General features: G+C 42.3%; 3 protein-coding genes across 5 annotated transcripts; 1 reads left to right on the plus strand and 2 right to left on the minus strand.

The window, feature by feature from the left end:
• Nucleotides 1-60535: 60535 nt before the first annotated feature.
• Nucleotides 60536-100734, minus strand: LOC140118650 (uncharacterized). Of its 2 annotated transcripts, none has more exons than XM_072136815.1 (15): nucleotides 90366-90471; nucleotides 89608-89694; nucleotides 87536-87696; nucleotides 87252-87411; nucleotides 86158-86328; nucleotides 85720-85811; nucleotides 84285-84442; nucleotides 79583-79686; nucleotides 77899-78123; nucleotides 77557-77642; nucleotides 75194-75330; nucleotides 70003-70092; nucleotides 62504-62712; nucleotides 62206-62409; nucleotides 60536-61989 (listed from the first exon to the last, which is right to left on the minus strand). In XM_072136815.1, exons 3-15 carry the CDS (start codon nucleotides 87694-87696, stop codon nucleotides 61696-61698), a joined length of 2091 nt encoding a protein of 696 aa, XP_071992916.1. In that variant the 5' UTR covers nucleotides 89608-89694; nucleotides 90366-90471; the 3' UTR covers nucleotides 60536-61695. The 2 variants fall into 2 exon arrangements, with proteins under 2 accessions (XP_071992916.1, XP_071992913.1); XM_072136812.1 differs by lacking the exon at nucleotides 89608-89694 and adding an exon at nucleotides 100656-100734 and having other exon boundaries at nucleotides 60538-61989; nucleotides 90366-90637.
• A 17785-nt stretch (nucleotides 100735-118519) lies between these two features.
• Nucleotides 118520-190566, minus strand: LOC140118651 (angiopoietin-2-like). Of its 2 annotated transcripts, XM_072136816.1 has the most exons (9): nucleotides 190188-190566; nucleotides 174454-174609; nucleotides 165760-165881; nucleotides 161620-161852; nucleotides 161092-161216; nucleotides 142917-143018; nucleotides 131024-131190; nucleotides 121143-121273; nucleotides 118522-119861 (listed from the first exon to the last, which is right to left on the minus strand). In XM_072136816.1, the coding sequence occupies exons 1-9, from the start codon at nucleotides 190482-190484 to the stop codon at nucleotides 119701-119703; spliced, it is 1494 nt and encodes a 497-aa protein (XP_071992917.1). In that variant the 5' UTR covers nucleotides 190485-190566; the 3' UTR covers nucleotides 118522-119700. The 2 variants fall into 2 exon arrangements, with proteins under 2 accessions (XP_071992918.1, XP_071992917.1); XM_072136817.1 differs by lacking the exon at nucleotides 142917-143018 and having other exon boundaries at nucleotides 118520-119861.
• Nucleotides 190567-269692: 79126 nt separating this feature from the next.
• On the plus strand, nucleotides 269693-282510 carry TRAPPC3 (trafficking protein particle complex subunit 3). Its single transcript, XM_072136818.1, has 5 exons — nucleotides 269693-269880; nucleotides 273798-273895; nucleotides 275968-276067; nucleotides 280298-280480; nucleotides 281378-282510. Exons 1-5 carry the CDS (start codon nucleotides 269839-269841, stop codon nucleotides 281495-281497), a joined length of 543 nt encoding a protein of 180 aa, XP_071992919.1. The 5' UTR covers nucleotides 269693-269838; the 3' UTR covers nucleotides 281498-282510.
• The last annotated feature ends 5848 nt before the right edge of the window (nucleotides 282511-288358 follow it).

The raw sequence follows: 288358 nt of genomic DNA on the forward strand, positions 1-288358 counted from the left end.
TGGCCGTCAGGAAGCTGAGGTGTAGTCTGAGGTACTGACTAGAGGCTGGGAAGTATACCTCCGCAGTTATATCACGTTATTAAATGACTGACAATATTAAATGAGACTCTTTCTGCTTTTAACTTTCTAATAAAACATTGTCATCTGAATGGGGCACAGGGTGTGTGCAGACATTGCAGTAGAGATTATTCCTCGCATTTTACCTATGAGAAATGCAATCAATATTTTCCATGATGTGACAAAGACTGTGGCTCCTAGAAGGCCAACAGCTATCAGTGCAGGCAGGGATGGCAGCTGTTACTGGCTTGGGTCTTCTGTATGAGACAGCTGACACCCTTAAAGAGGGGACATCCACAAACTTTAGTAGGGTAAGTACAGGGCTGGCTCCAGGTTTTAGTGAGCCCCTGGGCGACAGAGCCTTGTTGGGCTGCCCTCCGGTGGCCACACTGCCCCCCCCTCCCCCTGCAGAAACACTGATCCCGCCTGCGGACACAGCGGCCCCCTCCCTCCGCCTGCGGACACAGCGGCCCCCTCCCTCCGCCTGCGGACACAGCGGCCCCCTCCCTCCGCCTGCGGACACAGCGGCCCCCTCCCTCCGCCTGCGGACACAGCGGCCCCCTCCCTCCGCCTGCGGACACAGCGGCCCCCTCCCTCCCCCTGCCCCCCTCTGGGAAAGAAAAAAAAATTCACCTTTCCTGGTTCCACCGGAGCAGCGCCTGCATCTTCCTTCTTTCTTCAGCCTGGGCCTTCCGTACGCGCTGGCCCTGAAGCCGGCACACGTGATCTGATGACGTCACCATGTGCTTCAGAGCCGTCCCATACCGTGCGGAGCACAGCTTCGGGGGTACCAGGACATGTGAGTTTTAGATTCTGCCTCTATGCTGCTCTACCGATGAGCGCAGCGTAGAGGCAGAAAAGTAATCGATCCGGATGGTGATAATTTGTACACTGGTACAATTGATCCGGGGGCCAGAGTGCCTCCTCCAGCACTTGCCCGGGATGGCCTGGTGCTGGGGCCGGGCGTGGGTAAGTACTATATCAGTGACCCTATTTGGATCCAGTACTTACTCTAGTAAGTGGCAATTCCTTCAACTACTGACAACTCTAGTTTTTACGGCAGCTGTTGAGAGAACTTTTTTTGGAAGTATTTCAAAAGATAGCAGGACATCGGGTTATGTTGCAGCCAATGCTTGGCTATGTTATCACAGCTGAGCATCAGCACTAAAGACTCATGTACACAAACCTCGTCTTGTGATATGTGGTAGCCATTGTTTCAACAGCTAGCAAATGTCCACATGTATGTATGTGGGTTCACAAATACAGCAGAGAATTTTTGACCTTTAACCCCTTTGTGCGTATTATACTATAAAGTTTGTGGTGCTGGGAATGTATGGAGAGAGCTCTGGAGCTCCATACACAGTGGGTGTCAGCTGTATAACGCATTTGATGCCAGCATGTAACTGCCATGGTCACCATGTCCCAAAATACCCGTTCTATCAAAATATAAAACGATAATTCCCAGCCATGAAGATCATAATGAAAAATAATGCCCAAATATTTTTCACCAACTTTCCATCCAAAAATATTTATTAAAAACTTATGAAACAATCATACAGGTCCCAGATTGAAATCAATCAAAATGTCAGCGGTACCGCAAAAAAAACGACACTCTACATTAGTCCATACACCAAAAAAGTATTGGCCTAAAAATTTGACAAAATTTGACACCCACCAGAGCTCTTCAGTCTCATTAACATTATAATAATAATGATCTATAATTGCAACTGGTTTTGGCTCCTCGTTCATCTATGCCAGAGGTGGTACTCGGAGCCCTCTCTGTGGGCTGGTGCCCTAGCACAGAGTTTACCTGCCAGAATTCAAGGCATCCTCTTGCAGGCTACCCAGGACGTGCATCAATCGCTCTGTTTTAAACATTGTGGGCTGCCTGGGACTGCAGAAAGCATGAGTAGGTATAGAGTTGTTCTACTTCTTGCCTACGGTTATTTCCGCTCAGGGGTACCCTTGAGTGAAGCTAAATTGATAATACAAATATCTCCTCCTTTTATCAACTGTATTTAGGTCTCCAGGGCACCAATACAATTGAAAAATGTGGTATTGCTCACTGCTTTAAGTTACTGACTATGATCCCACTGATAAGTACCAAATACAAGTATACAGAACCACAATAAAATTCTGAATTCATCAAAAGTAGATAAATTAAACGGTATATCTTTATTTCTATTTGTACACAAAATGGCAACCAACAACCAATATTAAACACATCCCATAAAAACAGACAGAGAGTGGTGGTGGTCAATACAAAGATCAATATTTGGCCATATTAGGCATACAAGTAAAACAGGGAGAAGTATAGCGGTATAGCCAGAGTTCAGAGCCTTAACCAGGCATTCTACACTATTAACTCATACCACGGTAAGGAGACTCCCCGACCACCACCACAGCACCCCGACGCACGTTTCGCCGTCGCTTCCTCAAGGGGGTGTGCCCTTATGATCCCACTGATAGCCTTTAGTTTGGTGCCTCACTTCTCCTACTCAGCATACCCTATAGAGATTACAATCTGAGCTTCCAACCTGGAAATACCTTACAATCTCCCAGGAGCAGGGCACTGTCAATGAAAGTTGACTGGAATAAATCCCGGCGGAGTATTTGAACAGTATAAAAAATTTTTCTTAAAAATGCTGCCGTTCCAGTTTCAACAGAGGGGGACCGAGACAGTGAGGTGAACACTAATCAACTACCATTAGTGAATTAAGTGTAGCTCCAGACTAATTGTTTTTGGTCAAGGTGATGATTGCATTCTCAAAATTTTGGGCTCTTAAGGGAACAAGGATTAACAATACAGTACGGACACCTTGGGTATCTCTGACAGTTGATCCTTGCATCCAGAGAGCTTCTCTAGTGATCACAGTGGACAGAGAGGACCGTTTGTAACTAGGTTTCCTCTGTGAGTCATGGACTGCCTGTACATTATAAGGGCACATGCTATTATACTACTATGAATTATCTTAGAACCGCTACAATTGACATCTATCTTTGATGCATGATGATGGGATGCATGACAAACAAAATCCTTCAAACAGCCCATTGATTTCAGTGCAGTGTTTTAAAGGAAAATCTAATAAGATTTTATTGTAACAAAAGAATAATAGTGTCAGGACTGTGAGTCTGTGGACCCTCTGGACCACCACAGGAGATGGTACTAGCCGACACCTGGGACCGGAGTCTAAGTGGCACCCGGTCTTCACCATAGCCTGCTGCAAGGCGGGATGGTCTTGCTGCGACAGGGTACTATCAGGGCGTTCCACAGGTGCAACTAGTCTGCGGTGGCAGCTAAGGTAGTAATGCAGGAGACAGCCTGTACCCGGGAAGATAGCAGGAGAACAGCACAGGAAGGAACACTAGGACTCACGTCAGGAATCGCAGCAGCTGGCATACGGATCAGGAGCACCGCAACGTACTGGCACATGGATCAGGATACACAGGAGCGCAGGATACACAGGGGGGCTTTCTCTTCAGGGGATGGCTTGAATATTTGGCAAGGGTCACAGGAAGTGGCAGGAATTTATGGCAGGCCGGCGCCAATTATTGGCGAGCTGGCCCTTTTAAAACTTTGCGAGCCACAGAGACCGCCGCTGGAGCCAGGAGAGGTGAGTTTCGCTGGGCTCTGGGGGCACACAGAGGGACATGGGTGCGCCTGTGATTCGGAGACAGGGATTGCGGGAGCACCCGTGACAAGAAGCTTAGCACAGGGACGCAGCCTTTGTACATAACGGATTCATATGAGTAGAAGTCTAGTAGAAGCCTTAGCGTATGCTCGGAAGTCGAGTATTATTATTATTTTTTTGGTGTGGATTTGGGGGCCCATTGTAAACCAACCATATCAGAACATATTAACCTGTGTCCAGAACTAAATTCTGAAGGTGCCCAACGAACCATGGAGGTTTGACGTGTTATACCATTGTGTAGATTGGATTGGTTTAACCAGGTCCATTATTTCTGTTCTGTTTAGAAGTTATAAAACCCACTACTTGCAGAAAAAAAGTTTGTTTTTCCTTTTGCCATAATGTTTCATTTAGACTGAGGAGCATTGTGTACTTTAATGGAGAAATAACTTCTGCCACTGGTTATAGCAAATGGGCATAATGCACCTTTTCATCACTAGTAACAAAGCATGTCTACTTGTCCTTAAAGGGTTGTGCCAGCTGCTGGTGTCCCATTCCCTACATCCTCAATGTGGAGAATGAGAATGCAAGATTACAGAGGCATTGTTCTGTGCCATTGGTACCATTAATAAGAATGATACAAACATTCACATGCAACAATAGGAGTGAGGGCCCTGCTCGCAAGAGCTTACACTTTTTGAAGATGAGGCGGTGACACAAGAGGTAAAAGTGATTGTGTAATGGTCCAGCCATTCTTTATAAGGGAACAATATTAATAAATAAAAATTCAGCTGCTTGAACCACCATCTTATTTACAAGGTTCAAGGTGAAAGTGACTTCCATTGGAGTGTTTTAAATCTTATTTGGTGGTTCTGCTAGGGAACTGAACACTAAATGCTAGGTTGAAAGGTAGTGCAACATCCCCCATCAGGCTCTAGCCTTTTTGAACTTCGAGGCAAATGGATTCCCTTTGGTATCTATGTGGCTGGCTGAGCGTGGCCTAGTGCTTGTCATGGTCGTTGGGTACCAGAGCAGCAGGCTTCGTCCACGCCGGCAGGTATTGGGCAGGTGGATCCGCAAGAAAGGAGGGAGAGGCTGCACATATAGGATAGTTCTCCTTGGGGCCACCCCAATGAAGGCGCAGGGATCCCTAGGTGATGGTAAATGGGGCTCTCTTGATGTTGGCAGCTTTACACAGGGATTGCTCGGAGATGAGGGATATTAACTGTAAAGCTCAGTTCGTTTATTCTAGATCACAGCAAAGGTCACAATGGAACAATTCAACTGGTTCAAAGTAGCTGGTTGGATGGTGTTCGGCAGAGGTTGCTAACAGCCTTATATAAAGTAGGTAGCTTAAGGCTAGAGTTGTGGAGCTGCTATGCAGTATTCCAAGACATGCTCTAGTTTGGGCTCATAGTACCTGTAGGCTTTAGTGCAAGATCGCTGATACATAAGAAATGGTTTCACGTGGAAGACCCCACAGACATCTTTACATCTACCACAGACTTGGAAGCAGTACGAATATTGGAAGAATTAGAACAAGAATCCAGAGATACATCAATACACGGTAAGATACCGTCCTGTGTGCGACCGAAATCACGTAAGTTCCCCGCTCTGTCCGCCTCACCCACCATCGAATTATTTGTAAAATTAGTATCTACGGAGTTTGAGAATATCTCTCAAGAGATTTATCAAGATAACTTAACCCCAAAGATGCGAGAAGCATTGAGAAACTTGGAAAAATTGGAGGATGTAATTATTAAACAGGCGGACAAAGGGGGGAACATAGTACTGTGGTCACGTCAGATGTATGAGGCAGAAGCCCAGCGACAGCTGAGAGACAAGACCTGTTATCAAAAATTAACATATAATCCAACTAGCAAATTTGTGGAAGAATTAAATACACTACTCAAGAGAGCGGTGACCAATGAAGTGATCTCTAAGGAATGTGCTGAGGCGTTATCAGTTAAATTGCCAAGGACACCAACATTATATCTTTTACCTAAGGTGCATAAAAATTCTGTTAACCCACCCGGACGCCCAATTATTTCAGGCAACGGGGGGCTGACAGAAAAAATTGGTAAATTTGTTGACTACTACTTAAAAGACATAGTAGAATGTCTACCTTCCTATGTCCGAGACACTTCGGATTTATTACAAAGGATTGAAGGTATCCATATGGATGAGGACATGATCCTTGTAACTTTAGATGTAGAGTCGCTGTACACAAGTATAAAACACTCTGATGGCCTAAAAGCCGTACAATTCTTTCTTGACACCACAATTTTAGATGGAGGTATGAAGGAACTCATCCTGTGTTTGTTGCAATTCGTCCTTCGTCACAATGCATTTGTCTTTGGGGACTCCGTCTTCCTACAGCTCCAGGGAACGGCCATGGGGGCGGCCTGCGCCCCCTCGTATGCCAATTTGTTCCTGGGGCTGTGGGAGAGGGATCTCCTCATGGGTGACCGGGATGTCGGAATGGACCGTGTCGTTTTTTGGGCACGGTACATTGACGACATCCTGGTCATCTGGAGGGGCACCGCCCAGGAGTTGGATACATTTATTTACCAACTAAATGATAATGAGATGAACATCAAACTCACTTACAAATATGACATGAATAAAGTGGACTTTTTGGATGTTCTTCTAGAAAAGGACGAATTTGGATACCTCCACTCTGATGTATATAGAAAGGAAACGGCAGTGAACGCTTTGCTGCATGCCTCATCATCCCACCCACCACAAACTATCACGGCAGTCCCCACTGGACAATATCTGCGCATGAGGAGAATTTGCTCGACTGACGAATCTTTTGAACTTCAGGCGCAGGAACTGAGACGCAGATTTAGAGATCGCGGATACAGCCAGAGAACGCTAAGGAAAGCCTACAACAGAGCTAAACAGACTTCAAGAATGGAATTACTATACCCAGAAAAGAAACAGAAGGAGGACTGCAAGGTAAGATTCATTACTGATTATCACTCACAATGGAAACAAATGAAAGAAGTATTGGAACGGTTTTGGCCCCTTTTGAGATCCGACCCTGTCCTGCAGAAATATATCCCAGAACATCCGGGCATAGCAGCACGTAGATCTAAAAATCTTAAAGATCTGCTAGTAAAAAGCCATTATGTAAAAAGGAATGGACACACCTTTCTGAACACCAAGGGCCCCAAATGGGGGTGCAAACCATGTGGTCGGTGTGTGGCATGCCCCAATATCATACAAACCGATTCTTTCAAAAATTCAAATGGATCTCGCACCTTTAAGATCACGCACACAATCACCTGCAATACCAAAACTGTAATTTACCATGCCTCATGCCCGTGCGATTTAATCTATGTGGGTCTGACCACTAGAGAACTTAAAGTAAGAGTTCGGGAACATGTACGTGATATTACAGCAGCAAAGGACCCTGAGTTTTGTACGGACGGACTCCCGATAGCAAAACACTTTAGAGAGAAACATGGGTGTAATCCAAAACACCTCCGTGTTTGTGGCATTGATCATGTCAAAAATAATATCAGAGGTGGCCCGGTAGCGCAAAAACTGGTGCAATGTGAAACCAGATGGATCTGGACCTTGAAAACTCTAAGTCCATTTGGCCTGAATGAGACCCTGAGCTATGCACCCTTCCTCTGACCCCCGACCCGGTCCACACTGGGTTTTTAAATTGTATATAAAGTACTTTTTTAAACGTCTATGTTGAATGGTATGTCACTAATTTTATGTTACTGTTTTCTGTTACTAGCAGGTTCATTGTGAGACCATACTACGAAAATAGGAGTGTTTGGATCCAAAGGAAATTAATTATACCATTTTCTACCCTTAATTTCCAACAAGGACATATGGACTAGCGATCATCGGATAGGGGAAGAAACTTCCTCCACCCAATCTTGGGTCTAAAAATGCCCTAGATACTTCCATCGTTCTCTCCCTGTTGGTCATCCCATACACTTTGATATATATTTTTCCTCTTTTTGTCTTTTTTCCTTTTACTTCTTACGGCTAACATGACTCCTTACAAAATCCACTATTTTGGTGGATATTCCTCACATATATCCCTTTTTTCTTTTCACCTCTTATTGTAAACATGACTTCTTATAAGATCCACTATTTTGGTGGATATTCCTCACATTCACATCACCCTAAGACACTATATACAATAAGCCTCTGTACACCTTATTTCATAAATTGTTTTATAAGTTTTAATTCACCATTTTTGCTTTATTTGTGTCACGACTTCTTAATTTTTTGCAGCAACATGGATTATATGCATTATGATGTAATATACATCCCTTTCTGACACTTACCTCTGTGCAGCACATTGCTCTGAGCAGCAGAGCAATGGGCTGCACTTTCTCACATTAAATTTGGTGTATTTGATGTATACACATGTGTGTCATAGTCACTGTAGCACCTTATCACATTCATATTTTTAATATCATGCAGTATATGCACTTTTGGATAACATCATGCACTTTATATCTTTTAAAAGAAATGTCATGGATTTCGTATGAATTAAGACAACTTGGGCATTTCCCTCGATTGAATTTATTGGTAAAAATAAGAAATATTTATTCATATTAAGACTAGAAGGATAGACATATATGTTCAAAAGTAAAGTGTCACTACCCTTTTCTCTCCTCTTGGGTAAATACATTGGATCCTTTTCTAGTAGTACGGTGATCACCATACCTGTCAAAATTCCGATCGACAGCGCACACGCTCGGTGGTGGACGCCCCCGATCACCTGATCCAGCGCCCGCATCACGTGTCCTGCCGTGACGTCACCATCACGCAGCGGGTCACGTGTTCTGGGCGGGATGCGGGTGGGGGAGCTGTCCCTCCCGGATGGAGTGCGCTCAATAACGTCGACCGGAAATAACATCGGTTGACAGGTATGGAGGCGTTTTGGCCTCCTCACCATTGGTTACTGCTTCTTTTAAAAACCCGGGTATCTTTGCCACACATTTACCCCCAGACGAAGGCTAGCGCCGAAACGCGCGTCGGGGCAATTTGTGTCAGACGGCAGAGAATCTCTTACAATGGGTATGTGCAATATTATTATCATGTAATTTTGATGTTATATGTTTCGATCTATGTGTCCAAGATATGTCCAGTTGATGTGCAAGCACTATGCTGTGGAAGTTATATATTTTATAGACACTGCTGTCCCTGGACTCATAGGTCATCCCCCTAAAATCAATTCTTAGGAGGGCAGCACCTATCCTTACCCATCACCCTGCAATATTTGTCTGATTATATGTAGTGTCCTTGTCCTCCCCCTTTCTTGTGATCAGCTTGTCTTTTTGTTTTGTTTTTAATCAGTGTACGATGTGAATTTCCAATAAAGATTCAATTATATATTTTGTACTTTTTGGTTGGAATGGCTTTTTTCTGGTAGGTTTCTGTAGGCTTTAGTGGTAGACTGTGTGTGCTTCTTATTCCATCCTGGGAAGAAAGAGAGAGCGCTTTCCAACCACAAGGTGTTTTTATAAACTCTCCTTGTGAGATGACAAGCTTATTAATCAACCAGCACCTTTGTACAATATATGAACAACGATGCATTTGATATGTTACAATAATTAATATTCCTTCCCAGGCAGATATCATACAGCTGCATCACCATTTATAGACACTGGAAGTCTCGCTGAGTTGATCAGGCTCAAAAACTCCTATTCACCTATGGGGAGTTGAGTTTTGCAACACACTGCATTGGTACTGTAGTGTAATATTAACTAGTTTCTTAGCATAATCCACATAATTTTCTTTAAACTTCCTGAAAATTACTGCTTATTAACAGTTTGATAGCTGAGAAAAATTTATGATAGGCAGAAACTGTGGTATTGTATCCCTAGTTCATATTCCACATATTTATTCAAATACATTGTAGTTGTCGTAGTATCTTGATTTATATGACCTTAGGTCTTGGAAAATGTCATTCACTCCTGAAAAACACCAGGGGCATTACACAGTCCAAAGGGCATCACCAAATATTCAAAGTGGCCATCACAGGTATTAAATGCCATCTTCCACCCATCACCTTTGCGGATCCGGATGAGATTATAAGCACCAAGAACCGTGACCTTGTTCAGCCCGTGATGCAAGGACGTAGGGAGACGTCCTTCTTGGTGACAAAGAAGAACCCTGTGCCAGCTGGAGAGGAGGACTTGTGTATGAAGCCCTTTTGCAGGTTCTCCTTGATGTATTCGGACATAGCAGCCATCTCAGGACCGGGTAGACACAACCACTGGGAGGAGAGGGACCTGGTAGGAGATCCACAGAGCAATCATAGGGATGGTGTGGTGGCAAAGTCTCTGCTTGTTTTTTAGAAAAAACATCCGTAAAGACCCGGTAGCAAGGTGGCAGACCCTCCAGAGACGTGGGTGACACCGAGTCAGGACCGGAAGTGGTGCCACCATGCAATGTGAGTGGCAATCGGGGGCCCAACGCAGGATCTCACCAATTCTTTAGTTGAGGACCGGAGCAAGAAGTTGCAGCCATGAAAGACCCAGGAGAAGAGGTAAAGTGGAGAGTGGCAGGACATTGAAAAACAGTCTTTCTTTGTGCAGGGCTCCAATTTGACAGTGCGGTATCGGACCGGATCTGAGAGAAGCTGTCCACTAACCGAGGAGATGACAAGGGGTTGCTTGAAAGGAACCACCAGAATGTGATGCCGGGAGACAAGAATCCACAAAAACAAGAATTCCCTGCGGAACCAATGTCCAAGAATGCTGCAACTTGCACTGGTGCCGACACTGAAGAACACTGGAACAGTCAGGCGTGGAGAAGCTGAATTCACATCTAGGGACGCTTCTCCCAGAAGCCCTAGGTGTTTCTTGGACGTTGGGGACGGACTGGACAAGCCCGGATGAGGTGCTTGGGACTGGCACAGTACAGGCAGAGGTTTTCTTGACACCGTCTGGAACGTGCCTTAGCAGTGGGTCGGGCTCTGTCAACTTGAATTGGCTCCACTGCAGACTGTGCAGCCTGAGGCTGGAGTGGCTTTTGGAAAACCGCAGCCAAGCAAGGCAGACGTAGAAGCTGGACTTGAGGTTGCTCCTGACACAACTCTTCAGCACGCTTCATGAACTGTACGTCTATCTGAGTGGCCAAGGTGATGAGACCACTCGGAGTAGCTGTCAGGTCACGGGCGGCCAGTGCGTCTTTGACCTGTGAAGACAGTCCCTTTTTGAAGGTTGCTGACAAGGCCGTGTCATTCCAGGAGAGCTCGGAGCCAGGGTGCGGAATTTGAACGCATATTCGCCCACAGATTTTTCTCCTTGGCGCAGGTTCAGCAGTGCCATTTCATCTGAGGAGGCTTTCAGCTAGAAAGCGGAGGTAGCCGAGGCCAGGGTTTTCCCTGGAAAGAAGGCTGAGGATGAATGCCACCTTGGAGCGTTCGGTGACAAACTGAGATGGCATCGGCTGTATATGCAGCGAGCACTGTCTAATAAAGCCCCTGCACAGTTTGGGTTCGCCATCATATTTATCAGGCATAGAAAGTCTGAGCCTTGGTTCTGCTGCCGGAGGACAAGCCGTAGTGACTGGAGAAATTTAATGACTTACAGGCAAGGTCCCTGCTGTTGTCTCTTCCCTTCTGTCTGATCTTCCAGGAGACTTCTTCCAGCCACAACACATCTCTGCGGGTTTATATAACCCCTCATACCTGACCCTCACATGCGTCACATATACCCCCACACCATAACTATGGACACGGTCCTTCAATATTTACCATATATACCGCTCACACCACAACTAAGCACATTGTGTCTTTGATATACCATATATACTCGAGTATAAGCCAAGTTTACTCTCTTTTACGACTCCCCTGAGGTCCTCTTTTAGTAGCTGCGGTAGTAGCAGGTCCGGGTCTAATTGTGGCGCACAGGCTTTGAGGTGAGTTGCTGCTAACATCAGTGTTTGCGCAGCTAGCGCGGGACTTATAGCTGCTGGAAGTAAGCAGAGGATCCTCATGGGGCGTTGGAAAGGCGAGTATTGTCTTTATTTTTTACGTGCTGGGCATACTGGGGGCTGGGTATATACTAGGGTCTGTCTAGCTATATATTGGGACAGAGGCATCTATGTACATAGGGACATGGGTGGACTAGCTATATACAGTGGACTGCTGGCTATACACTGGGGCAGGGGCTGCTGGCTATATACTGGGGGGCATGGGCTGGCTATATACAGGAGGCTGGCTGGCTATATACTGGGGCATGGGATGGCCATATACTGGGGGCACAGGGCTGGCTGGATATATACTGGGGGAGCAGGGGGCATGCTATATACTGGGGCTATCTGGCTATATACTGGAGGGGGCAGGTACTTGCTGGCTATATACTAGAGGAGGAAGAAAGCTGGCTGGCTATATACTGGGACCAGGGGGCTAGATTGCCATATACTAGAGAGGGCAGGGGGATGCATTGCTATATACTGGAGGGGCGGGAGGCTGGTTTGCCTTATATTCAAGGGGGTAGCAGGCTGGATTGCTATATATTGGAGGGAGCGGGGGCTGGCTGGCTATATAGTGGCGGGGGCTGGTTATATACTGGAGGGGACATGGGGCTGGCTTGGCTATAACTGGAGAGGGCAGGGGGGGCTGGATTGCTATATACTGGATGGGGCAGGGGGCTGGCTGGCTATATACTGGAGGGGACATGGGGCTGGCTTGGCTATAACTGGAGGGGGCAGGATGACTATATACTGAGGGGGCTGGATGACTATATACTAGGGACCAGGGGGCTGAATGACTATATACTGAGGGAGCAGGGGGCTGGATGACTATATACTGAGGGGGCAGGATGGCTATATACTGGGGACCAGGGGGCTGGATGACTATATACTGGGGACCAGGGGGCTGGATGACTATATACTGGAGGTGGCAGGGGGCTATATACTGGGAGGGAGGGGGCAGGGGGCTATATACTGGGAGGGAGGGGGCTGGATGGCTATATACTGGGAGGGAGGGGGCTGGATGGCTATATACTGGGAGGGAGGGGGCTGGATGGCTATATACTTGGAGGGAGGGGGCTGGATGGCTATATTCTGGGAGGGAGGGCAGGGGGCAAGATGGCTATATATTGGGGGGGGGGAGGATGGTTATATTGGGGTTCAGAGGGCTGGATGGATATATACTGGGAGGGAGGGTAGGAGGCTGGATGGCTATATCTGGCTGCGCAGGAGGATGTATAGCTATATACTAGATGGAGGCTCTGACCAATGCATTTCCCACCCTAGGCTTATAATTGAGTCAATAGGTTTTCCCAGTATTCTGCGGTAAAATTAGGGACCTTGGCTTATATTCGGGTTTGCTTGTACTTGTATTTACAGTATATGATATATATCCCTCCCACCACAACTGATCACACTAAATCATCCATTAAACCGAACCAGATATATAGTTGTGCGTCGTATGCCGCACCGCTAATAGAAAAAAATGGACGTATATGAATGGCGCTGGCATGTTCTTTTCATTCGTAGGATCCGTTTATTTCCAGAAGACAAGTAAAAGCAAGACAACGCGTTTCACACCTTCTTTAGGCGCTTCCTCAGGTCTGTATCTGATGATGTGGCGTGCCAGCGCCATTCATATACGTCCATTTTCTCCTATTAGCGGTGCGCCACACGACGCACCACTATATATCTGGTTCGGTGCAATATACCCCAGGGGCCATAGGTCACGCCAGGGGTAGGACGGGGCTGTGGCAACACACCTATTATAAGTCAAAACCAGAGTTGTGCCTGATAATCAGCACAACTTCTAAAGGTTAGTTTGATACCTCTATGTTTCCTAAATAACCATCTCCTAAAAAGGATAACCTTGCGCTAGGTAGCGCTATCGTCTCTGTTTTCTTTTCTCCCCTTTTTCCCCTATATATAAATGATCCATTAGGCAGGGCCCCTCTTAAAAGAAATCTGCCATCAAAATCCATCCTGATGAAACGGGGACACTTACTCATAGATCCAGGCACCATGACGGTGGTAATCTTATATTTGGTATCCATGGCCTCCTTTCTTCTTAAATCAACTTTTTAATTATGCTAATGAGCTTGAGGGGCAAGCCCCTCTGCGATCTGACTTCATAAGCTGTTATACTGTCTCACTCTTCCCCTGTTTCCCTCAGCACTTAAAGAGGTATTCCCATCTGGGCATTTACGTTTTTATTTCATTTATTCTCTAAATGTAAACATTTCTTCAATTGGATGTTATTAAAAAAATGTTTCTGTGTGAAAATAATTTCTCATAAATGTTGCCATGTTGTCCCTTAGAAACAAGATAGTTTCCTCGGATACGACCACCCCACACTTTGGCAGTGGTGGCCAACATGGAGTGTGCAACACAATTCTGTTGATTCGCAGTAATAAATGTGGTGCACCGTCCAACTCCGCAACATCCCTTCAGGTGCAGATGTTTGTGGCGCGTTGGGCATGGTGCAGCCATGACATGAAACATATATATATGTATGCAAGCAGTTTACACTTTCTTTTCAGAGCAAAATCAGACAGAAAACTGGTGCAAATGCTTTGATAAATGTGGGCCTTTATCTATTGAGTCTTTTGGTAACATCTCTGGCTCACAACTATCAAAACTAGTGCAAACAGTTTGCTTGTGTAGAATGCCAGATAATTCAAAACTGGCGCTTGGTCTTCATTAATCCATTTGTTTTGTGGCACCTTGTTCACGCTGCAGAATTGTGCCGCATGTCAGTGATAAATGTCAAGAGCACTCCGGCTATGCACCTCTTGGTGCACACATTGCAGTTGCAACACAAAACTGGTGCAGACACTTTATAAAGACATTTGCAAGTAGTTTTCATGTTCTTTCTAGTGCAAGGTCAGACAGAATACAGGCAGTCCCCGGGTTTCATACAAGATAGGGTCTGTAGGTTTGTTCTTAAGTTGAGTTTGTATGTAAGTCGGAACTGTATATTTTATCATTGTAATCCCAGCCAGAACTTTTTTGGTCTCTGTGACAATTGGATTTTAAAAATGTTGGGTTGTCATAAGAATCAATATTAACACTAAAGCTTCATTACAGACATATTTGATAACTGTTACAGCTGATCATTGTAGCCTAGGACTAAAGTACAATAAATTACCAATATCCAGAGGTGTAACTAGGGGTCGTATGTAAGTCGAGTGTTCTTAAGTAGGGGACTGCCTGTATTGGTGCAGACATTTTAATAAATGGGGGCCTCTGTGTTTTACGTGTTGAGTTGAGACTAAAACTTGTAACTTACTTGTGTACCTAGTAGGACGGTAGGCCATTTATCTATACACGCAGTGCTGTAGGTGGTATTTAGGTGGACAATGCCATATCTACGCTAAATTTGGTTCTGTTTGTGCTGTTTCCATAGCTTTTACTGGGTTGTTTTGTATATTATTTTTGTATCAAATAAGCATAAGCTGCCTTATGATGCAGTACACTTCTTGCTCTTGTATTTAATATCTTGTACTTATATAGCTGTTCAGACCTACATTTGTTTTTGTTGTTACAATGGAGCGTTGCAAATTCACAATGGTACATTATGTCATAATGTTCTGTGTCATAATAGTCATTGTGATGTCACAGTGGATATTGTCACAATTGTCATGTCACATGGGACATTGTCACAATGTTTTATTATGATGCTACTGTTCCTTGGGCTATCAGACAAAATTAATCTGGGTGGGGAGGCACTCTTCATCTTTCCCCTTGAAATAAACCTTACCAACCTGTAAAACAGATTGTCTTCTGCTAAATCTATGAATTCTAGCATTCGGTCACAGCCTGGGCCCACTGTATTGGAGTCAATAGTAAGAACCTGGCCTGCTAGAACCCTATTAGAAAATTATGGGGGATTCTGAACTCTAAATACATTCATTGTATCTAAAAGATTTTTCCATGGGTTATATAAACTAAATCTATAAATTATATTACACCAAGCATCTATCCTAGTAGACTAGACTTTTCTCATTCATCTCTCATAAAACCAGATTTTCAAGCTAAGATTGTGCCAGTGTCATTGAATATTTTCCAGCCCTGGGCAAAGTTTGAACCTCTTACAGCTTCTCATGAGGACACATAATTATTTCACATATCCATGATGGTGCAGACGCCACACAGACAAAAACAAACACAAGGCATGGAGGTGATGTCAGAGGGTAAAGTTCTCACTGCTGTTTTCTCAGAATGCAGGTGATCCGATGCTTGGTTGTAACACAATTATAAAAGTAATATGGTAAAATACACTTTGCTCATAGTGAAGTATCATAAGCGATGAAGTTTATGCTATTACATTTTTACTTACATTATAAAGAATTATCAATATTAATCTGTAAAATAAAGTAGTGGGATGTATTAATATATATGAATAATATATCATACAGGAGAAACAATATACTACTTGCATACATTAAACATTACACACCATTTGCATTATCTTTGTACTGCAAAATCACTGGTCCAGATAATTTAAAGAGAACCTGTCGTCAGGGACCTAATTTTCACTAAAGACAGGTTGCAAAAGCCCATTAGATCTACATTGCTACAGCTAGGGGTTGGGCTTTGGTTTGGATGCATTTTGAAAAACAACATGGGACTTATCTGTGCTGCAGACTGCTCAGCTCTTAGCCCCCACCTTTGTGCTCCTCTACAGCTTCTCCCACTCATGTCAGCTCACCAGGCTGTGACCTCTGTGAAAGAGCAGGAGGGAGGAATTTGTTATTTTGTTATCCTGAGTATATTTAAACATCTTGTCTTCATGTGAATACCCTTCCAAAGGAAATCTACTATTAAAATCAAGCTTGATAAACCAGGGTCACTTACTCCAGGTAAATCCAGGCACCGTGACTATGGTAATCACTATATATTTGTTATCAATGTCCTCATTCCTTCTAAAGTCAACTTTAAAATTATGCTAATGTAAATGAGTGGCTACCCTAGCCCTTCTGTGCATTGGCTTTACAAACTGATATTACACTGAGCTGACACTCTCTATATTACCTTGACAATGCATCCAAATCTTGTCCAAAGGATGCAGATAGATTTAATTTCGTGGGACATACATCCAACAGGTTGGGACAGCAGTTGTGAGGTATGTATAGTTACTAAACAATGACTACTAAATATGACTGCTCTTATGATGAGAAAAAAAGACTGACAACTGCAGAGTTGACTCAGAATGGTATGTTTTCTTTGACTAATTACATTACACAAAACTTTACTATCTTTCTCACAGTGCTGTCTGGAATATGTGGCATCATGCAATGTTTACCTTGTATTGCTGCACTAGTGATCAGACAGTTCAGCATGATAACAAATCCTTTGTGTAAAGGTCAGAGTGTTGCATACTGGCAACAAAAGTTAAAAACACACAAAATTTTGTCTGACAGATTTGAATAATGTAATATCAAATTCATATGGAAAACCACTAGAACAGTGGTACCAGTCAGAGAGGATCACAGTAAACACAGGGTTTCGCAGCACACTGAAGGTGACAAAAGGGGTGGTTAACTGTTTAACCCCTTATCACCGACACTAGTTTTCAGCTCAATGACCAGACTCGATTTTTCAAATCTGACATGTCTCACGATAATTGGTTATAACTTTGGAACGCTTTAACATATTCGGGTGATTTTGAGAATGTTTTCTTGTGACACATTGTACTTCATGTTAGTTATAAAATTTAGAAACTATAGAATTTTTTTGGAAAATACATTCATTTAGGCCAAAACTGACATTTTCAAATTAAATGATGAAACACACTGCAACGCTTGATGCCCAATTCCTCCCGAGTGCACTGATACCCCATATGTGGCGGTAAACTTCTGTACGGGCGCACGGCCGAGTATAGAATGAATGGAGGCGCCATTCACAGCAGATTTGTATTGTCACATTGTACAACCTATAAATTTTTTTTTTTTTTTGGTAATGCGAACATATGAGGGCTTATTTTTTATGGGATGAGATACAATGTATAGATCATTTATTTTGGGAGTCTAAAGCTTATTCATGAGATTTTATTAACTATTTCAAGGGGGACACAAACAAAATCATCAATTTTTATTTTGGATTGTTAGCATTTTTTTCCCCCGCTCACCGTAACGTAAAAATAAATAATATTTTATCTTTATTCTCTGGTTCACTACGATTGCGGTGTTACCTCATTTATATAGTTTTTCTTATTTTTGCTCAATTTTCCTGAGCAAAACCAATATTGGAGAAAATCGCATTGTTTTTACCATTGGCAACTTTTCAGGGCCATAACTTCTGTATTTTTCTGTTGTCAGATCTGGTTGAGGGCTTATTTTTTGTGAAAACAGTTGTTCTTTTCAGTTGTATCATATTAGGGAACGTAACTTTTTTTGATCACTTTTTAGAACATTTTTTGTGATCCATTATGGGAAGTTTTTTGAGTTTTTTTTTTTTTACGTAGTTCACCGAGCGGGTTCAATATTGATTTAGATTTATTGTACAGATTAATACGGACGCGTGATACCAAATATGTACGTGTTTTTGTGTTTTATTTACTTTATTTGCATTTTTTTGTGTTACTGGGGAGATTATGGTACTTTTATTTTATTTATTTAATTATATTATAAAAAGATTTACATTTTTTAAACTTTTTTACATTTTCTACTTCTTGGCTTGAATAAGCGATCATCCGATCGCTTATTCAAGCCTTTACACTGCAATACACTTTCGGCAGCGGCAGGAGGGATCGGATCCCCTGGTAAGCACACCGGGGGGACCGATCCACGGGGGAAACACTTTCACCCCGCGGTCATGCTTTTTCCGATCCCGGGTGTTAGTGCCGGGTCTGGGCTGTGATATCACAGCCCGACACCGGCACTATACTGACCCGATGTCCCGAAATGTTCTTCTGACGCGCCGCCATAGAAAGACGTACGCGTCAGAAGAAGTACCCTTAATGACCGCCGTAAAAAGCCGATCGGGCGGTCATTAAGGGGTTAAGGACATTTGATGAAATAATGTGTCCAAATTGGCGGCCCATTGCCACATTTGGATGATCTATTTCATCCTCCAAGTCGCGTTGGCACTGCCTGGTCCCTGCCACGTCTGCCCAGCAGGGAGATTGCTCCTCGCCAGGTCTGCCATCTGGGGGGTTGCCATGACAGGCGGAGGTCAGACGAAGACCTTCTTGTCTGCCTTGAACACGGGCCTACTAGGCCTAGTCCAAGACTATACCCAACACAAATTTTTGCACTGAAAGGGATTTAACATGCGGAGTCCGACAGAAGTGTGTCACATGCCCCATGTGAACAGGCTTGCCAAAAAAAAGTCAGAGCAGTGCAGAGGACACCAGATTCATGAAGAATGGGTGCAACAAATCATGAATCCGGCGCACCCTGCACACTACACATGTGTGCAGTTTGCACTGTTTTTTAATAAAAGTGCACTATTGTGGAAAACAAAGACACAATCTCGCTCTGATATGACATTTGTGAGTTCAAAACTATAAACACTGACAGTGAACTGGGAAATTTCAAAATGTCAGACTCTTCAAAATCTCAAACAACCCACTGCTTTCACTGTCTCCTCATGAATTTATAGGGTCAAATGAGGAGATTTGTCAGAAATGAGCAGAACTGTTATAGTTGCCCATGGAAACCAATCAGAGCTTTCTTTCTATAAACCACTGTGGGATAACTAAAGCTAATACGTGTTTGGTTGCCATATAAGACCTCACCTCTTCTGTCACATACATGTCATGCTACCTGGGCTCCCTGGATGACCTTTAAAACCCTGCTGGCCACCAAACCCTTGAGTCAACGTGGAGTGTCCTTTTTGCATCTGGCCTCACCCCCTCTGGACTTCTCTTGCCTCTGGCACTCTTGAGGCAAAATTATTATGATTTTATTGCCTCACTCATTACCTTTTTTTCTAATCTTCTTCCATCCCTTTCTCTCATTTCTTCTTTCCATCCCTTTTCTTCTTTATCTTTCTTCACCTACTCTGGCCCCTGGTCCTTGTCTGGTTCCCTATTGCTCCCTTTCTTCCTTGCTCTCCTGTGGCCCCTACCTTAATTCCTTCTGTAGTACCTTATTCTTCCTCTTTTGGAATTGTTTTATTTATTTATTTTTGAAAATACATTCATTTAGGCCAAAAAATACATTTTCATAATTTAAATGATAAAATACTCTGCTGATACCCCATATGTGGTGGTAAACTACTGTATGGGCACACGTCTGGGCATAGAATGGAAGCAGGGCCATTCAGAGCAGATTTGTTTTGTCATATTGTACAGGCTATAAAATTTTTATTATTCATGAGATTTTATTAACTATTTCAAGGGGGACACAATATCATCAATTTTTATTTTGGGTTTTTAGAACTTTTTTCGACGCTCAACGTAAAAATAATATTTTATCTTTATTCTCTGGTCCACTACGGTTACAGTAATACCTCATTTATATATTTGTAATGTTTGCGGAATAACATGGTGCAGATCTTAGTGGAATAACATAGGTAGAGGTTGTAAGGGAATCTCTAAGGAGAAGCTATCTGACAATACTCTTTGTACCTCCCGCTAGAATACTTGTGATAACGGGCACTTCTAAATAGAGTGAAATCTACCAGTAGTACGTTACTTTGGGGTATTTTGTGATCCTCTCAGGTATATTTTCAGATGGTGGAATATTACAGGCATATAGGGCAGTGTGCAAGGAAGGAAGTCTCTCGCCATTTCTCACTGATAATGTGTTTGCGTACCTTTGTTAGTCCTAGTAATAGCCTTTAGATGTCTCGGTGCCCTGCAGGCGTCTTTTCCAGTATGGAAAGGTCAAACCCTCTTGGGGTAATTGTCCCTTGTCGACTGTGTCCATGTAAAAATGGGATATTGATCTTTTCTGAGCTGGCATCCCAAATAGGTTGTCAAAGATGTTAGTGGCAATTTCTACTGCTTGGGAATGAGTCTGATATATGCAATATTCACTGCCTTCGGGACTGGCTCACCTCTCAGAAATATATTGAAGTATCTGGTCAGGTCTAGGGTAATACTGTAGACTCACGCATACATTTATAGAATTCTGCAGGAAAACTATCTGGTCCTGGGGATTTTCTATGGCCTAACGATTTGATAGCTGTTGACACTGCCTGTGCTGTTTTGGCATTAAGCCCTGTAAGCTGCTCCTCTGTGAGCTTCGGGAGTGACAATCTTGAGAGGTATCTTTCTCCCTCCTCCTCATATTCTACACTGTTGGTATACAGTGAGCTTTAGTAATCGTAAAAGATATCTAAGATTTTGCGGGGGTCACTATGTATCCCTGCGTATCCCTTAATTTATGTACGTGTGTTCAAGCCTTGTGCCCTTTTGCCAGATTCGCTAGAGTACATCCGGATTGGTTGCTAAACCTAAAGAGGTTCAGCCTCCAATTGTGACCGATAGAATTTTTCTTTTTGGTGTAACATGGCCTTGTGCTGGGCTCTGCCCAATTTCCAAGCATGTAGGTCAGTGATGGCGAACCTTTTGTGTCGCAAGTTTTTTTGGCCCCTTCCCAATAAGTTTTCAGATTCTCTCGGATGGTTGCATTTTGCGTTTCAAATTCCACCCACCATCCCTTGAGAAGCTGTAAAAATTTGTCATTCCAAGTCATGTGAGTTGAAAAGCACCAGATACGTATATTCTGTGCCTGGGGGATGAGTATTTGCTAGCTCAATGATAATTGGGGAGTGACGTCTACCGAAAGTGTCCGCTGTAGCAAGTGAGGCCTTGTGAATATATAATAAAGTCAGGGCCAAGACTGAGGGACTTCAGAGTAATAGGTAAACACTCTATCATACAGGTGGAAATGTCTCCATGAATCAACCAATCTCAGATCTCCTATCATATGACTTGTATCCGACTCTGGTATATGTGTGTGTTGACCCCTCAAAGATACATTTGACCTGTCCTCTGCCGCATGCATATCTTGATTGAAATCTCCTGCGAGCAGAATAAAGAGGGAAGAATCATTGGCTAACATTGCCATTAGTGAAGCATAGGCAATAGGACCATGTATATTATATATGCCTAGCTCCCCTATTGGGGTGTCTAGTAATGCTCTGGCCTCCCTTTTGCTTGCCGAAATCTCCCGGAGGCGTATTTGTACAAATATATTCATACAAATATATTCATACTAATAAGGAGGAGTGTTCCTCCTCTCTTGCAGGATCCCGATTCCCCTAACACCTCAGCCACCCAAAATTTTTTCATTAATGTGATATCAGTGTGTAGTAAATGAATAAGTGTACCAGGGCACATTTTTAGGGTAACTGTAGGCCTTTCACATTCCATGTTACTACTCTCATGTAGGTTTCTTAAAGATTTCTGGTACCATAACCCGCCAATCCTGCCCATTATGCTTTATAAGATATTGTCTTTCTACTAAACGTACTTAAAACTAGAAAACAACACCTAAGTGGCATAGAAAAATAACCTACTAATGTTGGACTAGTGGCCAACATTAAACTCTCCCCATAAAGGAGGTACAGTCCCATTACAATCGTAGACTTCCTCAATTTCCTACATACTGAGGAGTTTCTAAGCCCCTAAAAAGATTATTCAGTCCAGGCTTGTTCTACAGTTATTGACAAAAGAAAAAGCAAACCTCTGTTCATGAAGTATGAGAGTCCTTTTAGAACCGTCTTGTATTTTTCTGTTGACGCTCCGGTCGCGGCGGGGGACTCGATCGGTTACTGAGGTTTAGCTCGTCCCTTGAACTGTTGGAGGCGAGCAATCTGCTTTATCTTCTGAATTCTCCCATGCCTGCATACCTTCTATGGATCTCTCTGCCAGAATGGGTTCGGTGAAGATATGCCATCTGGGTGAACAACTTTCAGTGTCGCTGGGTAAAGCAGGTGAAACTTCCACTGTTTCTGGAAGCGTGCAGTGCTTATGTTACTGAACACTCTCCGCTTTTGATTAAGCTCTGCTGATTAATCCGCAAATAATAGTATGGTGGCATTTTCAATCTTCAAGGGGGTCTGTAGCCTCCTGTAAGCCTGCATGATTGTCGCTTTTTTCGCATAATCCAAATATTTTGCTATCCCCTGTCTCGGTTGATCCTCCCTCCCTGAGGAAGTTGCATAGAGGGGGGCCACAGTGATCTTGGTGGGCTCTTTCCACCTTGCATGCTCCTGCCAGGCCTAGAAGTTGTGGCAGAATAGTGGATAAGATGACTGTTAGGTTAGAGGCAGGGGTTGCTTCAGGGAGTCCCACCATTGTAATATTACTGCAACGAGACCTGTTCTATATGTCATTGAGTTTATCAGCAAGCTTTGCTGATTCCTGCATTCAGTTCAGTTTTACCGTAGTGTCTGCCAGGTAGTCTTCCAAAGCAGTGATCCTGCGGTTGTTGTCTGCGATTTTTGAACCCATAGAGTCTATCTGCAGCATCCCCCACTGGGCCCAGACTTTACTTGGGTCTTGGAGGCAGCCAGGGCCCAGAATTTTGGGGTGGCTGACGATTGCGGCCTAGGGCGTGCTGATGTCACTGTGCTTGGTATGGTGGTGTGTGCAAGAAATATTGAGGGAGAGGCTGATGTACTGGTTCTCCCTGGGGCACCCCCTGAGTGTCTGTAGGATAAGTCCCTGGGTAATGGATGGGAAGCCCATGGTGGTAGACAGCCGTATCCAGGGATCAGATGGAGGCAACGTTGTGCAAATCAACTCACTGTTCTTTATTGAACAGGTCGCAGGCAACAGACCTAAACAGTCAACAGCAGATTCTGGTACTGGAGTGGTCGTGGAGAGTGGTCCTCAGGAATAGTGCACCTGCTTGTTAGTAGTGTGGATGGAGCTGTGTCCAAACTGTGGAAGCTTCAGCTCTGGATTTGAGTCCCCTGACTCTGGTCCTGGGATTAGGTTAATTGTCAGTACTGGGGAATTGTCAGTTAATTTTGGAGTAACGTCTACCGAAAGTGTCCGCTGTAGCAAGTGAGGCCAGAAGACAAGGTAGCAGAGTCCAATCCCAGCACACACCAGAGCCAGAAGCTGCAAATTAAAGGGAACCTACCACCACAAATCTACCTAGATTGGATCAATGGGACGTGAGGATAGCCCTTTTAAGGGCTAATCCTCACGTCCCCACACTTTTTTGATAACTTTTATTAGACATATATTCAAATTTACTTATGCGGCTACTGGGGCGTGGAGTAGCCGCATCTGAGGTTACACGAGGCGGCTACTCCACGCCCCGGTAGCCTCTTTTCCCCTCTTTGGTAGGTGGTGGCGCCATCTGGTGGTCTGCAATATGCATGTGTCATCTTTTGACTATGGCAAATCTGCCCAGTAAGTATTAAAAGGTCGCTGTTGCGGGCTGAGCACAAGGTATTAGTTCATTTCAGCTTGCTTTGCTCTGCAATGTGGGAGCTGTGCTGCTAGCATGTAATGGCCGCCTATTAGTGATCAGTGTCTTTTGTTCTGTGGTAACTCCTGCCCAATGTTCAAATGGATGCGGATGGCACTAACCGTAATTGGCACGTGGATGTTTTAATCTTCCATCTCTGGCAGCGGTAGAGCGTTTCTCCAGCTGCTCTGCATTCTGCAGTATCGTGACTTCTATTCAAGATAGGACCTCACACAAGAGGGCTATAGCGCTCGGTGTCAATGAAGCTTCTCCTGGGACTCAGTCCCGCAGCGTAGCCTGGTGTCCAGTAAGCGATAAGCTCCCCCCTGTCAGATATAGCCTTGTAAGGCCCTGCACGCTGCCTAAGATTCGGGGCTGTTAGAGCTCCCAGGATCCACTTCCTCACATTTAAGGGAAGTAAGGAGCTGGTGTTGACAAAGTTGGTGAATGATTCCCTTTTGGAATGGCGCAAGGGTCAATGATGAGATCCAAAACAGAAAAATTTAGTTAGCTAATTTTACTTTATTTAATCTTTCACAGCGCTTTTAAACCAACTCCTTGTCTTCTCACAGCCACAGAGTAAAATCATCATGAACAGCTACTACACCAGGAAAATGACTGCATGTGGATTTATACAACTGTCTAAAGTCAAATAGAAATTTGTAGGAATCATTTGCCCCCTGGTGGCAGCAGACATCAGCAACAGGAAGTTGGAGATGAGTGGATACCTGCTCTGTTCATTGTAACAGTCTGTGAAGCTACAGCACTGAGGGGCTCTGAAAACACCCACCAGCCTTAAGGCTAATAACTATAACTATAAAAGTTGATTTTAGAAGGAAAGGGTCATACATAAAAATATGAGAAGATTTCCACAGTATATGAGTAAGTGACCCTGGGTTATCATGCTTGATTTTGATTTTGGTAGATTTCCTTTGCCTTTTCATATTACATTTTATAAAAAGGTTTTTGCAAATATAGTCAAGACAAAAAAGAATACCGAAATGAGTATAAACAAGAAAACAAACGGTTCTGAGCGCTCTCCGTAGCACTCTGACAATAAAACAGTGACAACATTATGATGACAATATGCATTAGAAAATTGTCCAACAAAGAAGAAAAGCAGAGGGGGGACAATACGGGTTAAAATAACTGAAACCAAGACCCAAAAGGAGTCCAAGGTTCAAGATGGCATGGGGAGGAGATTAGGGTGAACCAGTGAAACCACGTTTTCTGAAAACAAGATGCTCTCTTCGGGTTTGAGGTCAGAAGATTCGCCTTCCGGTAGAGTTTGTTGATTTGTCCCAGCCAATGGTGCAGAGAAGTGGGAGTAGACTAATGCCAACACCTTCACAGTGATCAAGAAGTGTCAGACCATTGTCTTTTTTGTAGGTAGCAAGGGAAAAATCAGGGTTGTTGTGTAGTAATCTACCCTTCACCTCATAAACCACCTCCAGGACCAACCCCCAGTAGGGAGTGAACTTAGGAAAGCTCCAGAAAATATACAGTAGAGTCCCTTCCTCACACTGCCAGCAGAGCAAAGGCACCTCAGGGTATATTTTATACAGTACATGGGGGACCCTGTATCATCTGGGAGAAGTCTTTCTCCACTGGTAGTGTGGTCCAGTCCACTATTTCGCACAAATGGTCTGGGAACATGCGCTGTACTGCAAGACGGAATCTAGATGGGACTTTAATGGGAATGGCCTGAAATGATAGAGTGGACAAGAAAAAGCATTCCTTTTAATACCCTGATTCTACAGAAACTTGAGAAGCAGCCAGGGGACCATTTTGGGAATTCTGACTGAAGGGTCTGCAACAATAGAGGAAAATGCTGTCTAAATGTCTGATCTAGATCAGCTGGCAAATGAATGCCAAAATACTTGATAGAAGTGGAGGTCCACTTGGTCTTGGTCTTGGGAAAGGTCTACCTCAAGTCTTGGGATATATTGAATGTCATTACCTCTGATTTATGTATGTTGACCTTAAAGTTAAAGAGTCTTCTGAAGTCCAATTACCTGATTAGGTACAGGGCTCCAATCCAGGTTAGCATACATGACCCCAGGCCCAGATGCTGCAGAGTACCCATAAGGAAAGAACATCTCACCCTGTCAAATGCTTTTTTTGGTGCCAGTGGTGAGAACCACCATGGGATTAGCTTTATCATTGGCCAATGCTAGCAAAATCAGAACCTTGGTGGTGTCATCCCTCCCTTCCCTCAAGGGGATTAACACCCATCTGGTCAAAATGGACTAAATACGGTAAACTCCACTAATCGATTTGCCAAAATTTTGTGAAATAGTTTTAGGTCCACATTGAGTAAGGATATCGCCCTGTAGCTGCTGCAGGAAGCTAAGTTCTTACCCTCTTTGGTAATGACCACAATATGGACCCTATGTTTTTGTGGGGATGGCACATCCAAAAGAAAGGCCAATAAAATGCAATAACTGCTAAGCAAACACTTTGTAAAAGTGGACCATGAGCCCACCTGGGCCCCAGGAATTATGGATCATTGTGGTACTGAGAGCCAGCTTCAGTTCCTCAGATTGCCTCTAGAGTGTCACTCTCCTCTGCAGACAGGGAAGGAAAGCCCACCAAGTCTAAATATGTCTTGGTGTTCCAGAAGGGGGAGGTCTGTGGGGCTGCAGTTGATAGAATGAAGCATTGAAGTCCCAGAAAGACTTTAAAATCACCGCTCCAGCTGGAATTATGAGTGTGCACTGCACTGCTCATAACATGGGAACAAGGGAAGTAATTTGTGGACCTTTGAGTTCAGAGGGCATCAGCCAGTATCTTACTCATGAGTCAACATTTTGCCAGGGACTCTTTAGCTGTCATCAAATAAAGTGTGCATATCCCTCTTGACCCTGCCCTCTACTCTCTTGAAGACATCTCAGATGTAGCATTTACGTGCCTCCCAACAAATTTGAATGCTAGATACTGAATTTAAGTTAGTTAAAAAAAATAATGGAACCATGCCCTTTTGATTTCTTGTACATGTAGGATGTCATGCAAAGGGAATAGTTAAGGAACCACCTAACCATAGAATGAAGGTGAACGTGGCTTATCAAAAAGAAGTCAATTCTAGAGAACATATCATGGGTTGAGGAATAGTATGTGAAGACGTTGGACCTCCAGACTATCCACTGGGACCAAAAAAGCTGGGATGCACCACCTGAAATGTCTAGGCAGGAAACATGGCAAAGTTTAAATCACGCCCCAGAATGAATATACCCTCCTAAAAGGACTGAAGTTCAGCCAGGTATTTAGCTAAAGCAGAAGGCTGTCCATTATTAGGAAGGTAGAGGTTCAAGAGGATGAACAGTTTCAGAGAAAAGCCCCTCAGGGTCAGACCTGGAATCTACACAGACCCATGGTAGCTTCTGAGTAATCAGAATACTCATACCCTTAGAAGTAGAATCCTCTGAGCAGCCATAATATCAGTATAGAAAGCTGGGCTGGAGAATCTCTGAATTCCATCTTTACGAAAGTCTCCTGAAGAAAGATCACCTGAGCTCGCCACAAATCCATATTAAACATCTGTTATTTCTCCTGGGTTTCAGCAGGTACGGGCGTAAAGCAAGAGGTGAGATCAGGGCCGATTCTAGCATATTTGTTGCCTGAGGCGAATATTAAAATGCTGCCCCCCCCCTTCCTGTTCCATTGCCCGCTCCCTGTTCAGTAAATTCTGAAAACTTTACTAACAATTAACATCCCCACAGGCAGGCTCACTAACACTGTGTGACTGACTACAGGTTCCGAGAGTCATTAGTGGCATCTAGTACCTTATGGATGACCATCTCTTCCATCAGTAGGACTTTATTCCGGGTTCTCTGACGTATCACGACTGACTTCATGGCCAGTTATCTACAGCTCCGTGCAGCACATCACCACTCGGCGTCCCTAAAAATACTTTAGCCACTTACAGTATAAAGTCTCCTGGATAACAACACTGTGCTCCTGAATGATATATACCCCTCACAACACAACTGACCTCAATCTTCACACATATAAAACATCCCTTCATTATACATAAATATTCTACTGGAATTATAGCATGCACAGCATGCCACTCAATATACAACACCCCTAATTTATTAATACAGACCCCCCAGCATTTGGTCTACATGATGCAAAGTAATCTATTGTATCCTTTAACTAATACACTCACCGGCCACTTTATTAGGTACACCATGCTAGTAACGGGTTGGACCCCCTTTTGCCTTCAGAACTGCCTCAATTCTTCGTGGCATAGATTCAACAAGGTGCTGGAAGCATTCCTCAGAGATTTTGGTCCATAGTGACATGATGGCATCACACAGTTGCCGCAGATTTGTCGGCTGCACATCCATGATGCGAATCTCCCGTTCCACCACATCCCAAAGATGCTCTATTGGATTGAGATCTGGTGACTGCGGAGGCCATTTGAGTACAGTGAACTCATTGTCATGTTCAATAAACCAGTCTGAGATGATTCCAGCTTTATGACATGGCGCATTATCCTGCTGAAAGTAGCCATCAGATGTTGAAAGGAGCTGAAAGCTGAAAGGAGTGGCACCCGGTGTGGTCTTCTGCTGCTGTAGCCCATCTGCCTCAAAGTTCAACGTACTGTGCATTCAGAGATGCTCTTCTGCCTACCTTGGTTGTAACGGGTGGCGATTTGAGTCACTGTTGCCTTTCTATTAGCTCGAACCAGTCTGTCCATTCTCTTCTGTCCTCTGGCATCAATAAGGCATTTCTGCCCACAGAACTGCCGCTCACTGGATGTTTTTTCTTTTTCGGACCATTTTCTGTAAACCCTAGAGATGGTTGTGCGTGAAAATCCCAGTAGATCATCAGTTTCTGAAATACTCAGACCAGCCCTTCTGGCACCAACAACCATGCCACGTTCAAAGGCACTCAAATCACCTTTCTTCCCCATACTGATGCTCAGTTTGAACTGCAGGAGATTGTCTTGACCATGTCTACATGCCTAAATGCACTGAGTTGCCGCCATGTGATTGGCTGATTAGAAATTAAGCGTTAACGAGCAGTTGGACAGGTGTACCTAATAAAGTGGCCAGTGAGTGTATATCCCACCCAGTTATTATCTAAAATATGATTTCATATACAGTGCTACCCTGACCAATGTTAGTATATATTCATTATGGGTGCTATATATTGTGTATATATAATAATTTAGTTATTTTTATGAAGCCCTGCTCTCATACATATTAAAGGCCTTGTTATTCACCCCCGAATTAAATTATATACAGCTCCCATATACAGATCCCATCAGAGAAAATGGGGCAGATTTACTTACCCGGTCCATTCACGATCCAGCTCCGGGTTCTCCGACGCTTATTAGTTTTTTCCGGCGATTCACTAAGGTAGTTCCCCCGATGTCCACTAGGTGTCGCTGCTGCGCTGAATTCCGTCGGAGTTCACTGAAGTTCGCCAGGCCGGGTGCAGTTAAGTGCATGTCAAGCGACACATTTTAAAAAAAAAAAATTACGGCGGTTTCTCAGAATCCGACGGGTTTTCCGACGGCCACGCCCTCCAATTTCCGTTGAGTGCATGCCAGCGCCAATGCGCCACAATCCGATCGTGTGCGCCAAAATCTGGGGCAATTCAGGGAAAATCAAGGTAAAATTTGTGTAAACCGACGTAAAACCGCGATTCGGGCCCTTAGTAAATGACCCCCTATGACTTTACCCCAGTCCTCAGCAGTCCACTCCCTGTACCTTTTGAAGAATAACAGTCTGTCCCTGATGTTTTTTCTGGAGAGAAGTGGCTTCTTTGCTGCCCTCCTTGACACCAGGCCTTGCTCCAAGAGTCTCCACCCCACAGTGTGTGCAGATGCACTCACACCTGCCTGCTGCCATTCCTGAGCAACCTCTGCACTGCTGGTAATCCGATCCCGAAGCTAGAACACTTTTAAGAGACGGTCCTGGCACTTGCTTGTCCTTCTTGGGTGCCCTGGAGCCTTTTTGGCAACAATGGAACCTCTCTCCTTGAATTCCTTGATTGTTGACTGTGGTGTAATCTTTCTAGCTACGATTCTCTTCCCCGTCTGGTGAGTTTTTTTCAGTGCAATGATGACTGCACGTGTTTCTTTAGAGATAACCATGGTTAACAGAAGAGAAACAATGATGGCAAGCACCAGCCTCCTTTTAAAGTGTCCAGTGGTGTGAATCTTACTGTCCTCATCAACACCCACACCTGTGTTCATGGAGCAATTGCTGAAACGATGTTAGCTGCTCCTTTTAAGGCAGGCCTGCAATGAAGTTGAAATGTGTTTTGGGGGAAAAAGTTCATATTCTAGGCAAATATTGACTTTGCAATTAATTGCAGTTAAGCTGATCACACTTTAACATTCTGGAGTATATGCAAATTGCCATTTATAAAACCTGATGCAGTATACTTTGTAAAAATTAACATTTGTATCATTCTCAAAACATATGGCCATGACTGTAGGCATGCCCACCTGAATGTAGCAACTCCACCAAGTTTGCTGGGGGCTGGGTAGTACATACTGAATAGCAAAGATGAGAACTCCAATAACCACCCCATGGTAGGGGTAGAGAAGAAACAACAAGTGGAGGCATTTTGCAGTAAGTCAAAGAGGATTGGCAAGTCACTGGTATTATAGACCAAAAGTGTGCGGCTGCCTTTGCAAACCACCAGATGAAAAGGAGAGCCCCATACATTCATGGCATCTGCTTCCCTGATTTTGTCCAGGAGGGGACGCATAACTCTTGTGTGCAGAGAGATCTGGAAGGATTTGGAGATACCATCTTACTATCCAGACCCCCCGCATTAGCTTTTCCTTAAAGAGGACCTATCACAGCCTCACAAGTGTGGAGATTAGCATACATGTAGGGGCTGCTACACATATTCGGGGGCACTTTAAATTTTCTGTCTAGCCTCCACAGTTGCTGAGATATCAGTCACAGTATCTGACCATTATAATCTTTGTGTATGATTTCTCTATGCTCATTTAGATGTTGTGTTCATACACTGTGTTAACATTCTGCTAATATTCAGTTAACATTGAGTTTACACTGTGCTAACAAAAATGCCACATTACAAATTGTGACGTGTCCGGGAAGCAAACACGATTGAAAACGTGAGCGCAGTGTAAATGCAAATACATTGTAAAGACACAAGCAATGTAAAAGCAAATGTGATGCAAGTGCAATATAAACACAATGGGGCACATTTACTTACCCGGCCCATTCGCGATCCAGCGGCGCGTTCTCTGCACAGGATTCGGGTCCGGCTGGGATTTAAGATGGTAGTTCCTCCGCCGTCCACCAGGTGGCGCTGCAGCGCCGAAAATAATCTTAACGCCCCGGAATGCACCATCCCATAGAAGGTGAAGGTAAGCGCTCCCCAAGCGACACATTTTCGGATTTTAAATGCGGCGGTTTTTCCGAATACGTCGGGTTTTCGTTCGGCCACGCCCCCCCGATTTCTGTCGCGCGCATGCCGGCCCCGATGCGCCACAATCCGATCGCGTGCGCCAAAAACCCGGGGCAATTCATGTACAAGCGGCGCAAATCGGAAATATTCGGGTAACACGTCGGGAAAACGCGAATCGGGCCCTTAGTAAATGACCCCCAATGTAAACATCATGTCAATGAAAACGCAAACACAGTGTAAACGCCACATAAATGTCAAGACACTCAAACGTGAACACAAATGCGATGCAAGCGTCACATAGACTCGAATGCAACTTGAACACGAAGCAAATGCAACAGAAATGCAAATATAAAATGTGACGCAAACACCATGTAAAATACAAATGCGACATGTATGCAAATGCAACGTTAATATGACATAAACTCCACGAAATCGCAAATGCAACACAAACTCCACATAAATGTAAACACAATGCGAATGATACATAAATGCAAACGGGACATACATGTAAGTGTAAACACGACATAATCACAAACACCACATAAACTTAAGCATAAACATAAGCATAAAGGCAAATGCCGCGTAAACAAAAGTGTAGAATAATTGCAAAAGCCACTGTAAACACAAAGACCACATAAACGCAACATAAACATGAACTCAATGCAAACTTGGCGTAAATGTGACATAAGTGCAAAAGCTATGTAACCGTAAACACAATGCAAACACTGCGTAAGTACAATGTGACACAAACCGCACGTAAGCATAAACGCAATGAAAATACCAATGCAATTTCGTAACATTGTGATTATGTAAACCTTTTGTAAATGCAATGTCAACAGAATGTTAGGTGAATGTGTGTGAACACTGCCTCTAGATGAACATTAGAAAAAAAAACACAACCTACTACTGTTTATAGTAGCTTCTTTGACATTACCTGCCACTGATTGGACAGTATGAGAGAAGATTATCATAACATATGCTTCCAGAACACAGATTACACCCTACAGAGCAGCCCCAACAGAATGGTATACTAATCACCATATGTGTGAGGTGGTAAAAGGTCCTCTTCAAGGAAGTAATGATGAATACTGCACACCACATATAGAGGGCCATTAGGATAATCTAATATAGGGCTCTATAGGGCACTATGAACATGGTCTAGTTCAATGGGGGAGTCAGGAGTGTCATCCAGGGTCTCATTAACGATATGTGTAACAATTGGTCGTAAAACTTCTCCCACAGACTGTTCAACGGCCATGATTCTCCAGATCATCAAACTGTGACTTGTCCATGCTGGCTTCATTGTCCGGACCCACATCCACGGAAGAAGTCCTCTGAAAGGCCTGCTGCTTAATGAGCTGATATATAGAGGAGAGTGTCACAGATCTCAAGGGTGCCCCATGTAGTGGGCACAGTGCCTGGGTGGACTGTCCTGTATGCTGTATAACAGGGAAGCTTTGTTGCCGGGAGAATGAGGACATGGTGTGGGTCCCTGGAGGATGTACCTGGCAGGGAGGCTGATGGAGGAGCCATCACAGGCAAAGTAAAAGCGTTTCTAGTTTCCTCTCATGCTGATACCAGTACCAATGGTCTTATCTAAATCTTCCTAGGAGATTCCTACTATGGACCCTTTACAAGAGGCAGACCCTTTTCAGATGCAGTTTTTGAAGCCAAAAGCAGGTGTGGATCATAATGGGTGAGGACTTATCATTAGGAAGTACTACTTCGCCTCTATTTTCACTCCACTCCTCGTTTGGGCATCAAAAACTGCATCTGGAAAATTGAACGTGTGAAAAAAGTTTAATTTATAGTGCAATATTGCCAAAATTGAGGACTTTCATATCACATGATATCGCATGTAAGAAGTAGTGGATTATAATATCACCTTTGTGGATGACCACCAGGGATCAGTTTATTCCCCCTTTATAGTGCAATTCGTGAGCAACTTGGGACACAAACATATATGGCTCAGTCATTAAGTGTAAAAATGACTGAGCCACTAATGTGCAGTGATTTTTAAACCACAAATTTGCCAAAGTATGTGCCGTTTACTCATGTAAGTTAGTTTTTTTTATTGTGAAATATTAATTCTATTTCTATAGTAAATTTTGACATTAAAGTGGGAGGGAAGGAGAAGGGCAGATGAATCAATAAGGGATAAAATAAGCATAGTGTGTCATTTTACCATGTAAAGGAAAAACAAAACTTGTCTCTTAATAATTTAACTACATTTTTCTCACATTCTGGATTTTCTGGCTTTCCAATGCAAAATGACATGTTACCATCAGAAAGTATTATACCTATTACATCCTATTATATCACAAAATTATTTGGATGTATAAAATTTTTGGAGCACCTTGATGTACTTGCTGTAACTTTTCACGTCCTGATGTACAGAATAGTAATCACATATACCCAGAAGCTGAGCTTGTGTAATCGCAGTGGGGTCATCCCCCATTTGGCTTGCTTAATATAGTAAAGACCTGTGATGCTGTATGGTCCTGTCTACCAACAGGACTTCTGTTCTTAAAGGACATCTACCACCAGGATTAAGGACTGTAAACCAAACACACTGACATTCTGGCATTCTTCTTTTAGCTTTTTGAGCCCTGGTTTTTACAAAAAATAAGGCTTTTAAAATTATGAGGGGTGTTAGTGTGAATCTACAACTTTTATAGTCCTGAAAATACAGAAAAATCTATAAGTGAGAAGGTGTGCCCAAACTTTTGGTCTATACTGTATGGTACTAAAATCAGCATTCTTGGGGAATAGAGGATGCGTCCCTTCTGCCTGCTTTCAGTCTGTGGTTTCAGAACCATTGGAAAACCTTCAAAGCTCCTGAAATAGCTCTTGTGTACATGCACTGTGTGACAGCAGGAACATGTATGTGGATTTCATTGGTGAATGTCCTCCGGAGTATAAAATTTGGTGGTTGGTTTGGGTGGCCATGGGCTCCCTAGAAGACTTGGGACCTGGGCTACTGCCAAACCGTCTATATTATAATTCACTACTTATCTTTAGAAGCTTAATGAAAGTGTAGCTAAACCCTGTGTAACTTATCTAAGCACATTGTCTACACTTATCGACAGGTGGATTTCCTGAACTTCGACTCCAACACCAGCTTCAACAAAATGGTCACCGACTTTTTTGCGCCTTATGTATGATCATTCCGGTTTGCCTATCCTGGCAGATGCAAATTTTGGCTTCTTTTTGAGACCTTTTGTTGAAAATGTCTCTTATCCGCATGGAGACAAGCCACGTGAGGGGGTTATATGCAGGAGAGGACACAAGCCATGTAATGAGGTTATATGCAGGAGTGGACACTACTGTAAATTTTGGATTTGAGGCTGTGTCCTGCATTTTTAAGCACTGTAGTCACAGATGATGCTGCGGTCACATGTGGTGTTAACGGTGCAGTCACACGTTTCATTTTGATTGCGTTTTAAAACACATTACAACAGCTGAGGAGAGGTGATTACATTACTGTTAACATTTGCATTTACAAAATGTATAGTAAACGTGATGTTAACACATGCGTTAATGATGCGTTTATATTGCGTTTTGTAAACAGTAATGTAATTAGGCAAATCACCTCTCCTCAGCTGTTGTAATGTGTTTCAAACGCAAATTAAACACAAACAAAGCACAACGTGTGACCACAGCAATGAAGTAACCAATACATTTTTTTTTTTTTTTAAAGTGAAAAGTCGCAAGGAACATCTGGAAAATAAAGATATATAAGGCACACTGCACAAGGTACAGACCAAGTCGCAAAAACGATAAAAATTAGATAATTTGAATAGCAGAAATAATGATACATGCCCCATAGTACCGTTTTCCAAGTCACTCTAGAAGTGCTTGAGATAAATCTGGAAATTCCTTCTCAGTGCCTTACTCCTCAGATATAATTCTGCTCTACTAAAAATGGGATCAGAGATGTTCAGGCAGCACCAACAGGCCACATACAGCCTGTCAAACCATGAGTTGTGGTCCGCACTGCCATAACTGATGAACATAACTGTTCATTGGTGCAGGAGGCCGGTTAGCAGTGAGTGCAGCTGAGAAGTTCTCCTGGGTCCTCTTCTGCTGCTCCACTACTGTGTCCTGCTGCTCACTACTGACTCCTGACACAGGTTGTATGCCTTGAAGTCAGAACCCAGAGCAGATCTCTCCCAGGAGCAGGGGAGGACCCATCTATGGTGCTGACTACTGATGTGGCCCCTTAAAGTAGTTGTAAGTACTTGTCAGCTTTACTGCTCCTGGCGGGGTTCTGCTTTGGATCCTGATGCTGCCGCATACATACAGTGTACGAAACAGAGCAGGGCATGGAGGAGAGAGGAAGCAGCAGTGTCGTGCAGGTAAGGGGAAAAGAAGTTGAAGTGCGGTGCAGGGAGGAGAACAAGAGCTAAAAAAGAAGAGGATTTATTTTTATGTCTGCTCTGGGATCTCCAGTATTATTGTCTGCTATGGGGTCACCAATATTTGTCTTCTCTGGAGGTCTCTAGTATTATTAGTTTTATGCTCTGGGAGTCTCCATTATTATTGAAGTGCAAAATTAGTCCAGACTTCAGCTCTCAAAGTAAATAAAATAGGCAAAATGTATTCAGCCAAAAAAAAAGCTAAAACCATTGCAATAACGAAAACAACGCATTGCAGTAAAGGGAAAAGGCAGCCTCCCTACTAAGTAAGGACACGATCTTTTGAAACCTTTTTTGGCTGAATACATTTTGGATGTTTTATTTACTTTGGGAGCTGGTTTGGCATTTTGTGCTGTACTGTGGTTGTTAACAAAAAAATGAGTAAAATTATAAAGTAAGGGATTCGAAGTTATCTTCATTATGTCAGCATCACTACTGAATTAAGATTTGAGGACTTTCATTCATGGGTAAACCCCTTAAACACTGCAGAAAAATGTACTCAAGTTTAAGCCGATTTTTTTTTTTTCAGCACAAAATTTGTGCTGAAAAACCCTAGCTTTGCTTTAACACTGTAATCACCTTTCTGACGCCCCCTATTGGTCCTCTTCTTGCTTCCGATGCTCCAGTGCCTTTTCGGATCCCCTCGCGATGCTGGCGGCTCACAAACAATTACGTCGGCAAGCGGCTGACGTCATTCTGTGTGCCAGCCGAGCTCGAAAACCCAAAGAGGAGCAGAACAAGCCGGAGAAGACAGAAGGATCCAAAGAGGATCTGAAGCAAGAAGAGGACCTACGGGGGTGTCGGAAAGTTTAATACAGTGTTCATTTTATTTTTACTACAGGGGCTGGCAGGCTATACACTGGGGGGGGCTATGACCAATGCATTTCCCACCATTGGCTTATACTCGAGTCAATAGGTATTCCCAGTTTTTGTGTTAAAATTAGGTACCTCCGCTTATGCTTGAGTATATACGGTAGTTTAAAATGCATAATCATATTTAATCTGGATTATAATAAGGATTTACCCATTAGTCCCCCACATAAGGAAAACTTTATGGCTGATATTCCCATCACGGAGGGCACATAGAAATAGTGGCGTGCTTAAGTTATTAGCAATATTCATAGCCAGCTTCTTGCTGTCTTAGTTCTAAAACAGCGGAATCACAGCATTTATTGTTAGGCAAAAAGAGCTGCTGATGTCATCCCTAGGTGACATAATGGTAATGTTTTTCTAGGCTTATCATTTACAGAGGCAGGTTTGAATAGGTGGGCTGTTGTGTATGAAACTAACAGGCATAAAACACTGCAATGCATAAATATTGCAGTGTATTATACAAGATATAAAGCTAAGCATATGTTCATGTCCCCTAAAGGGGGAATTAAAATTCTGGAACGTTAAAAAAAAAAACACACACTTTCAGCAGAGTATTATACATATCCTTTAAACCCAAACCCAAATGCAAAATTCTCATATAGTATTGAATCAAGTAATCTGAGCGAATAATCATAAATAAATATACACATGTGTAATATAATGAAAGGTGTTACTATTTTATTTTATTTTTTTAACTTTTTTTGATTTTTATTTTTCCAACAAAATTCATAGTACAATATAAACAACATGGCAATATTCAGCAATACTTGTGAGCAAAGGGTATAGTAAATACAATACTAATTTGGAGAAACACAAATTAACATGACATTATACATACAAAAATTAACCATCCAATCCCCACTCCATTAACCCCTACGGGACTCAGCCTCTTTTGGCCTTAAGGACGCGGCCCCATTCTTCAAATCTGACCTGTGCCACTATAAGTGGTTATAGTTTTGGAACGCTATGAGATATCCAGGGGATTTTGAGATTGTTTTCTCGTGACACATTGTACTTCAAATTAGTTTAAACATTTGTATGATATCTTTTGTGTTTAGTTATGAAAAAAAACAAAATTTGGCAAAAATTCTTTATTTTCAACGTTCTCTAAATTCTCTTTGATGCAGATAGTCATAGCACCCAAATAAATTCATAACTTACATTTCCCAAATGTCTGCTTTATGTTGGATGGTTTTTTAAGATTCCACATATTTTACTAGAATGTTATGAGGCTCAGAATTTAGGTATCATTTTTCACATTTTTTGTAAAATCACCAAAACCTGTATTTAGATGGACCTGCTCAACTTCTAATTGACACTGAGAGGCCTAAATAATAGCGAGACTCGTAAATTACCCCATTGTGGAAACTACACACCTCAACGTATGAAAAACCACTTTTAAGAAGTTTGTTAACCCTTTACGTGTTTTATAGGGGTTAAAACAAAATGGAGCTGCAGTCTGCAAATTGTAATATTTTTTCACAATACACCCATTTTGGGTGGAAAATTAAACATTTACAATGGATTAAATGAATAAAGGCTCCACAAAGTTTGTTACCCAATTTCTCCCGAGTACACGGATACTCTACATGTGGTGGTAACCTGCTGTATGGGCGCACGGCCGGGCATAGAGGGGAAGGAGGCGCCATCCAGATCAGATTTTCTATGTCATTTTGTACAGGCTATAATTTTTTTCTTTTTTTTTTAATGTGGACCTATAGGGGCTTATTTCTTTTGCCACATGAGATGCACTTTTCTGGTACATAATTTGGGGGAATCTATAGGCTAATTGGTGAGATTTTATTAACTCTTTGTTGGTGGAGGAAATGAAAATCATCACTTTTCAGGAAGATTTTTATGGGGGTTTTTTTTTTTGGCCGTTTACCATACCATAAAAATAGTATATTATTTTTATTCTTTGGGTTGCCACGATTACAAAAAGACCTCATTTATATAGATTTTTTATTTTTTTCCCATTTTTACTGCATAAAAAGTAATTTGGCAAAAATGTTGTTAATTTTAGCATCACCGTCTTTCATATGCATAACTTTTTTATTTTTCGCCTCACAAATCTGTTTAAGGGCTTATTTTTTGCGAGAAGGATTGTTCTTTTTAGTGGTCTTATTTTAGAGTGCATAACATTTTTTAAATCCCTTTTTAGAGCATTTTTATAGGGTATTAATTGAAAATGATCTTTTTTCTGGAGCTTTTTTTTGTTTTGTTTTTTACGGGGTTCACTTTGCGGATCTAATAACGATTCTGTTTTATTATGCAGATTGTTACGGACGCAGGGATACCAAATATGTGGGGGTTTTGTGTATTTTATTCAATTGTACTGAATAAAAACCAATTTGGAGAAAATCTTGTTCATTTTAGCATCACCAACTTTTCATATGCATAACTTTTTTATTTTTCGGCTGACAAATCTGGTTACGGACTTATTTTTTGCGAGAAGAGTTGTTCTTTTTAGTGGGCTTATTTTGGAGTGCATAACATTTTTTAAATTACTTTTTAGAGCACTTTTTTATAGGGTATTAATTAAAAATTATCTTTTTTCGGAACGTTTTTGCGTTTTATTTTCTACGGCGTGTACCGTGCGGGTCCAGTAACGATTCTGTTTTATTATACAGATTGTTACGGACGCGGCAATACCAAATATGCAGGTTTTTTTGTGTTTTTGTGTTTTTTATACTTTATTAAGTGTTTTTATGGGAAAGTGACATTTTAGGGGCTTATATTTTTATGTATTTATTTTTTATTTATTATAATGTGTAGTGTTAAGTGTTTTTGCATATTTTTACTTATACATACTTGAACTTGAACCAGTGATGCTCTGATCACTGGTTTAAGTTCAATACACTGCTCTACAATACTATTTTATTGTAGAGCAGTGTAAACTGTCTGAGCAAGCTTGCGCATGCTCAGACAGTTTACAGTCAGACCCGGAAGGGGTCTGACTGCCATGGAGACCGGGCAGCTCCGGGGCACATGCCAGTCCTCGGAGCTGCCCAGAAGTGGATCGGATCCCCCGGTAAGCGGCACAGGGGATCCGATCCACAGCGCAAACACCCTTACACGCCGCGGTCATGTTTGACCGCGGCGTGTAAGGGGTTAACACCCGCGATCGGAGCCAGCTCCGATCGCGGGTGTTAGCGCAGGCTGTCAGCTGTACTAGACAGCTGACAGCCGCTGCTTCTGGTACCGGCTCCGTTCGTGAGCCGGTGCCAGAAGCAGGACGTTATAGAACGTCCCCGTGCGCTAAGCATCTAGCCCCGGGGACGTACTATAACGTCCTGGTGCGCCTAGGGGTTAACTTCAGTGCCTCAACCCATGGTAACTTGATTTGGCCAAATTTACCCACAATATCTGCTTTTTAACACCAGAAAGCAAATTTAAATGGAGTAACTAAGTCTGTAATGTCCTAGTTGGAAAACAATTGTGTGATAGCTGTGGGATTCCTCGTCTCTGTGGTCTTGTACGAAAGGACTTCTGCATGTTCTTGCTGAATATAGTTTAACCCCTTAACACCGAAGCCACTTTTCACCTTCCTGACACGGCCCATTTTTTCAAATCTGCCCTGTGTCACTATAAGTGGTTATAACTTCCTAACGCTTTAACATATCCAAGTGATTTTAAAATCTCGTGACACTTTGTACTTCATGTTAGTTGAAAAATTTTGGTGGTATGTTTTGCATTTATTTATGAGAAAATCAGACATTTGGTGAAAATTTGGAAAAATTCTCGATTTTTGAACTTCAAAATGTTCGAATTTTTCTACATATAGTTATAACAGCAAAAAAACTTAATAACTAACATTCACCGAATGTCTTCTTTATGTGGACATGGTTTTTTATGCATACTCTTATTTTTGTAGGATGTTATGAGGCTTTGAACGTTAGGTGCGATTTTTCACATTTTCATAAAAAACGCAAAATCCTGCTATTGAGGGACCTGCTCAGGTTTCAAGTCACTTTGAGAGACCTAAATAAAACCTAAGTAAAACCCCATAAATTACCCTTATTATAGAAACTACACCCCTCAACGTACGTGAAACAACTTTTATGAAGTTTGTTAACCCTTTAATTGTTTTACAGGGGTTAAAATAAAACCGGATGCAATTTTGAAAGTAAAATTTTTTTGGCTAAATTAATGTGTTTTTCAAAAAATGTACAAATTTTCAGTGGATAAAATACCAAAACGTTCCACAAAATTTGATACCCAATCCCTCCCGCATATAACAATACCCCATATATGGTGGTAACCTGCTGTATGGGCACACGCCAGGGCATCGAAGGGAAGCTGCGCCATTTAGAGCAGATTATGCATTGTCACTTTTTATTGGCTATACAATCTTTATTTTTTTGGCAATTTGGACATGTAAGGGCTTATTTTTTGCGACATGAGATGCACTTTACAAATACTTCATTTTAGTGGGTCATTAGCTTATTGATGAGATTTTGGTTTATTTTCTTTTCATATTTTTGGGGGATCGTACACCGTACACTAAAATTACTATATTATCTTTATTCTACAGATCACTACGATTACGGTGATACCTCATTTATATAGTTTTTCATTTATTTTTACAATTTTACTGGATAAAAAATAATATAGAGGAAATCTCATTTGTTTTTGCATCGCCATCTTTTCGGAGACGTAACTTTAATATTTTTTGGTTGACAGAGCTAGTTTAGGGCTTATTTTTTACATGTTGAGTTGTTCTTTTCAGTGGTACCATTTTGGCGCACATAACTTTTTTTGATCACTTTTTAGAACATTTTTGTGTAGAGATTTTATGAAAAATGTAAATTTTTGGCGTGTTTTTCGGGTTTTGTTTTTACGGTGTTCACCGAGCGGGTCCAGTAATGTTTCTGATTTATTGTACAGATTGCTACGGACGCGGCGATACCAAATATTTGGTCCACTGATCGCTTGTTCAAGCTCTTATTCACATTAAACAGTGTAATACAGATGAGCCCATGCCAGAAGGCACGGACCCGGCTCACGGAGGAGGATCGCGCAGTCCCGGGGCTGCGATCAGAGCAGCGGACCCCCCGGTAAGCGCCGCCAGGGGCGGGGATGTTTGTACGATTCACTTTAAATGCCCCTAACACGCCGTGTTAGGGGTTAACACACACGATCGGAGAAATCTCCGATCGCGGGTGTTAGAGGCAGGTGTCGGCTATAATATATATATTATAGCTGACACCCGCAGCTTCTGGCCCCGGTTCCGTTCAGGAGCCGGGGCCAGAATTTTGACGTAACCGTACTGCATTTTGCGGGAACGCACCTCCCGTCATGCAGTACTATTACGTCAAATGTCGGGAAGGGGTTAAAGGAAATCTACCTTTAAAATTCATAATTATAAACCAGGGACACTTACGGGCACTGTGACTGTGGTAATCATTTTCTATAGTTGTTATTCATGGTCTCCTCATGTCTAAAATCAACTTTTAAAATTATGCTAATGAGCATGAAGGGGTCTGTGGGGTTTTTGCAAAGCACATCAGTGCTGTAGCTTCGCAGGCAGTTACAATGAGCAGAGCACGTCTCCCCTCCCCTTGCACTTCCTGCTGCTGATTACACAGACTGAGGGATGAGGGAGAGATCAGGGTAAGACATATACTATTTGTGTCTTACAGTTTTTGACAAAGGCCTCTGTTTGGCCGAAACGTCACTAATTTGAATATGATCGCTTACTTGTAAATAAACTATTCACTTGGCATTATATATTCCAAAGGTGTGCTTGGATTCTTCTTTAATTTGAAAGTATTTGGGACAGGAGCCTTAATGCTACCTAGCACGCATAATATTCAAGGTGCAACCGCACACATCTATTGATTACATAAATGTCACACAGTTGTACCTTGTTTATATTCACTACATGACCACATAGTGGATAGAAGTGAAGGCAAGTAAGCTAAATTCTGCACTTTCACCCATGTGATTAACGTGCACCTTAATGTTATGGATTTTTTTGGTGATTGGTGGCTCCAAGCTTTGATTGGTTACTATTGGCAATGAGTATCAGACAGCACATGTGTGAGGTAATATGGATAGGGATACAGAGATAGGGGGAGATTAATTGGAAATGTCTGAGGTACAACAGTTCCAGTTACCCATGGAAACCAATCAGAGATCAGCTGTAATTTTATAAAAAGCTGTGGGAAAATGAGACTTGAGCTCTGATATGTCGCCATGGCCAACTAGAACAGGTTTGCTCTCAGACACCTCTGATGAATCTCCACATGGACACAGTGACAGTCAGACAGAGACAGTTACAGTAAAAGACAGAGACAGAGAAAGTCAGAGACAGACTGAGACTGGGGCTGTGGGGGTAATTACAGGGGCTGTGGGGGACACCTGGGGCTGTGAGGACATTGGGGGCTGTGTTGGGGACATTACAGGGGGCTTTGGGAACATTACTGGAGGGCTGTGGGGACACTACAGGGGGCTTTAGGAACATTACTGGGGGGCTGTGAAGACATAGGAGCTGTGGGGGACAATACTGATGGCTGTGAGGAACTTCTTAGTGGGGCTGTAGGGGTCATTACTGGGGACTGTGGGGGACTTCTTAGTCGCGGCTGTGGGGGACATTACTGTTGACTGTGAGGACATTACTTAGTGTAGGGGATTCTTTGTGGTCATGATTAGGCAGGGCCATCAGTCATCCCTCCACCTCCCAATCCAAGCAGTCCTAGCTTGGGCGTAGCATGCATGTATGTAAAAGGGGCCTTACAGTAAAGGAGGGAGAGAGTTAGACCCCTTCCACATTTGCGTTGCAGATCACGTCAGAGTCTGATCAGGTGCGATCAGGGTTTGGTCAGTGAAAAACTGACATTTCGTATCAGAGTTCAATCAGTTTTCACTCAGAGTTTGTTCAGGGTCTCAGTTTTTCATGCACGTTTACAAAGCATTTTCAATGCAATTGCCATGTGTTTTTCACACACAGAAAAGGACGTGTCTTGGAAAAGTAGAGCATGCTGAGATTTAAACGTGCATTTTAAAAAATGCAAGTTTGAAAAAGCCCATTGATTACAATGGGTCAGAGTGCAATGCAATGCAATGTCAAAAGCACATGCAGAACGTGCGTGTGAAAAATGCAAGTGTAGAAGGGGCCTAAGGGGTGTAATAGCAGGATAACACTGTTAGGGGACCAAGATAATAGGGACAATAAAGAACATAAGATGTATGTGTGGTAAATTCCACAGGGAGGATGCATGGCTGAAGAGGAGACATGGTGTAGGGATTTCTTCTGTGTTTTCTGTAGCTGTATGTGTTGTGCATAGGTTGTATACAGGAGTGAGCATTACTGAAAGTTTGGTACATATGCATTGGGGCCCATGCACTTTTACCACCCAAGCAACGCCCCTGTCTGAAAGAAAGGCTTGTCAATATATTTAGGACTGTGGACACTATCAGGGGCTGACTGAGAATTTAAAGTGGCCCTGGAAAAAAATGTAAAAGTGGCTGCATTCTGTGTAGGCGTGGCCATGTGATGTGGGTTGAATTACTAAACTCCACAGAAACTGTTTATAGATGGTCTAAATTAACATTTACAGCACAGAGAAAAGCGACTCATACTGCCTCCCTTATACAGGAATAAAGCTTCTTTAAAAAAAACACAACTTAATTATGCCTTATATGTACACAAAAAACTACTACAATACAAGAATGTAACTACTATAACACTGCTCCTAAATAAAATATATTATAATACTGCATTTTATGTACAAGAATATAATACTATAATGCTGCCAACTATGTACAAGGATATAACTACTATATTACTGCCCTCCATATACAAGAATATAATTACTATAATACTGCCCCCTATGTACAAGGATATAACTACTATAATACTGCCCCCTATGTACAGGAATATAATTGCTATAATACTGCCCCTTATGTACAAGGATATAATTACTATAATACTGCCCCTTATGTACAAGGATATAATTACTATAATACTGCCCCCTATGTACAAGAATATAATTACTATAATATTGCCCCTCGTTTTCGCACTCTGTGGGGTCTCAGCACTAAGACTAACTTGTCTTTGTGGGAAAACCCCTTTAAATGCCCTCCCCATATATGCCCCTGTGATGATGTGACCAGGGTGACCAGGGGGAGGGGAGGCCTGCTGGTAACTCACCACCATAAATTAACCTAATTGAGCCAGTTTGTTGACAAAACCAGCATGTGGCTGGGCTTCAAAGACCTATACAGACAAACCGACTGCAGGCCTCACCCCCCCTCGCCTCCCCAGTCGCAAACAAAGAGCCATTAAAACTTTCACATCACCAGGTTGTATAGAGACAGTTATGAAGTTATGGTCCGTCTCACCAGAACACCAAATACATTTTTGGGTCAGTTATTCTCCATAAATCATAACAACCCATTGTTCATTGCTCTAGGATACTCAGATCCAGAGATATCAATATCTCTGGATAGGACCATAGCAAATGGGTCAGGTTTGGTATCAATGCGATCCTGGGATTCACCCGGATCCAATGATACCAGAACCATGACCCCAGGACCTTCCCATGGGGTAGCTGTGGCTTCTACAGGGTTCTGGATGTAATATCAGGTAGGAGGGACCATTAACCCCACCTTAGGGTGGACAGAGGTGTGTCCACACCTGATATAATCGGGCACCATTGAAGGGGCCGGCGTCTTTACCCTGGGGGAAACTAACATCAACTAAGCGCAGGGAGGATCTAAAAGTGTGGACTATCCATCCCCATTAGGCCACACCCAAAGGTAACTAACTAACTAACTAAACTGCTTAGACTTGTGGTGCTACCCGTGTAATTTGTACTCTGTTTACTGTATATATCTATTGTGTGTACTGTATTGTCTAGTGTGCCCTTAAGGCAATTAAATATAAAATCTAATCTGTGTTGCTCTTTTATCTCGATCACGAATCTTACGTCCGGGTTTCTCGCTTATATACATGCTACCGGGTTGGTTCCTCACCCTGTATAATCCCGTTACGGACCGGGCTTATATTAAAGGAGAACTGGTGGCAGCATAAGGCTGATAATATTCTGTCTCACTGCGGCTAGTGAGAGGGATCTTATAGCCATTCAGGGATTTGATTTAGGGTTGTGCCATATCTGGAAGTTGTGTGGACAACTTTAAATCACTTCCTGCGCCTCTCAGAGCCCGTGCGTTCTGGGAGTGTCTGTAAAAGGATAACTGAGTGACCTTACCTACCCTCCAGGGGTCCGGAACGTCGCGGTTTCCTTCACATTGGTGGCAAGCGGTGGGATAATCGAGATAATAGTGTTTGATTGTGTAATCCATACTCTCAAATACTAAAGATTGCCAACAGCAGCGTTTGTGTTGGGATCTTAAGACCAATTCAGCACTAGACACAAGCAGAGTGCAATTACAGTAAGGTGTGAGGTACATCAAGTTGCAGTTCTTTGTTAGTTACCAACAGCTGTGATAATGGCCGGTAGGAACAAAGGCAGGAAGAATGCTGCCAGTGCTGTGGACATTACAGAGGACGATGCAGTACCGCAGTTGGACCAGGAGGAGGTGGGGGGCGCTATTGTTCAAGGCGAGGGGGAGCTCTGCCCAGACTCCCCAAGGAGCCAGTCGCCAGTGGTCAGTCCCACATTGGACCGCCCACTGCCCGCCCACCCACATGGTCTGATGGGCTCGGCGGCCATCTTTCAAGCTGCCTTGTCCAGTTTACAGGCGGGGAACCATGCTGCATACGAGACCCTCATGGCTGCTGCAGAGCGGCGAGAGCGAATGGAAGAAGAGGCGGCAGAGCGACGAGAGCAAGCCCAAGCTGCAGAAAGGCAACGGGAGCGTGAACACCAGCTGCAGATGCTCCAGCTACAACAGTCTGCTCCTGCTAGTCCAGTGTTGCCGGAGAACCATGTCCCAAAGCTGCGGACTGAGGACTTCCCCCTGCTGGATAAGGGTACTGACTTGGACACTTTTTTGCTGGCTTTTGAAAAAACTTGCCAACAGTACCATGTGCCTGTGGACCAATGGGTTCGGTACCTTACCCCTCGTCTCAGAGGGAAGGCCCTTGAAATATTCGGCTATTTGTCTAGCGAGACCACCCTGACTTATGAGGATATCAAGCAGGCTCTGGTCCATCAGTACAACCTAACCCCTGAGAATTACCGGAAGAAGCTCCGGAGTTTGCAGCGGGGGTCTGCTGACAGCTGGACTGATCACATGAGGGCTCTTCTCCGAGCAGTGGACCAGTGGACCTCAGGACTGGGACTTACCACCTTCCAGCAGCTGAAGGAGCTAATCGCCATTGAGCAGTTTTTGTGGAATTGCCCGGAGGAGTTACAGCAGCACCTTCGTGACCGGAAACCCAAGGATGCTTTGGAAACAGCTGGCCTGGCAGATGAATACAGCAACAACCGGACTCTGGAGACCAGGAGACCTGCTGGCTGGAGAGGGGGTAAGACCAACACCATCCCGGTCAGGGAGACCATCCCTGCTACCCCTGTCCCTAAGCCCAAGGGGGCATATTTCCATCCTTCCCTCTCCATGCCGGTTGGTGAACCTCGAGTATGTCATCTGTGTAAACAGCCGGGACACTTCAAAGCAAATTGTCCCCAGCGTCACAGGGCCCCGGTACCGTCCCTAAAACCGTCCCCTGTTTTATGTGTGGGTGGGGGTGGTGGGAGGTCCCATGATAACTTGCAGCCCGTCACCATAGGCCAGGCCGTGGCCATGGGACTGAGAGACACTGGGGCGGAGCTAACCCTTGTACGACCAGAACTGGTGTCCCCGCAGGACTTGATACCCGGGAAAACCCTCACTGTCTCCGGAATTGGAGGAACAGAACCAGCACTGCCCATTGCCAAGGTCTATTTGGATTGGGGTGCGGGGAGGGGCATAAGGGAGGTGGGGGTATCCTCCGATATTCCCGTGAGTGTCCTGCTGGGAACAGACTTGGGCCGGCTTGTGTCACAGTATGTGACCCCAGCATCTGCAAGGACTGAGCCCATAACCAGCGATGTGCAGCCTGCCGCTGTACCTGGTATTGAGATTGATTGTTCTGACACTGATGTTGATATTGTCAATGATAATACTGATGTATGTGACCTACCTACTGCCAGGAATGTGGGGGTGGGTAGGGTCCTGGGTCCTACTTTACCCGTGGGGGAGGGGACCATCCAAGCAGAGGGTCAGGCTACTATAGGGAGTGGCCTGTCAGCCTCTGGTTACCTGTTGTCCTCTGAGACTCCTAGTATAGGGAGAGACAGGGGGCCAACAGCTGTGGGGGAAAGGTTTGCAGGAGCGGATTCCGTGCAGAATCTAACCCCAACTGGGCTGTCTCCGGATAGGGCCAGTCCGTCTGCCTTGGCAACTGGATCAGAAGGGGAGAGGAAGTGGGCACTACCTGCGGTTGCAGCGACCATTGCCGCTGTCACACGCAGTCGGAGTGCTGAGACCCCTCAGGGGCCAAACGACGTCCTCCCTTCTGACCCAGTGACTACCAGGTCAGATGGAGGCCAGGAGTCAGACCCCGGGGAAATGGTACAAGACATGGCAGTCTCTTCTATTCTCGCCATGTCCAGCCAGGAGTTTCAGGCAGCGTTAGAAGCTGACGCCAGCCTGAAAGCTCTTAAGGAGCAAGCGGCACAGCCTCCTTCAGACTCGGACCCTGAGCGGGTGGTCTGGGACCAAGGACGGCTGTATCGGGTGACGGTCCGGCAGGGTGCACCGGAGGCATGGCCCAGGGATCGACAGTTAGTGGTACCCTATCCGTTCAGGAGTGAGTTGTTGCGGATAGCCCATGAGATTCCAATGGCCGGACACCTGGGGATTACAAAAACAAAGGCTAGACTAGCCCCACATTTTTACTGGCCAAAATTGGGGGCCGATGTGGCTGCCTACTGCCGTTCATGCAACACTTGTCAGAGGGTGGGGAAGGCTGGGCTGCGCCCTAAGGCCCCACTGATGCCTCTGCCGATAATTGATGAACCTTTCCGGAGGGTGGCTGTGGATTTAGTGGGACCGATGCCCGTCCGCAGTAGCTCCGGTAAGGAATTTGTATTAACGGTAGTAGACTATGCCACACGATACCCCGAAGCCGTAGCTTTGTCTTCAATTCGGGCGGACAAGGTGGCTACTGCATTGTTAGAGATCTTCTCCCGGGTGGGTTTTCCCCAGGAAATGCTTACTGACAGAGGAACCCAGTTTATGTCAGTATTGATGGAGTCCCTCTGTAAACAAATACAGGTGCAACATTTGGTGGCCAGCCCGTACCACCCACAGACCAATGGCCTGTGCGAACGGTTCAATGGCACCTTAAAACAAATGCTTCGTATGTTGGCTGACGCCCACGGGCGCGACTGGGAAAGGTACCTCCCACACCTGCTATTTGCCTACCGGGAGGTTCCACAGGCCTCAACCGGGTTCTCCCCCTTTGAGCTCCTGTATGGGCGACGGGTACGGGGACCTCTGGCCCTGGTGAAAGAGGCCTGGGAAGGAGAATTAGCTACCCCTGAAGTGTCGGTCGTTGAGTATGTCATGCGCTTTCGTGACAAAATGACGGCCTTAACGCAGCTGGTACATGACAATATGGCGCAGGCCCAGGCCGACCAGAAGCGTTGGTATGACCAGAATGCCCGGGAGAGGACCTACCAGGTGGGTCAAAAGGTGTGGGTGCTGGTCCCGGTGCCACAAAACAAGCTTCAGGCTGCCTGGGAAGGCCCATACCTCGTTCATCAGCAGCTTAACGCCGTCACGTACCTGGTCACCCTGGACCCAGTTCGTGGAAGGCGGAAAGCCTATCACGTAAACATGATGAAGGCACATCATGAGCGGGAGGCATGCGCCCTCCCAGTGTGTAACCTGCCAGAGGAAGGGGAGGCAGAGACCCTCCTAGATATGCTGGCCCAGGTCCGGGCAGGAGGCTCCCTTGCGGATGTGGAGGTAAGCCATGAACTCCTGGTGGAACAGAGAACCCAGCTGTGGGCCACCCTACAACCCTTCCAGGAGTTATTTAGCAACCAACCGGGAAGGACCGAGTTGGCAGTCCATCATGTGGACACCGGGGATCATTCCCCAATCCGGCGTTCAGCGTATCGGGTCTCCCCGGAGGTGCAGCAGCACATGCGGCTGGAGATTGACGAAATGCTGAAGCTAGGGGTCATCCAGGCATCTAACAGTGCGTGGGCCTCCCCTGTAGTCCTCGTTCCAAAGAAAGACCGGACCACCCGGTTCTGTGTGGACTACAGGGGGCTCAACGCTGTTACGGTCACCGATGCGTACCCAATGCCCCGCATCGATGACCTGCTCGACCAGCTGGCCGGGGCAAAGTACCTGACCATCATGGATCTGAGCCGGGGTTACTGGCAGATTCCTCTGACTCATGAGGCCCGGGAACGCTCTGCCTTTATCACCCCTTTTGGACTTTACGAGTCCACCGTGATGCCTTTTGGCATGAAGAATGCCCCTGCCACTTTCCAGCGGATGGTCAACACATTGCTTAAAGGGCTGGAAGGATATGCGGTCGCCTATCTGGACGACATTGCCGTCTTCAGTCCAACATGGCAGGATCACCTAGAGCATCTGACGCAGGTGCTTTGGCGGATCCGCCAGGCAGGCTTGACCATTAAGCCGGGAAAGTGCCAGCTGGGCATGAGTGAAGTCCACTACCTGGGACACCGGGTAGGTGGGGGGGTGCTGAAGCCAGAGCCAGGGAAAGTGGATGCCATTGCGTCCTGGCCCACCCCCAGGACTAAAAAACAGGTGATGTCCTTCCTGGGCACGGCCGGGTACTATAGGAGATTTGTACAACACTATAGTACGTTGGCTAAGCCCCTGACGGACCTCACCAAGAAGAAGTTGCCCTCCGCAGTCGATTGGTCAAACGAATGCGAGACGGCTTTCCGAGCGCTGAAGACTGCTTTGTCTACCTTCCCGGTGCTACAAGCAGCTGACTTTAGCCGGCCATTTATAGTACAAACCGACGCCAGCGAGTTTGGCCTCGGTGCTGTACTCAGCCAGGTAGACCAAACGGGCCATGAACACCCCGTTATGTACCTGAGCCGGAAACTCCTGCCGAGGGAGGTGGCCTACTCCACCATGGAGAAGGAATGCCTGGCAATTGTTTGGGCCCTGCAGCGTCTGCAGCCCTACTTGTACGGGCGCCACTTCACGGTGGAGACGGATCACAATCCCCTCAGCTGGTTACACACGGTATCCGGTACCAATGGGAGGTTGTTACGCTGGAGCCTCGCACTCCAACAGTACAACTTCGCCATTCGACACAAAAAGGGCCGTGAACACAGAAATGCAGATGGGTTATCCAGGCAAGGGGAGATAGCTGATGGGCGTGCGGGGGAACACAGAAGGGTGTTGCCCCCTAGCGCCCTCTATAGGGGGGAGGTGTGATGATGTGACCAGGGTGACCAGGGGGAGGGGAGGCCTGCTGGTAACTCACCACCATAAATTAACCTAATTGAGCCAGTTTGTTGACAAAACCAGCATGTGGCTGGGCTTCAAAGACCTATACAGACAAACCGACTGCAGGCCTCACCCCCCCTCGCCTCCCCAGTCGCAAACAAAGAGCCATTAAAACTTTCACATCACCAGGTTGTATAGAGACAGTTATGAAGTTATGGTCCGTCTCACCAGAACACCAAATACATTTTTGGGTCAGTTATTCTCCATAAATCATAACAACCCATTGTTCATTGCTCTAGGATACTCAGATCCAGAGATATCAATATCTCTGGATAGGACCATAGCAAATGGGTCAGGTTTGGTATCAATGCGATCCTGGGATTCACCCGGATCCAATGATACCAGAACCATGACCCCAGGACCTTCCCATGGGGTAGCTGTGGCTTCTACAGGGTTCTGGATGTAATATCAGGTAGGAGGGACCATTAACCCCACCTTAGGGTGGACAGAGGTGTGTCCACACCTGATATAATCGGGCACCATTGAAGGGGCCGGCGTCTTTACCCTGGGGGAAACTAACATCAACTAAGCGCAGGGAGGATCTAAAAGTGTGGACTATCCATCCCCATTAGGCCACACCCAAAGGTAACTAACTAACTAACTAAACTGCTTAGACTTGTGGTGCTACCCGTGTAATTTGTACTCTGTTTACTGTATATATCTATTGTGTGTACTGTATTGTCTAGTGTGCCCTTAAGGCAATTAAATATAAAATCTAATCTGTGTTGCTCTTTTATCTCGATCACGAATCTTACGTCCGGGTTTCTCGCTTATATACATGCTACCGGGTTGGTTCCTCACCCTGTATAATCCCGTTACGGACCGGGCTTATATTAAAGGAGAACTGGTGGCAGCATAAGGCTGATAATATTCTGTCTCACTGCGGCTAGTGAGAGGGATCTTATAGCCATTCAGGGATTTGATTTAGGGTTGTGCCATATCTGGAAGTTGTGTGGACAACTTTAAATCACTTCCTGCGCCTCTCAGAGCCCGTGCGTTCTGGGAGTGTCTGTAAAAGGATAACTGAGTGACCTTACCTACCCTCCAGGGGTCCGGAACGTCGCGGTTTCCTTCACAGCCCCTTTTTATTTAAGATCTGACTCCCATATACAACATCCCAGTATCCCAGTAAAGCTATATACATCAACCCATCAGCCCACCCCTATTTACATTAATATTCATCCCCCCATAAAAAGTCCCATCCACCCCAGTTTAGTTATATATAGCACTCATTTTACCATCCCTCCTCCTTCCCCAGGTTTTACCTCTCTCTCCTTTTTTATTATATGCTTTTTCTATATAAAAAGTGTGCAGTTAAAAAATAATAAAACTTCTACTTACCTCGTCCCATGCCGAGGTCCTTTCCTCTTCTCTGGGCTGTTCCTGGGCAGCTCTGTGGTGCATGCTGCTCTATGGCACCGAAGGACGCAGGCGGCATTTTATGACGTCACCTCGCTTGCATCCTCCAATGCCATAGAGCAGGGCAGACAAAGAGGTCTGCGCTGCTGCCCTGTACCGCACGGTCGCGCTTGTCTCCGTGTCTATAGACACGGGGGATAGAGATATTGGCAGGTCCGTACTGCTAGTGGGTGATTCAAATGAGCGCTGATTCAACCACAGCTGTTCTCTCCGCTTCTTTCATCCCGCCTCAGGGCAGATGCGGCCCTGCAAGTGGTGCAGTATTTTAGTGTGTTTATGGGGAGAAAGCACCCCTTTCACTTTCCAAGTTGTGATTTTCATTATATTATAGTATTAACCGCAAATGATTTGTTGCAGTCCACAGATCATGAAGTTAAAGAGTGAAGGAATAAGGGTGATGGCACATGTGGCATTTTGAACGCGTTATTGGCCCGTTTTAAGCAGTCCGTCAAAAAACGCATGCATTAAAAAAAGCATCCGTTTTTGACAGGTTAGACCAATTATCTTAATTCAAACTGGTCAAAAAGGGGCCAAAAACGTGTTCAAAACGTCACATGCTACAGGCATTCCTGAAATCTAGTAGTTTGCTGAATAAAAGTGCACGTATGATCCCCAAAAAAGTAACATGGCACCGTACATTCTAGAAACACTCTAAACCAGTTTGAGATGAATGGTTTCTAGTGGCTCTGTATTCGTAGTATGTGAACTGTCTTAGTCCAAATCATGGATTGTGCCATTTAATGGATTGGGGTAATCAAGATACATGTGCACATACAGTCACATATAAGTGTGTGTGCCCCTATGGTATTATGTTGTGGGTAGTCAGGGCTTTCTCTGCTTCTGTTTGAGACACACCACAAATCCGTCTTCGTAGAAGATTTGAAGTTTCACTAGGAACGCTAGCTGGAAATGGATTTTGCGTTTGCCTTTTGCTTCTGTGAGACCTCAGCTGAATAGGAGCAGAAGCGTCATCTGAATGCTTTAATAATATCAATTTTATCGTTATGGTCTAAATAACGCATTATAACTTGCTGTAGCCTGTAGTTGCCGAATTACAGCTGGAGAGTTATGTGTTGGATATTTTCGGATAGACGGAATGCTCTTTCTACCTGGCATCTACTTTTAAGTCCTAAAGCTTTTGACAGATCTAATTCACAGAAGGCTTGTAGTTCTCCTGTGTGGATGGTTTCAGGTAGTCCAGCCAGGCAAAATTTGTTCCTGCAGGAATGGTTTTAAATGTCATTCAACTTTTCAGATAGTTGTCTTGTTTCGATTGTCACCATCTCTAGATTGCACGTAATGTTATTATATGTGTCTCCATTTTACACTACTCTGTTTTCCACAGCTGCAATTTGGTTTACACCCTAGTGTCAGTCCCTGGTGTCAGCTATAGGATGGTGCTCTACTCGGGTCTGGTCTGCCCTGATGTTTGCGTAGCAGCCAGCCCAGCTTCTGCGGTTGACAAGTGTTGATTGTTCAGTGGCTCTCCTTTTGACAAATTAAGTGCAGAAAACACTCATGGATGTGGTGGATGGCAGCTACATTACATGTCAGGGTATACTGTTTCAGGAATGTCCACTATAGCAGAGTTCTTCCTGGTGTGTTCCTATGTCTTCTGGTGAAACGATTCTCAAAATCCCTTTTGATTCTCTGTGGAAGATGGTGCATCCTGCAGAGGTATCTAAAAGTGTGGTGCTGATCTGCTTGCAGGAGGGCGCAGAACTCGGGATAGGCCATATCTCAGCCATAACATACACGGTCAGCTGTGCCTCTCTTCCCCTCCCCTGTATAAAGACCTTAGCTTGCCTGTAGTTTATAGATTTACACTCCTCACACTGTTGATTGCCGGCAGGAAGTGTCTGTGTGTGAGCTTGTCTTGGAATATAAGGGGAAGGGCAGGAGGCAGAGAGGAGCTCATTGCAGAGTCAGACAGGAGAACTGCCCGACCCCAGACTTCTGTTTTACTTATCCCGGGCCAACCAAAATTGTATACACCAGGACTAATAGAGACAGGTTGGAATTGTATCTGCGAAATGCTGTATTTTTTGTTAATAACTGTGAATGTGTTATTTTGCTATCCTGAGTATATTTAAGAATCTCGTCTTCATGGGAATAACCCTTTTAGGGGTTAACTAAAGTCCTCTAGTAAACAATGTAAGTTTAACCCCTTAACGCTCCGCGCCGTAGCTCTACGGCGCAGAGGTATAGGGGAGGTATGAAGAGGGCTCACGGGCTGAGTCCTCTTCATACAAAGGTGGGGGTTGTTGCATATTGCAGCAAACCCCCACCGCTAATAACTGTGGTGGGTGCTTGCACCGATCGCGGCTATTAACCTTTCCGTTGCCGCCAGCGGCATTTAAAAGACGGCGGCGCGCGATTGGTTGCCATGGTAGCCTCGGGTCTTCGTTTGACCCGAAGCTATCTGGCTTCTGCAGATTCGTTACAATGAGCCAGTGGCTCATTGTAATGAATGAGCTGCAGAAATGCCATATATTGCAATACAGAAGTATTGCAGTATATGGTAGGAGCGATCTGACCATCTAGGGTTAATGTAACCTAGATGGTCTAAGAAATAGTGGAAAAAAAAAAGTTTAAAAAATAAAAAAAATTTGTAAAATATTAAAAATTCAAATCACCACCCTTTCCCTAGAACTGATATAAAACATAATAAACAGTAAAAATAACAGACACAATAGGTATCTCTGCGTCCCAAAATGCCCGATCTATCAAAATATAAAAACGGTTACGGACGGCGGTGACCTCCAAGGCGGGAAATGGCGCCCAAATGTCCGAAATGCGACTTTTACACCTTTTTACATCACATAAAAAATTAAATACAAAATGATCAAAATGTCGCACAGACCTCAAAGCAATGAAAACGTCGGCTCATTTCGCAAAAAATGACACCTCACACATCTCCGTGCGCCAAAGTATGAAAAAGTTATTAGCGTCAGAACATGGCAAATTTTTTTTTTCTTTTTTGTACACATTCGTTTAATTTTTGAAAATGTATTAAAACACAATAAAACCTATATAAATTTGGTATCACCGCGATCGCACCGAACCAAAGAATAAATCTGAGGAGTTATTTTGAATGCACAGTCAAAGTCTTAAAAACGGAGCCCACAAGAACGTGACCCACGTGCTTTTTTTCCCCAATTTTTCCACATTTGGAATTTTTTTTCAGCATCGCAGTACATGGCATGTTAAAATAAATAACATCACGGGAAAGTAAAATTTGTTACGCACAAAATAAGCCCTCACACAGGTCTGTACGCGTAAAAATGAAAAAGTTATGGATTTTTGAAGGTGGAGAGCGAGAAATGAGCGGAAAAACCCTGCGTCCTTAAGGGGTTAATTAAGATTTATTGAGGTCACTCCATAATTAAAACCGAACAAAGGGACACACAAAAGAGGCTCCAAAAGTGAACCTTTTACCACAGTAATATAGTTTAATTTTTGTGTTTTAGCACACAGAAAGTTGTAACAAGTGTGGTCCACAGCTATTTGACATGTTGAATATGTTGTCTATGGACCTAAAGCATGTGGAGGCAGTGGTAACTAGAACCAGGAGTATCTGGCTTTGGCTAGGCCTTAGTTGTCACAAAAGCCTTGAGTATCAGTTTTAGGCCTCATCCACACCCGCCTGGCCTGGGAGGTCAAAAGCAAGAAGAGGGGGAGGCTGCATGTGTACCCCAGGGGCACTCCTGCTGTAGGTGTCTATCTTCCCTACAGATGTTATGTGATGGTAGGCCTGTGAATCACACTTAGTTAAGCAGAGATCTTTAAACAACTCACAGTTCCTTTTGGCAGGCTGCAAATAGCAGCACAACAGCAGGATGGCAATAACTGCTTCCTTTGAGACTAGCAGGGCTGTAGACTGGCCAGCTGTGGTGATAATGAGCGCCGATGGCTTGCAGGACCATCAGCGTGGACCAGTGGTCAGCTTTGATAGGAAAAATCTCTTGTCAGCAGCACAACAGCAATATTTGTGGTGGCAGACCTGGTAATCTTACTAAAATCACGAGACAGAGATTGAAATCAAAAGACTAATACCCAAAGCTCTAGACAGACCCTAAATGTATAGGTGTGCTCTATCTAGACACCCTGGGTTGCCAGCCAATCATTTGCCTGGAAGCTTGTAGGAAGATACATTATAATATAAACATTAACCCTTTCAGGTAATAGGCAGTAGACATATCAATCACATTATACATGTAATTCCCTCTTTCAGCCACTTGGTGGTAGTGTGGTACTAGGATGCAGCTTAATCTGGAGGAATTGACACTGGGTAATTAAAGCATCCTGACTGTGAATGTGTCTGTATTTACATTGCGTTAGAGCCTAAAGGGGTGAACGGTCCCACTAGTGTCATGCAGTAAGACTATAAACATTCCATAATGGCCCAACTCCAGGACTTTAAAAATCCAATAGTCATGATAACATTTGAAATACAAGATATATTGCTAATCTATTTCTTCCATTTCCCTCCCATTGGTTCTAATGTTCCAGACATATGGTATCCTAAAAGATAGTCTCTAACCCATTACTTGCTGTGGGTATATATATTAGTATGCTGTATACTAGAAAATAGCACCAGGTGCCAGATTAATGTCAGAAACGTTCGGGTATCTAAAAGTGTTCTCTAATTTTGATCAATGTTCTTTTACAATGATCTCATTTACATTTTTATTCTGTGCTTTAGAATATATACAATATATGAAATACAGTTAAAATACTGCAATTTTACTCATGTTAGAGAAAAACGCATAATGTCAAGTTCCTTTGGAATTTAAACCTCTGTTTATATTTGGGTCGGCTTATACTCAAGTATATACAGAAACCCCTAATTTTTACACAAAAAATGGAAAAACCAATTGACTTGAGTATAAGCCTAGGGTGGGAAATGCATTGGTCACAGCCTGACAGCCCCCTGTAGTATATAGCCTTCCACAACCCCTGTAGTATATAGCCTCCCAGCCCCCTGTAGTATATAGCCTCCCAGCCCCCTATAATATATAGCCGACCAGGCCCCTGTAGTATATAGCCTGCCAGGCCCCTGTAGTATATAGCCTTCCACAACCCCTGTAGTATATAGCCTCCCAGCCCCCTGTAGTATATAGCCTCCCAGCCCCCTATAATATATAGCCGACCAGGCCCCTGTAGTATATAGCCTGACAGCCCCCTGTAGTATATAGTCTGCAGCTCCTGCCCCCAATATAATGCCTGTAGGTAAAAAACAAATGGTGTACTCACCTTCCGACGCCCCCCCTGGCAAGTCCTCTTCTATATATCGTAGATCCGGAACCACCTCTGTGTCCCTGTGCAGTCCGTCGCAGGCACTATGATGTAAGCCGCTCACTGACATCATAGTGTGTACCAATGTCAGTGCACATAGTAGGATGTCAGCGAGCCGCTGACGTCACGATCCCTGCAACGGACAACATTGGGAACAGGGAGCTGATGTTGGAGCATTACTGTATAGAAGAGGACCTGCCAGGAAGGTGGGGGGGTGGGGGTGCATCGGAAGGTGAGTACAGGGGTTTTCTTGACTCGAGTATAAGCCGAGGTGAAGTTTTTCAGCACATTTTTTGTGCTGAAAAACTTGGCTTATACTCTAGTATATACGGTAATTTTGTCGGCTCTGCTACATATCAGGGAAATATGAACTCTGTGCACAGGAAGGGACTGTAGTGATAATGGGGGACTTTAACTTTCCAAATATAAATAGGGCTCAGGGTTCTGCTTCATCCGTGAAGGGGAGACATTTTGTCAACTTTCTGCAGGATAATTTTATGATACAGCTTGTAGAAGATCCCAAAAGAGGTTATTCTTTATTGAACTTTGTTGTGATTTCTAACAATGCAGAAATTGTCCAAAATGTCAGTGTAAGGGAAATTCTTGGGAAGAGCTATCATAACATAATTATTTATTTCCTAAAATGTAATAAGCAAAAGCATGCGGGGAAAAAAAAAAAAAATTTTAAGAAGGGGAATATCCCGAAATTCAGGGCTGCATTACAGGATATATGAAACAAAGGAAAGCCATTCACTCTGGCACAGGATGTCTTCCGTTTCAAATCTTTATTTTCGTGCAATCAAGCCATAGTATAGTAAAAGCAGGTAACATATGTAACAACATCGTCTAGATCAGCCGGAGCAAGCCTACGTGTTTCAAGTGCTATAGGCACTCTTAGTCACTACAGGATATATACTGTCATGTGATGATAGTAATATTAAATAGGAGACATTAAAATCTATCCTGGGTCATTATACTTCTAAATTTATTCCAATAAGTAACAAGTATAGACAGGCTAGATTACATGACAACAAGAAAGCATTCAAAAAATATAAATTTGACAGGTCACACCTTCAATAATTACAAAACACTTACCAAAATCTGTAAGAAAGAAATGCAATCAGCCAAAATAGAAATGAAAGACAATTGGCCAAAGATAGCAAAACAAATCCCCAAAAATTCTTTAAGTCTATCAATGCGAAAAAATGGGGCTTTGGTAATTGGAGACCAAGAGAATGTGGAGATACTGAATGGGTTTTAGCACTGTGTATACAATAGAAGAAAGAACATCTGGAGTGGGTGGTGCCAGTGCAGGTGATGCCTCCTGTAATATACTAGACTGGCTGAATGTAGACATGATCCAATCTAAGCTCAATAAAATCAATGTGTACAAGGCTCCTGGACCAGATGGGTTACACCCCAGAGTTCGTAAGGAACTCAGTTCTGTTATTCCCTAATGACTGGTACAGTGGCAAGTGACTTGCACAAGGTAAATGTGGTGCTAATAATTAAAAAGGCTCTAGAACTTCACTAAGCAATTATAAGCCTGTAAGTTTAACTACCATTGTGGGGAAAATTTGAATTGGATACCAAAAGACTACATACAGAAGTATGTGGCATCTCATGGTATAATAATGCTAGCAGCTAGCATGGGTTTACTAAAGATAGAAGTTGTCAGACTAACCTGATCTGCTTTCATGAAGAGGTAAGCAGATGCCTGGACAGAGATGATGTTATTGATATTATGTTTTTGGACTTTGCAAAGGCATTTGACACTGTCCCTCATAGATGCCTGATGGGTAAAATAAAGTCTATTGGTTTGGCAGGAATCATTTGCAATTGGATTGAAAACTGGATGAATGATCATATCCAAAGAGTTGTGGTCAAGATTTGTGGTCTACTCAAAATTGTCTTCAGTTATAAGTGGTGTACCCCAGGGCTCTATGCTTTGCCCACTATTATTTAATCTTTTATTAATGACATAGACGTCAGCATTAATAGCACTGTGTCTACTTTTGCAGATGACACCCAGCTGTGTAGTGTAATACAGTCTATGGAGGATGTTCATAGGCTGCAGGGTGACTTGGACGAACTCCGTGTTTGTTCATCCACTTAGCAAATAAGATTCAATGTGGATAAATGTAAGGTTATGCACCTGGGGACTAATAATCCACAGGCAACATATGTCCTTGGGGGAGTAAATCTGGGAGAGTCCCTTGTTGAGAATGACCTGGGCGGACTAGTAGATCATAGATTAAATAACATCATGCCATCACCTGCCCCTAAAGCCAGCAAGATCTTGTAATGTATCAAAAGTGGTATGGACTCTCGGGATAGGGATGTGATATTGCCAGTGTACAAGGCATTGGTTCAGCCTTACCTTGAATACACTGTTCAGTTCTGGGCACTACCGTATATACTCGTGTATAAGCCGAGTTTTTCAGCACAAAAATGTGCTGAAAAACGTCACCCCTCGGATTATACACGAGTCTATAACAAAAAAATTACCCACTTAAAAAAAAATAAACTTAAATACTCACCCTCCGCGGCTTAGCGATGTCCCCGATGTCAGCGCGTCCCGTCTTCTTTCTTCTCCGCGGCTCCTCTTCTCTCTTCTATCTTCCGGCATGGAGGCGGCCATGGTTTCTTAGTGGCCGCGCATACTATGACGTCAGCAGCGGCCGCGTCATAGTATGCGCATGCTAGAAGAAGAGATGGCCGCGTCCATGCCGGAAGAGAGAAGAGGAGCCGCGGAGAAGAAAGAAGACGGGACGCGCTGACATCGGGGACATCGGTAAGTCGCGCTGACATCGGGGAGCCACGCTGACATCGGAGGGTGAGTATATAAGTTTATTTTTTTAAGGGCCGTGACTGGCTGTATACTTCTAGGGGCTGCTGTATACTACTAGGGGCTGCTGTATACTTCTAGGGGCTGCTGTATACTTCTAGGGGCTGCTGTATACTACTAGGGGCTTGCTGTATACTACTAGGGGGCTTGCTGTATACTACTAGGGGGCTTGCTGTATACTACTAGGGGGCTTGCTGTATACTACTAGGGGGCTGCTGTATACTACTAGGGGGCTGCTGTATACTACTAGGGGGCTGCTGTATACTACTAGGGGCTGCTAAATACTACATGGGGCTGACAGGCTGTATACTACTGGGGGCTGGCAGGCTGTATACTACTGGGGGGGGGTTGACCAATGCATTTCCCACCCTCGGCTTATACTCGAGTCAATAGTTTTTCCCAGTTTTGGTGGTAAAATTTGGGGTCTCGGCTTATACTCGGGTCGGCTTATACTCAAGTATATACGGTAATCCATAAAAAAGGATACCCTGGAGCTGGAGAGGGTTCAACGTAAAGCCACAAAAATCATAAGGGGTATGGAGGGTCTCAGTTATGAGGAAAAATTAAAACAACTAGGTTTATTTAGTCTTAAAAGTAGACGACTATGAGGGGACATGATTAATTTATTAAATGGTCCATACAAAAAATATGATGGAAAGTTGTTTCAGGTTCTCCGTCTGGAGAAAAAAAGGTTTAATCACCAGGGCGACAGGGCTTCTTAACTATGAGAACTGTCAATCTGTGGAATAGCCTGCGCTGGTCGTAGTAGGAACAGCAGAGAGCTTCAAGAAGGGCTTAGATGCTTTTTTACACCTAAATAACATAGACATTTATGTTATATAGAATTGTTTCCACTAAATCCCTTCCCTTCCTTGGTTGAGTTAGATGGACATGTGTCTCTATTACATGCCGCATCTACATCTCTGAAATGTCTTGCTGAAAAGTTCACTAAATTATGTTGAACATGTCTTTAGAGGGCAGGCCTTTCCATTGACTGTAAAGCTTGTCTGTAAGACATTGGACGGTACTTTTGTTAATTGAAAAGGCTGCTGACCCCCAACATAAATGTAAAATTTTCCTGGTTCAAGTAACCAATGACTTGTCCAAACTGCTCGCTGTCGAGGCAAAAGTAACAGAGAAACCTTTACAGATCCACCCAGCAGGATTGCTACTCGTTGAACGGCTACTAACTGCCAGCGAGGTACTGGCACAGATGCATTAGACCAACTCATGTATACTTGTATCACCTGTGGAAAGGATACAGAGGTTACAATCACTCTATATTCATGACAGGCAGTGATAAAAAGCATAAGTCAGACAGGAAGGTCCTGTAATGAACCTCCCCATTCATGTTCCATGATGGGACCATATGTGTGGTCTTAGTAACTTAGACCAAGCAGTATAAAACTTTTTTTTTCTATAAACCCTATATTAAATGAGCATAGTACATTGTTTATGCTCACCTCATCTCCTGTTCTTATTCCTGTATTTTTCACCTGTACAGATAATTGAAGGGTATCACAAATTTGGATGCTTGGGGTCACCACCAAATCAGTGTATTGAAATGTAGTATAGGAAAGCCCATAGCCAAAAGGGAATAAAGGAACCTGGTTCCCATAGTAGCGGTACGTCCGTCCCTGCATAGTATAGTTTTCCATTGCTGGCACCTTGAGTTGGAGACAAAACATGATGCAGAAAAACATGATATATTGTATTAACAATCAAAGTACCACAGCGCATTCAAATGACTAAAATGCCTACTTGTTCCATTCCCGCTGGCCATGTGGCTGGAAGTCTACCCGCTGGATTTGCTTCTTCTGATCCTGTTAATATTTTAGCTATAGCAGTACCTGCAGCTTGTGCAGGGAAGAAACACTCCATAATGGCGTGGACTCCAATACTGTTCTGAGCCCAGGAAATATCCAGAGGACCAGCATTAAATAGCAGTAAGATAAGTGGACGGCCTGCGGCTGTTTAAATAATAAGAAAGAAAACTAAAAAAATAATAATTTACACATTTTAATATAGGCAAGCATTGAATCAAATCAGTTATCCTGATTTCAATAATAATTGTACCACATATTTTATAAAAGCACAGCTTCATGACTGTCCACATAAAATTACTTAATTACCAGAGGGTTCACCAGGCCAGTTTTATGAGGACTTACGTAATGGCAAATAATTATTCCATTTGTAATTTAACATACATATATTATAATTATCTTTCAGGACACGTTAGATTAGTTTCATGCAATTAGACAATACATATTTTTTGAATATTGAAGGAAAAAAGGTAAAAAATATGTTTAAAAAAACTATTTTTTTCCATAATTATATACTATTTTTAAGTGATAAAGATTCAAAGAAACAATATTGTTCTGGAAACCTTATACTGTGTAAATGAATAGTATTTGTATAATTTATTTGCTAGTTTGAATCAGCACAAGATGTAAAATGACTGAATCGCATTCTGGATTTTGGAGGCCTTTATTCCTATTGCCGGCTTTCTGGCACCACACTAACATTACACACATTGTAGGGCCCCAAAACATTAAAAAATAATTTACACATTCTAATACATGCTTTAAAATGTTAACTCCCATAGGAATTCAATTAGGGAAAATTGACTTTTAGGGTTCTTTTTGTGAAATTGAATAAAATTTTGAGAAAAAAAAATTTAAAGTACAGTTTTTCATTAAAGATTTGGATTCCAAAACCTTTCTTTCACTCTTTTCACACATCTAACTTCACACTGTCAGGTTCGCTAAGGAGATTGCTGGGACTTCTGGTTCTTCTGATGGTACCAGCAGCGTTCTCCGAACCCCGGCGCGTATCCGCGCAAACTCCACCTCTCGTCCTGGGCAGCGGCTGCTAAGATCTCGCGCTGTCTAGGAGTGGCTGGGACTTTGAACCTCTGCTTGGTGCCTGGTTGTTCTGCACCATGAGGGGTTAATTCCCAGATGCTGTCCAGCTCCTATCAGGTTCTGGAGGTGGAGTTCTGGCTGCATAAATTGCAGCTTCACTAGTCACCTGTGCCAGTGTTTGAAAATCCCTTTCTCCACTCGCTGCATTAGGTTGTATTGCTCAGTATCTGTATCTGTATCGTTGTGACCTCGGCTCGTTTTTGACTTTGACTCTTTGCCTACTGATTTTGCTATTGACGTACCCTCTCGTTGTGACTCCGGCTTGTTTGCGATTCTTTTGTGTTTTATGTTTGTCAGTCTGTTTGTGTTTCCCTTCCCTCACGTATCCAGCGTATCTCGAGTCTTCAAGTAGTCGCCCCACGGTTTAGCGTGGGGGGGCTATAGGAAGGGACAGAGGTTGGGGCAAGCTCAGGGCACACTATCCCCTGTCTTTTGTGTACCAATCCTAACAGAAACACTGGCCACACATAGGTCTGCATCCTGTATCCGACCTGCTACATTCTCTCCTCCCATGGAGCCTTTGTCAGCTGTGGTCGCTCAGGTCCAGACCCTAACTCAGCTTGTTCAGGATCTAGCCTCCCGTCTCCAAATTCAGGAATCTATGCAGGTTCCACGGCAGACATCACCGCAGGATCCACTGCCACCCACACCTGAACCTAAGGTTCCTCTCCCTGACGTGTTTTTTGGTGACCGTAAGAAATTTTTTTCATTTCGGGAGGGCTGTAAACTTTATTTTTCTTTACGTCCTCGTTCATCGGGCACAGAGCTTCAAAGAGTGGGCGTGGTAATTTCCCTGTTGCGTGGGGATCCGCAAAATTGGGCCTTTTCTCTCCCACCTGACTCTCCATCTCGTTCTTCTCTTGACGCTTTTTTTTCTGCTTTAGGCCAGATTTATGACGAACCTGACCGCCGAGCACTTGCAGTTTCCCACCTTAGATCTCTGTGTCAGGGAAAACGGACAGCAGAAGATTATTGTGCCCAGTTCAGACAGTATGTGACTGACTCGCAATGGAATGACTGCGCCCTAAAAGACCAATTTATGTCCGGACTGTCAGACCGAGTACAGGACTTAGTCTTAGCTTATGCCGAGCCTCAGACATTAGATGATGCTATGACTCTGGTCATCCGAGTTGATCGTCGCCTAAGATCCAGGCGGTCACCTCGGGTGTCCTCTGACTGTCAGCCAGCGGCCAGTCTGTCTCCAGGTAGTCCAGAATTGGAATCCATGGAGCTGGATAGCATCTCTCCTGCACAGCGGAAGCAACATCGACTGAGACGTCATCTTTGTTTCTACTGTGGAAGTCCTGATCATCTGGTCAACACCTGTTCCAAGAGGCAGCAGCAGGAAAACTTCCGCTCCTAAGCAGTAGTCGGGGGGACTGCTTAGGAGCTCAGGTACTCCCAATTGTGTCTAGAATGTATTTACCTTGTACGGTTAAGTTTCAGTCTGTTTCCTGCACTGGTCGCGCCTTTTTGGATTCAGGTGCTGCGTCTAATTTAATCGATTATAATTTTGTCTCTCAGTTTTGCATGTCATTGATTCCATTGTCCACTCCTATCCAGATGTCGGGTGCAGATTTGACCCCTCTACAGGCAGGGTTGATCAAATTCCGAACCCCGCAGATAAAGCTTATGGTAGGAGCTATGCATGAAGAATGGTGTTCTTTCCTAGTTATGGAAAACTTGTCTGAAAATGTCATTCTTGGTCTACCCTGGCTCCGGATCCATAATCCGGTAATTAATTGGGAAACTCTGGAGCTGGTTCATTGGGGTCCTCACTGTAAGGATCACCTGTCCAAAGTTTCATTATGTACAGTAGTGGCGGAAGATCAGAGTCTTCCAGGTTTTCTCTCGGATTACTCAGATGTGTTTTCAAAACCCTTGTCCCAAGTCCTTCCTCCTCACAGGGAGTTTGATTGTAAAATTGACCTTCTTCCTGATGCTAGATTGCCAAAGGGTCGTATATATAACCTGTCAGTACCAGAACGGGAGGCACTGAAGAGTTATATTGATGAGAGTTTGGCAATCGGACATATCCGTCCCTCTGAGTCGCCCACTGGGGCCGGGTTCTTTTTTGTTGAGAAAAAAGATGGTGGTTTACGGCCGTGTATTGATTATCGAGAATTAAATAAGATAACGGTAAAAAACTCAGGTCCTCTCCCCTTGATCCCGGATCTCTTAAATCAGGTTTCTGGGGCCCAAGTTTTCTCTAAATTAGATCTCAGAGGGGCTTATAACCTGATTCGGATCCGAGAAGGGGATGAGTGGAAAACCGCATTTAATACACCTTTGGGGCACTTTGAATACCTGGTTATGCCCTTTGGTTTGAGTAATGCCCCAGCGGTTTTTCAAGGGTTTATGAACTCCATCTTTCATGATTACATCGGTGTGTTTATGGTGGTGTATCTCGACGATATTTTGATTTTCTCTCCTGATATGGTTTCTCACCAGCAACATCTCCGCCAAGTACTTACCAGGTTGCGCAAAAACCACCTCTTCGCTAAGCTGGAAAAGTGTGTTTTTTTGCGTCCAGAAGGTTTCCTTCTTAGGTTATGTTGTGACTCCCTCTGATGTACAGATGGATCCGAGTAAGGTTCAGGCGCTCACGGACTGGGTTCGGCCTACCAATCTTAAGGCCCTACAACGTTTTTTAGGTTTCGCTAACTATTATCGGAACTTTATAAAGAACTTTTCCGTGATCGCCAAACCCCTCACGGATCTGACCCGTAAGGGTGCTGATCCGAACAATTGGTCCCCTGCCGCTTGCACAGCGTTTGAAACTTTAAAAGCGGCATTCTCGTTAGCCCCGGTTTTGGTTCAACCTGACCTCTCTCTACCGTTTGTTGTCGAGGTTGATGCCTCCGAGGTAGGGGTAGGTGCAGTGTTGTCTCAGGGGTCTTCCACTCTCACCAGACTTAGGCCCTGTGCATATTTCTCTAGAAAATTTTCTTCTTGTGAGAGGAATTATGATATTGGTAATCGAGAGCTCCTTGCCATTAAGTGGGCATTTGAAGTCTGGCGACACTTTTTGGAGGGAGCTCTTCATCCGATAACTGTGCTCACGGATCATAAGAATTTAGTATATTTGGATACGGCTAAACGCTTGAACTCACGTCAGGCTAGGTGGGCCTTGTTTTTCTCTCGCTTCAATTTTGTGGTCACCTACCGACCTGGGTCAAAAAATGTGAAGGCTGATGCCTTGTCCCGTAGCTTCGGGACTCCTGAGCTTCCAGAGGCTGCTGACAGTAATATTTTGTCTCCAGGGGTTGTGCTGGCAGCTGTCTCCTCCCACCTCTCCTCTCAAATTTTAGCAGGACAAAGATCTGCACCTAAAGACCTTCCGGAAGGCAAATTATTTGTTCCTCTTTCTTGTCGTTTGAGAGTGTTGGAGGAGACGCATTGCTCGGTATTGGCAGGTCATCCGGGAATGCGGAGTACCTTGGATCTCTTAAAGAGAAGTTACTGGTGGCCTCACATGACTAAGGATGTACACGCATTTGTCCAAGCCTGTCAGGTCTGTGCGCGAGGAAAGACTCCCAGGAGACGTCCTGAGGGGCCTCTTCTTCCGCTTCCAGTTCCCACCAGGCCGTGGTCTAAAGTATCTATGGACTTCGTCACTGATCTGCCAGCATCTCAAGGCTGTTCAGTGGTTTGGGTGGTAGTGGACCGCTTCTCTAAAATGGGACACTTTGTTCCATTAAAAAAGTTGCCTTCAGCTGAAGAATTAGCTGAATTGTTTATACAGAATATTGTGCGCCTCCATGGTATACCAGATGATATTGTGTCAGATAGGGGCGTACAATTTGTTTCCAAATTTTGGCGAGCATTTTGTTCTAGACTGGAAGTTAATTTGTCGTTCTCGTCGGCGTTTCACCCTGAGTCTAATGGTCAGTCCGAGAGAATGAATCAGGAGATGATTCAATATCTGCGACTCTTTGTCTCGGACAGTCAGGACCAGTGGGTGAAATTCCTTCCGTTGGCAGAATTTGCTATTAATAACCACTGTAGTTCGTCCACACAGGTATCTCCGTTTTTCTGCAATTATGGTTTTCATCCTCGTTTCTCTTTTTCATCTGTGCCTGTCTCTAATATTCCTCGAGCAGAAGCTATTACATCCAAGTTGCGCTCGCTCTGGTCACAAGTTCGGGAGAATATTCAGAGGGCACAAAATTCTATGGTCCAACAAACTGAAAGAAGGCGCACTAAATCCGATACGTTTGAGGTGGGGGATAAAGTGTGGTTATCCACGAAAAACCTTAAATTGAAGGTCCCCTCTTTGAAGTTTGCGCCAAGGTTTGTGGGTCCGTTCGTTGTTACTCATATTGTTAACCCGGTTTCCTTCAAGATTACACTTCCAGCAGGGTGGCGGGTCCATAACACCTTCCATAAGAGTCTTCTGAAGCGCTATGTTGAGCCTGTTTTGCCTCTTTCTGACCCTCCTTCTCCATCTATTGTGGAGGGGAATCAGGAATTTGAGGTGGAAAAGGTGGTGAATTCCAGATGGGTAGGTAACTCCCTGCAGTACCTGGTCCATTGGAAAGGCTTTGGTCCTGAGGATAGGTCTTGGGTTCCGGCTAGAGATGTTCATGCTCCACGGTTACTCAGGTTATTTCATCAGACCTACCCTCAGAAGCCGTCTTTAAGATCTAGGGGTCCGAAGGCCCCCCGTCAGGGGGGGGGTACTGTCAGGTTCGCTAAGGAGATTGCTGGGACTTCTGGTTCTTCTGATGGTACCAGCAGCGTTCTCCGAACCCCGGCGCGTATCCGCGCAAACTCCACCTCTCGTCCTGGGCAGCGGCTGCTAAGATCTCGCGCTGTCTAGGAGTGGCTGGGACTTTGAACCTCTGCTTGGTGCCTGGTTGTTCTGCACCATGAGGGGTTAATTCCCAGATGCTGTCCAGCTCCTATCAGGTTCTGGAGGTGGAGTTCTGGCTGCATAAATTGCAGCTTCACTAGTCACCTGTGCCAGTGTTTGAAAATCCCTTTCTCCACTCGCTGCATTAGGTTGTATTGCTCAGTATCTGTATCTGTATCGTTGTGACCTCGGCTCGTTTTTGACTTTGACTCTTTGCCTACTGATTTTGCTATTGACGTACCCTCTCGTTGTGACTCCGGCTTGTTTACGATTCTTTTGTGTTTTATGTTTGTCAGTCTGTTTGTGTTTCCCTTCCCTCACGTATCCAGCGTATCTCGAGTCTTCAAGTAGTCGCCCCACGGTTTAGCGTGGGGGGGCTATAGGAAGGGACAGAGGTTGGGGCAAGCTCAGGGCACACTATCCCCTGTCTTTTGTGTACCAATCCTAACACACACTTTTGCTTAAGGGCTGCGGAATGCTACTCAGTGGTAACCACGGAGCAATTCCACAAGCATCAGAAATACGTTGCAATCACCATGCTACTAATGTGTACACTGCCGCAATTCTTCCATGACCTGAGCTCAATCTTTGCGTTGCAAAAGTTGATTTCTGCACCGAAAACTGCAGGAATAAGTGACGCGTCACTTATTTACTGTAGATGAAAAATATGCACTGGAAAGGCATTTCTACTGAATATTATTTTTCTAGTTGCATACACTACAATGCTAACTTATTATGAAGTCAATTTCCAGCAATCTCTGAAGCAAAACGAATTGCACCAAAAATAGACCAACATACAATACAGAATAAAATATAAATTTATATTGTGAGATACATCCACTTCTCATTCTTTGTATGTTGGTCTATTTTTGGTGCAATTCTTTTTGCTTTTTGATATATACCTGTTGTCTATTGCACTAGACCTGCCTTGATACAATTTGGCTGTGCAAACTGCTCCCTTTTTTAATATTATAATTTCCAGCGAAATGCCATGCAGGAATACGGGAATCTGCCTACAATACGGAATGCATGAGACATGTGGTCAAATGTATGTGTGTATATAGTTATATAGCTATATACACACATTCAGGGCAGGAATGGGTTAAGGGGAAGGGGGATACGTGTCCACAAAAACCGGGAGAGTGTGATGTTACTTTTATAATTTTTAATAAAACTTTATAATTATTCTGAATGATAACTGTGATGGGATGTCATAGTAATGAATTTCTCAGAGAACTCTGTGACCCATCTGTAGGTTGTCCAGGGAGATCGAAGCTGTCTTGGGACTGCTCAATCTCTATGCACTGCATTCTTTACAAAATGACCATTCACCACCTTTTGGATCAATAAACTAGGTTGTGAAAGATCCATTTTAGCATTTAAAAAACAAACATTACCTCCATGGTCATATGCAAAAAAAAAATGAATCGGGCTGAGCTGCTAGAGGGGAATGGCAGCTCCTATGTTATCTGATTACTTACCTGAATCAACAGCATCTTTCAGTAGTGTAGACTGGAAACCAGGAAGTGAGAGATTTATTCGGTCTTTGCTCTCCATCTCTAGAGTTATTCCTTAAAGACAAAAAGTAAATTTACAGACCTTTTCTGTCAAAAACAAAGTTGTTTTTGTCAAAGAGCATAGGGTTGCACAATGTTCTTGGGTGGAAGTGTAGTGTACAACAGTGGTTCACAACATGCATTAAGCTTACCCCAGGGTGTAAACTACACGATTTCATGGATTATGTAGCACAAAATAAAACCACTTCTCCGACCTATGAATACATTAACCCCTTAACGCCGAAGCCACTTTTCACCTTCCTGCCACGGCCCATTTTCTCAAATCTGCCCTCTGACACTATAAATGGTTTTAACTTCGGAACGCTTTAACATATCCAAGTGATTTTGAAATTGTTTTCTCGTGACACATTGTACTTCATGTTAGTTAAAAAATTTTGATGGTATGTTTTGCATTTATTTATGAGAAAATCAGATATTTGGTGAAAATTTGGAAAAATTAGCAATTTTCGAAATTCGAAATTTTCTACTTTTTCCACACATGAGTCATAACACCAAAAAACTTAATAACCAACATTCACCGAATGTCTACTTTATACCTCCGTGGTTTTTTATGTATACTCTTATTTTTGTAGGATGTTATGGGGCTTTGAACGTCAGGTGAAAGTTTTCACATTTTCATAAAAAAAGCAAAATCCTGCTATTGAGGGACCTGCTCAGGTTTCAAGTCACTTTGAGAGGCCTAAATAAAGTAAAACCCCATAAATTACTCCATTATAGAAACTACACCCCTCAACGTACGTAAAACAACTTTTCTGAAGTTTGTTAACCCTTTAATTGGTTTACAAGGGTTAAAACAAAATCGGATGCATTTTTTTTGGCTAAATGAATGTGTTTTTCATAAAATGTACAAATTCTCAGTGGATAAAATACCAAAACGCTCCACAAAATTTGATACCCAATCCCTCCCGCGTATAATAATACCTCATATGTGGTGGTAACCTGCTGTATGGGCACACGCCAGAGCATTGAGGGAAGCTGCGCCATTAAGAGCAGATTATGCATTGTCACATTTTATTGGCTATACAAGCTTTTATTTTTTTGGCAATTTGGACATATAAGGGCTTATTTTTTGCGACATGAGATGCACTTTACAAATACTTCATTTAAGTGGGTCTGTAGCTTTTCGATGAGATTTTATTAACTCTTTAATGTATGGAGGTAATAAAAATTGTCACTTTGGGGTTTCTTTTTTTTGTATATTTTGGGGGTCGTACACCATACACTAAAAATTCTATAATATTTTCATTCTATAGATCACTACGATTACAGTGATACCTCATTTATATAGTTTTTCATTTATTTTTACAATTTTACTGAAGAAAAACTAATATAGAGGAAATCTCATTTGTTTCTGCATCGCCATCTTTTCAGGAACTTAACCTTAATATTTTTTGGTTGACCAAGCTAGTTTAGGGCTTATTTTTTACGTGTTGAGTTTTTCTTTCAATTGGTACCATTTTGGGGCACATAACTTTTTTTGATCACTTTTTAGAACATTTTTGTGAAGGGATTTTATGAAAATTTATATTTTTGGCGAGTTTTTCGGGTTTTGTTTTTACGGCGTTCACCGTACGGGTCCAATAATGTTTCTGACTTAATGTACAGATTGTTACGGACGCGGCGATACCAAATATGTGGGGGATTTGGTGATTTTCAGGTATTTTTACTTTATTAAATGTGTATAGGGAATGTTTGTGTTTAGGGGACTTTAACTTTATTTAATTATTTTTATTAAAAATTGTGTTTATTTAGTGTTTTTAACTTTTTTTTCTTTACTTTTACAGGTTAGCTTGAACAAGGGATCCACTGACCACTTGTTCAAGCTATTTTTTACCTAATACAGTGTAATACAGATGTATTACACTGTATTATGTGACACACTGAGCATGCTGCGCATGCTCACTGTGTCACAGCCGGGTCCTGCCAGAAGGCACGGACCCGGCACCCGGAAGAAGATCGCGCAGCCCTGGGCACTGGCAGTCCCGGGGCTGCGATCGGAGCAGCGGGACCCCCCGCCGCACTTGCGGGGGTCCGAATCCAATTAAATGCCCCCAGCACGCCGCGGTCAGCGCGACTGCGGCGTGTTAGGGGTTTACAACCGCGATCGGAGAAATCTCCGATCGCGGGTGTTAGAGGAGGGTGTCAGCTATAATATATAGCCGACACCCGCAGCTTCTGGCCCCGGCTCCAGTCAGGAGCCGGGGCCAGAAGTTTGACGTACTATTACTGCATATTGCGGGAACGCATCTCCCGCCAGGCAGTAATAGTACGTCAAATGTCGGGAAGGGGTTAAAGAGGACCAGTCACCTGTAAAAAAACCTCCGATAATGCTAGCAAACACTGCCGCGCTGTACTATAGAAAACACTGCATCACTGCATCAAAATGCCGTACCGCGTTGTAAGGGGTCATGAGGGGTCGGGATTAGGGGCGGTGACTGCCGCAAGACGCAAGGCATTTTCGACTGTACAGCAGTGTTTACTAGTGGTATTGGAGGTTTCCGATAATGCTAGCATTGTAACAATGTTGTGTCTGTTTTTTTTTTTTTTTTTTTTAATAATTGAAAAAGCCTTTATTCACAAGTACACAGTAAAACTCACAGACAGCGTGAGCCATGGCCCAGCATGGTTTTTGTACAAAGCACACAATAAATTAAGATACACTCCTAGCACCTATCCTAGCACTATAGCAGAATAAAGTGCTACTCTAGCATTCTAGGGGGGAAGGCGAGGATGGTGAATCTTCTACTTCCTGGATGCTTCAATCTGTGAAGAAAGAGGCAAAGTCCCATAACTCCCTAAATAAAGTCCATAATCAATTTTTTAAAAAAAAGGCAAAGTCTACAAGAGAAAAACAAAAGTGAAAAAGTGGGCTTGTTAGTCCTCTTCTTCTAAGTCCATTCTGCTGTCAAAGGAGGCGTAGTTTCTGAGCTGGCTCAAGTCTAGCCGATGACAGTCCTGGATGGACACTTGGGGCAGTAATGGGTTTTGCTCAGGTTGCGGGTGGCCACCCACGACAAATCCTTGTGCCAGCTGTTAAGCCTTTCGCACAAAAAGTTACGGTTTGTAGAAGGAGAGTAAAACACAGAAATGCACAAAATAAAAAAAAACCTAGGTCTTGAAGGTGTCAAATAGCTCTGTCAGTGAGGATTAAGCCCTTCCCTTTCAGCTTAAGCTTTGAAAATATTGCTCATAGCATAATGCAACCAGGGAGAGTGCAAAAAAGGGTTAACCCTCACAGCTGTTTAACAAACAGGAGAGGAGAGAGACCCATCTTCAATCTGGTAGATAGAGTAAAGAGATTGTGGAACGGCACAGTGTAGAAGGCGGGTGCAGGTCTTCACACAGGGCCCGACACGGCCCCAAACTGTTAGACAAAAAATGAAGAGGATGAAGCAGCACTCCAATTTAGATGAAGAAAAGTGAAGATTTATTCCACCATAAGAGCGACGTTTCGCCTTATCATTAAAGGCATTCTCAATCTGGTAGACATATTTGGCACAGCAACATAGAAGTAACATTGTAACTGTTTCTTTACAAACTTAGGAGAATTTCTTAATTAAGTATATTAAAAATATATTCACAACCCCCACACACACATAATGAAAAATCATCTGAAATGACAGTTACTTTTTAACTAAAGAAGAAGTATTAGATACTTTGTGTAAAATAAAAAAACAACTTCTTGGATATGTGTTAAAGGAAATCTACTAGCAGGATGATGGATTGTAAATCAAGCACACTGACATACTGGTGAGTGTCCCCTCTGGAAGGTTCTGCTTTCTTTTAGCTTCACGTGACTTTTTTTTTTAAATAAAAAGTTTTCACAAATTATTCAAATGAGCCTCAGGGGCACCAGACTCTATAGATGTCAATGGAGCTTGGAGCCCCTAAGGCTCATCTACATAATTTTTAAAATCACTTAGTCTTAAAAGCAAAGGCATACAAAGCTACAAGAAGGGCAAATCCTGCCAGAGGGGGCCCACACCAGTATGTCAGTGTGCTTGGTTTACAATCCTTCATCCTGGTGGTAGATTTGCTTTAAAGGAAAGCGTGATTATAATCTTATGTTTATTAGGAGCTGTGCTCTGGTATTTTACCAAAGCTCTGTCCCTTACATGCTCCAGGAAAAATCTTGGACTCCAGTCACACTGCATAAGTTGCAAGGAAATTTTATTGACACAAACAACATGTGACGTTTCGGTCAACAATAGACCTTTGTCAAACTCAGTTTGTCTAAGTAATATCAGATGAGGGAGGTTGCTTATAGCAATGAGAGCGCTGCCATAAAGGGATGGGGTGTGTGAAGCGGCACAGACCGCCATCCCTTTATGGCAGCGCTCTCATTGCTATAAGCAACCTCCCTCATCTGATATTACTTAGACAAACTGAGTTTGACAAAGGTCTATTGTTGACCGAAACGTCACATGTTGTTTGTGTCAATAAAATTTCCTTGCAACTTATGCAGTGTGACTGGAGTCCAAGATTTTTCCTACACTATATGGCAGTGATGGGGAACCTTTTAGAGACCGAGTGCCCAAACTACAACAAAGACCCACTTATTTATCGCAAAGTGCCAACACAGAAATGTAATTTGTGATTTATACTCCCTTCTATGTCACAGTTTTCATTGATACCAGCACCTGAGGACACCAATAAAGCAGAAAATAGTCCCACGTACAGCTGTCACTTTATAATAGCTCTGTGCACAGCAAGTCCTGGGCTGTCCGGGACTGCAGGAAGATACCTGGAGTCATCTCTGGTGATGGCCTGAGTGCCCACAGAAAGGGCTCCGAGTGCCACCTCTGGCACCAGTGCCATAGGTTAGCCATCACTGCTATATGGGATTGGGACCCTCTCCGGAGCACCTGCACCGAGTGTTGATTACAGTGTGCAGCCAAAATCCAATTTTAACTTGATGATACCCTTACATGCTCCATTGACCTTCCCCCTCGCCTACCTGCTCACTGTGCTCTTCCCCCATGGCAGTGCAGTGCAACCTAGGTTTTAATGCCCTTTTACCTACAAATGTAATGCCATATGTAAATTATTACTTTTCTTTCCTGTATTAAATGTATTTTGGATTTCTTGTACATACCAGTCCCTAGACATACAATAGTCACTTCAACAGTCTTCACCACTGCTTTAATCTCTTGAGAGGAATATGTTTTACATTGAGCATCACTGCATCCTGCAGCAAAGCTCACCTCCACGGGAAGCTGTGCAATGCCACCTCTGAGAAGCAAAACAGTTAAATATAAACAAACAGTGACCAAGCTCATTTGCTCCTTGATGACAATTTTTCAAAACCAGCATGTGTCACTTTATCCGCTTATAACTTTAGACGGCTTTAACTTACCCAAATGTTTTTGAGGGTTTTTTTCCTTTTATATTTTGTACTTCAAGTTAGTGGGAAATTTGGACATATTTTGAATTAATTTTTTTAAAAATGGGAATTTGGTAAACATTTTGAAAAAAATTAGCTATTTTCAAACTGAAAAACAGAACATTTTGAAAACTGCTAATCTTATTACCCAAATTAGTTACTAACTTTTACCATATCTCAGCTTTGTGTTGGCGTCATTTTAGAAGTGTCCTTTTGTTTTATTACAACGCTAGAAAGATCACAAATCAACATTTTTAAGAAAATTTTAGGATAAATTATTTTAGGGACCATTTAATTTCTTTCTTTTGGAATATATGTTAATAGAAACCCCTCACATATCACTCTTTACATACACTAAGAGACTTACGTGTCTTGGTTTTATGTTCAAGTTCCTGGTACCAGGACAACCGTGAAAGGTTTAATTAGGACTCACCTTACAAAAGAGTAGAGGGCTGTTGGGGCCCTGCATAAAAATTCCTATCAGAAGGATAGCGTTACCGGAAACCTCCGGTAACACTATCTACCACTGCGGCGGGGTACAGGGTAATCGTCGGAATGCTCACAAAACTGTCGGACGTATTCATGAGGGGGCGTTCCGAGGCGCTGCCTCTTCCCTGGACCGCCCCTCTTGCTCCGTAGGCCGGCAGTGACTGCCACAAGTCAGGCGGCAGTCACCGCCACCTTACCACGCCCCAACCCCGCCCACTCCATGTGTGAACGCACCTCCATAATATAGCACTTTGGCCAGTTACACCCAAAGTATTAATTTAGTTTAGTTTGTATTAGTTACTATGAGCCAAAAACAGATGTGGATGCTACACAGGTCTAATTGAAAGATTTGGGTCCCAATAACAGGCTTTGGGTCCCAATAACAGGTGTGAACTGACTCTGTAATTTGCACCTCAAATGCTGTGTACCTCATTATTGTTTTAAGTTTTAGACCATTTTTAGGCAGTTTTCCAATTAGTCCAAAAAGGCCTCTGGGAAATGGGGTATGGCCTAGCCCTAGTGCCACAAAATTCAGTCTGCAACAGGAAAATCAACCAAGATAAACACTTACTCGTAGACCCGGGCTCCGTGCCTCTGATAATCTCTTATATTTGTAATCCATGGGCTTTTTCATTCTCAAATGAACTTTTAAAATGATGCTAATGAGCCTAACCCAGTGATGGCGAACCTTTTAGAGACCGAGTGCCCAAACTACAACAAAGACCCACTTATTTATCGCAAAGTGCCAACACAGAAATTTAATTTGTCAGTTTTCATTCATACCAGCACTCTGAGGACACCAATAAAGCAGAAAATAGTCCCAGGTCGAGCTGTCACTTTAAAATAGCTCTGTGCACAGCAAGTCCTGGGCTGTCTGGGACTACAGGAATATAACTGGAGTCCTCTCTGGTGATGGCCTGAGTGCCCACAGAAAGGGCTCCGAGTGCCACCTCTGGCACCAGTGCCATAGGTTAGCCATCACTGGCCTAACCCCTCTGTCTCAACCTCTCCCCTGCACCCACAGCCACAGCACTTGCGCAGTGAGCACTTCCTGCTGTATTCTCACAAAGGTGCTAGGGTAGCGCCTCTTGCTCATTAGCATAATTGTAAAACTCTTTCACGTGAACGTTGGGAGCCTGTTCCCTGCAGTGAGCTGATGTATTATTTAACCACCCAACCACACTAACAGCGGTACCAAGGAATGTGTATAATGTGGATATAATAGCCTGGTTCTTATTTACCTTCTACTATCTCCTTCTGCAGTTTTGTCTGGAGACAGTAAACTGTGAGGACAGATTCTCTACCAATGAAAGAAGGGAACATAACGGAAGAACAAAAAATCAAGTCTTGTGTCCCTCCTCTTCTAGGGCCACACAAAACCTGCAGCAATGGTCTGCCTTTCCTGTTTGTATACTCCTATCATTAAATTTATAGTATCACAAAGTATGGCTTTGCAACTGTGCCGCATCTTTCAATAGAAAAAAAATGCCTACAACCACCAGCTATAGTTTCTACATTTTAACCTACTGACATGAATTCTAATTTATCACAGGGATATTTTACATTTTTAACATTTTACCTCTTACCTGGGAGTGGAAATATATTGTGGGTCTGGATGTGGCTCATAGTCTCCGAACAGCTCATTTACATTATCTGCAAAAGGACCTACTACCTAAAAGGTATACAATTAGACTGTTAGATATCAAGCATGTGACAAGGCTCAGTATATGCAGAGGTGCCATCCCAGAAAATCATTTGTACCATAAAAGAAAGCCATATATGCTCCTTGTGCCTCCTCACACCTTAACATTTCCCAGATTTTTGAATATGTAGTAAACCCTACATTTGCCATACTTATGCTGTCAAGTCACTTCCATAGAGATTTTAAAATGTAATAAATGAAAACAGAAATTTAGAAGGATTCTTACCCCAAACCGTTTTCCTCTGATGCTCCCTATGTCCAATGGTAATGTATGGTTCTGGTTCTTCAGCAATACAAAGCTCTTAATAGCAGCCTCCACAGCAAGGTCTCTGTGCTCTTGACTCTGAACCGAACTAAGGTCTAAGGAGCTGTAAGGATTCATTTCTGGAGGATCAAATTCTCCCAACCGCATTCGGGTGTAGAAGAGTGGATACAGTCTCTCTTTCACTGTCTAGCAAATAGTTCAGACATAATTTACTGTATTAACTATAAGAAATCTCACAGGTCTCCCATAGTCTTTAAAGGGGCAAGCCCAAATTTAAAGGAAACCTACCACCACAGATCTACCTATAAAGGTAGATCGGGTGGTAGGTGCATCTATAGGGCTATCCCTCACGTCCCCGCAATCTTTTGCTAACTTTTAATTCCCTAATATGCAGATTTTCTAAAGCGGCTACTGGGGTGTGGAGTAGCCAGAGCTGAGGCTACACGGCGCGGCTACTCCACGCCCCAGTAGCCTCTTCGATCCTCCTACCAGAAATATTCGGCGCACAGCTACGAGAAGCTGCGCACCCTCATCCGTGAAGCCTGACGTCTGTGGATGTGCAGCACAGCAGGCCCGCAGCTGTGCAGCTCTGGCTTCAGAGCAGTGACTGCACATATTTCTTGAAGATTTCTGGTAGGAGGACCAAAGACGCTACTGGGGTGTGGAGAAACCGGCCCGTGTAGCCTCAGCTCCGGCTACTCCATGTGCCAGTAGCCTCTTTAGAATATCTGCATATTAGGGAATTAAAAGTTTTTCAAAGATTGCGTCCTATAGATGCACCTACCATCCGATCTACCTTTGTAGGTAGATCCATGGTGGAAGGTTTCCTTTAAATGTTAACTCATATCCAAAGGACAGTGGATAACATGCTTATCGGTGGAAGACTAATAAAAAGGGTCCAATTCCGGCTAATCAAAGAACTGAAAGGTTGTGCAAATGTATTTATAAAAGGATGCATTAAAAATAGTGGGGCTGGCTTAGTAAGGGATTTCCTGGTAACAGATTTACACTAAAACACTTAGGCCCCTTCTACACTGGCGTTTTTCACGCGTGTGTTCTGCGCATGCTTTGACGCGCAGAACTTGCATTGCACTCTGACCCATTGTAATTAGTGGGCTTTTTCAGACTTGCATTTTTTTCACACACATAAGCGTCTTTTTTAATACCCTTTTAAATATCGACATGCTCTACTTTTGCAAGTCATGCGCGTGAAAAACGCACCATACAAGTCTATTAAGATGCATCAAAAACGCATTGTACTCTGAGACACATGCAAGTGCAATGCGTTTTTCACACATCAATTGCCATGGAAAAGATAGACCACAGTCCTGAGTCCTTTTCACGCGCATTATCTGCGCGTGAAAAACGCATTGAAATTGCATTGAAAATTAATTGAAAACGCACGTGAAAAACTGAACAAACTCTGACTGAAAACTGATTGAACTCTGATGCAAAATGTCAGGTTTTTACTGACCAAACACTGATCGCACCTGATCAGACTCTGACATGATCTGCAACGCAAGTGTGGAAGTGGCCTTATTGTCTGGGTTAGGACAGGACATTTAGTAGAATAGCTGTGGCATGTGTCTTCAATTCTAGCACAGCATGTCTTTTTTTTTTGTAATGAGCTTATTTCATTCCTTACCTCCAGTGTTATGTTTCCCAAATGCACTGCATCTTTTATACTCATGAAAACATTGTTTGTTAGATTAAAGGTCAGCTCCAAATTGCATCCAGAGTTTACTGAGGCTAAAGAAAAAGAGAATGAATTAGGATAATGTCATTTTTCTTATTTCTGAAAAAATTAAAATGTCACCCATTAACCCATGTATGGTGCAGAGGAGTGGGGGTATAAGCCCTCTTCATACAGAGGTGGGGTTTGCTGCAAACCCCCACCACTAATACCCACGGGTATTAACTCCTCCTCCGGGCATTAAAATCTTGGTTCTGATCGTTCTGATCGTTTGATCGTGGGCAGTGATCGGCTGCCATGACAGACTCGGGTCTTCGTCAGACCCGAGGCTGTTTGTTTTCTGCAGATTTGTTACAATGAGCCAGTGCCATATACAGTAGTATTGCAGTATATGGTAGGAACAATCAGACCATCTAGGGTAAATGTACCCCAGAGGGTCTAATAAAAAGTAAAAAACCTAAAAATTCAAATCACCTCACTTTCCTTAAAACTGATATAAAATGCAATAAAAACAGTAAAAATCACAGACACAGTTGGTATTGTCGCGTCTCAAATGCGTGACCCCCATAACAGTAAATAGTGCCCAAATGTCCGAAACGAGACTTTTACATCATTTTAAATCAAATAAAAAAAATGGAATAAAAAGTGATCAAAATGTTGCACAGTCCTTAAAATGGTAGCAATGAAAAATTTGTCTCATTTCCCCAAAAATGACAACTCGCACAGCTCCGTACACATTCGTTCAACTATTAAAAATGTAATAAAACGCAATGAAACCAATATAAATTTCATATCACCGTGATTGTACTGAACCAAAGAATAAAGCAGAGGTGTTTTTTGGACATTTTTCCACATTTGGAAATCTTTTTCAGCTTCCCAGTACGCGGCATGCAATAATAAATAATGCCAGTTATGGATTTTTGAAGGTGGAGAGCAAGAAATGAGCGAAAAAACGCTGCGTCCTTAAAGGGGTTTTTCCACGAAACAAAGTTTAAGGCCCTATTCTGTGGATAGGGCTCAACTTGCTGATCAGTGGGGGTCTCAGTGCTGAGAGCCCTGCAGATCCCGTAAACAAGGGGTCCATTGGACCCCTCGCCGCTCCTCAGACCAATGGAGCAGACAGCCACTAATTACATCCGTGGATAGGGCCTAACTTTGCTTCGTGGTAAAATCTCTTTAAGGGGTTAAACCAATAAACTAGACCATGGAATTCTACAATTATACTTAAATCAAGTTATCCCCATCGGGTCAGAGGAAGTCAGAGCTCTGTTCAGTGCAATGCTGTTCAGCCGGCGCTTTGGGAGCCCTTAAATCATACTGCACTATGATGTGACTACAGTACAAGAAAAAAAAGGTTTAAAAATCCCAAAACTTTAGTTCATATTTTTAACCCCTTAACGATTTGGCCATTTTGCACCTTCTTGACATGGACTTTTTTGAAATCTGACATGTGTCACTTTAAGTGGTCATAACTTTGGACTGCTTTGACATATCCAGGTGATTTTGAGATTGTACTTCATGTTGGTTGAGAAATGTAAGCAGATCGACCAGCCAATAGCGGTGAATGTAAACAGAGGGGGGCAGCGAAAACCCCTTTGGATGTCATGTAAAATTGGTGGCTGTCACAGACATGGTGATCGGTATTACTGGCATCATAAGTAAAATTGCTGCTATTGGCTGATCTGCATTGATGAGCCAGTAGCAGCAATCATGAACTGTGGGGGAGGACAGCGAAACTCCTCTGGTCCACGGGGCAGGATGGATGATTGTCAGGAACATCTTGCCCCAATCACTAAAACGTTTCAGTAAGTCAGTTTGTTTATAGATTATACAATCTTTACTTATTTTTTGGCAATTTGGACAAATAAGGGCTTATTTTTTGCAAGACAAGATGCACTGTAAACAAACTTAACTTTAGTGGGTCTTTAGCTTATTGATGAGATTTTATTAACTAACATGTGGAGGAAAATAAAATCATCAATTCTTGTTTTGTTTTTTTTAGCATTTATTTCTTCCTTCACTTTTTTCTTTTAGCATTTTTTATGCCTTCACTGTAGCATAAAAATAATATATTATCTTTATTCTACAGATAACTACGATTCTGGTGATACCTCATTTATATAGTTTTATTTATATTTGTCCAATTTTATTGAAGAAAAATTAGAACAGAAAAATTGCATTTGTTTTAGTAATACCATTTTTACAGTGGTACCATTTTGGTGCTTGTAACATTTTTATATTTCTTTTGAGAACATTTTTTGTAAAGCAATTTCATAAAAAATTTAATTTTTTTTTTTTTTACCTCGTTCACTGAGCAGGTCCAATTATGATTTATTGTACAGATTATTACGGAACCGGCGATACCAAATACAGGCAGTCCCCGGGTTACATACAAGATAGGGTCTGTAGGTTTGTTCTTAAGTTGAATTTGTATGTAAGTTGGAACTGTATATTTTATCATTGTAATCCCAGCCAGAACTTTTTTGGTCTCTGTGACAATTGGATTTTAAAAATGTTGGGTTGTCATAAGAACCAAGATTAACACTAAAGCTTCATTACAGACACATTTGATAACTGTTACAGTTGTTTATTGTAGCCTAAGGGTAAAGTACAATAAATTACCAATATCCAGAGGTCCGTTTGTAACTAGGGGTCGTATGTAAGTCGAGTGTACTTAAAGGGGTATTCTCGTCTCGGCATTCACATTCAGTTTCATTAATCTTCCATATATAAACATTTCTTCAATTGGATGTTATTAAAAAAAATGTTTCTGTGTGAAGATAATTTCCCATAAACATAGCCATGTTGTCCCTTAGAAACGAGATGGCTTCCTCGGTTACGACCACGTCACATTTAGGCAGCAGTGGCCAGACATGCGCTATTGAGCCCTTTCTGACCACCTGGCTTCAGCGATCATCACTACAGGACGGCTGTGGGACATGTAGTAATTCTCAGATATTTCATATACAAAAACTTTTTGTTTATTTTTGCAATCCCTTCAGCAGAGGTGGCCGTATCCGAGGAAGCCATCTCGTTTCTAAGGGACCATACCACTACATCTATGGAAAATTATCTTCACACAGGAACATTTTTTTTAATAACATCTAATTGAAGATATGTTTATTAATGGCAGATTAATCAAACTGAATGTGAATGCCGGGACGAGAATACCCCTTTAAGTAGGGGACCGCCTGTACATGTTTTTCTTTTTTGTGATTTAGTGTGTTTTGTACTTTATTACTTTTGTATAAGGGATTTAGTGTTTCGGGGACTTTCACTTTCTTTTATTATTTAATTTTATTTAAAAAAAAAAAACTTTATTTATTGTTTTAACATTGTTCTTATTTTTAGTGACATGTTAGCTTGACCAAGTGATCTTCTGATCACTTGTTCAAGCTCAAATAGAGCTAACACAGTGCAATACAGGAAGCAGGGACCTGTCTCTCGAAATTCTGGCACGCCCACTAAGTGCCGCGGGGAGGGGCGGAAGGGTGGGGCCGATCCATGTCAAAAGACCTTTACACAAACTTCAAACATGACTGCGGCGCATAAGGGGTTAACACCTGCGATCGGAGGATCCTCTGGTCGCGGGTTTTAAAGACGGGTTTTAAAGAAGGGTGTCAGTTGCAATATGTTAACTGACACCCTTTCTGTATGGTGCCGGCTCCCAACGTGAGCCGGCACCTACCATGCGCCATAATAGTACTAGTGATATGTACAAGGATACTAGAGAATTTCAACAGAACATATCGAACGTATCTAATCATTTCAAGAATATACATGGGTGATCACTTACACATATGTAAACGTCTGTAAACATCATTGAATGTGTAACCATCCTAAAAAGAGGGGGGGGGGGGTTGTAAAAGATCAGTGCTAACATGTGAAGCATATTGGATCATCATCCTAAATACTAGTGTTCCATATGGTCTCAACTTTAGATCTGATCTGCTGTACTTTTACTGATTTTACATCTAGAACATTAAGAGTTAACCACACAACTGTTTTTTTCCCTCAGCTTTTACCTACTTGACTATTCCCTCCCCTTCCAGGGTGTTTCCCTCTATGCCATGCCGTTTTAAAATGTCTATGCGATTCTGTACACAGCACACGCTGTGTTCGAAATGCGTCAGCAGAAATTCTACTTTTTACTATTTTTCATGTGCACATGAACTTTTAACAATGTGGATTAAAGTTTTGGGATTTTAAACCACTTTTTTTCTTGGAGTCCCGCGCTGGAATCAATTGCTTCACATCTATCTGTCTCACTTGGAACGGCCCAACCATTATTCCATGCCTGTAAGTACTATATCTACAGTGAAATCTGCAATCACTCGGTGAGCAGGAAACAAAAGTTTTTCTCTTACGATGCAACTTCTCCCACCCTCAGCACTGTGCATGGTACCTGGAATTCAACCTTAACCTACAGTTAACTGTAATACACTATTGAGGATTGTTCCTGTAGATAAATTTCATTAATTCTATTATCACCATAAATCCTATAATTACAACGTTTAATTGGTGATGGTGTAATAATTGCTTCACATTATCTATACAATCAATGAGCATAGGAATGTAATGAACTCTGTGCACCTTCATAATAAGAGGAGAATGCCACATTATGGACAGGTGGATGACTATTCAGTGTACTCACCGATAGCTGTGTCCAGAAAACTGCTGGTGTACTTGTGTGCTAACATTATAAATTCGATTGCCCCCTCATCACTTACTACATAACCTTTAAAACCCCATTCGGAACGCAAGATGTCTGTTAGCAGCTTCTTATTGGCACAAGCTGGGATTCCGTTTACTCTGAAAAAAATCCAGAACTTATATAAATCATACAATAAGTGGGAATTTAAAGTATGCAAAAATGTGTATTCTCTGTCCCATTGGAAAGTTACTAAGAGAACTCTTTGACTTTCCTGGCTATTGTGAGAGCACTGCTACTAATATGGATACTGTTGGGGAAATATTACTATTATGGATACTGTGGGGGCACCAAGACTATAAATCCTACTATGGGGGTACCTTTACTGTATTGGCTACTGTGGGGACACCACTACTATATTGTGGCTGCATAGTAGTAATCTCTAGGGGATTATGAGAACAGTAATGGTTAAGAAGGTGAAAGAGATTATAATGAAGTGAGGATCCTAGCATTTTTGTATTGTTATATTTACAGAGCCTGAAATAGCAGCCATGTAGAAAAAGAAGCTGAAAGAGAGTCCTCTTTAAATCACATCCTCTGTAGGTCATCAGATTTACAGTAAATGCTTCCATTTTCAAAATGAAGCAGCTTCTCCTCTGTGCTGTGACTCTATGTTATCTTCTAAAGGGTTGGCCACTCTACCTCATGTTTTTGGTATTGTACATGTAAGTGTGGGGGGCAGGATATTAGACAATTTACCAATATACATCTATTGATAGTAGATTGCCTAGTATCCTGCCTCACACACATTACAAAAATACATGAAATAAAGTGGCCAACCACTCTCAGACTGGCATTTTAAACGCCAGTCTTAAATCCCCCCCCCCCCAAAGCTCTTGTCCTTGTATCTACCAAGATGCTTTATCCTCTTAATAGATCGGACTTAATCTCTACCAGGTTGGACCTATTTAGACCAGGTCTGATCTGGTGGAATTTTCTGCTATAGTCTCTGCCAGTTTTCAAGCAAGACAATAGTAAATTCGGTGGTTCAGGCGTTTACGCCCCTGCCGGCCCACAGCCTGCCCCACACTCCCAAAGTGATGGGAGGGTCATGGAAGCAAAAAAAACTGGTTGGGTGGGGGAGATTTATGTGCCTTCTCTGCCAGAAAACTGGTGCTGAAGGAATAATGAATCCCCCCCAGTGTGTCACAGTTATTGTGTCTTCATTCACTAGCTCAACTGCAAATTTACAATACCAAGAGGAGAACTCCCACAAAATGAAAATTTTGATAATGAGTCAAGATGACTATTCTATTTAAGATTTTTTCTGGTATGGGACCAATAGTTTCTACTAAGCTGTTGACCTCTCTACTCAGCAATTGATAAGGTAATTAGATACAATGATATATTGAATCTAATACTTGGTCTACATACCAACCTGTTATAACTGCACATAATGCTGTAGGTGCCAGCTTCAACGCAAGCCTGGAACTGTGGCAAAAATGTCATTCGCAGATCTCTCTCCTCCACCTGTGACGACAACAAAAAGTAAAGGTAGCATCCAGGACTAAACAATCATCCTAATAGAATGGAATCCAGATTTTTTTTTCCCAATAAAAGTGCATATAGAAAGAAGACAACAAGTATATTTGCACGCTTCAAATGCTTAGGTTTTTCCTTCATCAGTCTTGTTCACCATGCACGTCTTGTAAATGTGTTTCAAGAAAATGAATTTTTCTCCGTGAACAAGGACATTATCCCATCAGTTTTCACCCATTAAAAAACCAAAAAACCCTATTGATAATTGGAAACCAGTCCATGTCTTCTGGTTACATCTCTGGCTAGTATTTGGAGTATAGCTCACAGACTGTATTACCTTGGCATCAAAGCTAAATCTGGAAACAGGGATATTTTCAGGTCCCCCATGGGCATCAAAATGTTTACAGCCAGCATTGGCTCTGATATATCGAGGATGGTCTCCCTGTAGTCCTTTAACAAAAGCTGTGGCAAGAAGTCCACTAAGGTAGGGATCTTCACCATACGTTTCCTGTAGATAAATCATAACAAGTTATTATACCTGAAAAATACATTATTACAATGTGCCTGATCTCTTGTGCCCAAGAGACTGACTTCTAATTGTTGTGGTCCACCAAAGTATCTGGTTTCCCTGAAAATAAGACACCCCCACGAAAATAAGACATAGTGTAATATTTTTCAAGCTTAGAATATATAACTTCCCCAGAAAATAAGACCTCGCTCTCCCCGTCATACTTTAGAATTATTAGATCATTAAGATACATTAAGATATTTGCTATCAGAAGCGACTTGGACAAGAAGAGTTGAATGAAGGAAAGTGACCTTGCTTGGAGATTGGGACAAACAATTCTAATAAAAATTGATTCAGAAGAAATGCAGCATGAAATTCAGAGTTTGGAGAGTTATATGGATGTTAGAGAAGTTGTTGACATAATGGTCCTTAATTTAAAATGTTGCTTATTGTCAATAAATTCTGGGATTGTTAAATGTACCATAGATTGTGATACATGGAAATACAGTCGCAAGAAATTCTTGATGGAGTTCAGAGGATGTATGTGATGGCATGACTATAGTAGATGTAGATCTTTTTTGTTCAGCAATAAATGTAAATTCTTGTTCATGGAAAATAAGACCTAGTGCATCTTTAGGAGCACAGAATGATATAAGACACTTTCAGCATAGTAAGCGCATAACAATGTGTACTGTAACATGACCATATTTCCCAAAATGAACACTGGATCTGGACTCCTGGCATTATAGTCATGTTTAATCCTAGGACACCTTCCTTCTAAATAGATCTACAGCCCCTTACCAAAAAAAATAAACTCTATCACTGTGAGAGGCTTTATTTACGTCAGTGATTTCTGGAGCACACATATAGCTCACTGACTTCTCAATGTAAATAAAGCCATTAAAATATCTTTGCTTACATACCTGATTCCTGCCCCACAGAGGGTGTCTCATAATGTTTATCACGGGGCTGAAGCAGCTGAGTCCAGTGTGGTCATCATAATTCCCGACCGACATGAAGTAGTTATGTTTTGCTCTGACTTCAGTGGCTGTAGCATTAGCCACCTTAAATATCAATTCACTGCTGCAAGTACAATATCAAGAACCCAAAATCAAAACTTATTGTAAAGTAAAATTACAAACCTGAGGAAATTGCTAGAGACTACTGTCATTGTCTATATAAATGTTCTTTTCCCATTTTAAAATACCTGAATGATGCAGCCAAACCCAAAGCCTGGGGGTATGAAGTAGCATAACCTGGTGCCTGGGCATCTCCCCTTAAACATTCTGTGTTCCAGTTATAGGGCTTGATACCCAGATGGGGGATAGCAGGGGCAGGACCATTTTTCATTACACCACCCCTTGCCATCTGTAATTGATTGAATTAATTAAAATAATTATACCTGCAACATAATACACAATCCAAGCAAGTTATTTTATACAATAGCAATAAATGGCATAAAAAGAAAAAATGCATGTCTATAATAAACTATACTGTGTGTACAGTTAGGTCCATAAATATTTGGACAGAGATGGCATTTTTCTAACTTTGGTTCTGTACTTACCACAATAAATTTTGACAAAACAATTCAGATGTAGTTTAAATTAAAACTGAAAACCTTAACTTCCTGGGTTGAAACAAATGATTGGATAAAAAATTGAACTGAAAAGTAATTGGAAAAATTAAATAATTGTAAATAAAATGTATAAAATGTTAATTTCTAACACTTAGTTGAAAACAGTTTGTTGGCAATAACTGCATAAAGTCTTGGACTCATGGACATCGTCAGACACTGTGATTCCTCCTTAAGGGAAACTTGCCACCACATATTTCACAATACAACTAGTGATGGGTTCCCATAGAGCCCTATAAACTAAATGACACTCTTCTTTTAGCTACAAATTGTTTCCCTCACATCCTCATAAAAACAAATTTGTTATCTTACCTAGTATACATTCAGATCCTTAGCAAGTCAGATGAGACGTCCTACTGCTATTACTCTATCACAGTGGTGGCGAACCTACGGCACGGGTGCCAGAAGTGGCACTCTGAGCCATTTCTGTGGGCACTCAGACCATTTCCCCAGCACAAAGTTCACCAAATATGACCAAATCCACCAAACCCTCCTGCAGTCCCAGGCAACCTAAGAGATGCTGCTCTCACATTCTGGACCCACCATTTTTCCTATACAGAGAGACCTTGGAGAGAAGCTATAACAAGAGTCTGAATTTGCCCTCCTTCGTTCAACTGTATTGGGGGCTTCAGGGACGGATACGATTGAAAGATGTGGAAGAACAGGGAGCAATAAGTTACTTCTTAAAAAGCCATGTTGGCAGTAAAAAAGTGGATTTAGATTGTAGTTTGGGCACTCGGCCTCCAAAAGGTTCGCCATTACTGCTCTATCACTTTATGCCATGTGACCAAAGGTCCTTTAACCACTAACATTTGCAAAATGAACCCCATGCATATATCTAATCTTGAATATGTTTCAGTAATCAGGTGATAGAGATTTTTATCTAGGACTCAAAACAGTCCTTATCATTTGTAAGGTGACTTTCGTATTAACCCTTTCATGTGAGAAACAATCCGCAGTGCATTTGAATCGATCTACTCTGTTCACTACCCATCATAAGTGTCCACAACCACAATACTGTCAAAGGAACCTGTCCCCACAGATTCAAGAGGGATTCACAATGGATGCCGACACCTCGATTTACTGACCCCAAAGAAACTAGACACCTGAGTCTTCCACAAAGGACTCTACACTGAGTCACTGCCTGACTAGACTGACTCTATACCAAGTCACTGCCCTCAGACTGACCCTCTAAGTCGCTCTCCTTCAGACTCGACTAGTTCTTGCAGTCATACGAGACCACTCAGACTCCCCAAGGTGAGTGGAATGCATGCCCGACCAGGGCAGGTCTCTGCAAATCTCTGAGACTTACTTCTGTGGGCAACCCTTAATGACATAACTGTATCACTGACACTATGACAATCACAACAGAATACCTCCCACTCTAGCATTGCGGACATCTAAGGGTTACTCCTTCCCGTCTCACAGCTTCAGCTAATATCACAGACTCTCAGATCTTCCATCACTGTCCAGTCACTGTCAGTCCCCTTACAAGTGGTTCTTTGCCACAATTATAGCAAACATACTGTTATATATGGACATTTAAAGGCAAAGTACATAATATCACAAAAGGAGATGACCTTACCCAGTCCTTCCAGCCAGTGAAACAGAAGTGATAGTCAAGGCAGACAATAAAGTAGACTTACCCCGAGCGCTCTTTGTCAATTCTGGTCGCTGGCCGCCTGGACTCTTACGGAGGTCACCTTGATGGTCGAATTTCCATTCTAGTATGCCTACCCAGGGACGCCAATGAAAGAGATTTTTATCTAGGGCTTAAACCGCCCTTACTGCAGTTGCAAGGTGGCTTTTCGAATGAACCCTTTATAGCCAAAAATGGCTCCCCGGTACCGGGACAAGAGCACACCCAAAACACACCAGTCTCTTAGAAAATGCTGAATCTCTCCAGTTTATTAGTGCACAGCCGCATGTATAAAACACATAATATCATCAGCATAGGGGTCATGAAAAGGAGATAGAATACTGCAATGCTATTGGCCATAATGAATATCTCTCCATAAATTCACTTTCCCAAAACATGTAGTTGAACTCTACACATTATTTCTCACACCGAGCACTGTCTCCAGGGAGACAGAATGTTTATACTTATTGCCCTTGTGTTCTGTATAAGTCACAACATGGCCTTCACGCAAAGAAACTGAAGAAAAGATAAGGTAGCTAATGAAGACACAATCATTTCTAAACACTTTCACACAAAATGAAGTCTCCAGTCATTTCGATGGCTGTACACAGGTCAACCTAATGCCCGGCTAAGATTAACATGTCCACTTGATCTCTAAAATGGCGTCTTGTAGAGGAATATATCTTTAACACAGGTAAAACCAAATAAAAATGTGTCAGTGTCCAAATATTTATGTGTATACTATACATAAGCAAGGACCACTACCTGTAGCACCATTTCATCAAGATCAAGCCGATTAATCAGATCCTTCACACGCACATCCCAGGGAAGCAAGGGGTTACGAAAGGGATAATCCTGACCCAGACAAGCTGAGACTTGTAGTAGAAGTATGACTGGATACAGGATACTGGTATTAGCCATAGACAAAGTGATGGATTTCATTCTTCAATTCCAATTTAAAAGGTGGAAATGTAACCTTACATAGGCTGTCGTGAGCTGAAACTGGAGAATTCCATTTGACATTTATTTTTGGATAGCTGAACACAAAGGAGAAAAAAAGTAATTACTACAATTACAAAAACTATTCACACCTGTATGACTCACCTCTGTGTGTCTTAAAATGGATATTTCTATGATAGGTATTTATGACATACAAATCATTTAATTAGCTTAAAAACTCAAAAACACATTAGGGAAAAATTAAAACCATAAGAAAATTGGTCAACTGCGTATTTCTTTGTCAATTTTGCAGCATTTGAATTTTTTCCAGCTACCCAGTACATTGCACAGAATTTTGAATAGCCCAGAGGCGCCACAGGACAAGTACAAGGTGAGAGGACAAGTACAGCTGACAAATACTTACCAATCCTGTGTCCTGCACTGCTGGCGCCTCTGGGTCCTGACCTCAACGTATACAAGTGTGGACACAGAGCGGAGTGCCAGGAGAGGACCCAATAGATGAGATGAATGTGCGCTGTACATGCTCAGAAGTGAAGCTCCTCTGCTATAGATTAGAGGAATAAGGCACTGGGAAGGAATGTCCATATTTATCAGTGATCATTTAGTTGGAGCTGGAGTCAGAGTTCATGAAATTCAGAGTTGGAGTTAAAGGTTTGGCTTATCGATTCCACAGCCCTGTTGACACTTGGTGCCCCTGAGGTGTAACAGTGCTGTTTCCACCGGTGTAATATGTCTGACACATATACATACATACATACCCTCTGACACAGGTGGGGGGGGGGGGCTTGCGGCAATAGCCGGTGGGTGGTGCCAATGGGATGGTGGTATCCAGTGGGTGGGTCGAGGGGACAGTGATAGTCGGTGGGAGGGATGGGTAGGGGTTGCCGGCGAAAGCAGGCGGGGCGGGTGCCGGCCTTAGCTGGTGGGTGGGGTGCAGTGGCGCACTGGGGCTGGTCTAAAAATAATAAAAATAAACTCACCTTTCCGTCACTCCCCTGCAGTTCCGCTGATGCAGTCCGGCCGGCAGTGACAGCTTCGTGCAGCTCCTAGTTTGTGAGCCGCTGGCGTGAACAGAGTTGTCACTGCCGGCCGGACTGACTGCATCAGATAGTGGAGCAGCGGGAGAGCGTCGGAAAGTAAAGTTCATTGTTTATTATTTTTATATGCTGGGCAGGGGCGGCTGGCTGTATATTGAGGGGGGGCAGGCTGGCTGTATACTGAGGGGGCAGGCTGGCTGTATACAGGGGGGGCTAGGCTATCTGGCTTTATACAGGGGAGCAGGCTGGTTGTATACTGGGGGGGGGAGCAAACAGGCTGACTGCATACTGGGGGGGGCAGGCTGGCTGTATACTGTGGGGGGAGGCTGGCTGTATACTGGGGAGGGCAGGTTGGCTGGCTGTATAAAGGGGGGGCAGGCTGGCTGGGTGTATACTGGGGGCAAGCTGTCTGGCTGTATACTGGGGGGCAGGCCTGCTGTACACAGGTGGGGGGCAGGTTGGCTATACGGAGGGAATGCCTGGCTATATACTGTGGGGGACTGGCTGGCTGTATACTGGATGGGCAGGCTGTCTGTATACTGGGCGGACTGGTTGGCTGTATACTGGGGGCCGGCTGGCTATATATACTTGGGAGGGCTTGGCTAGCTATATACTGGGGGACAGGCTGGCTATGTTCTGGGAGGGACTAGTTGGCTATATACTGGGGGGGGGCAAGCTGGCAATATACTGGGGGGGCTGTCTGGCTGTATACTGGGGGAGGGTAAGTGGCTGGCGGTGTTATATGGCATAGTACTTATATTCCTGTACCTAGGGGGCAGTATAATAGTAGTTATATTTCTGTACATAGGGGCAGTATTGTAGTAGTTATATTGTTTTACATAGGGGGCAATATTATAGTAGTTATATTCCTGTACATAGGGGGCAGTATTATAGTTGTTTTATTGTTGTACATAGGGGCAGTATTATAGTAGTTATATTCTTGTACATAAGGGGCAGTATTATAGTATTATATTCTTGTACATATGGGGGGCCCCGCTTCTAAGTTTGCACTGGGCCCACTGGGGTCTTGTTACGCCACTGAGTATGATAGGAGTGAAGAATATGGGCAGGGCCGGAGTTAGGGGGTGGTAAACTGGGAATTTGCCCAGGGCCACCTGAAAGAGGAGACTCTTCTTTCAAATGAATCTAAAATTGTGTTTCTAGGTGTCAGGGAACTGGAGATATTCATGTTTAGGGTAAATTCATACAGCCATATGCCCTCCAGCAGCTGTACCCTGGAGAGGGAGAGAAGGTGACCCCTCCATAGAAAAAAGAGCTCCATGCTCTATCTTTTCCCTGTGTACGGTGCAGATCTGTGCCACAAATGTATGGCACCGTACCATTGCCGGGCCGCCATTGCCATCTATTTGCGGCCCAAATTTGCGGCCACATATACATCCCCCCAGACGCCCATTGGGAATGAGGCCTTAAAGGCCTTAAACTTGTCACCAGGGACCTCATTTTCACTAAAGACAGGTTGCAGAAGCCCATCACACCTGCAGAGCAAATCTGCCTTTCCTAAGCATTTGCATTACAATATAATTGTGTGCTATAACTTACCTTGCAAAATCCTGGGGTAGTCACAGAGGCTGGGCTTTGCTTTGGATGCCTTTCAAAAGTCTGAGTATTTCAGAAACTGCTGATCTACTGGGATTTTCACGCACAACCATCTCTAGGGTTTACAGAGAATGGTCCGAAAAAGAAAAAACATCCAGTGAGCGGCAGTTCTGTGGGCGGAAATGCCTTCTTGATGCCAGAGGTCAGAGGAGAATGGGCAGACTGGTTCGAGCTGATAGAAAGGCAACAGTGACTCAAATCGCCACCCATTACAACCAAGGTAGGCAGAAGAGCATCTCTGAACGCACAGTACGTCGAACTTTGAGGCAGATGGGCTACAACAGCAGAAGACCACACCGTGTGCCACTCCTTTCAACTAAGAACAGGAAACTGAGGCTACAATTTGCACAAGCTCATCGAAATTGGACAGTAGAAGATTGGAAAAAAGTTGCCTGGTCTGATGAGTCTCGATTTCTGCTGCGACATTCGGATGGTAGGGTCAGAATTTGGCGTCAACAACATGAAAGCATGGATCCATCCTGCCTTGTATCAACGGTTCAGGCTGGTGGTGGTGGTGTCATGGTGTGGGGAATATTTTCTTGGCACTCTTTGGGCCCCTTGGTACCAATTGAGCATCGTTGCAACGCCACAGCCTACCCGAGTATTGTTGCTGACCATGTCCATCCCTTTATGACTACAATGTACCCATCAAGAATCAGAGAAAAAAGTAGTGTGCCACTGACATGATTTGATTCAAAAAACATAACAAATTTTATTAATATTCAACACTGAACACAAACATGCATATAAAATCAATTAAAACTGTACCAAAGTACATACAATTGTCTACCATGTTATGCACTATGGTCGGTGCAAAAACAAAACACCTCCTGAATGGGTGGTATCCACCCAAAACCACCCCTAAACAATGAAAAGACACATATAAAGTGCAAGTGCATCTGTCAAGCTGCCATGGAAGTAAGGTTTAAGTCAATTAATGCCTCCTATGTAAACATGGTAAAAAGTCGATAAAGGTAATGGAGGCAAACCCTAGTACATATAACAAGTGACCTGGTAAACAAACCAGAGAAATAGCAGCATGCAGGCGGGGTGGTGGAATGATCAGGAGGTGGAGGGCTCCCCACGCGTTACGTCTCCAACTGGAGACTTCCTCAGGGGTAAAATGTACCCAACATCTGATGGCTACTTTCAGCAGGATAATGCGCCATGTCATAAAGCTGGAATCATCTCAGACTGATTTTATTATTTTATTTTGTCTTTTTTTTTTTTTGCGAAAATTCAGCGAAACACTGAACATTCAATCCTCTTCACTTACTGTGGCTACATATTAACTCCGCGACCCAGAACATGTCCATAAAGTTATATGTAACACCAAAAACACACACAGGTTCCGGAATAAAGTTTTTATTTCACACCATCCTCCATTATTTATACCCATGTTATGAGGTTCTCACTAAAATTCTTATGAAGCGTGGACGGCTAATACAATTGCGCACATCTAAAAGTGTCTTTTGCTATCTCATTAGCTTGGTTTATATATACACTCACCGTCCACTTTATTAGGTACACAATGCTAGTAACGGGTTGGACCCCCTTTTGCCTTCAGAACTGCCTCAATTCTTTGTGGCATAGATTCAACAAGGTGCTGGAAGCATTCCTCAGAGATTTTGGTCCATATTGATATGATGGCATCACACAGTTGCCACAGATTTGTCGGCTGCACATCCATGATGGGAATCTCCCGTTCCACCACATCCCAAAGATGCTCTATTGGATTGAGATCTGGTGACTGTGGAGGCCATTTGAGTACAGTGAACTCATAGTCATGTTCAAGAAACCATACACCAAAAGCTTGATCACGAGTGATATACCACTCAGAGAAATAATTTAGCAACAAGAAAATACTTTATTTGTAATATGCCAAATGAACTAACAATAAATACAATTACTGGAGAAGCAACATATGTTTAAAACTCTGCATAGTAAAGTAAATGGCTGGACAAAAGCCTCAAGGTAGGTGAGACAGTCATACAGGCTGTCATAGAGCATCAATGCACTGTAATGCAAGGCAGAAAGACAGTCAATGATAAAACATACAAAATAATATGACCATGACAGTAACAGATAACATACCCAATAATAACCAGCAGAGGAATGCCCCGACACGTGTTTCGCACTAGGTGCTTTATCAAGGGGAGTGCAGGAAGAAAGAACTTGTGCTTATTTAACTAGCTGAAGGACCAATCAAGGGGGACCAGAACTGAGGACTCAGGTGGAACGTATAGCGATTAACTACATGGGCGTACCTGAATACTGCATTCTTAACCCACACGGTCAGAACGGCGTGTCAGCCAACGAGAAGATGCCAAGTTACTGCACAGGCGTGATGACACGTACTCTCGTGAGATCACGCACTCGCCAGAAAAGTGTCGCTGGATTGAGCGACCAATGCTGCACTGTGAGTAATGAAAGCGGGATCTCAAGCTCCCTAAGGTATCCTCCTTTTATTTACTTCCCAAGGTACATAAACGCCTCATCAACCCACCGGGACGTCCCATTGTCCCACTGACTCTGATTGACTATCATCTACGTCCTTTGGTTGAGACCTTGCCATCCTATCTCAAGGATACCACGGATGCTTTAAGAAAATTTGAAGGTATACACCTTGACCCAGACATGGTTATTGTTACGTGTGATGTTGAATCCTTATATACATCCATTCGACACACTGATGGTATAGCAGCAACCAGGTTTTTCTTAGAAACCTCTAACATAGATCCTCATTTTGCAGCTCTTCTGGTATCATTATTGGAGTTCGCACTCACACATAACTTATTTCTTTTTAGGGATCTACTCTACCTACAGCTCCAGGGAACGGCGATGGGGGCGGCATGTGCCCCCCTCATATGCCAATTTGTTCCTGGGGCTGTGGGAAAGGGAGGTGTTTATAACTAATCCTTCGAAGTTTGTGGACAATGTATGTTTATACGCTAGGTACATTGATGATATGATCATGGTGTGGCAAGGGTCGGAATATGAACTGCACTAATTCATACAGCATTTGAATACCAATGAGAAGAACATCAGACTGACATATAAAGTGGGAAGAAAGAATATGGAATTTTTGGATATTCTATTTGACATTGATGATGAGGGAAATGTTGTGTCCAATGTATTTAGGAAGGAGACATCAAGTAATGCATTACTTCACGCAAGTTCCTCTCATTCTCCCAAACTTATAGACAGTATACCAATCGAACAATTTCTTAGAATAAGAAGACTTTGTTCCAACAAAGCGAATTTTGAGAACCAGGCCATGGATTTGCGACAGAGGTTCCAGGAACGGGGCTACTCAAATCGATCTATTGAGAGCCGGTACCGACGGGCAAAGAGGACAAAGCAGGAGGATCTTTTGGTACCAAGAATGGAGCCCAAGAAACGAGACACTAAGGTGAGATTTATCACTACTTTCAACTCACAATGGAAAAGAATGAAAGAGATTTTGATGAGGCATTGGCAGATCTTAAGGATTGATCAGACCCTTCAGCAATATATACAAACAAATCCATCCATTACTTACCGTCGATCCAAAAATTTAAAAGATCTCCTGGTCCGGAGTACCCACAACAGTCCATCCTGTTGTAATGCGTACGGATCTCGTGGGCCGAAATGGGGGTATCGTCCATGTGGTGACTGTGTGGCATGTAGGAATGTTGAAACTACCACTGGTTTTTTTGATTCCACCAGACAAAAACAATATAGGATCACACACACGATAACCTGCACGACGATTGGGGTAATCTACTTCGCCACATGTCCCTGTGACCTCATCTAAATAGGTCTGACATCTCGTGAACTCCGACGGAGACTTCGAGAGCACGTTCTGGGTATTGAGGCAGCCAGAAATGAAATGGATCTGAACAAACTGAAGACTATTCCCCGTAACTTTAAGGAACATCACCAATGCGATGCATCCAAATTGAAGGTGAGGGGGATAGATCGGGTCTTGATAGATGCCAGGGGTGGTAATTGGAGGAAAGTGTTGGCCCAGAGAGAGACCAAATGGATTTATCTCTTGAACACGGTTACCCCGCATGGTCTCAATGAAAATCTGAGCTTCGCACCATTCCTATAACTTTTCTTGCTGTTCTTATTAGGACTTCCTTCCAAGTGTAGGTTTTAAATTTTGTTTTTAATTTACTGTCTTGTTTTTTCTTTTGTTTATTTGAACTTGTGCCTTTCACTTATTATTTTGTTTTCAAAGCTAAAACTTTGGACCATTTCTTTCATCAGTTCCAGGACCATTTCTCATTCCACTGGCCCAAGGATCAGTCTTATACAGCCTTAATTTCCCCCTCACCCCCATTCACTTTCACGAGTGTTTCACTGGGTTTTGCACAGCACTGTGTGTTCACGCCTTTTCCCTTGTATATTTCATTGAATTACTGTTCTTTTTTCACTGTTGTTTTGCGCTCTTTTAAAATTTGATGCATTCATTATGAAGCGCGTAATATGTTCACTAATATTTTATTCAGCATTCTTAATATTGTATACTCATCTTGTGTATTTTAAGCCTGTATGTCCATTTCATGTATCTATTGTATGCAGTTTGAGGACTATCTGCACTGTATAAAATCAGTATATTAGTACTTCTTCACTGTATTGTCAGGGCATCTTTGCAATTATGTCTTTGCATACATTATGTACTCTTTTTGCACTTTAAATACCATAATATTAGGATTATACAGCTGTTAGTATAACTTTATAATTATGTCTCATGCACTTTTTTTCCATTTTATACATTGTCATGCATATGCACTTTGCACTTTTTTACATTGACTGCTAGTTCTATATTTATTTTACTTATGAGTATTTCATATGCACCATGCACTTTTTTCTTAGCCAGGGGCTATTCTTCAATTCTAGTGTCGCACGGACTGATCGATCCAGCGACACTTTTTCCTGCTGCGCATCAGCACAGCTCACTAGCGAGCGTGAGATCCCGCTTTCATTACTCACGGTGCAGCATTGGTTGCTCAATCCAGCAACACTTTTCTGCGCAGTACCTTGGCGTCTTCTCGTTGGCTGACACGCCGTTCTGACCGTGTGGGTTAAGAATGCAGTATTCAGGTACGCCCATGTAGTTGATCACTATACGTTCCACCTGAGTCCTCAGTTCTGGTCCCCCTTGATTGGTCCTTCAGCTAGTTAAATAAGCACAAGTTCTTTCTTCCTGCACTCCCCTTGATAAAGCACCTAGTGCGAAACACGTGTCGGGGCATTCCTCTGCTGGTTATTATTGGGTATGGTAACTGTTACTGTCATGGTCATATTATTTTGTATGTTTTATCATTGACTGTCTTTCTGCCTTGCATTACAGTGCATTGATGCTCTATAACAGCCTGTATGACTGTCTCACCTACCTTGAGGCTTTTGTCCAGCCATTTACTTACTATGCAGAGTTTTAAACATATGTTACTTGTCCAGTAATTGTATTTATTGTTAGTTCATTTGGCATATTACAAATAAAGTATTTTATTGTTGCTAAATTATTTCTCTGAGTGGTATATCACTCGTGATCAAGCTTTTGGTGTATATTTATTACCTGATTGTGGCTGTTCTGCCTGCCCATGACAATCAGGTTTACTTCTTTTGTATGTTAAAGAAACCAGTCTGAGATGATTCCAGCTTTATGACATGGCGCATTATCCTGCTGAAAGTAGCCATCAGATGTTGGGTACATTGTGCTCATAAAGGGATGGACATGGTCAGCAACAATACTCAGGTGGGCTGTGGTGTTGCAACGATGCTCAATTGGTACCAAGGGGCCCAAAGAGTGCCAAGAAAATTTTCCCCACACCATGACACCACCACCATCAGCCTGAACCGTTGATACAAGGCAGGATGGATCCATGCTTTCATATTGTTGACGCCAAATTCTGACCCTTCCATCCGAATGTCGCAGCAGAAATCGAGACTCATCAGACCAGGCAACGTTTTTCCAATCGTCTACTGTCCAATTTCGATGAGCTTGTGCAAATTTTAGCCTCAGTTTCCTGTTCTTAGCTGAAAGGAGTGGCACCCGGTGTGGTCTTCTGCTGCTGTAGCCCATCTGCCTCAAAGTTCGGCGTACCTTGGTTGTAACGGGTGGCGATTTGAGTCACTGTTGCCTTTCTATCAGCTCGAACCAGTCTGCCCATTCTCCTCTGACCGCTGGCATCAACAAGGCATTTCCGCCCACAGAACTGACGCTCACTGGATGTTTTTTCTTTTTCGGACCATTCTCTGTAAACCCTAGAGATGGTTGTGCGTGAAAATCCCAGTAGATCAGCAGTTTCTGAAATACTCAGACCAGCCCTTCTGGCACCAACAACCATGCCACGTTCAAAGGCACTCAAATCACCTTTCTTCCTCATACTGATGCTCGGTTTGAACTGCAGGAGATTGTCTTGACCCTGTCTACATGCCGGCATGTGATTGGCTGATTAGAAATTAAGTGTTAACGAGCAGTTGGACAGGTGTACCTAATGTACCTAATAAAGTGTATATATGTATAGTTATTTATTTGGGTTACCATTGTGTAAGGAGCATACAAAAATATAACTGTGTGAAGCTCAGTGCAATTTTTCTGCAAAAAATGTTTGGCGCCTCCTGTGGATTTAACGTCCTATTTGCTGCATATTTTGTTGAATATATACATGTCATGTGTATGAATTCCTCACATCTTACTGTTTTATATAAATATTCTTGATTTATACATATTTTAGAGGAAATTTAGAATTTTAATGCAATTTTTGCATTTTATTAGTGTTTGCTGCAAAGTTGCATGAAGGTGGTAGTGTGTATGAATTAAAAAGTCATTCTTATTTTCTTGCTGATTTCTGGAAAAAAAATTGAATTTGACTGAATAGGAGCTTCTTACTTTGTGTTTAATATATTTTTAAACATTTATCTTTCATCAATCTTTAAATCTATATCATCTTTCTTGTTTATCTTCTATCATCAATCTACCCATCATCTGTCCATGGCTACATTCACACAATGTATGCCCACCATACCATAGTACAGTGGGCATACATCGGCGCCAGGGAGAGGAGGAGGGGATGAACGCCATAGCGAAATATGTGCTGCACTGTACCGCTTCCGTAGGGCGCCGTGGGACCATTGCCGTGTATGGGGGACATATATACGCCGCATATACGTTCCACATATGTTCGTGTGAATATAGCTATATATCTCCTATAAAATTCTCCTACTGTCCCATAATACAGATAACCTTCCCATACTACTGTTTGTAAACTACAGTGTTATGATTTTGCAAGGATAAAGGGAACCTCTCACTGAATGTGACTGTTCAGAAAATAGTTTTATTTTGGGTCCCCCCTTTGAGTTTTTCCCAGCCCCACTTTGTCTAAAACCAGTCCTGTCCATAGGTTCAGATTACTACAACAACAACATTACTAATAAACAATCTACTCACAACTTCACCAGAACCGACGGAAGTACATGAAGCAGTCTCAGTGCACAGCCGTTTACCTAGAAAGTGACTTCTCAGTCACTTCCTAGTACCCAGCAATGTGAAGGCGGGGCGGGACTTTTGTGTGAAGCATCCAGTTCAGCTTTCCACCACCAGAGGGCGAGTAATGTGTTGAACATACTGTACTTTATTTTGTACTGATTACTGACGATTTTGTTTCTGCCACTAGATGTCGCTGGCTAGCTCTGTACTGAATGATGTATCAACTGAATCAACTGAATGATGTATCATATCTGTCTTATTATCAGAACTACCGTGTTTCCCCGAAAGTAAGACAGTGTCTTACATTCTTTTTACCCCCAAAAGTCCCACTATGTCTTACTTTCGGGGTATGTCTTATATTGGCGGAAAAATAACGATTTTTGTTTTAACCATAAAATTAACATTTATTAACAACCTGAACAGTATGGTATTCACCACAAAACAGTTTTATAAAAGCAAGTGCCAAGAATTACACAGTGTAAGGGGCATTATACAGTGTGGGAGGTTATACAGTGTAAGGGGGGGCATTATACAGTGTAAGGGGGGGCATTATACAGTGTAAGGGGGGGCATTATACAGTGTAAGGGGGGCATTATACAGTGTAAGGGGAGCATCATACAGTGCAGGGAGGTTATACATTGTGAGTAGGGGCATTATACAGTGCAGGGGGGATGGGTGTTTTAACACAAACCATAGAACTGTGCAAGCAAACACACTGACCCACACACTACATGCATACATTATACATGTAAATAAACATGCACACAATGTTCAAATATAAATCAGGCATCACATATACATACACACTACACATAACATACATACTTTTCAGTGTCACTGACTGCAGGGCTGAGTAGAGGCTGCTCCAGGCTGACATGTGCTCCCCTGCTCCACTCCCCCTCCAGGTCCCACTGATGTAGCAGAGTTTAGCAGCTACACAGGAGGGGAGGAGCTGCTCCAGTAACACAGACGGCAGCAGCACACAGCAGGAAGCTTCTCCCTGGCTCCATGCTGCAGACTCCACACTGTGCAGCGCTGCCTCCCCTGTCTCCTCTGCCATGTGATCGGAGCCTGCACGGAGTAGCTGAGCTCCGGTCACAGTCTTCTATCGGCCAGGAGCTACAGCAGTGACAAGAAGAGGCTGCAGCACCCGGCTCCCCTCAGCTCTAACTATGTCTTACTTTCGGGGTACGTCTTACATTAGCCTACCCCCCTAAAACACCCACTATGTCTTACTATCGGGGGTGTCTTACTATCGGGGAAACACGGTAGTGAAAGGAGGGAAATGTACAGCAGTCAAAATGTGGTCATTCAACAGGGATGTTGCAAGGGTGGTAAAAAAAAGCGGGGCATGGGCCCCAATGCATACGTATCACACTTTCAGTAATGCTAACTCATGTACATAACTCCCTCACGGTTGTGCCAATAACACCTTTACTTATATGAAGCTACAGAAAACACAGGAGAAATCCCTACTTTATTTCCAGTGACTGCAGGTGAAATGTCATCTATCATCTCCATTAGGTCAGGCATCCCCACCTGGGGCGTAATTAGGAGAGGCAGAGCCCCATAGCAGACTTCTGAATGGACCCCCTTCCAACTTAAAATAAACATTTTACACTCATGTATACACACATATTTATATACCTATATACATAAACACACAGTTATTCACTCAAACATACAATATTACACACATATAGAGCATATACACATCACATATACATACAAGGGCACATTTAATTACCCGTCCGAGTCGCGATCCCCGATCTGGACTGTCCAACAATGATGCACTGTGCTGCGATCCACGTAGATCCTGTGCCCGATATCCTGCATATGTCGCTCCCCGCTCAGGTCCGCCGGAGTTCATTCTTTTTCCTGGCTCATGTAAGTGTTTGTGTTTAAAACACAATTTTAACAATAAATCCTGCGGTTTGTCCGAATCCTTCAGATCGTACCCCGGCCCGCCCCCCGATTTGTGTTGCATGAAAGCCTGTGCAATTGCGCCAAAATCCCATCGCGTGCGACACAATGCCCTTCTACAATGCCCTTAGTAAATAAGCCCCACAGTGTCCTATACAGAAGTACAGCATATATACACACACATACAGTATAAATACACCATACATCATATACACATCACAGATACAGCATATATATACACTCACCGGCCACTTTATTAGGTACACCATGCTAGTAACGGGTTGGACCCCCCTTTTGCCTTCAGAACTGCCTCAATTCTTCGTGGCATAGATTCAACAAGGTGCTGGAAGCATTCCTCAGAGATTTTGGTCCATATTGACATGATGGCATCACACAGTTGCCACAGATTTGTCAGCTGCACATCCATGATGCGAATCTCCCGTTCCACCACATCCCAAAGATGCTCTATTGGATTGAGATCTGGTGACTGTGGAGGCCATTTGAGTACAGGGAACTCATTGTCATGTTCAAGAAACCAGTCTGAGATCATTCCAGCTTTATGACATGGCGCATTATCCTGCTGAAAGTAGCCATTAGATGTTGGGTACATTGTGGTCATAAAGGGATGGACATGGTCAGCAACAATACTCAGGTAGGCTGTGGCGTTGCAACGATGCTCAATTGGTACCAAGGGGCCCAAAGAGTGCCAAGAAAATATTCCCCACACCATGACACCCCCACCAGCCTGAACCGTTGATACAAGGCAGGATGGATCCATGTTTTCATGTTGTTGATGCCAAATTCTGTCCCTACCATCCGAATGTCGCAGCAGAAATCGAGACTCATCAGACCAGGCAACGTTTTTCCAATCTTCTACTGTCCAATTTCGATGAGCTTGTTCCAATTGTAGCCTCAGTTTCCTGTTCTTAGCTGAAAGGAGTGGCACCCGGTGTGGTCTTCTGCTGCTGTAGCCCATCTGCCTCAAAGTTCGACGTACTGTGCGTTCAGAGATGCTCTTCTGCCTACCTTGGTTCTAACGGTTGGCGATTTGAGTCACTGTTGCCTTTCTATCAGCACGAACCAGTCTGCCCATTCTCCTCTGACCTCTGGCATCAACAAGGCATTTCCACCCACAGAACTGCTGCTCACTGGATGTTTTTTCTTTTTCGGACCATTCTCTGTAAACCCTAGAGATGGTTGTGCGTGAAAATCCCAGATCAGCAGTTTCTGAAATACTCAGACCAGCCCTTCTGGCACCAACAACCATTCCATGTTCAAAGTCACTCAAATCACCTTTCTTCCCCATACTGATGCTCGGTTTGAACTGCAGGAGATTGTCTTGACCATGTCTACATGCCTAAATGCACTGAGTTGGCGCCATGTGATTGGCTGATTAGAAATTAAGTGTTAACGAGCAGTTGGACAGGTGTACCTAATAAAGTGGCCGGTGAGTGTATATACACATGACATATATGCAGGGGCGCACCTACCATGAGTCAAGTTGAGCTCCCCCTTTGTGCTACATTCGCATTATGAACGCAATGGGAGCGGAACGTGTGACAGCGGCCTAATTCCCACATCACCTCTGCTACACCTGACCAACATGGCCCTGCAACACCGGACCATCACAGCCCGGCTACACCTGAACAACACCTGACCACTTTTATGATACACAGCATGGATTATTAAATGCTGCCGCCAGGGTCGGTCTGGCCCGCAGGGGGGCCGGTGAATCCCCCGGTGGGCCCCGACTCCTGTCACTATGGCATGGGCCTTTAATGGAGGCTGCTCCTCTACTACTAACAATAGTACTTGCATCATTCAGATGTACTATTGCTTACAGCACTGCGCAGGACATCCTGTGCAGCGCTGCTGCTGTGACACAGGAAGCCATCAGAAGCACGGGACAAGGCGTCAGCCTTGATGTTTTTCTCTGCAGGGCGAAAATGGATTCGGAAGTCAAAGCGAGAAAAGAAGAGGGACCACCGGGCTTGACGTGGATTCAAACGCTGAGCAGTCTGAAGGTACTGAAGGTTTTTGTGGTCCGTGAAAATGCTGACTGGAAATCGGGCTCCCTCCAGCAGATGACGCCACTCTTCCAAAGCCAGCTTGATGGCTAGAAGCTCCCGATCTCCAATGGAATAATTTCTCTCCGTGGAGGAGAAGGTTTTGGAGAAGAAACCACAAGTGAGTGTTCGTCCCCTGGGACCCTTCTGGGTAAGGACTGCCCCAGCACCCACCAGGAACGGCTTTTCAGTATCCGGTCGGGTAAGGACTGAAGCGGAGGAAAAAGCAGTTTTTAATTTCGTGAAGGCTTCTTCTGCTGCTGGTGGCCAGACACGGGGATTAGCACCCTTTTTCGTAAGCGCCACCATCGGCGCGACCAGAGATGAGAAGTGTGGGATAAATTGCCTAAAATAATTAGCAAAGCCCAGAAATCTTTGTATAGCTCGCAGTCCCACTGGGCGTGGCCACTGAAGAACCGCAGATAACTTGGCAGGATCCATTTGCAAACCCCTATCAGAAATTATGTAGCCGAGGAATGGAAGGCTCCTCTGATGAAAGTGGCACTTCTCCAGCTTGGCATAGAGGTGGTTTGTCCTGAGGCGGCTGAGAACCTCCCGTACATGAGACTGGTGGGACTCCAGATTGGCAGAATACACAAGGATGTCGTCCAGGTACACCACGACACAACTGTACAATAAGTCCCGGAAAATATCATTTACAAACTCCTGGAAAACTGCTGGCGCATTACAAAGTCCGAAGGGCATAACTAGATATTCAAAATGCCCATCACGGGTGTTAAAGGCGGTCTTCCACTCGTCACCCTTCCTGATGCGGATAAGGTTGTAGGCCCCACGAAGATCCAATTTGGAAAAAATTCTTGTACCCCGCAGACGATCAAATAGCTCCGTGATAAGCGGCAAAGGATAGCGGTTCTTAACGGTGACCTTGTTAAGACCGCGATAGTCTATACAGGGGCGGAGAGAGCCATCTTTCTTTGTAACAAAAAAGAAACCAGCGCCAGCTGGTGAGGAGGATTTGCGGATGAAACCTCTTTGCAGATTTTCCTTAACATATTCCGACATAGCGGCAGTCTCAGGAACCGAGAGCGGATACACACGACCCCGTGGTGGAGAAGATCCAGGCAGCAGATCAATGGGGCAATCATAGGGACGATGTGGAGGAAGGATCTCGGCTTGTTTTTTAGAAAACACGTCTGCAAAGTCCCGGTACGGAGCTGGAAGTCCCTCCAGGGGCTTGGGAGACAAGGTAGCAGTCCTGACAGGAAGCGGATGTGGAACCGTCATGCAGCGTGAGGGGCAATCCGGACCCCAACTGAGAATCTCCCCAGAAGACCAGTCCAGAACAGGGGCATGATGCTGCAACCAGGGGAGACCCAGCAGGAGAGTAGAAGTGCACTGTGGCAGCACAAAAAAGGAGAGTCTCTCTTTATGCAATGCACCAACTTGAAGGAGCAGGGGTTCAGTGCGAAACCAGATAGGCACGGAGAGAATCTGGCCACTGACTGAGGCAAGGGACAAGGGCTTCTCAAGACGAACCACCGGGAAGTGATGCTGGGCGACCAGTGCAGCATCTACAAAGTTCGCTGTGGAGCCCGAATCCAGGAAAGCAGAAACCTGGACCGGAGTACCGGTGCCAATGCTGAGGAGTACAGGGAGAATCAAGCGTGGAGAAGCTTTATTCACACCTAGGGACGCTTCTCCTGAGAAGCCTAGGTGCTGGCGTTTCCCGGGCGTTGGGGACGTACAGGGCAAGTCCCGACGAAGTGCTGTGGGCTGGCACAATACATGCACAAGTTCTCCTGACGTCGTCTGGAACGCTCTTGTAGAGTGAGCCGGGTTCGGTCAACCTGCATGGGTTCCTCAACAGAAGATTCAGGCGGGACCTGGAGCGGCCTTTGGAAGACTGGCGCCAGGCGAGGAATGCGTCTAACACGGCCTTGGGGATACTCGGATCGTAGTTCCTCAGCTCGCTCCTTAAACCGGACATCAATTCGAGTGGCCAAGGTGATGAGGTCACTCAGAGTAGATGGAAGATCCCGAGCTGCCAGTGCGTCCTTGACCTGCGCAGAGAGCCCTTTCTTAAATGTAGCGATGAGGGCTGCATCGTTCCAAGCCAGTTCTGAAGCCAGGGTGCGGAATTGAACTGCGTACTCTCCCACCGATGAGTTGCCCTGACGCAAGTTCAACAATGCAGACTCCGCAGAGGAGGCTCGTGCTGGTTCCTCGAAGACTGACCGGAACTCTGACAGAAACGCAGTGAGGCTAGACACAACCGGGTCATCTCTGTCCCAAAGCGGAGTAGCCCAGGCCAGGGCTTTCCCGGAAAGAAGGCTGAGGACAAATGCCACCTTGGACCGCTCTGTGGCAAATTGCGACGGCATGAGTTCTATGTGCAAGGAGCACTGGGTGATGAAGCCCCTGCACATCTTAGGATCTCCATCATACTTGCCGGGCAAAGAGAGGCGTAGCCTGGGTTCAGCAGCAGGATGATAAGCCGGGGTAGCAGGGGTCGCAGCGGCCGCTTCTGGAGACTGTTGCTGATGTTGGGTAGCAAGTAGTTGTTGTAGCATGGCGGTGACTTGCTCTAGCTGATTCCGCTGTGCTGCGCACGGCAGTCCGAGTAAGCGCAGGAGCCGGGAGAGGTAAGAGACACCGGGCAGCAGCGGGGGCACATGCAGGAGCACGGATGCGCCCGCAATCCGTGACAGGGATCGCGGGAGCACCCGTGACACGGTGGTTGCTGTGCCTGGCTGTATCTGTTTTGTACTACATGGCGGTACAGTGTATGTATTCATGTAACATGGCGGTACACTGTATGTATTTTGTACTACATGGCGGTACGCTGTATGTATTTTTTTACCACATGGCGTTACGCTGTAAGTATTTTGTACTACATGGTGGCATTCTGTATGCATTTTGTACTACATGGCGGTACTCTGTATGCATTTTGCATTGCTTTATTTTCACACCAAACCAATAAGATGGATCTGGTCCTGACACTCCCTTATATATTACATATATGGGGGGGGGGATGTCTCTCTATGGCTCGCCTCGGGCAACATAAAGGCTTAAATTCTTCACCCCTGCATGGGAGGCCTCTGCCAATGGCTGCAATAGTACTAGATGCGGCCGGAAGCCGCTGCTTGAGTACTATCACTGAGTGTGTGCACCACACTCAAACCTTAGATGCCGGAGGGAATGGCAGCATGTATGGGGCGGGGCCTTAATAAAATATGGAGGGGGGATAGCAGTTTGCATGAGGGGCATTAATAAAATATGGAGGGGGGATGGCAGTGTGCACGGGGAGCCTTAATAAAATATGGAGGGGGGTTGGCAGTGTGTATCAGGGGCCTTAATAAAATATGGAGGGGCGGTGGCTGTTTGTTTGGGCGGCCTTATTAAAATCTGGGGGTAGGGGCAGTGTGTATGACATTGTTTTTTCCAGGTGAAATTATACTGTAAGTAACTGTGGTATTTTTAGGGTCGCAGTGAGGGGGATCTGCTTCCCAGAGCTGAACACATCTGCCAGAAAATTCTGCAAACAGATTTTACGATGATTCTGGATGTGAAGGAGAAGACATGTCACTTGTAAGGTAGAAGATGCTACTTCTTCCTGTGTCCGATCAGTATTGTAATCCCTGACTTACCTTCTAGTGTGAGACAGCTCTCAGAGTATGTACTGTTGTATCTATAGTGTCAGAGAGCCTGGGGTGACTTGTCTATGTAATGTGAACCCCAGAGTAGGGTTATTGTCATCAGTTCTTATAAAGGTTTTCAGAATTAGCTTATTGGAAGGTTGGTGCAGTGCGAATACTCCCTAACCACAGCCCAGCCACCAGCAGAAAGCCCAGGACACCAGGGGTAACTCTTATACTATCCCTAACCACAGCATAGCCACCAACAGAAAGCCCAGGAAACCAGGGGTAACTCTTATACTATCCCTAACATTAATGCCTTGAGGTGACGTCACTCCTGCAGCCCCTGTACACAAACCAAGAGCCGAGCTCTAGCAGAGAGGGAGGGAGAAAGGGATTAGCTTATCCTCTGCTTCACTGCCCCCGCTAGTGCTTACAAATTCCCTCATCCCATAATATTTATATGTAGTAGTAGGTGGGCCCCCAAAATCAATTTCACTGGTGGGCCCCAGGCACCCCAGTCCGACCCTGGCTGCCGCTATGAAGTATAAGTTGTACTGCAGATAAGGCTGTGTTCACACTGCATTTTTCTTCTCTGTTGTAATGATACTTGTGAGAGGATTCACAATGTATCCCATTCTATACTTTATACTTTTTGAAGTTCGCCACAAGTAGCAAAAAAGCTAGGTGCACCCCTGCATATGTTGTATAAATATTATGCTGTACAATGTGCAGTCTAATATGCATATAATGGTACTAATCCTCCGTTCTTTAGTGTCAGGTCAGATGATGGGGCCTCCTGACTGCTATGGCTGCTACCACTGTAGTTATGCCCCTGATCACCATGTATCCTCTTCAGCCACATGTCCATCCTGTGGAGTTTACCACACAGATCTTATGCTCTTCATTGACCCTACATTTTGGTGGACAGTGTTATCGTTGCTATTACCTGCAGCACTCTACCAAAATACTGTAAGGCAGCATTCACACATGGGGGCTCATTTACTAAGGGTCCGCAGACCGCACTTTCGTTGTGTATTCCGCTGATTTCCGGTTTGCGGCACATCTAAAAGGGGTTTGTGTCCCATGCGACCGGATTTTGGCGCATTGGCACCGCCTTTCATGCAACCCAAATCAAGGGATGGGCTGTCGGACGATCCGACTGATTCGGACTAAGTGCGGGATTTAACTTTTAAATTGTGTTTCAAGACAATGCACTTACATACACTGGGAAGAAGATGGTGAACTCCGGCGGACCTGAGCGGGGAGCGACACATGCAGGATATCAGGGGCACAATCTACGTGGTTCGCGGCACAGTACATCATTGTCAGACAGTCCGGATTGGGGATCGCGACTTGGACGCGTAAGTAAATGTGACCCATTGTGTTTGTCCTGCGTTTAAACAATACAAGTCACCAGGTGCTGGTTACCAACCCATCTATTTCACTGGAAATGCAACGTGTGAATGCGCTTTAAGAAATGTCAGGCCCCAGTAATGTCACCACAACCTCCAGTAATTTCCTCCACAGCCCCCGTAATATCTTCTACAACCCCCAGTGATGTCCTCACACAGGACCCAGTAATTTGCACCACAGCCTCCCGTAGTGTCCCCACAGCCCACAGTAATGTGCAGCCCATTACAAACAGGCCACAGTAATGGCCCCCTCAACACCCTCAATATGCCCCCCACAGTGCTCAGTAAAAAAAAACCCTTATGCTGTCCCCCTCCTCACTCAGAGGGGATATTTATAACCTCCCTCCCACCTCACTCAGTTACCCCCTCATGCCCCCCTTCCTTATTCAGTTACACCCCCTAAAGTACCCACTCCTCATAAAGTTACTTCTGATTCAGTTACCCCGCTTATGTCCCCCCTTCCCATTCAGTTACCCACCTCATGACCCCGTTCCTCATTCAGTTACCTTCCTGCTTGGTCCACTGGGTAGCAGTCTGATTGTAGCTAACAGTCCTGGTCCTATGGCTTGGGGCTGGAGGATAAGTTTGGCTGCTAGGGCAGCATGTTTAGGAAGATTCTGTAGAGAGCCAGAGTGTCAGGCCTGATGGATGGGAAGCTGCTGCTCTCGGCAGGCCTTGTGTTCTGGTAACAGGCATAGACTCTTCTGAAATACCAGCTAGAGGGGATATTTATAACCTCCCACTGTGATGGGAAATTCAGCCTATCAACCAATAGCTGACCTTGAGGCAGAGAAGGATAAACACATTATAATGCCAACATCAGAAACATTAGCAGTAGACGGCAGCAAATACTAAGGAATAATTCTCCTGAAAATAACTAATTTTCCTTTAGATGATGTACAGAGTTGATCAAGCCCTGAATAAAGCAAAAGGGTTTAGTTTGTAATGTCCGACTGGTGGGCTATTACCCTCTTTCTAGTTTGCATGCGTTTAGATATAAACACGTATGAGATTGGGAGTAACTTTACACCTTTGTGTTGGTGCAGGAGTAGGATATAACCATCCATATTTTGGCAAATGGAAAGTATGCATTCATCTTCTTCATATCTTCTGTCCCAGAAATGAAGTAGCTACTGAAACATTGCTACCTTAAACCCATACATATAAATCTATTGATGTGTAAGCTGCCAAATATTCCCTATGACCTTTAACCTAAGACCTCTGAGTCCCTAGTTCTGCTGCTGACATTTATTAGTATAACTAGCATGTTAATCATTAGAAGGCTTTACTAAGGCTGACTAAGACATGGTCTGACTGACAAAGGTTGAACAGCTAACATACCATAAATCTAGATCACCCAAAAATGTTAATCAATCAAGTAATTGGTCCCATGTCTCGAGTGCTGTTATATCATTACTGTGCCCAGTACATCATAGACATATATGCTCAGTAATTTGGTCCTCTCTCTAATCCCCTTGTATACAGGCTGTGAAATTATTTCTGCTTTTCTGCAGGCAACCAATAAGATTTAGCATGCTAGGAGCATCTTTATCTCCGCTGCGTTATCTCCTTCCCTACTAAGTGTCTGTTTTGAAAAGAAATGTCCATCTCTACAACTACATAGAAAGAGATTTTCAGACCCTCATCTCACTGCCTGTTAGAATGGACCAATGATTGGTACTGATCACACTCTCAGTAGTAGGGCCTAAAGCAGTTAAGCAAGTGGTGCAACTAATGCTGCATCGCATGCAGCAAGATGGGCACTAGGCAGGGCCAATTCTAGCATATTTGCTGCCTGAGGCGAATATTAGAATGCTGACCCCCCCCCCCCCCCCGTTCCATTGCCCGCTCCCTGTTCAGTAAATGCTGAAAACTTTACTAACAATTAACATCCCCACAGGCAGCTCCCTGACACTGTGTGACTGACTACAGGTTCCGAGAGTCATTAGTGGCATCTAGTACCTTATGGATGACCATCTCTTCCATCAGTAGGACTTTTTTCCAGGTTCTCTGACGTATATCACGGCTGAATTCACGGCCAGGTATCTTAAGCTCCCTGCAGCATATCTCCACTCAGCATCCCTAAAAATACCACAGTCACGGTATAAAGTCTCCTGGATAATGACACTGTGCTCCTAAATAATATATACCCCTTACAAAACAACTGACCGCACGCTCCCTCACATACAGTGTCGGACTGGCCCACCGGAGGACCGGAGAATCCTCCGGTGGGCCCCCGAACCCTCCATTACGCAGGGGCCTCCATCCCCATCTGGGGGCTCTGCCAGCAAGGCTGCACTGGCCCACAGTGGACCCCCGATATCTCCCCTCAGATTGGGATGGAGGCCCCTGCCAGTGAGGGATAGCTCTGGTACTCGATGCGGCCGTACGCGGCCACTCGAGTACCATCTTTGATGTATTAAGCGGCCGTTGTTGTGAATGTGCGACGCGGCCGTTTTTTGTCCCGGCCCGCGTCGCACTGTGACCCCTGATGCGCGGCAGTGTGATGATGCAGTCACGCTGCCGCGCTGCTGTGCGCCTTGTTCAGAGTTCCTCTGTCACCGGCCGACGCGGAGGACGCGGGAGCGCTGCAACAGGTAAGTGAATTTTATTATTTTTCCTCTTCTAGACTTAATATATCATAGGGGGTCACAGTGGTAAGGGAAAACTTATAATAAGGGACTCCAAGGGGCCACTAGAAGACTATATACAGGGGAAACTAGGGGAAATATACAGTATGGAAAGGGGGCACAATATATAATAAGGGGGGTCAGGAGGTATTGCACATATACATATACAGGATAAGAGTAGTAGTATTATGCTGTGTCCATATATACAGGTTAGGAGTAGTAGTACTGTGCTGTGTCCATATATACAGGATAGGAGTAGTAGTACTATGCTGTGTCCATATATACAGGCTAGGAGTAGTAGTACTGTGCTGTGCCCATATATACAGGATAGGAGTAGTAGTACTGTGCTGTGCCCATATATACAGGATAGGAGTAGTAGTACTGTGCTGTGCCCATATATACAGGATAGGAGTAGAAGTACTGTGCTGTGCCCATATATACAGGATAGGAGTAGTAGTACTGTGCTGTGCCCATATATACAGGATAGGAGTAGAAGTACTGTGCCGTGCCCATATATACAGGATAGGAGTAGTAGTACTGTGCTGTGCCCATATATACAGGATAGGAGTAGAAGTACTGTGCCGTGCCCATATATACAGGATAGGAGTAGTAGTACTGTGCTGTGCCCATATATACAGGATAGGAGTAGAAGTACTGTGCCGTGCCCATATATACAGGATAGGAGTAGTAGTATTGTGCTGTGCCCATATATACAGGATAGGAGTAGAAGTACTGTGCTGTGCCCATATATACAGGATAGGAGTAGTAGTTCTGTGCTTTGTCCATATATACAGGATAGGAGTAGTAGTACTGTGCTCATATATACAGGATAGGAGTAGTAGTACTGTGCTGTGCCCATATATACAGGATAGGAGTAGAAGTACTGTGCTGTGCCCATATATACAGGATAGGAGTAGTGGTACTGTGATGTGCCCATATATACAGGATAGGAGTAGAAGTACTGTGCTGTGCCCATACATACAGGATAGGAGTAGTAGTACTGTGCTGTGCCCATGTATACATGATAGGAGTAGAAGTACTGTGCTGTGCCCATATATACAAGATAGGAGTAGTAGTACTGTGCTGTGCCCATATATACAGGATAGGAGTAGTAGTACTGTGCTGTGTCCATATATACAGGATAGGAGTAGAAGTACTGTGCTGTGCCCATATATACAGGATAGGAGTAGTAGTACTGTGCTGTGCCCATATATACAGGCTAGGAGTAGTAGTACTGTGCTGTGCTCATATATACAGGATAGGAGTAGTAGTACTGAGCTGTGCCCATATATACAGGATAGGAGTAGTAGTACTGTGCTGTGCCCATATATACAGGATAGGAGTAGAAGTACTGTGCCGTGCCCATATATACAGGATAGGAGTAGTAGTACTGTGCTGTGCCCATACATACAGGATAGGAGTAGAAGTACTGTGCCGTGCCCATATATACAGGATAGGAGTAGTAGTACTGTGCTGTGCCCATATATACAGGATAGGAGTAGAAGTACTGTGCCGTGCCCATATATACAGGATAGGAGTAGTAGTACTGTGCTGTGCCCATATATACAGGATAGGAGTAGTAGTACTGTGCTGTGCCCATATATACAGGATAGGAGTAGAAGTACTGTGCCGTGCCCATATATACAGGATAGGAGTAGTAGTACTGTGCTGTGCCCATATATACAGGATAGGAGTAGAAGTACTGTGCTGTGCCCATATATACAGGATAGGAGTAGTAGTTCTGTGCTTTGTCCATATATACAGGATAGGAGTAGTAGTACTGTGCTCATATATACAGGATAGGAGTAGTAGTACTGTGCTGTGCCCATATATACAGGATAGGAGTTGAAGTACTGTGCTGTGCCCATACATACAGGATAGGAGTAGTGGTACTGTGATGTGCCCATATATACAGGATAGGAGTAGAAGTACTGTGATGTGCCCATATATACAGGATAGGAGTAGTAGTACTGTGCTGTGCCCATGTATACATGATAGGAGTAGAAGTACTGTGCTGTGCCCATATATACAAGATGGGAGTAGTAGTACTGTGCTGTGCCCATATATACAGGATAGGAGTAGTAGTACTGTGCTGTGCCCATATATACAGGATAGGAGTAGTAGTACTGTGCTGTGCTCATATATACAGGATAGGAGTAGTAGTACTGAGCTGTGCCCATATATACAGGATAGGAGTAGTAGTACTGTGCTGTGCCCATATATACAGTATAGGAGTAGAAGTACTGTGCTGTGCTCATATATACAGGATAGGAGTAGTAGTATTGTGCTGTGCCCATATATACAGGATAGGAGTAGAAGTACTGTGCTGTGCCCATATATACAGGATAGGAGTAGTAGTACTGTGCTGTGCCCATATATACAGGATAGGAGTAGAAGTACTGTGCTGTGCCCATATATACAGGATAGGAGTAGTAGTACTGTGCTGTGCCCATATATACAGGATAGGAGGAGTAGTACTGTGCTTTGCTCATATATACAGGATAGGAGTAGTAGTATTGTGCTGTGCCCATATATACAGGATAGGAGTAGTAGTACTGTGCTCAAATATACAGGATAGGAGTAGTAGTACTGTGCTGTGCCCATATATACAGGATAGGAGTAGTAGTACTGTGCTGTGCTCATATATACAGGATAGGAGTAGTAGTATTGTGCTGTGCCCATATATATACAGGATAGGAGTAGTAGTACTGTGCTGTGCCCATATATACAGGATAGGAGTAGTAGTACTGTGCTGTGCTCATATATACAGGATAGTTGCAGTAATACTGTGATGTGTCCATATATACAGGATAGGAGTAGTAGTACTGTGCTGTGTCCATATATACAGGATAGGAGTATTTATTAGGACTTTTATATAAAATATTTGATAAGAGGAGCACTAAACAGAAGAAGAATAACTAAGGAGAGCATTATTTAAAACATACTAAGTAGGAGCACTGTAAGACTGTATAGCTGAAATGATTAATTGCAAATGATATATTATGTAATTAAAGGGAATTATGTCAAATTTAATTTATTAGGTGTACAGTATTATTTACTCAGGGGTGTGTATTGTAATATATTGAGGAGGTCATTGTAATATTTGATTTATGGAGAGGGGGCAGTATGGTTTTTGTTATGGGGGTATATTTGATATTTTTGGGGACCACAGTGGGGTCAGTTGTGTTCTGAGTGGTAAATATTATTTAGGAGCACAGAGTATGTAATTGTTGACATTGTGCTGTAGTGACGGTGATACTTTTAGTTCCACAGTGTGGAGATGTGCCACACACAGATGAAGGTATCTGGTGGAAAATTCTCTATTGTTAAGAAAAAAAAGGGAGAAGTCGTCCTGCAGTTCAGTACCCAAAGGAGAAGAATCCCACTTCTGAGTCTGGTAACTGTAATTGTTAACTATCTAGACTATTTCTATTATGTCAGTACCTAGTTCGTTATTCTTATTGGTAAGGTAGTGCTAAGCACGCTGCAGCCACTGTGAACTCCTGGAATATTTCTAGGCAGCGGTATGGTGGGCCCCCAGAATCAATTCCTCTGGTGGGCCCCAGGCACCCCAGTCCGACCCTGCTCACATATAAAACATCCCTTCATTATTTATATATATTCTTCTGGAATTATAGCAGGCACAGCACCAATCAATATACAACACCCCTAATTTATTAATACAGACCCCCCCAACATTGGGTTTACATGATGCAAAGTAATCTATTGTATCCTATAAGTAGTATGTCCCACCCATATACAGATCCCCGCCAGCTTAAATAAAATCTTGCCACACATATACAGCCCTCCCAGCTTAGTGATATACTGTATCCCATATACAGCCCCCGAGCTTAGTGATATACTGTATCCCATATACAGCCCCCCAGCTTAGTAATATACTGTATCCCATATACATCCCCCCAGCTTAGTAATATACTGTATCCCATATACAGCCCCCCAGCTTAGTAATATACTGTATCCCACATACAGCCCCCCAGCTTAGTAATATACTGTATCCAATATACAGCCCCTGCAGCTAAGTAATATACTGTATCCCATATACAGCCCCCCAGCTTAGTAATATACTGTACCCCATATACAGCATCCAGCTTAGTAATATACTGTATCCCATATACAGCCCCCCAGCTTAGTAATATACTGTATCCCATATACAGCCCCCCCAGCTTAGTGATATACTGTATCCCATATACAGCTCCAGCTTAGTAATATACTGTATCCCATATACATCCCCCAGCTTAGTGATATATAATATATACAGCCTCCCAGCTTAGTAATATACTGTATCCCATATACAGCCCCCACCTTAGTGATATATAATATATACAGCCTCCCAGCTTAGTAATATACTGTATCCCATATACAGCCCCCACCTTAGTGATATATAATATATACAGCCTCCCAGCTTAGTAATATACTACATCCCACATACAGCCCCCAGCTTAGTAATATACTGTATCCCATATACAGACCCCCAGTATAGTAATATACTGTATCCCATATACATACCCCCAGCTTAGTAATATACTGTATCCCATATACAGCCCCCAGCTTAGTAATATACTGTATACCATATACAGCCCCCCAGCTTAGTAATATACTGTATCCCATATACAGCCCCTCAGCTTAGTAATATACTGTATCCCATATACAGCCCCCCCAGCTTAGTAATATACTGTATCCCATATACAGCCCCCCCAGCTTAGTAATATACTGTATACCATATACAGCCTCTCAGCTTAGTAATATACTGTATCCCATATACAGACCCCCAGCTTAGTAATATACTGTATCCCATATAAAGCCTCCCAATTTAGTAATATACTGTATCCCATATACAGCCACCCAGCTTAGTAATATACTGTATTCCATATAAAGCCCCCCAGCTGGCCCCATATAGTATATACAGCACCCCCCCCCCCCATTATAAACCGATTCTGACCCCATATAAAATACACAGCACCCCCCCCCCCCTGTATAAAATTCTGGACACATATAAATTATGTAAATATATACAGAAACCTCCACACTCCTACCCTGTTATATTAGTATTCGCCCCTTGTTAACCACATTTAATTAAGAGTACATGAAGAATAATAAAACTTGTACTCACCTCGAGGCAGGGTGCCAGCACGGCTCCGGTCTTCTCCGGCTCCGCACAGTGACACAGGCTTCGTGACATCATCTGCCGCCTATGTTGCTGCATAGAACACAGCAATGCCAGCAGCCAGGTATGCGCTGCGTCGCTCCGCATATAAATCAGGCACGAAACAGGGACGATTTATTTAGACAGACACAGGCACCCGAATCGTCCACATTAGAGTGACAAATTTCACCGCTCTTTAAAGGGCTCCGCATTCTGATGCCTGAGGTGAGATTTTCATCTCGCCTCACAGCAGATGCTGCCCTGGTATTAGGATATAGGTGTGGATCCCACTGAAAATGAGAAACAACAGTATTTTCTTGTTTGGTGGGTGATCACATTTACACAGGCACATTATTGGAAATGAGCATTCCAACTGGTCCAATCATCAGCCTGTGTTATAGCACTCTTATAATACTAATCAACAAAGTTAATGCTTTAGCCACGACTCAACATGTGACAGGCTGTTTCGCGCTTAACGCGCTTTCTCAAGTCTGTGACATCTGATGTCACAGACTTGAGAAAGTTCGTTAAGCGCGAAACAGACTGTTGTTTGTGGTGTGCCCGGCACCTCTCGATGTTACCCTGCTGGCTTGAATAATGACTGCATATTTTGGTGAGTGACCCGTCTTTCTCCTTTTTCCGACTTGGGATTATATTTGCTCTTAGATTATTCAGCAGAGCGCACCACCTAGCAAGATATTTTGACAGTGTCTGAAAATAATTTCTTGTCAGTATAAGAATCAGCAGTAAACGTAGTTGCCTTCTCTTTTTTCTCTTTTGGATGAACTGTATCAACATGTGATCCACAGAAGTCTTACATTGGTTTTCTGAAGAAATGCAGCTTGAAATATCAAATTGGTGAATTTTCAGTTTACCGGTAACTTAAAACAGCCATAAAAAAAGCACCACAACACATCATATACATAAACCTTTGTTGATGAGCAGGTTACCTAACCAATATCATCCACTGCATCCACTGCATTTTGTTTGCATTTTTAAGGTAAAAACTGATAAAAGGTTTATAACTGCTGTTTTACATGAGAAACAAATCCTAGTGTGTCTGCAATCATTTAATAACACCATAAATAATGCTTACATGATACAACAAAAATATTATATACTTGGGATGAAGATACAGAATAAAGCATAATAGACACAGCACATGAAACTGATGTAAAAGGATTTTAGGCACAAAGAAACATCCAGAAGCATAAATATCTCTACAATCACATCTTGACATGAGTTTACAATAAATGTGGCTTCTACCATGACAGTGCCTATTTCAGCAAAACCTGAAATGACAGGAATATTTTAATACTGCAGTTAAGATTCTTATTAAAATTGTTCTTCTAATTAAAAAAAAACTACATAAAATACATGCACTTTTCTATTTTCATTGGATATATATTTAGATATCTTCACATAGATGTGATTCCAACTGTCTAAGGTAAAAATGTTATTTGTAAAAGATAAACATGAATATTACATTGTTTTATCATTAATTGTCATCTGTTATCGCCCTTAAAATCTTGGATAAAGTATAGGAATACAGAATCTTTGAGAGTTTTTCTTTCACAGTCTGAAGTGTGGTTCCAAAAGATCCATTTTCCAGAGTAAAGAATATGAGTGGGAAAGAATTCCAGTTCATTTAGACCCAGGGGGCATGTCACTGCCTGGAGCACCAGATTTCAAGACACTCACGTATAAGTGTGAGCATACTGAGAAGTACGTGATTGTATGTGATATAGGCACTTTTTAAGCTTTTGGTTTCCATGAAAGACCACACTTATCCTTCAGGAGTAGAGCTTTATTCATCTAAAGAACAGATGACTGCATATCTGTTACCTCCAGATACTGACACTTTTGTTGACTGGTTGATTCCCAGAAAACTGGGAATGGTGTATCATCCAAATTATGTATCTTTTGTATTTCATACCCGTCTCATGCACAGAAATCCATGGTGGCCATCATAATGTGAAGAACACAGTGCAGATGCAAAGTCTGTAGCTCAGTCTTTTCCATAAGGCAGTCCAACATTTCAACATTATACTCTTTGAATTTGCAGACTGATGATAACGAGACAATAGTCAGTCTACATGGTATAGTCATCAATACATGACCATTACTTGTACAGCCATTTACTTTTATTTTCCGTTTCCAAAAGAAAGATATATGTTATAGCCATGTGTTAAAGCTCAAAGTGATAAGCAGTTCAATAGTCTTTAGGACGAATCAGCATGGAGACAGACTTCAGACCATGGCTGGGTCCTTTCCAATAATGCCACTTGATACTATTGTATTTAGGTGGACCAGATCCACTTTTGTAATAAATTCCATTCAAGTTTGATGGCCCACAAGCATCAAACCACCAACCTAAAGAAGTATAGATCTTTGTTAGGTGGGTTAAGTTTAAAATCTTCAGATTGTATATTGAAAAATTAAGGTAGAGTAACATCTAATTATACACAATAATAAATATTGTCATGCTCAGATTTTAATACTATCAGAATAATTGCTTATGAAGACAAGAATATTAAATATCATCAGCATAACAAAATAGCACATTCTCCATTTTAATGTTATAAACAAAAATACAGAATTTCAAAGATATTATTCTAGCCTGTGTCTAACATTCCTGGTGTATGCAATTTTGGTTGGCTTGGCATACGCCCATAAATCTTCTCACTATGGTCGGATATGGCAGATTCTTCTCATGAATAGCTTCTCCTTTCTGCCTCTCCTCTCTCCCTCCTGCCCTCCTCCCTCCATTAAAAGACACACATACATTCAGCTCACATACAGACATTTCCTGCCGGCAAGCAGCATCATGCAGAGATTTTCTCTACAAGCTACAGAGAAAACCCTTATACTGTATTGGTTATAGTTTAGATGCAGCAGAGCTGACAGTGTTTGTTATAGCTCAGATGTAGCAGACCTGAAGTGTGTCATTGTGTGTTATGTGCATCTCATGGATCTCATCATCTCTCATCTCTCATCCGGCTCATCCCTCTTTTTCTGTGTCAGAAACTAGTGAGTGATCAGACGCTAAATGAAAGTGTAGATAAACCCTGTACCCTGATAATCTAAGCACATTGTCAGCACACGTATAGCAAAGAGGAATCATGTAGTGTCTGCTTACAGATTCCTAGCCCACATTCTGGAAAATGCTTCTAATAGATATTTACAAGTATATTTATTTAGAGTACAATCAGAAAGTTTGTTTAATGTTTCTGAATGCATACTGTTCCAATCAGTGACCTGTTGATGTGCATTCAATCAATGGGATTGAAGTGTTGAACATGCAACAAAATGTATGTAAAAATTCAAACAGTATACCTTCAGTTATGATAATTTCATGGAAGGCTTCTTTTTGTGTAAACCTAGGCTAAGGCTGTTACACAATGCCTAATACTGTTTTGTAAGAGTTGAACAGAACTATAATACAACATCCATACAAATGTATGGGCTTTTTCTGTGTCCCTTCATTCTTCATATTTTAATGCAGAAACATACAAAGTTTCTTTCTGTAGGATTTTGTACAAATACAACAGAAAAGTCATGGCATCAAAGGATACTTTTGTATAAAGACTTCCATATATTTTTTCCAAGGAAAAAGCCTACATAAATGAAAACTACATATATCTAAATATTTACCTCCTGTTGCATACTGAGCACATTTGCAGCTACACCCATCATTGTCTACATCCTTGGTGCTGAAGTATGTGCCTGTAGGAGCAAAGCTGCTTGTCCGTCCCGCAGTCCCACTGTAACCTATTACATTTATCCTAAAGAAACAAAATGTGACATGTTTTCATTAATATAATCATATATTATCTAATTCAAGTGTAGAATTACATTCTGACATTCTACAAAACTATCTTATATGCATTTATATGCAAAAATATATGCATTTTAAAAACCCTCATGAATGAGCCTACAGGTCTGAAACCTTTGGCCTATGGTTGCATGCATGGGGATTATTGATATGCATACTAAGGAGCTAGTGTTTACAGTTCACCACATGAACCCCATGGAAATGGACCAGTATGAAGGATCCCATGTGCTGCACACATTGCACAGGGTGGGAGTCCTTGCATCATACAGAAATCTGGCTGGACTGCAGCACCAATAATATAAGAACTGTTACATTATCAGCGTTGCTGTTCCGCTAGCAGACAAAGAGTCCTTTCATCATCTTGCACAATGCGTTCAGTCAGTGGAATCTGACAATATATAAGTGCTTCTCAATAAATTAGAATATCAGCAACATTTTTTTTTTAGTAATTCAATTCAAAAAGAGTCAGAAAATTTGATTTTAGACTGTATAATATTTTTGGAGCATAGAATTGTTGGGCAAATGAAGAGCTTGTGTTGTGTTCATACATATATACTGTCTGTTTGACAAACATACTATCATAGGTGATTCATATACTCATTTTTTGTTGGTGAAGGAAATGGTTTGTTGGACTGCCTTACGTGGCAGTACCAACTGCATGTTCTGATATGTACTTGGTACATTTTTATATGTTTTTATAATGTCCATCATTCCTATGCTGGATGATTTGTGTGTTGACCCCCATTTTTGAATAAAGATTTATTTGCATTGTCATACTGCGTCAATGTGGCGTGACATAGAGATGATCAGCTGAAAGCACTGCAGAGGTGTTATAGAAGCCCAGGATGCTTTGATAGCAGCCTTCAACTTGTCTGCATTGTTTGGTCTGGTGACTCTTGGCAGTACCCTATAGATTCTCTACGGGGTTAAGGTGAGGTCAGTTTGCTGGAAAATGAAAATTCCACCTCCAAAAAGCTTGTCGGCAGAGGGAAGCATGAAGTGCTTTAAAATTTCCTGGTAAGCAGCTGCATTGACTTTGGTCTTGATAATGCACAGTGGACCAATGGACAACAGCAGTTGAAATGGCTCACCAAATATCACCAATGTTCCACCAATGTGGAAACTTCACACTAGATCTTAAGCAGATTTGATTGTGCCTCTACAGTCTTCCTCCAGACTCAGTAAATTTAGCATTTTATTTGGAAATCAAGACTCCATTTATCTGAAAACAACCCTCTGGACCACTAAGCAACAGTCTGGTTCTTTTTCTCTTTGGCACAGGGGTGGCTTCACACATCAAATGTGATATTTGTAGCCCATGTCCTGGATACCGTTGTGTGTGGTGGCTCTTGAAGCACTGACTTCAGCAGCAGTCCACTCCTTGTGAATCTTGGTTGCTTATGTTCCGTTTTCTCCACATTTTTTCCTTCCACTCAACTTTCCATTAATATGCTTTGATACAGCACTCTATCTGAATGGTGGCCTGTTCTCAGGGCTGCCAGCAGCACCAGGCATGCCTGGGCAGCCGGCTACGCCACTATCCACTAGTGTCCTGACATCGCAAGGGAAGGGAAGGAGGCCGGCGGGGGAAGGAAAGAAGGTGAGTACAATTGAATTACTTTACCTAGGACTTTATATATTTATTATGGGGGTGTATATAGCTATAATAGGAGTCTTCATATGGTTATTTATTATAGGGAGGCTGTATATAGTTGTTATAGGGGTACTGTATGTAGTTATTATACAGGGACTGTATATAGTTATTAAAGGGGACTGTATATAATTATAAGGAACTATGTATAGTTAAAGAGGGTGTATATAGTTATTATAGGGGGCTGCATTTAGTGATTGCTGGGGGAGCTGTATATAGAGATTGCTGGGGGGCTGTATAGAGTTATTACTGGGAGCTGTATATAGTGATTACTGGGGGAGGTGTATATAGTGATTGCCTGGGGGGGCTCTGTATATGGTGATTGCTGGGGGGCTGTATATGGTGATTGCTGGGGGGCTGTATACAGTGATTGCTAGGGGAGCTGTATATAATGATTGCTGGAGGGCTGTATATAGTGATTCCTGGAGGGCTGTATATAGTGATTGCTGGGGGGCTGTATATAGTGATTATTGGGAGCTGTATATAGTGATTACTGGGGGCTGTATACAGTGATTGTTGGGGAGCTCTATACGGTGATTGTTGGGGGCGCTGTATATAGTGATTGCTGGGGGAGCTGTATATAGTGATTGCTGGGGGCTGTATACAGTTATTATTGGGAGCTGTATATAGTGATTACTGGGGGATCTGTATATAGTGGTTGCAGGGTGCTCTATATAGTGATTGCTGAGGGTGCTGTATGCAGTGATTGCTAGGGGGCTGTATATAGTTATTGCTGGGGAGCAGTATATAGCTATTTCTGTTCCCTGTCTGGCCTACATTCAATGGAGTCCTCCACCAGATTTTGCGCCCAGGGGTCCCCACCAACCTTAATCTGGCTCTGGGTCTGAGTGTTATTTACATTATTTATTTTTTGTTATATCTCTTCTACAACAATATTTAGGCTGTGTAGCCATTGCAGATTCCCTTTGTATGGGTTACAGCATCAAAGCCTTTAGACAATGGCAGAACATTCCCAGCACAGATGTGCAAAGCCAATCTAAATACCCTGTGACATTTTCATTTGTTTTACTAACAGACAGCTTGCCTTAGACCTCAAAAACACAAAACAAGGTGTTTTCCAAACCATACATAAGCATGTCCTGTTTGTCCTAAACTGCGCCAAGAGCTGCAAGCAGTTGGTATGCTTTGACTGCTTTGAAATCACACCCACTTACCTAAATTGCATATCATAGTATATTAGGTTGGAAAAGGATGCAGTTTCATCAAGTCCAACCAGTAAGAATTAAAAAAATGTTCTTCCTCATAACCTGTGATATTTTTGCTCTCCTGAACATGTATAAAGAGTCCGCTATAACAACCTTCTGCGGCAGAGAAGACAAGGAAAGATCCTTGTACTGTCCGTTCAGGTATTTGTACATTGTAATGAGGTCTCCCCTCCCCTCTCTTCACCCATTCCAGTTCTACTATGTCCTCTTTATACCCTGTTGTTTAAAGCTGTACACAATATTCCATTTGTGGTCTGACCAGGGATTTGTATAAGGGCAAAACTATGTCTTTATCATGAAAATCTATTCCTCTCTTGATACATCCCATAATTTTATTTGCTTTTCTGCTGAAGTTTTAGGACATAATTGTACTTATTTTCCATGGCCCAAGTGCATAACATTACATTTGTCTACATAAAACTTCATTTGCCATTTCCCTGTCCATTCCTCCAGTTTCCACAAATCTCTCTGTACTATTGGCCTTGTTATTAATTTTTCTGCAAATAGTGAAACTCTACGACACTCTATGAGGTCATTAATAAAAATATTAAAAAGAAGAGGGCCCAATACTGACCCATGTGGCACTCCACTGGTAACTTGAACCCAATCTGAGAATGTGCCATTGATGATGACCCTCTGTTTTCAATCACTAAGACAACTTTTTCATGCAAAGTTTTAACATTGTTAAAGCAATGTACAGACACTTACTGGGGTAGTATTGTGAGTGGAAGAGTTGCCATTCCCTCGCTGTTGTGTTGTTGAAAATCCCTCCTCCCAGCAAAAAGAGGCTGGATAATCAATGCTTATAGGACTTAATAAATCAGATAACAGTCTGATAAATGGAGTGTGTGCCTGTGCAGAGGTCTGACATCTACAACTATCGCTTGTATAAACTTATCGCTTGTAAGTTTTTGTTTTTTTGCCTTCTGACTCCCTTCATGGCTCACATACACTCACCGGCCACTTTATTAGGTACACCTGTCCAACTGCTCGTAAACACTTAATTTCTAATCAGCCAATCACATGGCGGCAACTCAGTGCATTTAGGAATGTAGACATGGTCAAGACAATCTCCTGCAGTTCAAGCCGAGCATCAGTATGGGGAAGAAAGGTGATTTGAGTGCCTTTGAACGTGGCATGGTTGTTGGTGCCAGAAGGGCTGGTCTGAGTATTTCAGAAACTGCTGATCTACTGGGATTTTCACGCACAATCATCTCTAGGGTTTACAGAGAATGGTCCAAAAAAGAAAAAACATCCAGTGAGCGGCAGTTCTGTGGGCGGAAATGCCTTGTTGATGCCAGAGGTCAGAGGAGAATGGGCAGACTGGTTCGAGCTGATAGAAAGGCAACAGTGACTCAAATCGCCACCTGTTACAACCAAGGTAGGCAGAAGAGCATCTCTGAATGCACAGTAAATCGAACTTTGAGGCAGATGGGCTACAGCAGCAGAAGACCACACCGGGTGCCACTCCTTTCAGCTAAGAACAGGAAACTGAGGCTACAATTTGCAAAATCTCATCGAAATTGGACAGTAGAAGATTGGAAAAACGTTGCCTGGTCTGATGAGTCTCGATTTCTGCTGTGACATTCGGATGGTAGGGTCAGAATTTGGCATCAACAACATGAAAGCATGGATCCATCCTGCCTTGTATCAACGGTTCAGGCTGGTGGTGGTGGTGTCATGGTGTGGGGAATATTTTCTTGGCACTCTTTGGGCCCCTTGGTACCAATTGAGCATCGTTGCAATGCCACAGCCTACCTGAGTATTGTTGCTGACCATGTTCATCCCTTTATGACCACAATGTACCCAACATCTGATGGCTACTTTCAGCAGGATAATGCGCCATATTATAAAGCTGGAATAATCTCAGAATGGTTTCTTGAACATGACAATGAGTTCACTGTACTCAAATGGCCTCCACAGTCACCAGATCTCAATCCAATAGAGCATCTTTGGGATGTGGTGGAATGGGAGATTTGCATCATGGATGAGCAGCCGACAAATCTGCGGCAACTGTGTGATGCCATCATGTCAATATGGACCAAAATCTCTGAGGAATGCTTCCAGCACCTTGTTGAATCTATGCCACGAAGAATTGAGGCAGTTCTGAAGGCAAAAGGGGGTCCAACCCGTTACTAGCATGGTGTACCTAATAAAGTGGCCGGTGAGTGTATACCCCGGGCTAAATCAGAGAGTCTTCTGGATTTTGTGTGTTTCTATCTGGTCTTCTGCTGGGTGTTAAGAGATCAAAAATATCCCCTTTTCTATAAATATAGGTGAGCGCTGTTCGGTGGCAATGACCCTACTGCAGATATAAAAATCCTGCTGTGATAACATCACCTGGGTATGTAAAACTGATTTTCAACTAGTTTCAAAGGCTCACTACCTCCTTCTCCTCCTCCGTGTAGGGCCAGAAGGGCATGATGGGACTAGAACAATAATCCTATAACCTCCCATTGAGAAGTAAAAACTCATCATGTTCTGGGTCTGGTCCAAGTAGGAGGGTTTTTTAGAACCCATCTAGGGATGTAAGTAGTGTGTTTACAGCTCTCATAAAGCAGGTCATTCCCTATGGCCATTGTTCTTACCCTGCGAGATTTTACCATTACAAGATTAGAACAGAGCGGGGAGAATCTTTAATTGTGGGCAACTCATTACTATTGGTTCCACACAAGGTATTTGACTTTCACTGAATTGCTTAGATTTGTTGTACTCCACCTGTAACTTAGACTCTGCCAACTATAGATTTATTCTATTGTGTGTATTGTTTCATCTCGTTTACCTTTAAGACAATTAATTATATAAATTTAACCTGTGTTATTATCTTGATACATAAAACATTGGTTATATATACCTGGGTGGACTTCTGGCCCAACGTAAAACACTGGGTGTCAACTGTAACTAACAGCTGACAGCCCAGTGTAACACCCGCGGTCAGAGTGAGCTCCGATCGCAGGTGTTTAACCGGTTAAGTGCTGCGGTCAGCCACGGTTAACTGGCCTTGCAGGGGTCTCTACTAGAGATGAGCGAGTATACTCGTTCGAGTATTAGCGTACTCGAAACGGCTCGTTGCTCGGATGAGTATTTCCCCTGCTCGAGATCGAGCTTTTACTTAACCCCTAGGCGCACCAGGACGTTATAGTACGTCCCCGGGGCTAGATGCTTAGCGCACGGGGACGTTCTATAACGTCCTGCTTCTGGCACCGGCTCACGAACGGAGCCGGTACCAGAAGCAGCGGCTGTCAGCTGTCTAGTACAGCTGACAGCCTGCGCTAACACCCGCGATCGGAGCCGGCTCCGATCGCGGGTGTTAACCCCTTACACGCCGCGGTCAAACATGACCGCGGCGTGTAAGGGTGTAAGCGCTGTGGATCGGATCCCCCGTGCCGCTTACCGGGGGATCCGATCCTCTGCCGGGCAGCTCCGAGGACTGGCATGTGCCCCGGAGCTGCCCGGTCTCCATGGCAGCCAGACCCCTTCCGGGTCTGGCTGTAAACTGTCTGAGCATGCGCAAGCTTGCTCAGACAGTTTACACTGCTCTACAATAAAATAGTATTGTAGAGCAGTGTATTGAACTTAAACCAGTGATCAGAGCATCACTGGTTTAAGTTCAAGTATGTATAAGTAAAAATATGCAAAAACAGTTAACACTACACATTATAATAAATAAAAAATTAATACATAAAAATATAAGCCCCTAAAATGTCACTTTCCCATAAAAACACTTAATAAAGTATAAAAAACATAAAAACACAAAAAAACCCCGCATATTTGGTATTGCCGCGTCCGTAACAATCTGCATAATAAAACAGAATTGTTACTGGACCCGCACGGTAAACGCCGGAGGAAAAAAACGCAAAAAACATTCCGAAAAAAGATAATTTTTAATTAATACCCTATAAAAAATGCTCTAAAAAGTGATTTAAAAAATGTTATGCACTCCAAAATAAGCCCACTAAAAAGAACAACTCTTCTCGCAAAAAATAAGCCCCTAACAAGATTTATCTGCCAAAAAATAAAAAAGTTATGCATATAAAAAGATGGTGATGCTAAAATGAATAAGATTTTCTCCAAATTAGTTTTTATTCAGTACAATTGAATAAAATACACAAAACCCCCACATATTTGGTATCCCTGCGTCCGTAACAATCTGTATAATAAAACAGAATCGTTATTAGATCCGCAAAGTGAACCCCGTAAAAAACAACCTAAAAAAACTCTCTCTGATAAAGATGATTTTTTATTAATGCCCTTTAAAAATGCTCTAAAAAAGTGATTTTAAAAAGTTACGCAATCTAAAATAAGACCACTAAAAAGAGCTATCATTCTTGCAAAAAATAAGCCCTTACACAGATTTTTGAGGTGAAAAATAAAAAAGTTATGCATATGAAAGACGGTGATGCTAAAATTAACAACAATTTTGCCAAATTACTTTTTATTCAGTAAAAATGGGAAAAAATAAAAAAAAATATATAAATGAAGTATTTTCATAAACGTGGCGACCCAAAGAATAAAAATAATATACTATTTTCATGGTATGGTTAACGGCCAAAAAAAAAAACACATAAAAATTTTCCTAAAAATTGATGATTTTCATTTCCTCCACCAACAAAGAGTTAATTAAATCTCACCAATAAGCTATAGATGCCCCAAAATTATGTATTAGAAAAGTGCATCTCATGTGGCAAAAGAAATAAGCCCCTATAGGTCCTCAATAAAAAAAAGAAAAAAATTATAGCCTGTACAATGTGACATAGCAAATCTGATTTGAATGGCGCCTCCTTCCCTTCTATGCCCGGCCGTGCGCCCATACAGCAGGTTACCACCACATGTAGGGTATCGGTGTACTCGGGAGAAATTGCGTATCAAACTTTGTGGAGCCTTTTTTCATTTTATCCATTACAAATGTTTAATTTTCCACCCAAAATGAGTGTATTGTGAAAAAATATTACAATTTGCAGACTCCACCTCCATTTTGTTTTAACCCCTATAAAACACGTAAAGGGTTAACAAACTTCTTAAAAGTGGTTTTTCATACGTTGAGGGGTGTAGTTTCCACAATGGGGTAATTTACGAGTCTCGCTATTATTTAGGCCTCTCAGTGTCAATTAGAAGTTGAGCAGGTCCATCTAAATACAGGTTTTGGCGATTTTACAAAAAATGTGAAAAATGGCACCCAAATTCTGAGCTTCATAACATTCTAGTAAAATATGTGGAATCTGAAAAAACCATGCCAACATAAAGCAGACATTTGGGAAATGTAAGTTATGAATTTATTTGGGTGCTATGACTTTCTGAATCAAAAGTAGAGAATTTAGAACGTTGAAAATAAAGAATTTTTCAAAATTTTTGCCAAATTTTGTTTTTTTTCATAACTAAACGCAAAAGATTTCATCCAAATTTTTAAACTAATTTGAAGTACAATGTGTCACGAGAAAACAATCTCAAAATCCCCTGGATATCTCACAGCATTCCCACGCTATAACCACTTATAGTGACACAGGTCAGATTTGAAAAATGGGGCCGCGTCCTTTAGGCCAAAAGATGCTGTGTCCCGTAGGGGTTAAGGAAACACAGTGAAGAACACAGTGAAAACAGTGAACACAGGATCATTTAAGTGAAGAACACAGTGAAGAACACTTTGCAGATGTTTCCGTAGATCTGCTAACGTATCAGAAGACATTAGTGCCGAACGGTGTTCTTCAAAATAGTATGTGAAGAACAATATGTAAGAAGAACACATTGCAGATGTATGGAAACATCTGCAATGTGTTCTTCAGTGAAACTAATAAAAAAGTTGAAAAAAAATGTTATTAAATAAAAAATAAATTAATAAAAATTCCCTAATCCCCATTAATACATAAAATGACATATAATGTGAAGTAAAGTCAAAGTCATTACACAATCCCCACACATAGTATCACCGTGTCCATAACAACCTGTTGATTAAAAATTTATTGAACCCACATGAGAAACGGCATAGAAAAAAAACTGTCAAAAACCTGTCAAAAATTATGATTTTTACCTATTTCATCCCACAAAAATGCTATGAAAAGTGATCAAGAAATTCCTCAAGCTCATTTGAATAATTTTAAAGCCTTCTTTTAGCTCCTTATGCCCTGTTTTAAGAAAAAAAAGAGTAGATATTGCCAGAGGAGGCATACACCAGTCTGTTAGTGCGCTTGGTTTGCAATCCTTCATCCTTTAAGCTGTAAACTGGCTAGGTCCTGAAGGGGTTAACTCAAAATGAACGTAATAAATTAATTTTTTTAATTTTTGTTTTCCACTGTAATTGGGTTATCTATAATTACAGCAGTTACAGGGGGAAACAACCCTCTGTGGAGGCTGATGATAAGGTATGTAGAAAGGGGGGGCTATTTCACTTATTCATAGGTCTCTTAAGAGTTTCATCATATGTAGAAAAAAATCCTACACTAGTACAGCATGCTATATCGACTGTATCAGGCATTGAGAAATGGTGACAGGTGGGCGTGGCCGGCCGGAAGCTAAACTCAGTGCAGCTTCCGTGCCCCTGTAAACAAACCCGGCGAGGAGATACATTAACTGGACAATCATCTGACTTCTTGGGAAGTATAGAGCGCAGGAGGTGGGCTGCATTAGGTAAACACTTTTTTCATTCATCTGTGGTTCCAGTTCCCTTCTAACCCAACCTGTGCTCAGCAGGCTTTTGTCCATCTGCACTCCCATTTGATTTAGCAAAACTTTATATATAAACTTCATAAATTGGGTAAGGGTAAACGTACACTAAAAATGCATAACACTCATTGAAACATTGTGTCACAAGTAATGATATTGATCTTACCTGTAATTATTTTCCTCACTTCCCAACGAGAAGACATCATACAGGGAGTAAGCTTCATTCCCATCCCAGTCCTGTAGCTGGATCTTAAGGGAGTATGATCCTTGAGATGTTAATTGGTGAACAAATTCATTGCCTAACCAGTATTCACCAGTGGGAGACCCAAAACCCTGGAAGAGAAAAGGTAATGTTATTACTGACATTTATGATGGCTGCAATTGAAATTTGAAGTCTTTCAAATTTGGATTTATAATTACTTCTAGAGAATGCCAGAAAGAACTGGATAAAGAACAGTTTACTGATATGCCTTCTACTAATTGATGGAGAACTGCTGTCCAGGTTCCATTGTACCGAAGGATTGAAACACATTGTTGTTTTGTTCTCTAATAAAAATCTACTTAAAACCAAATTATGTTGTACACCAAGCATTTCCAGACCTTCTATAATTGATTAGTATGAGCCATTTTGGAGCTCCTGATGGGTATGAGAACACTCAACTAGCCAGTGTGGATCACTAATTAAAAAACGTCTCAACCATCACATCACCATTTGGTAAGTGTTTATCTTGGCCCTATAAAATGGGTACGGGGGACATATGTGGTGTACTAAAATTCTCCTTATACTGATTTGCACAGTTTACAATGTGCTTTCACTGTTTTCATTTGAATGTGTATTTGTTCTATGTAATTTAACGATGCTGCTTTAAATGAATTTGCTTATGAAAGAAAGTCCTCAAACTTTAATCCCCTGGTGAGGTTAACACAATGAAGATCAATTTTAACCCCTTCCTTTTTTTTTGTTGTTTTTGGTCCTATCACTCAGTGATGGTCAGTGTAAAATTCAGTAGGGTGAGTGTCTGCTCACTAGCTGAGCAGACACTTCATGACTCCTCTGTGCTATGCTTGTACATGAGATGCTGTCAAAGCCGAATCATAAGGGGGGCTCCCGGGGCCCCCACCACTTTTCCCCCCCAAGGGGCCCCCACCAAATGCAGGCGAATCGCCAACAGTCTATTTGGCCCCAGGCGGCGGCCCGAATGCCTGCCGCTGTCTTTACTTTAGTCTATGGCAGAGCGAGGGAACAATAAGTTCCCTGCTCTGTCATAGACGATCGGACTTGAGGAAAGATGGCAGCGTCCTGCCGCAACATCACGGCACCGCCTGTAGCAGGGCGCCGCCATCTTTGTTTACTTCCACCCTGGCACCGCGAGGGAGGATGAAGACATCGCGCATTGGGGGAACGATGGAAGGTGAGAACAATTTTATTATTTATACCTAGGACTATATGTATAGTTATTTATTATAGAGGGCTGTATGCAGTTATAGGGGGCTGTATGCAGTCATGAGGGGCTGTATGCAGTCATGGGGGGCTGTATTTATATAGTGGTTGCTTGGGGAGCTGTAGACAGTGATTGCTGGGGGAGCTGTATTTAGTGATTGCTGGGTGCAGTATACAGTGGTTGATGGGGGAGCTGTATATAGTGATTGCTGGGGGAGCTGTATACAGTGATTGCTGGGGGCTGTATACAGTGATTGCTGGGGGAGCTGTATATAGTGATTGCTGGGGGAGTTGTATACAGTGGTTGCTGGGGGAGCTGTATATAGTGATTGCTGGGGGAGCTGTATACAGTGGTTGATGGGGGAGCTGTATACAGTGATTGCTGGGGGAGCTGTATACAGTGATTGCTGGGGGCTGTATACAGTGATTGCGGGGGGAGCTGTATACAGTGATTGCTGGGGGAGCATTATATAGTGAATGCTGGGGGAGCTGTATATAGTGATTGCTTGGGGAGCTGTATTTAGTGATTGATGGGGGAGCTGTATACAGTGATTGCTGGGTGCAGTATACAGTGGTTGCTGGGGGAGCTGTATACAGTGATTGCTGGGTGCAGTATACAGTGGTTGCTGGGGGAGCTGTATACAGTGATTGGGGGAGCTGTATACAGTGATTGCTGGGGGAGCTGTATACAGTGATTGGGGGAGCTGTACACAGTGATTGCTAGGGGAGCTGTATACAGTGATTGCTGGGGGAGCTGTATACAGTGATTGCTGGGGGAGCTGTATACAGTGATTGCTGGGGGAGCTGTATATAGTGATTGCTTGGGGAGCTGTATATAGTGATTGCTGGGGGAGCTGTATACAGTGATTGCTGGGGGAGCTGTATACAGTGATTGCTGGGGGAGCTGTATATAGCGATTGCTTGGGGAGCTGTATACAGTGATTGCTGGGTGCAGTATACAGTGATTGCTGGGGGAACTGTATATAGTGATTGCTGTTCCCTGTCTGGACTACATTTAATGGGGGCACCCACCATATTTTGCGCCCAGGGGTCCCCACCAACCTTAGTCCGGCCTTGGATGCTGTGTGCTAACAATGCGCTTAGATTATCATGGTACAGGATTTAGCAAAAATTTCTCTTAGCTTCTAAAGATTCACTAGTATCTGACACATAGAAAAAGCGAGTTGAGACAGATCAGAGTCATAAGATGGATATAAGACACAATGACACACTCAGCTCTACTGTCTCACCTAATCACTGCACACAGTCAGCACTGCTATGCTACTGTGAAGTATTGTTATATGTTTAATGAAAATGCTTTTATTTTATATGGTGAAGATTGATAGCCCTCTGCTGTGCAGTGAAAGAATGTGGGTTTTGGCTGAATTACGATGCTACCAATTCCAGGGAAAAAGACGCCTTATGTTTCTGCAATGCCTATGTGATAATTTACTAACCAATGAACCAATGAACTACTTCTTATCTTTAACTAACCAAGCCTAGGTCCTGCTCCACTAAAAGTTATGTATAATCTTTGTGATGCAAATAAAGTTTCTCACATCTGCCTAGCTTTTCATGGCATCAGTGCACAGAGATTGAGACATTATACCATACGTTGTCATGGTTTGATTTCCTCTGACACTCCCCCTCCCCTCCGATTCAGAACTCATCTTGTCTGTAGCTTGTAGAGCCAGTGTCTTGTCTGCATGCTGCCGCTGGACAGGAAGTCTGCAGCTCTCTGCCTCCTGCCCCTCCTCCTGCAGTACAAGAGAAGCTATTCATGTGAGAAGAAGAATCTTCCTGACCATAGTCATTTGTTCAGGGTCGTATCTAGGGACAACCAAAATGTAAACACCAGGACTGATAGATATAGGTTGGGATTATATCTGTAAAATGCTGTATTTTTTCATTAATAACCGTGAATTAGAGAATGTGTTATTTTGTTATCCTGAGTATATTTAAAAATTTTGACCTCGTGGGAATACCCCTTTAAGGTCCAAACTCTGCTGGATTGATCGGTAGAACCTGAGCATGTGGCATAATTGCACATGGCAGAACAGAGTTTAAAATGTGTTTCCTTGACGCTGTCCAATGATTGTAAAACAACTCAGCAACTCAGTTTGTAAAAGCCCTTCTTTTGGGTATATAAGACGAAGTTTGCTTAATAAAATTTGAGTTCTCATCCTGAGAGCAACCTGTGTTCTTGTTTAATTACTCTCGAGGTCGTTATCATCCTGAATTTGGCTCCTCTCCAATATACAATTACATGTAAGTCACTTGTATTTTATACATTTACCCTAGTATTTAAGACTGGTAATGTGAGTTGTCTTGTTCATTTGCTGTCCTATATTTGAGATTATACAAATGTTAATTTTTACAAAGTCTACTACATCAGATTTTATAATGGCAATTTGCATAAACTCCAGAATATTATAAAGTGTGATCTGCTTAACAGCAATTAATTGCAAAGTCAATATTTGCCTAGAAAATGAACTTTTTACCCCAAAACACATTTCAACTTCATTGCAGGCCTGCCTTAAAAGGAGCACCTAACATCATTTCAGTGATTGCTCCAGTAACACAGGTGTGGGTGTTGATGAGGACAGGGCTGGAGATCAATCTGTCATGATTAAGTAAGAGTCACACCACTGGACACTTTAAAAGGAGACTGGTGCTTAGCATCATTGTTTCTCTTCAGTTGACCATGGTTATCTCTAAATAAACATGTGCAGTCATCATTGCACTGCAAAAAACTGGCCCAACAGGGAGGAGAAAGCTAGAAATATTGCACCTCAGTTAACAATCTATTGCATCATCAAGGAATTCAAGGAGAGGGGCTCCATTGTTGCCAAAAAGGCTCCAGGGCACCCAAGAAGGACAAACAAGTGCCAGGGCAGTCTCGTAATAGTGTTTCAGCTTTGGGATTGGGCTACCAGCAGTGCAGTACTTGCTCAGGAACGGCAGCAGGCAGGTGTGAGTGCATCTGCACGCACTGTGAGGCGGAGACTCTTGGAGCAAGGCCTGGTGTCAAGGAGGGCAGCAAAGAAGCCACTTCTCTCCAGAAAAACATCAGGGACAGGCTGATATTCGGCAAAAGGTAGAGGGAGTGGACTGTTGAGGACTGGGGTAAAGTCATTTCTCTGATAAATCCCCTTTCCGATTGTTTGGAACATCTGGAAAACAGCTTGTTCGGAGAAGACACGGTGAGCGTTACCACCAGTCTTGTCTCATGCCGACTGTAAAGCATCCTGCAACCATATATGTGTGGGGTTGCTTCTCAGCCAAGGGAATCGGCACTCTCACAGTCTTGCCTAAAAACACATCCATGAATAAAGAATGGTACCAGAATGTCCTCCAAGAGCAACTTCTCCCAACCGCCCAAGAGCAGTTTGGTGATCAACAATGCCTTTTCCAGCATGATGGAGCACCTTGCCATAAAGCAAAGGTGATAACTAAATGGCTCAGGGAACAAAACATAGAGATTTTGGGTCCTTGGCCTACAAACTCCTCAGATCTTAATCCCATTGAGAACTTGTGGTCAATCATCAAGAGACGGGTGGACAAACAAAAACCAACAAATTATGACAAAATCAAGCATTGATTATGCAAGAATGGACTGCTATCAGTCAGGATTTGGTCCAGAAGTTGATTGAGAGCTGCCAGGGAGAATTGCAGAGGTCCTGAAGAAGAAGGGTCAACACTGCAAATATTGACTTGCTGCATTAACCCCTTAAGGACGCAGGGTTTTTCCGCTCATTTCTCACTCTCCAACTTCAAAAATCCATAACTTTTTCATTTTTACGTGTACAGACCTGTGTGAGGGCTTATTTTGTGCATAACAAATTTTACTTTCTCGTAAGGGTATTTATTTTAACATGCCGTGTACTGCGAAGCTGAAAAAAAATTCCAAATGTGGAAAAATTGAAAAAAAAAATGCACGTTCTTGTGGGCTCAGTATTTTCGACTTTGACTGTGCACTCACCTCAACTTTATTCTTTGGTTTGGTGCGATCACGGTGATACCAAATTTATATAGGTTTTATTGTGTTTTAATACATTTTCAAAAATTAAACTAATATGTACAAAAAAGAAAAAAAAAATTTTCCGAGGCGTTTTCATTGCTACCATTTTGAGGTCTGTGCGACATTTTGATAATTTTTTATTTCATTTTTTATGTGACGTAAAAAGGTGTAAAAGTCACATTTCGGACATTTGGGCGCCATTTCCTGCCTCAGAGGTCACCGCCGGCCGTAACCATTTTTATATTTTGATAGATCGGGCATTTTGGGACATGGCGATACCTAATATGTTTGTGATTTTTACTGTTTATTATGTTTTATATCAGTTCTAGGGAAAGGGGGGTGATTTGAATTTTTAATATATTATTAATTTTTTTTTCTTTTTTAAACTTTTTTTTTTTTCCCCACTATTTCTTAGACCATCTAGGGTACATTAACCCTAGATCATGTGAAAATATAATATTTGTATCATTCTCAAAACTTATGGCCAAGACTATATATATTATTTATTTATTTATTTATTTTTTTCTTTGTAACAATATTTACCTGTAATTTTATTTAAAATTTTAATAGAATACATTTCTTTGTGGCCATTTGGAGTATTTGAATTTCTGGGGAAATGTATTGTCAGCTCCCCACGACAGCTCCTGTCTTTTTCTACCACTTTACAAGATTTGTCCAAAGTGGACCAGAAAAGATTCTGAAAAATTGCAGTTCCATGTCAAAAATAAGAACCATGAATAGATTTGCTCATCTCTACTCTAGAGCAACAGCTTTAGAAATTATTAAACTTTATCTGGCAACTCAAGAAAAGAACAAAAAAAGCAATACTCCTTACATAGCCAGGGAAAATATTAAATGTATTCAGGGGCGTAAAAACAGCCATAGCAGCTGCCCAGATGCAGGGGGGCCCAAGATCGAAAGGCATAGCATAATTTATTAACGTGCTCCGAGGCCTGCTGCCTCTGTCCCTGCTAACAGGAGCATAACAAAAGCCTCATTTAGGAGACCCACACATAAATAATATATAATTTTTTACTGATGTGTCCCAGCATGTCCCACTAACAATCCTGACTGCAGGCCACATATGAGTTGGGTGGGCTGGACCGGGATGGTGACTTATCAGTTAGGAGAGATAGTGGGAGGGGCCTGGGAGCACATCATTAACAAATTATAATTCAGCTGTTTGTGCCCGCCTGTCCCATTACCTCCCCTGACTGCAGCTGACCAGCCCTGCACGCCCACCTCATATGCCCACCATCTCTTCTACATTCCCATTCTCCTGGTCAGGTCACGTTACGTGACCCTGCCACCAAGTCCCTACCCCACATTCCAGGCCTGACAGGACAACAAGAGCCATCCAGACTTTAGTGTTGGTCTTTAAATAGTTGGCTGTTTGTTACTCACACTATGCTTGATAAAAGTTTATTGGTACACTGAAACTACGCTTTTTATGGAATAAAGCTTCACCCCTTTCACCACTACAAGGAGTGCTGCCTCTTCACTGAACCAAGATAAATAGTGAATATTTATTCCACCAGTGGTAAGTGGTAAGCACTGGTGGAATAAATATTCACTCTTTATCTTGGAGTGCTGCTTCCTTCCTTGGAGTTTGTATGCTATATGTATGTATGTGCAGTATGTTTGTATATACTGTATGTCTAAGTATGTGATGTATATGTACTATGTGTATATAATGTGTATGTTCTATACAGTATTTGTGTATAATGTGTGTATAAATGTATTTTTTAAGGGGAAGGGAGCCACATTAAAAGATCTGCTATGGGGCCCAGCTTCTGCTAGTTATGACCATGAATGCATTTGGTATATCAACAATTCCATCACTTATACATTCCTTCTACTAGGTTTTCCCATTCAAGTGAAATGCTGACAAATATAAAAAAATCTATATAAAATGTTATTTCCTGACTCTAAGATTATCCTGATATTAGTCACCACACTGAATTCTAAGCTTGCTCTGTGTTCTGCTAATTTTGACACATGTGCACATATAAAAATCAGAACACAGATTGTTTTTGTCAAAAAATATTTAAACATCTCAAAACTTGCCAAACTTAAATATTTTAGTAGTTAAAATTAATGGGCAAATGTAAAAAATGTCTTAGTTTCCGGGGAAACGAGAAAAACAGAGCTATGAGCAGACACATTACTATTTGCTCTGTGAACCAGTTAATCTCTCCTGACCCCATTTATCGCAAACATGGTAAAGTGGTATGTGCAACTCTGTTCCCTAATTTATCACAGATCCAGCTGTATATTGTAAATGAAGTCTATTTTAAGGTGATTATCTAGGTAAACATTGCTGTAGTAAGATTTGTAGCACAGATCTTACATTGTGGCGATCTTACAATGTAAAAAATAGATTTATTTTTTTGCTTCCTTACATACATAGACAGATATATTTACAGCTGCCACTTCTCTGCACATAAGTATAGCTTACCATGGCAAAGAATGTCTCCCAATTCATCACACAGTGCCAAAAATGGTAAAAATAGGTAACAATAAGTAAATAAGGGCTTATTTTCTGTGTAACAAATTGCACATCATAGTGACAGTATTTAATATTCCATGCCGTGTATTGGGAAGCTGGAAAAAAATTCCAAATTTTCTTGTGGGCTTGGATTTTACATCTTTCATTGTGCTCCCCAAATGACATGTCTACTTAATTCTTTGGGTCGGTACGATTACGATGATACCACATATGTATAGGTTTTATATTGTTTTCATACATTTACAAAAATTAAAATGTCCTGTACAAAAAATTATTTTTTATTTTGCCATCTTCTGTCGCTAATAACTTTTCATACTTCGTGTACATAGCTGTGGGTGGTGTTATTTTATGCGACTTTTGATGACATTTTCAATGCTTCTATTTTTAGGACTGTACAGCCTTTTGATCACATTTTTTATAGATTTTTAAAATATTTTTCAATATGGCAAAAAAGTGCCGTGGCTGCTATTTTCCATTATATAGAGTGAAAAAAAGTTGTTCTATTTTGATAAATCAGGCATTTTTGGAGGCGACGATATCCAACTTGTTTATGATTTTTACTGTTTATTTAGATTTATATGACTTCTAGGGAAAGGGGGGGGGGATTTGAATTTTTAGGTTTTTTTAAAATAATTAAAAAAATATATATTTATATATATTTTTTTACTATTTTTCAGATGCCCTTGGGTACTTTAAGCCTAGGTTGTCTGATTGATCCTACCAAATGCTGCCATACTACAGTATGCCAGTATATGGGGATTTTCCTCCCCATTCTTTACAAAGAGACCCAAAACTGTCATGGCGACCACTCGCCACACCCCGGTGAACTCACCATGATTGCGGCGCCCCTGCGTAGCCATCTTTTTGAAGCCGCTTGCAGCTTTTCCTGGGGGCGATGGGCGTGTTAACACATACCGCATACATAACCACATACTTTACAATTTTACTCATTGTTATTGCTGTTTTCAGTCATATCATTCAGTGATGGTCATTTATAAAATTTCATAGTGTGAGCGGAGATTCTCTAAGCAGGCACTTCATGATCCCTGTGTGCTGACAATGTGCATAGATTATCAGGGGCCAAGGTTTAGCTACACTTTCATTTAGCTTCAGAAGAGTATACTAATATCTTATACACATAAAAAAGAGAGAAAAAGAGAGATGAGACATGAGATGGATATAAGACACAATGGGGCAGATTTATCAAGCTATCTGAAAGTCAGAAAATTTCTAGTTGCCCATGGCAACCAATCACAGCTCAGCTTTCATTTTACCAGTGCTCATGAATATTTTAAAGGGAAGCTGCCATGGGCAACTACAAAAATTCTGACTTAAAGAAAGCTTGATAAATATGCCCCAATAAAACACTCAACTCTGCTATCTTACCTATAAAACACAGTCCGCACTGCTATGCCTCCCCTCGGATTAAGACCTTATCTTGGCTGTAGTTTACAGAGCAGGTCCTTGTATGATGCTTGCCGGAGTAGGTGTCTGTGTAACTGTCAACGCTGCTATTTTACCTATAAAACACAGTCCGCACTGCTATGCCTCCCCTTGGATGAAGACCTTATCTTGTCTGTAGTTTGCAGAGCTGTTATATCTGAAAACAGCAGTGCATTCTGCCTTCTGCCCCTCCCCCTGCATTACAAAAGAAGCTATTCCTGAGACAGGAATCTGCTGACCATAGTCAGGAGTTTATGGTCAGTTCCAGGGAGAACCAAAGTGTAAACACCAGAAGTGATAGAGACAGGGTGAAATTATATATTTGAAATGCTGTATTTTTGTTAATAACATTGAATTAGAGAATGTGTTATTTTGTTATCCTGAGTATATTTAAGAATTTTGTTTTTGTGGGACAACCCCTTTAGCCCCTAAAGGACATGACGTATCTATATGTCACATCTCCGATGCGGGTGTTCGGAGAGTGTATGCTGCATATTGCAGCAAACACCCTTTGGTAACACCCATGATCAATGCTATCATGGTTAACACCCACTGTGGGTGTTAGTGGTGGGTATTGGGTGCAACTTTGAAACAAACACCTGGGCTAATTGGAGAGAGATCATCTCATGAGCCCTCTCCATGCTTCCAGCCCAATGATGCACTATAATAGTACAGTATAGCCATAATATTAATAGTACAACATAGTATAGCTGTGCTGTGCTATTGATCCAGCACAAAAAATTGTTTGTACAAACAGTCCCTAAGAAAAAATTCAACTTATCTGCTATATTTATGATGGTTACCGTGTTCTTGGCTCCTACCATAACCCCTACTGATTAACAGTGAAGGGAGAGAAAACTAAAAATAATATTCCAAGAAACGTTTGCAATATTTTTGGTGTATCAATTTAAATTCCATTTTTAGTACAGAAAAATATAGATAACATCAGATTTGTCTCAAAGTCGCTTGTAGTCCCATCATGATTTTTCAGAAATACAAACTGAAATTAGTGTAGTCACATATGTATCTGTAATCGCACATTTCACAGTTAGAATGTGTAATTCTTTAATAAATCCATAAAAATTTATATATTGGGTGCATGAATACCAAATTAGGAATTCAGGTAATCCAAGTGAAAACTTCAGGTGGGGGGCTAATTTTACTTACCAGAATCATCTTGGCTAACTGCCAATCGAATAATTAATTGTGCCTGTGTCTTTTAGAAATGCCGAGACACACAACAGATACTTCACAGATACCCCTTTCTATAACATAGTTGGTGCAGTGAAGTCATTTTGCTGACAGATGCACAATCACTGTTTGGTACCATATACACTCAAGTTTAAGCCGACCCAAGTATAAGCCGAGGTACCCAATTTTACCAAAAGAAACTGGGAAAACGTACTGACTCGAGTATAAGCCTAGGGTGGGAAATACAGCCACTATTTTCTAATAATATGTCCAGTAGTTTCCCTCATCAATAAAATGTCCATTAGTCTCCCCTCATCAATTAAATGTCCATTAGTCTCCCCTCATCAATTAAATGTCCAGTAGTCTCCCCTCATCAATTAAATGTCCAGTAGTCTCCCCTCATCAATTAAATGTCCAGTAGTCTCCCCTCATCCATAAAATATCCAGCAGTCTCCCCTCATCATTAAAATATCCACAGCAAATTGCCCCAATAGTGTAAAGTCCAAAGCAAATTGCCCCAAATTGCCCCGGCTGCGGCTGGGCGGGCATACGGCTGTTTGTATGTACCCTTATTGTGATGTTCAGCAGGAGGCTTAATGTGTTAGTAACGGTAATCTTTAAGACTGTGATCCCAGCTGGCCTTAGGTCATTGACCAGGTCCTCCTGTGTAGTTCTGGGGTGATTCCTGACATTTCTCAGAATTATCATTACCCCACAATGTGAAATCTTGCATGGATTGAGGTGCACGCAACCTTTTTGTGGCGCAGTTGCATTCTTCCATGCGACATAAATTAGGGGGCGTGCCAAAGGTTGGTCCAACTGATTCGGACCAGGCCCCGTATTTAACTTTAAAATTGTGTCTCACGCCCTATGTTAAAGATGCACTACAAAAAAGATGTTGAACTCTGTTAGATCTGAGCAGGGGAGCAACACATTCATGATTTCAGGCGCACAATCTTAGTGAATCGCCACATGCTCCATTGTAGATGGACAATGCACTTTCTGTGAACTCGAGCAGCATTGTGCTCCAACGGCCCATATTTATTAACGCCCCTGCAACAGTTTTCTGTCAGACTTTGCACATTCTTTGCACATTACCCAACGGGACACAAATTTTTGCACTCAAATGGGCATTGTGGTGCCCAGTCGGACCATGCACCACATTTATCATGCAAAGTCGCACGCCATATGTTAAAGGTGCACCAAAAAAAAGTGGTCCACTCTGTCAGAGCCGTGCAGAGGGCAATTCATGAAAATCATGCGCCAGAAATCATGAATCCGGCACTCCCTACACACTACACAGGCAAACTGTACATAGTGCAGTTGGCACTGTTTTTAGTAAATGTGCCCCAATGTGTTATAATGATGTATATAAAGTGCAATACAATGTGATTCTTTGGTTATCACAGCTAATGTGAGCAAAGATTGGAACAGGTTCTATGATAGCTCCTTACTTCTTTGTACTCCTTCCAGTTTCGATGGAAATCCACTGATCCATCCCGGCGATGTTGAATGATGGTCCATCCTCCTCCACTAGTATCCATATCACAGAAGGCCTGCATAGAATATAATAGAGGATTCAAATACTGGAATGTATTACTTACTGGAATAACAATATTTTACAGCACAAGTCCTGCTGAAGTGAGTTTAATGGGTGGCCCTATAATAGTGTGTGCATTGGAAGCATTACCTTTCTTTACTTAACAGGGTTCTATCTTGGCTGAATTGCTTTAAATATAGACATACAGTACAGTGATCCAAGAACAACTAAAATACATTTCCTGATGGTTAAGAGAAATGTCAATAAACAAATCATTTCATTTTAGATTTTACTAGTCCCTTTCTGTTTTCTTTTGGGGTTTTGTTGAAGTTACATCAAGGCTTTTTGTTCAGCCCAGATTGTTTTTGTATTTTATTATGAACTAGCTGTAGATCTCGGCGCTGCCATAGATAGGAAATAACTGCTCTTAGCTATAACAAAATAGAATGGGTCGACAAAAAATATTTTATTTATTTATCTCTCTCTAAATGTCTCTCTCTGACTCTCTCTGTGTCTCTCTGACTGTCACTAACAGTCTGTGTCACTGACCTTCTCTGTTACCGACCATCTCTGTCTCTGACCTTCTCTTTCAGCGACTGTCTCTGACTGTCTCTTTCAGCGACTGTCTCTGACTGTCTCTTTCAGCGACTGTCTCTGACTGTCTCTTTCAGTGACTGTCTCTGGCTGTCTCTGACATTCTCTGTCTTTGATCATCTCTTTGAGTGGCCGTCTCTGGCCATCTCTTTGAGTTACTGTCTCTGACTGTGTATTTGAGTGACTGTCTCTGACCGTCTCTTTCAATGACTGTCTATGACCGTCTCTTTCAATGACTGTCTATGACCGTCTCTTTCAATGACTGTCTCTGACCATCTCTTTCAGTGACTTTCCCTAACTGTCTCTTTAAGTGACTATCTCTGAACGTCTCTTTGAGTGTCTGTCTCTGACCGTCTCTTTCAGTGACTGTCTATGGACTCCTCTTTCAGTGACTGTCTCTGACTGTCACTTTGGGGAGATTTATTAGAACTGTCTGAGAGCCAGGGCAACCAATCCGAGCTCAAGTTTAATTTTCCCACAGCTGTCTGTAAGCTAATCTCTGATTGGTTTCCATGAGAAACTGGAACAGATTTACCTCAGACATTTATGATAAATCTCCCTCTATCTATGTATCCCTATCCATCTTACTTCACACATAAGCATCTTATATTCATTGCTTATAGTAAATAATCAAAGCTCAGAGCTCATATTAATGACCTGTGGCAGAACAGCAACCAATCATGGCTCAGCTTCTAACTGCCACAGCAGCAGACAGATTCTTGTATACGGTGCTTAATAACTATATTTTGGAAAGGGCGTGGTGAAAATTTGGGCTCAAAACCTGGTATGTGACGTTCCCTGAGAGCGAATGTGAAAAATTTGGTGATTGTCAACGCAACGCTGCAGATTCCTTTAGTGGCCATACATACATACACACCCACACATACACACACACACATACAGATATACACTCAGCTTTATATATTGGTTTAATCCTAAATAGAGATGAGCGAACACACTCATCCGGGCTGGATGCTCGCTCGAGCATTAGCGTACTCGTAACTGCTCGTTGCTCAGACGAATACTTCACCAGCTCGAACAAATGGCATCTCCCGCCGTTTTGATTTTTGGCGGCCAGAAACAGAGCCAATCACAAGCCAGGAGACTCTGCACTCCACCCAGCATGACGTGGTACCCTTACACGTCGATAGCAGTGGTTGGCTGGCGTGATCAGGTGACCCTGGAATAGACTAACCCCTACCCGCGCTGCTCGGATCATTCTCTGTCTGGATGCCGTTAGGGAGAGAGTTGCTGCAGGGATAGCGTTAGGATGTTATATTAGCTTACTGTTAGGCAGGAGTGAGTCTACAAGAACCCAACAGCCCTTGTTAGGGCTAGAATAGCGTTATATATTTATTTTTTTTTATTTGCTTGTGGCTGGGCTTGCTGGCACTAGTAGTGCAGCTAGTACCATATTGTGAGGAATTTGCAGGGAGACTTGCGAACGTTATATTTGGCTCTTAGTGACACACATATCCATCTCAAACACCTAAGTGGGACAATTTATTAGGGGTTTGATTGAATTAGGCACAGTCTGACAATTTTTTTTTTTTTCAAAACTTAAAGTGACTTAAAATCCAGTTGTTGTGTGCTGTCAGTGTAGGTTAGAAACTAAGCATACAAGAACCCAACCGGCTTTCTTAGGCCTACAATAGCGTTATATATATTTTGTTGATTTGCTTGTGGCTGGGCTTGCTGGCACTAGTAGTGCAGCTAGTACCATTTTGTGACGAATTTGCAGGGAGACTTGTGAACGTTATATTTAGCTCTTAGTGACACACATATCCATCTCAAACACCTAAGTGGGACAATTTATTAGGGGTTTGATTGAATTAGGCACAGTCTGACGATTTTTTTTTTTTCCAGTTGTTGTGTGCTGTCAGTGTAGGTTAGAAACTAGGCATACAAGAACCCAACCGGCTTTTTTAGGCCTACAATAGCGTTACATACACTCACCGGCCACTTTATTAGGTACACCATGCTAGTAACGGGTTGGACCCTCTTTTGCCTTCAGAACTGCCTCAATTCTTCGTGGCATAGATTCAACAAGGTGCTGGAAGCATTCCTCAGAGATTTTGGTCCATATTGACATGATGGCATCACACAGTTGCCGCAGATTTGTCGGCTGCACATCCTTGATGCGAATCTCCCGTTCCACCACATCCCAAAGATGCTCTATTGGATTGAGATCTGGTGACTGTGGAGGCCAATGGAGTACAGTGAACTCATTGTCATGTTCAAGAAACCAGTCTGAGATGATTCCAGCTTTATCACATGGCGCATTATCCTGCTGATTGCAACGATCCTCAATTGGTACCAAGGGGCCCAAAGAGTGCCAAGAAAATATTCCCAGCACCATGACACCACCACCACCAGCCTGAACTGTTGATACAAGGCAGGATGGATCCATGCTTTCGTGTTGTTGACGACAAATTCTGACTCTACCATCCAAATTTCGCTGCAGAAATTGAGACTCATCAGACCAGGCAATGTTTTTCCAGTCTTCTACTGTCCAATTTCGACGAGCTTGTGCAAATTGTAGCCTCAGTTTCCTGTTCTTAGCTGAAAGGAGTGGCACCCAGTGTGGTCTTCTGCTGCTGTAGCCCATCTGCCTCAAAGTTCGACATACTGTGCATTCAGAGTTGCTCTTCTGCCTACCTTGGTTGTAACGGGTGGCGATTTGAGTCACTGTTGCCTTTCTATCAGCTCGAACCAGTCTGCCCATTCTCCTCTGACCTCTGGCATCAACAAGGCATTTCCGCCCACAGAACTGCCGCTTACTGGATGTTTTTTCTTTTTCGGACCATTCTCTGTAAACCCTAGAGATGGTTGTGCGTGAAAATCCCAGTAGATCAGCAGTTTCTGAAATACTCAGACCAGCCCTTCTGGCACCAACAACCATGCCACGTTCAAAGGCACTCAAATCACCTTTCTTCCCCATACTGATGCTCGGTTTGAACTGCAGGAGATTGTCTTGACCATGTCTACTTTCCTAAATGCACTGAGTTGCCGCCATGTGATTGGCTGATTAGAAATTAAGTGTTAACGAGCAGTTGGACAGGTGTACCTAATAAAATGGCCGGTGAGTGTATATATATATATATATATATTGTTGATTTGCTTGTGGCTGGCCTTGCTGGCACAAGTAGTGCAGCTAGTACCATATTGTGACGAATTTGCAGGGAGTCTTGCGAACGTTCTGTATAGCTCCTAGTGACATACATATCCATCTTAAACACCTAAGTGGGACAATTTATTAGGGGTTTGATTGAATTTTTTAAAAACTAAAAGTCTTCAGGCACAGCACAAAATCCTGTTGTGTGCTGTCAGTGTAGGTTAGAAACTAGCCATAGCAATAGGATAGCATTGTTTTCTTAAAAAAACAAAAAAACTCAAAAAAACACAAAAAAAACACAAAAAAAAATTTACAGTTTACACTGTAAATTGAAAATGTTGAATCCGAGGGCTAGGGGTAGAGGACGAGGGTGTGGGCGTCCCACTACTGCAGGGGTCAGAGGCCGTGGTCCTGGGCGGGGTGAGACACGACCTGCTGATGAGGGAGCAGGGGAACGCCGCAGAGCTACACTCCCTAGGTTATTGTCTCAGTTACTGATGTCGTGGATTGCGGACAATGCTTCTTCCACGCAGTCCACCCATGTCACCGAAATCAGCACTCCTCCACCTCAGCCTCCTTCCCCCCAGTCTGCCCCCTCCCAGGAAAATTTGGCACTTGAACCGGCATACTCTGAGGAACTGTTTTCTGGACCCTTCCCAGAGTCACAAAACACTTGTCTGGTTGCTGGTGAGCTTTTTTCCGATGCCCAGGTTTTCCATGTGGACGAGTGCTGCTGGGCAGGGCCACTATATATCGCTGACGGCACATTGAGTTAACTTGGTGGAGGCTGGGACCGAGTCTAACCCTGGGGCTGCTCATATACTGCCGACGCAGAGGATTGAGGGGCCTACCTCGGTCCAGGTCTCTCAGGCCTACTATGCCTCCTCCTCCACCTCCTCCTCCGAATTACCATCCGTGGGCATGGCGCCATCCATCGGTAGCTCTAGGCACAGCAGCAGTGCCGTCGCTAAGCGACAGCAGGCGGTGCTCAAACTGCTGAGCCTAGGCGATAAAAGGCACACCGCCCAAGAGCTATTACAGGGCATCACGGCGCAGACTGATCTGTGGCTGGCACCGCTGAACCTGAAGCCAGGCATGGTTGTGTGTGACAACGGCCGTAAAATCTCATAGTTCAGCGGTTCCTCAAGACATACCCCAATCTGTCTGATTTGCTCACGAAGGTGCGCCGCATCTGTGCGCATTTCAGAAAGCCCAGCACAGATGCTGCAACTCTCAGGGCAGCGCCGCCTCCAACTGCCCGCTCACCGACTGTTGTGCAACGAGCCCACGAGGTGGAATTCAACATTAACCATGTTATCCAGAGTTTACCAGCAGCGCAGAGCGATTGTAGACTGCCAGATGTCAACTTCCACCAGAACTGGTAGTCAGGTCAGTCAGTTTCCTCAAGTCTACAATGAGGAGTGGACGTGGATGTCTGATATCTGTCAGGTGCTGAGTAACTTTGAGGAGTTAACACAGATGGTCAGTGGCGATGCCGCCATCATCAGCCTCACCATCCCGCTGCTTGGCCTGTTGAAAAACTCTCTGGGCAACATGAAGTCAGAAGCTTTGCGCTCGTCACAAGAGACGGGGGAAGAAGATTCTCTTGTTGATAGCCAAAGCACCCCCAGGTCTGTTTCTCAGCGCATATCGGAGGAGGTGGAGGAGGATAAGGAGGTAGAGGAGGAGAATGTTGGCGAGACAGAAGAGGGGACCATTGTTCAGTCCTTCACTGTTCAGCGTGTATGGGCAGAAGAAGAGGAGTTGGGGGAGTTGGAGGAGGAGGAAATGGAAAGTCAGGCCAGTGAGGGGAGTGAATTCTTGCGCGTTGGGACTCTGGCGCATATGGCAGATTTCATGCTAGGCTGCCTATCCCGTGACCCTCGCGTTCAAAGAATTTATTCCAGCACCGATTACTGGGTATTCACTCTCTTGGACCCACGGTACAAGCAAAATCTTTCCACTCTCATCCCTGGAGAGGAAAGGAGTGTGAGAATGCAAGAATACCAGCAGGCCCTGGTGCACAAGCTGAAATATTATTTCCCTTCTGACAGGGCTAGCGGCAGAGGGCGTACTTCTGCGGGACAAGTAGCGAGGGAGAGTAGGCGAGCAGGCAGCTCGTCCAACACTGGCAGGGGTACGCTTTACAAGGCCTTTGCCAGTTTTATGTCACCCCAGCAAGACACTGTCACCTTTCCCCAGTCTCGGCAGAGTAGGGCTGATCTTTACAGAAACATGGTGAGGGAGTACGTAGCTGACCATACCATCGTCCTAAATGATCACACAGCTCCCTACAACTACTGGGTTTCAAAGCTGGACATGTGGCATGAACTGGCGCTGTACGCCTTGGAGGTTCTTGCCTGCCCTGCCGCTAGCGTGTTGTCTGAGCAGGTTTTCAGTGCTGCTGGTGGCATATTCACCGATAAGCGTACACGCCTGTCGACTGACAGCGCTGACAGGCTGACGCTTACCAAGATGAATAAAGCCTGGATTTCTCAGGATTTCCATTCTCCACCAGGTGAAAGAAGCTCAACCTGAAGAATGTATGCACTCCTCCTCCTCATTTTCCTCCCTCTCCTCCTCTTTGTACACTAAAGCAGAGGAAACTGGCTATTTTTTGCCAGGGCCAACTGGCTCTAGGTATAGTACTCTATGTATTTAATTTTTCTGGAGGGCCACCTACCTGGTCCTCTGTTTTAAACAATTTTTGGGAGTGCCACACACAGGTACTCAATGTGTTTAATTTTTCTGGAGGGCCACCCACCCGGTCCCCTGGTTTGAAAACTTTTTTGGACTGCCACATACAGGCGACCTGAAGTTGCAATCATAGCAGCGCAATATGGATGCCCCATACTGTCACTCTTAATCATGGAACCATTTCCGAAAAAACTATTAAAAATAGAACCGCTATGCTATTCCATTATTCCTAGATGAAATATTCAAACAACCCCGCCTGCTTTGAAAATTACAATTTTTTCAAAGTAAACGCTTCTAACCCCCAGGCCCATTTTGGGTGGGGAGGAGCCGAGAGACAGGGGCTTGGACAGGCGAAAGCTCGCCTGGCAGCGGACCGCCAGCTCCATCCCAAGATTAGGCAGCCTCCAAGGCATCCTTGCATGCTGCCCCTGCTTTTTCTTGTCCATTTCGCCTCCACGATCCTCCACAATGTCTCCATGCGCAACTTTCAACTCTCTATACCCCAGACGCTGGAGCGCGAGAGGATATACAGCACATCATCCCCTTATCAAACGAGCTGTGTCAGGCAGAATTTTCGGGTTTTTCACCAGATACATAATGGAACTCGGCGCATCTGTCGCCGCCATGCTGGAGACGTCCCCTTATCAAACGACCTGTGTCAGGCTCATTTTTCGGGTGTTTCACCAGATACGTTATGGAACTTGGTCACTATGTCGCCACCATGCTGTGTTATCGACTAAATATACCGTCAACCTTTTGTTCACATAGGAAATCATTTCAGCGCTTCTTGCTCACCTTCTTTGGTTCCTCTCTGCCACCCATTGGTTTGAAGCCTGAGTCCTTTTAGGGTATATCGCCATGACACTCTCTAGCCTGCCGCTGCCTCTGCATGCCGTCTTCTATAGTGTCAGGGTCAATTATTGGATGTTTTAGATGCTATCTAGCCTCATTCGATCACTCTGTCATCGCCATGCTTTTGCCCATAATTTTGGCGTAATGGTACGATTAAGCAGCCTCAGAGGCATCCATGCATGCTGCCCCTGCTGTTTCCTGTCCATTTCCGGGGTGTTTCCATCATTTTCTGAGGCTTCCAGGTGTTTGGCCAAGCTTCCCTGTGCAGACCCTTGGTCGAGTCTCCCATTGACTTCAATGGGGTTCGTTATTTGAGACGAGCACTCGAGCATCGGGAAAAGTTCGTCTCAAATAACGAGCACCCGAGCATTTTAGTGCTCGCTCATCTCTAATCCTAAACTTTCATTCTATTGAAACTGCACATTAGAGTAATTCCCATGTGCAAAGTATTTGCCATACATATTATTGAAAGGAACTGGTTTTATGTGTTTAACCTTTTAACCCCCCCCCCTTCCCCATCTCTTCAATGTTATCAAGTAAAATAACAAACTAAAGACCTTCTTTAACACTTTCATAACCCGTGATGTAATAGCACACCATGGGACGGCTGCGGGTGCATGGAGAGGGCTCTCGGGCTGAGCCCTCTCCATAGCTGGTAAGTCTTTGCTGCATATCGCAGCAAAGAAATACCGGTAACACCCGTGATTGGTGCTAGGGATTGTTGTTAACCCACACATCGCCACGGGCAAAGCTGCCGTCGGCTTCAAAAAGATGGAGGCACGTGGGCGCCGCCATCTTGTTGGAGATTGTCGCTCCCCATGACGTAATCGGGGAGCGGCGATCGGTTGCCATGACAGCTTCAGGTCTTTTGAAGTCCCGGGGCTGTCTGGATTTAACCCATTCATTACTTTGTGCTAATTGCATATTATGATGAGTGAGGAGGAAAATCCCCATATACTGCTATAATGTAGTATTGCAGTACATGGTAGGATCAGTCGGACAAACTAGGGTTAAATTACCGTAAGGAGTCTCAAAAATAGTAAAAATAAAAAAGATTTTTAAAAATTATAATTAAAAAACCTAAAAATTCTAATCACCCCCTTTTCCCTTGAACTGATATAAATATAAATAAACAGTAAAAATCATAAACACATCAGGTATCGCCGCATCCAAAAATGCCCGATGTGTCAAAATATAATAAAGTTTAACTGTAATGGAAAATCACGGCCGAGTTTGAAAATGGAGCTGGCAGGCTATATACTACAGGGGGCTGGCAGGCTATATTCTACAGGGGGCTGGCAGGCTATATTCTACAGGAACTGGCAGGCTATATTCTACAGGGACTGGCAGGCTATTTACTACAGGGTACTAGCAGCTATATTCTACAGGGGGCTGGCAGCTATATTCTACAGGGGGCTGGCAGGCTATATACTACAGGAGGTTGGCAGTCTATGTTCTAAAGGGGGCTGGTGGCTATATACTACAGGGGGAGGTAGGTTATATACTACAGGGGGCTGGCTGGCAATATACTACAGGAGCTCACAGGCTATATACAGAGGCTGGCAGGCTATACACTACAGCGGCTGGCTATATACTTCCAAAACATTGTTGGAAGGGCCCCACCACCCTTAATCCGGCGCTGGATAATGCACACAGTGGTTTACAGACACAATGATTTGACAGTACAGAGATAAAATGAACAGTGTTGTCACAGTACAGGCATAATAGACACAGTGATGTCACAGAATAATAATATAAATGATAATAATCTTTAATTTTTATATAGTGCCACCATATTCTGTAGTGCTATATAAATCAAAGGGAAAATATGTATAATGATGTCACAGAACAGGGCAATGCACACAGTGATGTCAGAGTACTGAGATAGTACACACAGCAATGTCACAATCAGGGGCGTAACTACAGCCGTAGCAGACGTAGCCGTTGCTACGGGGCCCGGCAGGGTCATGGGCCCGTACTCGGCTGTGTTTCCCGGGCTCCTCTTGGCTGTAGTTACGCCCTTGTAATGGGCAGAGCTCCGGTACTGAGATGCAGGGCTGGATTTAGGGGCGGGCACCAGCCTTCTGCTCCGTGTAGCCTGCACGGAACCTGCTATCAGGAGGGAGAGAGGGAGGAGAGGAGACTGGCTGCAGCCAATCCCTGCTCTGCATGTCAGCAGCACGGGAGACTCAACTTGAGAGATGTCAGCACCTGAAGCAGCAGCAGCCTCCTCATAGCAGCCAGGAATCATCCAGAGATAAGTCCTCCCTTCCCCCATGGTCTCCTCACACTCTGCCTTAACCCCTTAGTGTCCTGTGTGCAGGAGCAGCTAAGAAGCTCCTAAGTGTCCCTTACAGACCCCCTGTGCATCATCCCCTCATATCTTCCCCCACCACTGAAATTCTACAGTAATATGATGTTCTGCAGCAGCTGTTGTGGAGCAGTCAGTAATAAATGTGATGCAGTCAGTAATAAATGTGATGCAGTCAGTAATAAATGTGATGCAGTCAGTAATAAATCTGGTGCAGTCAGTAATAAATGTGACGCAGTCAGTAATAAATGTGATGCAGTCAGTAATAAATGTGACGCAGTCAGTAATAAATGTGATGCAGTCAGTAATAAATGTGACGCAGTCAGTAATAAATGTGATGCAGTCAGTAATAAATGTGACGCAGTCAGTAATAAATGTGATGCAGTCAGTAATAAATGTGATGTAGTCAGTAATAAATGTGGCACAGTCAGTAATAAATGTGGAGCAGTCATTAATAAATGTGGTGCAGTCAGTAATAAATGTGGAGCAGTCAGTAATAAATGTGGAGCAGTCAGTAATAAATGTGGAGCAGTCAGTAATAAATGTGACGCAGTCAGTAATAAATGTGGTGCAGTCAGTAATAAATGTGGAGCAGTCAGTAATAAATGTGACGCAGTCAGTAATAAATGTGGTGCAGTCAGTAATAAATGTGATGCAGTCAGTAATAAATGTGGTGCAGTCAGTAATAAATGTGATGCAGTCAGTAATAAATGTGGTGCAGTCAGTAATAAATGTGACGCAGTCAGTAATAAATGTGGAGCAGTCAGTAATAAATGTGATGCAGTCAGTAATAAATGTGACGCAGTCAGTAATAAATGTGGTGCAGTCAGTAATAAATGTGGTGCAGTCAGTAATAAATGTGACGCAGTCAGTAATAAATGTGACGCAGTCAGTAATAAATGTGATGCAGTCAGTAATAAATGTGGAGCAGTCAGTAATAAATGTGACGCAGTCAGTAATAAATGTGGTGCAGTCAGTAATAAATGTGGAGCAGTCAGTAATAAATGTGACGCAGTCAGTGATAAATGTGACGCAGTCAGTGATAAATGTGACGCAGTCAGTGGTAAATGTGACGCAGTCAGTGATAAATGTGACGCAGTCAGTGATAAATGTGACGCAGTCAGTAATAAATGTGACACAGTCAGTAATAAATGTGGCGCACGTTCAGACTAAGCAGTAACAGCCCATTTAGGTGACATTATTCTGTCTGAGTTGTGTATAATAATGTTCCACAAGCGTCAGTTGGCTCGTGTATTGGAAGGTTCTGCAGTGGGTGGCGCATGTATTGAAAGGTTCTGCTGCTCCTGTTCCTGCTTCTTAGTGACTTGAGTAAAATGAAGCAAGAAGTCCAGAGATTTAATTCTTACCCTACTTTCTTGCAGCTAGTGGCTACTCAGACAAGCAGTGTAAGGGTTAAAACTCCTGACTAGTCGTTGATAAGGACACATGGCCCATACACTGGTACTGAGCAGGAGCGGCCATACTGATGGTTCTCACCACTATCAAGGGGTTCCAATATCTTCTTCCATTATGGAGAATAACAGAGACTGGCAGTAAATAGAAGCCCCTCCTCCAGCGCCAGAACTGTTACCATTACTTATAACAGAAAAACATGAGCAGCAACAGGCGTTATTATTACAGCTTTTAATATAGTAGACGGGGTATAAGGAAACCTTCTGCAGAGCTTCATCTACTGCCGGTGTCTGTTATTACCCTCCATTATAGAAAAAGATAGTGGAAACCCATGTAATACTGAGGACCTATGGTTGGAGGGGGCCCCAGCCAAAAATTTGCTATGGGGCCCACTCATTCCTAGGTACGCCACTGGTCACAATATGGGGTTTATACACACAGTAATGTCACAGCACAGGGATCATACTTACGGTAATGTGACAGTAGAGAGATGATACACACAGAATTGTATGTCTCAGTACTCTACTGGTTTTTTCTGTTTTCATGGTATGCTATGGATGCTAACAACAAGAATTAACAGCTGTGGGCACTTGCCAATACAACCTGCTAAATTTTCCCAGCAGTGCTATCTCATCCTTCTTTTTTCACAGCACTGTACTTGGATATTAAACACTCTTATGTCAAGCTACAGGGATAAGTTATGTAGTACGTAGATAACAAAAACAGTGATGTCACAGTGCACTTATGCCTTGGTACAGGTAAAATCCACCGTTATGTTAAAGAACACAGTGATGTCACAATACAGAGACAATGCAAACAGTGATATCAGAGTACAGGAATAATAAACACAGTGATGTCACAGTACAGGAATTATAAACATTGTGATAATTCACACAGTGATGTCACAGTACAGGGATAATAAACACAGTGATGTCACAGTGCAAGAATAATAAACATGGTGATAATTCACACAGTGATGTCACAGTACAGGGATGATAAGCATGATGATAATACACACAGTGATGTCACAGTATAGGGATAATAAACATGGTGATGATAAATACAGTGATGTCACACTCAAATCTACTCAGCAATTGTACAGCAAATAAATGACACTAAAATAAAAACCAACACTAAAATAAATGGCAATACAGTACTCAACATCTCAACAACAATGGGGCTCATTTACTAAGGGTCCGTCGGACGCATTTTCGACGGGTTACCCGGCGATTTCCGTTTTGCGCCAAATTGCCCTGGGATTTTGGCGCAAGCGATCAGATTTTGGTGCATTGGTGCCGGTTTGCACGCGACAGAACTCAGGGGCGGGCTGTCAGACAATCCGACGGATTTGGACAAACCACGGAATTTAAAAAAGGATATGTATTGCAAGATCAAGCACTCAAATGCACCAGGAAGAAGCAGGTGAACTCCGGAGGACCTCAGCGCAGAAGCAAAGGATGCAGGAACTCGGGCGCGCAAGCTTAGTGAATTGTGGCAGACCCAAATCTTTGCCGGATAACTCACCGCGGGATCGCGACAGGCCCGGGTATGTAAATGTGCCCCAATATATCACTCTAAATCTGCTGTATTGCTGTAGACAATCCCTATCCTAATCTTGTTATTTGACTCTTGATACTGGAGGAATGTATATGATTTTCTAATAGGTTACAAAAATTCCTGCCATTTTTCATGCACACAACTGTGTGAAATTTTTGGGCACTGCATTGTGAACATGCACAATACAACTTAATGTTTGTCAGGAGCTAACCTCACACATTTACGGTCTTGTGCATGAGGCCTAACAATTATATATCTGGAAGCAGGTTGTAAACAGCCAAGGTAGGGTAAACAGCCAAGGGACACGGGGACCACGGGAAGGCTGGACCATGGATGGCAGACAGGACCACGGATGGCAGGCAGGACCATGGATGGCAGGACCATGGATGGCAGGCAGGATCTCGGATGGCTGGCAGGACCTTGGATGGCTACTGGATTACCGAACCACCACAGGATACCAGGATCGCCACAGGATACCAGGATCGCGACAGCATACCAGGACTGCCACAGGATACCAGGACCGGCATAGGATACCAGGACCGCCACAGGATACCAGGATCGCCACAGGATGCCGTAATTGCCACAGGATACCAGAACCACCACGGGATACCAGAACCGCCACAGGATACCAGGATCGCCACAGGATACCGAAATCGCCACAGGATACCGAAATCGCCACAGGATACCAGGACCGCCACAGGATACCAAGATCGCCATAGGACACCAGGACTGCCACAGGCCACCAGGAACACAGGAACACCACGGAACACTACAGAACACGGGAACACTGCGGAACACGGGAATCACAGAATACATGGAGGCGTCTGGAAACGCTCGGGAACATGGAGGGCTTTTTCTTCAGTAACAGGACATGAAGATCCGGCAGGGGATGCTGGGAGTTGCCAAGCTATATAGCAGAGCCTGGATGCCAGCTCCAATAAGGAAGATGCTGGACCTTTAAATTCCTGAAGAGCAGGGCGCGCGCGGCCTCGGCAGGAAGCAGGAGCGCGGACTCGGAGGAAGCCGGCCTGGGACCCGGACTGGATTGACGTGGAGTTCAGAGCCAGGTGAGGTGAATATGGACCTGGGGGAGTGGGGACCGCGGCAGAGCAGCGGGACATGGGTGCCCCCGCGATTCGAGACATGGATCGCGGGGTCACCTGTGACAGTACCCTCACCTTAGGGCCCCTTTTCTCTTCTTCTTTAGCCCGCTGTTTTTCCTGTTTCGCCTCCTCCAATTGTTCTTGGTGATGAGACACTTTAGGAGGAGAGCAGGCACCGAGAAGACTTGGGAAGCAGTGTTTGCTCTAGGCACACCGGAGCGGCCGCAGGGGAAGCTGTGGAGGCTTGGGCGCCGCTGGAGCAGCTCTGGGAAGCTGCGGAGGCTTGAGCGCCGCTGGGGCAGCTCTGGGAAGCTCTGGAGCAGCTCTTTGAAGCTGCGGAGTCTCTGGAGCAGCTCTGGAAAGCTGCAGAGTTTCTGACGCCACTGGAGCAGCTCTGGGAAGCTGCGGAGTCTCGGACACCACTGGAGCAGCTCTGGGAAGCTGCGGAAGCTGAGATGCCACAGGAGCAGCTGCGGGAAGCTGCGGAGCCACTGTAGCAGCTGCGGGAAGCTGCGGAGCCACTGTAGCAGCTGCGGGAAGCTGCGGAGGCACTGGAGCAGCTGTGGCAAGCTGCGGAGGCTTGGGTGCCGCTGGAGCAGCCCTGGGAAGCTGCGGAGGCTGAGGCGCCATTGGAGCAGCTCTGGGAAGCTGCGGAGGATGAGCCGCCACTGGAGCAGCTCTGGGAAGCTGCGGAGGCTGAGGCGCCGCTGGAGCAGCTCTGGGAAGCTGTGGAGGAGACACTGGGAACATCGGGACCAAGCAGGACAGACAAGGTAGCCGAACTTGAGGTGGTTCAAACCTGGACTGGATTTTAGCCAGGAACTTGGTATGGGTAACCATGTTAGGGTCACCACTATCCCATAGAGGAGTAGCCCAGTCCAGCCCCTATCCAGTGAGGAAAGAAAAAACACATGCCAACTTATTGCGTTCGGGGGTGGACTGGGAGGACATCAGTTTGATGTACAATGAGCATTGTACAACAAAACCCCTGCAAAAATTGGGGTTGCCATCAAATTTGTTTGGCATCAAAAAATCTGATCCAGAGTTCGCTGCCGAAAAACATGGCTGGGGGACAGAAGCAACAGGAGGAGTCGCAGGAGTCTGCTGCTAGGAGGTAATAATCCGCAGGGTGGCAGCGAGTTTGCACAAGTTCTTTTTGCGCAGGAATCTCTTGGGACTGCTGGGCAATAGTGCTGGGAAGGTCAACCAGAAGCTGGTGCAGATCGTTGACACTGTCCATTGATTTTGCAGAGATCATGACCTTGGCGGAGTCCATGGCCGGATCTTACTGTCACAGTCTATGGGGAATAGTCCCTTAGAACTAAATCAGTGGACTCCCTGGACCACTGCGGGAGATAACAATACTAGCCGCAACCCGGGAGCGGAGTCTAAGTGAACTCCTGGTCTTCAGCAGAGCCCGCCACAAAGCGTAATAGTCTTGCTGCGGCGGGGAGTCACCAAATCGCTCTGCGGGTGTGACTAGGCCTGCGGCGGCAGCTACGGTGGGGACACAGGGACCACGGGAAAGCAGGACCACTGGAAGGCAGGACCACGGGAAGGCAGGACCTCGGATGGCTGGCAGGACCTCGGATGGCTACTGGATTACCGGACCGCCACAGGATACCAGGACGGCCACAGGATACCAGGACGGCCACAGCATACCAGGATCGCCACAGGATCGCAAAATCGCCACAGGATACCGGAATTGCCACAGGATACCAGGACCTCCACAGGATACCAGCACCGCCACAGAAACCAGGACCGCCACAGGATACCAGGACCGCCACAGGATACCAGAACCGCCACAGGATACCAGAACCGCCACAGGATACCAGAACCGCCACAGGACACCAGGACCGCCACAGGACACCAGGACCGCCACAGGACACAGGAATACGGGAACACCATAGAACACAGGAACACCGCGCAACACGGGAATCACAGAATACACAGAGGCGTCTGGAAACGCTCGGGAACACGGAGGGCTTTCTCTTCAGTAACAGGACATGAAGACCCGGCAGGGGATGCTGGGAGTCGCCAGGCTATATACTCCCCCTCTCACTGCAGTACATGAAGTTTCAGCAACAGTGGGTGAGGGAAGTACGCATGTATAACAGAGGGGGTCTGGGAATAACCCCAGTTGCCCTTTAGGCTCATTAGCATAATTTTTAAAGTTAATTTTATAAAGAAGGGGCCCATGAATAACAAATAAAAGAAAATTACCAAAATCATAGTGCCTGGATGTATCGGTAAGTGTCTCTGATTTATCCATGCTTGATTTTGATGGTTCCTTTAAAGCAGTAGTTTTACAATATACTATACATGATGAGCATTGGGACTAAATACACTTTGATCTTGATATATGTCCCCAGGCAAGTAAATGCATACATCTTTTGGGGAAGTTTATTGGTATATATCACTCGCCTGTCGAAATCTAACTGACTTGAAGCATCATAATTGACTAGCACCATAGTGTTAGGGTGCCTTCATACGTGGGCCATGACTAAACTACATATAGCAGCAATGTTTTGTGTGGTTTTTGGCTATGCATATTTCAGTGACATATGGCAGGTACAAATTTACTGCTATTCTCGTCATGTAAGGTTTTGATTTGATTTTAAGAAATATACCATAGATATATAGCAAGGGTCGCGTAGCATGTGCTTAGCCAGGTGTAATGTGTTAGTGTGAAAACCGTCATAACTACTGATGAATAGGGACTGTTTTTTGTAAAGATTTCATGTGGCTCCTATTTTGTGTTTGGGAAATGCTCGGCATATGTGAAATGCCTGGTGTTTGAAGCCCCCAATTAGCATTCTTAGGGTATTACTGCATTTATGGACTTTGCACTTTTCTCCTGTCAACACAAATGTTCTATCTTTCATATTCTTAAGTAGTTCATTGGCTTCTGCAGAAGGACACAACTTTCCCTGATGTATTTTCATTCCTACTAAGCCCTGGTAGGAATACTACTAGGTTCCAGGGCACTTTATTTGTCTCAGTGATCGCTCAGTAATACGCGATGAAGGTAAACGTTGTTGAATGACTATAAGGGCCATGGCTAAAACATTCTTTCACCTCACATGTATTCAGGACTTGATAATAGCATAAAGGCATGTATATCCTCTGTATGTCTTAGCCAGCTGCAAACATCCATTGGCTGGTCTATTCTTAACACATGTTGCTCCATCTGGAATATATTGAATTTTAAGATGCTCATTTGACAATCATGTGTTCAGGGAGATGTGTTTACTCATTGTCATTTGTTTCACGATTTATTATTTTCGTGTAATGTGAAACTGGAAGGAATCAAGAACAATGAACAATTCAGTAAATCAGTGAAAATTATAGGCTCGTTTACCCCATTTCGGTTATTTTAGTTATAATCAGGATGGTTTGATTTAATAAAACACAGTGTATGCTTTATTGTAATTGACCCTAAAAGTATGTTAAACACTACCTTCTTCAATGAAAAAGTCTTGTGTACAAAGGCAATGCCATACCATAAAAATGTTATGCAAAAAGATTCCAAGATCTCCCTCAGAAGCATTGCTTCTAGGACAAATGTGGTGGCCAAACCTGAACTGCAATGTAACCTCTTTTATTTAATTTCCACACAAGGTATATTAAGATTTGGGATAATGCACTTAAAAATAAGTCTAGAACTTAAAAGGAACCTGTCATCAGGATTTCACATTTTCACATTCTGATTTGTAAAGTGCTACAGAATATCACGGCAATATATAAAGATTATTATTATTAATGACAGTTTCCTATAGCTTATAATTGTATATCATAGTATAATGCTAATTCTACTAATAATAATAAGGTGGCAAGCGAAAAACAGAAACTTAAAATGAAAAAAATCCATCATCGGCAATGGCTATAATAGTTGCTATTGTTGTTTTGCTGTGCAAAGTGAGTGTTGATTGACAGTTATGGGAGCCACTCATAGCAACCAATCAGCATCCCAAACGACATCATGGTGGACAGCCATCAAGGTCAAGTTTAAGGCATTTTAAGTGCCATTTACCGTAAGTGCCGCAAGAAAACAAACAAAAAACTATAACTAGATCATAAAATCCTTCACATAACCTTGAAGAAAACATAAAAATAAGTATAATGGTATATTGATATAATGGCAATAGATTTTTTAACTTTTCTTTAATTTTGTAATGGTAACATCCACATCATGACACCATATATTGGTACATTATGATTCTTGTTATCTTATAAATACCAAATAAACTAAATTTATCAACTACTCTATTCCTAACTTTGGTTCATTTTACATATTTGACATATTTTAAGCTTATGTTATTAAACTCAGACGTTTTCTGTCAATGTATCTTGTATGGAGACTGGAGTATCACGATGTGCTTTATATACTTTCACTAGTCCCCAAAGGCTATCCAGGTTAAATAGACAAATATAGTCTCCTACTAACCTTAACTGATTCAGTAGAGTTTGAGAAGTGCAAAGTGTAGACTCCACTTGACGTCAGACCAGCTTTATAAGCATCTGCACAGTCTCGAAAAGTCAATTGCTCTTCTTTCGGTATGACTGGAATATCTAGGATGCCAAAAGATAGACAACTTGTAATAAAGAGTCTCAGATAGACAACATTTGTACTATTTTATTATTAACATTATTATTATCTTCACAATTAGGAAATAATATGTGTTTGAGCTAACAGTTATGATAGATATAGGTTATTCTAATATGATTACTCCCAAAATCATAACATCTATCTGAAAAAGCTTAGTGAAATAATAGTAGTATTGGTGGTCATCAGTTGCCACTAGATTTAACTCAGATACAGCTGAATACAATATTTTGTATTATAATAAATATTACTTTAGAATGAATCAATCAAATGTGTTAACAATAGCATACATCCTGCATGATTAATATGATATATTAAGGTATCAAACAATAGAAAATAATAGGACACAGTACTGATTGTTTTACATACGGTTGTATTGTAAAACCATGTTGGTGAGTTGGCCCACAGTCTCCATGATGTGTTCCTGTTGTCTCTGTAGCATGCTGTTGTTGTGCATTGCTTCACTCAGTTGTTCTCCCAGTCCACCAATAAGTTGACTCTGCTTAGAAAGTAACTCATCTACATGAAGTTTCTCAGCTCTCAACAATTCTATTTCTTCCCGATGTTTCTTATCCATTTGCAAAATTTTATTGTCTAGAAAACTGTTAATACAGAGAATGCATTAAACATAGGTTCTTTATGGATGAGCAAAGGATTTTTAATGGAAAAACACAAATAACGTAGCATAAAAATGATGCCAAATTTTTATACGGTACAGAACATTGTACCACACATGTTTGAATATAACTGAAATATAGCTATACAACTATAGTTTTATGGGCCTAAATATGCCCATTAGACATAAGGCTAATAAGCTGGTCATTACTATACGAAGGGATGGTATGGTAGTAATGGTGTCATAAATGGCCAAGAGGCTGTTCATGATAACTGCAGATTTCTTCGCTAAACAAATAGAAAGAAACATATATTATCATAAACATATCTTTATTCTGTATGTTCCTTATGTACTATACACTCAGCGGCCACTTTATTAGGTACACCTGTCCAACTGCTCGTTAACACTTAATTTCTAATCAGCCAATCCCATGGCGGCAACTCAGTGCATTTAGGCATGTAGACATGGTCAAGACAATCTCCTGAAGTTCAAACCGAGCATCAGTATGGGGAAGAAAGGTGATTTGAGTGCCTTTGAATGTGGCATGGTTGTTGGTGCCAGAAGGGCTGGTCTGAGTATTTCAGAAACTGCTGATCTACTGGGATTTTCACGCACAACCATTTCTAGGGTTTACAGAGAATGGTCCGAAAAAGAAAAAACATCCAGTGAGCAGCAGTTCTGTGGGTTGAAATGCCTTGTTGATGCCAGAGGTCAGAGGAGAATGGGCAGACTGGTTTGAGCTGATAGAAAGGAAACAGTGACTCAAATCGACACCCGTTACAAACAAGGTAGGCAGAAGAGCATCTCTGAACGCACAGTACGTCGAACTTTGAGGCAGATGGGCTACAGCAGCAGAAGAACACACCGGGTGCCACTCCTTTCAGCTAAGAACAGGAAACTGAGGCTACAATTTGCACAAGCTCATCAAAATTGGACAGTAGAAGATTGGAAAAATGTTGTCTGGTCTGATGAGTCTCGATTTCTGCTGCGACATTCGGATGGTAGGGTCAGAACAACATGAAAGCATGGATCCATCCTGCCTTGTATCAATTGTTCAGGCTGGTGGTGGTGGTGTCATGGTGTGGGGAATATTTTCTTGGCACTCTTTGGGCCCCTTGGTACCAATTGAGCATCGTTGCAACGCCACAGCCTACCTGAGTATTGTTGCTGACCATGTCCATCCATTTATGACCACAATGTACCCAACATCTGATGGCTACTTTCAGCAGGATAATGCGCCATGTCATAAAGTTGGAATCATCTCAGACTGGTTTCTTGAACATGACAATGAGTTCACTGTACTCAAATGGCCTCCACAGTCACCAGATCTCAATCCAATAGAGCATCTTTGGGATGTGGTGGAACGGGAGATTCGCAACATGGATGTGCAGCCGACAAATCTGCGGCAACTGTGTGATGCCATCATGTCAATTGGACCAAAATCTCTGAGGAATGCTTCCAGCACCTTGTTGAATCTATGCCACAAAGAATTGAGGCAGTTCTGAAGGCAAAAGGGGGTCCAACCCGTTACTAGCACGGTGTACCTAATAAAGTGGCTGGTGAGTGTATATAGTATATACATTTTTCTTGAAGGAAAGTTACCATTTGCTTTTATGCATTATGAACCAAACATACCTTGAGAATGCTGTAGCTACAATGATGCAGAAATATATCTTGTTCAATCCCTGAACTGAGTGGTTTTGCAGAAAAAACTATTATAAAATTATTATAATGAGGCTCGGTGGCTCCTGTGGCTTCCCCAGTGCTCTCCTCTTACCCTAATCATGCACTGCTCTTGTCTTGTCATGCCCAGCATAAGCCGAGAATATGTCATCACTGTGTTGTCCCTGACAGGCAAAAATAATCAATTGCTGCACCAAACTCCAGCTGCTCTTTAGTCGTTCAGCTCAGGTTAATAAGTCTGGACAGTTCAGGCAGCTCTTTTTATGTATAGAAGCCAGTCTACAGCCAGCTTTGCCAAAGTCCTGAATGTTATAATTGTTTGTAAGCAAAACCACTCAGTTCAGGGATTAAACAAGATATGTTTCTGCATCAGTGTAGCTCCAGCATTCTCAAGGTTTGGTTCACAATGCATAGAAACAAATGGCTAGTCGTGTAGATTTGTACCGTGTTAGCCATGGAGAGCAGAAGAAGAGTGAAGAGATCAGGCAATACCTTTTTGAGGTTAGCTGAGTATATTTGATGGTGAGCTTTCGAGAATACTAGTTCTCTTCGTCAGACATAATGTTATGCATGAAACAGAAAATTCACAGCATTTTATACACACTAAACAGTGATCATCAAAGGATATTAAAAAAAACTCTAAAACAACAGATTGATAAAAACAGGGACATCTTATTTACAAAAGGATGGCAATAAAAACATTAAAAACCTATGAGGCGAGACACATGAGCCCTGGCTCTTATCTGCTTGTGGCCTCCAGGTCAGAGGTAGGAGGTCATGAAGAGGGCATGAATGTTAAGACCACTTTGTAAGGTGTTGAATCTCCTCATTAATTTATACTCCCATTCTTTCCTTTCCCTCTGTGTCTTAAAATGTCCCATTAAAATAGTAATCTGCAAATCTTCCATAGTGTGGTCCTCTCTGGAGAAATGTGCAGCCACTGAGTCTCTGACCTGTTTCCCCAACATAAAGGCCTGTGGTTGGACACTGCTGACACATAATAAGGTAGATTACATTAGAGGACCTGCAGGAAAAGGTCCCCTTGATCTGATGTACCTGCTGTGATTGGGGTACAGGTACCTGGTCACCTGTGCGGATGTGCTGGCACGTTTTACATCTGCTTTGCAGGCAGGGTGAGGTACCATTTTCTGATGGGGGTCTCAGGGTACTCCGGACAACCAGTTGTTTCAGGTTTGGTGGTTGCTGGAAGGACAGAAGAGGAGGGACTGGAAAATATTTCTTTTAGTCTTGTGTCTTTATGCAGAATCGGTTGGAGTTCCTTAGCAATGTGACGTGGGATCTCCAGTTGTGGGCTGTAAGTGACTACTACGGTAGGGGCACTCTGGCCTCCTGTTGGGTCTCCTTATATGTGAGTAAATCCTCTCTGTTGATGGCTGCTGCTTTACCTATTTGGTTATCAGTCACTTTTGGTCTGTAGCCCAACTGGAGAAATTCAGACCTGAGCTCCAGAAGGTGTATTTCCAGGTCTTTCTTGTCTGAACAGATACGGTTGTAGTGTATGGCCTGGCTGTATATGATAGACTTAATCTGTATGGTGGTATCCAGAAAGTGTATCTCCTTGTCTGAATAGCTTAGTTTCAGATTGATGGTGGGGTGAAAGTGGTTGTAGCCCTCATGGAATTGAATTAGGGCCTCGTCACCTGCAGTCCAGATGATCAGAATATCATCAATATAACGGAGGTAGATCATGGGTTTTGTGGTACATGTGGATAAGTAAGCACCTTCCAGTTCAGCCTTAAAAAGATTGGCATACTGTGGTGCACACCTTGAACCCATTGATGTTCAGAATGGGAGTATAAATTAATGAGGAGATTCAACACCTTGCAAAGTGGTCTTAACATTCATGCCAGCTTCATGACCTCCTACCTCTGACCTGGAGGCCACAAGCAGATAAGAGCCAGGGCTCATGTGTCTCGCCTCATAGGTTTTTAATGTTTTTATTGCCATCCTGTTGTAAATAAGATGTCCCTGTTTTTATCAATCTGTTGTTTTAGAGGTTTTTTTTTAATATCCTTTGATGATCACTGTTTAGTGTGTATAAAATACTAAAAACAAATGGTACATTTCCATTAAACCAAGGATAATCCCAGTTTGCTAAATAATTTAGACTGACTTATTATATATATGTTAGTAAATAATACTTATTTACTATTAAATAATTTATAACCCAATGGAGCTTTGAATTTTACCTGTTCTTTTCACGCAAGTTACTAATTTCATGACTTTGCAATAGCAGTGCTTTCTCCAGTTTGTTGGTGGATATTGAATTTTCCAGTAACTGAATTTCCAGCCTATTAGTATGGTTTAGGACCTGCCATGTAAACACATGTAATAAGTACATGATACGTAAACAAATATGTATGCTAGTTAACATTCCATCTTTCCTACGTACAGAAATGTATCCATTTCACAAATTAAGTTACAAGCATAAAAGAGAATAACATTCACATAAGTTACTATAAGTAGTGATTGTAATATGCAGGGTGATTCAAAATGAAACCCTTAGTATTTATAACTGAGACGACAAACCATAAGTGAAAGTGCATGAAAAGACGTACTATGTGAAGAATTTATCATGCCTTTTATGCCAATTTATGCCAAGGCAAGTCAAAGATAAAATTCCAAGTGCAAGTAAAGGAATTGCACCTTTTTCCCCTCTTACACAGTCTCTGTTCCAATTGACAGGGTTTCCCTGGCACGGTTGCATTTACTATATCCAGAGTGCAGGTTACAGCAGAATTCTATGCCAAGCAGGACCTCTTAGTAAATGCAGCACATTGGGCGTCAGTGGGAGGGATTTCAAGACAGAGGAAAAATACTCTTATATATCCCCTTATGTATCCAATAATTAATTTACATTGGGGAGCAAAGGGGAGACAATGGGGCACATTTACTAAGGGCTGGTGGATTTTGCACATTCTCTTAGGTACAAACTGCTTGCACAGGTATTAAAGAAGTGCCTGCTCCACATTTGTCTCACACGTTACCATTTTCTGAATAGTTGCACTATTTTTCATGCGACACAAATTTCTGCACTGAAAGTAGGGCGTTCTGATGCACGCATTCTATGTTAAAGGTGCACCAAAAAAGAGGTCAGTTTGCAGTTTTGCACTCTTTTAGTAAATGTGCTCCAATGATTTGAACTTGCATGCTCCATCGCACTATCCACTATAACTTTGAATGTGAGACATTTTATAGACAATCATCATCTCGATTGTCTTAGTGATGCAGATTTTTGCCATGTAACATGCATGCACTACATTGTTACTGGTTTGCTCATAAAATCTATGTGTAAATTTTTGTTATTTTGTTTATTTATTTTGTAAATCTACGTTTAGTTTTCACGCTACCTGAATCCTTCTGGTCATGCCCTTGATCTGAACTGAAATCTGATCCCACGTCTCTACTACACGTCCGTGCTACTGTTCAATTCAATATAGTTTTTTTTCAACTCTACCCACAAGTGTGAGATGGTTTAGGTCAGTGATGGCGAACCTTTTAGAGACAGAGTGCCCAAACTACAACCAAAACCCACTTATATGTCGCACAGTGCTGACATGACAATTTAAGCAGTAACTTATTGATCCTTGCTGTATCACAGGTTTCAATCGTATTTGCATCCTTATCAATACAATAATAAGAAGAGGGAGAAATTTGGATTGTAGCTTCCTTTCAGGGTCTCCTGAAGAAGCAATATCAGGGGACCCAGAGCAGGAGCTCCAATGTCAATCCATCTCTATCCACACCTTCTCACTTCTGCTGTAGAACTGGCAGCCAAAGATTTCACTTTAAAATGGCGCTGAGCATGGCATGTCATGGGCTGTCTTGGACCACAGGAGCCTTGAGAACTGTCTGGCAAACTCTGTGCTTGGGTAAAGACCTGGGTGCCCACAGGTAGGGCTTTGAGTGCAACCTCTGGCACCCGTGCCATAGGTTTGCCACCACTGGTTTGGGTCATTGTCCTGCACCATGTTGTCCTTATAATTCCTATAATTCTCAAGTGTATGAAGTGTGCTCATCTTACTGGAAACACACATAGCTCAGTTTTGAGACCACCCTGCTCAAGTATGCAATGCATTTCTCTGTGAATCAACCAAATATTGTCAGACTTGAATCCACTAAACTTGACGGTTATTTCAATTTCTGCGTCCATTATCCCCCTTTTCCATTTATTAATTCAGAATCATTTGCACCCAGTGTATTAACTTTCATCTTATCTCTCCAAATCACCTGATTCCGATCTTCTATTGTCCATTTTTTGGCAAGCAGCTGATGCTTATTATGACGATATAGTCAAAAATACTTCAGCTTTTCGGGCGCAAACCTGTAACAATGTAGTTACAACACAAGAATCTGCATCACTAAACATATAATACATATGATAAATAGTTGTAAGTCAAATTTATTTATGAGATAGCCAAGATGACTGTCTATAAAATGATGGTGGCTAATGATGAGCAGGTTTGTCGAGATTGTCCTAACATCTGGAAAAAATTTGATTTGAGACCTGGACATGATCCCATACTTGAACCCAAACACAAACCCCATTGAAGCTGCTATTGTGATAGAAATAGACGGTTATGTTAATATTTTAAGTAATTTCCCCAGGCCAATTTTTGGCAGGGCAACTGCCCTGCTATTACCCCCATTTTGGAGTGATAAGTAGACCTATCCCGCACTGTTAATGGAAAAGGAGGCAGCTAAAAAATGTTAAATTATTGTCCTTTTCAAAGCAGTGTGAAATATTGGGTGTATATTCCCACATCTTCTTAGAGAGCAGTGACAGGAACTGTGGTGTATAATGGTACCATCTTATAATGAAGTGAAAGGTACTTTAAATATATTAAAATGAAGGAACCCACAAATAAGTGAGAGTAACATACATCTTATAATGTAGCCAGCAGAAGATACGGACGTATGAAAAGGTGCGTTGGGCACCCCATAGCCATCACATAGGTGCATCGAGCAGTGACATAGCCACGAGTCAAGAATATTTTTGACTCCATGACTTGAGCTCATGATAGAAAAATGAGAGAACACAGACACTGCTATTTAGGAAAACACAAATGCAGTAAACATGAATGTATGGATTTAGCAAGCAATGGCCTTGCTATTTTGAAAAAAAAAACGCATGCAGTGAATATGGGCTTTTCAGTTTATGTATATATGGATACATATATAATATTTAATAACATTAAGGAAAGCCATAAACACCATAATTTTTAACACAAAAAACTGGGAAAACCTATTGATTTGAGTATAAGCTGACATTGGTCACAGCCTCCCAGTATATAGCCTGCCAGTCCCTGTAGTATATAGCCCGCCTGCCCCCTGTAGTATATAGCCAGCATACCCCTTGTAGTGCATAGCCTGCCAGCCCCCTGTAGTATATAGCCTGCAAGACCCTGTAGTTTATAGCCTGTCAGCCACTGTAGTATATAGCCTGCCATCCCCCCTAGTATATAGCCAGCCTGCCCCCTGTAGTATATAGCCTGCCACCCCCCTGTAGTATATAGCCTGCAAGACCCTGTAGTTTATAGCCTGTCAGCCCCTGTAGTATATAGCCTGCCAGCCCCCTGTAGTATATAGCTTGCCAGCCCCCTGTAGTATATAGCCTGCCAGCCCTTGTAGTATATAGCCAGCCTGCCCCCTGTAGTATATAGCCTGCCTGCCCCCTGTAGTATATAGCCTGCCAGCCCCATGTAGTATATAGCCTGCAAGACCCTGTAGTTTATAGCCTGAAAGACCCTGTAGTTTATAGCCTGCCAGCCCCTGTAGTATATGGCCTGCCAGCCCCCCTAGCATATAGCTTGCCAGCCCCCTGTAGTATATAGCCTGCCAGCCCCTGTAGTATATAGCCTTCCAGCCCCCTGTAGGATATAGCCTGCCAGCCCCCTGTAGTATATAGCCTGCCAGCCCCCTGTAGTATATAGCCAGCCTTCCCCTTGTAGTATATAGCTTGCAAGCTCCCTGATATATATAGTCAGCCCCCTGTAGGTTATAGTCTGCCAGCCCCCTGTAGGTTATAGCCTGCCAGCCCCCTGTAGTATATAGCCTGCCAGGCCTTGTAGTATATAGCCTGCCAGCCCTTGTAGTATATAGCCTGCCAGCCCTTGTGGTATATAGCCAGCCCGCCCCCTGTAGTATATAGCCTGCCAGCCCGCTGTAGTATATAGCCTGCCAGCCCCCTGTAGTATATAGCCAGCCTTCCCCTTGCAGTATGTAGCTTGCCAGCCCCCTGTAGTATATAGCCTGCAAGACCCTGTAGTTTATAGCCTGCCAGCCCCTGTAGTATATAGCCTGCCAGCCCCTGTAGTATATAGCCTGCCAGCCCCCTGTAGGTTATAGCCTGCCTGCCCCCTGTAGTATATAGCCTGCCAGCCCCCTGTAGTATATAGCCTGCCAGCCCTTGTAGTATATAGCCTGCCAGCCTTTGTAGTATATAGCCAGCCTGCCCCCTGTAGTATATAGCCTGCCAGCCCCCTGTAGTATATAGCCTGCAAGAACCTGTAGTTTATAGCCTGTCAGCCCCTGTAGTACATAGCCTGCCTGCCCCCTGTAGTATATAGCCTGCCAGCCCCCTGTAGTATATAGCCTGCCAGCCCTTGTAGTATATAGCCTGCCAGCCCTTGTAGTATATAGCCAGCCTGCCCCCTGTAGTATATAGCCTGCCAGCCCCCTGTAGTATATAGCCTGCAAGAACCTGTAGTTTATAGTCTGTCAGCCCCTGTATTATATAGCCTGCCAGCCCCCTCGAGTATATAGCCTGAAAGACCCTGTAGTTTATAGTCTGCAAGACCCTGTAGTATATGGCCTGCCAGCCCCCCTAGTATATAGCTTGCCAGCCCCCTGTAGTATATAGCCTGCCAGCCCCATAGTATATAGCCAGCCTGCCCCCCTGTGTAAAAAACAAAAACCCACTGTACTCACCTTTCCGACATCCCCCATAGGTTGTCTTCTGCTTCTGGTGCTCTGGTGCCTCCTTGGGTCCTTCGGTCCTCTTTGGGTTCTTCCGCTCCACTTCTGCTCCTCTTCGGGATGTTCTGCTCCTCTTCGGGTCTGCGCTCGGCCAGTACACAGAACATCATCAGCCGCTTGCCGACGTCATTGTTTGTGATCCACAGGCATCGCGAAGGGTCCCGAAGAGGAGCGGAACGACCCTTCAAAACGTGAAGTGCTTCCGAAGGGTCCGAGAAGGCACCGGAGCATCAGAATCGGAAGAGGACCTATGGGGGACGTCGGAAAAGTGAGTACAGTGTTAATTTTTTTATAGAGTATAACTCTGAAAAACTCTGCTTATACTCGAGTATATACGTTATGTGAAAAAGTGAAAGTGAAAAATTTTAATCAGAATGTATATATTTCAATATTAAAAATATCTATCTATACATCATATAAGGTTGCAGAAGAATAAGTACAGAAATAATGTACAAGAAGGACTTATGTTAGTGTTAGGATTAGCTAGAAATGTACTGAATGTAACCAGATTCATAAGACCGGAGACAAAGGTAAACAAGCCTATGTTGTAGTAAAGGAAAGCAAAAAAAAAAAATTAATACATACTGTAAAGACTAGTGCTAATAAGAAAAAAAACAGGTGTGATTATATAAAGAGTCAGCAGAGTGATAAGGGACTGCAACCTTAAGCATGATAACCAGAGTGTTAAACAAAAACAGCAAGTTATCCTGAAATTGATAGGTAACAGGAGAAGCAGACAAGAGCCATGAGTGGAAAATGCAAAGAATATCTGATGTGCAAGACTTCCGCTGAGAAAAAATAAAGTAAACACATATCTGTACATGTACACACTGCATACACCTCAGGGACTGGATCTACTCAGGCCCTACTTCAACTAATAGTGATCATTTGCTACTTGGTGAAATTTGGTGACTGGATGGAAAGGTGTTTGCATGTATGTTATTTAAAGCGTAACTGTAAAACTATAGGGACTTTACCAAATTATTATATGTGATTCCCCCCTTTAAAAACAAACAGAACGATGCCTACTTTGTGCCGCTCGCCCTTTTCTTTCCATAGTTATGGAATTTTCTGTTCTGAAAGTGTTTGACAAAAATATTTCTCACCAGAGGTGAAGTGGGTGGAGACTAATGTCTGTCAGTCTATGCCCTCAGGCTGAGGCCAGCTAGCTTGCCCATAGATCCCATGATGCCTTATGTTCTCTCTTAAAGTAATTTAGTATTTAATCCATTTAGTTTCCCACAAGTAAATCCACTGAACATTGCCCAGTGCACATACAGGATGTATATGGTGACTAACCTGGTCACGAAAAAACTATCTCAAAGCCACATGGGTAAGTTAAAGCCTTCTAAAGTTATTAAAAGATAAAGTGACACAGGATGTATACATTGACTATCCTGGCAGCTTCCATCACATGGGGAAGTAGAGAACATGCAATAAGTGGAAGAAATCATAAGTAAACCAGTCACATGAGGTCTATAGCCTGTGCTGTGTGAGCACTAAGGATTAATAGCTTATCTGCACAGAGCTGATAGTGCCGAGTACAAGGTGGGGGAAGGGAGCAGCATGAGGTGCAGAGAGAGAGACAGAGAAAGTTCTGCAGAATCAGAGATTGGGATGGAGGGACTGATAGGGAACAGAGGAGATCTTGTGACTCACTATTCTATGCAGGTGACATTTGTATTCACAGTCTTTAACACTCTGAGCTCTGCTACATACTCTGAGAGCCATCAGATAAACAAACTATGAACTCACAGTGCTTATCAGCAGGGACAGAGAAAGCAGCCACTGCAGCAATGAGGTAATCTGAGGGGTATAGCAAAGAAACTAATGGGAACAAAGATAATAGGCACAGTTGTTTTACATTCCGAAAGCTATTGATTTGTGGAAAAAAAACTTTACAGTTACTCTTTAAGACAAATATAAGCTATATAAATCAGTTAAAAAAATGTGCTAAACCAGATAACCTGGGTTCTTAAGTCCCCAGATCTAACTATGTAGAGAAATCTTAACTCCTTAAGGATCTAGCTAGTTTTCACCGTAAGATTTCTCAAATCTGCCATGTGTCAATGCGATTATAATTTTAGAATGCTTTAACTTATCAAGGTGATATTCAGATTTGTTTTTTTGTGACATGTTGAACTTCACCATTTTGGTTGAAATGTTTTGCATTTATGTAAAAGTGTACAATTTGGTGAAAAGGTTGCAAAATAAGCAATTTTCTGCGTTCTAAATGTTATGCTCATCATACAGTTCGTCTAACCTCCCAAGTAGGTTGCTGACTAACATTATATTTCAAACATTTGTAAAACATTGACATTTTCACATGCATGGAATATTCAAACTCAAACTTCTTTAGTAAGTGACTTACTAAACCCCTCAAGGGGTATATTAACACTATTTTGGGGGTAACATTAGATTCATTCTGTTGAATGAGCTCTATAGGGAATTATATTTTGTGGAATGAGTTGTACTTTTAGTAGATTCATTGTAGTGTAAATGTGACTCTTTGATCACTTTTTTATTGATTTTTGGTTTAGTTGGATGTGCAAAAATGGCAATTTGGGGTATGTTTTTTAATTTTATTTTTTAAATTATAATAATCGTACAGGCTCAGTAATGATTTTATTTTACGGATACAGCAATACCATATATGTGCAGATAGTTACATGGGAGTGGGAGTTTAATATTATAGGGGGCATTTAAGGCCATCAAAAAATGTATTTGTGAAAATTTCTTTTTACATTTTTTTCTGTCCCACTCTGGGGCTTAAAGAAGCAATCAAATTAATACACTGCAATACCCTGATGTATGGTGTTGTATTAGAGTAGTCAGCCTATGCAGATGTGTAGACTGACATGCACAGTGACCGATCCTTGGCAACAGGATCAGTCACTAAGCAGCTGAAGACAGTCCAGGGGTCCTTCATCGGACCCTGTGGCTGCCATGGAGACTATCTCTGCACGCAGGAGGTGATTGGGGTGGGGACAGTTGAGGAAGCCCTATGGACCCCGTGTTCATGTTTGACCACGTTGTCTGTCGCATAAAGCCAGGCTCCCGCACACTCTCACCATTTACATTTGTTACAGGGTACAGTTTCATGCAGGACAAAAATGCATGTCCAGGTGCAGGAACTATCCGTTAACTTTTATTTTCTGTTTTATACTTTGTATAGCATAGATAACATGTTATTTATTTTCTATGGGTCAGTACGATTACAACGATATTCCATGTATATAGCTTTTTATGTTTCAATAATTTTGATAAATTAAAACCATTTGTAGAGAAAGAGGTATAACATTTAGATTTTTCTGTTGATTGAGCTGTATTAGGGCTTATTTTTTTGCATGATGAGTTGTTCTTTTTCTTGGAATCATTGCGGCGTAAATATGACTTTTTGATCAGTTTTATTTTTTTTTTTTGTTTGGTTGAATGCACAAAAATGTGTTATTTTTTAAATTATTTTTTTTTACACTGTTCCCTGTACGGATTTAGTAATGATTTATTTTATTGTACAGGGTTGTTATAAATGTGGTGATACATTATATGTACTGTTTGTGTGGGGGAATTGAATTTTTTTTTTTTTTAATTTGAAGTTGGCTCCTGCTCTGTTGACAACTCACTCTCCTCTGCCCGGCATCTCTTCAGAGATGATTCCTTTGCAGTATCCAAAATCGGAATGGAAACATCATGCTACCCTAGTGCTCTTTTCTGTGCACTGTGGTGTGTATAGAGCCATCTCCATTTGGGAAGGGAGGTTGTGTGACTTCAGGCAACTGACTGCAGTCACAGTAACATCCCCCGATGGTTGCCTCGAAGTATATTTTAATATATGTTAATTTATACATTAATGTTTTCTTGGATTACTTCTTTATACACATTTAGTGTGTTTTAGTCTGGCATACCTGAGTCTCAACTTCAGTCAGCTTGCGTGTTTGTTCTGCGGTTTGACTTATTAGATTTGTTCCTATTTCCAGCATTGTGTTTGTTTGATTCTGGTCATCTGATAGATGGGAAGCTGACATGTCACTTTTCACATTATCTTGGATGTAGCTTTCCAACTGCAATAAAAGTAACAATCAATTTGTAACAATTTTGTTAAACAATTGTTTAAATCAAGTTTTATTGTAAATCTACAAAATGGATTTTAATTTTAATACACATAAAGCAAAATACTTTTCCCCCAACCTACCTATAAACACACATCATCCTGCTCACTGCACAAGTGCTGAGGGAGCAAGAGGGAGGGTGAAACAGTGTAACAATCTGTAAAGCCAGATCACAGAGTAGCTATGGTAGCCTGTTGTTATTAACATAATTTTTAAAGTTGATTTTAAAAGGAAAGAGGCAGACACCCGGGGCCCAGATCACCGGAGCGGCCTGTGAGGCTGATCGGGCAGGTTTCTTCCTGGGGCAAACCCTGAGGTGTATGTAGGAGTCCCTGGGTCATAAAGCTCGGGGAGTCCATGATGGTGATGCAGCCTGATCCAGGGATTACACGCAGGCATGTCACGGTGCTTTGTATTGGGACCAGAGGACAGGTCCACAGCCTGGCAGGTCTCCAGCAGGTGGTGTATGCAAGAAATATGGAGGGAGAGGCAGATGGAGTAGGTTTCTTTCTGAGGCAAACCCTGAGGTGTATATAGGAGTCCCTGGGTGATAGAGGTTGAGGAGTCCGTGATGGTGAAGCAACCTGATCCAGGGATTTCACAGAGGCAATTATTCAACCGGGGGGGGGGGGGGGCACTAAAAAGGTTGGGTATGTTAAGAGGTAGCCAAATAACATTATACATTGTGAGGACCACTATAAGAGGCTTTGTACTTTTTGTTTCCACTAGTGGATGGGGTTAGGGCACTTAATTTAAATTTATTGGGGTAACTGTAAATTTGTTTGCTATGGATGGGGCCCCAAGAATTTCTAGTTATGCCCCTGGTCCAAATGTAGGACAGGAATGAAGGAAAAAAGGAAAAAGCATTCTGATTTAAGTCATGTTGAAAGAGAAGGAATTGCTTAGCAAACTGAAATATCATTTTATGAGAAATGATTCAGAATCATTGGGGGGTTTATTACTCTCTCTATGACCGAATTCTGTCATAGTTTGCCCCAAAAAAGTGTGTGCACCACATTTATAAAGGGTTTTAGACAGTTTTCTGTCTCTATGACTAGCGCAACAAAAAAGGGGCATGGCCATTGCAAAGTGGGCGTGAACCTTGCACCAAAACGGTCCGTGCACCAAAAATACTGCTGATCGCACAGAATTTTGTCTTAACTTTCTGCCATAAAGTAAACCAACTAATAGGAGGTGCAGAGTATGACTAGACAGTATTGTACTAGGACAGATTTATCACCCAGCATCAGACTCAGACTGTGACAGAATAAGACTGCCTAGTCTAACTGTGCACCTTAGGACACTGTTGTTTTTACTGTTTGCACTATATACATATAACTATCAGCTCCTCCTGTTTCATAACATGCTGCATGCAGGTTACACAGCATTAAAAACTGTGACCAAAAATGAGGAATTTATAAACTAAACTTTGCCAGACACAATGGGAGAGATTCATTATATCTTCATTAGTCATTATGCTAGGTTTACTTAAGGAAAATCGACGGAGACTATAGCAAAAAACTTTGCCAGTTCATTCCTGGTTTACAGATTGGAACTGGAGGAGTTTGCGCCCCTATTTACTAAGAAGCCAGAGCCTCTTAGTGGGTTCTGTCTCCAAAACGCCAGTATTAATTCCTCCCAGTATGTTCTCCATTAACGCAATAGGTGGGTTAGTGTATGGATTATGTCAAATATAGTACTTCCTATAAACAAAATATCTGAACATGCTGCAGGTCCTGCTTAAGTTTTTGAATAACAAGACATTATTCGGATTATTATTCGAAATGTATTGATATCACAAGATAACCTTGCTGATATTACCTAGATATGATTTTTATTTTATGTTGTTATATTTTTATTTTATGTTGTTATTTGAATACAGAAATGGTTATAGTGCATATGCATGGAGCAGAACCACTACTATAGGAAAAAAGGATTTAATTCCAGACTAGCACAGTTTTATTTCACTGCATCCTTTCTTATTGGGACAGAATAACTTGTCCTCCCAATACTCTACTCAGAGGTGAATTAGCATTTAAGGACCCCATGCAAAAGTTATGTCTGTGAGGCGGGCCTAATACATGGTTGTGGAGGAAGGTAGCCCATTGATCTTTATGGATCTTTATACTAACCATTTCCCATTTCACAGTAAATAAAACATGACTTATATGCAAATCGAAACAATTGTTCTTAAGGCCTCCCCATAAGCTTTGTTAGTTGCATATATGGCTTCACAACCCATATATGCATGTCTTCATTCTGCCAGGTACCTATTATTTTACCTATTTTACAGCATTCACTGTTTTTGTACATTTTAGAAATCATAATCCTTTGGATTTCATTAGATGTCCTACAAATTAAGAATTACTTATTCCAAAAATAGCAGCTGCAGAGCAACCTTGAATAGAAACCATGTGTGAACAGTGCCAAAGCTCTAATTCAGAGGAGATGAAATTCCATGTCGCCTGCCAGCATGTTAGAAATTCCTGCTGAGTTCCCATATACAACCATGTAGATTCCCTTATCTGTGCCTTTCATTCTCGGTCTATACTCTATACTTATTATCATTAACCTGTCAGCTTTTTTGGGGCCACTGAACCACAAGCGAATTATTAAGAGCCCAAAAGCTGTGCAACTTTTAGATAAATATATCTGGGCTCAGAAGAAAATAAATATAACACTAGCCATGGGTCCACTCATGTGAGTCTGCTTCAGCCCTCTGGCGTATGCACAGTGTTTAACTGCACATGTGCCCACCCATGACCAGTTCCAATTTTTTTCAGATTCCGGCTATATTTGTTGTGTTGCTTTTGGCACAATTTGATGCTTTGACCAATCTGTCTGCAGCTATACTAACAGCTTAATAATGATCCACCCAATGGAATTAAAAACTGGTCTCATTTTGCAGGAAATTTGGTTTGAAGTGGTCATTTGGAAAGGTTTCACTTTACTTGAAATTCTACATGACCCGCCAGAATCTTGGGTTTTAACCCCCAAGCCAAGTTGTGTCTTATATTAAGTCAATGTTTTCAGTCTCTACTAAGGGTTGACTTTAAATGCCAACCACAATGACCTTACAGAACATTTACTTTTATTTGAATTCCTTTTACTTTTTCACTGTATTTCGGTTTGAAGAACAAGATTCATACCTTAGGGACCAAGCAACTAGATACCGTTTATGGTTGTTGTTTTGTTAGTGATACAACTGAAAATGTCTTGCTTGCTTACTGCTAAGACTTCCTGTACGTGTAACGGAGGCGTACAACTCACAGTCCCTGGGTACATATTTCAAGTGATTTGTGTGCAAGCAGCATACTGCAGCCCAATGAATGTGTTAGAGCTGAAGCAATCCTGCCTCCCCCAGACAGCTCACTTGTGGCCATAAGCTCAGGTCTCACGCTCTTGTCTTTTTGCAAGATAAATATGGAGAATGTGGGGAGAATGTCAACCTATTGATAAATTACAAGAAATACAAGATGTATTAAAACCATTCCTGATGTAAGGCAATTAATCTTTGCAGTCAACAGTGGATCATTTTGAAAAGATTTGTGAAGGGCATCTTAACCTTGTGAACCATAACTGAATAGTTATATTTTAGTTTATTTGGTGAATCATTTTAGAAACAATGATAAGTTGAATATGTTGAATCTTTAGATAATTTAAACATAAACTAAATAGTATTAAATGCTAAAAAAAATCGCAGTGGCCAATGCTTAATGATAAATCTGGCACATTTTAAGATAGTCTAGTCTAAGATTATCCCTCTTAGGTATACGTAACATTTGTATTGCTTTTTGAAACAATATTCAAAGGTTGCAGGGAGAATCTTAGCCTGATTGCATGGTATAAACATTATTATGTGTTAGCATAGTGTCCACATCAATGTTCCCACAATGTTAGAACTATGTTACCCCAATGTTATCACAATAATAATGCCTTGTAATGGCTCTTGCGCTGCAAGAGGTTGTGACATGGGTAAAGAATTCATGGGATAAAATCACTGACTGTTGCGCTGCAAATGCATTACAAGCAGCTACCTTGACAAGAAGTTCTCATTTAAAGGACATCTACCACCAGGATGAAGGACTGTAAACCAAACACACTATGTCAGGATACGCTCTTCTTTCAGCTTCTTATGCACTGTTTTTTTTTTTACAAAAAAGGCTTTTAAAATTATGCAAACAAGCCTCAGGGGCTTCATGCTCATTTGAATAATTTATAAACCTTTTTTTAATTAAAAACAAGGACAAAGAAGCTTAAAGAAAAGTGAAGGGGGGGGGCACACACCAGTATGCCAGTGTTCTTGGTTTACAGGCCTTCATCCTGGTGGTAGATGTCCTTTAAGGAAAGCACTATTGTTAAATATGAGAGATTGTGGCCGATGATTCTAATAGAAATGGAGTCACAAGACATTCAGCATAAAATTCAGAGTTTGGATGTTGGGGAAGTTATTTGTTAATGGTAAAATAAGACCTACCATGAAAATAAGACCTGTTCAGGAGCAAAAAATTATATAAGACGCTGTCTTATTTTTGGGGAAACACAGTAGGTGATTAAACAATATCATCCTGGTGTCTATGATATCTGTGGTTGGGTCAGGATTATAGGGTTTCAACTGCGACCACCTCCAACTGTAATTCCCAGCTTCAGCATAGTCTACAACAATTTATTAAAAGGTATTTTTGCATATATGTTTTTGGAATCTGTTTTTTTTACAAATGCAGCATGTTTAGGGTATGTAGTTTGTATATAAACTATAATATAAAACATCTAAATACTATAAAAAATTAAATTATTTATATCTCACAACATAAAAAAGTCACCAAAATGCTTGTGTCATTGCATTTTTTTTTCATAACCATTTAAACACACTGAAAAGAATGTTCTAAATTCTGGAATTCTGGTAATTTAAGAGTACATTCGTTTATTTCCTGTAAAAGCTACTTGTCCTTTATGGATGTGTCACAATTACCAGGATTTAGTATCCATCAGGAAACATAATATATTGGAGAGCTGTGGTTACAAGACACTAACAAATTCTATATTAGAAAACTATTTAGAAGACAGGCATCTGGAACACAATAACTGCTACCCAAAAAAGTGGAGCTATGCAGTAATGTATACACAGTAAAGGGATCTATTACATAGGCAGATTTCCACCCAGACCGATACAACAATTGAAGGTGTCTTAATGGACTCAATATATGGCCTGATGTAATCTAAATGTGGACCACTTGGTCTCTATACAGTTTGCATATTATCAACAGAATATCGTCTGCATGCATGGCCAAGTGTTGAGAACAACAACCTTTTTTAGGATATGTCTGGGTTTACAAGCCACTATTTTATTTGAACTATAGCAGAACTGCAGATAGCAGACTCAGGCCAGGTTAATGCAAGTGTTTTATCACTTTCTGGTAGATTGTAGTTCCTGTATGTTTACATTGCACAATGATCAGGAATGAGCATTCACATGAACACTCATTTGGCCACAAATCAGCCTTTAAAATTTAGACCACAGGTCATTATTCAATGTGTTTCTATTCATTTTGAGGAAAAACATGTAAAATGCTGCTGTCATGACATTTCATTCTTTTTTATTTTGCTCCATCATCATATATAGTAAATTGTTCCGTACGCTTACTCAGCTCCATCACTGGCCTTGATCTCTTTCCTATTTAATGCAGACTACACCTACTTTAGTTGTAATTTTGTCACCTCTCACATATGGTTCAGCAGACAACATAAGGAATGTTAAAAACACACTTTTCTTATACCTTCGTTAAAAACATGCAAAGATGATAAAGTGAAAAATACTGACACATTTCAGGTTATTAAAATCCTTAATTGTAGTGTTACTCAAACAAGTGGCACATCCATTTAAATAGAGGAAAACAGCATGCCAAGAAACATCATGAGCTACGCCCACATAAATAGCATCATGTCCCAGCAACGTCATAAGGAATCAACTACACTAATAACATTACAGGCGGTCCCCTACTTAAGGACACCCGACTTACAGACAACCCATAGTTACAGACGGACCCCTCTGCCCACTGTGACCTCTGGTGAAGCTCTCTGGATGCTTTAAAATAGTCCCAGATTGCAATAATCAGCTTAAAATTGTCTGCAATGAAGCTTTATTGATAATTCATGGTCCTATTACAGCAAAAAAAAATTGAAACTCCAATTGTCACTGGGGCAAAAAAAAAAATTGTCGGGAACTACAATGATAAAATATACAGTTTCGACTTACATACAAATTCAACTTAAGAACAAACCTACAGTCCCTATCTTGTATGTAACCCGGGGACTGCCTGTAATTATAATGGTACTATACAAAAGAAGAGGAAGAAGGAAAGAGAAAATACAAGTATCTTTTAATCCTTTGGACATACGGGTGTCAAGCATCAGGATCCACTCAGCTTCTCTGGATCATAGTGCTTTTGGCCAACAATAGACATATTTTGTACATTGCCATGGTGATGATCGTGGAAGTGTCACAAGGACTCTGAAACACTGCATTGGATTGCCGATACAGGAGTAGCAGTCCGGCTGTATATAGTGATTGCTGGGGGGCTGTATATAGAGATTGTTGGGGGCATATATAGTGATTGTTGGGTTAGCTGTATATAGTGATTGCTGGGGGATCTGTATATAGTGATTACTGGGAGCTGTATATAGTGATTACTGGGGGAGTTGTATATAGTGATTGCTGGGGGGATGTATATAGTGATGATGGGGGGGCGTACATACTGATTGCTGAGGGAGCTGTATATATTTATTACTGGCGGGCTGTATATAGTGATTACTGGAAGCTGTATATAGTGATTACTGGGGGAGCTGTGTATAGTGATTGCTGGGGGGGCTGTATATAGAGGCTGCTAGGGGGATGTATATAATCATTGCTGGTGGAGCTGTATGTAGTGATTGCTGGGGAGCTGTATACTGTGACTGCTGGGGGCTGAATATAGTGATTGCTCAGGGAGCTGTATATAGTGACTGCTGGGGGAGCTATATATAGTGATTGCTGGGGGAGCTATATATAGTGATTGCTGGGGGCTGAATATAGTGATTACTTGAGGAGCTGTATATATTGGTTGCTGGGGGAGCTGTATATAGTGATTGCTTGGGAGCTGTATATAGTGATTGTTGGGGAGCTGTATATAGTGATTGCTGGGGGAGCTGTATATAGTGGTTGCTGGGGAGCTGTATATAGTGGTTGTTGGGAGGGCTGTATATAGTGATTGCTGTGGGAGCTGTATATAGTGATTGCAGGGAGGGCTGCATATAGTGGTTGCTGGGGGAGCTGTGTATAGTGATTGCTTGAGGAGCTGTATAAAGTTTGCGAGGGGGATGTATATAGTTGTTGCTGGGGGAGCTGTATGTAGTGATTGCTAGGGAGCTGTATACTTTGATTGCTGGGGGCTGTATACAGTGATTACTGGGGGGCTGTATACAGTGATTGCTCAGGGAGCTGTATATAGTGACTGCTAGGGGAGAGATATATAGTGATTGCTGGGGGGCTGTATATAGTGATTACTTTGGGAGCTGTATATATTGGTTGCTGGGGAAGCTGTATATAGTGATTGCTTGGGAGCTGTATATAGTGATTGCTGGGGAGCTGTATATAGTGATTGCTGGGGAGCTGTATATAGTGATTGTTGGGGGAGCTGTATATAGTGGTTGCTGGGGAGCTTTATATAGTGATTACTGGGAGCTGTGTATAGTGATTGCTGTGGGAGCTATATATAGTAATTGCAGGGAGGGCTGTATATAGTGATTGCTGGGAGAGCTGTATATAGTGGTGGTTGGGGGAGCTGGATATAGTGGTTGCTGGGAACTGTATAGAGAGATGTCTGGGGGCTTTATATAGGGAATACTGGGCGCTGTATATAGTGAATACTGGGTGTTGTATATAGTGATTGCTGGGGAGCAAGTTCCCTGTCTGAACAACATTCTATGGGGGCCCCCACCTGGTTTTGCGCCCCACCCACCTTATCTGGCCCTGTGTCTATATCATCTTTCATGTTTATCTTTTATCATCAATCTATCGCCTATAAAATTATCCTACAGTCCCATATTACAGATTGCCTTCCCATACTACTGTTTGTAAACTACAATGTGTTATTATTGTGCAGGGCTAAAGGGAGCCTCTTACTGAAAGTGACTTTTCATAAAATAGCTTTAAAATAGATGGTAGGTGAAGAAACCTAAAGAATAATTTTAAAGAATTAGGTTCAAAGCTTAAAGGGGTATTCCAGGAATCAGCATAATTCATATACAAATGAGTCAGTATAATATAAGCCAATATGTAATTAGTTGTTATTTAAAATTTTGTTCCCGTTGTTCCCGTTAGCAGAAAAATGCTAGTGACATAGACTGTAATGGAGAATTAAAATGCTACTGGCCCTTTAATCAGTCCATTAATTTCCTCCGTGCGGAGCAGACACAGGACAGAAGATGGCCGCTGGTCACATGTCCACATCACATGTCCTGCACCTGCCTGGGCAGGTCATGTGATCACCATTATGTTTGGCTGTAGTTGGTTGGTTGCAGTGCCTCCAGTACGGCCAGTGTTTTGGTGATGTGCCATGATGGCATAATGTACATCATTACTATGGTTACTAGAGCAGTCTGTTACATCATCACTTAAGATGGAGGAGGAGTTACTGAGGACTAAAGGATCAAGGGACTTGTAGTTTCTAGTGGCGGCCATCTTGGTTATAACTTCACCTACTTTAGAGAGGCCATAAAATTGTGTGAATCATAAAATCAAACTATTTAAGCTCAATTTTGTAACTAATGACATTGAGTTTTGTTATATTAATTTATTTATAGCATCATGGGGTTTGTATCAGACGTTCATATTCCTGGAATACCCCTTTAAGGGAAGGACCTCCAAGGTAGTATTCTCTGGAATACTACCTGTGCCATACGCTACACAGAGAAGACAGCGGGAGCTCAGGGAGTTAAGTACATGGCTCAGATCCTGGTGTAGAGCAGAGGGATTTGGGTTCCTAGAGCACTGGGCTGACTTTTCATTGGGGTACAAGCTGTTTTCCTCAGATAACTTGCACCTAAATGGAAGGGGTGCTGCTATGCTGGGGGTGAAGATCCTAGCAGGGGTGGTGGAGTATTTAATCTAGGATTTGGGGAGGAGGACAAGGAAGAAAATAAAGCGCTAGACAGATGAGAGAGGGAAGCCTATGTTGGTGGGTGGTGAGGTGGGCAGTGAATGGGTGAATAAGGCAGTTTATATGGTTATAGCTTTTGAACTATTTTGCTTATCAAAGCAATTTTGAGATAGTTTTTTAGTCACATGTTGTAATTTATTTTAGTGGTAAATGTTGGCTGATAAGCTTTGCATTTATAAAAAAATTTTAATACTGATGAATTTTTTGAAAAATTTTCCATTTTCAAAATCATCTTGTTTTTAGGCAGATAGTTTTACCACCTAAATAAGTTGCTGAATAACATTTCCCATATGTCTTCTTAACGTTTTCATAAATTTTGAAATGTCTGGAAAATGTATTTTGATGTCACGCAGCTTACAAATGGAACATCAGTTTTTTGTATTTTCAAGGAGATTGCAGAATTGACTTTTTTGGGGATCATTATTATTTTTAATGAAAATAATATTAGAAACCCCCTATATATCAACCCATTTTTAGTTCTGCACCCCTCAAACTATCAGAAAAAAGCTTTTAGGGATATTGTTAACACCTTGAGATCTTCATAGTGATTAAAACAAAATTGAAATGGAATTAAGAATGGCAAAATTGACAAATTTCCAAAAGATAAAAAGAGAAACTCATCATAAAATTTTTTATGCAATTTCTCCTGAGCACGGGCCCACAGCCACGCATCAGCCAGTTTTGTCCAGTAGACATTGAGCCCTTTTGTAGGCTATAAAATTTTAGTTTTTCCATTAATGGGGCCATGTGTGGGCAATTTTTTTACTGGATACCTTCCAGTATCACTTTCCAGTAATACCATTTTGGGGTTGGTATCCCCTATTGTTGAAAACATATTTACTTTTTCGGACGTGGAGGAGTAGAAAAGCATCAATTACGTAATTGGTGTTCACCATATAGCCTAATAAACATCTTATTTTTATTGTATGGGTCAATACGATTATGGGGATACCATACTTAGTTATATTTTTTTACATTTTCAAAATTTATCAAAATAAAACCTAATATGAGGAAAAATCGTTTTTGCATCGCTGTCTTCCAAGTGGCATAACACTTATTTTTTTGACTACACAGCTGCTTGATGGCTTTTTTTTGCGGAACATGTAGTACTTTGTAACATTCTGGAGTAGATATGTTTTTTTGATCACTTTTTATTGCATTTTTTGTGGGATTAAATAGGTAATTTTTGGCAGGTTTTCAACAGTTTTTTAATGGCGTTCATCGTGCGGGTTCAGTAATTACTTACTACGGGTTGTTAAGGATGCAGTGATACTATATATGTGGGGTTTGTGTTATGATTTAGACTTTTTTCTGCATTATATGTCTCTTTATATGTTATGGAGCTTATGGGCATTTTTATTATTTATTTTTATTAAATAACTTTTTTTTTAACTTTTTTACTATTTCCACCATGGGACATGAACAAGCAATCATCTGATACTGACATATTGAAGGGTATTAGCTATGTCAGCCTATGCACATGTATAAGCTAACACTGTGCCTTTAAGATGACGTCACAGATGGCATCTTAAAGGCACTGCCTGCGGATAGCCCTGTGGTCCTTATCGGATCTCGGGGATGCCATGGGTACAATCAGCGCCCCCGAAGATGGTGCAGGGGGGGGGCAAGGGGGACAATCGTGGGGCAGAAGAGACTCATTTCTGTACATTTAAGTATTTTTACTTTGTAATTAGGTCAACCCTTAGCTGTCTTTTTTCAAGCTGAGTAATCCCAAATTTTACATATTATAAATACAAAATTGTACAGAATGTTTCCTGGAATCTTTTGCACTGTTAATATACAGTAAATGAAGAGCTATGCTGCCCTTTCACTTACTGTACATTAATCTATGGTAAAGCTCATGGGGTTAACTTCATTAAGCTTAATTTCTCCACCCAAGCCTCCAAGTTCCTAAAATCTTTCTGTAATATAATACTATCCTCATCCGTGTTAATTGCTTTACAGAGCTTAGTATTCCCCTTAGTATTCAAAATATTTTTGAATAAACAGATAGATATGATTGCATAGGTCAAGTTATTATGACATACCATATCGAAGGCATAATTTGGTAATACACATACTGTTAGATTTAGCCTTAAATTACTATAGGCAACACCAGTAATCCCCATTACCCGCCTTATTAACATGACATAAGAGTATATTAATACCAGTATCTATAGAGGCAAAAAGATACTATACAGGTTTGGTACTGTCGATGGGAAAAATATGAAAAATGTTTCCTATCGCATATGATAAAATACAATAAATTGTCTAATTTAAGAGTACAGGCAGTCCCCGGGTTACATACAAGATAGGTTCTGTAGGTTTGTTCTTAAGTTGAGTTTGTATGTAAGTTGGAACTGTATATTTTATTATTGTAACCCCAGTCAAAATTTTTTGGTCTCTGAAAATTGGATTTTAAAAATGTTGGATTGTCATAAGAACCAGGATAAACTATAAATCTTAATTACAGGCGCCATTGCTAACTGTTACAGTTGTTTATTGTAGTCTAGGACTAAAGTACAGTAAATTACCAAAATCCAGAGGTCCGTTTGTAACTAGGGGTCGTATGCAAGTCAGGTGTTCTTAAGTAGGGGACCGTCTGTACAACTTTGCAAATCTGCCTGTTTCTGTTTCCGGTTTCCATTAAAAGTGTCTTTAGGCCTGTGTGTGCAGATCTTTCAATTGTACAAAGTTCTGACAAAGGTTTATATCTCTTATCAATTTTAATGGACTGTGGTTTCCACATGCAGATTTCTCTGAAAAAAAGAAACAATATGGGACATTTATCAGTGCTTCTATGCCAGAACATTTTAGTTGAAGCCCTGAAATAATCACAATTACTAGTGAAGCACCAGTAATTGCTATTATATGCTCTTTCACACCATCTTCTACACAAGTGGGCATCGAAGGGCGAGGTCAGTGGCAAAGTAGGCCAGTAAGGGGGCTGTCCTGCCCGCTTCTGCGCACTACCTAGACCAGGGGTCCCCAAACTTTTTACATAGGTGGCCGTTCATTGTTTCTCTCAGACCAATGGAGGGCCGGATAAAAAGCGGTACTTGTGACCACATCTGTAATACACTGCCCCCCCAATTAATTATTTAATATGCTGCACCCCCTTGTGAACTATTTTATATATTGGCCCAATGAATTAATTAATTGGGTCAATTAATTATTAAATATGCTGCCCCTATTAATTACTAGACTGTCCCTTAAAATTAATTATTTCCTATGCTCCCCCTCCACCATTAATTATTTTATGTGCCCCCCACCCACCATTAGTTATTTTATGTGCCCCCCACCCACCATTAGCTATTTTATACGACCCCCCCACCCACCATTAGTTATTTTATGTGCCCTCCCCACCCACCATTAGTTATTTTATACGACCCCCCCACCCACCATTAGTTATTTTATGTGCCCTCCCCACCCACCATTAGTTATTTTATATGCCCCCCTACCCACCATTAGTTATTTTATGTTCCCCTCCACCCACCATTAGTTATTTTATATGCCCCCCTACCCACCATTAGTTATTTTATATGACCCCCCACCCACCATTAGTAATTGTATGTGCCCCCCCCCCACCCACCATTAGTTATTTTGTGTGCCCCCCACCCGCCATTAGTTATTTTATGTGGCCCCCCACCCGCCATTAGTTATTTTATACGCCCCCCACCCACCATTAGTTATTTTATGTGCCCCCACCCACCATTAGTTATTTTATATGCCCCCCCACCATTAGTTATTTTATGTGCCCCCCCTACCCATCATTAGTTATTTTATATGCCCCCCCCACCATTAGTTATTTTATGTGCCCCCCCCCCACCATTAGTTATTTTACATAACCCCCCACCCACCATGAATTGTTTCATTATTAGGGCCCCCCAGCCGCCACAATGTTTTAACCGCTGTTTAAAAAAAATTATAAAATGCTATACTCACCTCTGGCTCCCGCGTCTTCTTTCTTCTTGCGGCTGTCGGACAGGAAAAGGTGCGCAGCCGCGTGATGACATCATCACGCGGCTGCGCATGCAGGTTCAAAGAGCGATGTGCGCCGGGGTTGTCTGCCGGCCACATCGCTCCACCTGCAGTAATAGTGCTCGAGCGGCCGATTTCGGACGTATCGACCACTATATTGTGACTGGCAGGAGCTTCCTGTCCGGATGGACGGAAGCTCCTGTCCGACTGCCGAAGTCTGTGGTCCGATGCGACGAGGGCCGCATAGACACGATCCGCGGGCTGTAGTTTGGGGACCCCTGACCTAGACCATTCAGACATTCACCTTGAATATTGGCATTTTTTTGGGAAAAACTACTCCAACTAGCAGCTGCTGTAGTTTTGGCCACCAGCACAGCATGAGCTGCTTCATGTATCTGATGATGCAATAAAGGCAGGACCTCTAACATACGCTGGCATTCACTAGCAATATGCCTTATATGCCTCTTAAAATATAGGGTACAAGGGTCAAAATCCACGTCACAAAGCCTAATGTGCACATTTAGACAAAGATTGTCTAAAATTGTACTTTGTGAATTCTTCTTATTATGGATATGCATATAAGCAGACCAGAAATAGATCATTCTGAAAACTGTCTCCAAAAAGCTGTCCATTAAAAATCATACATTAATTCTTTAAAGTTTTTGCATGAGGATTGATTTTCTAAGCTGTGTGAGACATGCTTTGTATTCTGTTTGAGGTAAGTTTTATATTGTGTATAGACATAGTACATTAAGCCTTATATATCGATAATTAGAGTGTTTACAAACTCTCCCATAAGCTGGAGATTTCACTGGCATACTTATTTGAGGTATACAAAATTTCCCTAATTCCCTTTTTTAAACCTTCATGTAAATTTGCAATATCGAGCATCCATATAGAAACTTGACATTTCTGTCCCTACTCTGGCCCTGTGTCATATGGTCAGAGAAACATTTATTCATTTTTATATGTTTGCTGCTAATATAAGGGAGTTAGATGGAGCAGCAGGAGAATGCTGCTAGTATTGATTACAGGGGGCAGTAGATTTTCACCAATTAGTAGTGCACTTGTCATGCAGGTGCACTTGTTCGATAGGTAGAAATAGTCATGCATAAATATCCCAAAAATTCCTGTTGCTTTTAAAAAGTCAAAAAATAAACTTCTTGAGATTGTGATACCTTTGTAAGGGAACATACCATGAGGAATCTCATGTAGATATGATGGTAGATTCCTCCTGCCTCTGCCCTAATCTGTAATTTAATAATCCTGGAACCTAACCTAATATGTAAATTAACTGCAGAGGCTACTGGGGTGTGTACTAGCCTGGCTGGGCATTGGGGGCTAAAGCTAGTACACGCCCCAGTAGCCTCTGCAGTTATTTTACATATTACTAAAATAACATTTTTTTTTAACAAATTAGGTTATGTTCCAGGATTATTAAACTATAGGTTAGGGCAGACACAGGCAGGAGGAATCTACCATCAGATCTACTTCTGATAGTAGATTCCTCATGGCAGGTTTCCTTTAATTGCTAACTGAAATATAAGATGTTACAAGCAAGTATCCAAAAAACATACATTTAACACAAAGCAAGATTGTAATTAAGAACACATTTCTAGATCACATTCTAGAATTCTATTCTAGAATTGTACAATGTTTGTTCTCTTGTGCTCAGGAAGTTAAGCCAATTTGTTACAAACTATAACTCTTTGTGAGCTCATTGTTCAAGAATTAAGGTTGCTTTAAATTCTTACAATAAATAATCAGGAAAGGCTATTTATCAGCTTGACCATAAAGCCAACTGACATCCAGAAAAAGCAGACAAATATTATTTATCTCCCTATTTACACACATTTTGGCAGATTTACTATATGTGTTGTGCCAGATTTCTGATATTAGATGGCCTGCAATGTTAATGTAATCAATTGTGCTATTCTTTCTTTACAAAATACTGGTCTAAATTGTACCAACCAAGATATTGCCTGAAAAAGAAAATGTAATCTAATCTAAATCAAATCTAAATCTAATATGCACCACAGATCATCAAAATACAACAATGTGGACCACTTTTAGATATGACACGTGTTGCTTGCTTCATTGATCTTAGGACAACTTTAAAGATTCTGTAACAATTTCTGTAGATGATCTTATCAATTCCTAAACCAATCAATTGGTTGTCTTAACTTCTGGAAATAACATTTAATAAACTTTTCTGACCAAATCATGAGATATATAGACCCATCATTGTCATGTTTATGTAGTCATGTATTACAGACCTCCTGGGAAAGTTATTGAAAGCATCATTTTTTTCTTACTTACTTTATAAGAGCATTGAATAAGTTCAGCACCTACCTTCAGCAGCCATTGTGTGTTATTCTCCATGATATTTTCAAGTTCCCGTATCCGGTTGATAGGCCATTGGTGATCATCCTGGGCAGGTGCATCTCTTTGCAAAGAGTTAGACACCTGGTAGTCGGCAGAAGGTGAGTGGCAGTTGTCAATTTCAGGGAGAAGGAAAGTGTAACTGCAGTGTCCATGCTGAACCTTGTGGTGATGTTTCTCAGGTAGGTTTAGGTGAGCAGCTAATGTTAGGAGAGTCAGGAAAGGCCAGCTTAGAAGAAACAGAAATATCATGTTTCTCCCTATCATGCAGCAACAAGCTCTATGGTCACTTCAGAGAATGAAGGACCCTGCCGTGTGTCTGCTCACTGAGATAGCTGCCTGTGCCTTGTATAGCTAACCACGTTGTCCTGTCAACTTCAGGAAGTTTTTCAATGTAAGCAGCAGCCTCCTCTGTCCACAATTTCCCGCCCACTGTATATAACCAGAGCTGAAAAACTTCTAAGGGAGCTTTATTATTTAACCACTACATTGCCAAACCATAAAGTTGAACACATTGCCACTTATTTTACAACACATAAACACACAATAGTGTACATAAAATTCATGTTATTTTTATTTTAAGAAACAATTTCTCCAGGACATTTTTACATCAAGAATACTGTACCACTGTACTGTCAAGGCTAAGATGGAAAGGCTCCGCATTATGTCAGTATCACATAGTAAAATGTCTAATGTTTGTAAAGAAATGCTTTATATCAACTCATTTCACAATTGCGTATCCATCCCAGGAATTTTTAGTTCTCATTTTTATTATTTCCTGTTTAAGGAAATTCTATTCTAAATTCTATTTCTAAAGTATTCATATATACTGTTTATACAGAGCTGGTCACTTTTATTATTATTGGTAGAGGAACTATGAATATAAAACCTATTAAGCTTTATTGGGTTACAACAATTACTTTTATTGACAGACATATTGTGATTTTTTTTACCATAAGTTATATTTGATATTTTGAATTCCCTAATATAGAAGATGAACAAACTTCCAAATAGTTATATGTAAAAACACTGTAACTTATTATGACAGATGGATTTTGCAATAATGATTTCCCAATAATTTTATGGCAAATGCTCAGTGCTGTGCTTTGGGTTGTAATAGGGAGCAGACACAACAATGCCCATATAGAGCAGCCACATAGCAGGTCATATAAAATCCTGCCGAGAGGAGATCTTTTTCACACATCTTTATTCTTATCATACACCAGAAACCTATAAGTATATGGCATGTTTATCTATGATAGACCGCTGTGTTATCCAAAGAAAAAAAAAACATTGGCACAATTTCCCATAACTCTGCCTACGCCAAAAATGAGAATCACAATACTCAATGTGCCAAAATAACTTAAAGAGGTTGCACCAAGTTTGATTGTTAGGGAAAACAAACTCACCACTGAGGATCAAAATGCAGGTCCCCCCACCTGATTACAAGAAAGCGGGAGTCATATGTGTTAGCTTTTGGGTATCTAGACACTATAAAATGCAACTGTAATAGTCATCAGCAAATAAAAGTCTTGGAAAAATTGAAAAGGTGTCACTGAGAACTGAGCAAAAATCAGCCAGTAAAAGAGTCAGGTACAGTGGGTACAGAAAGTATTCAGACCACTTTAAATTTTTCACTCTTCGTTTTATTGCAGCCAAATGGTAAGTTCAAAAACATTTTTTTTTTGCTCACTAATTGCTCACTTTCTTGACAAAAAGAAACATAAGTGTAGATATGTTTGCTTATTTATTAGACAAGAAAAACTGAGATATCACATGGTCATTAGTATTCAGACGCTTTGCTCTGTATTGAGTAGAAACATCTTTTGAGCCAGTACCACCATGAGTTTTCTTTATAATGATGCAACACATTTATCACACCTGAATTTGGGGATCATCCGCCATTCTGAATGATGGTGGACAGCCACTTTCAAGCCTCTCCAGAGATATTCAATCGGGTTTAGGTCAGGGCTGTGGCAGGGTCATTCAAGAAGTTGTTCTGAAGCCAATGTTTTGTTATTCTAGTTGTGAGCTAAGGGTCATTGCCTTGTTGGAAGGAAAACCTGAGGTCTAGAGCACTATGATAGAGGTTAGAATTAACACCAAAAAGTTTTATTTTTCACTGTATGGGAGTCTTTCATGTGTTTTTTTTTCCAAACTGTATGCAGCTTTTTTATATCTTGCTCTGAGGAGAGGCTTCTGTTGGCACACTCTGCCATAAAGCCCCAACTGGTGGAGAGTTGCAGTGATTTTGCTGAACTTTCTCCCATCACCCTACTGCATCTTTAGAGTTCAGTCACAGTGATCTTGGGGTTCTTTACCTCTCACCAAGACTCTTTTCCCACAATTGCTTAGTTTGGCTGGATGGCCAGGTTAACAAAGAGTTGTGTTCGTCCCAAACTTCTTCCATTTAAGGATTGTGGAGGCCACTGTGCTCTTAGGAACCTTGAGTGCTGCAGTAATTCTTTTGTAATCTTGGCCAAATCTGTGCCTTGCCAGAATTCTGTCTCTAAGCACCTTGGGCACTTCCTTAGACCTCATGATTCTCTCATGCTCTGGAGTAGAACCATGTCAAGGAAATGCACAGCATGTAAGTTAAATATGAGTGTCACAGCACAGGGTCTGAATACTTACGACTATGTGATATTTCAGTTTTTCTTGTTTAATACATTAGCTACTTTTCTATATTTCTATCTAGCAAAAATATCTACATTTTTATTTTTTCTGTTAAAATCAAGAATTTTTTTGATCTTACCAATTGGCTGCAATGAAACAAAGTGAAAAATTGACAAACAATTTAAAGGGGCCTGAATACGTTCCATAACCACAGTAGATTCTAATGCAGTACCAGGGCTTAGGAATTGTATGAGGTCTAGTAATAATAGGAGCATTATATGACAAGCCAAAGTTTAATAGGCATCAGAGCTGCGCACATTATTTTCCTATCTCATACTGCTATACCACATCGCAATCATACGTCTTAAATGTTTAAGACTGTTGTGGCACAAGATATGTAAATCATAGCTCTCCCTCATGGTCTAGAGTTTTTAGGTCATATGAAGTTTGGTGCAGTAAAAAGTAAGATAACAAATCGTACATCGATACAGAATTGAAACCAAGATTACTACATAGATTCGGTACCAGTGCCAGGATTACTACATGGATACATTACCAGAGCCAAACCTGCAACATAGAACGATCACCAGTACAAAGCTTACTACATAGATATGTTACCTGAACAAGCTAAATACATAAATACAGGACCAGAACCAAGCTTACTTCATAGATATGGGACCAGAACCAAGCTTAATACATTGATACAGGATCAGAATAGTAAGGCAGTAAGCCTTGTTCTGCAAAAGATTTATCACAGTGTCTGATGCTGGCTGATGAATCTGGAGAAATATAAGACTGTCTTTGTGTAGCTCTCCCTTATAAGTGGAAATAATAGAGAGATGGTGCAGAATTGTGAGCTCATGCATAAAACCTGCATTTACTGTAAACCTGGTAACTCAACAATAACAAATTTTATTAGGGGAAATTTTACTCTACCTTCTACCTTGCCACCATGTCAGCTTTTAGGTTCCTCAATTCATCATCATCTGCTCTACCTACTTATTACAAACATTATTGTTCTTTTGCTCTCCAAGACAACCTTATTATGTAACTAATATAATCACAGTGCCCCTCAGTACTCAATATAGCAACAATGTCCCCACAGTAGCCAATATACTAACAGAGGCCTCACTGTTACCAATATACTGACAATGCCCCCCTCGGTAGCCAATATACTAACAGTCCCCAATATAGTTATGCTGCTCCCACATTAGACAATTGTAACAAACTCCTACACTCGAGTGACATCACGTGGTGCACCCTGGTTAGAGAGACTCAAATTTTCCATGTAAACCCCGCCCACGTACGCAAGATAGCATCTTTACTCTAAACTTTATTCTCCTGGCCCTGGTGCTCACTTGATTTCCTCACTCGCACCACCTATTGATAAATTAATAATTAATTTTAATAAGGCAAATAGGCACTTGGCTACATAGATACCTAAACAATTTGGAAACCCAATGTATAGATTGAAATTGACACAATTTTCTATACAACTATGAAAAATTAATCCTGGTAACATATCTCTTCAGAAACTTAGATTCTCTTAGGCTACTCATGATTGTGTAAGAAAGATGGAGATAGCCTCCCTGATTCTATTCTTTTAGTAGGACCTCAAAACTAAAGATTATGTTCTAATTTTTTTAATAGATATGATTTTCCATTATTTTACCATTTGGATGAAACTAAACCAGAACCAGGTTTGTTCCTTTCATGCTTGACCCAGGACATGTGCTTTGGATAGGTAAGAATGGACACACTTTCTGTACACACCAGAGTCCCTTCAGTCTTCCAAACTTCAGGCCCCAGTGGTGGGAAACGGACACCACACTAGTGTACCTTTATGGCAGAGCCTGTCTTAGCTCTAAAGTGCAATCAACATTAGCACTAAAGAAGAGATAAAGAAGACTGGAAACAACTATGTATGGCTTAATTTCATAATTTTACTACTCCATTATAGTCATAGGGTACTAACATTTTTCTATAGTTACTGTGTCCCACAGTAGCCCACAGTAACAGTGCTGCCAGTAGCCAATATCAAAAAATCCCCTAGTAGCCCATATCAACAATGCCCGCAGTAGCTATTAGTAAAAGTGCCCCCAGTAGCCCATAAAAACAGTGTCCCCTGTTGCCCATAGTAACATTTCCCCTTGTCACCATGATTAACAATGCACCCAGTAGCGCACAATAACAATTCCCTTAAGGAGGCCATAGAAACAATGCTCAGTACTCACCTCCTCTACTGCTGGCTTAATATGCAATCTCCTGGCTTAAACAGGCTGCACTGGCAGGCATGAGAGCTAGTCCACACCCATGTATACTAATTCACAAAAATGTCTTTTGCACAGATTTTCCTGGAAATCTCCTCCAATTTTTTGCAGGTAAAAGGAGCAACACACCCTACATCAGTGATGGCGAACCTTTTAGAGACTGATTGCCCAAACTTCAACCAAAATCCACTTATTTCCCGTGAAGTGCCAACATGGAATTTTAAACAGTAACTTATTGCTCCCTGTTCTTCCACATCTTTCAATTGTATCGGCCCCCTAAAGCCAACAGTACAGTTGACAGAAGGAGTTCAAATTCAAACTATCATTGTAGCTTCTCTCCAGGGTCTATCTATACAGGAAGAACTGGAGGTCCTCCTGCTGGACCCACCAAGATAATGCAGTTCTGTCAACACCTTCTTACTTTCCCCGCAGTTCCAAACAGCCAATAAAGTGTTGCTTAGAGCAGCATCTCTTAAGTTGCCTGGGACTGTAGGAAGATTCAGTGTTTGGTGAACTCTCTCCTTGGACGATGGCCTAAGTGCCCGCAGAAAGGGCTCTGAGTGCCACCTCTGGCACCCGTGCCATAGGTTCGCCACTACTGCCCTACATCCTTAGTGGCATCAGGGTTGAGTATTTCTGAAAGGCTGCTAGCGGATCAGAATAAATCCCATTAAAATAACTTTCATGGTTTCAAATAAAAAAGACACCATAAATATTTGGTATTGACAGACGATCTCTACTGTCTGCCATAACAGTGCAAGCCCTAACCTCCTATAACCATGTCCATTAACAATAGAACTTCAGTATCCTGAAAATACTATACCCATGTGCTGTATGCCCTTTCTCAAGCTTTTGCTCCTCTTCTGTAGTTCAACGAGCCAATGATGTGACATGTGTATGCTCATGAGCATATTGTTTGCTTGTAAAGTAAAAAATATAGGGTACAGAGCAATAAGTTAATTGACTTTGCACACTGTATTCATGGATCTCATGTATGACTGATTTTCCTCAGGTGTTTTACTGTCATGGATGATTTATCTTCCTGTGTTTTATTGATTGAGGGGTCAAAAATGTTATTTTACATATGTTGTACTATTGTGTCTATCTATAAATGTTGCTTCTTTCCTTAAAACTTTTATTTAGTGGATTAGGTCAAGTTTATATTTTTTTTAATACAACCACAATAAACATAAACTATAAGAATTGCCTGGATCTCTAGATTGGTCAATGTGGCCACTTATCTACGTCACTATTATAGAGATAAAATAATAGAACATATTTATACAGTCCATGTCTTTCAGCAAACTGTGAAAATACCCTCAGTGCTGTTAGAAAAAGTAACTCCTTGAATTTGCCTATGCCTATGGAGCCTGGAGTCCCTCAGGCTCATTTGCATTCAGTCCTTCATCCTGGTGGTAGATGTTCTTTAATACTCTCAATCCTCTGTTGGAGATACAAATAAAATCTGGCTAAGAATTTTGGACAGTTCTTCACTGCACAAGTGTTTAAGTTCATCAATATTTCTAGGATGTCTTATGTGTGAAGCCTACTTCAGATCACCTTGATAATGTTAAAGTAAAGATTTCATTTTTATTTAATTACATTTTTTAGTTGATTTACTTGTGTTCTTTGGGTCTTTGGGAAAGAAAAGAGACTACATTGCAATATGGAGACCACATTGCCAAAACTTACCATGTCTATCATTCATTCAAAATATATGTAAGTGTAGGCATATATTTAATATTGTTTTAATTTCTGTATGCATTTATCTGACATAGAAAGTTGTCCTATTACAACTGTTGACATCTGTTGCTTTGGTTAACAATGGATGGTTATTCATGATAAGGCATTGCCAGTATCTCTTTAAAATGCTAACTAGTAGTGTGACAAAAGAAAACATTGTCACAGGTGCTCCTGTGACCAATGTTTCAGGCTGCAGGCGCACCCGTTTGCGTCCGCGTGCCCCCACTTGCCGGCAGCCTCACTTTCCTAGCCATGCTCCAGTGACGGTCTCCTCACTTCAGCGCGCACGTGCCGGCCGTCTGAAATTTAAAGGCCGTCTCACCGCTAATTGCTGCTGGCCACCTGACTACCTATTTACACTGACCATCACTGAGTTATAGGAGCTAAAATTGGAATGTAAGGGGGTTAAAAATCAGCTTTATTGTGTAGGGGATTCAAATTTGAGAACTTTCTTTCATAGGAAAACCCCTTTAACCTCAGAGAAATCAAATCAATTCTATCCCATGGTCTTAAGGTTAAAATAGAAACTTAAAGACATGTTTTACACATAATTTGACGAAACTAAACAATGTATATGACGCATGTGGTGCCCAAACTGTGAATGTGAATTAAATTACATACCTTGGGGGTTCAGCAGCTGAGTCACAAAGTAATACAGGCGCTGGGAACAGACAGTTCCTACAGCCAGAGACAGTGGGCTCTGAGACTAAAACTGCTTCCAAACAGTCCTTGTCTACTTGCTTCACTTTCTCTAGGTGACAAGGGATTACTAGTTGAAACACCTCTGCTACCCCAAAATGCAAAACACCAAGATGAAGACATTACAAAAAAATAGAATAGTCAACAATGCCAGGTCAAAACTAAGAGGATAAACACTGTACAAAATCACAGTATTAAAGGATAGTATGAATCTAAGCAAAGGATCAGAAAACCTGAATACATAATACAGAAATAACCAGGAGATTCCTTAGAACTGAGTCTAAAGCAAGCAAGGTAATTGGATAGCTATTCTGTAAATCACTGTGGGTTAACTTTTGATACACAAGAGCATAGCTGCAGGAATATGATGATGGTGTGGTGCAAAATCATGGTAGCCAGCAAGCATAAACCACTCTAGTGTCCACACTATCAGAATGTGACCAATGATACCATCAGCACATCCTCAGCTACACTTTACGGAAAGAGTATGACGTCGGCCAATGGGGTTTCAAGTGAAGTGGTCCTATATGTTTTGTATCAGAATTTGTAGTCTTCTCTGAACAGTTTGTTGGCCTGGAGATCATTTTCTGGCAATGCAACAGGCAGTTGGCTAAAGGCTTTGCAGCATTTACTCTATAAATGTCATATTTAGGCATTAGGGAATACAAGTTATGCTTAACTTACATTTAATTGTATTGCTTTGGACACAGTAACTATTGTAATAAAACATCAATTGGTACAGTAATACTCAGCTATGTGAAGATATGAATGGCTTTCAGACTGCCTTAACTAAGCTAGCATAGAGTGTAACTCATGTGAATCTCCTCACACAATCATTTAGCATTTTGTTATTTATCTCAATAGACAAATTATTTACATAAACACCAGCTACAGTAAAACAAGAAGCTCATTTCAAATAAACTGTCAAAAATAATTCCGTGTGTCCAAACTGTAAAAAGAAGTACATCATCTTGACGCCTCTCCAATCACACAACAGCCAAGCCATGAAGGTTGGACATCCTTGTCTCTAGATGTTTGATCACTGATTCTTAGCTTCAAATGTCACCTTATAGAATGTTAAATTAACAATTATCAGGGAAACCCTGATAAATTTTCAAATTGAAGAGAAGCACATTCTTGCCATAGAACATCAGTGGGGTAAAAATATTTTGCTCTGACATATCTCCATTATCAACTTCCGTACTTATCTATCAATCTTTCCTGACTTTTTGTGGCTCAGTTACTTGTAGTCAATAACCATTTTGGTTGCTGTTATAGAATTCTTTGCTTCATGCACTATACCCATGACAGTGGGCAACTTCAGGGGGGTGGGGGGGCAGTCGCACCTAGACACAGGAGTCGAAACAGGGCTGTATTTAATGTTGATGCTGCCCTAGGTACTCTCAGTGCTCGTGCCCCCTATTGGAGCCGTCAATCTAACTCTTCTGCCTATAAGTCCCAAAAAAGAGCAGTTCTAAACCCAGGAGGATTATCTTCAATGATCTTGTGTTTCCCTCCCTGGTACAGCCTCTATTTCCACAATGTATGTCTTTTCTTTTTGTTTTTTCACCCAAAAGCTTGTCCCCTCGATCTCCGTGTGAATAAAAATTGCTCCTAGTAAAGAGAACCTGTTTGGCTGCCTGTGTGTTTAACATATTCCTATGCTTTTCCCTCAGAGCTGTGAGAGTCTCAGTGAGCTCTATAGTTTTGGTTTTCTTATAGAGATCTAAGGTAGAGATTGGTAAGAAAAGAGAATTTAGCAATCTTGACTGCTGCGTTTTTAACAAACGCACCAATTGAGATAAATTCCCGGGGTGGTCTTGTGCACTTCCCACAATAGTGTCGGGGACAAGTCAGCAGACTCATGTCCCTAGAAATACTGGGATATGGTGCACCTAATCTGCGAAAAATACTTGGGGTCCTGGAAAATGCTCTGGTTCTCCAGGGAGAAAGATGGTATATCTATGCTGCAAGCTACTGGGGCATGATCCGACAGGATAATACCACCCAATTCTGCTATCTCGAGGTGTAGCGTATGGCCTTGTGAAACAAATGCATAACCTAATCTACTACATGTCTGATGTGTCTTTGAGAAAAAGGTGTAGTCCTTATTATCTGGGTGGAGTAACCACCATACGTCAAAGGAAAAGACCATAAGGGGGAGGTAATGTTGACAAGAGTTTCCCGAGAGCATATAAAAACTACTTGTCCAACATATTAAATAAATTCTGTGTCACATTTTGCTACTTTTGATCCTTGGTTGGAGGCGGGGGAGGTGCAATGGGAATCAGGGATTAGGATATGACCTCAGGGGCCCATCCTTCCCGACTTGGCCTCAAGCCTTATCTTCTGCAAAATTATCATACTGCTTCACATAAAAATCCCCATAATAGGGGGGCCCCATTTCTTAAACTTACATTTAACATGAAACATCTGATCACCAATATATATGTTTATCCAGTTTCTGTGAATCAACCTACAACTTATTTCCTTCAGTCCAGATAGTACTCTGCCTTGCTACAGGCCCCTCAGGTAACTGTCCCTTCTTTCCTCCCTTGGTTCTTCACTTTCTGGGACTTTTAAGATCCAGCCGTGCTACAGGAAGTCACATTCGAGAGTGTAGGTAGTCCCATTGATGTCGCCAAAAGTAGCCAAGATGGTAGCCAAGATATTAAGCTGCTGGATATTCAGCTTCTCACTGGCCACTGACAGATCTTCTGGGGTTTTAATATCAATCTTTCCTGTGTCACTGGAGATCAAGATTCCAAAGGGGAATAGCCATCTAAATCTTACATTCCTTGCAGTTCAAATGTAAAGTATTTCAGAAACCTGCATTTTTCCTGGGTAGAAGGGGAGATATCTTGGAAAAGGAGGACCTTAGAACCTTCATACAAAATGTCCTTTCTTTCTCTGGCCCCTTTCATTATTGGAGCAAAGTCAGTATATGAGAGCAGCCCACAGATTATATCTCATGGAGGCTCAGTTGGTTTTGGCTTTGCTCTAAGCTCTCTGTGGATCCTTTCAATGCAGATCTCACCCACTCTTTCATCTCCGACCAGCATGGTGAAAATTTCTGCCACCATTTGAGGTAGTGCCTCATGAGCTACTGACTCTGGTACTCCTCTGAACCTCACATTCTTATGTCAGCTCCTATTCTCCTGGTCTGTGTTAATCTGGACAATGTGGCGTCTCAAGCTCAAGCTGGTTCTGCTCCAGTTTCCTGACCCTTCCCCCAATTTGACATAGGTCCTCTTTAATCTCCTAGCTCTTTTGCCACTGGTGTTAGGGCTTGGAATAATGTGTGCTTAATAAAGTTTCTCAATACTGGGGCTATTTCTTCCTCACCTCCAGTATCGTAGTGTGCACCCAGACTCTCAGCCTCCGATTCTTCTCCACTTTGTTCTGCACTCAGCTCTAAACATTTAGAAACACAAAAAGTTAGGTACCTTATTTTATCATAATCTCCTCCACCTACTTATGACAAATTTAATAGTGTTGTGTTATTCCCCTATAGATCACAGTTATGCCCCCACAGTGGCAATATTCACAGCACCTGCCTCCAAGTAGTCTGACTCATGTAGCCACTGCTGCCCCCAAATAGCCACAGTGCTGGACCAAGCCTCAGTAGCTAATGCTTCCCCCAAGTAGTCACATTGCTGCCCCCTTGCCTGAGTAGTCAGTGCTGCCTCTGAATAGGCATAAAGCTGCCCCAAGCCCAGGTAGCCAGTGCTGCAGTCAAATAGCCACAGTGCTCCCCCATGCCCCAGTAGCCAGTGCTGCCCTAAAGCAGTCACAGAGCTGCCGCAACGTAGTCACAGTGCTGTCCACAGGCCCCAATAAGCTGTGTTGTCCCCAGGTAGTCAATGCTGCCCCCAAGTAGTCACAGTGCTGCCCCCATGTCCCAGTACTCAGTACTGCCCCCCGGCCCGGCCGAAGCGGGCCACCCTAGGTGCTGTGTCCCCAATGCCTAGCTGCAAATACGGTCTTGTACCTTAACCCTTTAATGTTACTTGTCATAATGGTGTGTTTCTTGCCATTAAGGTTGTATGGAGAGGGATCACATGCTGAACTTCAAACATGGGGATGTTTTGATATATGCTTTTTTTATAGGAGACACCTGCTTCTATTTACCTTGTATGTATGGCATATTCCCCTGACATGCAAAATAGAAAGGAAAAAGGTCAGCTCACCTCACAGCACAGCACAGCTGATTCAGGGGCTCTGAAGTTCTTCAGCACGGACAAACTTAGTTCCAAGTCCAGTACAAACAATAGAAAAAATCCAGCTGTCCGAACTTCATATAGATAAAGAAGCCTTGGTGGATGTAGTTAAAAACAGTATTCCATCTTTATTTTCCACGCTTAAAACACGGCATAACAGTGAACAGAGGGTAAACGCACAGCCACAGGTCAGAAAGTTTATGCGTTTCGGAAAGATTACTTACTCATGACTGAATGTGGGATGTGCACAGGTGAGTTAAATTGTGCAATTGCAAATCACATGATCACATTCCTCATACTAGAAACGAAACATTTAAAATCTTATCTTAAGTATAACAAAACATAGTTATAAGACAATGGGATATTACAAAGACGGTGTACACATTGTGTTTTAAATAGAGAAAGCCACTATATTTGATAAATCATATCTTGTCTTTTGTTTAAGCCTAATGGATATCTGGTGTCAAGAGAGAAAATCCAAAAGCTTTCTCTGTTTAATAATTTGCACCTATGGTCTCCTCCCCGCAGTGGTTTATAGACTTTTTCAATGGCAGTTACGGTAAAATGAGAGCAATTACCATTATGTATATAGTATATATTATGTATAGTGCCGCGATGCCATTGATATATTCACAGCTTGTCTGTTTTTTGCATCTGATAAATAGCGTCTAATTCTGTTTTTTAAGGTACAGGTGGTACAACCCAAGTATTGGACTTGGCACATAACGCATGTTATACAGTAAATAACATATGTAGATTTGCAATTAATGTAACTGCGAATGTTAAATGATTTTTGTGTAGCTGCAGATGTGATTACATTCGTAGAATAAACATGATTACAGCATATGCATGTGTTGTGTCCACATCTATAGAAGCCTTTTGTTTGTAACCAATGGGAAGTCCTGCGAGAAGCGGAGGAATAGAGGCTAGGGGAGAGGATTTGACCCAGAGTGGGTGCTTTTTTTGAAACAAAATTAACATTGCCATCTATAATGTTGTGAAGAGTATCGTCACACAGTAACAAGGGTAAGTATTTTTGTATAATGGATTTAATTTCTCCATATTGTTCACTAAATGTAGTGACGAATGTAATAGGATTTGCAGAATTTTTTGAAATTAGTTTTTTGCTTTTATTATTATGCGTTGTCAGCAAATTCTTTCTAGGGATGTCATTATTAATATTTACAGCCCTTTTCAACATCCAGTTTGGATATTGATGTTGTCTAAGTTTCTCACAAACTTTTTTAGATTCTAGTGTGAACTTATTAAAGTCAGAACAGTTGCGTTTTGTGCGCACTAATTCCCCAACCGGTAAATTCTTTATAACATGACGTGGATGGCATGATGATGCCTGTAAGATGGAATTAGTTGATGTAGGTTTGGCATAAGGGGAAATGCTGACAGCATTGGTGGCAGTAAGAGTAATATCTAAAAAATTGGTTGCCGTGGAATTCATGCTGTAAGTAAATTTTAAGTTAAATGAATTAGCATTCATATATGTGACAAATTCAAGGGCCTGTTGTTCCTTGCCTCCCCATATCAGGAGCTGGTCATCAATATAACGACCATACCACCTGATATGGGGAAGGAACGGATTAGTGTCTGTGAAAATAAATTTTTCTTCCCACACTGCCATGTAGATGTTGGCTAAACGCGTAGACTTTCTGACCTGTGGCTGTGCGTTTACCCTCTGTTCACTGTTATGCCGTGTTTTAAGCGTGGAAAATAAAGATGGAATACTGTTTTTAACTACATCCACCAAGGCTTCTTTATCTATATGAAGTTCGGACAGCTGGATTTTTTCTATTGTTTGTACTATTCCCCTGACAGGTGTCCAACTTGAAGGGGTGCGGATGGTCTAGTTGTTCCTGTACTCAGGTGTTTGAACCTCTTAATGTTGGACAAATGTAATAGTACAGTGCATGTCATAAAAGATGTATGGAGAAGGATCACATGCTGAGCTTCATACACAGAGATGACTGCTGCTGTTAACCTAAAATTTAAAATCTCATCCTTTCCCTAGAATTGACATATAAATAAACAGCCAGTCAGTTGCTTGGGGAGGCTATAATCTGCCCAGTTCCATCAGACATAGTTGGTTATACATTCTTTTCACTTTGCCTATATCTTGTTCCATTGCTTTACTTGCTTTGTTATATGCTATTGCTATATGCTTTGCTCAAGTACGTTTAGTCGACTATTCTCTCGGTATATGATTCTGTGCCTCGCCAGCATCTTAGATGAGTCTTGTCACTCCCGGTGTGACCCTGCTTTCCCAGACTCATTCTTTTGTTTGGTTATTGCCTTGACATATTTTGTGTCCTTGTGTGAACACTGGTCAATCTCCTCTTACTTGTCCACCATCCAGCAGCTGCCAGACTAAGTAAGTTTTCCCTTTCACTTGGCAGGGTCTCCCAGGGTCTGATAGCCAGTTCCTGATAGTGGGTGTGCCCTTACCAGGTCAGGCAGGGCCATAGCGTTAGTTCACCACCAATTACCCAGTCTGACCGATTGAGCCACGTCTGGTTGTGGTTGCGCTGTTTGTCGGACAGGTTCTTGACAATACCATCTGGCAAACAAAGAATAATCAAAACTAAGATACTTATGATGTTACCCCTTTTTGAACCACAGTTTCTGCACAAAACAAATTGACTATAAAATAAAATTCTTTTAAGGTTATATTATTCAATTGGGTGCATTAAGTATACAAAAATAATCAATTTATAATAGAACTATGATTTTTTTTATAAATCATGAAACTAGAGAAATACCAACATAATTTGTTACATGTTGATCAGCATCTTCAGGAGTAAGGGAAACTTTTTGCCTAAAACAGATACTGAATAAAAAATAAAAGATGTGGGCACCATAGAGAGTGGATCTCAGACTTCTTTTTTTTTCAACTTACATTTTATTATAACAAATTAAAAACCATTAGATACATACATTATGGCCAGTACAATTACATAGCATGTTTATATAAAGAATAGTACATATTAGTACAGAAATAGTCAAGTTTCCAGTCCTAACAAAAAGGATCTCTTTATACAAAAAAAGGGAAGAAGATAAAAGACATCACAAGCGGTGAAGACCACCGTCACTACTATCTTTCTTAAAAAAAAAAAAAAGTTCAATGTTAGAAATTTGCTCCTCTCATGATGCTTCCACTTTAAGTTAGATCCAAAGCGTTAGGTTTAAAAGCATGTGTCACATTTTAAAGTATGTATCAATCAACCAAAAACAACCAAAAATTGTCAAACCATGGGTCAGAAGTAGAGGTTTATAATGACATTGGAAGACTGTCTCCGATGTCGTCCCAACTGGCCCACACTTCCTTGAAGTGTTCTGATCTAGAGTGGATTGACGGCGACATACACTCCATCATTCTCATGTGTCTTATACAGGAATACAAGTCCTGTTGAGATGGAGGGGCTGGGCGTTTCCAAAACTGAGAAATCAGGGTTTTAGCTGCCGTCACTAGGTGTAGGAATAGCCTGGACTTAGCTTTTCCAAGATTCTGCAGGGTAAGTCCTAGGAGGAATGTCATGGGGTCTACTTCTATAGTAATTTCCAGCACTGCTTCCAAAATTTGACTAACCATTAACCAATAAGGTTGTATGATTGTACATTCCCAAAATATATGAATCAGGGAGGCTCCTGATGTATTGCATCTCCAACAGGTATCGGGAATGTCTGGGTTTAATTTATGCAACAGTGCTGGAGTATGATACCAGTTCATCAATATCTTATATTGATTTTCCTTATATAGTACTGATGTGGAGCCCTTTGGAGCTTTATCCCATATCACCTTCCATATGGGCATTGGGATTGATCTCCCAATCCATTCCTCCCACTGATGCATATACGTGTGGTTAATTGGTTCCGCGTACGACTGTGTTAGTAGTAGGTTATAGAGATCTGAAATAAGTCCTTTTGATGTTGAGCCTCTTGTGCAAATGCGTTCAAAGTCTGTAAGGGTCGGGACCTGTGTAGTCTCCAACACTCGCATACAATGTTGGTATAGGGATAGGTGGTTGTCACTGGAGTGAATCGGTGGGAGGCTGTAAGTAGGTCTGTCAAGGTGAGAAGGCATTTCATCGTGGGGTGAGCTAAGTCTTTCACTTGAAACACTCTGGTTTGTTGGATCTCAGACTTCTTATACACAGAAATACAATGACCAAAATATCCAACAATGAGATATTCTATGTAGGATATTTTTGGTCATTGTATTTGAAATCTGTTGGATATTTTATATATTTGTTATTTATTATATGTTTTGATTGGTAACGAGATTAAACAATTGTAGTGTGTATAAGAAGTCTGACATCCACTCTCTATGGTGCCCACATCTTTTTTTTTTCTTCTTGTTAAGATTAACCCTTTTTTGGTGTGAAGCGTTTTGTGGTAGCGGTGACTGGAAGGTTAAATTGATAGGTGCCACTTAATCTTTATACTATATTTTCTAAAATTAAAACTGATACTGGGGTTTATCAGTGATCACCCAGGGATCCCCTAGCGATAGTGATGGACATAAGCCATTATAAAAGCCTATTGAGAGGTGTGTTTGTCAGCACTACGCACAAAATGGTGAGTAGCCCTGTACCTTTTAATCCTCTAACTTACCATAAAGTTTCTTGCATATCTCCAATCTTTTTTTTTTAGCTTTACTATTTCTGTAAACAGTAGAATACAGTGCAGCCGTGGAGTTTTATCACTGGACATCATCCTATCATTTACCTCTAATTTAGGCTATTTAGTGGATCAAAACCAGTCCGGCGGTGCAGGTTATATTACACACAGCTCTGATTACACCTATGTGACTTCAAGTGACCATGGACCGCTGTTTATCCACAAGAAAAAAATTAAGCTTTCTGTTAAATGACAGAAAACAGAGATCCAGAAAACTATGAGGAATTGATAAAGAAAGTAAATTGGAAAATTGTATAGCTTTTCATTACACAAACAATGTCAATTATTTTCTAGACTTTGCTGGAGGTGGACAACCCCTTTAAGCTACAATAGGTAATTAAAGGGAAAATAACATCAGGTTATGACCTAATGTCATGTTCCTGTACGAAACCCAGAAAACAAATATGTTTTTCGCACAAAAGTCCTAAGCACTGTTGAGTATAGGGTAAAATGTGAAAATATACACAGCTGACTACCAATGAAGAACTTGAGACATGATGACAGTCCACAGAGCATTCGAGTCATGGTGTCATCCTGTTTATTTCTCCTCTCTTAACACTTTTTAAACTTTAGAGCAGAAGGGGCTTCGGCGCTGCGCGCGACCGTGCGTGCGCAACATCTCCGCCATTTCCTATGTAGGCGCGCGCGCGATCGTGCGCTCGCAGCGCTGAAGTGTCTTCTGCTCTAAAGTTTATAACACTAACGAAAGTAAGTACCGGCACCAGCTCACCCTGAGCTGGTGCTCGGTACTTACAGCTTACCCCTGCCATTATAACTGGTAGGTTTCCTTTAAGGTGTAGATTTCACTGCTCAGTCTGCCTGTCTAAAGCTGGATTTGAACACTGAGGCCAACAATGTGACTAGAAGGAAGGAGTGTGTTTGGCTTGTATAATCCTTTGGCGTGCTGCAAAAATCTTCCTTGTATCTTCCTTCCTTGTATAAAGACTGCTATAAAAACCACATTTCAAGCCCGCCCTGGGCTCTTCATCAGTAACATAGCATAACTGCCCTAGACATTAGAAGGCGGGTTTAAATAGAAACGAGGAGCCGAAGTATTTTTTAGCATGCATATGATGTAATTACTATATCTAAACACCAAATTCATTCATAAAATTATATAATTGGTTATACAAAATCTGATTGCACTTAAAATTTAACATTACTTATTAATAGTGACTAAATCTAAAATACCTATTTTACCCCTCGCATATATTCATTTCAGTATAATATATCCTAAACCGGAAGGGATCCTAAAAGCGGATGTTTTGGTGAATTCATTGATACCTAAGATCTTGATCTATTAGTAAAGCCTTATCATCTTCGACTGACTACAGAAGCAGATCAGGGATAGAAAGGGTAAGTGTCAGATCAGCTTCATGATGGATTTCCTTGATGTAAAATCCAAGTGTTTTCAGAAACTAAGTGATTGAAAGAAGGTACCGTATATACTCATGTATAAGCCGAGTTTTTCAGCACAAAAAATGTTCTGAAAAACCTCATCTCGGCTTATACACGAGTCAATAATAATAATTAAAAAAAATACTCACCCTCCGGCTCCCGGTTCTCGGCGGCGGCTCCCGGTCCTCGGCGGCGGCTCCTGGTCCTCGGCGGCGGCTCCCGATCCTCTGCGGCGGCTTCTCTTCCATCTTCACGTGCCGGCAGTCGCGTCTATGCGACTTGCCGGTGGGCGCACAATATGATGTAGACGCGACTGCCGGCACGTGAAGATAGAAGAGAGAAGCCGCCGCAGAGGATCGGGAGCTGCCGCCGAGGACCAGGAGCCGCCGTCGAGGACCGGGAGCCGCCACAAAGCATCAAAGGTGAGTATCGTCGGAGGGTGAGTATTAAGTTTATTTTTTTATTATTCGCTAGGCATACTGAGGGCAGGCTGTATACTTTTTGGGGCAGGCTGTATACTTTTTGGGGCAGGCTGTATACTTTTTGGGGGCAGGCTGTATACTTTTTGGGGGCAGGCTGTATACTTCATGGGGGCAGGCTGTATACTTCATGGGGGCAGGCTGTATACTACTTGGGACAGGCTGTATACTACAGGGGCTGGCTGGTTGTATACTACAGGGGCTAGCTGGCTGTATACTACACCCTCGGCTTATACTCAAGTCAATATGTTTTCCCATTTTTTGTGGTAAAATTAGGGGTCTCGGCTTATACTCGGGTCGGCTTATACTCGAGTATTAAACAACTTTAATTTGGATTGCATCGGTGATCTCATTAAGCCGAGTCGGAGTGAGACTTTGGAGTTTATATATCCAATATACTTCTTTCCTTTTGAGATTTTCAAATCTATTATATGTTGAGGCATCTATAAAATCTATTGGAGTCATTTTTATATTCAATTGTTTCTGATGAATTTGGTGTTTAGATATAGTAATTGAGCCATATGCATGCTAACAATTACTCCAGCTCCTTGTTTCTATTTAAGCCTGTCATTTAATGTCTAGGACAGTTATGCTATGTCACTGATGAAGAGCCCAGGATGGGCTTGAACACGGACAGTATGAGCCAAAAATATTTCTTCACACATTGCTCTGGATTCCCCATGGAGCTGGTTGCCAAGGAAGCAGCAGCTTTTACTAGATTCCTTCAAGCGATTTTTTGTGTTGTGCTGATCTGCACAACTCGTAAAGGTGAGTAGCACCCTTATAATATAATTTTTACACAGTGTTACTCTATTAATGAGTGGAGTCTGCTGCACATTTAATGAATGAAGGACGGTTGCTATTGGACATTTTATTAGCGTGAGGAGGCTGCTACTGGACATTTACTAGTGAGGGGAGACTGCTGCTGGACATTTACTAGTGAGGGGAGACTGCTACTGGACATTTTAGTAATAAGAGGTTTTGGGCCATTTAATTAATCGGTGCAGTCTACTTGGCATTTTGTTAATGAGGGGAGGCTCTTGGAAATGTTATGAATGTGAAAAGGCTACTGGACATTTTATTAATGAGGGGAGGCTACTTTGAGGATTTAGGTATATGAGGCGCAGATTCACTGCATTGCAGATTGGCATACAAGAGCATTTTTATGGGACAATAGAAAAAATGTATGAAAAGCTGCAAGCACAGGGGGTTATATCAGAAAAATGTAGACACTATACAAGGGTGTCCACTTTCTCTACTCTTCCTTAATAGATCTACTTGTAAGGAAAACCCAATACAAGCAAAAGATAGATGTAGGAAAGAAATAAGTTAAAGTAGCACATTTTGATGAAGAGGTTATGTCAGGCTCCAGGAATAGTGGAATCACTGGACCACCATGGACGATGACATAAGCCGACACCTGGGACTGGCACCCGGTTTTCACTGGAGCCCGCCACAAAGTGAGTTGGACTTGCTGCGGCGTGGTACCACCAGGCCATTCCACAGGTGCGACTTTGTCCGTGGTGGCAGCCAAGGCTAGGGCTGGCATCTGAAGAGTGTAAACAGGAACAGGGCCAGGATCACAACAGGAAATCAATACACGAGCACAGGGCAACAATACAAGCTTTCTCCAAGGCATATAGCACAAAGATCCGGCAGGGTGTGCGGGGAGAGGCTGGGTTAAATAGGATTCTGGGTAAGGCCAGCACCATTCAACGGCACGCTAGCCCTTAAAATCTTCTGAACCCGACGTGCGGCGCCCTAGGAGACGGGGATGCGTGCGCACAGCCATAGATGTCGCAGGGCGCGGGGGCACACAGAGAGGCATGGGTCACAGAGACATGGGTCGCAGGAGCACCCGTGACAGGTTACAGAATAAAAACTAAGCTTTTATTCTTAGGGAAAAAGATGGATATAGGTTGGAACATAAAATTGTAATTGAATCTGGTAAAGAATAATTTTCAATATTTGCGAATAAATATAGAAAAAGATTTAACTAAAATATATGGATGAATCCAGTGGTCCCCAACCTTTTCATATATGGGGGCCGGCTGAACCCAAAATATTCTTCCACAGATCGGAAACATGGTCCCCCTTTTTATACTACATATACTCAAGTATAAGGCTGTGTGAGTATAAGCCGAGGCACCTAATTGGTTGGGGGCCACTGGATTAAACTATGTACCCATAATGGAAAAAATTACGAAAGATATTAGATGATGGATGTCATTTTTTGGCAGAAAGAACCTTATAAGAATGACAATTTTTCCAAAGTTATTATACACAATCCAAATGCTCCTGTTATTAAGGAGACATAAACATGTAAAAGAACTGAATCCCACATTTTTAAATGGTTTTATGGAGGAAATCAAAGGTATCTTTTTAGAAGTCCTCCATAAAGCATCAGAGGTGGGAAGCTTATGTCGCTCACAGATATTAGAACTTATAATATTGCCAGATTTCTTGCTCGGTGGTTTAAAAGGTAAATTTGTAGACGTGGATTTGTAGAATGCTCAACCCATTTCTCTTTGTTTGTTTCTCGATCAAAAGGTATCTACATTAGAATCAATGGGCAATAGCAATATACCATTTGTCACAAGAAACTTCTTCATGAAAATGTATGACATTACAAGATCTCTATGAGAAACATTATATCAAAGGACAGTAAGGGTGGCTAAAATTGGAAAGAGAGAGGGTTAATATATATCTCTAACTTGGTTGATGTAAGGTGTAACAAGATAAAAGGATTTTGATCAGGTCAGAAGGGAATACCAGTTAAGAGAGGGGCAGTTTCTCTTCTACCTTCACACCTCTAAAGAACTAAAAAAGAAAAGTGGATATATGGACTGGAGTGATTGTTTAAATCTTATTTATTTATGATCAAAGCATTTGGACGGAAGCTAGTTTGCTAGTAAAAAAAAACTTAGAATGTAAGGATGAGAAAATATTTAAGAGTTAATTGGTTAAAAAGTGTTTGAAGATTTAATATGTGACCTAACAGTAGATGAGGAAAAGAAAGACTGATTAAAGGATGGAGGAAGACACAACAGATCACAAGATCCAAAACTTTAAAAGAATTACAGTGGAAGATTGTAGCAAGAATGTACAGGTCCCTCAATATTCCACCAGAAAGAAGAAGAAGAAGAAAAAAGAACAAATGTATCATTTGATGTTTATCACAGTTAAAAAGATACAGTTAGAGGAGGGAATAACAACACATATACCAATATACCAGCCATGTACCAAATTATAAAACAATGAAAGGGCTTTATCCATAAGCATATTGTGGTCAATAAAAATAGAACTCTTAAAAGTGGAATGCAGGCTCCCCCCCCTGGATCCTTCTCCTGGCAGCCTCAGGGTCCGTTGAGTACCCAGGGGGTGCCCAATGCTCAGAGACAACAGGCCCTGCCTCCAGGCAGTGTAGTGCAGTGATTTGGACTTGAACAAGCGATCAGAGCTTTGCTTATTAAAGTCCAAATTAAAAAAAAATTAAAAAGTAAAAAAAATAAGTGAAAAATGTTTTTATAAAAAAATAGACGAAGTTAAAGTTCCCAAAACACCTGCCTTTCATAGAAATACCTAAAAAAATTTAAAAAAGACCCACAAAACACCTATATATATTTATTTTATATATTTGGCATTGCTGCGTCCATAACAATGTGTAAAATAAATATGAAACATAATTACACACACAACTTTTCTAAGCCCTCAAAAGTTCACCATCTTTTTAGTGGTGCATGTAAGTGCATGGGCTTGCAAAGTTCACCATCTTTTTAGTGGTGCATGTAAGTGCATGGGCTTGCAAAGTTCACCATCTTCTTAGTGGTGCATGTAAGTGCATGGGCTTGCGACACAATTTGAAAGTTAAATCATGCACTCAGTCTGAATCAGTCGGATCCCTCCCTAAATTGTGTCACATGGAAGCCAGTGCAGCGGTGCCAAAAAGTATTGCGTGTGCCAAAATCCCAGCACAGACATTTGTTAAATACCTGCGCAAGCCGTGTATTCCCAGAAAAAGGTGCACAATCCAAGGAAAGTATGCAGTGCTACTATTAGTAAATGAGCACGATTATATTCATGATAGGGTGAACCCCCCCCCCCAAATGCTAAAGATCTAAAACACTACCAACTTGTTTTAAAGCCTGTGAAAACACTTAAAGGGTTAACAAACTTCTCAAAAGTAGTCCTTCATATATTGAGGGGTTTTGTTTCTGTAATGCGGTAATTTGTGAGGTTTTACTATTATTTAGGCCTCTCAAAGTAACTTTAAAACAAAATATTAAAAAAATAATATTAATTAGAACCACGTTCCCAAATTCCCAATCTATAAAAATATAAACATACTTATTCCTGGCGGTAAACCCCAGAACGGAAAAAAGCACCCAAATGTCCGAATCACCACTTTTTGCCATTTTGCAATACATAAAAGTTAAATAAAAAGTAAAAAAAACGTCACACTATCCCCAAAATGCCAGCAATAAAAATGTCAGCTCATCCTGGAAAAAATGATACCCTTCACAGCACTGTACACCTAAGTATGAAAAAACAATTGGCATCAGAATATGGCAAAATAAAAAAACAAAACTTTCATTAAACTCTACCTAATAAAACCTATATAAACTTGGTATCCTTGTAATCATACCAGTCCAAAGAATAAATTGTCATTTAGGGCGCACAGTGAAAGCTGTAAAAACAGAGCCCACAAGAAAATGGCGCAAATGCGGTTTCTTGTCAATTTTAGCCCATTATGCATTTTATTTCTACTTCCCAGTACATGGCATGGGATATAGAATACTATCAATAGAAAGTACAATTTGTTGCACAGAAAACAAACCCTTATACAGCTATATACACGGAAAAATAAATAAGTTAAACAGGAAATATAATGAAAAAAGTCCATCAGTGGTAAGAGGTTAAAATGCCCCATATATCACATGATAAAAAATGTACAAAATGGAGTCATTCTCTGGGATAAAGGGTTTGTGGTACCTGAGGCTGCATCACATGGGATTGTGGATTGTGGGAACATAGCCTCAGAGGTTCTGCAAACGTGTCTCAGGGGCTCTGCAAACTTCTGCCCTGCAAAAGTTTGATGGTGCTTCTTTCCATATGGAAAAAAAATCGCACAATATATTCATGGATGCATTTTCTACTTCTATTCAGCTTAAGTGGGTTAAACTTTAGGACTAAATGAATGTATTAATAATGAAATTAATAAATTGTAAATCAAACCTTCATTTTGTTTGAAGTTCTGTAAAATACTTAAAGGGTTAACAATAGAGATGAGCGAACATGCTCGTCCGAGCTTGATGCTCGGTCGAGCATTAGGGTACTCGAAACTGCTCGTTACTCGGACGAATACTTCGCCCGCTCGAGAAAATGGCAGCTCCCGCCGTTTTGCTTTTTGGCGGCCAGAAACAGAGCCAATCACAAGCCAGGAGACTCTGCACTCCACCCAGCATGACGTGGTACCCTTACACGTCGATAGCAGTGGTTGGCTGGCCAGATCAGGTGACCCTGGGATAGACTAGCCGCTGGCCGCGCTGCTCGGATCATTCTGTCTCTGGATGCCGCTAGGGAGAGAGCTGCTGCTGCTCAGGGAAAGCGTTAGGGTGTTCTATTAGCTTACTGTTAGGCAGGAGTGATTCTCAAAGAACCCAACAGCCCTTCTTAGGGCTACAATAACGTTCTACTTTTTTTATTTTAATTTGCATCTTTTACCATTTTGTGAGGAATTAGCAGGGGGACTTGCTACCGTTGTGTTTAGCTCTTAGTGGCACACATATCCATAGCAAAGACCGAAGTGGGAAAATTCAGTAGGGGTTGGATTTCTATTAGGCAATAACTCAGTGTCATCTCATCTGGCATAGTACTGTGCTTCCTTTGATACTTGGCTAGAAAATAGCCATAGGAGAATACAAACAGCTTCTTGAAGCCTACAGTAGCGTTCTATATATTTGATTTCTGGTTGATCTGCTGGTGGCTGTAGTTTCTGCAGTGCATGTACTTGCCAATTCTGAGCAATTTGTAGTGAGACTTGCGACCGCTGTGTTCTGCGCTTAGTGGCGCACATATCCATAGCAAAGGCTGAAGTGGCAAAATTCAGTAGGGGTTGGATTTCTATTAGGCAATAACTCAGTGTCATCTCATCTGGCATAGTACTGTGCTTCCTTTGATACTTGGCTAGAAAATAGCCATAGGAGAATACAAACAGCTTCTTGAAGCCTACAGTAGCGTTCTATATATTTGATTTCTGGTTGATCTGCTGGTGGCTGTAGTTTCTGCAGTGCATGTACTTGCCAATTCTGAGCAATTTGTAGTGAGACTTGCGACCGCTGTGTTCTGCGCTTAGTGGCGCACATATCCATAGCAAAGGCTGAAGTGGCAAAATTCAGTAGGGGTTGGATTTCTATTAGGCAATAACTCAGTGTCATCTCATCCGGCATAGTACTGTGCTTCCTTTGATACTTGGCTAGAAAATAGCCATAGGAGAATACAAACAGCTTCTTGATCTTGAAGCCTACAGTAGCGTTCTATATATTTGATTTCTGGTTGATCTGCTGGTGGCTGTAGTTTCTGCAGTGCATGTACTTGCCAATTCTGAGCAATTTGTAGTGGGACTTGCGACCGCTGTGTTCTGCGCTTAGTGGCGCACATATCCATAGCAAAGGCCGAAGTGGCAAAATTCAGTAGGGGTTGGATTTCTATTAGGCAATAACTCAGTGTCATCTCATCCGGCATAGTACTGTGCTTCCTTTGATACTTGGCTAGAAAATAGCCATAGGAGAATACAAACAGCTTCTTGAAGCCTACAGTAGCGTTCTATATATTTGATTTCTGGTTGATCTGCTGGTGGCTGTAGTTTCTGCAGTGCATGTACTTGCCAATTCTGAGCAATTTGTAGTGAGACTTGCGACCGCTGTGTTCTGCGCTTAGTGGCGCACATATCCATAGCAAAGGCTGAAGTGGCAAAATTCAGTAGGGGTTGGATTTCTATTAGGCAATAACTCAGTGTCATCTCATCCGGCATAGTACTGTGCTTCCTTTGATACTTGGCTAGAAAATAGCCATAGGAGAATACAAACAGCTTCTTGATCTTGAAGCCTACAGTAGCGTTCTATATATTTGATTTCTGGTTGATCTGCTGGTGGCTGTAGTTTCTGCAGTGCATGTACTTGCCAATTCTGAGCAATTTGTAGTGGGACTTGCGACCGCTGTGTTCTGCGCTTAGTGGCGCACATATCCATAGCAAAGGCCGAAGTGGCAAAATTCAGTAGGGGTTGGATTTCTATTAGGCAATAACTCAGTGTCATCTCATCCGGCATAGTACTGTGCTTCCTTTGATACTTGGCTAGAAAATAGCCATAGGAGAATACAAACAGCTTCTTGAAGCCTACAGTAGCGTTCTATATATTTGATTTCTGGTTGATCTGCTGGTGGCTGTAGTTTCTGCAGTGCATGTACTTGCCAATTCTGAGCAATTTGTAGTGAGACTTGCGACCGCTGTGTTCTGCGCTTAGTGGCGCACATATCCATAGCAAAGGCTGAAGTGGCAAAATTCAGTAGGGGTTGGATTTCTATTAGGCAATAACTCAGTGTCATCTCATCCGGCATAGTACTGTGCTTCCTTTGATACTTGGCTAGAAAATAGCCATAGGAGAATACAAACAGCTTCTTGAAGCCTACAGTAGCGTTCTATATATTTGATTTCTGGTTGATCTGCTGGTGGCTGTAGTTTCTGCAGTGCATGTACTTGCCAATTCTGAGCAATTTGTAGTGAGACTTGCGACCGCTGTGTTCTGCGCTTAGTGGCGCACATATCCATAGCAAAGGCTGAAGTGGCAAAATTCAGTAGGGGTTGGATTTCTATTAGGCAATAACTCAGTGTCATCTCATCCGGCATAGTACTGTGCTTCCTTTGATACTTGGCTAGAAAATAGCCATAGGAGAATACAAACAGCTTCTTGATCTTGAAGCCTACAGTAGCGTTCTATATATTTGATTTCTGGTTGATCTGCTGGTGGCTGTAGTTTCTGCAGTGCATGTACTTGCCAATTCTGAGCAATTTGTAGTGGGACTTGCGACCGCTGTGTTCTGCGCTTAGTGGCGCACATATCCATAGCAAAGGCCGAAGTGGCAAAATTCAGTAGGGGTTGGATTTCTATTAGGCAATAACTCAGTGTCATCTCATCCGGCATAGTACTGTGCTTCCTTTGATACTTGGCTAGAAAATAGCCATAGGAGAATACAAACAGCTTCTTGATCTTGAAGCCTACAGTAGCGTTCTATATATTTGATTTCTGGTTGATCTGCTGGTGGCTGTAGTTTCTGCAGTGCATGTACTTGCCAATTCTGAGCAATTTGTAGTGGGACTTGCGACCGCTGTGTTCTGCGCTTAGTGGCGCACATATCCATAGCAAAGGCCGAAGTGGCAAAATTCAGTAGGGGTTGGATTTCTATTAGGCAATAACTCAGTGTCATCTCATCTGGCATAGTACTGTGCTTCCTTTGATACTTGGCTAGAAAATAGCCATAGGAGAATACAAACAGCTTCTTGATCTTGAAGCCTACAGTAGCGTTCTATATATTTGATTTCTGGTTGATCTGCTGGTGGCTGTAGTTTCTGCAGTGCATGTACTTGCCAATTCTGAGCAATTTGTAGTGGGACTTGCGACCGCTGTGTTCTGCGCTTAGTGGCGCACATATCCATAGCAAAGGCCGAAGTGGCAAAATTCAGTAGGGGTTGGATTTCTATTAGGCAATAACTCAGTGTCATCTCATCTGGCATAGTACTGTGCTTCCTTTGATACTTGGCTAGAAAATAGCCATAGCAATAGGATAGCATTGTTTGGTTTTAAAAACTCAAAAAAAAACAAAAAACACAAAAAAAAAAAAAAAACACAAAAAAAAACAAAAAAAGTAAAAAAAAAAATAAAGTTATAACTCTCATTTTAAAAATGTTTAACCCGAGGGCTAGGGGTAGAGGACGAGGGCGGGGACGTGGGCGTCCAACTACTGCAGGGGTCAGAGGCCGTGGTCCTGGGCGGGGTGAGACACCACCTGCTGATGAGGGAGCAGGGGAACGCCGCAGAGCTACACTCCCTAGGTTCATGTCTGAAGTTACTGGGACTCGTGGTAGAGCACTGTTGAGGCCAGAACAGTGCGAACAGGTGATGTCGTGGATTGCTGACAATGCTTCGAGCAATTTGTCCACCACCAGTCAGTCTTCCACGCAGTCCACCCATGTCACCGAAATCGCCACTCCTCCAGCTCCTGCACCTCAGCCTCCTCCCCCCCAGTCTGCCCCCTCCCAGGAAAATTTGGCATTTGAACCGGCATACTCTGAGGAACTGTTTTCTGGACCCTTCCCACAGTCACAAACCACTTGTCCGGTTGCTGCTGAGCAATTTTCCGATGCCCAGGTTTTCCACCAGTCACAGTCTGTGGGTGATGATGACCTTCTTGACGTAGTGGAAGTGTGTAAAGAGGTGTCCGACGATGAGGAGACACGGTTGTCAGACAGTGGGGAAGTTGTTGTCAGGGCAGGAAGTCCGAGGGGGGAGCAGACTGAGGGATCGGAGGATGATGAGGTGACAGACCCAAGCTGGGTTGAGAGGCCGGGTGAACACAGTGCTTCTGAGACGGAGGAGAGTCCTCGACCTGAACAGGTTGGAAGAGGCAGTGGTGGGGCCAGACGGAGAGGCAGGGCCAGAGCTGGTGCATCAGCGCCACTGTCAACTAGTGAAGCTCCCGTGGTGAGGGCTCTTGCGGCGAGGGCTAGATCTTCAGAAGTGTGGAGGTTCTTTAAGGAAACACCGGATGACCGACGGACTGTGGTGTGCAACATTTGCCAAACCAGGCTCAGCAGGGGTTCCACCACTACTAGCTTAACTACCACCAGTATGCGCAGGCATATGAATGCTAAGCACCCCACTCAGTGGCAACAAGCCCGTTCACCTCCGGCCGTGCACACCACTGCTCCTTCCCCTGTGTCAGCTGCTAGTCAGCCCCCTGCCCAGGACCCTGGCACAAAAACCCCATCGTCGCCTCCACGATCCTCCACAGCATCCACCAGCGTTCAGCTCTCCATACCCCAGACGCTGGAGCGGAAACGCAAATATAGTGCAACCCACCCGCACGCCCAAGCCCTTAATGTGCACATCTCCAGATTGCTTAGCCTGGAGATGCTGCCCTATAGGCTAGTAGAGACCGAGGCCTTTCGCAACCTCATGGCGGCGGCCGCCCCTCGGTATTCGGTCCCCAGCCGCCACTACTTTTCCCGATGTGCCGTCCCAGCCCTGCACCAGCACGTGTCAGACAACATCATCCGTGCCCTGACCAACGCCGTTTCTGACAAGGTCCACCTGACCACGGACACGTGGACGAGTGCTGCCGGGCAGGGCCACTATATATCGCTGACGGCACATTGGGTTAACTTGGTGGAGGCTGGGACCGAGTCTGACCCTGGGGCTGCTCATATACTGCCGACGCCGAGGATTGCGGGGCCTACCTCGGTCCAGGTGTTTCAGGCCTACTATGCCTCCTCCTCCTCCCACCCCTCCTCCACCTCCTCCTCCGAACTACCATCCGTGGGCACGGCGCCATCAGTCGGTAGCTCTAGGCACAGCAGCAGTGCCGTCGCTAAGCGACAGCAGGCGGTGCTCAAACTGCTGAGCCTAGGCGACAAAAGGCACACCGCCCAAGAGCTATTACAGGGCATCACGGCGCAGACTGATCTGTGGCTGGCACCGCTGAACCTCAAGCCGGGAATGGTTGTGTGTGACAACGGCCGTAACCTGGTGGCGGCTCTGCAACTCGGCAGACTGACACATGTGCCATGCCTGGCCCATGTGTTAAATCTGATAGTGCAGCGTTTCCTCAAGACATACCCCAATCTGTCTGATTTGCTCACGAAGGTGCGCCGCATCTGTGCGCATTTCAGGAAGTCCAGCCCAGATGCTGCCACTCTCAGGGCAGCGCAGCGCCGCCTCCAACTGCCCGCTCACCGACTGTTGTGCGACGTGCCCACGAGGTGGAATTCAACACTGACCATGTTATCCAGAGTTTACCAGCAGCGCAGAGCGATTGTAGACTGCCAGATGTCAACTTCCACCAGAACTGGTAGTCAGGTCAGTCAGCTTCCTCAAGTCTACAATGAGGAGTGGACGTGGATGTCTGATATCTGTCAGGTGCTGAGTAACTTTGAGGAGTCAACACAGATGGTCAGTGGCGATGCCGCCATCATCAGCCTCACCATCCCGCTGCTTGGCCTGTTGAAAAACTCTCTGGTCAGCATGAAGTCGGAAGCTTTGCGCTCGTCACAAGAGACGGGGGAAGAATATTCCCTTGTTGATAGCCAAAGCACCCTGAGGTCTGTTTCTCAGCGCATATCGGAGGAGGTGGAGGTGGAGGAGGATGAGGAGGAAGAGGAGGAGAATGTTGGCGAGACACAAGAGGGGACCATTGTTGAGTCCTTCACTGTTCAGCGTGTATGGGCAGAAGAAGAGGAGTTGGAGGAGTTGGAGGAGGAGGAAATGGACAGTCAGGCCAGTGAGGGGAGTGAATTCTTACGCGTTGGTACTCTGGCGCATATGGCAGATTTCATGCTAGGCTGCCTATCCCGTGACCCTCGCGTTCAAAGAATTTATTCCAGCACCGATTACTGGGTGTTCACTCTCCTGGACCCACGGTACAAGCAAAATCTTCCCACTCTCATCCCTGGAGAGGAAAGGAGTGTGAGAATGCATGAATACCAGCAGGCCCTGGTGCACAAGCTGAAACAGTATTTCCCTTCTGACAGCGCTAGCGGCAGAGTGCGTAGTTCTGCGGGACAAGTAGCGAGGGAGAGTAGGCGAGCAGGCAGCTTGTCCAGCACTGGCAAGGGTACGCTTTACAAGGCTTTTGCCAGCTTTATGTCACCCCAGCAAGACACTGTCACCTGTCCCCAGTCTCGGCAGAGTAGGGCTGATCTTTACAGAAAGATGGTGAGGGAGTACGTAGCTGACCATACCATCGTCCTAAATGATCACACAGCTCCCTACAACTACTGGGTTTCAAAGCTGGACATGTGGCACGAACTGGCGCTGTACGCCTTGGAGGTTCTTGCCTGCCCTGCCGCTAGCGTCTTGTCCGAGCGGGTTTTCAGTGCAGCTGGTGGCATCATCACCGATAAGCGTACACGCCTGTCGACTGACAGCGCTGACAGGCTGACGCTTATTAAAATGAATAAAGGCTGGATTTCTCAGAATTTCCAATCTCCACCAGGTGAAGGAAGCTCAACCTGAATAATTGATCCACTCCTCCTCCTCCTCCTCATTTTCCTCCTTCTCCTCCTCTTTGTACAGTAAAGCAGAGGAAAATGGCTATTTTTTGACAGGGCCCACTGGCTCTTGCTATAGTACTTCATGCATTTAATTTTTCTGGAGGGCCACCTACCCGGTCCTCTGTTTGAAACAATTTTTGTGAGTGCCACATACAGGCACTCAATCTATTCCATTTTTCTGGAGGGCCACCTACCCGGTCCTCTGTTTTAAAAAATTTTTGGGACTGCCACATACAGGCACTCAATCTATTCCATTTTACTGCAGGGCCACCTACCTGCTCCTCTGGTTTGAACAATTTTTGGGACTGCCACATACAGGCACTCAATCTATTCCATTTTACTGGAGGGCCACCTACCTGCTCCTCTGGTTTGAAACATTTTTGGGACTGCCACATACAGGCACTCAATCTATTCCATTTTACTGCAGGGCCACCTACCTGCTCCTCTGGTTTGAACAATTTTTGGGACTGCCACATACAGGCACTCAATCTATTCCATTTTACTGGAGGGCCACCTACCTGCTCCTCTGGTTTGAAACATTTTTGGGACTGCCACATACAGGCACTCAATCTATTCCATTTTACTGCAGGGCCACCTACCTGCTCCTCTGGTTTGAACAATTTTTGGGACTGCCACATACAGGCACTCAATCTATTCCATTTTACTGGAGGGCCACCTACCTGCTCCTCTGGTTTGAAACATTTTTGGGACTGCCACATACAGGCACTCAATCTATTCCATTTTACTGCAGGGCCACCTACCTGCTCCTCTGGTTTGAACAATTTTTGGGACTGCCACATACAGGCACTCAATCTATTCCATTTTACTGGAGGGCCACCTACCTGCTCCTCTGGTTTGAAACATTTTTGGGACTGCCACATACAGGCACTCAATCTATCCCATTTTACTGGAGGGCCACCTACCTGCTCCTCTGGTTTGAAAAATGTTTGGGACTGCCACATACAGGCACTATCCAAATTAAATTGTCTCCATAGCAGCCTCCACACGTTGTCTCCATTGCTACCTCCAAAAGTCGTCCATATAGCTGCCTCCATACATCGTCCCTTTATCAAACGAGGTGTGTCAGGCAGAAATTTGGGTTGTTTTCATGGATTCCACATCAAAGTTGTTAACTTTGTCACCACCCTGCTGTGTAATCCCCAAAATATACTGGCAAACTTTTACCATTTAGGGATATTATTTCAGCGCTTCTTGCGCATCTGTTTACATTCCCCTCACCCGGCATATCCTAAACTTATAAGAACGCTACTACACTTGATCTTATACAAAAGGTTCTTAGAAGTGCTGTTTGGGGAGTAGCCTAGAGACAGGGGCTTGGATTGGCGAAAGCTCGCCTGGCAGCGGAACGCCAGCTCCATGCGCATCATGCGCTTCTTGCGCATCTGTTTACATTCCCCTCACCCGCCATATCCCAAACTTATAAGAACGCTACTACACTTAACTTGGTGCAGGCTGGGACCGAGTCTGACCCTGGGGCTGGTCATATACTGCCGACGCAGAGAATTGCGGGGCCTACCTCGGTCCAGGTCTCAAAGGCCTACTATACCTCCTCCCACCCCTCCTCCACCTCCTCCTCCTCCGAATTACCATCCGTGGGCATGGCGCCATCAGTCGGTAGCTCTAGGCACAGCAGCAGTGCCGTCGCTAAGCGACAGCAGGCGGTGCTGAAACTGCTGAGCCTAGGCGATAAAAGGCACACCGCCCAAGAGCTATTACAGGGCATTCCACATCAAAGTTGTTAACTTTGTCGCCACCCTGCTGTGTAATCCCCAAAATATACTTGCAAACTTTTACCATTTAGGGATATTATTTCAGCGCTTCTTGCGCATCTGTTTACATTCCCCTCACCCGGCATATCCTAAACTTATAAGAACGCTACTACACTTGATCTTATACAAAAGGTTCTTAGAAGTGCTGTTTGGGGAGTAGCCTAGAGACAGGGGCTTGGATTGGCGAAAGCTCGCCTGGCAGCGGAGCGCCAGCTCCATGCCAAGATCCAACTAACATAGTTTTAACTGCAGCACCTTTAATCTACTACTAGTTCACTGCCTCCATACATGGTCCCCTTATCAAACGAGCTGTGTCAGGCAGAATTTTGGGTTGTTTTCATGGCTTCCATGTTAACTTTGTCGCCACCCTGCTGTGTAATCCACAAAATATACTGGCAAACTTTTATCATGTACCGATATTATTTGAGCGCTTCTTGCTCACCTCCTTTGGTTCCTCTCTGCCACCCATTGGTTTGAAGCCTGAGTCCATTTAGGGTATGTCGCCATGCCACTCTCTAGCCTGCTGCCGCTGCCTCTGCATGCCGTCCCCTATAGTGTCAGGGTCAATTATTGGATGTTTTAGATGCTATCTAGCTTCATTCTGTCACTCTGTCATGGCCATGCTGTTGCCCATAATTTTGGCATAATGGTGCGATTATGCAGCCTCAGAGGCATCCATGCATGCTGCCCCTGCTGTTTCCTGTCCATTTCCGTGGTGTTTCCATCCTTTTCTGAGGTTCCCAGGTGTTTGGCCAAGCTTCCCTGTGCAGAGCCTTGGTCCCCTTGAAAAATGCTCGAGTCTCCCATTGACTTCAATGGGGTTCGTTATTCGAGACGAGCACTCGAGCATCGGGAAAAGTTCGTCTCGAATAACGAGTACCCGAGCATTTTAGTGTTCGCTCATCTCTAGTTAACAAGCTTCCTACCTGCTGTTTTGAATAGTTTGAGAGATGAAGTTAATACATAACTGTATGTAATTCCCCCTCTAAAAAATAGAACAATGCCTACTTTGTGCTGCACATTCTTTTATTTGCAAAGTTATAGCTTTTTCTGTTCTAAAAAAAAATCTTTCTCATCAGAGGTGTAGTGGGTGAAGACTAATTTCTGTCTGTCTATGCCTTCAAGCTGAGGCCAGTTAGCTTGCCCACAGAATCCATGATGCCTTGTGTTCGCTCTCAAAGTAATTTAGCATTACATTTATTTAGTTTCCCACAAGTAAATCCACTGAACACTGCACAGAGCACATACAGGATGTATATGGTGACTAACCTGGTCACGAAAAAACAATCTCAAAGCCACATGGGTAAGTTAAAGCCTTCTAAAGTTATTAAAAGATAAAGTGACACATGCAATGCACAAATGAGTTTTGTCACTAAGGGTTAATTTATAATGCTAAAAAGGATTTCATGAGTCAGCTAAGGTCCATAAATAAAATGCCTCATATGATGCACTGATTTCTTGTCCAAATTTATGAAAAGGGAATCATTATTAAAATATTTTTGGTTTGTGTTGTGTCATCCAAATTTATGTCAACATGGATTTCTGCTTAGTATATCCACTGCTGTTTTTGTATGAGCACCCAAGCCGCAAAACTATACTAACTCTCTCCAACGCTATTTTACATAATTTGTTCCTGGGATACAAGAATTCCTTAAGAGCCAGTCCTTTCCATGAAGAGCAGCCAATGCTATGAAACAACCTAATACACTGCATAAATCCTGTAAATCAAAATTAGATTTTTACCAAGGATCTTACTGTTGACTATAAATAGGCCATGACCTACAATTTGAAACCAATATGTCTATTATTTAATAAGAAGAGATGTTGACAGCATTATAGGATAACCTAAAATGGCCCAGAGATAGCCATACTGGTCTCATACTAGAGGAGCAGCTGTTACTACTCTCTGCCCAGAATGGTGAGTTTCTATGCTTTACAGAACTATATTGTGTTTCCAAGCCACAAAGGCTGATTATCTAAATGTGCTATATCTTCTTAAGAAGGGGCAATCAATCTGCTTCCATAGTTTGATGGCTTTGTCATTGGCATGGCAATACACAGCCAGTTTGTTGCTGCTAAGTCTCAGTGGTAATTATATAATGATTACACTTGATGTGGTCTGTATTTGTGTGTCATCTTCACAGCTTTTTTAATATTTTTGAAGTACTAAATATTATTATAATACGATATTTATCTGCCCTTAATCATAAGTGGGATAGGATCTATAGGATTTTCTTTATTACATAAATAATACTGCATGTGCACAACAGATTTCATTAAATGCTTCAGTTGATCATCCCATTAGGAGATTGATGCAAACCCTATCCCTATAATGGCCACCAATACTTGTTAGTAAGGGTAATAGGCTAAGTTACCTAGTCTATTTTATTAAATGGTTCTCATCTGCTAAATATGCCAAACTTAAAACTGTGTACATGTACTAGAAAAGTAGTCCATTACTACCCAGGGCAACCCTATCAATAGCGTGTCAGCAGAAATGTAACCAATAAACCATTACCAGTATGTTTAATTCATCTTGCATATACATATATGTTTCTTTACTTGAATGTCATTTTAAAAAATGTCCCCTTGTGAAGATAATTTCCCATGAATTTAGTGGTTTATAAGGTTGATTTCTGCTGACAGTTTCCCTTTTGGTAAAGCAACAAACCCCTTCCAGATATATATGATGTACTTCTGTGTCATGGTGAGGATAAGAGAGTGTTTGGGAGCTAAGTCATCTTCATACACGTCTTCTACAGCAGAGACCCATTTTAACAGCATCAATTGAGGCAGATTGGCTGGGATCAATGTTATCCAGAGTGGAGAGGGTTTCATATGTTACTATGACAGCCAGGAGCCTTTCAATAGCTCCCAATAATTGAAGCATGATGTTTAAAATAATTTTGGGCTTCAGTACTAACTCTATAAAAATATTAAAAAAACATTGGAAAACCTACAAATGCTTCTCATGTGAACATATTTGGTGCCAGAAGCTTATCAGATTCAGACATGGCATTGAAAGACAAAGCATCTGGATCCAAAAGGAAAGTTGGCATATGTAAGCTAGTTTACACACTATGAATACCATATCTCTTGTTGCTTATCAGTTTTTGTTATATTTTTTAATTGAAGGAAAACTACCATCAAAATCAAGCATGATAAACCAGGGGCACTTTCTCATAGATCCAGGCACTGTAAGTGTGATAATCTTTTTATATTTTTTATCCATGGTCTCCTTCCTTCTAAAATCAACTTTTGAAATTATGCTAATGACACTAAAGGTATCCTGGGGTTGTTACCAGAGTCCCCTCAAGCTGCAGATTCACAGATCTTAAAAGTGAGTACATGAGTACAATGTCTCTGCCCCCCCCACCCCCCACAACTCTCTCAACACATCCATCCTCCCTCTAACTGATTAACTGATGTCAGCAAACATCAGGAGGAAGTTTCAGCAAACAGTGTAACAGCCTCTAAAGCTGTGAACACCACAGAGGGGCTTGGGTAACACCGGCATCATTTTAAAAGTTGATATTAGAAGGAAGGGGGTAACAAATATAAGAAGATTACCACTCTCATGGTGCCTGGATTTATTAGTATGTGCCAAGTGGAGAAAAATTGTCATTTTCGACTTTAGGCGCTATTTTCCGTCATGGGGCTAGACGCCAGGAATAACCATTATTATTATATTGTGATATATCTGACATTTTTTGGACACGGCAATATCTAACATGTCTACGATATTTACTGTTTATTTATATCAGTTCTAGGGAAAGGGGAGTAATTTGACTTTTTTTTTTTAATTTATTGATTCTTTTACTTTTATTAATTTTTAATGTTACTATTTTTCAGACCCCCTAGGGTACTTCAACCCTAGGTTGTCTGTTTGAATCTACCATACACTGCCATACTACTGGCGCATAATGATCAGATCAGATGCTAGACAGCCTCGGGTCTTACAAAGACCCAAGGCTGTCATAGCAACAGATTGTCGCTCCCTGATGTCGCACCGGTGGTGATTGCAGGGTTACCAATTGCTGGTGTTACCAGTGGATGTTTGCTGCAATATGCAGCAAACGTTCATATGTGTAGATATGTCCTATGTAATAAAGGGGTTAAAAAGCAAACAGAAAACCAAGTGTGGGTGTGTTTGTAAGCATGAATTTAGGATTAAGTTACTTAAAGGGGAGCATTCACCACCAGTCCATTGCACTAATGGGGAGTACAGGAGAAAATAAGGAAGTAAGGGAAAATAGAATTCACAGAAAATAAGCACCACAAAAAAATCAAGCAGTTACCTCCTAAAGTCCCTCAATCTTAAAGAGGACCTCTCACTACCTTAGATATGTGGAGATTAGCATTCTGAAGGGACTGCTACACAAATTCAGGGCTACTTTGAAGTCCCAGTGTCAGGGTTTGTTGTCAGTGAACCTCCTGGACCACCGCAGTAGATGGTACTAGCCGACACCTGGGACTGGAGTCTAAGTGGCACCTGGTCTTCACCAGAGCCTGCCGTAAAGCGGGATGGACTTGCTGCGGCAGGGTGTCACCACGTTGTTCCACAGGTGCGACTAGCCTGCAGGTGGCAGCTCACAGGTACAGGCAGATAGTCAGGACTTGTGGCAGAGATGCATAGGTCAGAGTTCAAGTCCAGGGTTGGCAACAGGCAAGGCAGGAACAGGGACACAGGAAACAAAACGCAAGGAAGCTTTCTCTTAGGCTCTGAGCTCAAAAATCTCGTGGGGAATGATGGGAGATGCCGGTCTTTAAGGAAAACCCGAAAGTGGCCAGCACCAATCAGCGGTGCGCTGGCCCTTTAAATCTTGAACATCCTGGACGGGTGCAGGATCATGGAGAGGTAAGTGCGGGCCACTGGGATTGGGCCATGGGGAAGGGGACCTGTGACACCCAGTATCTGACCATAATAATCTTCGTTCTGTTACAGAGGAGGTGCTGGAGGCGTGCATTTTGCAAATCTTCTCTCATACTGTCCAATCAGCAGGAGCAGGCAATGTCAGAATGTCAGTTTTAAGGCTGTGTACAAATGACAATATTGAGCAGAGTTTGCTGCTCCTCCAGCACAAACTTACTGGGGAAGATGGGGGTGTAGATGGTAGTATGGAGGTTTAGAGTGAGGGGACAGCCACTTCGGTAACAAGTAGATGGCGGGGTAGAGGGAAGAGTTGCAGGGAGTCTAGTCCTGATCTCGTGCCCCCCAATAAGATTGCCAGGCTGGCGGATGATGGGGATATCACCGCAGGGTAGCAATGCTGTAGCAAGACATGGTCTGTTCCTATAAGAAGGTGAATGGGAGCACAGTGAAGGTCAGTGGGAAATTCCATTATTAGGGGAACCAATAGGGCAATCTGTCACAAAGTCCATGCATACCGAACAGTGTGCTGTTTGCCGGGTGCATGAGTTCACCATGTTGCCGATCGGGTTGACTGTGCTGGTGAGGATCAGGGCAAGGACCTCAAAGGTGGTTGTCTCTAAAATACTGCCTGTGCCACATGCACAAAAAGTTGGTGTAGAAAGTTGGAGTTTGGGTTCATGGAGAACTGGATTGACTTTGCTGTTGGCTGCAAGCTCTACAGCAGGGATGGGCTGCACCTCAATGGGGAGTCCTGAGGACTGCTATTGTGATATTTTTGCCACACTACATCTATATTTGGGCATTGTTGGTCCAGCAAGCCACCTTGAGATCCATGTGTGGACTGGCCTAATTTTCTACCAAGTAAAGGATGAGGATCTACGCTGATCATATTTGTAGTATATTGGAAGCACTGCAGCACATGACATATTTCCTTCATTGAGGTCCACTTATTTATGGAGAGATTGATGGAGAGTCAGCACCTTGACTAACCCAGGCATTGTGCAGTAGAATTAGAACCGGGTTGGCACCTCGCATATTATGAGGTGGTTTTGAGGTGGTGGTAGTGGCTTAGACAACATTTTATCATTATTATTATTATATTATATTTTTTTATCATTTGTTTATTTTTTTTGGTCAGAGCAACTGCCCTGTAATTGTCATCATTGTTTCAGCCCTCTACCCATTACTAGCCCCATTTACCATCCATTTTTTGGGTGTTAAAATCCAGGTCCCCATTGACTTCAATGGGGTTCGTCTTTGAGCCAAACTTCTGCCCAAAGTCTGGATCTCAAGCTGAATTTGTCACGGAAATCGTACAAGCATGTCATACCTGAATTACGACCAACCCACTCATCATTTCTCTTATGAACTCAAACATATTTGATATAAAAAACTTAAATGGATGCTGCAGTAAAAAATTGGCCCAATTCACACCTGCATTTGGACCTCTGCTAATAACTGATCCGCTAAGATGTCAATGGACTTTTAATGACTTCTGTTAGTGTCTGCGCACACCACTTCTATTATTTCAATGCAGTTATACAGTTTATATTTTAAGAATGTAATGTAACATAATTTACATCTGTGAAACATAATTGGGCAAGACACTGTAACTATGCAGAAATGAGCTCCTGAATGACAGGTTCTTACACATGTGCAATAAAGATGTTTAGTGAGTTTGGAAAATAGAAGCATTATATGGATATGAGGATAGGTGACCCCAAACTATCGTTTATCATTACACCTTTCAAGATAAGAAGAAATTCCTTTACATACCATCTATTACATACCATTTAGACACCTTCACTTACACCCTGGGGAGTGTTCCCATGAGGAGGTGCCATGTGTTTGTAATTTGGGATGTATGTTCCATACCTTTCACATAGATTACCCGCCGAAGCAATTAGGTGAGAATCATGCAGCTCCTTGGGGAAACCTTTAATCATTAAAGAAGGCTCAGAAACAAGACATATGGAAACACATTCATCCTGAAATCTTTGAAAGTGCTTCTTCAAGTTGTATTAGAAAAACTAAAATCATGTGTGGAAATGGAGATGGCTTTGTTGTGGATTGATGTGTTAACCTGTACGCAACCAAAAGGTAAATAACAGATCTGGTTATTCGAGTTAGTACAAAGCAATTTCTCAAAATTATTTATAACAAAGACTAAAATCATGCACAAAATTCAAATGCAATTTCAATTCTGGGTAAAAGTTGCAAATAGTTGTAAAAGTTGTAAATATTAGCCTTTAAATACTGAATCACATTTTATCTACTGTTATTACAACCCATTCCAAAAGCAATAACTTTTTAGAATTTCCTATCCCTTTTATTTTTTGGATTTGTACGGTCAAAGAGATACATAATTTATATAGTTTTTGTTAAAACTACAGTAAGAAAATCAAATTCCCTGTACTGCCATATTCTGCCACCTGTCACTTTTTCACACTTTTTCCCTGGGTTATGTACAACATAGGTTCTGCAGGTTTGTTCTTAAGTTGAATTTGTATGTAAGTCGGAACTCAGAGGCTATGACCACTGAGGAAGGAGCCGATTACTGGTTCTGAAACGCGTTTGGCAAGAACCGTGTTTCCAGTGTGGATGGGAGATAACTGACAAGGAATACACAAAACTAAATAAGGCTATCAGTTGTTATCAGGTCACCATCTGACTTTTTAATTCTTTTAAAACAATAAATATCTGTTCCAGATTTGCATCACGTGTCTGGTGTAGTGCGAGTTAGAGCTTGGTATTTAATTAATGGTTGTTTACAAAATTACAGCCACAAATAATCAACAAAGTATCAATATTTGGGGAGTGTATGGATGTGTAAATTAAAACACTGAAAAGTGTGGTGTACCTTAAGTATATATTCAGCCACCTTAGTCAAAACTCTGTAGGACTACCAGCTGCAAATCTGTTGTATTATGTTTCTACCAGCTTTACACTTCTATATGCTGGAAATTTTAACCATTCTGCTTTGTAAAACAGCTCTAGCTCAGTCAGACTTGTTTGGAGAACATTTGTGAACAGCAGTTTTCAAGTCAAGCCTGACTGGGATTTAGGTCTGGACTTTGACTGGGCAATTTTAACACTAGAATATGCTTCTATTACAAGCATTCCATAGTAGCTTTGAGTCTATGATCATCACATAAATGTTCAGTTTTGGTCTCATCTGACCAGAGAATCTTCTTGCATATTCTTGCTTGTCTACTTGGTTTTTGCAAATTGGGGAAAGGGACTTCTTATGGCTTTTTTTCAAAATTTACTTACTTCTTGTCACTCTTCAATAAAGGCATGTCTGTGGAGAACATGGCTAACAGTTGTTCTTTGACCAGAATCTCACTCTGAGCTGTGAATCTACAGCTCCTCCAGAGTGACTCTGGGCTTTTTGGGTATCACTCCTTGTGCGTTCTGTTTAGGTTTGCAGTTGTGTCACACTCCTCCAATTTCTGGTTTTAATGTTCATGATACAGGAGTACACAAAAAGAGAGGGGAGAGCCAGATGGGTGCGCTTGTAACCGGAAATGAAGTAGGATGTCCAGATGTGATGGAATTCACACTATTTATTGAAATCACATAAAAGTCCAGTGGTTACGCGTTTCGGGGAGACCCCTTCGTCAGACCAATACTGGTAAAATAATATTAAAAAACATAACATAATAAATAATAAATAATCATAATACAAGTTCATAATAAAAAAATCATAATAAAAAATTCCACAGTGCAAAGTAGTATGAAAAAAGTACATCAAGGGATACATGAGCCAGTACAGACAGGGAGAACAAGTACACTCCAAAATTGCATAAAAAGATGACAAGCAATAAATAGATAAATATATAAATAAATAAATGCATGAATTGATGTATAGCTAATTGTTGGGAAGCAGTTAGTGATTAAGGGTTATGACATGATTATATAATTGCTTAGGATTTATTAAATGCTTAGAAGCATTAAATACTTAAATGTGTATCTAGAATGGTGATTGCTTAGGTAAAAAGTTTAAAATGATAGGATAATAAATAAGTGGAGCAAATTAAATATGGAAATGAGAGTAGATAAATGACTATTTACATGATAAAAGTTAATGATCGCGGCTTAGCTGGAGTTAAACAGAACTTGGATACATGGAAACAATGTTAACTGTGAGACAGAGAACGCTGTACGACTTAGAAATTATGTAAAGGCACTTACGTGTGGACGCTGTGTTGCTGGTGAAGGCGGTGAGCGTGAATGACAGAGCGCGGGGAATCACCGGGTTATATATACCCACAGGGGGAACCGGCGCTCGTGCGACTGACAAAGAAGTCGACGCATGCGCAACCCGATGTAATGCATCCGAGCGCGTCAGGAAGGACCTCGATCGCGCTGTTGAGAAGGGGATGTTTGAAAAATGACTTAAAAACGGGGGTGTGTAGTAAGTCACAGGGTAATAAATATAAAATATATAGTTCAAACATGTGGACATCATATAATGCTAGTAAGCTGACAACGCAGCACTTAATAATGGCATCAGGAGTTACAGAAACCTTATATATGGAATATATGAACCATGGTAATCTTATATACAGTAAAAAATATATTTATAAAAAATAAATAATAAATAAATGAATAAAGTTGCAGTAATATATTGCATTGAATAACAATTAGACATAATTACAAACAGTTGATAAAAAACGAGATGGAATGGAATATGTGTTACCGTTACTAATTAGATTGAGGTTACTAGTTAGATAGGGATATCATTATTGGTAAATGCGTGAAGGTTCATAATAGAATATTAGAAATTCATAAAAAGTACAATCGATACATGATACTATATATACAATTGTGTGTATATATATATGTAAGTGTATACGCAAATATAACATAAAACTGACTTTGACCTAATGGGTATGGTAGAACTAAAGTGTATTGACAAGTGGGGGTGGGGGGATAAATAGTGGAAAACTCAGACTAAAAAATATTTTCGAGGGTTTCATTGAGACCGGATGGCATGATCATGTCATAACCCTTAATCAATAATCATGTCATAACCCTTAATCAATAATCATGTCATAACCCTTAATCACTAACTGCTTCCCAACAATTAGCTATACATCAATTCATGCATTTATTTATTTATATATTTATCTATTTATTGCTTGTCATCTTTTTATGCAATTTTGGAGTGTACTTGTTCTCCCTGTCTGTACTGGCTCATGTATCCCTTGATGTACTTTTTTCATACTACTTTGCACTGTGGAATTTTTTATTATGATTTTTTTTATTATGATCTTGTATTATGATTATTTATTATTTATTATGTTATGTTTTTTAATATTATTTTACCAGTATTGGTCTGACGAAGGGGTCTCCCCGAAACGCGTAACCACTGGACTTTTATGTGATTTCAATAAATAGTGTGAATTCCATCACATCTGGACATCCTACTTCATTTCCGGTTACAAGCGCACCCATCTGGCTCTCCCCTCTCTTTTTGTGTACTCCTGTATCATTTACGTTACGGTACCTTTGGCTACCGGGTCTTGGGAGAGCGAAGGAGCTGCTGCAGTAACCTTGGATTATAATTAAGAACCTCCTTTCCCTCTGTTTGGATTTATTTACCGCTTATTAACAAGTGGTCACCAGGTGAGCAACCACCCTCTCACCATAATCAATACTGACCTATCCCGACGTTATTACGCGAGGCGCCGTCCTCTTCCGTTGTTTTTTGTTTTCTTTCTTCTGGTTTTAATGTTCAACAGTACTATGAGAGATATTCAGATCTTGCCACCCAGTCAATGGTTTCAATTTATAATGAACTAGTAGCTAAAATGTGCCTCTCTGTTCATTACCTGCAATGGTATTAAAGATAATGGAGAAACAATTCTTATATAAAATAAATGTTATCTTTGTTATATTGCACCATTTGAGAGCTATTAAATCTCAAATGTGTTACATATGCCAAGCGGAGTTAAGAGTTTTCTTTCGCCATGTCTGGGCATGACCTAAAGTACTCAAGGACTAGCAGGAGCTCCTGGAGTCAGGGCCGGGACGAGCGGTAGGTGAGGGTAGGCGATGAGGCGACTACAGGAGGAAGAGCAGGATGGACCAGACCAACACAGACTTAGGAGACAGCAGCAGCCTAACAGTAAGTGATGCCTGTGCCTGAGTGCGGCCACTTTATTAGGTACACCTGTCCAACTGCTCGTTAACACTTAATTTCTAATCAGCCAATCACATGGCGGCAACTCAGTGCATTTAGGCATGTAGACATGGTCAAGACAATCTCCTGCAGTTCAAACCGAGCATCAGTATGGGGAAGAAAGGTGATTTGAGTGCCTTTGAACGTGGCATGGTTGTTGGTGCCAGAAGGGCTGGTCTGAGTATTTCAGAAACTGCTGATCTACTGGGATTTTCACGCACAACCATCTCTAGGGTTTACAGAGAATGGTCCGAAAAAGAAAAAACATCCAGTGAGCGGCAGTTCTGTGGGCGGAAATGCCTTGTTGATGCCAGAGGAGAATGGGCAGACTGGTTCGAGCTGATAGAAAGGCAACAGTGACTCAAATCGCCACCCGTTACAACCAAGGTAGGCAGAAGAGCATCTCTGAACGCACAGTACGTCGAACTTTGAGGCAGATGGGCTACAGCAGCAGAAGACCACACCGGGTGCCACTCCTTTCAGCTAAGAACAGGAAACTGAGGCTACAATTTGCACAAGCTCATTGAAATTGGACCGTAGAAGATTGGAAAAACGTTGACTGGTCTGATGAGTCTCAATTTCTGCTGCAACATTCGAATGGTAGGGTCAGAATTTGGCATCAACAACATGAAAGCATGGATCCATCCTGCCTTGTATCAATGGTTCAGGCTGGTGGTGTCATGGTGTGGGGAATATTTTCTCGGCACTCTTTAGGCCCCTTGGTACCAATTGAGCATCGTTGCAACGCCACAGCCTACCTGAGCATTGTTGCTGACCATGTCCATCCCTTTATGACCAAAATATACCCAACATCTGATGGCTACTTTCAGCAGGATAATGCGCCATGTCATAAAGCTGGAATCATCTCAGACTGGTTTCTTGAACATGACTATGAATTCACTGTACTCAAATGGCCTCCACAGTCACCAGATCTCAATCCAATAGAGCTTTGGGATGTGGTGGAACGGGAGATTCGCATCATGGATGTGCAGCCGACAAATCTGCGGCAACTGTGTGATGCCATCATGTCAATATGGACCAAAATCTCTGAGGAATGCTTCCTCAACAAGCACCTTGTTGAATCTATGCCATGAAGAATTGAGGCAGTTCTGAAGGCAAAAGGGGGTCCAACCCGTTACTAGCATGGTGTACCTAATAAAGTGGCCGGTGAGTGTAATACTGGTGTATGTATAAGTGCAGGATATTATTATGTTCTGCTTATTCATTGATGGTAAATATTTATATGTGCTGCCTAGTCATTGGTACCTATGTGTTTGGCATATTCATTGCTGGAATATATTTAGGTGTTTTCTACATTCTTTTTGGTATAAGCATTGCAGGTATTTTTACTGGAGGGACATATTTTCCTATTTTGTGCTATATTCATGACATTCATCATATTGTAGATGTTTCCATACCAGTTGGCCTTTCTTATTATTTTTAATGGGGGGGCATTTAATTTTTCCCATTAGGTTCAGCCCTAGTTAGGCCGTATTGGGGGAGCCGCAATTTTGCTTGTCTGCCTAGGGCACCAAAATGCCTTGTCTCGGCCCTGCCTGTTCCTCTGAATGCACTTTGCTTTCAAAACATCCCAACACCATAAGTTTATCTGTTAAATATAATCAAGTAAAAAATAACCTGGATGCTATAATAAAACGTTTGTCACATTAACCTGCTTTTGTGCCTAAAAAATACCGTAATTGTATTTGCTTGGAAAGACACTGAAAAGCCATTTCTTCAACGTTGGGGTAACTTATGAATAAAAATGACCCTTTGTACACAATATGGTAAAATAACAGGAAATGTCCTCTTCTTTGTGATGAGTAAGTCCCCTTCATTGGTAAGGCCCCTTGTGGGAAGTCAGCATAGTTCTCTGTTATGTACAGTAAGTATATAACATATACTCCTCAAGCTTTGCATGGAAATGTTTGTAAGTTACTGTTTGTATATTCACAAAAAAACAATAGTTAAAAAAATTAAGATGGTGACTGTGTATGCTAATGTTTCTATTATAATGGTTATGGCTCTGGGAGAGGGTAGTTTTTTTTTTTCTTTTGTGGTTTGGCATGGAGTGGTATATACATTCCAATAAATATAACACATGGCCTGCTACACTCAAAACATTTTGAGGTCATATACACTGCCCTCATCAGCAATAAATGCTAAAATATGACATCATATGGAGATTAAACAGACACAAAAACATCAATCTGTTTCTAATTCTCCTGGGGCAAGTTTCATTAGAATTGCCCATGTAACTCATAAAATCAGGTATTATCTGGAAACATTTTGCATAGAAGAAGTAATATTTCACTGACGACTCCTGATGTAATGAGTTATGATAAGCTATAATGTGAAGTGATGAATGGATCTCCATAATGTGGCACTGATTGTCAGTTCACATTATAACTGTTTATGTTTCAACTGCTGTAGTTTATGTTTTTCAGTAATCTTATGAACTAAATTTAGAGGGTTTGGCCACTTTCAGCAATTAATTGATATCATTTATATAATAAAAAGTTATACAATTTACCTATGTAACTTCTGTAACAAAACCTCAGTTTTATAGATATGTTTATTATCTTTCTATTGATAGTGTTATTGTTTGCTCCCAATGGATAAAAACAGTCCCTGGTCATGTGATGTCACACAGGTGCATGGCTCATGACCATAGACCAGTTTTTATCAACAGGAAGTAAACATTAAAGCTTCCTATAAAATGTAAGCAATCAGATATCTAGAGGATATCTATCTATGATGAATTGATACAGAAAGTGTATTGGAAAATTTTATAACTTTATATTAGCCAAACATTATCAATTATTTGTGACACTAGAATATGAAGATGCTCACTAACTCAAATATGGGGAGATGATTGGTTGCAATGGACCAACCCTGGTATCATGTCTAAGGAAAGTTGAATATGTTTTGCCACACCAAAGAAATCTCCAGGTAATATCTGTATGAAATATATATCTAAAAATTTTATTAAATGAACATGTAGATCCAAAATACACAAATGTGATAATCGTGGGCCCACACATAATGATGGACGTTTTAAAATACACAAAGAAAATATAAAAAAATGTCATAAATACATAAAAATAACATGCAATACCCTGAACATACAGGGGTAGTGATAAATGTATATGGTGCCTCTGATATCACTCTTCATGGACAAAGAATATCATAGGATACAGCATAAGGTAAAATGGGGCAAAAATAGTGTCCAGGTACAGTGTTCTGAAAATACCACTTAAGGTAACCGAATATCTTTACTTAATGGTATAACCTTTATTCGGTATTTCCAGGTAAAAATTGTGATGATATTATCCCACTAAATTCATACCAGTATATATGCTATACAATATCTTTCTAGATAATCTGTCTGTCCATCAGGACTCCTTTACAGCTGCTTCCATGGTGTTTCAGTTTGTCGTGTCAGCACAATGTATGCCTCTCCACTCACATTGTAACAACAAGGCTTGGTGTAAATAGACGCGAGGCAAAGATTTGTTTGCACATGCGCTGCAGGTGTTTGTTGGTGCCCTGAGAACTGTTGTTCGATGCGATACGGTACCTTTTTCTATGATTAACCCGATTTGGTAATAAAATTGGTTTAATTAGTATCTTTTTAGTGCAAATCAATATCGTAGACTCTTAACTTTCAGATATATAAACTTCTTTCTCACTGACGATACAAAGTAATCCTGAAAATATCTTGAATAGTCCTAATAGGCATAAACTGAACGCGTTTTGAAGATCCTCCTTCCTTAGCAGTATATGATATTAATTATTTGCTGAAATAGGATAACCTTTTTAACAACTTCACTCAACAGCTGCTTATAACAAGGTACTGGATTCCCATGGGTCCAGGGGTGTTGACATTACTAATCAACAGCTTAATGGGGTTAATCTCCTCATGGGCCTAATCTCCTCTGCCCAATGACACCACCGCAGCCCATACTGGCCCCCCGTTTATGAAATGTCCACAGCAAAGCCCTCCTTTATAGAAATGTCTACAGCAGAGCTCCCTTTACAGAAATGTCCACAGTAGAGCCCCCTTTAATGAAATGTCCACAGCAGAGGACCCTCTTTACAGAAATGACCAAAGCAGAGCCCCCTTTAGAGAAATGTCTACTGCTAAACCCCCTTTACAGAAATGTCCCCAGCAGAGCCCCCTTTAATGAAAAGGCCACTGCAGAGCCTCCTTTAATGAAATGCTCACAACAGATGCCATATTTATTGAAATGGCCACAACAGAGCCCCCCGTTAATGTCCACAGCACAGCACCCCTTTTACAGAAATGTCCAGAGCAGAACCCCCCTTTACAGAAATGTCTACAGCAAAGAGCCCACCTTGACAGAAATGTCCATAGCAGAGCTCCGCTTAAATGAAATGGCCACTGCAGAGCCCCCTTTAAACAAATGTCCACAGCAGATGCCCTCTTTACAGAAATGGCCACAGCAGAGCCCCCCTTTTAATGAAATGTCCACTGCAGAGCCCCCTTTTAATGAAATGTCCACTGTAGAGCCCCACTTCACAGAAATGTCCACAGCAGAGCCCCCTTTAATGAAATGTCCACATCAGATGTGCCCCTTTAAGGAAATGGCCACAGAAGATACCCCTCTTTACTGAAATGTCCATAGCAGATGCCCCCTTTAATGAAATGTCTACAGAAGAGCCCTCCTTTAATGAAATGTCCACAGCAGATGCCCCACTTTAATGAAATGGCCGCAGCAGAGGCTCCATTAATGAAATGGCCACAGCAGAAAGAGCCCATAATAATAATAATAATAATAATAATAATAATATTTCCTTTATTTATATAGCGCACACAGATTATGCAGCGCTTCACAGGGCATGCCAAATTGTTCCCTACCCCCATGGGGCTCACAATCCAATCAACCTTCCAGTATGTTTTGGAGTGTGGGAGAAAACCCTAGGACTCCCAAAACATGGAAGGAAACCCAAAACATGGAGAGAACATACACACCATCAATGCAATGTCCACAGCAGGGCTCTCCCTTTACAGAAATGTCCACATAAAAGCCCCATAAAAAAAATAATGAAAAGAATGAAAGAAGCTGGGCAGCCCTTCTTCCCTGGGTACACAAGGCACAATTGTTTATATTCTCCTAATTACTTGTCAGAGAGTCCACTGATGTAAACCGTGAAATGCTTAGTAGTAAGCCAAGGTAAATCATTTGTGCAGGATTTGGAGAGTATCAGATGATATTGTTCTCTGAGACTTAAGACTTGCTTCTTTATTTCATATACCATATGTGCTTGCCATTAGTTTCACCAATTGGACTGTCATCAGGAATTTCTAGGGCCCGCACACTGAAGAAGTCTTGGTCCCAATTCTCATTCACAACAGTTAAGTGGGGCACTGTTGCTCACCTCCTATATAGATATTCATACATTGCCATATCCCTATCATGAGTTTTCTTAAAGACATGGATACTATTGGTTGAAGTATAATTTGGAGGAGGTCCAAATGGCCAGTCTGTAGCTACCATGCCCCATCCCAAGAACGGCCATGCTACATCTATAGTATACTGTCAGCTTGATGTTCCAAAACAGATCATAGACATGCTTGCAAAGTGGAGATGCATCATGAGATTAGACCACACTGCACCTCATCTCACTAGGTTTATGATCACACAACCTGACTATTAGCTGTCTTACAGGCTGTCATACATGTTTCTTCTGTTAGGATTTTTTTTCCTTTTAATAAGATTCTGATGTTTACTCTCTGTGATTATCTCCCACGGGGTTGATATAGAACAGAATCATTTTGTGATTATCAAAACAAAGAAACGTGCAGATGTACCAGAATCTCTGTTATTTCGGAGGCTCATGGGAAAAGTAATCATTTTCACTGCTGCTGTATTCTGCACATTACAAGTAATCAATCATAAAAGGCGATAAAGATTTTCCTTTCAACACATGTATAAGAAGATTACACATGTTTTATTCAATAAGAAAGCCACTTTTTACATCTGGAATACAGTTTTGCTCTCCTTACTGAAGTGTATGTTAATTTGGATTTCCATTCTTCCATCACATATGCTTCCTTTGTTTCACACAAATGAAACTGTGCTGTCTGTAAAAGCTGAACAGCACAAAGACCCATCACATTAAATAGACCCAATGACATTTCTGTTTTTGACTGTTTGCAAGAAAAAAATGATTGTAAGGCCTATTCATTTCTCATCTACCTCCTAATTTGTGTTAGACTATATGCAATCCATGTTGTTTTTGTGGTATATGTGAACATGGATTTGCAACACCCCTGCTAATGCATAGGCAAGTTGGTTGTTGCGAATAGTGCCCTCTCCTTGTCAGGATCTATCTGGCAAGCCTGCGTAACTCATCCAGAAGCTACTGCTAGGTAAATTTAGTAACTGCAGCTGTAGCCACTGCATGGAAAGGTAAAAGTTAACACTGTGAATTGTTGTTGTCCTTTGATGTTCTTGTAGAGCAAGCTGGAAGCTGATTGGAGAAGTGCTACCACCTGACCAATGGAGTATATAAACCCCTGGTGGGCGGGAGCACATGGTCTTATGTCATGGTCTTCTGAGAGAACCAGACCTCATGGTCTGTCTGAGCAATGAGCAAAGGCGTGAGAAGCACATGACAGTGCTTCACCAGCCAGTGTCCTAATACCAGGAACCACAAGTTCCCTCGGCCATTGCCTAGCGCCCAGGGCAAGTCATGAGATTTAAGCCCAGAGCCGAAATCCACAAACCGGACTCAGCTTCATTTCTATCAGCCCAGTCTGAAGCTACTACCAGGCTGTGTGTAACTGACCCTGTGGATCAGCTTGCCGAATATGCTGCTAAATCTGCTGGTATCATTTGGCAATTGCCTGCTGTTGAATAAAGTTAGCTGTAAGTTGATTTGCACAAAGTTACCTCTGTCTGCTCCCTGGATATGGCTATTTACCACCGCAGGCTTAACCACCCATCATCCTACAGACACTTCAGGGGTTGCCCCAGGGAGAAACCACTGCATCAGCCTCTCCCTCCATATTTCTTGCACACACCACCTGCTGGAGACCTGCCAGGCTATAGGACAGCCCTCCAGTCCCCGTAACAAGCACCGTGACCACAAAGTGCCTAGGCCACAACCAACAACCACTTTGGCATTCTGGGCCGCGGCTGCCTCCAGGCCCCAAGAAAAGGCTAGGCCCTGGTGGGGGATGTTGCAAGTGGCGTCACAAACAGGATATAGACATCTGTGCCTTATACTGGCACTGTAGACTTTCCTTTATTGAAAATACTGTGCTGCCTTACCCTGCTGCCATCTGGGTTTAGGCCCTAGTGATTTTGTGCTGTTCAACATAGACTGTGTTTCTGCATTGCCAGGTGCTGTCGAGCGCTGCTCCAGCACTCCGGAGTTTAAGCCTTGCACAAGAACTTTCTCAGCTCTGCTACATCCAGCGCTGCAGCGCCTAAAGAGTTAACCTCAGCAGATTGTAATGCAGCAAAGAGCTTCAGCCTGCCAAATCCTGACTGGCGGGAAATCCAGATGACTCACCAAGCTCCACCCATGCACGAATGGCGCGAACCCCGCCTGCTGTGGCGCAACAGAAAATAGAGCGCGCCGCAGCCCTTGCCGTGAAAGACTTTGACTCCACCCTCTGGGGCGAAGTGGCTTCCTGCCACTCCTCGAAGCAACGCCACAGCTTCTGGAGATTCTGTGCAGAGAGGTCAGCACCGTGTCTGGGCCTAGGCCTCTACCCTCTGCTGAGGGACCGGAGTTCCTCGAAGCTCTGGAGACTGTGATTGTGATCTCCGCTCAGCTGGTCTGAAGACCCTTTGCACGACACCGGCTGCACCGAGGATTGTCCCGGGCCTCTGTCATGAGGACCTACCTCCAATAGGTGACGGAGCATCAGGTACCACCCGGGCAGTTCCTGCTGCCTCTCCCGGTTACCATGCTGGTAGTCATGTTGCACAGGTTTGTGACATAAAAATATTTTTGGTTTATTTAGCACCCCCCTACCCCACCAAAGCACATTAGCATTGTTTGGGGATTATTTTGTATAGATTGTTGACCATTTACCTATAATTTATGCACTTTTCTAATCTTAAATCTAATCTTAATTTAATCTAAAAAGTATTAAAACCAATGTAAACTACAAGTAGCAGAGTCTAATCCCAAAACATTAAAGAAGCCTGTCAAGACTTAATGGTATATAAATCATTATGCATGGATTCAAAGCCTCACATACATTGTTTTCTCTTCTCACACATTGGTAATCCTTCTTAATACATGTATGTTAACACTACCAATAAACATCACTAGTTTATGTGGAAGAGCCTGGAATGAGTTAGTGACTGAACAGATGTTTTATATTTACTGCATGGCAAATGGTCACTGCATTAGGGCAGACTCACTTTGGCATTTTTTTTTACATCATTGACTTTTCACTGAAGCCTTAGACCCCTTTCACAGTTGCGTTGCAGATCACGTCAGAGTGCAATACGTACCCGCATGTAATCCAACATATGGAATCCAACATAAAAAGGGCTTTTTTTTTGTTATTTTAATTTTTTTGTATAGTACACAACATGGAAACTAACAGTTGCTTACAGAAAAAACAACTGTTAAGGCAGAAAAATTGACATACAATTTTTTCTTTTGCATCATTTAAACATTCCTCACAGACAAAGTATTAGGTGGTGCCCTCTCGGTGCCACTGTAAGGCAAAGAATGTATCTATCCATGTTTTAAGGAAGATAGTCCTGCGGGTAGGGGGGGGCACTCTGGGTTTCCAGCTAAGGCAGGCGCCAGGGGCCTAATTTACCTCTCAGGTTTTCCTGCAGATACCACTCAGTAAGCGTGAATGGACGCTCTATCTGTTCTATCTCTTGTGCTGTAAGGAAGTGAGCTATCCATTGCCTCCATTTTTTGAAAAAACTTTTTGCTTTTTTACTCTTATTTTGTTCCATCTCTATGCGTTCTAAATTCTAAATTACCCAGTCATTACAAAGGTGTCTACAAGGGAGAGATGCTAGGGCAGATGGACCCTGGTAGAATCTGCTTGTCAAACTTGGTGGAGGTCATTTCCTTGTTCACATCGAGTAAATTGGCCATTATGTTGTGTTCTACCTGTGCATATTGGAGCTCCTGGCCTAATTCAAACTTATCTACTAGTTCCTGTAGTGTTAACCATCTTGAACTTGTGTCATGTAAGAAATGACTTACCTGCATTATTCCCTTTTTGTGCCATTTATGGAAGAGTTTGTTTCCCCTACCCTGCCAAAAAGCAGGAGAGGTCCATAATGGGAGGTGTTTGAATATCCTAAAAGACACTTTCTATCTACGTCTCAGAGTCCGCCAAGTTGCTATGGTGTCTTTACATATTATTGAGCTTTTCAGTTTCCCTGGTCACATTGACAAATCTGCGGGTAACAGATAGTTTTCCGAATCCAATCAAACATGTCTAGATAAACACGCTAGGTTGTATAACCTAAGATTTGGGTGCCCCATTCCATCCTTATCTTTGTCCACTGCCAACCTATTGAATCGAATTCTCGGCCATCTTCCCTGCCACAAAAAGTGGGAAAAAGCTTTATTTGGACACAAATAAATTTGTGTCCATTTTATTAGAAGTGGAACAGTTTGGAGTGGGTACAGCATTTTAGACACATTATTTTTAATAAATGGTTTCTCCTCAGTAATGACAGCTGCAGGTATGCCACCTGTCAGACTCCACGGGTAATGGACCCACTGGACCACTGCAGATGATCCGACACCTGGGGCCCAGACCCCACCACAAAGGGGGTTGGACTTGCTGCGGTGTGGTGCCACCAGGTCATTCCACAGGTGTGACTTTGTCCGCGGTGGCAGCCAAGGCTTTTTAAATGGCAGCCAAGGCTTTTTAAATGGCACCAGACACGAAGATCCGGCAGGGTGTGTGGGGAGAGGCTGGGTCAAATAGTATTCTGGGTAAGGCCAGCTCCAATTAATGGGGCGCCCCCTAGGAGACGGGGATGCGCACATGGCTGGGGGACCGGAAGCCAAAACAGGTGAGTAGATGTTTCGGGGGCACACGAAGAGGCACGGGTGAGGCCGCAAACTGAGACATGGGTTGCGGGAGCACCCGTGGCACCACCTCTGTAGATCATTTGTAATTTTTGTGATTGGGGGGGGAGAGTTGATATATATCGATTTCCTGGGTACGTCCTACATATATGCCAAAAAAAATTGTGTGCATTATACTAATAGGGATGTTGTTAAACGTATTTCCCGGGATGACAAGGTGGGGCCTGAACCTAAGGGTAGTATTGTGCTTTTCTGGAAATTTAGTTTAGAGCCCGAGAACCTCCCAAATTCTGTTATTTGAGACACCACCTTTTGGCAGATCTTTTTGTAAGTTTGCCAAGAAGACTACAATGTTGTCTGCAAATAATCCTGTTTATAATTTACTCCCCACTTTAATGCCCTCAAACACTGCACCCCACTCCAAACCTCGAGAAATGGGTTCCAAGGCTAGGTTACAGAGCAGGAGCGATAGGGGGTACCTCTGTCTCGTTCTCTCCTGGAGCATGAAGGGTTTTGATAAATATCCTGCTTTGATTCTTGCCTGTGGATCAGTGTATAGGGCCTTGACGTAGGTCCGGAATGCACCCCGTATACCTATCTTATCCAGCACCTGCCCCGGCCACCCCCAACACAGGTTATCAAATGCCTTTACCGCATCGAGTGTGAAAGGACAGGCCCTGCAGCCACACCCGGTGACCCTTCCGCAAATCCTAGTGCCAGCATGACCCTCCTGACATTTGTTACCACGGCCCTAGCCTTTACGAACCCTACCTGATTGGGGGCAATTATCTGCGGGATGACTGCCGACAAGCGGTTTGCCAAGACCTTGGAAAAGATCTTTTGGTCTTGATTAGGTAACGAGATAGGTCTAAAGGAGCTTGGCTCCGTATGGTCCCTTCCCTCCTTAGGAATCAGCATGATGTGTGCTATGATCTAAATTTTGCTTACCTGAAAATTTTTCCTTCCTCAAAGTCCAAAGGGAGCACTGATGGGTAAGAGTCTGTAGTCCTAATTATGACAGAAGAACACAATAACAATGTTAATTAGCAATAAATCAATTAACCGACTGCCCTATAAGTATCCTAGCAGTCAAGGAAGAGGCGTGTTTTATTCAGCAAAAAGGCTGCAGATGCCTTCATCCCTTTTCTTGGACCTTGAAATTGGAGAAACAGAGATTCAGACTTTCTAAAAGATTTTGTCTTCTCTAGATAAGTCAAGACAGATCTTTTAACATCCAGAAGATGCAGAACTTGCTGATGAGCATTAGCAGGAGTTGGACACAAAGCTGGAAGATAATATTCCTGATTTAAATTAGAAACTGAGGCCACTTTAGGAATAAACGATGGAACTGTTCTTAGTATGATGGAGTCTGGTCTTATCTGTAAGTATGGCTCTTTGCAGGATAAATTGCAAGTATGGCTCTTTGCAGCTCTGAAATTCTTCTAGAATTGGAAACAGCAACTAAAAAGAAGGTCTTCCACGATAAACATTTGAGAGAGGCTTCCTGCATAGGCTCAAAGGGAGGTTCTGTGAGATGATGTAGGACCAAGGCAAGATCCCACTGTGGACACGGTGGTCTAATAGGAGGTTTGATGTTCCTTAAAGCCTTAAAGAATATCCGTACTAAATGATTAGATGAGAATCTATTGTTAAAGCATTGATTGCAGCAAACTAAAGCTTCAAGGTAGCAGGTTTTAAACCTTTATCAAGGCCATCCTGTAGAAAAGTAAGAATATCTGAGACTAAAGGTTCAGATACAGAATTGTCAGAACACCAGGATGTGAAGACTTTCCAAACTCTACCATAAGACTTAATGGTCGCTGGTCTTCTAGCTGACAACAATGTCTTTATTACTCTGGATGAAAGACCTAGACCTATTAGGGTCTTCTTCTCAATCTCCAGGCCGTAAGCTGTAGCTTCTGTGGTGATGGATGGAAAACCCCCATCTGTTACAAGAGATGTGGAACTGCAGGAAGTTTCCAATATTCGCCCTTGGACAACCTCATTAGAAGAGGAAACCATACTCTGCGTGGCCAAAATGGTAGGATCAGAATTGCATTCAGTTTCTCTTCTTTGATTTTGTAAAGTATCCTCTGAATGAGTGGTATCGGAGGAAATATGTAAATGAACAGGTTGGTCCAGGGAAGAGACAGGGCATCCACTGCATAGGGTTGGTCTGACCTGTAAAGAGAGCAAAACATTGGCAACTTCGAGTTCTGTTTGGTGGCCATCAAGTCTATTTGTGGACAACCGAACCGACTGATGATCTGTTGGAAGATAACACTGTTCAGGGACCATTCCCCTGGTCTTAGTTGAGAGCGGCTTAAAATGTCTGCCTGAGTGTTCAGACCCTCGATTGTGGACTGCTGACAGACTCTGTAGGTTTTTCTCGGCCCAGGAGATAATCTTTTGACACAGTTTGATGAGGGGTCTGCTCCTGGTACCCCCTTGCTTGTTTATGTAATAAACACATGACAGATTGTCGGTCTGTACCTTCACATGCTGTTTTTTCAGCTGGGTCTGAAAGAATTTCAGGGCTAAATAAATGGCTTTCAATTCTCTTTGATTTGAGGACAGAGTCCTGTCTGTGTAATTCCATTTGTCCTAAACCCAGAGATTGCCGAGGTGGGCCCCCCAACCTGAGGATGAGGCATCAGTTGTCAGGATCTGGGGTTGAACAAAACGTAAAGATCTGCCAGCCGCCAAATTCTTCTTTAACCACCAACTGAGGATGACACTGGTCTGAGGAGTTAGTACAATCGGTTTGTCGAATCCTGCTGGAGATTTGTTCCAAACAGACAGAATGCTGAGTTGTAGCTGTCTGAAATGTGCCTTTGCCCAAGGAACTGCTTCTATTATTGAAGTCCTCAGATCCAGAACCCTCATGGCTGTTCTGACCGTTGTGCATCTTGTCTTGATAAGGTAGTGCACGGACTGCTTGATTTTCAAAATTCTCTACTGAGGAAGATGAATAGTCATACTGCACGAGTCGAGAAAAACCCCAGGAACTGAATTCTGGTTGTTGGAATAAGAAGGGATTTTTCCCAATTGATTAGGAAACCCAGTTGTTGTAGAAGATCAATTGTCATCTGAAGATGAAGTTTTAAGAGAGATTGATTCTCTGCTATAATCAGCCAGTCGTCCAAATAGGGCACGATCTGTATCCCCCGAAGTCTCAGTGCAGCCACCAGAACTACGGTGGTCTTGTTGAAGACGCGAGTGGCTGATGTAATGCCGAATGGCAGACAGGTGAACTAGTGGTGAAGAGTTCTTGAATTGGTCACAATTGCTATTCTCAGATATTTTCTGTGACCCCCTCCTGATGGGAATGTGGAGAATGTGGAGGCATCGGCCAGGTTTATTTTGGCCATGTAGTTGCTTTGCTGTAGAATGGCGGTGGCTGATTTTATGGAGTCCATCTTAAATGCAATTTTGGTCAAGAACCTGTTTAGATAGCGGAAGTCTATAATTAATCTCCACCTGTTGTTCGGCTTTGGTACAGCAAATATGGCACTCCTTTTCCTTTTTTCTGACAAAGGGACTTCTTCTAGAGCTCTTTTTTGGATAAATTTGTGTAACAAGGGAAGGATCTGAGATTTCTTGATTTTTGTACTTAAAAATCTTTCTGGCGGAATCTTGTAGAATTCCAAAGCGTATCCGTTTTTTTTACTGTGGACAGTACCCAAGCATTGGATGTGATGTCAGTCCATAAGTGAGGAAAGTCTGCCACTCTTGCACCTACTGGAGACAGACCTGGCATGGCATCAGAAGACAGGCTTCTCGTTTTTTTATTGTCGAAGACAGTTCTGTCTTTAGACTTCTGAACTCCGTAACGTCGGTTACGAAATGCACGAAAAGGTCTTTCCGGTCTTGCTTTTGTAGGTGGAAAGCTCTGTTTTTTGGAGGTACTGGCTACTTGTGGAAAAGAGTTCCCCTTATCTTCACTAAGATTCTTCAACACCTCCTTCAGGTCTTTCCCAAACAAGGAAGATGGGTGGAAGGGAAGTGAACAGAAGTGATGTTTGGAGGCTTGATCCCCTGTCCAGGGCTTTATCCACAGGGCACGACGTGCAGAGTTAGCCGTTAGCATGTTCTTAGATGCAAGTTTTAAAGAGTCAAGAGAAAAATCACACAGAAAATCGCCTGCAAGTTCTTACAGAAGACAAATTCTCATAAATTTCTTCTCTAGGGATTCCATCCAAAATGTCCCGACCAATCTGGCTTAGCCACAATCTTAAGGCTCGTTCAACAGGGACAGTAGCAAGAGATGCCTTAGCCATAGCTGCTGAGAGCTGATAGCTTCTGCGGAGCATAGCGTCAGCATTCCTGTCAAGAGGGTCTTTACGTAATGAAGATTCATCTGCAGGAAAAATAGATTTTTTAGGTAGTTTAGCCACTGGAATATCAATCTTGGGAGGCAATTCCCATTCTTTAGATTCCTTAGGGTTGATTTTGTATACTGCTCGAAAACGAGACCCCAAATCAAATCTTTTTTCAGGCTTAGACCAACCCTGTTCAAAGAAGACTTTAAGATCAGGATGACTATGCGATATTTTGGCTTTTTTCCTGGGAAAATAAAGAAGTGCATCTTGGTTAACAGAGTCATTATGAGACTCATCTGTCTCCATTACACTTTTAACAGCCTTGATCAATTTAGAGGTTTTATCTTTGTGAAACAGAAAAAAATCCTCAGATACATCTGGCCCAGAACCTTCCGAGTCAGGGCTATCCCCAGAAATTATCCGGGCTTCTGAGCAGCTACTAGAAGGCAAAGATATAGAAGATGATTGCCTATGATGATTTCTAAGTTTATGATGTCTTTTAGACTTCTTTTTCTTTGAACTCATCTCATCAAATACAGGAGACATTTTCTCCTTCATCCACTGAAAAAAGACATCTCCTCCTGAAGTCTGAGCAGGAGCTGCACAAGGGGCACAAACATCATCAGGGCAATCATCTGGTATAGGTTGCTCACAGCTAATACAGTCTCTATTATGAGACTTTCTCTTCCCTTTACCAATCCTGGACATCTGTAACACAAACAACAAGTGTTAGGACATGCCAAATGAAGAAACAAACCTTAAGCTCAGACTGACTCGGCTGCCTGGCAGGTGCAAAGAGCATAGCACAGCAGTACAGCCTTAAAACATTCTCAACAGGAAATGCAATGCACCTTGTCAGACGTGACACCCAGGCTAACAACCAAATCCTTCTAACATAAGAAAAGGATGCAGGGGAGGCGCTGAGCCCTAAGGTTAGCAAGAGCTTTGTTCATAACAATATAGAAACCACCTTACAGTACATTACAGATGGTGGCTTCAGGAAAGGGGGAGATGCGGCAATACAGCAGCTATTCCCAGAGTATTGAGTTCAACACAAATCTGAACTCCACTTCTCTGCTTATTCAAAAGCCATACCTGAGAATACAACGGTTCGAGCTTCTAATGGGAGACGCGGTAGGAGGGGAGTTTTATCCAGAAACTCAGAAAATACTGGACTTCCGCCACCACGGGGGGAAGGACAGCCTCAGAATGTAATTTCATCCGGATTGCACTGGTAAGACATTTGCTACTACCCTGCTGGACGTGCACCACAGCCCAGGCCTCGGGGGAGCAAGAGGATACTGGCAGTAAACCTAATTAGGACAGAAGAAAAAACACGCCTCTTCCTTGACTCCTAGGATACTTATAGGACAGTCGGTTAATTGATTTATTGTTAATTAACATTGTTATTGTGTTCTTCTGTCATAATTAGGACTCCAGACTCTTACCCATCAGTGCTGCCTGAAGGACGAGAGGAAGTTTGAGTTCCTAGTGAAGTGCTCCCTTGTAGTATTGAATTAAACAATGGACAGAAGTGGGGTGATTTAAGGATGCACAGCCTTATAGAATCCCCCTATATAGCCATCCGGGCCCAGAGCTTTCCCATTTGGTAGATCTTTTACTACCATTTTCAATTCCTCTGCCGATATCGGTGCATTAAGTGACGCCATCTGTTCTGCCATCAAGCAGGGGAGTGTTATTTTATCTAAATATTCTGCTCCTTGGGCATTAACATACTGGGTGTCTTCATACAAGTTTTTGTAGTAATCTCCTTTATTTATAAGTGACGGGTATGTCGTGGGTTTCCTGTCAGGATGTCTTATGTTCCTAATATGACACTTAGTTTTTTTCCCTTTTGCTAAGTTGGCTAGAATACAGGCAAATTTATTGCCAAATCTCATGAGTTCTACTTCTTGTTGAGTTCTGATGAATTGTTCTTGTCTTGTCTTTCTGTGAATGTCTCAAATGAAGTTTTAGCTGCTAGCCACGCCGCTTTGTTATCATCGGTCTGAATAGCAAGGTGTACGCAGCGAGGTTCCTGTTTGTGCATATTTTTCTCTACAGTGTCGTTTTAAAATCCCTGTATGTGCCAATATTTTGTCATTAATTCCTACTTTTACCGTATCCCAGCTGCACAAATGACGCGTCTTTTAACAAAAAGGCTGGAAATCACCAAACATGATTTTTCAGGTTTTACTTGAAGCCACATTCATGTTTTTTAAAAGAAGAAATTTTATTACGCTTCATGTAATGACCATTTAAAGGAAACCTTCATCAGCAATTTGCCTAATAAACCACTACCAGTATATTGTTAAACAGTATAATACTTTCTAGTTTTTGTTTCTTTGTGTTAGGGCATCATCTAGAAAATCAAATTTAAAGGGAGATGTAAATTGGTTGTATGAAGTCAAGGTGGCGGAGAGTTTAATACTGAAGTCAATTTGGATAGCTCTGAAAGCCTCCTGCTCTGTGACATCATGCATCAGACTTCAGGAGATCTGGTAAGTTATGTCTCTGGATGCAGGACCAGCATTACAGAGAAGAGAGCTTTCTGAGGAAGAGAGCATGACTAAAATCTCTGCCTCCTTGACCTTATACAACCAGTATACATTTCACTTCAAAGTTGATTTTCTGGATGAGGCCACCACACTTGGTCATGAAAGAAACATGATCTGGAAGGTGTTCAGCTGCTTGGCAACTTACTTGTAGTGGTTTATTAGGTCAATTTCTGATGACAGGTTCCCTTTAATGACAATATATTTCACATTAAGACTGTGGTATTTAGAAATGACTATGTATGGTGTGAAGAGTTACAGTCAGTGGTTGGTTATAATGTTAACAATTCTTGATGTACAATCCTAGTACCGGGAAACTTATATGTGTCACTATATACTGCAGATACAAGATAAGCATTCAGCACCCCAGCAAACATTCATCTCTGAGAATATCCTGTGTGTCATTACTAAAGCGTGTCATGCTTCTGGCTTATACATGACACTATTGAAACCATTTAGTCCACTTACTCTTAGTGAGAAAGATTCAATTTAAGATTTAATCTTAAGACTACGAAGTTGGGTGGAAAGGAATTGAGGGAGATATGAACCTAAAGTGCCAGATTTCTGGTGTAATATGTGGTAGAAAGCTACCTAAATGGAGCATTGCTTCATTGAAAGTCAGGCATGACTTAAATATAGGGACACAAAAATGTGCATGTGCATTATTACGTGTGGATTTGGGATGAGCTAATCCAACAAATAGATGGTGTAATGTGACACTATTGCACATGTACAGGCCTCATGAACAGAAATGTGTGCATTTTGCGTGCTGTGTGCCATTGCTTGTGTCCTGTCTGACATTAGTGTCCATAGGAAGTGATTGCCAGTGCTGCAAATTTGGGCGGAATTAAGACCTACCCTATCTTTTGTTTTGCTGACCCTGAATGTAGCCAATAGAAGGCAATGGCCAAAAAATATGATCATGTGCACTAAAACTGAGCTCAGTATATGACTGTCTAATCTAAGTTTGGAATTCCTTTTAATAAATGGGCATTATGTAAGGCAATAACCAAGGCTTGGAATATATTTAAAAGAATCCTAAACATTACAGGATTTATAGAAGAGTCTCCCATCTGGTTCAATGAGAACCTGGGGGAAACGGACAGAGTACCAGACAGGATATTTTGGGAGAAATCCGGAGTGAGATATGTAGCACAAGTATGGAAGGATAATAAGATTAAACTATTCAGTTCACTACAAGAGATATATGGGATAAGAGAAAGTGATTGGTTACGATATCTGCAATTATCACATGCACTAAAAGAGGATGCACATAAGAAAAATATACATATAGAAACACATGCGGGTTTAAATTTGGTGATGATGGGAGGGACAAATCGGAAATTGATCTCAAAATTATATAAACATATGGTGATTGGTATGGCACAATTGGAGGGAAGCAAAGTAAAAATTAAATGGGAAAGAATGATTGGCCCTATTGGGGACGTAGAATGGGGTAGGATTCAGAAGAACACCAAAAAAGGGTCAATAAATGTTAATCACAGGATAATACACTTTAAGATGGTTCATCAAATATATTACACTCCACAAAGCTTATCCAAAATTGGGGCTAAGTCGAACTCCAGATGTTGGAAATGTGAAACTCTGGATGCAGATTTTTATCATTTGATTTGGGGATGTCAACTAGTATGGGAGTTTTGGGAAAAGGTATTTGGAAAAATTTGTTGTGCTTTGGAGATTAATTTGAATATGTCCCTGCAAACTGCCATATTGGGATTAATAGAGAGCCAAGATATAGAAAGAAAACATGGCAAATTGATTCTCAGACTGATGAACCTGGCTGGCGTTTGTTTGGCACGTAATTGGGGATCAAAAAACCCCCCTACATTGGAGGCATGGTATAATCTCTCACTTTTGATTAAAAATTACGAAAGAAATATGTTTGGAAAAAATGGAGCCCCAGGGAAATGGGAAGGAATTTGGACCAAATGGAATTAGAGAGAGCGGAATTTTTTTTTCTTTCTCTCTTCTTTCTTTTTTCTCCTCAGCGGATCAATGGAGGGGGGGGGGGGTAGAATTTGAGTAAACTGAGTTACATTGTTATTTGTACCTAGATGGCCGGCTGACTCGGACGTTATGTGTGTAAACTGTATATTTATGTAAATCCTTTTTATAAGAGTTACACTGTTAAGTGAAACAAGATGGCTTGCCGATTTGGATAGCATATGTGGGAAACAATTTGTGCAAATTTTGTATATATTTGTATGTCTCTTTCTTTTTTTATGTACAACGATCAATTTTACTAATAAAGTTTGTTATAAAAAAAAAAAAAAAGTTTGGAATTCCTTTAACTTTAAGACGACTTTGGAGATGTGAACTAGCCCTTAATTCACATTATACATCATACTGTAGTCTATTTAAAATTGGCTGTTCCTTAAAAAGCATTATGCATGTATGTTTTGCATGACTTTGCATTAAGCCAAACCAAACAAGCATGAAGTGAATATACCATAACCATGGGCTGCTTACCATTACATTTGATACGTTCTATCACATTAGATAACACTAGCATCACTTATGACTTCTCTTTACATGAGGGTGCTGCTAATATTGACCAACATCAGGGCCGAGTGTGACAGCATTGTGAGGTTAAGAGGACCAAAAATGTGTGGATAATGGAAATGTCTGAGGTCTGTGATTTTATTTGTGGGTCTACAGGCCGAGTTTATTTGGCCTGTATGCTTAAAACCTCAATTTTTTTAGGACCTGTTCTCAGGTATAAATTTGCATATTAGTTTAGGACTCCTGGTCTGTATTGTTTTAGTTTACTCCCACAGAACAAACAACGAAACAACCTTTTTGTTTACTCTCAGAGATTTTATTCCTGCCTGACAACCTGGGTGCACCACATTCCACAATTGCATCGGTCGGTCTCGATTAATTAGATCTGCTGACAATTTCATGTGTATGAATGTGTCTCTCAATTCCCTGTTGACATCAAATGTCTGAGAGAAGCATGGGTTTGGATTACAACAGTCCAATTATTTTCTTTTTATTAATTGAAAAGCATTTAACTGATATAGTTTATATTTATATGTACAGCTTATGTGTATCTCATATAAGGATTAAAAAGGATGGGAAACTTTCTAGCAGGTCGAAACAGAAGGCATATTTTGCCAGTATGACATGTACTTGATAAGAGAAATCTGTAGGTCAGCTTCAAAACTTGAAGCATCAGAGTTTCTATTTGGACTGATTCTAGGCGATGACTATGTTCAGCTGCCAGGCTCAATTCTCTTGGGGCCTTCATATCGCTACTGAAACAGAACTTCCTGTTATTTGGATTGGGGTGGGGGCTTGGGTCACTGACCTCACACCTGTCCCTCCTCACTTCACAGCTGTCAATCATTATGCCCATCCTCCAAATTATACTGTAAAGTGCTTGGTTTCCGTAATATTTGTATACAGACAGAAGAGAATAATCACAAGTTTTGTCAAATGAATGGAGATCCTAGCCATTTAACAGGGAAGTGTAAAAAAGGTTTAGTCAGTTTTGTAATGCCAGTGTACCTTTAGGATGTTGGGTTTTGGGATTGGGATAAATGAGGTATCAACGTAATCGTAGTAATCTATAGAATAAAAATATTATAGTATTTTTAGTGTATGGTATACGACCCCCAAAATATACAAAAAAAAGAAACCCAAAATTGACAATTTTCTTTTCCTCCATACATTAAAGAGTTAATAAAATCTCATCAAAAAGCTACAGACCCACTAAAATGAAGTATTTGTAAAGTGCATCTCATGTGGCAAAAAATAAGCCCTTATATGTGCAAATTGCCAAAAAAAATAAAGATTGTATAGCCATTATAAAGTGACAATGCATAATCTGTTCTGAATGGCGCAGCTCCTCCTCCATGCACTGGCGTGTGCCCATACAGCAGGTTACCACCACATATGGGGGATTGTTATACACGGGGGAGGTTGGGTATCAAATTTTGTGGAGCGTTTTGGTATTTTATGCACTGAGAATTTGTATTATTTTATCTAGTTCTATAATTGAACTTCAATGCCTCTGTACTAATAGTTCCTTGTTGCCTAAAATGGCGCTCATTATTTCCACACAGGTGCATTAGAATCCTCCCGATTTGGGAGTGTTTCAACTTTACGCATGGGAAGCATGCAAATACGTTTTCCAAAGTGTTAAGCAAAAGGAGGCATTGTTTTCCACTAAACACCTTGGAAAACGTATTTACATACTTCCCAGAATTCCCTCACTGGAGCATCTATGACTTTAAATCTCCACACACCTATAAGGCGGCCTTAATTCCCAACCTCTCCATAATGAGAACTCTTACCCTCTGACCCTAAGCAATAGCCTCTCACACAGCCAAACTAGTTCCCCATGCTGTACTGAGGAGACCCAACCAGGTGGAAACATTGCTTTCTACAGTTGGGAGTCTGTTCCTTCAGGAATAGATATACTGGATTGACTTAATCCCACATGATGTTTTAGGCTTGTAGGTCATACTTTGTGTTAACACTTAACACCTTGGAAAATGTATTTGCATACTTTCCAGAATTCCCTTGTGGGGAATCTATGGTTTTAAGTCTCCACACACCTATAAGGTGGCCTTAATTGGTAACTTCTCCATAAGGAGAACTCTTACCTTCTAACTTTACGCATGCACAGTTTGCCTACTTTCAGCAGCGTGTTCATTACATCATTGTCATGCGCACTAGTGCCCAATAGACGCTGCCACCTTGTGCTCCGTGATATGGATCTAGAATGGGGGCTATTTTCTAGATTCAACAAGTATGCGGGTGTCTCTCTTCCATTACTGGTCCCAGTATTGAATATTTATATAGATGTATTTTAATATTCACTGTATCACATATGCAATTTCACTGTACCACCAATGTAACTTAAACGTGAATTTTTGAAAGTCAATAACGGCTGCAGTCCATTTTTTTTTAATGGACAGCACATGGCTACTGTGACAAATGGTCACATGACCTACATATACACCCAGCGGTGCCACGGATAGGTGATTAAAAACAATGTTACCAAACACAAGACATAATTGCAATGATGCATGGAACGTGGATTTTGATTACATCTTAGATGCAAAGCAAGGGAAAATACAATGGATTATCAAGGTTATTCAAAAATAACACGAGAGAATGATATATGACAGAATAGGCTACACAATCTGAATATGCATGGGAGCACTAATGGGGACCATATACTATATATGACAGAATAGGCTACACAATCTGAATATGCATGGGAGCACTAATGGGGACCATATACTATAAACCCCTGTAATGATCACATTCAATATTAAGATAAGATATTATGATACAAATTGTAATAGCTAATCAATCAAAGTCTAAAATGCCTTCTACAATCTTATTGTGAGACAATGCATAAACGAAATGACACAGGTATAGTAGACAGCAAAAATTAATTCTAAAAGGTACTTGTGTGTCAATATGACATAAGATCCAACCTTCAATTAAGACCTTTTGGCTGTCTGCTATCTAATGTAAAAATCCAAAACGTTTCTTAATTTACGAGCTTCCTTTTCATATCATCACCTCGTATGTGTCAGGCTTAGAGGTTGTGGGTCCTCTGAACCACTGCGGACGATGACACAAGCCACTACCTGGGACCGGAGTCTAAGTGGCACCCGGTTTTCACATATCTTCACAACACTGCTATGGCACATTGGGCTCAATTGCAAAAGAACTTGGGATATAATAGTAACTGAATGCAATAATACAAGGAAAGGGGGGGAAAGCATAAAAAATACTTGACAATATAGTTCAGCCTATGTTGATTGTCACATTATTCCATGTTCCATGTACATAAGTGATGACTGCAATGAAACAGACCCCCATCATGTTCTATTTTAGAAACTGTGACAGTGCCATGGTCTGACTCTGCAGCCTGTGGCAGCTCACACCCTTTCCTCCCAAGCCATGTGAGATAAAGATATAGATGGAAACATTGGTTCTAACCCTTTCATTGCTGAAAGAACATTAATCAAATGCTAAACATACCAGCAGTTACTACTCCTTGTAAAATGCAAAGCCACTTTTAAACTAGTACCACACCTTCCAGCCATCCCGGATCCAGCAGTACAGTCCCGGGTTTCAGGCTATGCTTGCAGACCAGCCCGGCGGGAGGCATAGATGAATTGCTATGGTGATACAGAGAGCCATCATCTTTCTGGATCACTGCCACGTTTCTGTAGTGTCTGTATACAGCAGAGCCTGGCGGGCACAGTGATGTCATCACGGGCTTGTACACAGCAGAGCCAGGCAGGCACAGTGATGTCACAGACGCGGTGGAGGAAAAGGCAGGATGGCAGGGTGGGAACGAGGACAGGGGAGTATACTTTATTGTTATTCAACAAAAGAGCTGCCATAAGACAGGGAGCAGAGAAGGAGGCACAATAAAAGGAAGAAGCAGAAGTACATAATAAGAACTTAGAAGCAGAAGCATAATAAGAAGTAGAGCAGAGAGTGGGCGCACAATAAGGAAGAGGAGCAGAGAGAGGGGCACAATTAGGGGGAGCAGATAGGGGACATTCTAAGGAAGGGGAGCAAAGAGGGATGCAGAACAAAAGGGGGAGCAGATAAGAGGCATAACAAGGAAGGGGAGCAGATAAGGGCCATAAAAAGAGGGGAGCAGAGGTTGGAAAGTATGTAGTATATATATTCAAACAACTTACAGGCATCATGGTGTCTCAGTGGTTAGTATTGTTTGCTTGAGAAGCTGGGGTCAAAACTGACCATGAATAATATGTGCTGGCAGTTTTTATGTTGCTGTGCTGAAAAGTTATATTCAGTTTTTTTTACTGAATATATGTGTTTGCAGTGAACATCTCAGCATGTCCATGTTCACCCACCAAACTCTCCTGTTCAAAACAATGGGAAAGTGAAAAAGAAAACCCAAAGCACTTGCAGCTCATCTGAGTGCAGTAAAGTATATTCTGATCCCTTGTTATTTATAGAATAGGTCACATTTATCAGTTAATGGAACCTCAGCGCAATGCTGTTATATTAACACAGGTCCATTGGTCCCCTGTTTTGTGAGGGTAATAGTGGCTAAAACCCTAGCGATCGTTAACTTATCCAAGTTACTTTTGTGGGATACTAGAGGGTGACATAGAGCAAATCAAGGGGACTGGACTGATGTCACAAGCAAAATAAGTCAGGCACCTGATTCAGAGACCGTTTAGTAAATGAAATCTATCTGACCCAGAATAAGTACTGTTTAGGGGCTCTTTAGAGGGATCAGAATCTTTGTGGGCACAAATCAATGAACACAAATTTGGAGCAAGGACTTTTTTCGCTGCCACTACAGCTACCACTGTTTGGAACTTTCTACCTGGATATGAAAGGGCTCCCAGATGGTAGTCTGCACTGTTCATGTATACTAAATAAGAGTAGTCCTCATGAGCACAAACATTATTTATGTCTATGTGCTATGCATTAACTCAACCGATAGGACTCAGATTCATTTCTATGTGTTCTTTTTCACAAGCTAGAAATTTTATACACACTTGCATTCACTCATTTGGCTGTATGAGATGTAAAACACCTGCTGCTGAAAACACTGGGGCTCATTTACTAAGGGTCCCCGGAGCGCATTTTCATTGGGTTTCCCAACGATATCCGTTTTGTGCCGCATTTAACAGGGGATTTTGCCGCACGCGATCGAATTTTGGCACATCGGCGCCAGCTTGCACGCGACACAAATCGGGGGGCTGGGCCGTCGGACAACCCGACGGATTTGGACTACGCCCAGGATTTAACATTTCGAATTTTGCCGCAAGACACGCACTTACAAGCACCGGGAAGAAGTAGGTGAACTCCGGGGGACCTCGGCAGGGAAGCGATGGATGCAGGAACTTGGGCGCACGAGCTTCGTGAATCGCGACGGACTTCATCTTCGTTGGACCGTCCAAATCGGGGATCGCAACAGGACCAGGTAAGTAAATTACACATTTTGGGTTCAGTCTTTTCCCTAGTTGTCGAAGAACATAATGACCCACATTTACAAAAAACAGTGCCTGTGCACCTTTTTTTCTTTGTTAAATACAGTTTGTCAGATAATTAAAAGGGGTTTCCACTTTCAGCAAATAATTGATATTATTTGTGTAGTGAAAAATGTTACAATCTTCCAATAGACTTTCTGTATCAATTCCCCAAGGTTTTTAGATCTCTGCTTGCTGTCCGGCTATAGAAAGCTTCTATGTGTACTTCCAGTGGATAGAAATCTGTCCATGGTTATATGATGTCACACAGGTGCACCACTTGTTATATCACACAGCTCTGATTACTCTCTGTGATAATAACGAGCCATGCACCTGTGTGACCATGGACAGATTTCTACCCACAGGAAGAAATGTGCTGTCTGACAAAGGCTCATGTACTGGGCCGAAACGCGTTGCACATCTACATGTTTTTACAATTTCAAATAATAAAAATACCTGTTTTGACTTCGAAGATCCACCGAGAGCCGGAATATCCCCTATCTTTCCTCCTTGGGTTTCGCCATATCCACAGGAAGTAAACTTAGAAGCTTTCTATAAAAGAAGGTCTAGAATTCTAGAGATCTAGAAAACCATGATTGATACAAAAAGTATATTATAAAATTATATAACTTTTCCTTACACAAACAATAACAATTAAGTGGACAACCCCTTTAAGGTAGCTGGAAAAAGTGCAGCCAAGCGCAAAAAAGACGTTTCTACATCATTGGATCCTCTGGACCTGTCCTACCCATAAGACATTGTGAGAACCCAATATAAAAATTGCAGTAACAGAAGAATGAAGTGGATGAGTCATGTTCTTTTCTTTTTACCGATTTTATCAACATAGTTTCTTTTCTAATGGTAGCTAATCCCTGCCACATTACCAACAAAGTTTTTATGAGCATCATTATCACATAGGTTATATGATGGGAATGGGGTTACAAGCACAGAGGAATCATAATTGTGTGCATATCACAAATGCCTTTTGAGTACCTCTACTCCAGATGCCCACTTGGGAGTTTTACTACAACAAGAGCTATTTTTTGAATACACATTGAAAATTAAAAAATTCCAAATGTTTTTCTTTAGTGCATATATACTGTTGTCACATATATTGAGGCCTTTTATTGTGGTATCACTTATTTCCTCTGCAGTGACTCAAAAGCTCTCCATCACAGAGCAAGCAAACATTGTAGCTATAGTTGGTTGGGAGAGTAATGCTGTCATCTGCTGGCTGCAGTAGGTAAAACTAATAATGAGAAGTGTATGAATTTTTATGCCAATTGGTAAAAAAGTGTGATTCAAGCAATTTTATGTTACGGAGTTGTCTCTGAAAACGGACTATAGGACCAAGCCTCTGAGTGGGCAACCTCTTTCCATTGCTGACAGTCCCTGTACAATTAAACTGAATTTATGATTTAAAACTTTCCGTTAAGGAGAAAGTTTCAGCGTAATTTGACGCCTGTCCCTATCCTGGTCTATGTTCTGCGACTTTTGATGGTTTTTTTTATTACTTTTGATACAACTGTTGCTAACAATCCCCAAACACACATAATATAACCAATAATCCAAAATCATCCCTCTCCTAATAGTACCTTTACACCACTATAGAAAAGAAGAAATTTAATAAACTTGCAACTGACAGCACATGGTAATGAATGGGTTAACCCGAAGTAGCTTCGGGTCTTCGTGAGACCCGAAGCTACCATGGCGATGGATCGCCGCTCCCCGATGACGTCACGGGGAGCGACGATCCACGGAAAGATGGCGGCGCATGCGCGCTGCCGTCTTTTTGAAGCCGCCAGCACCTTTGCCGGCGGCGATCGGCGTTACAACACCCGCAAGTGTTACCGGTAAGCCTTTGCTGCAATATGCAGCAAAGACTTACCGGCTATGGAGAGGGCTCGGCCCGCGAGCCCTCTCCATGTACCGGGACCCGACATGTGACGTACAATTACGTCACATGTCGGTAAGGGGTTAAATAGAGTTTTTATATATACCCTTTAGACCATGAGTAAGAACTAAATGTCTACGTTCGAAACGCATAGGTCCCATGGATTATGCATTGTAATTTCTTCCTTTTAAGAGGCATGGAATATAAGAACAAGATTTTAGGGCTCACTCCGATATTCTGGGCCCTGGCTGCCTCTAGGCCCCAAGAAAAGACTAGGTCTCGGTGGGGGATGTTGCATATTACTGGCTGTTACTGGCAAGAATTATGACCCATAGTGAAGCTCAGACACCACCATCTTCTGAATAGTGAGTAAAACAGAGACTGAGCATCCATGCACTAAACCTTACATAACCTTTCACTTAGACTGTTATGGAAGGAAATCAGCACTTGCAGGTGCTGCGAGTATCTCCTTTCATTATAACACACAGCAGGCCTTTTGCCTAAATCTTTCAAACTATTTTATTTTTCTAGCAGTGTTGACACATTGAAGCTTTATTATGTCTAATATGGCTACAGTAAGTTACAAAATACATTGCAAGGGACATGGCTTATATGGTTTACTACAAAAACACTTGGACAAGGCTTTGCCAGAAGAAATATTAAACTCCATTGTGAAAGGTCCAGTAATGGCCAATATAAAGTAATTTATAGCAATTCTACAGACATTTGAGCAATTAATATAGCACATACATACAGATACAATATATGGACAAAAAGAATGGACCATTGAATTAGTGAATTTATGTTTTGTTCACTTCTATTGCCAAAAAATAAATATGTAGCCCCTTGCCATGTAGTCTGCCCTTACAAGATCATGGCCAAGAATAGCTCCTTCTAAAAATCTCTCTGAAATTCCGGGTGTACTGTAAAAGCATGTCACCGCTGTATCAAGTCAGTTTATGAAATTTCTTCCTACTGTGGTCAATTGTAATATTAGAGAAATATGGAGGCATTAGAGGACCATATAAACTAAAAAGTTTGGTGTGGAAGAATTAGATGGAATTGAACAAAGCCAAGACCGCCACCACATTGAATACCTTTGGGGTTAATTAGACCTGAGATTTGGAGCCAGGCCCTCTGGCAAAACTTCAGTGTCTTGTAGATGAAATCCCATTGACACAATCCAAAATCTAGTATAATGTTTTCATAGGTGTATGGAAGCCATAGTAACTGCAAAGAGGATACTAACTCCATATTAATGTCTATATATTTAAAATGTGATGTCATAAAGGCTCCCCATACATGTTATGTACCTTTAACACCCCTGTCAACGTGTAGGCAAGGGGGTAGTTGTGAATAAGGCCCTCTACCTGTCAGGATCCATCCAGTGAGCTTGATCAACTCACCCAAGGGATAATGCTGTAGCCTCTGCCTGGTTAGGCAATAGTTAAGTGGGTGTAGAATGTTATCCAATTATGTGTCTGTAATGTAAACTGGAGTATGATTGGAGAGGTGCTACCACCTGACCAGGGGGAGAATAAAACCCCTGTGCAGTGGAAGCACAGGCCTCTTCGTCCAGACCTCATGGTCTCAGCACATGGACTGAGTGAAAAGAGAGACAGTGTTCAGTACACCTTTAGTGCTGACCAAAGTAATCAATCCCAGGACCCAGAGTCAGGAGACCCTAATCCAGAGCTGCAGCTGCCACAGTTTGGACACAGCTCCATCCAAATTCTCCCAACCTGCATCTACTACCAGGCTGGTGCACTATTCCTGAGGACCCTCTCCATGACGACTCCAATACCAGAATCTGCTGTTGATTGTTTGGTCCGTTACCTGCTACCTGTTAATCAATGTTGTTGAACCGTGAGTTATTTTGCACAACGTTGCCTCCGTCTAATCCCTGGATACGGCTGTCTACTACCATGGGCTTCCCCATCCATTACCCAGGGACCTATCCTACAGACACTCAGGGGTTGCCCCAGGGAGAACCAGTACATCTGCCTCTCCCTCCATATTTCTTGCACACACCACCTGCTGGAGACCTGCCAGGCTGTAGGAGAGCCCTCCAGTCCCCATACCAAGCACCGTGACCATAGCGTGCCCAAGGCTGCATAAGCCAGTCACTCCAGTCTTCTGGGCCCTGGCTGCCTCCAGGCCCCAAGAAAAGGCTAAGCCCCGGTGCGGGATGTTGCATATCCATGCATCAAAATCAGAACGTTTCCTACCTGAAACCAATAAATAATAAATAATATGAAAACAATAAATAATATGCCATAATATGCAAGTATCAGAAACAACATTTGGTCTAAAGAACCTTGCTTTGGTGTAAAACTCATGAACATGATGAATCCTCCCCATCTATTGATTATTGTCTTAGTACACTTTATAACTATTCAGTGGAGCAAATGCATCTTTGTTTTTCTGTCTGTGGCTTTTCTCTAGTGATTTGCTTTTCTCTCTTCAGGCAGTGTGTATCTTTGGCTCTGGTTGCCTGTGATACATGTGTCTATAATGTCTCTCTCTTTTTTCTGCCTGTGTTTCTCTTTTTTTGCAACAATGATAGGCTAGATGCTAGAATCTGAGTATCATTAAAAAGCAATACATAAAGACACCATCTACTAAAATGGACTTTGGTTTATTACACACTAGCTGTAGCTCCCGGCGTTGCCCGGGATACTAAATAACTGCTCTTAGCTATAACAAAAAAAAATGTAATGGGGCTTATTTACTAAGGGACACGGATCGCACTTTCGTTGGACTGTTCACTAGTTTTGGGATTTGCATATCTTTGACAGGTATTTAACAGGGGTTTGCACTGGGATTGTGTTGCATGCGATCGGATTGTGGCGCAGCTGCGCTGGCTTTCAAGCAACAGAAATGGGGGGGGGGCGGGGGCGTCAGATGATCCGACTTATTCCGACTTAGCGCAGGATTAAAGATTAAAGATTAAAGATTGTGTCACAATGCACTTACATGCACCACGAAGAAGAAGGTGAATTCTGTCGGACCTACAGGGAAGCGACACATGCAGGATATCGGGCGCACAATCTTAGTGAATCACAGCAAGGTGCATTATCAGTGGACAATGCACTTTCTGCGAACTCCAAGGAACGGGTAACTAAATCTCCTCCAATATATATCTATGTACTGTCTCAGACTGTCACTGACCATCCCTTTTTTATGAACTTTTTTGACACATTCATTCCAGCGACTGCCCGTCCCTGACACTCTCATTGCGGCGACTGCCCGTCCCTGACACTCTCATTGCGGCGACTGCCCGTCCCTGACACTCTCATTGCGGCGACTGCCCGTCCCTGACACTCTCATTGCGGCGACTGCCCGTCCCTGACACTCTCATTGCGGCGACTGCCCGTCCCTGACACTCTCATTGCGGCGACTGCCCGTCCCTGACACTCTCATTGCGGCGACTGCCCGTCCCTGACACTCTCATTGCGGCGACTGCCCGTCCCTGACACTCTCATTGCGGCCACTGCCCGTCCCTGACACTCTCATTGCGGCGACTGCCCGTCCCTGACACTCTCATTGCGGCGACTGCCCGTCCCTGACACTCTCATTGCGGCGACTGCCCGTCCCTGACACTCTCATTGCGGCGACTGCCCGTCCCTGACACTCTCATTGCGGCGACTGCCCGTCCCTGACACTCTCATTGCGGCGACTGCCCGTCCCTGACACTCTCATTGCGGCGACTGCCCGTCCCTGACACTCTCATTGCGGCGACTGCCCGTCCCTGACACTCTCATTGCGGCGACTGCCCGTCCCTGACACTCTCATTGCGGCGACTGCCCGTCCCTGACACTCTCATTGCGGCGACTGCCCGTCCCTGACACTCTCATTGCGGCGACTGCCCGTCCCTGACACTCTCATTGCGGCGACTGCCCGTCCCTGACACTCTCATTGCGGCGACTGCCCGTCCCTGACACTCTCATTGCGGCGACTGCCCGTCCCTGACACTCTCATTGCGGCGACTGCCCGTCCCTGACACTCTCATTGCGGCGACTGCCCGTCCCTGACACTCTCATTGCGGCGACTGCCCGTCCCTGACACTCTCATTGCCAATCCCTGACACTCTCATTGCCAATCCCTGACACTCTCATTGCCAATCCCTGACACTCTCATCGCCCATCCCTGACACTCTCATTGCCCATCCCTGACACTCTCATTGCGGCGACTGCCCGTCCCTGACACTCTCATTGCGGCGACTGCCCGTCCCTGACACTCTCATTCCGGCGACTGCCCGTCCCTGACACTCTCATTCCGGCGACTGCCAGTCCCTGACACTCTCATTCCGGCGACTGCCAGTCCCTGACACTCTCATTCCGGCGACTGCCAGTCCCTGACACTCTGACCATGAGCTACAGATGCGGCCAAACCAGCTGCAAATGTTGCCTCAACATTTCAAACAAAGTCAATACCTTTAGAAGCAACACCACAAATGAGGTATTTCACATCAAATCATTTATGAACTGTTCCTCTGAATCTACCTTATGGAATGCACATGCGGTCTCCAATACATAGGTCGAACATCACAGCACCTAAGAACCTGTATGAACAACCATCGCAGCAACACTACCAATGGTTTCACTAAGCATAGTGTTTCCAGACACGCTCTCACGCATCACCAAAAAGACTTTCTAACTTTTTCAATAACCCCAATAGAAGCAATCCCTGAGGGGAGTGAACGACTTAATATATTCCGCCAGAGAGAAATGTTTTGTATCTTTAAAATAAATTGTCTGGTCCCGAATGGTCTCAATGAGTCCTTAGAAAGTAATTTTTAGGATAAAAGGAAAAGGAGCGGAAGAAGAAAAAAAAAAAAATTTTAGTTAGCCACACCCCCATTTTTGGCGCAAGCCACTCCCCCATCAGTCTGTTTAAAGTGACCACACTCCCACCACACCTTTACAGCTCTGGGAAGACACTTAAGACCTGAGCTTCTAGGTAAGAACCCCAGTCCCTCATTTATCTATTTGCCTCATGTTTCTCTGCATTGCATTATTTACTTTTTGTCTATATGACCACTAAATTCCACAAGCTATAAGTATTCCTTTGCTATCTGCCTACTTCATTATTGGGATCCATCATGGACACTCCACTTCCATTCCACATTCTTTTTACCCTGTCATTTGTATATATTCATTTTTATATATTCATTAATATGTCTATTGTTGTATCTATATTCACATTTATTTATTTGTATCTATATTTATATTTACATTCATATTTATTTATTTTGTATCTATATTTATATTTCCGCTCAATTTCATTATATGCTTAAAGGACACCTGTCATCAGGTCTGTGTCACTAGTCCTGTCACTACTACCTGTTGGAGCAGCTCACAAGGATCCATCCCAGCCTTTATCTAGTTATTTCATACATTATTCATTGTAAAATCATCTATTCTTTATCATGTAAATGAGGCTGGTCACATGGTCAGAGGCAGTGATGTCACCCCTGTTCCCCCTCCCCTCTCCTCCCCCTGCTCATGTCTGTGTGTAATGTATAGTAAAGCATGGCTAGTATCTGCTGACATGCTGCATCCTCCTAATATACAGGTGAGAGACACAGACATCAGCTACACATGAATCTGACATGTTCTGCTGTAACATGGCTGCCTGGAGCTGCTGTATCTCTCCTATACACACACACATGCACACACAGGCTGCAGGGGGCGTGGCCACCAGCACCAGGAAGCACATCATTATACAGCCTCACATCATTATACAGGCTGTCAGTCATGCACTGGTGGTGTGGCTGTGCCTCCCACTCATGAATAAGCTGGACAGCTTGAATATGCTAATGCTTCATTGGACATTTCACAGGTCATTTGCATACAGCTTTAGGACCTCATTGCTTAAGTTTACAGGCATGTAGAGGGACAATGAAGGGATAGAGGCAATTCTCTCTAATGGCAGTTTATGAAAATATATTTAGTTTAGGGGGTTATTTTGCATGACGGGTTCTCTTTAATCCATTTTATTGGACTCTGTATTAAACTTAGTTGATGTTTTTTATGTTGGCTTACCTATTAATACTTGTTATGTACGTTTTTCATTAGTTTATACCATGCTATGATATCATGCAATGTTTTATCTACATCGCCCTAACACTCTATTGGCATTTTTATACGGATTGCTTTTATTTTTTATTTTCAATTTATTTTCTTGTCCTTTATTGACACACATTGAACCTATATGTTCTTTTAGTCTCTCCTCACTTGAAAAAGGAATCGCCGCTGATTCTGAAACGCGTTGTGTTATCGAGACACCAATAAACAGATTTGTTGTGAAGTACTCTCCGAATCAATTTTGACTACCAGTGTGCGCCATAGTGACAATCACCCCATCATCCCACTCTCATTCCGGCGCCTGGCCGTCCCTGACACTCTCATTCCGGCACCTGGCCGTCCCTGACACTCTCATTTCGGCGCCTGGCCGTCCCTGACACTCTCATTCCGGCGCCTGCCCGTCCCTGACACTCTCATTGCGGCGACTGCCCGTCCCTGACACTCTCATTGCGGCGACTGCCCGTCCCTGACACTCTCATTGCGGCGACTGCCCGTCTCTGACACTCTCATTCCAGCGACTGTCTCTGGATTTATCAGAAGTTTTTGAAAGAAGTACTGTCTAGTCCATGGCAACCAATCAGATCTAAGTTTTCATTTTTGCACAGCTGTCCATGTTGATTAATTTAGATATAAAACTTAACCATCTACTTCGTTGAAGAATCCAATTCCAGGGAATAGTATTTTTTTTTTAATATGGTTACATCAATTGTATGGCTCTTTTTTAGCTGTTACAAGGGAGTGTCCTGGGAGGGGAAGACTATTACCCATATCCGAGTAAATTTTAGGGAGGTCGCTGCCTTAGATAATGCATCTTCTACAGGTTTACTTGATATATATTAGGAAAGCATAGCTGCAAAGCTCCTTACGATATTCCATATTGTACCACTGGGTTAAGTGAAAGGGAGGCACTAGTTCTATTATCCCCGATCTTTGCGTGTGTGTGGAAATGAATGTTTTTCATTTCTGGAAAGAAAACATTAGTTTGTTTTCCTTTGTGTCTCAAAGTTTCCAGTCTATCAAGTCTTACCAACTGCCTCATGTGGACTACTACCAGTGGTTCATAATGCAGCTCTTTGCTATGCTCAAAAGAACATGTAATTATTGTTCTAGCTTTCTTATCACTCTTCCCTCTACATCATGAAAGATAAGGGTTTAGTATTTTGATGTACGTTACTGTATAATGTCAAACCCGTTTCAGAGCTCTTGGCTCCTTCCTCAGTAGCCTTAGGGCTGCTCTGGTCTTCTCTGCTTTAAATGAACATAGGGGTAACTTGAAAATTTGGTCTGGATTCTCCTTTAAACTAAGGCTATTGAGGAAGGAGCCAGGATCTCCGAAATGCATTTTGCAGCAATAGGGTGCTATTTGGCGTAACATAAACTGGCACTGCATAATGATACAAAAGCCTACTGCAAAATCACACGTATCATATATCCAGGTCTCCAGTAAGTGCACTATACACACAGCTCTGCTGCACGTATCATATATCCAGGTCTCCAGTAAGTGCACTATACACAGCTATACTGTACATATCATATATACAGGTCTCCAGTAAGTGCACTATACACACAGCTCTGCTGCACATATCATATATACAGGTCTCCAGTAAATGCACTATACACACAGCTCTGCTGCACGTATCATATATACAGGTCTCCAGTAAGTGCACTATACGCACAGCTCTGCTCCACGTATCATATATACAGGTCTCCAGTAAATGCACTACACACACAGCTCTGCTGCACGTATCATATATACAGGTCTCCAGTAAGTGCACTATACACACAGCTCTGCTGCACATATCATATATACAGGTCTCCAGTAAGTGCACTATACGCACAGCTCTGCTCCACGTATCATATATACAGGTCTCCAGTAAATGCACTACACACACAGCTCTGCTGCACGTATCATATATACAGGTCTCCAGTAAGTGCACTATACACACAGCTCTGCTGCACGTATCATATATACAGGTCTCCAGTAAGTGCACTATACACACAGCTCTGCTGCACGTATCATATATGCAGGTCTCCAGTAAGTGCACTATACACACAGCTCTGCTGCACATATCATATATACAGGTCTCCAGTAAGTGCACTATACACACAGCTCTGCTGCACATATCATATATACAGGTCTCCAGTAAGTGCACTATACACACAGCTCTGCTGCACGTATCATATATACAGGTGTCCAGTAAGTGCACTATACACACAGCTCTGCTGCACGTATCATATATACAGGTCTCCAGTAAGTGCACTATACACACAGCTCTCCTGCACATATCATATATACAGGTCTCCAGTAAGTGTACTATACACACAGCTCTGCTGCACATATCATATATACAGGTCCCCAGTAAATGCACTATACACACAGCTCTGCTGCACATATCATATATACAGGTCTCCAGTAAGTGCACTATACACACAGCTCTGCTGCATGTATCATATATACAGGTCTCCAGTAAATGCACTATACACACAGCTCTGCTGCACGTATCATATATACAGGTCTCCAGTAAGTGCACTATATACACAGCTCTGCTGCACGTATCATATATACAGGTCTCCAGTAAATGCACTATACACACAGCTCTGCTGCACGTATCATATATACAGGTCTCCAGTAAGTGCACTATACACACAGCTCTGCTGCACATATCATATATACAGGTCTCCAGTAAGTGCACTATATACACAGCTCTGCTGCACGTATCATATATACAGGTCTCCAGTAAGTGCACTATACACACAGCTCTGCTGCACATATCATATATACAGGTCTCCAGTAAGTGCACTATATATACACTGCTATACTGCACGTATCATATATACAGGTCTGCAGTGAGTGAACTCTATAAACTGCTATACTGCACGTATCATATATACAGGTCTCCAGTAGCTATACTGCATGTATCATATATACAGGTCTCCAGTAAGTGCACTATATACACAGCTCTGTTGCTTTACATATCATATATACAGGTCTCCATTAGCTATATTGCACGTATCATATATATATATATATATATATATATATATATATATATACAGGTCTCAAGTAAGTGCACTATATATACACTGCTATACTGCACGTATCATATATACAGGTCTCCGGTAGCTATACTGCACGTATCATATATACAGGTCTCCGGTAGCTATACTGCATGTATCATATATACAGGTCTCCATTGAGTGAGCATGTCTCCACATCATCAAGCTTCGCCGCTGAACGGTCAGCTGACAGCAGACACCTCACTCCTCCCACATGTGACTGATCACATGACCGTGACGTCCCCACAGGTCCTTCAGCTTCCTAGGCTTCAGCTTCTCCTTTTCCTGGACTGTAGAGCTTACAGTTGTTATTGTCTGTGGCGGAGGGGCCGGTAAGACGAGGAGCCATGTCTCGACAGACCAACAGAGGAACCGAGAGCAAGAAGATGGTGAGGAGCGGCTGGTGGGGTGTCAGGCCTGACGTACTGCTGTGGAGCTCCCTGTGTACACTAGCTAGAAGGAGCCATTGTTGCTTACAGTAGGAATGGCCCAGATAAGGGGCTGTCCTGTGGTAAGGCTATGTCCTCACTTGCTGATAGTGGGGTCTACAATCTCAGTGGAGATGGCAGGTTATGTGGTGGGTTCTTGTACCACACATCCTGAGCTGTGCACTGTCCTCATGTAACAATCTTGCTGACCTCCTCTGATTTCCAGAGAAAAAGTAAGAAATCTACCCCTATAAACACATTTTACACAGCTTAATTTTTCACCTGTGTTTATTTACAGGGGTCCTGCAGACATTTCTGCTTTTGGACCTGCTGGGAAATCCTGCAATATTTCTGTAGTGACAGACACTACCCCAAATACTGACCTGGATTTGTGTCTAAAATTCCAGATTTTCTGCAGATAAATGTTCATGTCCAGATCCACAACAAAATGTAAACTAAGGAACCTCAGCCTGCATTGGCTACATGTGGATTTGCTTGTGAGATATATTAGTCAACCAATTCTGATCCGTAGAAAAGTCTGCTGTAGACTTAATGTGCCAAGGACGTCTGCAGGACTGTGGTGATGATGTCTCCTTCTACCTGCATGGCTACATTAGCCAAGCACATTGGACTTCCGAGGCCAATGACTGACTACCATAGTCTAGGGCAGTGATGGCGAACCTTTTGGAGACAGAGTGCCCAAGCTACAACCAAAACCCGCTTATATGTCACAAAGTGCCAACATGACAATTTAAGCAGTAACTTATTGATTCCTGCTGTATCACAGGTTTTAATCGTATTGGCGTCCTGAGTTCACCAATACATTAGAAAGATGATGTAGAAATTTGGATTGTAACCGCTACGTGTAAAACACAGCCAAAGGGTGCATTCAAATGACCTCCAGGCAATGACAGCTGTGGCCCCCAAGTGTTCACTGTTCCAAGCCATGGCCGCAAAAAAAAACCGTCCATGCAGCATTATTTTCTATGAAGAGGGGTCCACCCTCCTCATGTGGGTGTGAATGTAGGACATTCTTTACTACAGGTACTGCTCATGGTGTCCAGGTGTGGTGTAAAAAAGTGTTCATATGAAGGTCATTGCAGCCTTACTGTCTCTGATTGCATAGGGAGGTATCTATCTGCTTGGTTTAGAAACCATGGCATGTTATTTTGTGTACCACACTATGGAGATGTTCTCTCGAAATATGGTATAGTGATGAGTTGCTTTACAAAGGGGTTAGTAGTTGATTCCATATGACCAGCAAAGGTAACCTGATAAAACTTCAGGAAGGTAAAAATGACCACATTATTTAGTGTAAGGGTGGAAAGGTTCTTTTGTTTTCGTTGCCTTATCTCTTCATATGGCAACACTGTTCCATGTTTTAGCCTTGCTCATATGCTTAGCATGTCTTTGTGATTTCATGTGTTGCTTGTGTATGAATGTGGCACTTACCCCTGGTCACCCAGCTTGCTGGCAGTTTCCAACTTTAAACCTGTATCGCCTAACAACTTTTTCCCTCTCTTTCCATCTGCCAACTGCGCTCATTGTATAGTATTGGTATTTGCCATTCATTTCACCTACTGCCTCTCTGCATCTCATGGTACGTGTTTACATACGGCTTTATCACACCTTTTATCCTTTTTCTATCTGTGATTATAATGCAGTTTTCAGAAGTGACCCTAGTGTTTTGAGCAGTTGTTTCCTGGGCACTGCATGCATGGCAACTTACTTTTTTTACTCTGTTTGTAAGGTTGACCTATTCTCTTTATTTAGCAATCCCAACCTTCATTATTTACCAGGCTACAAATGTGCAAAGAAAGACAGCGGGAGAGATTTAACAGAACTTGTACACCAGTTTTCTGGCATACAAGCCCTGAAATAATCTCAACGCATTGCGAACTGCCAGGTATTGCAATTATTATCCCCTTTACGTTCACCTGCAGGATCCGCAGCCGGCGGTGGAGTAAGGCAGCGCGTGGCTTGAACTCTCTACATTCTAACTGCGCACTCACCACAGCCAATGACCATTCAAGCTAAAGGTCTCTGGTTTATAGTGCAAATCTTTGCCAGTGCAGCATGGGCTCCTGATGTATCTTGCAGCATCAGAGGGACAGGACCTTCATCATACAGCGGTGCTCTTCAGAGCTGTCCCCAATTACCTTCTGCAACTTAATTAAGCTCTCGACTAAACAAAAGGAGAGCAGGCACCACCGCAGTATATAATAATGCCATATCCACGCATCCCAATAATTCAACAACCGAAAACAGAGAAAGTTGGATGCGTACAAGGGATCACATAAAGTAGACAAAATTCTTTTATTAGTACAAATACAGACAATAGAAATAACAAGACATCAAGGAATTTAAAAACACTTAAAAAATACACCCGATGGGTGTATATGGCTGCCAAGGGCAGTAATCCCTTAAACTCCCTATCCACGGTCAGAATAATGCATAGGTAAACAGGTGTTTGTAAAACAAATAGCATGAGTGGTCTGAAAACTTACTAAATACCAAAAATACAATAAAGTGCCCTGTGCAAAAAAGTGTTTTGTAGTCTATGACCTGGAAAAACCCTCAACCTGCTCATACAATACCCAAAAAGGAGGACGACATGTGGTGCCTAGTAGAGGGGGAAGAGCCAGGGTGGCAGGTCAGCTGGATAGCGGGTGGAGCAAGTCCCACGCGTATCGTCACCAAACTGTTGACTTCCTCAGGGTTAATTAAGCTAACATAGCCTTTATTTTCTTCACTTTTGTTTCATAAAGGGAATATGTCACCCGGCAAGACATGTGCGACGCTTCCCCCACCCCCCATTTGTCCAGCCAATTTGTATTAACCGTTAAAATATATTGAGCACTTAAAGGGATATTCCAATCTGGACATTCACAATTTAAGGGGTATTCTCATCTGGACATAGACATGTAATTTATTTCATTTACTATATACGTACATTTCTTCAACAGGATGTTATTAAAATTTATGTATACTTGTGTGAAGATAATTTCCCATAAATGTAACCACGTTGTCCCTCAGAAGTGAGATTGTTGTCCTTGGATACATCCACCACTGCTGGGTTGATAGTGCAAAGAAACAAAAAGTAACTGCATGTCCTACAAGCGTCCTGTGTGCTGAGTGCTGAATTTAGGTGGTCAGTGCTTCAATAGCGTGTTTGGTCACTGCTGTCAGAGTGCAGGGATCTTGTTTCTCGGGGACAACATAGCTACATTTATTTAAAATTATCTTCACGAAGGTAATTATTATTTTTAATGCAATTGAAGAAATGTAAATATTTAGGAGATTAATAAAGTTAAACGTGTGATCAGATTGGAATAACCTGGATTGGGAAGTGACACACGGCTATAATCGGCATTTAAATACATTGCTTGAAGAGCCTTATACATTAATGGTTTCCATGTATTTCCATATTTTTCTGGCATCACCTACTACAATAGAAACGTGAAGACAGACTCTGCTTATTGCAAAGTTACCTTTATTTTAAATGAAGGCTTTTCTTGATGAGAAAACCACTGTAATGTAGATTTAGCCCACTCCTCTAGGTAGGCTTTATCACACTGCGTCTATATGGACCTTGCTGTATGCATGCTGCTTGGCAGGCCACAAATATCTACTATAACATAGAAGTTTTCTTTCTATCTTTTCCAGACTTTATTGCAGAATTCTCCTAAAAATCTGCATGTATACGGTGTTTGTTAATGCCACTCCGTGTATCACATTATCTTGCACTTTATTTTTTATGTAAATCTTTGCATGTATGCTACCTTTTTTAGTACAACCTCTTAGTGATATGTGCATGTTATGAGGTTTACATTTAAAACCAGATCTGCTGAACTTTATGTATGTATTCTCTTTACTAGAACTCTGAGCTCTTCAATTTGACCTATGGATCCCTTGTTGCACAGTTATGCAAAGACTATGAAAACGACGAAGATGTCAATAAGCAGTTAGAGAAAATGTAAGTAAAAGTCCTTATCTTATTATAATTTCAGACCCAATTTACACCCATGTTAGAACCTCCTATGACAATAACGGAACTCTACAGATCTTTTAAAAAGCCTTTTGCTTTCAATTAACTCTTAATGGCTGAAATAATCCTAATGTATGTGGTGCAAACAGACACTAACTGAAGCCATTTAAAGTCAATGATCTGTTAGACTTCTGTTTTTAGTGCAAGATGATAATAACAGAAGTCAGAGCAGGCTTAAAGGAAACCTACCACTTGGAATCGTGCTTCTAAGCCGAAAATACCATGCAACAGCTCAGGGTGAGCTGGTGCCGGCGCTTATCTTCCTTACGTTTTTAAACAGATGTAAAGCGTTTAAACGCTTTATTAATCTTTATGTAGGAAGTAGCTTCACCGCACCGCGTTACGTGCTCGGCGCACCATGCGCGTGACCGTGCATGCGTCTGAATAGGAAGTGGTCGCGCACGTGGTGCACCGAACACGTACTGTGGTGCGGTGAAGCTACTTCCTACATAAAGATTAATACAGCGTTTAAACGCTTTACATCTGTTTAAGAACATAAGGAAGATAAGCGTCGGCACCAGCTCACCCTTAGCTGGTGCACTGTATTTGCGGCTTAAAAGCACCATCGGAAGTGGTAGGTTTCCTTTAAGGCATGCTTTACAATGTAAGCTCCATTAATCAACTTTTGAACATTTTTGTAAGGGTTACACAATGCCACTGTTTTACAAAATTACCAAATTATATAAACTTAAAACCTTTATTTTGCAAAACAGCAATAACTGGCACAGAGAAAGCTTCTAACTACATTTTCTGAAGGTTACAGTAGTCACCAACAGTAGGAAGTGTACAGGCCTTAGTTTTGAATGACTTCAGCACGTCACTAGTCTCTCGCACTTCTCTGGTGTGATTGTGGTCCACTCTCCTTCCAGTGTCTTCCACAGTTTTGTGGCTGTTGTGGTTTTCTTGTCCATAATTTTGTCACCAACGATTTTCCAGAAGTTTTCTATTGGGTTTAGATCAGGACTCTGAAACGTTGTTTCAATGATTTCAGTTTCAAGCTACTGCTTTACCCGTTTTGCTATGTGACAGGACGCATTGTCATGCATGAAAATTGCTGGCTGATTGCGTGAAGAAAGATGGAAAGGAACTATGTGTTGTTGAAGGTTTTAATACACACTTGCATTCACTCCTCCATGTAGCTGTATAAGAGGTCCTACTCCTCCTGCAGAAAACATTTACCAAACCAGGACACTTCCTTCACTTCTTTTCACTGACTTCTTTGCAAACTTTGGGTTCACACTTTTCCTAGTTTGCCAGAGAACATAATGGGGCAGATATATCAAGATGTCTGAAAGTCAGATAATTAAAGAAATTAGCAATAACTTGCAGGTATCTATTAGGGCACGGTCACACGGTGCGTTTTGGTTGTGTTATCAAAGTGTTAACAAAATGGAAATGTTAACATCGCGTTTACACAGCGTTTTGTAAATGCAAATGTTAACAGTAATATAATTAGTCAAATCACCTCATCTCAGCTTTTGTAATGCGTTTCAAAACGCAATGAAATTGCAACCAAAACACACCATGTGACCGCGCCCTTAGTGTTCTCTCATTCTGAACAGCATTCTTTTTCATGTATCTCATTTTTTATTTTTATTCTGTGCTTTAGGTTTTACGGCTGTTAATACTTGCGTTTACAAAACGCAAATGTTAATGTTTGTATTAATGCATGCATTTGTTAACATACTGTTAATGCAAACATTAACATTTGTGTTTTGTAAACACAAGTGTTAACAACTGTTTGATTAGGCAAAACTCTCTACAGCTGTTGCATGCATGCATTAAACGTGACCTGTGACCGCACCCCAAGTTTGCATAATGAAAAGTTATACAATTTTACAATATACTTTCTGTATCGGTTCCTTATGGTTTTCTAGATCTCTGCTTGCTGTTATTTTAAAAGGAAGCTTCAATATTAACTTCATGTGGATAACAGTAGTCCATGGTCATAATAAGTTCAGTATATTTTCTTCTTCCTCCTTAATTTGTTTTCTATACAGGGGATATAACATAGGTGTGAGGCTAATTGAAGATTTTTTGGCCCGGTCTAATGTTGGAAGGTGCCATGATTTTCGAGAAACAGCAGATGTTATAGCTAAGGTAAGGGGTTATCCTTTAAGTACCATCATCATACTACTATTGTTTTCATACATACAACATCATACTAATATTTTGTTGTCTTGATATTAACCCCTTCAGGACGTAGCCAGTTTATAGCTTAGGGCTCAGCCCCATTTTTTATATTCTGACATGCCTCACTTTGTATCCTTATAACATTTGAACACTTATCAAAGCGATTTTGAGATAGTTTTTCAGCACATGTTGTACTTCATTATTAGTGGTAAATTTTGTCTGTTTATTAAAAAAAAAAATTGCCATTTTCAAATTTCAAAATTATCTTGTTTTCAAGCAGATAGTTTTACCAGCCAAATTAGTTACCAAATAACATTTCCCATATGTCTGCTTTACGTTTTTCAGAATTTTTGATGTCTGGATAACTTATTTTGATGTCACACAGCTTTGCAAATCAAGCTTCGGTTTTCCGTAGTTTCAAGGAGATTTCAGAATCGAGTGTTTTGGGATCATTGTTTTTAATGAAATAAAAAATATAATATTAGAAACCCCCTATATATCAACCCATTTTCAAATCTGCACTCCTCAAACTATCAGAAACAGCTTTTAGGAACACTGTTAACCCCTTGAAATCTTAGTAATTAAATAAAAAAGGAGATGAAATTTATAATGGTGCAACTTTGTCCGTAATACATTCATTTAGCTCTAAAGTTTACACATTCACAAAACATAAAAAGAGAAATTCCATCTTAAAATTTGTTATGCAATTTCTCCCGAGTACAGAGACACTCCACATGTGGACATTACTTGTTGTAGGGGTGCACAGCGAGGCGCAGAAGGGAAGGAGGGCAGTGCATTAGCCAATTTTGCCTTATAGAATTTACTGGTTTTTATTTGGTTCATGGTGCACTTTTTTGAGCTATAAAATATTTGTTTTTCCATTAATGTTGCCATGCGGGGGCTTTTTATTTGCGGGATGAGATGCATTTTTCAGTGGGACTATTTTGGGGTGTCTATGCTCTATTTATGAAAATGTATTACCTTTTTTTGTGAATGGTTGTAATTGATTTTTTTTTTTTTTTTTTGATGTTCACCAAAAACCCTAGGTCAGTGATGGCTAACCTACGGCACGGGTGCCAGAGGTGGCACACAGAGCCCTTTCTATGGGCACCCAGGCCATCACCAGAGAGGACTCCCGGTATCTTCCGGCAGCCCCAGACAGCCCAGGTACTTGCTGTGCACAGAGCTATTTTAAAGTGACAGCGCTGCCTGGGACTATTGGAATAGTGGGAAGATGTGGACAGATCTGGATTTTCATTGTAGCTTCTACTGCGGCCCTGACAATTCTTCCTGTTTATTGGGACCCTTGAGGGACGCTACAATGATCATCCAAATTTCTTCTATTTTCTGCTTTATTGGTGTCCTCAGGGTGCTGGTATCAATGAAAACTGTGACAGAGAAGGGAGTATAAATCACAAATTAGATCTCTGTGTTGACACTTTGCAATAAGTGGGTCTTGGTTGTAGTTTGGGCACTCGGGTCTCTAAAAGGTTCGCCATCACTGCCCTAGGTAATATGTTAGATTTATTTTTATTCCATGGGGCAGTACAATTACGGCAATACCAAATTTCTATATTTATGCTTACATTTTACTAATTTTGTACAATAAAATCTGGTCTAAATAGCTGGATGAGAGCTTGTTTTTTTTGTGGGATATATGTTGTGCTTTACAACAATACCCTTTTAGTGGATACACTTTTTTTTATATGGGACAAAATAGGTAATTTTTTTTTTGTTCGTTGTGCAGAAAAAATAATGATTTTGTTTTCTTGTACCGGTCATTACTCATGTGACGATACTAATTATGGGATTTTTTTTAAATTGTATATGCAAGTGTAATGTGTAATGGGGCTTTTTGGTCAATTTATTCTTTTATTTATATGTAAAACCACTATGGGACATAAACAAGCATTCTACATTGTTCATTTCAATACCCTGTAATGCGGAAGTATTGCTGATGCATGTGCTGACACACTTCCTGTAAGTTCCCTTCTTACAGGCATTTACTATGGACAGCTCTTTGGTCTTGGCTCAGACCCCAGGTTTGCCATAGCAATCATTAGCACTCCCTGAAAACGCTGGGGGGGGGAACACACCGATCGAGCAGGGAATATCTCTGCAGCCATTTAAATACTGCAATCGTGCTGACCACTGCATTCAAAAGGTTAATATCCGCAATTTAAGTTACACAGACCCCGCAATTCCAGATGCCCTCTCGGCTTCCATGCAGAGCTAAACCGGCAACGGCTCAACATGGAGCGATATTAGCCGGACTGGGACTCAAGCGGTAACAGGTTAAAGGAGAAGGATCTCACTTTGAACTTTTCTGCTGTTGGAAATTTCATGGTAGTTGTGCAGGTCAGACTAGACGGCCGCGCCAGTAATAACTGTATAATGAACTTGGAAGAAGGACCAGCAGCACATTTTATAGACACATGTGTTTGAGCAGAGTAAAAATAAGCCTTTCTTGTAAATTGTATAGACTTTTACAGACTGAATCACTGAATCATTGCTCTAGAAGAAACTGCATTTTACACTCGGGGACTCCCGTCTCCGATCTGTAATATGGAATGACATGTATAAACCTGCAATAATTATTTTTCCATGTGCTAATGCCTCTTGGGTTTCTGATGCAAGTTGTTTGCCTAGAAGTCTGTTTGGTACACGTGTCCTCCTAGGCTCCCCCTTCCGTCTTTTCATATGACTTCATGACATACTGCTCTGCACGTGCATTAATTCCTCGCCAGATCAGCAGGGGCTAAGTCTGTTTCCCATAATGCACCATGTATTTTTCTGCCAGAACCTTTGGCCGCTTTCGTAAAACAGCAGAATATTTATTTACTTTTATTTTTAAGGTCACAGCAGCCATATTGTGCAAATTGGAGCAATCGGCATAGATATTTTTAGAGAACATTTGTTTCTGTTCTGAAATTAAAGTATGTCTACTTGTTGTATACGGGATGAGTACTGCGTGTGTTTGTATTTTATATATATGTCTATACATTAACCTTTATATAAGACAGAATTCTTTCTACCATATATTCTGTATATTGGTCATATACAGTATTTTTCGGACTATAAGGCGCACCATCAATTTATGCCTGCTAAAACGTCTAGGTTCATATATAAGGCGCACCGGACTATAAGGATTTTTAGTGCGCTTTATAGTCCAAAAAATACGGTACTTTGATAAGACTAACCACCTTTGTGTCTGTGAAGATACCGTAGTGGATGTTCTTTTCAAAGAAGTTTTCGCTTTCTGTTAATGAATAATTATTTGTGGAATACCATTAATTCCATGGTGCCATACTTTCAGTAAGGGGTTTACATAAGACATATAACATTAAGACAAGAACAAATGAAAGTACAGAAATGTTTATTAAAATGCAAAAAGAAGCAGGGATGGGATATTTTATGAAAGTGAATAGTCATACCTTTAAAGTTAGAAAAATACTGCACAGACCGCAGAGATGGGTAGGAATAGAACCATCTATGATTTGTGGTAAAAGCAGTCGGCACGCTCAAGATGCGGTGTGTACAAAGGTTGTGGGCCTGAGCTAGTAGAACATGGGAACATAGGGGTAGGTTGATTAGATTGTGAGCCCCATGGGGACAGGGGCTGATTTGGCAAACTCTGTGCAGCGCTGCGTAATCTGTGTGCGCTATATATATATATATAAAGAATTGTTATTATTATTATTTGGCCACAAAAAAAGACTAGTAAACTTCCAAAACTAATTTCCTTTAAGGCCTCATGGTGGTAGAGTGTCCTAATTAGGCTGCTTGTTCCGTCTGGGGGATGGGCGAAGGGGGTGCTTTTCTACTAGTTTTCCAGCATCTTTAATAATGAAATATTGACTTTGTAAAACAGCCGGAGACGCTCAGACTTAAGCTTCCCCAGCTTATTCAGGCCCCCTGCTGCAAGCCTCCTCTTCCTAACCAGCGACGTCAGAGCCGGGGCGTAAAGAGAGTGGGGCAAGTGCTCTCTCCTAGTTCCTCCCGCCCACCCCCCAGATCTTTGACTTTACCCACATTGAGCATCCTATGTATGGGAAGATTATTATCTGCCACCCCTCTTCTTGTGTCACAGATTTGATCACATAATTTGAGTCAAAGAAGAATTTAATACATTGACTAGTTCACAAATTACCTATTACTGAGCAGCTATTAATTGTACCTAATGTTTCTCATGTTTAGGTGGCATTTAAAATGTACCTGGGAATCACACCTACTATCACAAACTGGAGTCCTGCTGGAGACGAATTCTCTCTTATTCTGGAAAACAATCCTCTAGTAGATTTTGTTGAGCTACCTGACAATCATTCCAACCTTATCTATTCCAATATGTTATGTGGAGTATTGAGAGGAGCCCTAGAAATGGTAAGTCACTGCTGACCCTGACCACCCTCATGCCCCCACCCACCTTTTCAATATGTTGTGTGATTATACAGTATGGTAACCTATAAATGCTATATCTTGGCCTAATGTTAAAGGGGTTGTCCGAGTTTTGATAAAAATATATATGTGGCCGGGAGCGGGCTGACTAAAACAATAAAGCTGTGCTTACCTTCCGGTGCCCTTCCGTATGCAGCGCTGCTGTCGCTCCGGTCCGGGCGCCATGTAAACAAACATGGCCGCCAGAGCAGCGCTGGATTCAGCTTCCGGCCGGACACGACAACCTTCCGGCCCCCATACACAATGCTGTGTATAGGGACGGATAGGCGTACCCGGCCACGGCCGGCCGGAAGCTGAATCCAGCGCTGCTCCGGCGGCCATGTTTGTTTACATGGCGCCCGGACCGGAGCGACAGCAGCGCTGGATACGGGAGGGCACCGGGAGGTAAGTACAGCTTTATTATTTTAGTCAGCCCGCTCCCGGCCACATATATATATTTTTTTTAAACTTTGACAACCCCCTTAAGTATGCATAGTTGCCTACATAGCACTGCTATAGAGTGCCACAGTAGCATTATACATTGCTCTATGCCTCACTGTGACATGGACAACTCTACTTTAAATTGTCACAGCAACAATAACTGCTTCAAATTGTTGAATTTTTTTTTTCCTTGAATATGCATTTGCCCTCCTGCTGTCCTCACGGTCTGTGTTTTACAGCAATGCTGCCATCTGTGAACAAATACCTGGAGGAACCTAGGAGTACTGATTTAATTGTTTTACTTATTTGGAGCAGTTTTCATTGAAACACTTGTATGTACTTTTATTTGACTATGTTGTATAGTGGTGTGCATTAAAATGATATAATATATTTACTCCTCAGGTTCAAATGGCAGTTGATGTCAAATTTGCCCAGGACACACTGAAAGGGGACAGTGTCACAGAAATTCGAATGAAATTTATTCGAAGGATTGAGGACAACTTGCCTGCAGGAGAGGAATGACCAAAGAAGCAATGTCTGCACTGACCATGTGGCAGTCTGAGTGAAAGAGTTGTTTATAGCCCATTTCATCTTGGAGAGACTTAGTAGTGAATTTCACATGAAAGTCTTTGACAGCGTTGCTTGATTTTTTTTTAGGGTTGTTTTTTGTTTTTTTTTCTCACTCTTCATTGTGATATTCTCCAGTATTTTCTTTTATCCTATTGAAGTGAACCTTCAATAATAAGGCCCACTCTTATTATGTTTCTCCTGCAGATTGCTGCACCATGTTCTCTAGACTTGGAGACTGAAATGTTATTGCCCTAGAATTTTACTAGACAGAACTGTTTTTTCTCACTGATATAATGGATCGCCACTATAGCCTATCCCAGGTATCTGGTTTGTATCTCTGTAATAACCAATGTCTGAACACCAACTCACTGCATTTTTCAGTGATGCTACTAACCCGTGCACATCTGAGCCTGTGGCCACTTTATGTCCGTGTGAACCTCAGGATCCATCTGGAAGCTGGTAAATTCTGGAACAGCTCCAGTATCAATAAGTAACTTGAAACCAGTCATACCATTATTGAAATGACATTGATTCAAGTATTGGCTCATTTATGATTATCATCCATACACAATGAATGTGTTCAGAAACTTATTCCTTCTTAATCTTATTGACTTGTGGCTTCTAGCTGGGGTCCACATAGGACAGAGGTTTGTATGTAGAACGGAGCAACTCTGAGAAAGAACCTTCCAGGTCTGCTGCTGATTTTTAGAATGAACGCATTAATATGTTGTTATAAATTACAATGTTTTGTCAGCTTGAGTTTTACATACATAATTGTCTAATGTTTGGAATAAATACATTGAAGATGGTGTTTGTAATAATATTCCCAGTTTATTCCCAGAAAGCTCACATCCAGAAATGTTGCATTCCCATCCAGTACATTGTTTCCATTTTTTAGAATTGTGTTTTAAAATTGTAAAAACAAAACCCGAACAAAAAATGCTATATAAACAATTCTACTAATACCCCAAGTATCTTATTTCTTCTTGTTTCATCCTAAGTACAATTCTTATGTTAGCAGTGGTTGGCTGCATGAGCCTCTCTTAATGAGCGGGAGTTGTGGGAAGAATAAAACGCAGCTGTTACATCATACTCCAAGATATTAACATTGGATGGTATTGCTCCCATACATAACAAAGCCGCTTGTGGTAATATGGCAATGGGGATAATAAAGGGAACCACATTTTTTCACAAATAAAGCTAGTGACAGGTTCCCATAGAGTCCTATTCACTAAATACCACTTTTCTTTTAGCTAAAAATTGTTTCCTCTCACATCCCCATAAAATCAGCTTTGTTATCTTACCTGGCATATAGCTCTAACAGAAGTCGCAGGGGTGTGTTCAGCATCTCCACCACATGGCTCCATCTTTCCATTCAGAACTTCATGTCATGTGACCAGGCTGATACCATCTAAGTTCCTTTGCCCACTAACATTTGCAAAATTCCATATCGTTGGTAAAAATGCCCCTTGTTTTCTTTATCTAAATATATTTTATTTTTAATAAAAATCATTTAATATATAAGAATTAACACCTCAAGGGATTTTTATAGGGTTTACTAACCTAAAAAGCGATTTGCAGTTACTTTGCCGGACTTGTGCCATAACAGACCGGGAGCCCATGAGGCTGCACCAGTAGAAGAGGCAACCGCGGTGTCCAATAACGAACATGCGCTTAGTATGGTTGTGATTTAACACAACCATAAAAAGGTGAGCACTTACTCTGTTTAAAAACTCACCTGCATTTTAACCCCTTAAGGACGGAGGGTTTTCCGGCTCTTTTCTCGCTCTCCAACTTCAAAAATCCATAACTTTTTCATTTTTCCGTGTACAGACCTGTGTGAGGGCTTATTTTGTGCGTAACAAATTTTACTTTCCCGTAATGTTATTTATTTTAACATGCCGTGTACTGCGAAGCTGAAAAAAAATTCCAAATGTGGAAAAATTGAAAAAAAACCGCACGTGCGTCACGTTCTTGTGGGCTCAGTTTTTACGACTTTCACTCTTCGCTCCAAATAACACGCCTACTTTATTCTTTGGTTCGGTGCGATCGCGGTGATACCAAATTTATATAGGTTTTATTGTGTTTTAATACATTTTCAAAAATTAAACGAATGTGTACAAAAAAGAAAAAAAAATTTTTGCCATCTTCTGACGCTAATAACTTTTTCATACTTTGGCGCACAGAGATGTGTGAGGGGTCATTTTTTGCGAAATGAGGCGACGTTTTCATTGCTACCATTTTGAGGTCTGTGCGACATTTTGATCATTTTTTATTTCATTTTTTATGTTATGTAAAAAGGTGTAAAAGTCGCATTTCGGACATTTGGGCGCCATTTCCCGCCTCGGAGGTCACCGCCGCCTGTAACCGTTTTAATATTTTGATAGATCGTGCATTTTGGGACGCGGCGATACCTAATATGTTTGTGATTTTTACTGTTTATTATGTTTTATATCCGTTCTAGGGAAAGGGGGGTGATTTGAACTTTTAATATTTTATTAATTTTTTTTATTTTTTAAACTTTTTTTTTTATTTTTTTTTTCACTATCTTTTAGACCATGTAGGGTACATTAACCCTAGATGGTCAGATCGCTCCTACCATATACTGCAATACTTCTGTATTGCAATATATGGCATTTTTGCAGCACATTCATTACAATGAGCCACTGGCTCATTGTAACGAATCTGCAGCTGCCAGATAGCCTCGTGTCAAAAGAAGACACGAGGCTACCATGGCAACCGATCGCCGCCCCCCGATGACGTTCGGGGGCGTGGCGATCGGAAAAAAGATGGCGGCGCCCGCGCGCCGCCTTCTTTTAAACGCCGCCGGCGACTTTGCCGGCGGCGTTGAAGGGGTTAATAGCCGCGATCGGTGCAAGCACCGACCGCGGTTATTAGCGGTGGGGGTTTTGTGCAATATGCAAAAACCCCCACCTTTGTATGAAGAGGACTCAGCCCGTGAGCCCTCTTCATACACTCCTTACACCTCTGCGCCGTAGAGCTACGGCGCAGAGCGTTAAGGGGTTAAAACTACCACAGTATAGTTCTTTTGCGCTTGTCCCTTTTTTATTTCCATTTTTTTTTCTCTTGATTTATTAATGATATAGAGGTAGGAAATAATAGCACTGAATCTATTTTTGCAGATGACACCAAGCTGTGTAGTGTAATACAGTCTATGGAGGATGTTCATAGGCTGCAGGGTGACTTGGACAAACTGAGTGTTTGATCATCCACTTGACGAATGAGGTTCAGTGTGGATAAATTTAAGGTTATGCACCTGGGGGCTAATAATACACATGCAACATATGTCTTGGGGGAGAGGTGAGCCTTACCTGGAGTATGTTGTTCAGTTCTGGGCTCTGGTCCATTAAAAGGATGGCGCTGGAGAGGGTTCAACGAAGAGCCACAAAAGTGAAAAGGGGTATGGAGCGTCTCTGTTATGAGGAAAGAGTAAAACAACTAGATTTTTTTAGTCTGGAAAAGAGACGACTGCGAGGGGACATTATTAATTTATATAAATATATGAATGGTACATACAAAAAATATGGTGGTAAGTTGTTCAAAAGGCGAGTGGGCACTGTCTACGTCTGGAGAAAACAAGGTTTAATCACCGAGGTGACAGCTTTTTCGCTATGAGAACTGTCAATCTGTGGAATAACCTGCCTCAGGCGCTGGTCACAGCAGGGACAGCAGAGAGCTTCAGGAAGGGTCTAGATGCCTTTTTACACCTTGATAACATTGATGGTTATGTTATATAGAATTGTTTCCCCTAAATCTCTTCCTCATCCAATCCCTTCCTTTCCTTGGTTGAACTTGATGGACATGAATTTTTTCAATCGGATAAACTATGATACAATGACTTGATTTTATAGGGATGTGAGGCTAAATGAAGGGTGGCATTTAGTAAATAGCTTTATTGGAACCTCGATCACGATCTGAATTTGGGAAAAATGTGCTGACAGGTTCCCTTTAAGTCTAGACTAGAGGATGTAATGGGAGCTATTTTATGCTTTTTAACGCTTTTTAGCCAATAAAAAAAACTTTTGTCTAGTTCTGTTAAATACAGTCTGACCTTATTTAGCACTATGATATGAAGTCTTTTATTAATAGAGTGGATCATTGATGGAACATCCATAGGGCTGAATCCTTACTTTTGTCAGTGTTGTTCACTTGGTTATAATGAAAATAATAATTTTTATTTATATAGCGCCATCATATACCATAGCGCATTACCAATCATAGGCTGGCTCTTGTGAAGGGGTTAACCAGATGTAGCACTTGGCCGGCTGGAGAAGGAATGGGAGAGAGTGATCCATGCCCTTCCCCTCTCCATTGAAACTTGAGCGGCTGGCCTGACATGGTCACGGTGTGGTGAGACTCTGTATGCTCACTGCACCATGGTTGGGTGCCATAGACCTCTATGAAGGCTGTGATCTGGCTGCAAATTGTGTGGACATATCAAAGGCCCCCATACAGTTGTTTGAATACAGTCTAAGGATGACTTGTTTCACCGGCATGGAGAGCTCCTTAAACTGCATGTTTTCTTCACAGCAAAATCTTCCAAAAGCAAGCACCACACCTCAAATCCACTCCACGCCTTTTATCTGCTTAATTGAGAACGATCTAATGAAGAAAATGCCCAAACCTGCCCATAAAATGGCATTTGACTCAATTGTCCTACTTTTGGCTTTTTTAAAAACAGGGCCGGTCATGTTAAAGCGCTTAAACCCCTAATCCTTCATACAGTTTTTAATGTGGATACCCTAACATCTGGACTAAAGTCTGGACTTTATTTTCATGTCTATTGTATAACCATAACTTGAATATGTTTTAGTATACGGGTAAAAAAAAAGTTTTGGCAGACATTCAAAAACCTAAAAACTTACACTTTTATGCTGGAGATTTCCACATCTTTTGGCTCGGTATCCTGGATATCAGTGGTGGCATAAGTGTGGTGATCTGAATGACACTACAAAAGATGTGTGGCGCCTCGAGCCCTAATCATGATTTCTGACTTACTATTACATCTATGCTTCTCATAGAGTTAAACCATGTAACTTTAGAAAATCATATTTAATGCCTAAATTATTGGAAAAAATTTCTATTGTTCATGTTCCAAATGTCCTCCAGAAAGACATATGGCCTATTATACCCAAAACTGGAATATTGAGCAGTTTTCACAGACAGCTGTACTTTGTGATTGCATACTTCATACCATTGGGGAGTAGAGACTGAGAAGCTAGAATATGCTACAAACATTTTTTGTTTCACAAATTCTTGGAAAGATCCTGTTTCTTTATGAGACTTTACCCCACAAACTAATTACACTTTCCTGGCAGCGCTTGCCATATTAATTTACACATGTTCTGTAATTAGCTCTGGTCTTCTCTTTTAGATGTAGAAGAAGCCAAGTTATTAGTATTCCTGTAGGACGTATTAAATGATCACTTGTCCTCCAAAGGAGTTGTTTATGAACAATGTGCCTATGTGCGCCTGGTAGCACAGGGGTCTTTATAGAATATGGAATTAGAAAACAATGTTTTCTTTGACGTTGTGTTAAAGAATGTTCTCTAAATGGAATTGAGCCAGAATGAAACTTAGAACATATGATATTCTAATGATTCCGATGAGTTACTGAATAGAAGCACATAGGAAATTGAACCAGAGCTTCTATGGCAGCTACATCAACAATTTTTGTGATCATTTTCTATCCAACAGCATGATAGGCAGCTCCTAATCTAGTAGTTTCCAAAATTATACAAACTATGACACATGAAGCTCTCTAGTAGTATACACATACACACCATAAGGAGAACCATAAGTTAAATTATGCCCTGCATTTTACCCCCCACATTTAAAGGGGTTGGCCACTTTTCAATAAAGTTGTTCCATTAGACATATCTCTGCATGTATATGCACCTGTCCATTTGCCTCCTGTGAGAGTTTCAGCCTTTCTCTGTTCTCACCATGCTGCCCTCATCATATATACAGAACTTCCTGTTTCTCAATCCTCAGTTGGTCCTAATAGCAGCCTCTAGTGCATTTTTTTTTCTCAGTCTGTTTCAGTGACAGACACGGTGAGGGGTGAGCATGTCCCTTCTATTCATCAATGCTCAGACATGCATGCAAAGATCCACAGATAGTTTACAGACAGCACTAAAGGAAGCATCAGGGATGAATCAATTGTTGAACATTCAGGGATTATTTTTAAGACCGTAAAGGCACATGGGCAATTTATGTAAAAGAATGGGCAACCCCTTTAAAGGGAACCTACCATCCCGGTTCTACCTATAAAGGTAGAAGGGGTGGTAGGTGGATGAATGGGACGTGAGGATAGCCTTTTTTTGGGCTAATCTTCACGTACCGGGTGTCTTTTACAAAACTTTATTGGAGGCATATGTAAATTTTTTTATGCGGCTACTGAGGCGTGGAGTAGCCGAACATGAAGCTACTAGTCGCAGCTACTCCACGCCCCAGTAGCCACGTTACTCCGCCTACCATTTAATCTTCGACGCGCAGCTCCCCATAGCTGCCCGCCCTCGTCCTGGTCCCCCGGCATCTGCGGCCTTCTGCGCATGCGCAATAGCTCCGGAGCCGCATGCGCAGAACGCAGGGGACCAGGACGAGGGCGCGCAGGGCTGCCATAGCAGCGATCGGTGCCCCCCCCAAGATGTGGGGGCGATCATGGCCCACTCAGACCATGTCACTAAGGGGTTAAAGGACACCTGTCGTCAGGACTGTGTCACTTGTCCTGTCACTACAACCTGTTGGAGCAGCTCACAAGGATCCATCCCAGCCTTTATCTAGTCAATT

The sequence above is a fragment of the Engystomops pustulosus genome, chromosome 2, assembly GCF_040894005.1.
Source record: "Engystomops pustulosus chromosome 2, aEngPut4.maternal, whole genome shotgun sequence".
Classification (NCBI taxonomy): Eukaryota; Metazoa; Chordata; class Amphibia; order Anura; family Leptodactylidae; genus Engystomops; species Engystomops pustulosus.

Coding starts and splice junctions, on each gene's coding strand:
- LOC140118651 (XM_072136816.1), bottom strand. CDS start 190,484: ATGATAGGGAGAAACATGATATTTCTGTTTCTTCTAAGCTGGCCTTTC. Junction 165,882..174,453: donor TGACTGAAGTTGAGACTCAG/GTATGCCAGACT, acceptor TTTACATGGCAG/GTCCTAAACCATACTAATAG. Junction 119,862..121,142: donor TGCTCAGTATGCAACAGGAG/GTAAATATTTAG, acceptor ATACTTCTTTAG/GTTGGTGGTTTGATGCTTGT.
- LOC140118650 (XM_072136812.1), bottom strand. CDS start 90,542: ATGAAATCCATCACTTTGTCTATGGCTAATACCAGTATCCTGTATCCA. Junction 87,412..87,535: donor GGTTTGGCTGCATCATTCAG/GTATTTTAAAAT, acceptor TTGTACTTGCAG/CAGTGAATTGATATTTAAGG. Junction 70,093..75,193: donor TATTGTATGTCTAGGGACTG/GTATGTACAAGA, acceptor TTTGTCTTTAAG/GAATAACTCTAGAGATGGAG.
- TRAPPC3 (XM_072136818.1), top strand. CDS start 269,839: ATGTCTCGACAGACCAACAGAGGAACCGAGAGCAAGAAGATG. Junction 273,896..275,967: donor AATAAGCAGTTAGAGAAAAT/GTAAGTAAAAGT, acceptor TTTTCTATACAG/GGGATATAACATAGGTGTGA. Junction 280,481..281,377: donor TGAGAGGAGCCCTAGAAATG/GTAAGTCACTGC, acceptor TTTACTCCTCAG/GTTCAAATGGCAGTTGATGT.